The 288,358-nt window shown below is 39.2% G+C and overlaps 2 protein-coding genes across 6 annotated transcripts; both read right to left on the bottom strand.

Annotated features, from left to right (window-relative positions):
- Positions 1 to 67,840: 67,840 nt before the first annotated feature.
- RRM2B (ribonucleotide reductase regulatory TP53 inducible subunit M2B) lies at positions 67,841 to 108,743 on the bottom strand. The gene is made up of 9 exons (XM_044245187.1): positions 108,526 to 108,743; positions 102,249 to 102,404; positions 92,089 to 92,205; positions 91,212 to 91,345; positions 90,246 to 90,340; positions 85,167 to 85,300; positions 79,919 to 80,023; positions 78,041 to 78,154; positions 67,841 to 70,600 (listed from the first exon to the last, which is right to left on the bottom strand). Exons 1-9 carry the CDS (start codon positions 108,571 to 108,573, stop codon positions 70,448 to 70,450), a joined length of 1,056 nt encoding a protein of 351 aa, XP_044101122.1. The 5' UTR covers positions 108,574 to 108,743; the 3' UTR covers positions 67,841 to 70,447.
- A 36,608-nt stretch (positions 108,744 to 145,351) lies between these two features.
- Positions 145,352 to 280,572, bottom strand: UBR5 (ubiquitin protein ligase E3 component n-recognin 5). Of its 5 annotated transcripts, XM_044245186.1 has the most exons (59): positions 280,477 to 280,572; positions 237,611 to 237,655; positions 237,147 to 237,228; positions 236,618 to 236,694; positions 235,553 to 235,672; positions 224,179 to 224,368; positions 223,782 to 223,941; positions 223,035 to 223,184; positions 220,984 to 221,195; positions 211,448 to 211,564; positions 211,254 to 211,364; positions 210,469 to 210,623; positions 209,563 to 209,680; positions 206,037 to 206,221; positions 203,621 to 203,730; positions 202,638 to 202,750; positions 201,148 to 201,291; positions 200,940 to 201,051; positions 200,543 to 200,697; positions 200,093 to 200,290; positions 195,765 to 195,975; positions 194,441 to 194,567; positions 190,261 to 190,412; positions 189,736 to 189,831; positions 189,267 to 189,390; positions 185,726 to 185,823; positions 184,796 to 184,944; positions 184,178 to 184,269; positions 182,953 to 183,099; positions 182,737 to 182,855; positions 182,532 to 182,658; positions 182,313 to 182,442; positions 181,075 to 181,235; positions 180,714 to 180,953; positions 176,185 to 176,308; positions 175,469 to 175,580; positions 174,321 to 174,452; positions 173,676 to 173,933; positions 172,850 to 173,118; positions 172,465 to 172,676; positions 169,786 to 170,016; positions 169,250 to 169,323; positions 167,867 to 168,039; positions 167,657 to 167,770; positions 166,441 to 166,661; positions 164,967 to 165,087; positions 164,774 to 164,872; positions 161,785 to 162,028; positions 160,211 to 160,322; positions 159,501 to 159,645; positions 158,477 to 158,607; positions 157,047 to 157,107; positions 154,852 to 155,027; positions 154,552 to 154,636; positions 153,118 to 153,273; positions 152,586 to 152,699; positions 150,878 to 151,022; positions 149,171 to 149,256; positions 145,352 to 145,961 (listed from the first exon to the last, which is right to left on the bottom strand). In XM_044245186.1, the coding sequence occupies exons 1-59, from the start codon at positions 280,536 to 280,538 to the stop codon at positions 145,749 to 145,751; spliced, it is 8,397 nt and encodes a 2,798-aa protein (XP_044101121.1). In that variant the 5' UTR covers positions 280,539 to 280,572; the 3' UTR covers positions 145,352 to 145,748. The 5 variants fall into 5 exon arrangements, with proteins under 5 accessions (XP_044101121.1, XP_044101116.1, XP_044101117.1 ...); XM_044245181.1 differs by lacking the exon at positions 280,477 to 280,572 and having other exon boundaries at positions 164,768 to 164,872; positions 237,611 to 237,645; XM_044245182.1 differs by lacking the exon at positions 280,477 to 280,572 and having other exon boundaries at positions 157,053 to 157,107; positions 164,768 to 164,872; positions 237,611 to 237,645.
- Positions 280,573 to 288,358: the final 7,786 nt, after the last annotated feature.

Raw genomic sequence — 288,358 nt, 5'->3', positions numbered from 1 at the left:
CTTACAGAAATTCAAGCTCAATATGTGCTCTCACCAACCTTTAAGTCTAGTGGGAAAGACACATATAAGCCTGTGTGGATATGTAATGTGAATTCTCTGAGCACTCACTTGACTCATTCTTGGTTTTCTAGATCCTTGAAGAAGGAGGGACGTCTGCCTACTGAGATTTACTGAAGCCACTGTGCCTTAGATCAAAGCTATATTCCTCATAGTGACCTAAATGCCAGTCTTTTCTGTATTTTGCCCACAGAGCTTTCCTCTTGGTTATGGAGTCTCAGAATGTGTGGGCTCCCTTTGAGACAATTTGAGCCTACCACCTTAAATAAGATTTAAAAATTTCTCCTCTGATTTCTTTTTTTTCACTCTTCAATGCACAAGCTCTATAAAATTAGCTTATTTCTTGTAAAGGTCTCTGTCTTCCTCTCCAATCAGGGATGATCATATCCTCACACCTCACATGTAGATCATGTTTTTTCCCTCCTACATGTATATTTAATAATATAGTCTTCATTTAATTATAGCTCATGCCCACTAGCTGAGGATATGCTGACATACTCCACCAAAAATCACAATATCACTGTGGGGGCTTGAGGAGAAAAGAGTTTTTGTTCAAATGGATTATCTTCCACTGTTCACACAGTACTTCTCTTGATCTCCAAAGTACATCTGTGGGAAAGCAGACTCACAACTTTTGATGGTGTTAGCTGACTATCAGTTATTTTCTAAATGTCCTCATTAATCATGACTTTCCAAAATACATCATTTCCATCAATTAGTACATTTAATCATAATAATTTTGCTTAATCTGAAAGGGTTTCATAGCAGACAAAGAGTGAGAAGTCCCCAAAGTTTGAAGAAAATGTTATAGGAGAAAATTGTGCAATTGAGAAAACTTTATGCATTCACTTTTCTTATGGTTAGGAAAAGGTTCATTTTTCACATTTAATGGGAGCATACTTTAGCCCAGTCATTTATTGGGAAGCCTCTTTTGTGCCAAGCGTGAGGGGTAACAGAGATATATAAGTTAGCTTCCCCATCATCAGGAAACTCTGTTTAATAGAGGGAAAAGACACATAAACAGATGGTGACATTGCAAGATTGGGTACGCTACGGTCAGGGAAGGACAGGCTTCTGTGGGAGTTCAAAAGAAGGATCTCTAATCCAGACCCACAATGAGAAAACATACCTAAGTTCTAAAACAAAACTGGCTAACATTCACTATTGCTATGTGCTAGGGACTCTTAAGCACATGGCACATATCAGCTCATTTAATCGTCACCAAATACCCACCATTACCCCACTATCAAACGAGGCCTTTTGCGAAATTAGTAACTTGCTACACAGTTCTGAAGACACAGGGTTAGAATCCAGAATAAGGTCATGACACACAATAATGGCCCCTCAAAGATATCCATGTCCTAACTCCCATGATCTGAGTATTTTACCCTACATAGCAAAGGGGAACTAAGGTTTCAGGTGGAATTAAGATTGCTGACCCATTGGCCTTTTGTAGAGAGATTACACTAGGTTATCCAGATGGACCAATGCAAGCCCAAGGGTCCTTAGAAGAGGAAGGCAGAACAAGAGGTGGGTGGGGAGGTAGCGAGATGAGCTACAGAAAGCAGAAAGAGATGCAGCATTGCTGGCTTTGAAGATGGAGAAAGGGATCCCAGAGTCAAGAAATGTGGTCAGCATCTAGAAGCTAAAAAAGCCAAGGAAACATTTTCTTCTAGAGTCTCCAGAAAGGAAAACAGTATACTAACACCTTGATTTTAACCCAGCGAGACCCATTTCAGACTTCAGAACTCCAGAACTATAAGATAATAAATTTGCATTTTTAAGCAATAAGTTTATGGTAATTTATTACAGATGCAAAACCAGCTCTTTCTCATTTCAAAGCACAAGGCCTTGCTTCCAGAACCCTCTTCCTGAGTTCTAAGTTAGAATACTATAAACCGGGTGCCTGGGTGGCTCAGTCAGTTGATAGTCTGTCTGCCTTTGGCTCAGGTCATGATCCCAGGGCTTTGGAGGCCAGCCCTGTGTCAGGCCCCCTGCTCAGTGGAAAGCCTGCTTCTCTTTTCCCACTTCCTCTGATTGTGCACTCTCTCCCTTTCTCTTTCTGTCAAATAAATAAAATACTTTAAAAAAAAAAAAAGAAGAAGAAGAAGACTGAAACCAATATTTTTGCATGGATAGTTTGAAATATTGGGTCTTGAATTCCTTACCTATAGAAGGAATTATGTTGAAAGCCAAGACTGTATCATGAACACATTTAAAGAAATGGAAACAGAAAATTATATCTAAATTTTCAGGTAGAAAAGTTGCCTGCTGGGTACTGGGACAGCATATTAAATTTTAGGAGTGAATTAAAATAAATGGAGTGGCTGTAAAATGCTCTGCATTGCATTCAAAAAGATAATTATTAAATTCAACTTTATGTTACATTCTGCCTCTAACTGGTTTGGGTATTTCTAATAATTTCTTTCAAATCAAAAAGAGAACCAGGCTCCCTTCTTACCCTGTGATTCAAATACCAATGTCTTCACAGACCTTATCTTTTATTTCCCTTTAAAAAAGCAGCCCTAGCCAAACCCTCATCCACCATAAGGCGACCAAGAAACATTTCATTTTTCCCTTGACTGATATTAAGAACTTCCACATCCAGAGTGATTCAGAAATACTGCTATTGATTAATCTGTACATGGTTTTAGAGGTAGAATTCCTGCTATAGCAAATTCCAGGGTAATTAAGATGGTCTGATGATAAGTCTCGTCCATCTAGGAGCCCATTTATTTCAAGAAAATTTTTTTCTAAAGATCTTATTTATTTATTTGAGAAAAAGAGGGAGAGAGTGCATGAGTGGGGGGTGGGGGCAAAGGGAGAAGGAGAAGCAGACTCCCCGCTGAGCAGGGAGCCTGATGGATGCCATGCAGGACTCAATCCTAGGACCTGAGCTCATGACCTGAGCCAAAGGCAGACACTTAACCAACTGAGCCACCCAGGTGCCTTGGTTCAAGAAATTTTAAATAAAATAATTTGGAATTTGGTGACAATGGGAGTTGATCAATATTTTTCATGTCTTTGTGATCTGACACAGCCACAGAGATCTGACACAGAGATACAAAATTGGGGATTAAAGATCCTGATATTTCTAGGAATCTCTTATTCCATCCATCTATACAATCTCTACTGCTGGTGCTGCCATTCATACTAAAATACCTTTGTTTCTGGTTCTAGTACACTATTACGGGCAGTAGTGGGTTCATGCCCATGAAATCCAACATCATCAAGAAGCAGCTGGCCTAATAGAACATCGGTTCTATTTCCTTGTCTATTTCCTTCTATTACCCTTGTCCTACAACAAAGGTACTAGTTGGGAGATAACACTGAATGGTTAAGGCAAGATGCAGTTATGCTTTAAGTTAACAGCGAAGATAAAACAATGTTTCCTCAATAAGCAGAGTATATGGTTCCAGGAAGCAAGAGGTAGAAGCAAGAGTAGCTTCTCTCACTATTACATATAACAATTCCCTTCAGAATTTTTGCTTCCCCTGCAACTTTGAACTCCACTGGTTTGGAGGTTAGCAGAGAAATGTTTCCATCATGAGACAGCAATGAAATTTCCAGTGAACCAGAAGCTAAAATGTAACTTAGCCATTCTGGGTTCCTTGTACTTCTGAACTAATAGATAAAGAATGGGATTACCCTTCTAGCTGGTGGGACTAATCCCCACTACCAAAGGTGACTAGATTGCTACCCAATGAGAGTGAAGAGGATTATATCTGGAACCCATGGAGTTCTCTGAGGTGCTTCTGAATACTAACATATCCAAGAGTAAAAGATAATGAAAATTAAAAAAAAAAAATCAGGGCTACTGAGGATGCAGACCCATTGGGAATGAAAGTTTGAGTCACACTTTCAAGTAGAAAACTCTAATCAACTGAGATGCTAGCTAAGGACGAAGAAAACATGGAATGGTACGGGGAGAAGGAAGATCAACAGCTTCTTGTGGCCATTTATAGAGGACTCTAACAGTTAAGCATACTTCCTTCCTCTCTTGTTATGTGTATTTTGTGTGTGATGTGTATGTATATATTTGTGTGTATATGTGGGTGTGTATACATGCTAATATAGGTAATAATATAATATCTACTATAATAGTATATATGCTAGTTATTAGTTAATTATTAGGGTGTGTGCATGTGTGTATATTTTATAATTCTCTCTACTCCTCTCTTTTCCCTTATTATTATATACAAAGATTGGCAGTGTTAATTAACTTTGTGATTCACCTTTAGGTAAAAAAATACTCAGTCGGCACGGCGACTGTATTTCAGAAGTAATTAATGTAGCCTAGAGATATCTACCATGATTGTCTCATAAAGATTTATTCAATAACTTCTGAAATTTTTTATTTCTTCATTTTGAGGAGAAGATGAGAAATGTTTTTAGTTGTACAAAAATTAGTTGCCCTTTGCTAGGTGACAGCATACAGAAGTCTTTGTTATTCTATGGAAGTTTAAAATGTGTTGAAAGGTCATTATGATTGCTGAGTAATTAAGGGATGAACTGCGTCAGTCATTAAATTTTTGTGTATTTGCTGTTGTTGGGTGGAGTGTTCTAGAAATGTCAATTTCATCATGTCGATATTGTCATTTGAGACCTCTATCTCTTCGATGAATTTCTGCCTACTTGCCTATTCTGTTAATTACAAGAGGAGTGTTGAAATCTCCAGCCTAGAGTATAGAGAGAGTGGGTTAAAATTGAGAGACAATAGTTTAATAACTGACACAGTTTATCCTTTTGGCTACTCTCTCCTCCAAGCTAAAGAAAGAGAGAGGTTTGAAAGAAAAGGAGGGAGTCAAGCGCACTTCTAATGTTCCAGAGACATTAAATAAGAAGAAGCTCATGAAAATCTCATTTGTCCAGAGGCCTTCTAGTGAAGTGCATAAGGCAGAAGTTGGATTGTCTTCGATTGTATTGGATTGAGTTGGATTTGTTTGACTGTATTGATTTGATTTGATTAAGAGCTAAACAAAAAGTGAGAAATTAATGGGAAGTGGGTTTCATATCAACTAAACTTTGGAGGGTGTTAGCATCAAAGTGAAGACGATAGAGGTTGGAAAAGCAAAGGGACTAACCTTTGCCAAGAGTTCCCTGGGGGCTAAGACGTTTGGTAAATTCTGTGTGTACTTTATTTTATTGCATCCTTATAGCAGTCCAGTGAGGTAATATTGTCCCCATTTTATAGATGGACAGAGTGAGGATTAAAAAGATTAAGAAACTTTCTAGAAGTCACACAACTAGATGGGGCACCCACGTGGCTCAGTAGGTTAAGCATCTGCCTTCAGCTCAGGTCATGTTCCAGGAGTCCTAGGGTGAAGCCCCACAACAGTCTCCCTGCTCAGCAGAGAGTCTGTTTCTTCTTCCCCTGCCTCTTCCCTGCTCATGCTCTCTCTCTCTCTCTCTCTCAAATAAATAAAAACAAAAATCTTTAAAAGTCACACCATTAGGAAGACAGGGCGCTAGCTTGATAAACAAGCAACACCGGCACTATGACCCACATGGAATGTTTTGGCCACTCAGCCCTTCTGCTGCTGACAAGCTTGAACTGCAATAGGGAAACGGCACGTTCTCTACTTTCATGTTGTAGACTTCAGGTAACCCATGAGTGGTCATGTGGCCTAGGCTTCAATCAACACAGCACGTATCACTCGCATTCTCTTTGCCATCATTTTTGGACAATAACCCAAGGACTGGCATGAATGGGGCAATGACCCACATCCTTCAAAATCTGGGCCTATAGACACAATTCTGGAATTTTCTCTTGAACTGCCAGGAAAGCAGCTACTCTGTTTGGAGGTAAGATTAGAACTGAGAAGCTGTTCTGAGTTCTACAGTCATCTTGCCCACCCCTTCCCCCCCCGCCACCCCCACTGAGAAGAGAGCCTAGCAGAGATTGAAACCAGCACTGCAGTGAGATGGACAGAAACCAGGTTCTGGTGACATTATCTGAGCCACGGAATCCAGCTTCCCCTTGGTTAGACAACCCTAGATCTTCAACCATCTCCAAAAAGTCCCTTTCTAGTTAGGCTGGTTATAATTGATTTTTGTCTCAACCTCAGCTTCTACTGGAAAGAATCCTAATGGATATAAAGTTTCTCTCTCTGGATAGAGATGACTTGAACACTTCTGTAGGGTGAAAGGAGGCTAGTTGAAAAGAAAATTATTGGGGGGATTATAACATAAGAGAGGTGAATAACAGTTTCTTTACCTGAGATAGTACACATCATCTTATATCTTATTCCTGTTACATGTACACCCCTATTACTCTCCAGAGAAAGAGCCTCTGAGACAAAGTAGGAACTCAATATCTCAAAGAGCAATTATATGCCATCCCCTTTATTTATACAGCTAGCTCCTACTATGTCTTCAAGAATTAGCTCAGTGGTGTCAAATTCTAGAAGGGTGTCCTCTTAATTCTTCCTCAGCCTTATCCCACTCCCAAACTAAATTAAGGGCCTCTCTTTGACATCCCATAATGTCTCCTGCATACTTTTAACAACCATCACGTGGTCATCTGATTGCTAGGACCATGAAGGGCACCCACTGACTGGTAAGCTCCATTGAACCATGAGGGAGGCAGGATAAAGAGGGAAGAAAGACCTGAGAAGGAATGAGGTACCTTCTACTCTCTCAGACACCCTCTCTTCAACCCTCTGTATGCTAATGAAAGAGTCTGTAATTTACAGCTCTGATATAATGGAAAACATTAGAACAGACTGACTTTTGTGTAATGTCTACAGTGTGCTTTATTAACAGCCTTTTTGGTCTGGCTATACTTATCAAGCTTTGAGGCTAAAGGGAAAATAAATTGCACATAATTTACATAAAGTTAGAGGCTTTGGAAGAACCATTTTCATCTGACTACAGGGGTTCCTGTGGAAGGAGAGAAACAGGCATGTATGTGTAATTAGTTTACTTTTAGGATCCCCATGTATTTCAGGGGGAAAAAAGCCTCCAGCATTTCTGAGTTCTCACTTTTACCTGGTATGCTGCTGAAACTCAAAACTGACTAGAGAAGGAAGGGGTCCACACCTTTCTTTGTCTGCAGGTTGTCCTTTCAACAAATCCCCTGATTTTCACTAGATGGAAGAGAGAAGACATGAAATTCAAGCAGCCACGGAAGGACAGTGAGATGGGATGCAGGCAAAAGCTTTTCCTGGACCATAATAGAATTTCATTGAGTAAACTTGAAAATTATACATTTTTAAAAAGTATTTTATCTCCATCTAGCCAGTCCATATGAGGATGAGAAGGAAACCTCAACAATGTATTCAGTCAAATTGCCTTCAACTTGATTCTTTCCTCAAATCAGTCTAGGTTATCATTTACTGCCATCAGCACAGAGTTTGAGAAACGGAAAGGGGGTGCAACACACAACAGAATGCGACATAAAGTGACATGTGAAATCGGCTTCATGAATTATCAAGGGTGAGCCATGGTTCTGGTTGTTCTGCTAAAGTATACTCTTCAGAAATCCTTCACTGAGATAGACACACAAAGAAGGAATAACCACAATGCCATCTCTCTCTTAGCCCAGGTTCTCCAGAAAGATGAGCCTAAGGCAAGAGTTAATGTAGGGATGCTTTCTTTAAGATGTGTGAGCCTAGCAGGAAGTGAGGGTGAAGAAAAGTGGAAGTGAGACACCGAAAGATATAAAGTGGTGCTGTGTGATTTGTGACTATGCTGGCTGGTCCTTTAATGAGTCACAGAGAGAGGTTGTGGGTCATTGAGCACGTTCACTTGCTGGGGCTGTGGGACTTTTCTAGAAGGGCTACAAAGAGGGACAATACATCATTAAAGTCTATAGAAGAAAGAAAGAAAATGGAATTTATCTGCCCAGTCTACTCCTGTCTCGCATTTCCTATTAGTTAAGGTCGATGCCATGGAGAACTAATTTCCCTACACGGTCCTGTGTCATCCAAACCACTGGAGACCACTAGGCCTTGCTTGCTGCGCTTGCAGGAAGGAACACTGTCCAGGGCTAGAAGTGGAAGGAGTGACTCAGTACCGATGAGATCTGTGTGTAAGAGTGTAAAGTATATTGTTCGTAAAGGCCTGGGGTTTCAGACTGGGGATCCCTGCACAAGGTCTCCCGACTTCCCAATAAGATGTGCCCCCGGCAATTAAGGAGTGTCCTTGTTGTGATAAGTGCTGGGTATATATGGAAGTGCTGAAGCACTATATTGTACACCTGAAACTAATAAAACACTCTATGTTAACTACCGGGAATTGAAATTAACACTTAAAAAAATAAATTAAAAAAAAAAAAGCCATGTCCCTGATCAAGCTGCATCAGGGCAGTTCAAGTTGGAAATCATGCCAATCGATAATCAAATTTGATATTAAATTAAGATCTGTGGAGGATATGAAGGTGTTTATAACTCAATCCTTTCTCTTAAAATACCCAAATAGACACAGAGATCAGAGTTCTGGGCTAGTAAGGCTGTTGGAATAGCCAGGGCAGGGTACCTAAGAAGTGGTAGACCGGGAAGGGGCACCAGAATCATGCATAAGAATTCACTGCACCTCCTTGGCCAAGCATTGATATATTAGTTATGTATTTTGCCAAACGCCAAAACTTAAGCAGCTTAAGACACAATACTTTCATCATCTTGCAGTTTCTGTGGCCCAGGAATCCATTTATGGAAAATCCCTCAGGATTTTCACAAGACTACAATCAGCCAGAGTAATGAGGCAGGATCCATTTCCAAATTCACTTACCTGGCAGTTGGCAAGATTCAGTCTCTCTGTTGGGCCGAGGGCCTCATTCCTCGTTGGCTGTTGGCTTGAGGTTGTCCTCAGTTCCTTGCCACACAGGCCTCTTCAATACGGCAGCTTATTCATCAAAGTCAGCAAATCTGGAGCAAGACACAAATCACGCATGCTGTAACCTAATCACAGAACTGATGTGCCAAAACTTTGTTATAATCTACTGGCTAGAAGCAAGTCCCCAGGTGCAGCCCACACTCAAGGGGAGAGGATTACATAAGGGCTTAAATACCAGGAGTTGGTAGACCAGTGAGGGCTCTCTTAGAATTCAGCCCTCCACAATCAGATTGCACTCAGGCAAGATTGGAAGGCCCTGAAGAGACTGACACTAGGGGGCGCCTGGAAGGCTAAATTTGGATTAAGTGTCTCCTTTAGGCTCAGATCCTGATCCCAGGGTCCTGGAATCCATGGCTCCCCGCTGAGCAGGGTGTCTGCTTGTCCCTCTCCTGCCACTCCCCAATGCATGCCCTCTCTCTAAAATAAATACATAAAATCTTAATTAAAAAAAAAAAAAAGAGAGAGAGAGAGAGAAAGACTGACCCCTAAGGGGCTGACAACTGGGAAAGCCCCAAATATTTAGAAAGTAAACAACACATTTGTAAATAGGCCCTGGTGAGGAGATCACAAAGAAAATTGAAAAATATTTTAAACAGAATGATAGTGAAAATGCAACATATGAGAATTTGTGAGCTGTATTGAAAGACATAATTAAAGGAAAGCTATAACCTTAAATGTTTATGTGAGAGAATAAGAAAAGATTAAAATCCATGACATAATTGACATTTAAAGAAGATAGAAAAGGATGAACAAATTAAACCTAAAATAAATAGAAGGACAAACATAAAGACACAACAGAAATTTAGAAAAAAAGAAAAAGAAATATGGAAAATTAATAAAACCAAAAACTGATTCCTTGAAGAGATCACAACTGATAAACCCTTAGCAAGTCCTAATAAAGAGAAAATCCAAATTACCAATATCAGGGTTGAAAGAGGGGACAGCACTAGAAGAGCCACAACATTAAAAGTATATGAAGAGAATAATATCAATAATTTTATGCCAATGAGTTCGATAACTTAGATTAAAGAGGCACATTCCTTTAAAAACTCAATTTACCAAGTAATGAATCGGCACACAGCAGAAGCTTCCTTGGCCCCTGTTTTGGCACAAGATCTTAAACGGGGAAGGAAGAATTACAAGAAATGCTAAAGGAAGCTCTTCAGAATAAAAGGAAATGACACCATATGGTAACTCAGATGGACAGGAAAGAATGAAAAGCATCAAAAATGGTAGTATGTGGATGAATATAAAAACTGTATATTTTTCTTTCTCTTTTAATTTGTCTGAAATTCATTCAACTCTTTAAGACAAAAAGTATAGCATTATGCTGTTACATTTATAATATATACAGGTATTATGTTATTTCATTTATAAGAAATGTTCAGAATAGGCAAATCCATAGAGACAAAAAGTAGGTGAGTAGCTGGGGGGCTGGGCTGGGGGGAACAGGGAATGGAGAGTGATCCCTAATGGGTATGGGGTTTCTTTTTGGACTGATGAAAATGCTCTGGAATTAAATCATGGTGATGGTTGCATAATTTTTTTAATATAATAAAAGAAAACACTGAGTTGTATATACTAAAAGAGTGAATTTTTTTTTAAATTTAAATTCAATTAGCCGGCGCGCCTGGGTGGCTCAGTGGGTTAAGCCGCTGCCTTCCGCTCGAGTCATGATCTCGGGGTCCTGAGATCGAGGCCCGCATGGGGCTCTCTGCTCGGCAGGGAGCCTGCTTCCTCCTCTCTCTCTCTGCCTGCCTCTCTGCCTACTTGTAATCTCTCTCTGTCAAGTAAATAAATAAAATCTTTTAAAAAAAAATTCAATTAGCCAACATATGGTACAACATTAGTTTTTGGTGTAGTGTTCAATGACTCATTAGTTGCCTATAACACCCCGTGCTCATCAATCACATCTCGTACCCTCCTTAATGCCCATCCCCCAGTTACTCCATTCCTCCCCACCCCCTCCCTTACCACAACCCTAGGTTTGTTTTTTGGAATCAAGAGTCTCTCATGGTTTGGCTCCCTCTCTAATTTTTTTCCCATTCAGTTTTTCCTATACAAGGGTGAATTTTATGGTATGTGAACTCTATCTCAAAAAGTATATGGAGAGGTAATACATATGGTAAAAATAGCAAAAAAGGTGGTGGGAAATGCAACTGTACTACTGAAAAATTTCTACGTCTTTCTTGAAGTAATTCAATAAAAAAACCTGGGCGCCTGGGTGGCTCAGTGGGTTGAGCCGCTGCCTTCGGCTCAGGTCATGATCTCGGGGTCTTGGGATCGAGTCCCGCATCGGGCTCTCTGCTCAGCAGGGAGCCTGCTTCCCTCTCTCTCTCTCTCTGCCTGCCTCTCCATCTACTTGTGATTTCTCTCTGTCAAATAAATAAATAAATTTTTTTTAAAAATCCTTTAAAAAAAGAAAAAATAAAAAAACCTAAGAGGATTGTGATCAGTTAAAGATGTATGATGTAATCCCTAGAGCAACCAATAGAAAATAAATAAAAAGAGTTATAGTTTAAAGAGCCAAGGTGAAAAGCTTCTGTTTCCAGTCATGATAGAGTAACAAGGGCTGGCCTTAACCTTCCTTTGTGGGAAAAATGAAGAAAATACATGAAATAACTGTGTTCTGACATGGGACAACAGGTAACACAGTACAGTGACCCGCGAGAGGAAAAAAACAGATAACTGGGCACTGGAATTTCCCCAGCTTTTTGCCTGAGGGCAATTCTGTTGCCACAGGTATAGATAGGGGGAATCAAATAGAGACTGGTGACCTCATGGAAAGAAAAATATAGACATGAGAGTTTAAGGAGACCAAGGCAGCTAGAAGCTGGGGACCAGGCATCTAGATTGGAGGGGACCATGTAAGAAGACAGACTTTTGCACACTGGTCTGCTTGAGTCTTTCATGAGTGCTGGATTAGGCATATGTAGAGTGAAATTTCACAAAGTGAGGCCAAACATGATCAGAGCTTTAAATATAAAATTCCCCAGAGCTCACACATGGTAGGAAGACAAAAGTTCTGACCAGCCAGGGTGGAGGGTCCTCAGTGATCTCTCAGTGAATTACCAAACACCACAAAATACGATCTCAACTACAGCAACTTCCTTAATGAGTAAACCTTAAACATACAACACAAGAAATAATATTAATGCAAACCATTTCCACTTTAGAAAGCTTGATCTTTCTTCTTTTCTAGAGAAAAGAAACTCACACATTGTTGGTGGGAACGTAAAAAAATGGTAACGCCACTTCGTAAGACAGTTGGGTGGTTTCTTTTAAAACCAAACCTATTTTTTTCACATAGCCTAGCAATCATACTCCTTGGTATCTAACCAAAGGAGCTGAAAATTTATATCCTTGAAGAAACCTGCATGCAAGTGTTTACAGCAGTTTCATTCACAATTGCCAAAACTTGGAAGCAACCAAGATGTCCTTCAGAAGGTGAATGGATGAACAGTTACATCCAAACAATAGAATCTTAACAGCACTGAAAAGACTCGAGCTATCAATCCATAAAAATAAGGAGGAACTTTAAATGCACACTACTAAATGAAAGAAGCCAATCAGAAATGGCTACATATTATATGATTCCAACTATTAGACATTCTGAAAAAAGCAAAACAATGGAAACAGTCTCAGATCAGTGCTGTCAGGGGCTAGACAGGGTGGGGTCAGATAGAGTAGGAGGAATAGGGAGGGCACAGATTTTTTAGGGCAATGAAAATACTCTGTATGCTACTGTAACTGTAGATACATGTCATCATATATCTAACCAAACCCACGAAAGGTATACCAGGACAGGACCCTAACATAAAGTATGGATTTGGAGTTTTAATGATGTGTCAATGTACAATCCATTGTAACAAATGTATCACTCTGGGGGAGGGTGTACATAAATGAGGGAGGTGTGCAGGTATGGAGACAGGCACTAAATGAGAAATCTCTGTACCTTCCACTCAAATTTTGTCCCGAACCTACTGCTCTAAAAAACAAAATCTAATTTTAAGAAGCTCACATATTCTCTGACCTAACGATTGTGTTAAGAATTTACCTCACAGACATACCTATGTCCACAAACAAACATTGTCAAGGAATTTTACTGTAATATTTGTATAGCAAGAGCCTGGAAACTTCTTAGTATCCATCAACGTAGGGCTGATCACATTACTTAAGCTGGGTCCTATGGTAGAATACAAAGCGATCATTTAAAAGAATAAGGCATGATGGAAAACAGTACTGTAGTTCCTCAAAAATTAAACATAGAATTGCCATACTATCCAGCAATTCCATTTCTGGGTATATATATATAGAAGAACTGAAGCAGGGACACAAACTGATACTTGCACACTCATGGTAATGATGGCGTTATTTCGAGTGGCCAAAAAGTGGAAGCAACCCAAGTGTTTGTGGTCAGATGAATGGATACACAAAATAGGGTCTATACATAAAATGGAATATTATTCAGCCCAAAAGAGGAAGGGAATACGGATACACACTGCAACACTGACGAACCTTGAAGACATTATTCTAAGTCAAAGAAGCCAGCCATGAAAGGACAAACACTGTACAATTCCACCTGGATGAGAGATCTAGAGTCATTAAATTCAAGACAAAAACTAGAACAGTGGTAGCTGGGGGTCGGGGGGGGGGAGAGAATGGGGAGCTGGTGCTTAATGGATGTGGGATTTCAGTTTGAGAAAATGAAAGAGTCTGAAGATAGATGATGGTGTTGGTTGTACAACAGTGTGAACGCACTTAATGCCACCGCAATGTATATTTAGGAATTGTTAAAGTGGTACATTTTAGGTTATTTATATTTTGCCACAATAAAAAAATATGACTCCAAAATGAAATAATTTAATAGTGCAATTCTAAGTTCAGGGACAGAGAAGAAAAAGAGGAAGAAGACGATGAAGAAGGGGAGAAGAAGGAGACAGAGAAGGAGAAGAAAGGGGGGTGGGAGGGATGGGATGGCAGGGTGATGGACCCTGGGGAGGGTATGTGCTATGATGAGCACTGTGAATTATGTCAGTCTGATGATTCACAGACCTGTACCCCTGGGACAAATAATACATTGTATGTTAATTTTTTTAAAAAAGGAAGGAGAAGGAGACAGAGATAAAGAAGTGGAAGAGGAGGAAAATGGAGGGGGAGAGGAAAGAGGAAGACGAGGAGGAGGGGGAGGAGACGAGAGGAAGGAAAAAGAGACGGGGGTGGGGGGCGCCTGGGTGGCTCAGTGGGTTAAGCCTCTGCCTTCAGTCAGGTCATGATCTCAGGGTCCTGGGATAGAGTCCCACATGGGGCTCTCTGCTCAGCAGGGAGCCTGTTTCCCTTCCTCTCTCTCTGCCTGCCTCTCTGCTTACTTGTGATCTCTCTCTATCAAATAAATAAATAAAATCTTAAAAAAAAAAAAGAGACGGGGAAGGAGGAGAAGAAGAAGGAGACAGTCCTGTGTGAACTGGACAATGATGAGTATTTTAAATGAAAAAAGCGAGGGCAAAACAATATGAGTAACATGATACTCTTAGTAGAACAAGCACACAGACAAACACAAATATTCTTATGTGTGGGTGTATGTATATCTGTTAACAAGAGCTATTTATAAATACAAAATAAAAACACACCTAAGTGACTAAATGTGATGGAATATTCATGAAAGGATGCACAGGGAGCTTGTAGAGTCAGGACTCTGGTGTGGAGAACTGATTGGCTGACAGCCATGGTATCAGAAAAGTAATTTTTAAATATGTATCCTTTTCCAATCCTTTGCATTTTGGATCACGGACCTGTGTTAATCACTCAAACCTTCTAAAAATGTGTTTTTAGTAAGAATTTGCGCAGTGCCTCTACAGGGTGCATGGCATTTGGTAAGGCAGAAAGGAAACATGTCAGCCCTGCTGATGAAATACATTGTAGGAAGAGGCAGAGATGGAAGCTTCCATGTTGTTTCAGAAGCAAGGCCAACAAGGCATTTGGGCTCCCTGAGGAGGACCGAGGAGGCACAGGGGATGGTCCCGTGGGTGGTGGGATTGACTGGGACCCGGCTGTCAGGGGCCAGCAGACTGGAGTTTATGTAGAGGGCAGAGCAGAATTCCGAGGAAGACTCTGATGAGGGCACAAGACAAAGGACAGGGGAGGGAAGGAAGAGACATCAGGCAACAGCACACGTGGGTTTAACCTCCAGGGTGCGAGTGGGCAATTCCCTGGGATCTGGTGGGTTGACAGGAGCAGAAGATAACCTGAGGAGGACAGACAGTGAGGGTAGCAGAGCTCTGCAGAAGAGGCCTGAGCCAGGGAAGGGGGTAAGAACGGGGGGCAGGGAGATCCAAGGGCCAGATCTCACAGGGAGGAAGGAGGTAGTTGATCACGTGCAGCTGCTGGTTTTGAAAGCTAGCCATGCCTCAGAGAATGTTTATCTTTTTAAAAAATACTGAGTCCTACTTCCTATATTAAATCTACAGAATTTGGAAGTAGAGTAGATGGGAGATGCAGTAAAAATATAGATACTGATACCATCTCCACCACTAACCCCCTAGTCCAGACCATCATCTCCTGCCCAGAATGTGGCACATGTACATCCTGGGCTCCTGCTCTATCCTGTCCCCTCTCCTATAGTCTATGCTCCTCTTCAGGACAGCCAGAGGAATCTTTGAAAATCCAACGTTAGATCTTGTCAGTCATCTACTCAAAACTTTCAATGCCTTCCTGTCTTACTCAGTGTAAGATTCTAAATCCTTCTGATAGACTAAAGGTCTCACCTAATCTCTGCCCAGACTCCAGCTCCCTCCTCTCACCTCCTGAGTCTCCCTCCACCCTGACTCACTACCCCGACTCACTCACTGTCAGTCACTACTGGCCTCAATTGCTGTTTCTGGAAGAAGAACAGAATAAAACAAGTATGCACTTATCTCAGGACCTTTGCACATACTCTTCCTTCTGCTTAATGACTCTTTACCCAGATATCCCCCCAGACACACAGGTATCTTCTCTCACTTCCTTCAGACCTCTGCTCATAGGTCACCTTATCAGAGAAGTCTTCTGTGACCAACTGTCTAAAATAAAATGTCCCCATTCCCACCAACTCTGTGACCCTCACTCCACCTTATCTTTTTATAGCACTTGTGCCCGTCTGACATATCGTATACTTATATGTCTATTTATCACATATCAATGACCCTCACTATTCTTTATTTTTTTTCACAGCACTGTGACTATCTGATTATATATTCATGTATCTGTCTTATGTGTGAGCTCCATGGAAGCCAAGTTTTTTGGTTCACTGCTATATCCCCATGTTTAGAGAACCTGTTAGTACTAGTACATATTAGAGACATAATAAACATTTTGTAAATAAATGAAATTATTTATAAGCTCTTCCAGGTGAGTCTCCCTCAGCCACCCTGGTGTGCAACTACTGGGGTAACAAATATGAAAAAAATTCTCAAATACTCAAATGTGGATTTGGCACAGCATTTCTCTCAACTACCACTGCTTTCATGGGCATCTAGGGAACAGACATCACCCCTCAAGACTCTCCTTTTAAAGCTATGCCTGGGGTAGGGAACAGAACTTCTACTCATTTTGTTCCCTGTCTGTTCTCAGAGGCAACCATACCCCACCCCACCCCTTCCCATCTCCATGGAAACAAGGCCGCATCACTGAAGCCCTTGTGAAGGGAGATGCCCTAACTCCTCAGAAGAGTCACAAAGCCTAAGGAATTCAGAACTTGCTGAGTGCTACTTTCTGTGGTTATGAAGTTTATCTTTTGGATTTTAATTTTCCAATTTGATAGTCTCAGTGCTTAAATCACAATAAAGAATAGAATCATGTTGAATAGGGGGCGTGTGGGTGGCTCAGTGGGTTGGGCTTCTGACTCTCCCGGCTTTGGCTCAGATCATGATGTCAGGGTTGGGCTCCTTGCTCAGCAGAGAGTCTGCTTGGGATTCTCTCCTTCTCTCTCTCCCTCTGCCCCTCCCCCAGCTTGCAATCTCTCTCTAATAAATAAATAATCTTTCTTTTAAAAAAATCATGCTGAACAGCAGTTAAAGGGACAACCAGATAATTAATACTTTCTATGTATCAGAACCTCATCACTTACAAGAGGTTTCCACATATCTTTTCCCACATTAAACCTCTCAATATCCCTGTGATGGAGACAGTGCTGGCCTCAAGGTCCCTATTTTGTAGATGAGGAAGCTGGAGGTCATAAAATTTGGTTGTTTTGTCAAGTAAAAAAATGAGTCAAAGACTTTGATGGCTCACCAAAGAAGATATACAGATGGCAAATAGCATATGAAAAGATGCTCCATGTCGTAGGTCATCAGGGAAATGTAAATTAAAGCAACAATGAGATACCACTACACACCTATCAGAATGGCCAACACCCAGAACAATGACATTGAATGGCTTTTGAGAAGTGAAGAAACAGGAACTCTCATTCACTGTTGATGAGAACGACAAAACTGTACAATAACTCTGGAAAACAGTGGTTTTGTAGAAAACTAAACATACTCCTATCATATGATTAAGAAATCACATTCTTGGTATTTACCCAGAGGATCTGAAAACATGTTCGCTCCAAAACCAGCACACAGATGTGTATAGCAGTTTTCTTCATAACTGTCAAAACTTAGAAGTGACCAAGATGTCCTTCAGTCGGTGAAAGGATAAATAAACTGTGGTACATCCAGACCGTGGAATATTATCCAGCAGTGAAAAGTAACGAGCTGTCAAGCCATGAAAAGATATGGAGAACCTTAAATACACACTATTAAGTGAGAGAGGCCAATATGGAAAGGCTGCATATCATATGCATATGATACAGTCCAACTATAATACATTCTGGAAAAGGTAAAACTATGGAAACAGTAACAATACTACTGTTACTGTTAGCAGGGAGGGAGGGATCAATAGGTGCAGCACAGAGGCTTTTTAGGGCAGTAAAAATATTCTGTATGATACTATAATGATACTTGTCATTATACATTTATCCAAAACCCATAAAATTTACAACAGCAAGATAGAACTCTAATATGAACTACAGATTTGGGGTGATTATGATATGTCCATGAAGGTCCATCAAATGTAACAAATGTACTACTCTGGTGGGTGATGTTGATAACATGGGAGATTATGCATGGGGTGGAAGAAGGAATATACAGGAACTCTCTGTACCTCCCTGTCAATTTTACTGTGAACCTAAACCTGCTCTTAAAAACTAAACACCTAGTTTGGGGCACCTGGGAGGCTCAGTGGGTTAAAGCCTCTGCCTTTGGCTTGGGTCATGATCCCAGGGTCCTGGGATCGAGCCCCACATTGGTCTCTGCTCAGCAGGGAGCCTGCTTGCTCCTTTCTCTCTGCCTGCTTCTCTGCCTACTTGTGATCTCCGTCTGTCAAATAAATAAATAAAATCTTTATTAAAAAAATTAGTCTTTTTTCAGAAAATTAGTTAAAAAAAAAAAGTTGGTTGCCTTTTCCAAAATGACTGCCAGTGAATGGTAGTAATGTGCCTAAAACCCTTCCGTTTCCAAATCCCAATCTATTTCCACTGCACCATTTAATCAGATTGAGAAGAATTAACTTGAATCTATGTCTCACATACCATTTACTATCATGTCATTACCATTGTGACCACTGTACCTAATATCTATGGAATGTTTACTCTGTGCTAACCTCATGGTAAGTGTTTTACACACATTATTCAATGTAAGTCTCATAACAATTCAAAAAGGAGACATCATTATTACTTTAATTCTCAAAGAGGAATTTGAGTCCAAGAGGTGGAGGAACTCTTCCCCATGTAACAAAGCCACGTAAAAGTGGGTTTTAAACTAAATTCTGGCTAATTCCAAAAGAAAACTAAATTCTGACTAATTCCAAAATACAAGCTTTTAACTACAATCTCATATTTTCTTTACTAAAAAGGCAGTGTTATAAAGATGAAACATTCATGTCACTAAGGTTCAGGTCCTCATCTTCTCTTTTCTATACTGTAAAAAAGTCCATCCCTCCCCCAAATTTCTCCATATTGGAAGTCTTGACTATCTCCCTTTCATCAATTCTTTTCCCATACTAAATTCTAAATAATCTTCCTAAAAGACAATTGGGCAAAAACAATCTCTTATTTGAAAATCTCCACTGATTCCAGGGAGCCTAAATTTCAGCTTAAGTCATGCTCTTATGGTTATGCGACTGAGCCCTGCTTTGGGCTCCATGACCAATGCAGGGTCTGTTTATCCCTCTCCTTCTGCTTTGCTCCCCGACCCCCACTCTCTGTCTTTCACACATAAATAAGTAAATACATACATACATACATACATACATACATAAAATCTTAAAAAAAGGAAAAGGAAAGAAAAGAAAATCTCCACTGGTTCCAAATTACTTCAATGACAAGGGTTAAACTCTATGTCATTTCATTAGATGCCTTTCACAAATGAGTCCTAACTCGCTCTTCCAAGTTCATTTTTGCAGTTTCACTCCGCTCAATGTAGGTTATATTCCCAGAAGTCCCCAGACTTCTCTGTGCCTTTTTACACAATGCTCTTTCTGCATGAGATACTTCTACTGTCTTCTTCTGGAAGACTTGTACTCACCTGCACTAGTAGGTAGAGATTAGATTGTGCTACAGAAACAAACGCACTCTCAGTGACATAAAAGGTTTTTTTCTCACTCATCATGAGTCAGCAGGGGGTTCTGTTGAGTCTTCCTTACTCAGGAACCCAGGCTTATTGAAAAACCCCTATTTAGAGTGTTGTCAGGCCCTAAGGAAGGAAAAAAGGGAGAAAGAGAGAACAAGCAAGCCCCAAATCATCCATTGTTTAAAGCTTCCATTCAGAAATAGCATACATCAATTCCAATCACTTTCATTGATCAAAGTAAGTCACAAGCATGGGTTCAGGCAAGGAGTCAACAGATAAGGATTTAATTAGGTTTGGAATATTCCAGAAGAGTGTAATGGAGAAAGAGCTAAGGATGGAGTATTTAAAATGATGGGCCATGGTGCCTGAACTGGATAAGGAGACAAGGGAAGTCATAATGTGTTTGATAGTGGTGGGGTCAATGAGTTAGAGACTTCTGTAAGACTGAAGGTGAATGGTCTCTGGAGGAATTTCATGTTTATTGGAAAAGATACATAAACAGGCTGGGGGAGGGACCACACAATTCAACCCACAATAACTATTAATTTTCTTGTTTAAATATATATGTATTTTAAGTTTTTTTTTTAATTTTTCCCCAACTCAGTTGTAAGCCCCATGAGAGCAGAGACCTTGTCTGTCTTTCTAACCATTGTATCCACAATGACTAGAACAAAGCCCAGCACACAGTAGCTGGTCAGCAAAAAACTGATAATGAATGAATGAATGAGTGAATGGATGGATGAGTAGTAGGTTTCTTCTGCTTCCACAGGACTCCTGAGAAAAGTTGGAAATGACCAAGTCACCCTGCATAATACATCAACTCCAAAGATCATACCATCACTTTCCTCCCTCCCTGTATGCCTGCACTTTTGTTCCATGGAGAAGTGGAGCTTATTTCTCCTTCTTTTGAATCTAAGTATCCTCTAGGACTTCTCTGATCAATAGAATCCAATAGAAAAACATTTTGGGATCTCTTGGCCCAGGCTTTAAGAAAACTACAAGCTTTTCTTTCCTTCCTCTTGGAACTCAGCAACAATGATGTAAAAACAAGCCACATGGAGGAGAATTCAAGTCCTTTCTATGGCAGCTCCAGTCCAGGCACCCTCTGCCCACAAGCCTCAACTGCCAGTCATTTGAATGAACATTCCAGCCCAGTGTACCCTCTGCAGCCCCACACAACATCACACAGAACAAAACAACCTCCCTGCTAAGATAATGGACCAACAAAATTGTGGAAAATAATCCAATAGTGGTTGCCTTAAGCCACTAAGTTTGGGGGTGATTCAGTGACAAATAATTGAAACAAAAATCAGCACCTACATGTGCGATGCCGCGGTAAGAAAAATATAAAACATGGAGGACCGATTTGGTGAGCAAATGGTGGCAGGAAGCCTAGAGATCCTCAAGAAGGCTATTGATGAAGGCTGGCAGAGCTAGTGAGGAGATCCCTATTGGATACCAGAACAAAGGGGAACAATTTATATACCAGGAGAAATTGTACTGAAACCATCACCTGTGTTAACATCACAAATGGAAATGGTGTCTCACAAACCTATAGATCTGGCTAAGAAGATTGCCAGGCAAAACGTTGAAAGTGCCATTTGGCTTCTCTTAGCTTGCTAGGCTATGATAAAACACAAGAAGAAAGGAATGAGCTAGATAAAGAACTATTTGAGTAGAATTTGGAGGAAATACAAAGGGTACAGGGAAATCTTCAAGGTAGCAAATGTTCTCCAAAGTAGGAAGTGGCCTTGAGGCAAAGCTCAAATCTAGGGTGTTATCAATAAAACATGGCTTCAGTGTGAGATTCAGATCAAAGGTGCAAGATCTTTTGCAAAGACAGAATGTTTTAAGTTGGTGTCTAAGAGACCCTTAGGCCAGACAAAAATCTTTCTAAATATCTTAAGGGCATGATTTGTAGATCCCCAGCAATAGAACTTCTAAGAATATTAAGGCTATTATAGCAACTTTGATGCGAGTGTATACCTAGTAAACTAGTAAAGATAAATTATAATGTTAACAATCCAGTGGAAATGCAGCTCCAGGGAAACATATCGTTAACAACGCTATAGAATTGTTTCAAGCTTTCTAGAAAGCAGTCTGGCAATAGGTAACAAAATGTTCCTTTTTTCCAAATAGGTTGTTTTTTGTTTGTTTGTTTTTTGAGAAATATTGACCTAAGGAAATGGCCTGAAGAAGATAGTTTTTAAAAAGCCATTGGTCTATGGGGCACCTGGGTGGCTCAGTGGGTTAAGCCTCTGCCTTCAGCTCAGGTCATGATCTCAGAGTCCTGGGATCGAGTCCCTCATCAGGCTCTCTGCTTGGCAGGGAGCCTGCTTCCTCTCCCCCCACCCCCCACTTGTCTCTCTGTCTACTTGTGATCTCTCTCTGTCAAATAAATAAATAAAATCTTAAAAAAAAAAAAAGCCATTGGTCTAAAAAGCCTTCATGGTCACATTATTTATAATAAAAAGAAACTGGAAACAATCCAAATGTCCAAAAATAGAGATTTGAATGTGCAAACTGTGGTATATTTACATGACAGGCTGCTCTATAATCATTAAAAAGACAAGTTTATGGATTGTGTTGACTCAAGGTGATATGAGCTTGAAATATCATTAGTAAAAGAGCAAAGTATGAAGTGGTAAATGCATGCTATTTCAATTCCCTAAAAATAAGTACCATCTATGTATTTTTTTTCTTTTTTTCTCATTTATTTATTTTCAGCGTAACAGTATCATTATTTTTTCACCACACCCAGTGCTCCATGCAATCTGTGCCCTCTATAATACCCACCACCTGGTACCCCTACCTCCCAACCCCCCACCACTTCCATCTATGTATTTTTAATAAAATAAAGAAAATGTGTACACAACTTAATGTCAGTATGCTTTAAAATTGAAGTACTTGATATTCCAGTTTGAAAGAATGAAGTGGATACTGTGAAGAATTACCTGAAAAAAGTTAAGGAAACTAGAACAGACACATTTGTGTGCAGGGCGTGTTTATTAAGAAGTGCTGCCAAGGACTTACCATGTTCACAGCCCTGAGCTAGGCATAGCAAGTAGAACAAAGGAAGAGTAGGATATAGTCCCCAGGCTCAATAAACATTCAAAAACCAAAAAGAACACAATAGATTACAGTGTAGATGAGTTTTTTTGGTTCAATTCTGTGAAAAAAGACCAAAGGAGTTTTTTGAAACTCTGTTTTACAAAAACTAGAATTCTGTGAGACGTTTTGCAAATGGAATTAGGCTTTAGACACTTCTGTTAAATTGTTAATTTTTAAACTACTGTTCTGTTTTTAAAATGCTCTTTTAAAACATTTGCACATTATGGAGAAGAACAAAAAAGAGAGTAAAATAAAAGCATGTCACCTAAAATCGATCCCATTCCTGAGAAATCATCATTTATACTTTGTAAATATCATTTTAGCCAGGTTCACTTAGTCAGGGTTCAACCAGGAAAGCAGAACCAGTAGGAGATAATATTTTTATAGACTTATTGCTAGACTTATTGCAGTTGTGGGGGCCAACTAGACAAGTCCAAAATCCATAGGACAGACCATCAGGAAGGACAGAATGGAAACCAAGGACACAGGCCGAAGCTGGACACAGACAGAACTACTTCTTCAGGGAAACGTCTGCTCTGCTCTTAGAATCAGATCCACCCACATTATCTAGGAAAATCTCCCTTACTTCAAGCCAACTGATCATGGGTTTTAATCATATCTTAAAACACTTATACAGCAACACTCAGATTAGTATTTGATTGAATAACTGAAGAGTTTGGGCTCGTCAAGTTGACATGTCAAAAGACGATCACAGTCCACCCCTTGTCAATGTGGCATCCATATACATTCCCTTAAATCACACTCAACCTCTAAATAAAGGCAAAAATAAAGTCGTATTTTTGCTTAACATGATATAACTATCCTGTATACAACCGAGATCTCACTAACCCTTTCCTCAGAAGGAGATGCAAAGTTCTTAGGTGTTGTTTACTTTTCTTCTTTGTTATCCTGTAACTTAAATACCATCACATATAAAATTAACAATTACTGGGGCACCCAGGTGGCTCAGTCAGTTGGGTGTTTGCCTTTGGCTTTGGTCATGATCTCAGGGTCCTGGGATGGAGGCCTGCATGGGGCTCTCTGCACAACAGGGAGCCTGCTTCTTTCTCTCTCTGCCTGCCCTCCCCCTGCTTGGACTCTCTTGCTATCTCTTTGACAAATAAATATATAAAAATCTTAAAATTAACAATTACAGATACATACTATGTTAGATAATAAGGGAATAAGAATGGGAAGGAAGCAAGTATTTCCTTAATATATATTTATATAAAAATAAGGAATAAATACTCATAACGATTACACCTCATTTCTGTAACTGGGCACCTGGTCATAGTATTTATAACTACATTCTTCTGCTTCCCATTCCACATCCTCTTTGCCCTCAGCAAGCACCTCCACTGGCCATGCTCCTTTACCTGGTGGGGTGACCCAAGACTTCATTCCTAAAGAGCATGGAGCATGAGCAGTCTAGCCCAAATTCAGTTGTTGTAATTACTTTGACTTTAATCACAGAGTCACACAAAGAGGCATCTTTGAGGGATCACCTATATTCCAGGCATAATCCTCCCTACCTCCATTGTATAGTGGTGCTCAGTTTCTCCTTGGTAACCAGTATCAGTTACTCTTACTCCAGCCAGTATAGTTAACTTTCTTTGTCTGAGGATAGAGGCATGAATATCCCAAAGTGACCAGGTGAGAGTCTCAACTTCCAGGTCAAGGAACAGTTGTTGTATCTGTTTGTGGAAGTATTTCTCCCTTTGGAACTTAGATCTAGACCAGCAGAAGCTAAGGACCCAGAGATAAAAAGCAAAAATTGTACTGATGTATCACCAGCCATTCCCAATCCTATGCTTTAATCAAAGGCTGATGAATCCTGGCTACAGGAAAAATAGTTGCATATATTGGACACTGATAGCATAGGATATATAGTAGCCTGATTTAGGTCACCTCAAAGACCATTCTGGAGTCTTTCCCTAATATCAAAATGGAATGTTCTGGAGCTTCAGAAACTTCTCTCTCCAGAGAAACAGAAATGATTCTCTGGAAACACTTTCCCTTCCTCTCTCCTAATGCCCCCCCCCCTTTACTTTCTTCAGGCAGCTACTATCACATCTACTGGGGGAAGCAGCCTGGAAGTCATTCTTTACAAAGAGTCTGTCTAAATACTCAATTGTACATTTTCAGTTGAAGGTTCTGTGCTTCACAATTTTGGTTTTTGATGCATATCATTTTCTTTTTTGTGGTATAAAAAAATGTGGTACAATAGCATAGCCTTTCCTCTGCCCCTTTAAACAATGTTTTGATTCTAATGGGTCAGCTAAGTGCTGGCAGAATTAACTGTTTTTGCATCACAAGAAACTCAATCCGTCTTAACTAAGTGGTATTCAGTAAAGAGAAAGAAAAGGAGAAACATGTGGTGTAGCCCCACTATGGGAGAGGGTGCGAATGGGCCAAACTTCTAAGGTTCAGAGGTCCTACTTCCTAGTATCTATGTCCCACATCACCTCTTAAAATATCTACTCTTTTGTGTTTCCAAATCCTTATAATCAGCTTTTGTTGGTAGAAATTGTATTATGAATTCATATCTTTAATTCCTTAGTTCTTCAACTAGATGAGTTCATAGGACCTAAAAGATCAACCTTAATAAAGTCTGAAGATGTGAGATGGAGGGTAAAGAGGAAGTAAGAGACCATGGGGCAGCTCTCCCAGAGAACAGGGATGCAGAAAGCCTTAGCACCACTAAAGGCCTGAGAGAACACTGTTCACTACTCTGAATAAAGTTAGTGTGGAGGATTCTTTGTTGGGCCTCAACTGGTCCCATAGAATTAACAAGGCATCATGTTGTTGGGGGAACAGGGTTCCTGTGACTGGACTGGTTTGTATCAGAATCACTTGAGGCAGAACTTTTAAACCTTAAACACACACACACACACACACACACACATACACACACACCAGTGATTCTAGAATGGGTCCTGGTATAGAAGGAAGACAAGACAGGTTTGAAAACCTCCCTAGGTTATTCTGCTATATGACTTGATCCATGACCCAGTCATTTCCCTGGCTTAACATGAAAAGCCACAGGAAACACTTTTTTCTTCCTCACCCACAAATGCTGCTCCCCTTGATGTGCCACTTACCCCCAGTAAGCACAATTCAAACTGGTTTAAGACTAGGGAATGTAGTGGCTCACTTTTGTGTGGCTTCAGGTACGGCTTGATCCAGGACTCAAATGGTATCACCAGGACAGGATTTCTCCATTTCCTTAGCCTTAGTTCCAACATCTGACCCCATGTGGTCATGGACGACTGCAGCAGTACCAGCCACTACATCCTCTCTCCTTCATGTCCAGCAAGAAGAGAATTAAGAGTCTCCCAGGATTCCTGGTAACTGTATCTTTGCACATCGTTGGCTCATTCCTGAACAGATTACTGTGGCCAAGAGAATGTGATATGTTGCTTAGCCAGTCAGGGCCCACCTCTAGACCTGGGGTTTAAAGTCTGTCACATCCAGGCCACAAAGCTGGGGATGGGTGCTAGACATCAAACCAGTGGTAGCCACTGCTCTCCTAATCTGCAGCTAATCAGAGCAAGCATCTCATGAATCACTCTGAATGTTGCTGGATCAATCCTACCTGGGGGTTTTGTATAATGTGCCATTCCTTTGACACATCTGTGCAAGACTAACAAAGACATATGTTAAGGAGACTTGTTCCCTGACCTCAAGCAGCTTATGACAATCCAGTCAATGAACAAATGTTTTCATTTTAGAAAAGAAAAACACCTGGTCTATGTAACCAGATATCTCCTTTCTTGGACTTCAACTCTTACTGACCCAAGAAAGTTCTGAAAGTAAGAAATTTTTTTTTTGAAAGTAAGAGATTATTAAAAATGGTTCATTTTCTTTGAGTAGGCATTTAAAACCTCATTCATTTCAAATGTTCCCTCTAAGACTGCCAGCTGTTAAAAATTGTATAAGCTGTCTCCACAGAGCCATCTAATGCACTCATTTTCATTTGGGGACATCTACTGACAAGAGCAATGAGCAACAAATAAGGAGACAGATGACCTGGGTCCTACCTACTTCTCAGCCATCACTAGTGATGGGATGTTGGGTAATTGGCTTTGTTCCTTAAATAAGAAAAGACTTTTTAAGCTTTGCTATGACATGGAAATCAAGAGAATATTGTTCCTGTTAAGTAACTAACCTTTCAAAGTTTACAAAAAGAAGCTTTCACTTTCAGGAAAATAAAGATGCTCACCAACAGATATATACTGAGCACCCGCTGCATGCCAGGCACAGTGCTAGGCTCTAAGGATAGAAAGATACAAAAGGCCCAGCTCTTTGGAGTGCCTGGGTGACTCAGTCGGTTAAGTGTCTGCCTCTGGATCAGGTCATGATCCCAGGGTCCTGAGATTGGGTTCCACATCAGGCTCCTTGCTCAGTGGGGAGCCTGATTCTCCCTCTTCCTCTGCCTGCTGCTCCCCCTGCCTGTGCTCATTCTCTTTCTGTCAAATAAATAAATAAAATGTTCTTTTAAAAATTATAATAACAAAAGGCCCAGCTCTTACCATGTTAGTCAGTGAGACAGGTAAATAAACAATTAAAGTGCCATGTGCTTTCTGCTGTAACTAGACTATGCATGGGCTGCCATCTGAATTGAAAGCCTAGGCATGAGTGTTGGTGGTTAAGGGCTGAGTTTTGTACATTAGCAAGGCAGCAAGGAACAGGGATTAGGGTTAGATAAGCATTTGGGGCAGAGGGAAAAACACATACCCAAGCAGGAAGCATAGTGTATATGCTCCATACCCTGTTTGCCCCTCCAGAGGCACTGTCCATCCCTGTCCAGTTTGGTCTGTGCCCCAGAACTGGCCTCTGTTGGAATGCATCTCTGGAGCTCCCTTGCCCTCTGGCTTCTAACTGGATTCAGCCAATGTGATACAATGGGTGGAGAATGGAAGGAAGTGGGAAACAAAGTTCAGATGTGTGTCCCCCGGTTCCCTCTCTGAGGAACAGGGAGGCCACAGCTCCAGCACCCTAGGCTGACCCCCCCCTTACTCTAGATCCTAGGGGCAGCTTCCTCACTTGCCTCTTTAGATCTAGAGGTGATATTTACCTTCCATTCTTGTTTCCCTTAACCCTGTCCGCACCTTTGTAAATAGCCTAGTAAACTCTTCAGTTACCTCTTTTGTGTGTATCATCTGACTCCTGCCAGAACCCTGACTGATACATGTGTGGATTATGTAGAAATTGCAGGGCTGGAACATAGAGTATATGTCTGCATAGGGCAAGAGTGATGAGGGCAGAAAGTTGGCAGGAACCAGGTCCTTGGGGGCCTTGGATTCTCTGTGAGGAATGAGTAAAGATTTTACCATGAAGGTAATAGGAAGCCAATTTTTTAATCATTAGATTACATTTAAAAAGTCATTAGTAGTCATTATGGATAATTTATGTACTACATATAATTCAGAAGCAGCTCCTTGCATGCTACCAGGCCTTAGGAGAAATGGAGCATGGAACATCAGTGACCATGCAGCTGCCCGGGGTGGGATAGGTTCTGTCGAAGGTGAGCAATCCTTCAAAGGTGAGCAATCCTTCGTATGGATCAAACACAACCAGGGCCAGAGGGTACAAGTAAGCAACAGATGCAGAAGGCCCCAAATCCCTCTACTTTAACTCATATTTATAGCTGCATCAGGGCAGAAGGGAGGCTTATTATCAGCTGAAAGAGGAGGAAAATAAGTTGATCCTTGTTCATGGATGGGTTGCATTGTGTTGTAGATGGCATTGTGTCCCACAAAAATTCATATGTTGAAGCTCTTCCAATTTGATGGTATTTTAGAATGAGGCCTTTGGGAGGTAATGAGTCAGGACCCCCATGATGGGGGTCTCTCTACCCTGTGAGGACACAGCAAGGAGGTGGCTGTCTGCAATCCAGAAAGAGGGACTTCACCAGAGCCTAATCATACTGGCACCCTGGTCTGAGACTTCTATCCTCCAAAACTATAAATTCTGTTACTCAAGCCACCCACTTTTGTGATTTTTTTTTATAACAAACCTAGCAGCTGTTGTTAATTCATGACATTAGTTAATAATGACTCTGAAAGGTAGGGAAGTCCTCCATTTTCAGCATTCCAAATGTTATATCTAGTCATTCACTGTGTGTGGAAAAGAGAAATGAACTGATGTAAGATTATATACAGACTCAGAGGGAGTGGCAATAGCTTGGCTGGTTGGTCAGGGAACTGGAAAAAGAAAATTGGAATACCAGGGTCAAAAAGATCTGAGAAAGAGACATTTGGACTTGTGATAGTTGGCAAAAAATATCGTTGTGTCAAATGCTAACACCTGACAGAGATCATCCACAATGGCAGAGATAGTAAACCCCAAGTAGACAGAATGACTGACCAGTTGGCATCAGCCCATCTGAGATAATATAGAGGATATTAGAATCACCTATTCGGGCGCCTGGGTGGCTCAGTGGGTTAAGTCTCTGCCTTTGGCTCAGGCCCTGATCTCAGGGTCCTGGGATCGAGCCCCGCATCGGGCTCTCTGCTCAGCTGGGAGCCTGCTTCCCCCTCTCTCTCTGCCTGCCTCTCTGCCTACTTGTGATCTTTGTCAAATAAATAAATAAAAATCTTTAAAATTAAAAAAAAAAAGTGTCATAGAATCACCTATTCTACTGCTGACATCATGGGCTCATGGATGATAGACCTGGTGGTAGGGATGAAGGTTATGCCCAACAGCATGACTTCCATTCATCCAAGCGTATCCAGCTACTGCCACTGCTTAATGTCTAACATCCCAGCAGCAGAGCTAAGCCCCTGGCATTATACTATCTCTTGCAGAGATCAACTATTTTTACCCTTCAAGAGGCAGCAATGTATGTCTGAGATCAATACATATTTTGAACATAAGGTTGCCTTTCCTTCTTGCAGGGGCTGGGCCCCAAACCACCAATCAAAGATTTGCAGAGTGTTCGATTTACCTATGTGGAATGAAATAACATTGTCTTAGACTGAGAGACTCACTCTCCAGGAAAGAAGTGGTATAATGGGAACAAGATCATGGCATCCATTGGTCCTATTAGATTGCACACCACTAGAAGCCATCATCCTGACAGCAACAGAACAGTCTCTTACAGGCATAACTGAGGTGCCAATTCAGAGATGATAAACTGAAGGGGTTGGGTGCCATTGCAAATGAAATGACCATTGTGTAGATTACATGGGGTCAAGAGACAAAGGGATGATGTAGGAATAACCCCACTTATCCTCACTCCTTAGAACACAAGACTAACCAGAATCTTGTAAAAGCTGCTTTGAAGTGGGGCAAAGCTACTATAAGTAAGAAGTCAGTATGAATGGCACAAGGGTGGACTGCAATGGATTCTGTGGTACCCCACCCAGATCTCCCCTTGGGATATGCACATATTACTCCCAGCTGCTAATATCAGTTGCTGACAACTTACAACTGTGCCCCTCACAGAACGTTGTCCTCAGCCACAAGACTACACTTTGCCCAGAGCTATGACCCTTTTCAGAGGGCAGCCCCCACCTATGACTGGTTGACTCAGGATTATGAAGACCAGATTCCTTTAGAATGAGTTAAAGCCTCAGTCTCAACCATGTTCCTGGTTAGTTTCTCACTCTGACCAACACTGCCTTCTTTGTGTCCTTATAAGTGTATGTCCCAAGAGCACATCCCTTGCCTTCTGCATATAACTCTCTGTCTCAGAATCTGTTTCCAAGATCTAAAACTTCTATTCACTCTAACAAAGTAAACACAATGGAAAAGAAAACAAGGAATTACTTTAATTTTAGGCTAGTTACTAGGTGCAATTAGACTTCTCTTTTGAAATTAGGAAACTCTGTTTTTTTGTTTTTGTTTTTTAAAGAGAAATATTGTGCATAGTGGCTGGCATTCTCATAGTCACCCATGTTTTTTTTGGCATGTTAGACACTGATGAATGTCATTCAAGCCACTCCATCTATAGTATTTTGTAATGGCAGCCTAGGCACACTAATAAAGGCAGCCCAGAAACTAGGGTGAGGCGCTATCAGGAATATCCCATCGTGGAAAAAAAGTCTTGTGTCAAGCCAGCAGAGAGAAAAGAAGGTTGAAGATTTTGTAACCCACATGGGTTTTATTGTATTAAATTCAGCCTACTGTTTATCACTACTAGAAAGTTATTTTGTGACTGCTTCTTCTCTTGAGGGTTTTACAGCGGCAAATGAGAGCTGACAAAAGTACTAGTCACGATAGACTAGGTTATACTGTGGCAATAAGTGTCTCTAAACACCTCAGTGGCTTGCAACGACAAAGATTTGTCTCTTCCTTATTCTACCTTAGGGTCAGCTTCTGCTCTGATTCAGTTAATTTCACTTTGGGACTCAAGGTAATGGAGAAGTCTTCTTGTGGAATTGTGGGCCACACATACTGACTTACAGCTTCTACTCAGAAGTGGCCTCTATTAGATTGGCCAAAACAAGTCAGGCAGCCACTTCTGAGTACAACAGGGCAGTGATGGGTAATCTTCCCATAGACAGAGACACCACAGACAGAAGCACCAAAATTACAGGTAAACAGTAATACAGTCTACCACAGTGAGGTGGGGTTTTTTTTCTCCTTAAAGAGTGGTCCAGGGACGCCTGGGTGGCTCAGTGGGTTAAAGCCTCTGCCTTCGGCTCAGATCATGATTCCAGGGTCCTGGGATCAAGCCCTGCATCGGGCTCTCTGCTCAGCAGGAAGCCTGTTTTCCCCCTCTCTCTCTGCCTGCCTCTCTGCCTACTTGTGGTCTCTCTTTCTGTCTGTCAAATAAATAAATAAAATCTTAAAAAGAAAAAAAAAAGACTGGTTCATATGCATGGAAATCCAATCAAAGTGGACCCATAACTATAGTGGTCTTTGCATTTCTATATTCCTGGGATTTAAAGTTTAATAACATCTGTATTTTGGGGGTAAATACCCAGTAGTGCAATTGCAGGGTCATAGGGTAGCTCTATTTTTAATTTTTCAAGGAATCTCCACACTGTTTTCCAAAGTGGCAGCACCAATTTTCATTACCACTAACAGTGTAAGAGGGTTCCCCTTTCTCCACATCTTCTCCAACACTTGTTGTTTCCTGTCCTGTTAATTTTGGCCATTCTAACTGGTGTAAGGTGGTATCTCAATGTAGTTTTGATTTGATTTTCCCTGATGGCTAATGATGATGAATATTTTTTCATGTGTCTGTTAGCCATTTGTATGTCTTCAGAAAGGATGAATGCCCAACTTTTGTATCAACATGGATAGGACTGGAGGAGATTATGCTGTGAAATAAGTCAAGCAGAGAGAGTCAATAATCATATGGTTTCACTTACTTATGGAGCATAAGGAATAACATGGAGGACATTAGGAGAAGGAAAGGAAAAGTAAATTGGGGTAAATCAGAGGGAGAGATGAAGCATGAGAGACTGTGGACTCTGAGAAACAAACTGAGGGTTTTGGAGGGGAGGCAGGTGGGGGGATGGGTGAGCCTGGTGGTGGGTATTATGGAAGGCAGGTATTGTATGGAGCACTGGGTGTGCTCCATACAATGCATAAACAATGAATCTTGGAACACTGAAAAAAATAAAATAAAATTAAGATGTTAAAAAAATAAAGATGAACAACATAAAACATTTAGTATAAAGATGTTATGTATTTTGAGTATTATTGACATCCTATGAGATTGTTCTCATAAAAGATAATTATTTTATTGTTTTAAACTTTATTGTTTTAACATTTTGCTATTTCTATCATCAGAAAATTAGAATCTCAAAATCCATAATGTAAGAGGACAAATTAGACAGGCATATATCTAATTTGTAAATACATGAAGGGAGGGAAGAAAAGAGAGGGAGGGAAAGAAGGAAATAAGGAGGAGAGAGTGAAAGGCCTCACTAGAAATCCAGCACCATGTGTAATACTAGAAAGTCCTAATATGACCTGGGAGTTCTGCAAGGAATCACCATGGACAGTTCCCATGGTGTGTGTCTGCAGTGGATAAAGTGACTATACTTCTTAAAGCTAAGAGGTGTGGAGTTCTGGAGTAAACAGCCAGGCTTATCACCTTTCCAAATAAGATGACCATTTGAGTCTTGTAAAGTCATCTAATAATCCAAATATGCTTGGTATTAAAAACAGGGTATATTCAAGTCATAAGCATTTTGGTAGGGTCATAGACATCTCTGTATCTTCAGATATCAGAGAAATGCCTGAAAGGTGATCCTGATAAGGAAGAAGAAAATAAAAAAGATCTTTGTTTGTAATCCTTTCTTGGCTGTGTCTCTGGGATCAAGACATGAGAATCAGCCCTTTGAGTTACTCCAAAACTAACCCAACTTTGTGGAGTTGCATAACTCGGTTTAGCGAAGTTAGTGGTCTTTGGGATCAAGCATACCTGAATCAGAATCCTATCTTTGCCTCACATCAGCCATGTGACCTAGAGCAACTTAACCTCTCTGAACCTTGGATTCTTCATCTGTAATATGGGGATAATAATCTGAATTATTTATATGGTTGTGATGAAGATTAAATGAAATACATGTAACACTCCTGGCACATGACAAGTCCTTACTCAGGTGTAGCTATCATTAGTCATCATAATCATTAGCTTTATCATCTTCATCATGATAAGCCAATCTATATAATTAGGGAGGTAGACTTGTACCTTAATCATAAAACATCCCACAGGCTGAGTAGGTAATGTTTGTTCCCACAACTATGTTCATAGTGTAATTACATGTTCTAGATTTCTTATTTCAAAAACATTATAATCTATCTCATTAATAAACTGATTAGTGATTTAATGCTTTGTTTTTAATGGTTTTTAAAATCTGATTATTACATCCTAAGTGTTTTTCCCATTAAATTTAGCATCAGCCACAGCACCACAAAAATGAGGGCCTTCATAATTGAACGATTTCCATTCTCATTGAGACATATCTGAAGTTTGTGATTTCATGAACTGAAATGATTTCTTTGTCTTCATTCAGAAAGAGAAAACATCTGCTCTCTAATAATAATGTCATGGGAAATTACTACAGAAATCAGTCATTTTGTACTTCCTCCTTGGGTAAATTTGCAAACTTCATAACTTTGTAGGGTTATTTCAAGAGAAAAGAGAAAATTAAATCTATCCAAAAACGCTGCCTTCTAAACCTAATTGCTACCAAGCTATTTTCTTCCCATATTCAGACTGTTACTGGGTGAAGCACAATTTGCGGGATGGCATTTTTTGGGAAGGCACAATAAAGAAAATTAATTATAGAGCTCCAGAGCTCATCTGCCCAAGCAGAAGGAAGATATACATTAATAAGCAGCTAACTAGAACTCACACAAATCTGAATATTTCCCTTCCTAAGAGTGAATTGTTTTTAGATGCTTTGATAGCCATGGGCTGTATGATTAGAATATAGACAATAAATGAGCAGACATGTTAGGCTTTAAAATGCCATTCTATGCCAGTTCTCTGGCCATTTCACCAAGAGTTTAATTTAATCTGAAATTTATTTTCTGTGCAAAAACATTTTTTATTTTCTTACCTGAGGAAGACAAAAGTTGGAGATGCTTTCCTTATGAGCTCATCTCCCTTCCCATAATACCCAAAGAGACTGCTATCTATAAATGGCTCAAGAAAAAGAGAATAGAACTAGAAAACAAAAATCCTAGAACACAGTGAAAAAAAAAGCACAAATTTTAGAAACTGTGATTTACTTACTTGTGAATTTATCATTTTTAAAACAAATAACCAATACTGGAAAGAAGATTGATAAATAGGTACCATATTCCACTGTTGGTAAAGCTATGAACTGATACAAACTCCTTGAAAAGTTGGTACCTCATCTCCAAAAACAAGAATGTAAGAATCTTAGACTATGCGCTCTAGAGTTAGAAGCCTGCCTTCTAGTTCTTACCATTACATGCTGTGTGACTGGATAAGTCTCTTGGGTTTCCTGAACCTCATTCTCCTCATCTATAAACACTAGAAGAATAATACTGTCAACCTCTTAGGTCTGTCATGAAAGACATATTATCTCAATTGAGATAATAACTGTAAAATATTTATTACAGAGTATATTCATTTTCTATTGCTGCAAAACAATTTACCACAAAATCTGTGGTTTATAACAATATATATTTCTTATCTCACAGTTTTTGTGGGGTGCAAGTCTGCATATGGCTTGCTGGGCCCTCTGCAAGGCTGCAGTCAAAGTGTCTGCTGGAGCTGTATTTTCATCTGAAGGCTTGATGGCAGATGTAATTGGCTCTTGGATTAAAGCCATCCTCATCTCCTAACAGTTGCTCTCAACTCCTTGCTACGTGGGCCTTCTAACATGAACACTTTTTCAAATCTAGCAAGGGAGAAAATCCCTAGAATGAGTCTTCTGGAGAAACTGAGCCTTATATAATGTAAGATAATCATATCCTATCACTTTTGTCATATTCTACCAATTAAAAGTAAGTCAGGTCCTGTTCATTCACAAGGTGGGGAAAATAACCCAAAGCCATGAATACCATGAGTTGGGAATTAGGAATGCCATCTTAGAGTCTATTTCCCACAATGAGACTGGTATTAAATGTTAGCTATTGCATGTTATAAGAAATTTGGCACAAAATTATTTATGACATAGAAAAATGTGAAACAACTTAAATGGCCACCATTTATGAAATGCATGGTCAATATGGCTAAAGCATACTGTGTGAAATGCAGGGGGACAATGGAATTACCAAATCAGAAGGAGAAGGAAAGGTCAAAATTTTCCTGGTTTAGCTACAGAACTCCCCCAACAGAAGAGTACAAGTGAACCCAACTCAAGGAGTGGGGATATGTAGAATTTTTTAAAGTGATACAAAGTATTTCTTTAGCCATAAACATAATTCTGGGGAGGATGGGATTATTTATAGAATGTTTAAAAATTATATAAGGTATTTTGTTAGCCATAAACATAATTTTTATCAGTCATATCAGAATTTGGGTCTAAATCACTGGTTGTGAACAGAGGAGAAAGTTTATAAAGAGAAACAGTAAAATATAATAAGTTAAGTTTCTGTTAGGTGTCAGGAGGGACAGTCTTCTTAACAATGCTCTGTCCCAAATGTATTTTCTCTTGCCAAAGATGATAGGATCAGTGTCTTGAGAGAGCAAAGAATAAACAGAGCTTCATCTTCTGTTTTGGTTTTATTTTAACCACAATACAAAGGGAAACAGAGAACTAGTGTTTTACATACCAAAAATTAAAACATAGTTTTAAGAGTGTTAGAACAAGAAATTTCACTTTTGGCGCTAAAAGAATTTAAACTCTTGAGGGTTTATTTTAAGTTCAGTTATATCTGACCTGACTAAAATATATATATATGTATATATATATACATATATATAAAATAAACCATTATTACTCCAGTCATGTTTTGTGACATCTCATAATTTCCTAAAACATACTTCATGGTCCTTGAGGGGCGCAAACACATGGTAAATTTACATAGTAAATGGGTAATGACAGGTTCTTGTAATAAAATAATTTGACATTAAGCATATACCATGCCACTTTACAGTGGATAGCAAAGAATTTCACCACCTAGAGCAGTAAAGTTTGAGACATTGTCTCCCTTGATTATACATTCTATAACTAATCCATAATCAATGAATAAATATTTAGTTCCTGAAGGCCAAAAATATGCTGACTCCTCTGACTTCTTATCAGCAAATAGAAAAAAAAATTTACAGGCAGTGTTGGAATAAAAATTTCAAATGTTTTCTTCAGAGTTTCCCTATTGAAACTGATTTCCTTCTTAAAGGAAGATTTGCATTTCTGATTCTGCTTCTTCTTTCTCAAAGAGAGAACTTGTGTTACTCTGTTTTCAGAGAAGACCAACATGCCAACAGACTGATGAGGAAAAGTACCCAGAATAAACTGTAGGAATATGACCAGATGGGTAGGAATAAGAACACAGATTTCTAGTCAGAGGTCAGTAGATCTGAGATTCTGCATGTCCAATAAGCTCCCAGGTGATACCTACAGAGTGGGTATGAGAACCCCACTCAGAAAAAAAAGGTATAACTAGTGTGAGGTCAGGTTGAGCTGAGTGACCCGGCATAGTCCACTGTGGTCAGAAATGTAAGCAGGACCAGAAGGAACTAGGAAACCTGTGCAGATGTTAACCTTATAGTCAAGTGAATAAGGCAGGTCTACTAGAACAGAGCATCCCTACAAGTGTACCCCAAGACAATGACCCTTCAATCTTCCAGTGACTGGAGCTCTGAGCTCATCACCCTCATACCCTGAAGCCTCCACTTGGGCTCCAAGTCTTGCCAATTTGTCACAGAGCGTAACAAAAATGTCATTTTTTCAGTGTCTTAATAATGGGTAAAAAGTTGGGAAACACTGCTTTGGAGTTGTGAAGTCTGAAGATTTAGCTTTCATGTACTGGTACCTAAGAAAAAGTCTTCAGAGGCCAAAATGTGGAAGAAAATGTGAGCAAAAGAAAGCTCAACATGGAAAAACCCAGAGACCAAGAAAAGGCAAAGCCAAATGGTTGCATAAGAATGCAGTGTGAAAAAATGCTCATTTTTTCAACATCACTCATCAGGAAAATACAAATCAAAACTACAATGAGATACCTCACACCTCACATCTGTCAGAATGGCTAAAATTAACAAGTCAGGAAAGAATGTATGTGGGTGAGGTGAGGATACAGAGAAAGGGGAACCTTCTCACATTGTTGGTAGGAATACAAGCTGGTGCACCCACTCCGGGAAACAGTATGGAGGTTCCTCAAAAAGTCATCTGGGTGATCAGAAGAGACCCCGAATTGCTAAGGAAATGTTGAAAAAAAAAAACAAAACTGGGGGCATCATGTTACTTGATTTCAAGCTTTACTATAAAGCTGTGATCACCAAGATAACATGGTACTGGCATAAAAACAGACACATAGACGAGTGGAAAAGAGTAGAGAGCCCAGATATGGACCCTCAACTCTATGGTCAAATAATCTACAAAGCAGGAAAAAATATACAGTGGAAAAAAGACAGTTTCTTCAATAAATGGTACTGGGAAAATTGGACAGCTATATGTAGAAGAATGAAACTCAACCATTCTCTTACACCATACACAAAGATAAACTCGAAATGGATAAAAGACCTCAACGTGAGACAGGAATCCATCAGAATCCTAGAGGAGAACATAGGTAGTAACCTCTTCGATATCAATCACAGCAACTTCTTTCAAGATATGTCTCCAAAGGCAAAGGAAACAAAAGCAAAAATGAACTTTTGGGACTTCATCAAGATCAAAAGCTTCTGCATAGCAAAGGAAACAGTCAAAAAAACAAAGAGGCAACCCACAGAATGGGAGAAGATATTCACAAATGACCGTACAGACAAAAGGTTGATATTCAGGATCTACAAAGAACTTCTTAAACTCAACCCACACAAACCAGATAATCATGTCAAAAAATGGCCAGAAGACATGAACAGACACTTCTCCAATGAAGACATACAAATGGCTATCAGACACATGAAAAAGTGTTCATTGTCACTAGCCATCAGGGAAATTCAAATTAAAACCACAGTGAGATACTACCTTATACCAGTTAGAATGACCAAAATTAGCAAGGCAGGAAACAACGTGTGTTGGAGAGGATGTGGAGAAAGGGGAAGCTTCTTACACTGTTGGTGGGAATGCAAGTTGGTGCAGCCACTTTGGAGAATAGTGTGGAGATTCCTTAAGAAATTAAAAATAGAGCTTCCCTGTGACCCTGCAATTGCACTACTGGGTATTTACCCCAAAGATACAGATGTAGTGAAAAGAAGGGCCATCTGTACCCCAATGTTTATAGCAGCAATGGCCACAGTCACCAAACTGTGGAAAGAACCAAGAAGCCCTTCAACAAATGAATGGATAAGGAAGATGTGGTCCATATACACTATGGAGTATTATGCCTCCATCAGAAAGGATGAACACCCAACTTTTGTATCAGCATGGACGGGACTGTAAGAGATTATGCTGAGTGAAATAAGTCAAGCAGAGAGAGTCAATTATCATATGGTCTCACTTATTTGTGGAGCATAACAAATATCATGGAGGACATGGGGGAGATGGAGAGGAGAAGGGAGTTGAGGGTAATTGGAAGGGGAGGTGAACCATGAGAGACTAGGACTATGAAAAACAATCTGAGGGTTTTAAAGGAGTGGGGGGTGGGAGGTCGAGGGAGCCAGGTGGTGGGTATATGGAGGGCATGTATTGCATGGAGCACTGGGTGTGGTACATAAACAATGAATTCTATTACACTGAAAAGAAATTAAAAAAAAAAAGTCACCTAGGTGGCTCAGTCATTTAGTGTCTGCCTTTGGCTCAGGTTGTGATCTCAGGGTCCTGGGATTGAGCCCTGAATCAGCCTCTCTGCTCAGTGGGGATTCTGCCTCTCCCTCTGTGTTCTCTCTCTCTCTTTCAAATAAATAAATAAAATCTTTTTCAAAAACTTAAAAATAGGACTACCCTATGACCCAGTGATTGCCTTACTAAGTATTTATCCAAAGGATACAAACATTGTGATTCAAAGGGGGCACATGCACCCCCATGTTTGCAGCAGCAGTGTCCACAATAGCCAAAATACGGAAAGAGCACAGATGTCCATTGACAGATGAATGGATAAAGAAGATGTGGTATATATACAATGGAATACTATTCAGCCATCCAAAAGAATAAAATCTTGGCATTTGCAATGACATGGATGGAACTAGAGGGTATCATACTAAGCAAAATAAGACAAAGAAAATTATCATGATTTCATTCATATGTGGCATTTAAGAAACAAAACAGATGAAGATAGGGCAAAAGAAGGAAAAATAAAATAAGATGAAAATAGAGAGGGAGACAAACCATAGAAGACTCTTAACTATAAGAACTATAAGAAACTATAAGAAACAAACTGAAGGTTGCTGGAGGGGAGGTGGGTGTAGCGATGGGGTAACTGGGTGATGGGCATTAAGGAGGACACATGAGGTAATGAGCCCTGGGTGGGTATTGTATGCAACTGATGACTAACTAAATTCTACCTCTGAAACTAATAAGACAGTATATTTTAATTAAATTGAATTTAAATTTTTAAAAAAGAATGCAGTGTAGCCTGGTGGTAGACACACGACGCACGATGCCCTGACAGGAACTGATGATATTCAGGAGTCTGAGAGGTAAATAAAGATCAATATGAAATTCTAGCAATGAACACAGGCTGGAACCTGAAATACAGAGTTCAGAAAAAGTGGACTAGAATCAGATTTGGGAATAGCTAGTCATGGCTAGAAGAGTTTGCAAAACTCTTGAGGAAGAATTGGAGTTTATGTAAAAAACCTGCAATGTATATTGACATGTATGTGAATGTTCTTTTTTTTTTTTTAAAGCAGGCTATGTAACATTCATATAGGTATGTTTTTGTTCTCAGCTCATTCCTTTTGTTTCCAAAGACTGGGTAATCAAGAAATGTCTTCAGATATGTCTTCAGTAGTGAACCCTGGACATATCTAGCTGAGCACCTTCATCTCTTTTTAGAGAGAGACAGAGAGCAGGTGAGTGGGGGAGGAGCAGACAGAGAGGGAGAGAGAATCTTTTTTTTTTTTTTTTGGAGAGAGAGAATCTTAAGCAGACTCTACACTAGTGCAGAGCCCCACTCAAGGCTCAATCTCAGAACCCTGAGATCATGACCTGAACCAAAATCAAGAGACTGAGGCTTAAATAGCTGAGCCACTCAGGCGCCCCTGAGCACCTTGATCCTGATGTCTTATGTCAGGACTCTCCTTAACTAAGTAACTGTGGACCCAGTGATTTGTGTCTGTTTGCCAGCAGCAAAGGAAGTATGCAGTCAAGTTCTCCCTTTAGACTTTTCCCCAAAGTCCTATACAACACAAGTATCAACCCACCAGTTCCCACACTGAAGATGGCAGCATCACAATTTCATTCCCTAGAGAACCTCAACATCACTTTCCCAGCAACATCAATGGGGCTCTTACCAGGGGTTCAAGTTCATCTTCTTTCCTTGACTTCTCTGGAACCCTCCATGATTGCTTATAACTCTTCAACTTAAAAATGTCCTAGTACAGATGGCCCTTCTTTTTACGACATCTGTATCTTTGGGGTAAATACCCAGGAGTGCAATTGCAGGTTCATAGGGAAGTTCTATTTTTAATTTCTTGAGGAATCTCCACACTGTTCTCCAAAAAGGCTGCACCAACTTGCATTCCCACCAACAGTGTAAGAGGGTTCCTCTTTCTCCACATCCTCTCCAACACATGTTGTTTCCTGTCTTGTTAATTTTGGCCATTCTAACTGGTATAAGGTGATATCTCAATGTGGTTTTAATTTGAATCTCCCTGAGGGCTAGTGATGATGAACATTTTTTCATGTGTCTGATAGCCATTTGTATGTCTTGATTAGAGAAGTGTCTGTTCATATCTTCTGCTCATTTTTTGATATGTTTGCCTGTTTCGTGTGTGTTGAGTTTGAGGAGTTCATTATAGATCCTGGATATCAACCTTTTGTCTGTACTGTCATTTACAAATATCTTCTCCCATTCTGTGGGTTGCCTCTTTGTTTTTTTGACTGTTTCCTTTGCCGTGCAGAAGCTTTTGATTTTGATGAAGTCCCGAAAGTTTATTTTCGCTTTTGTTTCCTTTGCCTTTGGAGACATATCTTGAAAGAAGTTGCTGTGGCTGATATCAAAGAGATTACTGCCTATGTTCTCCTCTAGGATTCTGATGGATTCCTGTCTCACGTTGAGGTCTTTTATCCAATTTGAGTTTATCTTTGTGTATGGTGTAAGAGAATGGTTCCGTTTCATTCTTCTACATATAGCTGTCCAGTTTTTCCAGCAGCATTTATTGAAGAGACTGTCTTTTTTCCACTGTCTATTTTTTCCTGTTTTGTCGAAGATTAATTGACCATAGAGTTGAGGGTCCATATCTGGGCTCTCTACTCTGTTCCACTGGTCTATGTGTCTGTTTTTATGCCAGTACCATGCTGTCTTGGTGATCATAGCTTTGTAATAAAGCTTGAAATCAGGTAACGTGATGCCCCCAGTTTTATTTTTGTTTTTCAACATTTCCTTAGCAATTCGGGGTCTCTTCTGATTCCATACAAATTTTTGGATTATTTGCTCCAGCTCTTTGAAGGATACCGGTGGAATTTTGATCGGAATGGCATTAAAAGTATAGATTACTCTAGGCAGTATAGACATTTTAACAATGTTTATTCTTCTGATCCAAGAGCATGGAATGGTCTTCCATCTTTTTGTGTCTTCTTCAGTTTCTTTCATGAGTGTTCTGTAGTTCCTCGAGTACAGATTCTTTACCTCTTTGGTTAGGTTTATTCCCAGGTATCTTATGGTTCTTGGTGCTATAGTAAATGGAATCGATTCTCTAATTTCCCTTTCTGTATTTTCATTGTTAGTGTATAAGAAAGCCACTGATTTCTGCACATTGACTTTGTATCCTGCCATGTTGCTGAATTGCTGTATGAGTTCTAGTAGTTTGGGGGTGGAGTCTTTTGGGTTTTCCATATAAAGAATCATGTCATCTCGAACAGAGAGAGTTTGACTTCTTCATTGCCAATTTGGATACCTTTTATTTCTCTTTGTTGTCTGATTGCTGTTGCTAGGACTTCTAATACTATGTTGAACAAGAGTGGCCACGGTCGCCAAACTATGGAAAGAACCAAGATGCCCTTCAACGGACGAATGGATAAGGAAGATGTGGTCCATATACACTATGGAGTATTATGCCTCCATCAGAAAGGATGAATACCCAACTTTTTAATTTTTTTTTAAATTTTTTAAAAAGATTTTATTTATTTATTTATTTGTCAGAGAGAGATCACAAGCAGGCAGAGAGGCAAGCAGAGAGAGAGAGAAGGAAGCAGGCTTCCGGCTGAGCAGAGAGCCTGATGCGGGGCTCGATCCCAGGACCCTGAGATCATGACCTGAGCCGAAGGCAGCGGCTTAACCCACTGAGCCACCCAGGCGCCCTGAATACCCAACTTTTGTAGCAACATGGATGGGACTGGAAGAGATTATGCTGAGTAAAATAAGTCAATCAGAGAGAGTCAATTATCATATGGTTTCACTTATTTGTGGAGCATAACAAATATCATAGAGGACAAGGGGTGTTAGAGAGGAGAAGGGAGTTGGGGTAAATTGGAAGGGGAGGTGAATCATGAGAGACTATGGACTCTGAAAAACAATCTGAGGGGTTTGAAGGGGTGGGGGGATGGGAGGTTGGGGTATCAGGTGGTGGGTATTATAGAGGGCACGGATTGCATGGAGCACTGGGTGTGGTGAAAAAATCATGAATACTTTTTTTCTGAAAATAAATAAATAAATTTAATAAAAATAAATAAATAAATAAAAAGAAAAAAAAAGTCCCAGTACATAAAATTAAACTTGTTTGCTATCTTTTCCAGTACAGACAATTGTTGAGACCTGTAAGGTAAATCCATTCAGTTTAAAATCAATGAAACTTAACATTTCTGGATCTTTTTGTCCTTCCTCTTTCATGTATTAAATCAAGTTGTAAACAAAATGTAACTTTATTTTTGTCCTCCAATGACCTTTTAAAATTCATTCAGTGAACATACTTCTACCCTCCCCTGGATGAAAATTTGGTAAGTACCATGGCTTTTTCTGTTCCTTCTTGGGTTATAGACTTCCTAGGGTCCATGAATTGCAAATACAGATCAATCAAGTAATTTGTATTCAGTCCAAGATATTAACCAAAACTTCTAGGAGTAGAAGCAAGATGGTAGAGGAGTAGGGGACCTAAATTTCATAGGGTCTCAAGAATTCAGTTAGAAAGTTATCAAACTAATCTGAACACCTACAAATTCAACAGGAGAGCAAAGAGAAGATTAGTAGCAATTTCAGGAACAGAAAAGCAACAACATTCTGGAAGGTAGGACATGTGGAGAAGTGAATCCAAGGCAATATAAGGATAGAGGGACTGCGGGGGGAGGGGCCAGCTCCCAGAAAATGGCAGAGCAGTGGAGCACAAAATCAGAACTTTGAGAAGTTTGCCCCACTGAGGGACTCACTCCAGAGGTTAAGCCAGGGGTTCAGCCCTCATGGGGGAAAGTGTGGTCTCAGGACCCTTGGGGTTACAGAAAGACGGGGGTGCCTGAGTGTGGCAGAGCTCCCAGGTATCAAAGCAGGGAAGCTGGCTGCAGAGATGGACCTGAGGAGGGGCATCTCAGCTTGGGATTACCTTAAACTGTGATCCAAGGCACAGTTGGACCATTACTCTTTGTGCAGGGACTCCACAAGCGGCAAATTTGGAAAGACCCCCTCTTTCCTCCTCCGGGAGGAGCAGCACAGGAGCATGCTGCAGGAATCTGCTGAGTTTGGAGACTCCAAATGGGGCCGTGTGCCAGCGATAGAAATGCTTGGTCATAGGCTAGGAGAGCACAGAGTGCGGCCAGAGACCAGGGAGATGGGAGGGATTCACTGCTTTTCTCTGAGGGTGCACTGAGGAGTGGGGCCCTGAGCTCTCAACTCATATGGTGCCAGAGATTGGGAGGCTGCCATTTTCACTCCCGTCCTCCAGAGCTCTATGGAAAGTGTTCAGGGAATAAAAGCTACTGAGAACAAAACCAAACAGATTACTTAGCCTGGCCCCTGGCAAGGGCAGTGTAATTCCTCCTCAGGCAAAGACATTTGAGAATCACTGCAACAGGCCCTTCCCCTAGGAAATCAGCAAGAACATCCAGGAGACCAAGTTCACTGATCAATGAGAACTTCAGAATGCCAGAGCTAGGGGAAAGCAACACATAGAATTCATGGTTTTCCCCCCATGATCCTTTAGTCTTTGAAAGTTGATTTTTTTTATTTTTTTCTTATTCTATTTTTTAAAATTTCTCCACTTTCCTATTTTAACCTTTTAAAACTATTTTATCAATACCTTTTTTCTTTTTTCAACCAACTTATCAATTCCTTTTTAGATCATTTAAATTTTTATTTTTGCAGTCATCTTACGTCACTTCATCTTGTTTACCTTTATTTTTACAAATGTATAAGTTTTTATTTCCTTAAAATTTGGGGAGTCAGCTTCTTCTAGCAGACAAAAATACACCCAAAATCAAGTGTGTGGCTCTGTTCTAATCATTCATATATATATATATATATATATATATATATATATATATTTCATGGAAAAATATGAAAATGAAAACACAACTGTTCAAAATCTTTGAGAAATAGTAAAGTCATCCTGAGAGGAAAGTAATAGCAATACAAACCTTTCTCAAGAAACAAGAAAGGTCTCAAGTATACAACCTCACCCTACACCTAAAGGAACTGGAGAAAGAACAGCAAAGAAAGCCTAAACACAGCAGGAGAAGAGAAATCATTAAGATCAGAGCAGAAATCAATGAAATAGAAACCAAAGAAAAGAGGAACAGATCAATGAAACTAGGAGCTGGTTTTTTTAAAGAATTAATTAGATTGATAAAACCCTAGCCAGACTTACCAAAAAGAAAAGAGAAAGGACACAAATGAATAAAATCATGAAGGAAAGAGGAGATAATACAACCAACACCAAAGAAATACAAGCAATTATAAGAACATATTATGAGCAACTATATGCCAGCAAATTTGACAATCTGGAAGAAAAGGATGCATTCCTGGAGACATATAAACTGCCAAAACTGAACCAGGAAGAAAGAGAGAACCTTAACAGACCCATAACCAGTAAGGAGATTGAAGCAGTCATCAAAAATCTCCCAACCACCAAGAGCCTAGGGCCAGAAGTCTTCCTAGGGAAATTCTACCAAACATTTAAAGAAGATTAATACCTATTCTCCTGAAACTATTCCAAAAAATAGAAATGGAAGGAAAACTTCCAAACTTGTTTTATAAGGACAGCATTACCTTGATCCCAAAACCAGACAACGACCCCATCAAAAAGGAGACTTACAGACTTGAACTTACAGACCAATATCCTTGATGAACATGGGTGCAAAAATTCTCACCAAAATACTAGCCAATAGGATACAACAGTACATTAAAAGGATTGTTCACCACGACCAAGTGGGGTTTATTCCTGGGCTACTAGGTTGGTTCAACATCTTCAAAGCAATCAATGTGATTCAATACATTAATTAAATAAAGAACAAAAGCCATCTCAATAGATGCTGAGAAAGCATCTGACAAACTACAGCATCCTTTTTTTAAAATTTTTTTTTATTTATTTAACAGAGATTACAAGTAGACAGAGAGGCAGGCAGAGAGAGAGGAAGGGAGGCAGGCTCCCAGCTGAGCAGAGATCCTGATGCAGGGCTCAATCCCAGGACCCTGGGATCATGACCTGAGCCGAAGGCAGAGGCCTTAACCCACTGAGCCACCCAGGTGCCCCTACAGCATCCTTTCTTGATCAAAACACTTCTCAGTGTAGGGATAGAGGGTACATATCTCAATACTATAAAAGCCATCTATGAAAAACCCACAGTGAATATTGTTCTCAATGAGGAAAACTGAAAGCTTTTCCCCTGAAGTCAGGAACATGGCGGTGCTTTCCCCTATCACCACTGCTATTCAACAGAGTACTAGAAGTCCTAATCTCAGCAATCAGACAACAAAAAGAATTGAAAGATCTGAATCTGCAAAGAAGAAGTCAAACTCTCACTCTTCACAGATGATATGATACTTTATGTGGGAAACCCAAACGACTCCACTCCAAAACTGCTAGAACTCATACAGGAATTCAGTAAAGTGTCAGGATATAAAATCAATGCACAGAAATTAGCTGCATTTCTATACACCAACAACAAGACAGAAGAAAGAGAAAATAAGGAGTCAATCCCATTTACAATTGTACCCAAAACCATAAGATACCTAGGAATAAACCTAACCAAAGCAGCAAAGAATCTGTACTCAGAAAGGTATAAAGTACTCATGAAAGAAATTGAGGAAAACACAAAGAAATGGAAAAACATTCCATGCTCATGGATTGGAAGAACAAATATTGTGAAAAGGTCTACGCTCCCTAGAGCAATCTACACATTTAATGCAATCCCTATCAAAGTACCATCAACTTTTTTCAAAGAAATGGAACAAATAATCCTAAAATTTATATGGGACCAGAAAAGACCCAGAATAGCCGGAGGAATGTTGAAAGAGAAAACCAAAGCTGGTGGCATTCACAATTCCAGACTTCAAGCTCTATTTCAAAGCTGTCATCATCAAGATGGTACAGTACTGGCACAAAAACAGAGACATAAGTCAATGGAACAGAATAGAGAACCCAGAAATGGACCCTCAACTCTATGGTCAATTCATCTTTGACAAAGTTGGAAGGAATGTCCAATAGGAAAAAGACCATCTCTTCAACAAACAGTGTTGGGAAAATTGGACAGCCACATGCATAAGAATGAAATTGGACCATTTCCTTATACCACATACAACAATAGACTCAAAATGGATGAAGGACCTCAATGTGAGACAGGAAACCATCAAAATCCTTGAGAACACAGGCAGAAACCTCTTTGACTTCAGTCACAGCAACTTCTTCCTAGAAACATCGCCAAAGACAAGGGAAGAAAGGACAAAAATGAACTATTGGGACTTCATCAAGATCAAAAGCTTTTGCACAGCAAAGGAAACAGTCCACAAAACCAACAGACAACTGACAGAATAGGAGAAGATATTTGCAGATGGCATATCAGATAAAGGGCTAGTATCCAAAATCTATAAAGAACTTATTAAACTCAACACCCAAAGAACAAATAATACAATCAAGAAATGGGCAGAAGACATGAAAAAGAAGACCTCCAAATGGCCAACAGACAGATAAGAAAATGGTCAGCATTACTTGGCATACACATCACTCAGAAATACAAATCAAAACTATAGTGAGATATCACCTCATACCAGTCAGAATGGCTAAAATTAACATACAAGTCAGGAAATGACAGATGTTGGCAAGGATGTGGAGAAAGGGGAACCCTCCTACACTGTTGGTCGAGAGGCAAGTTAGTGCAGCCACTCTGGAAAACAGTATGGAGATTCCTCAAAAAGTTGAAAATAGAGCTACCCTATGACCCAGCAATTACACTACTGGGTATTTACCCTAAAGATACAAATGTAGTGATTCAAAGGGGCACATGCACCCTAATGTTTATAGCAGCAATGTTCACAACAGCCAAACTATGGAAAGAACCTAGATGTCCATCAACAACGAATGGATAAAGAAGATGTGGTATTTATATACAATGGAATACTATGCAGCCATCAAAAAATGAAACCATGCCATTTGCAATGACATGGATGGAACTAGAAGTTATTATGCTAAGCGAAATAAATCAATCAGAGAAAGTCAATTATGTTATGATCTCTCTGATATGAGGAATTTGAGAAGCAGGGCAGGGCTTCATGGGGGGAAGGAAAGGAAACATGAATCAAGATGGGACCAGGGTGAGGAGACAAGCCATAAGAGATTCTTAATCTCGGAGGAGGAGTCAAGATGGCGGAGAAGTAGCAGGCTGAGACTACTTCAGCTAGCAGGAGATCAGCTAGATAGCTTATCTAAAGATTGCAAACACTTGCAAATTCATCGGCAGATCAAAGAAGAACAGCAATTCTAGAAACAGAAAAACAACCACTTTCTGAAAGGTAGGACTGGCGGAGAAGTGAATCCAAAGCAACGGGAAGATAGACCCCGGGGGGAGGGGCTGACTCCCGGCAAGCAGCGGAGCAATGGAGCACAAAATCAGGACTTTTAAAAGTCTGTTCTGCTGAGGGACATGGCTCCAGAGGCTAAACCGGGGTGAAGCCCACGCGGGGTCAGCGTGGCTTCAGGTCCCGCAGGGTCACGGAAGGATCGGGGGTGTCTGAGTGTCGCAGAGCTTGCGGGTATTGGAACGGGAAATCTGGCTACAGAGACAGAGCCGACAGTAAGCTCACAGCTTGGGATTACCTTGAACCGGTCGCAGGCTCAGTGAGCTCGGAGCTCGGCCGGAGGTCAGGCACACGGGAGTTACTGGGCGCTGTTTTCTGAGGGCGCACTGAGGAGTGGGGCCCCAGGCTCTCGGCTCCTCCGGGCCGGAGACCAGGAGGCCGCCATTTGTGTTCCCGTCCTCCGGAACTCTACGGAAAGCGCTCAGGGAACAAAAGCTCCTGAAATCAAACCCCAGCGGATTACTCAGCCTGGCCCCTGGTAAGGGCGGTGCAATTCTGCCTGGGGCAAAGACACTTGAGAATCACTACACCAGACCCCTCCCCCAGAAGATCAACAAGAAATCCAGCCAAGACCAAGTTCACCTACCAAGGAGTGCGGTTTCAATACCAAGGAGAGCAGCAGAATTCCAGAGGAGGAGAAAGCAAAGCACGGAACTCATGGCTTTCTCCCTGTGATTTTTTAGTCTTGCAGTTAATTTAATTTTTTTTCTTTTTCATTTTTTTCTCTACTTTTGCTAAATTTTATAATTTTTTAAATTTTTTTTAAATTTAAAATTTTTTTAACTTTTACCCTTTTCATTTTTAACATTTTTTAACTAGTTTATCTAATATATATATTTTTTCTTTTTTATACTTTATTTGTTTTTTTTAAATTCTTTTCTTTTTTTTTTCCTTTCTTTCTTTTTGAACCTCTTTTTATCCCCTTTCTCCCCCCTCACGATTTGGGATCTCTTCTGATTTGGTTAAAGCATACTTTCCTGGGGTTGTTGCCACCCTTTTAGTATTTTACTTGCTCCTTCATATACTCTTATCTGGACAAAATGACAAGGCGGAAAAATTCACCACAAAAAAAAGAATAAGAGGCAGTACCGAAGGCTAGGGACCTAATCAATACAGACATTGGTAATATGTCAGATCTAGAGTTCAGAATGACAATTCTCAAGGTTCTAGCCGGGCTTGAAAAAGGCATGGAAGATATTAGAGAAACCCTCTCCAGAGATATAAAAGCCCTTTCTGGAGAAATAAAAGAACTAAAATCTAGCCAAGTTGAAATCAAAAAAGCTATTAATGAGGTGCAATCAAAAATGGAGGCTCTCACTGCTAGGATAAATGAGGCAGAAGAAAGAATTAGTGATATAGAAGACCAAATGACAGAGAATAAAGAAGCTGAGCAAAAGAGGGACAAACAGCTACTGGACCACGAGGGCAGAATTCGAGAGATAAGTGACACCATAAGACAAAACAACATTAGAATAATTGGGATTCCAGAAGAAGAAGAAGGAGAGAGGAGAGCAGAAGGTATACTGGAGAGAATTATTGGGGAGAATTTCCCCAATATGGCAAAGGGAACGAGCATCAAAATTCAGGAGGTTCAGAGAACGCCCCTCAAAATCAATAAGAATAGGCCCACACCCCGTCACCTAATAGTAAAATTTACAAGTCTTAGTGACAAAGAGAAAATCCTGAAAGCAGCCCAGGAAAAGAAGTCTGTAACATACAATGGTAAAAATATTAGATTGGCAGCTGACTTGTCCACAGAGACCTGGCAGGCCAGAAAGAGCTGGCATGATATTTTCAGAGCACTAAACGAGAAAAACATGTAGCCAAGAATACTATATCTAGCTAGGCTATCATTGAAATAGAAGGAGAGATTAAAAGCTTCCAGGACAAACAAAAACTGAAAGAATTTGCAAACACCAAACCAGCTCTACAGGAAATATTGAAAGGGGTTCTCTAAGCAAAGAGAGAGCCTACAAGTGGTAGATCAGAAAGGAACAGAGACAATATACAGAAACAGTCACCTTACAGGCAATACAATGGCACTAAATTCATATCTCTCAATAGTTACCCTGAATGTTAATGGGCTAAATGCCCCAATCAAAAGACACAGGGTATCAGAATGGATAAAAAAACAAAACCCATCTATATGTTGCCTCCAAGAAACTCATTTTAAGCTTGAAGACACCTCCAGATTTAAAGTGAAGGGGTGGAAAAGAATTTACCATGCTAATGGACATCAGAATAAAGCAGGAGTGACAATCCTTATATCAGATCAATTAGATTTTAAGCCAAAGACTATAATAAGAGATGAGGAAGGACACTATATCATACTCAAAGGGTCTGTCCAACAAGAAGATCTAACAATTTTAAATATCTATGCCCCCAATGTGGGAGCAGCCAACTATATAAACCAATTAATAACAAAATCAAAGAAACACATCAACAATAATACAATAATAGTAGGGGACTTTAACACTCCCCTCACTGAAATGGACAGATCATCCAAGCAAAAGATCAACAAGGAAATAAAGGCCTTAAACAACACACTGGACCAGATGGACATCACAGATATATTCAGAACATTTCATCCCAAAGCAACAGAATACACATTCTTCTCTAGTGCACATGGAACATTCTCCAGAATAGATCACATCCTCGGTCCTAAATCAGGACTCAACTGGTATCAAAAAATTGGGATCATTCCCTGCATATTTTCAGACCACAATGCTCTGAAGCTAGAACTCAACCACAAGAGGAAGTTTGGAAAGAACCCAAATACATGGAGACTAAACAGCATCCTTCTAAAGAATGAATGGGTCAACCGGGAAATTAAGAAGAATTGAAAAAAATCATGGAAACAAATGATAATGAAAATACAACGGTTCAAAATCTGTGGGACACAACAAAGGCAGTCCTGAGAGGAAAATAAATAGCGGTACAAGGCTTTCTCAAGAAACAAGAAAGGTCTCAGGTACACAACCTAACCCTACACCTAAAGGAACTGGAGAAAGAACAAGAAAGAAACCCTAAGCCCAGCAGGAGAAGAAAAATCATAAAGATCAGAGCAGAAATCAATGAAATAGAAACCAAAAAACCAATAGAACAAATCAATGAAACTAGGAGCTGGTTCTTTGAAAGAATTAATAAAATTGATAAACCCCTGGCCAGACTTATCAAAAAGAAAAGAAAAAGGACCCAAATAAATAAAATCATGAATGAGAGAGGAGAGATCACAACTAACACCAAAAAATACAAACTATTATAAGAACATACTATGAGCAACTCTACGCCAACAAATTTGACAATCTGGAAGAAATGGATGCATTCCTAGAAACATATAAACTACCACAACTGAACCAGGAAGAAATAGAAAGCCTGAACAGACCCATAACCAGTAAGGAGATTGAAACAGTCATTAAAAATCTCCAAACAAACAAAAGCCCAGGGCCAGACGGCTTCCCAGGGGAATTCTACCAAACATTTAAAGAAGAACTAATTCCTATTCTCCTGAAACTGTTTAAAAAAATAGAAATGGAAGGAAAACTTCCAAACTCATTTTATGAGGCCAGCATCACCTTGATCTCAAAACCAGACAAGGATCCCATCAAAAAAGAGAGCTATAGACCAATATCCTTGATGAACACAGATGCGAAAATTCTCACCAAAATACTAGCCAATAGGATTCAACAGTACATTAAAAGGATTATTCACCACGACCAAGTGGGATTTATCCCACTTGAAGGTTGGTTCAACATCCGCAAATCAGTCAATGTGATACAACACATCAATAAAAGAAAGAACAAGAACCATATGATACTCTCAATAGATGCTGAAAAAGCATTTGACAAAGTACAGCATCCCTTCCTGATCAAAACTCTTCAAAGTGTAGGGATAGAGGGCACATACCTCAATATCATCAAAGCCATCTATGAAAAACCCACTGCAAATATCATTCTCAATGGAGAGAAACTGAAAGCTTTTCCACTAAGGTCAGGAACACGGCAGGGATGTCCATTATCACCACTGCTATTCAACATAGTACTAGAAGTCCTAGCCTCAGCAATCAGACAACAAAAGGAAATTAAAGGCATCCAAATTGGCAAAGAAGAAGTCAAATTATCACTCTTCACAGATGATATGATATTATATGTGGAAAACCCAAAAGTCTCCACTCCAAAACTGCTAGAACTTGTACAGGAATTCAGTAAAGTGTCAGGATATAAAATCAATGCACAGAAATCAGTTGCATTTCTCTACACCAATAACAAGACAGAAGAAAGAGAAATTAAGGAGTCAATCCCATTTACAATTGTACCCCAAACCATAAGATACCTAGGAATAAACCTAACCAAAGGGGCTAAAAATCTATACTCAGAAAACTATAAAGTACTCATGAAAGAAATTGAGGAAGACAAAAAGAAATGGAAAAATGTTCCATGCTCCTGGATTGGAAGAATAAATATTGTGAAAATGTCTATGCTACCTAAAGCAATCTACACATTTAATGCAATTCCTATCAAAGTACCATCCATCTTTTTCAAAGAAATGGAACAAATAATTCTAAAATTTATATGGAACCGGAAAAGACCTCGAATAGCCAAAGAAATATTGAAAAAGAAAGCCAAAGTTGGTGGCATCACAATTCCGGACTTCAAGCTCTATTACAAAGCTGTCATCATCAAGACAGCATGGTACTGGCACAAAAACAGACACATAGATCAATGGAACAGAATAGAGAGCCCAGAAATAGACCCTCAACTCTATGGTCAACTAATCTTCAACAAAGCAGGAAAGAATGTCCAATGGAAAAAAGATAGCCTCTTCAATAAATGGTGTTGGGAAAATTGGACAGCCACATGCAGAAGAATGAAACTAAACCATTTCCTTACACCACACACAAAAATAGACTCAAAATGGATGAACGACCTCAGTGTGAGAAAGGAATCCACCAAAATCCTTGAGGAGAACACAGGCAGGCAACCTCTTTGACCTCAGTCGCAGCAACATCTTCCTAGGAACATCGCCAAAGGCAAGGGAAGCAAGGGCAAAAATGAACTATTGGGATTTCATCAAGATCAAAAGCTTTTGTACAGCAAAGGAAACAGTTAACAAAATCAAAAGACAACTGACAGAATGGGAGAAGATATTTGCAAACGACATATCAGATAAAGGACTAGTGTCCAAAATCTATAAAGAACTTAGCAAACTCAACACCCAAAGAACAAATAATCCAATCAAGAAATGGGCAAAGGACATGAACAGACATTTCTGCAAAGAAGACATCCAGATGGCCAACAGACACATGAAAAAGTGCTCCATATCACTTGGCATCAGGGAAATACAAATCAAAACCACAATGAGATATCATCTCACACCCGTCAGAATGGCTAAAATCAACAAGTCAGGAAATGACAGATGCTGGCGAGGATGCGGAGAAAGGGGAACCCTCCTACACTGTTGGTGGGAATGCAAGCTGGTGCAACCACTCTGGAAAACAGCATGGAGGTTCCTCAAAATGTTGAAAATAGAACTACCCTATGACCCAGCAATTGCACTACTGGGTATTTACCCTAAAGATACAAATGTAGTGATCCAAAGGGGCATGTGCACCCGAATGTTTATAGCAGCAATGTCCACAACAGCCAAACTATGGAAAGAACCTAGATGTCCATCAACAGATGAATGGATAAAGAAGAGGTGGTATATATACACAATGGAATACTATGCAGCCATCAAAAGAAACGAAATCTTGCCATTTGCGACAACATGGATGGAACTAGAGTGTATCATGCTTAGCGAAATAAGTCAAGCGGAGAAAGACAACTATCATATGATCTCCCTGATATGAGGAAGTGGTGATGCAACATGGTGGCTTAAGTGGGTAGGAGAAGAATCAATGAAACAAGATGGGATTGGGAGGGAGACAAACCATAAGTGACTCTTAATCTCACAAAACAAACTGAGGGTTGCTGGGGGGAGGGGGTTGGGAGAAGGGGGGTGGGGTTATGGACATTGGGGAGGGTATGTGCTTTGGTGAGTGCTGTGAAGTGTGTAAACCTGGTGATTCACAGACCTGTACCCCTGGGGATAAAAATATATGTTTATAAAAAATAAAAAATTTAAAAAAAAAACGTAGCCATCATCCTTGATTACACTCTTTCATTCCCCATACCCAGTCAAGCAAATCCTATTAACTCTTAAGTCCACAATTACCTTAGGTCTCCTTTCCCTCTGTGAGTTCATTTTCTACCACTCTTGTCTTATCTCACTGTACTTTAGCCATACTATCTGTAGTGGGCTGAAAAATGGCTACCTAAAGACATTAAGTAATAAACCCTGAAACTTGTAAATGTTACTTTATTTGGAAAAAGAGCTGTTGTAAAGGTAATTAAACATAATTAAAATGTAATTAAACATTAGACTTTGAAATGAAAAAAAAAAAGATATTCTTAATCTCAGGAAACAAACTGAGGGCTGCTGTGGGCGGGATTGGTGGGGAGTGATAGGTGTGGCTGGGTGTTGGACATTGGGGAGGGTATGTGCGATGGTGAGTGTTGTGAATTGTGTAAGACTGATGATTCACAGACCTATACCCCTGAAACAAATAATACATTATGTATTAATTTAAAAAATTTCTAACTTGATTTACCATTAAATATACCAAATACACTCCCCTCATCCAGTTCAAATCTATTTTCTTGCAGTGGAAAAAAGTGGTGTGTTTGGTTTTGTCTCACGATCATCACAGTTGTTCACACTGAGCAACTCTGGGGAAGGGAAGAGTGTCACCACACATAACCATAGACTTTCCCCTGATTTTCACAAAGAAGCTGTTTGGTGGGGGCACTTCTGTCTTCCTCTCTACCTCTCTTCTTGCTCCAGCTTGCCTATGTCAGAACAGGGGGAAAGAAGTATGGAAAGGGACAAAAAATTTCTTTCCAAAACTGTTACCTCCTTCAGGGAGATTTGTACCTCCTAGTTTGGCAGAGGTTTAAAGCTGGCTCTCTCTTTTTGTGGGCTCTTCTTAAGATTTGGGGAGGAGTACTCAAAGGGCCACTCCAGTTGCAATATTATGATGTGGACAATGCCAGCTTTCTTCTCTTTGGCAGCTTTCAATCACTTTTAGCTTTGACTCTCCTGGAGGTCAGCCCACACATACTTTCACAGTGAAGAGTGCCCTTCCTTTGCTCTTGGTTAGGATTCAGACAGATCCAGGCCAGCTCTTTCTCTCCTATCTGTGGGAATTCCTGCAAGTCCTGCCCAGCACAACCACCTCAATTTTGCCACCACAGCTCCAGAGGTCTCTCAGCTGTGAGTACAGATCGCCTGCCACCCCCCCACCTGCCATGTTTCTCAACTGCAGGAGAACATTCATCAAGCTCTCCAAGGGATCCTACAGAAGCTCCCTTACTCGGCAAGATGGAAGTAGTCCTCACCCCTCCCTGGAGCACAGTGGGACTCACAACAGAACAACATTTCTCTCCAAAGAAATCCACCCACGTTCTCTTTTTGTTCCACTCCAACCCCTATTCAGAGCCTCAGTGTGGCCAAAGGGCTCAAGCACTATGGAATATTTCTGCACAATGTCATGTGTACATTCTGCATCTGGGGGATTGGTCTTGCATGTATTTTTGTATCTGATGGCCATTGTATTCTGGTCTTTTAAAATTAAGTCACAGTTTCAGCCCTTCCCCTTCTACTAGTAACAAAAGCAATAAGACTAAGCTGTCAGGGAAAACCATAGTTCTCCTTTCAGATTTAATAGGACGGGCAACAGCAGAGTTCTCTGGGTAACAAACACTGTTCAGATCCCTGCAGGCGCTGCTGGGCAGCCAAGTTGAAGGTCAGCCTGGGACTCCCTCAGACAGCAGCTCCTCAAGAGGCAGGCCACCTTCTGGTCCCGTCTGTGATGCTATGGTTCTTTCAATCAAGCTGGCAATTGCCCCGGGGCTAACAAACCAAGTATTAACACATCAAGTTAAAAAAACACCCTGTGAGTGACAGACACAAACCCCAAGGTATTTGGCTTGAGATGAAAGTGGATTTCTTATAATTACATTTTTTTACAATTTTATTTCACATTTCGAGAAGGCCCACTCAGACTCTCCTGCTAGCCAAATAACTATCTCCAAGAAGTGCCTCTTCTCTGGGAGGTCCAAATTTCAGTGTACTGAGGGCTCCAGCGATGCCCTTCATGCTCCAAACCCTGTGGCCAACTGTCTGGGATGAAACTGAGCTTACAAAGCAAAATTACCCACTGTTCTTGATTATAAGGAGGATGTAGAGGAAGGAAGGAGAACCGTGCATGCCACTGGACAATGGACTAGCAAACTTAAAGTCCAAGTCTTCATCTGCCTGCCCTGAAGGGTTCTAATAAACTTGGGGTCCCAGCATGTATTTAACTGTGCTGTAGTTCAGTCCAGACTGGAATCCGAAGTCTGGCTTCTTGAAGAACTCATGGGCTGTTTGTGGTATTGATTTGCACGAGCTGGTGGACCTAAAGGGCATGTGTGTGTGTATACATGTGCACGTTTGCACAGGCCTACCCAAACCGTATAGGAACCGTTTTCACAAGGGAGTTTGTGAGACGCCAGGCGCACCCAGTACTCCTCTCACAGGACACCGCTGAAAGGGTCTTGGTGAATGGAGGATGGGGGTGGGAGGATGGGGTAGAGAGAAGGTGTGGCGGATGCCTGTGGGGGCGGAGCCTGACAGATTGGCCTGAGAGCCGCAGGAGGCCCTTGTCAGCCTCTCAACCCACCAAGGTCTGCTGTATTTCACTGAGACAGGTGAGGGCAAGGGCTGGGAATTTGGGAGACTGATTATGGTGGGCTTTAGTTGTGCCCACAGCTGATTCAGCCTTGATCTACCAACACTGAACCAAGAAAGAGCCGTTTACAAGATGGGGGCAAATTGTGGCCTGGAAGCAAGTCCACCTTGGAGTGCACAAGACATTCCTCCAGAGTCTCTTTAAGCATGCAGAAAATCAGACTGAGTAGATCTGGGGCTTAAGCATCTGCCAGCAAAGGCCCTCAGCTGCTTCTGGAGATAGTGCACCAAGCCGCAAGCTTCGACAAACACTGCCTTACAGTAGCAGGCCATCAGGCTTGCACACAGAGCCAAGAGTTGGGGACATTGTCACTTCCACCATGAGACTGAAGGTTGGAAACAAATGAGCACACGGCGACTGCCAGGATTCACTGTCCACATGCCTCTCCTTACACAAGTTGCCCTTGGCAGCAGGAATAACCTCTGAAGGGGATCGTGCTGCTTTGAGGCTCAAAGGTGACAAAAGTGCCATCTGGCCGCCCAGGGAAGAGTTGGCCTTTTAATACAGGAACTTTTCACCCAAGGGCATCTGCCATCCCCTACGTAATCACACATGGATTAGAAAGAGAGCAGTAGTGAAAGGATCCTTGAACAAATGAATGAGGCAGATAGCGAGGTGCCGTTGTTTTGCTCTGAGAGCTGGAGTAGAGAACATGTGTTGAGGTGCCCAGTAACAGGGAAGATACGAGGAACCATCCCCCGTGATGGAGACTTCAGTGCAATTGTTCCCAAGAGCTTGTGAGAGAGAACTAAATGTTCAAGAAGCCGAGCCTCTAAGATCACAGAGCCCCAGGACCAAATCTGGGGTGGTGTGGGTCAGGGCTATCTAGAAAACGTTGTTACCGCATGAAGAGGCTTGGGATCTGCTTTGGCTTGGGCAGGAGCCCGAGTGCATGAAGAGGCGGGGGAGGAAGAGGAAGGCAGGCTGATGAGAGGGCCAGGCAGAGCCTAGGGAGCACTCAGGACTAGGCAGGAGCCAGAGCGATAGCCCAGCAGGCAGGCCTCACTGAAATCCCACGCTTAGCCAGCAGCTGGCATGTCCTGTGTGCAACATGTCTGAGTGTATTGCCTTTAACTTTCCTGCTGTTACTTGGCTAATACCCCAACATCCTCTGAGAGCAATAAATTACCAGTCTCACTCCATTCCATAGTCTGGTTGTCCTCAAACATGTATTTGTGTCAGAATCACTCAGGGAGTGACGAAAACTCTAATCTATGGGCCCCAACCCAGGGCTTCTGACTCAGTAAACCTGGGGCAGGGCCTGAGAACCTGCATTCTCACAAGCTCCCACGTGCTGCTACTGCTGGTGTTGGCACCACTTTAAGAACCACTGATAGAGCTCATCCTTCCCTCTAACATGTGAAAAGAGGAGGATGGGAGGAAGCTGGGCTTGGAAGAAGGACGAGGCCTGATAAGAGGCAATATGTGCCCATGCAGCTAAGGCAAGTTCATCCGTGGATACTGGGATCTCAGCGGCCATGGAAATGTTAAGAATATATATATTTTTTAAAAGTTTGTAACAGGTGATTGATGGCATAAATTTCATATACAGAATTTACCATCATGGTTTGAAAGCAAATACCTTGGAGAGGAAAATAATACCCAAAGAAGTTATCAGTCATTTACACTTTACTCTGAACAAGTTCTAAAATTCGTATCTTTATATAAAATTATCATCTGCAAAAGAGACAGATTTACCTCTTCTCTTCCAGTTTGGATGCCTTTTATTTCTTCTTCTTGCCTAATTATGCTGGCTAGAATTTCCAGTACTACACCGAATAGCAGTGGTGACAGTGGACCTCCTTGTCTCATCCCCAAGCTTGGGGGAAAGCTTTCTGTTGAATGTGAGGTTAGCTTTGGCAAAGTTCATAGCTGAAAGTCTGGAGGGTGAGGAGGAGTAAAAGGGCACGAAGAATGAAAACAGCCTGTCTTTTTAAAATTTTTCATTTTTATCTAATTTTTCCCATGGCTGGCCTGAGGCTGGAAGTTTTAAAAGCCAAGTTACCAAGCCGCATTGAAAGTTAAAAGTGAAGACCTAGGTCTGGTTGCAGTGACTGTTCTACCTTGCAATAGCTGTGGGACCTTAGATAAGGTTCTTGACTCTTCTGGGCTTTAGTCCCCTCCTCTAGAGAACAAGCCTACACTAGATGATCACATAGCATTCCGAGAATAACACAGCTTTAAGGAGGGCCTGGCCTGACCACAGGAGAGTCAGTGATCATTTTAAATCATTTAACAGGGAAAGCCCTGTTAAAAGTCAGGACCAGCTCAGCCACATCTGGGACGTGACCCCTCCCCTCTCTCCCGGAGCTCTCCTCTTTCCACCCTCAGCTCAGATCTGGGTTCCTCTTAATTCTCTGCAGTGAAATGCAATCCCTACTCTGCAACTCCTTCAAACCTTGGATCAATATGTGTTCCCATTTCGCAGATAGAAAAACTGAGGTTTGGTGGGGTGTAAGCCATTCACCCAAGGTCACATGGCTAAGAAATGGTAGAGTTGAGACTTTTCCCACCCCGTTTTCCTATCTGACTCAAGTATTTCATCTTTTTGCTTTACAGTTCTCTGGGACTCCCAACCCAGCACTGTTTTCAGTGTGCCACACAGAGAGACGTGGTCTCTGGCGTCGTAGTCTCTGTATCTGCAGTCTGCCACTGGAGTTTCTGCCCCTCCTCCCACTCTCTGTTCAGTTATCGAACCCTGAACCAGGCAAGGGGCCTTTTTTACCACCTGCTCCTTCCCCCGCAGCCTCTCAGCATGCACACACTTCCACACCCGCCATGCACTGTTTGTGAAAGTGTGGGCTACAGGGTGGAAATAGGCCCTGTCATTTATTCCCATTGTAGGAGATTTGAATATTAGCTAAATCACAACAGGAAACCAACCACTCAGGAGTAATGCAATCAAACACTTTGCTTAGTCCTAACCTATCTGCAGAAGGGAAACCGATCCCAGTGTCTCTGTCTGAAGGAATCGCTGAGCCCTTTGTATTCCAGGCACGAACACCTCACGTACTATTTCCAGGGCAAAAGTTCTTGTTTGAACATCAGGCCTTTCTAACTTGGTCTTGGTTAAAATGCACTAATGCAGAGATCCCACTCACAGTAACCCCTCCTCGGGAAGAGGGTACAGTCCTAAGATGAGGAGCAGGCAGGGCACCCCAGAACAGACCTCTGGAGTGCCTCAGACACCGTCTTCTCCGACCTCACTGCCTTGGAGGAGGAGGGGTGTGGCCGCAGGGAGAGGCCACAGGGAAGGCGGCTGACTGCTCACAGGTACCCTGTGTCCTCAGCCAAAATGTGGAAGAGCCAGGCTGTACCAGGGCTGGGTGGCCAGAAACGTTTGTGAAGGATGCGGGAATTGCTGAGAAATGGATCCGGCTATCTTCCATTCTTATACATTTTGTACAGGACGTAATCACAGGATGTAATCACCATTCCTATGGGCAAGGAATACAGGATGAGAGGGAAGAGATAATGCTCTTATTCTGAACTGTTTTAAAGAGGGAAGGTTGTTTCTGATAAGATGCATTTGTTATAAGTAATAGAAGCCATGGGTAAGAATGGCTTAGGGAATCTTGGTACTTATTGTCTCACAGAACAGAAAATGGGAGGTAGGAGTTACCACAGCTGATCTATGTGACCATATCGTCAAAACCCAGGTATCTTTTGCTTTTTGCCTTTACTATCATCAACACCTTAGCTTTTTTGTTCTTGCTCATGTATGTTGCCTCATGATCACAAAGTGGCTGCCACTGTAGCAAAGGTTACACCCTCACACAACAGTTTGAAGGCAGGGCACAAAAGGAGTATTACTGGCAGAGATTTTCATTTCACAAGCCTCATTTTTGAAGCAGAGAGGAAAAAATGTTTCTGTGTAAGACCTAACAGGCTTTACTCTATGTTTCATTAGTCAGACTGGGCCACTTAGCCACTTCTAGCTCTAAGGGCATCTGGGAAAGCAAGTATGTAGCTTTCCCAGGTTCTGTTTTTGGAAGTGGGCAAGGGTTGGGTATGGCTTTGGAGTAGACAGCTAAGAGTATCTGCCATAGGAAGAAATAGAAGTATGGCCAGAAATAAAAACAAAAAATTTTCACCTAAGTCCAAAGAAAAAGTTTTAGAATATATCCACCATTTTAGTTAAAAAAAAAAAAAAAGAGTATGTAAACGTCTGTATTATTTAAAAGAAAAAAAGACAGACCTGAATGTATATGCGTATTTTACTTCCATACACAGTTAAAAGAAAAAAGAAAAGTGAAACAGGCACCTGGGTGGCTTGGTGGGTTGAATATATGCCTCTTGGTTTTGGCTTCGGTCACGATCATCATGGTCTCATGGGTGGTGAGATTGAGGCTCGTGTCCAGCAGGCTGGACACTCAGCAGGGTGTCTGCTTGAAGATTCTCTCCCTCTGCCCCTCCCCCACTGTGTTCTCTTTCAAATAAACAAATCTTTAAAAGAAAAGTGAGGCAAGTTCAGAATTCTACATTCCTCTGACCCAATTTATCCTAGAGAAAATCTTGGATATGTATAAAGTTGTATATATACTTGTATATATATATAAATTTATATATATACACATATATATATGGATGTTCACCACCTATTTTTTTTTAATATTTATTTATTTGTCAGAGAGAGAGAGAGAGAGAGCACAAGCAGACAGAGGCAGAGAGAGAAGCAGGCTCCCTGCTGATCAAGAAGCCTGATGTGGGACGCGATCCCAGGACCCGGGGATCACAACCTAAGCCGAAGGCAGTGGCTTAACCAACTGAGCCATCCAGGTGTTCCATTCACCACCTATGTTTATAAGAGCAAGAAGCTGGAACAACCAAGCAACCCTACTTCACACTGCTCCCCACTGGCACTGGCGCCAAAGTCAATTACAAATTGGCTTGAAAAGGAGCACGGACCTCTCCCTTTGTGTTCTTCTTTGTGTGGTTCATATCCCAACATGAGCAAGGTTGTGTGAAACCACTCTTTCAAGGTCTGCTTTCCCCCTTGTTCTACCTGATAGGGTTTGTGTAGTGGCTTCTGTGCTACATTCAGAATCTCTGCCCAAACCATCACTTGGGTCAAAACCATCAGATCTGTCCTCTTGGCTCCAGGGCCAATTCTTTCCCAGAAGTCCCCATGCTAAGAAACTTCACCCTATGAGCGAGTCATGACCCAGCCATGCCTAAGTCCCAGTGGTAGGCCTTAAGGCTCAAACTGAGCTCCCTAGAGCCAATGATAACCAGTCTGACTCCCACCTGATGCAGGGAGGGACTTTTACGGCAGAAAAGCGTCAACTCTCTACACTGAAGCTCTCAATCTAGTTGGGGGAACAACAGGACCAGATCCACTGGGACTGAAGATTCTCCTTAGAGCAGTGATACATTGTGGCTCTAAAACTACTTGACTTTGCTACTTGCAGAACCAAATAGGAATCACTCATTCGGGGGCTTTTGATGTGTTTGTTAGCCTTAAAAGGCTAATGAGAACAACAAAGGATGTTAAACCTATACAGATAATTAAGGTGAGCCGAATTTCCCTTATTGCTAATGTTGCAGGAAGGGCAAAACTATCTTATTTGTTAAGGAAACACAAAAAGTCTATTTCCTCACCAAGTAACATGCTAGATACTAAGACCACTTACAAATTTATGCTAAAAATTCGACCGACCAATCTGTGCGAGAGAACTGAAATCTGTACAGAGATGAAATTTTTCAAGGAGGCACAGCAAGGAGCCAATAACTCAGCCTTCGAGGAACTATTGACTTTAAGGTCATCTAAGCTAATGGAAATGTTCCAGGCCTACCATTGGAATTTTAATGCCAAACAGAAGCTTTGAGATAATAGCTTTAATTATGGAGTGCTTACTATGTGCTGGGCGCTATTTTAAGTGTCCCGCATATTTGTACGACAGCAGAAGAATTCCACACAGCTGTTCTTCCTAGTTGCATATTTAACTTGCGGAATTCATCCAGCCAGTAAATGGTAGAGTCAGGGTTTGAACCCAAATCGTTTGGCCCTAAAGCCTGTGCTCTTCCACACCTCAGCATAGCAAAATCTAACATTTTGAGGTACTTCCTGTGGGGTATAAGTCAATCAACTGAGTCAAGATAGATTTAGTATTCACAGGATGGAGTATCATTTAATGACCCCTAGCTCTCAAGAAACCTGCTCCCCACATCTAAATTGTGAAAATATTCTGCCCTGAGCATAGATATCTCCCATCTCCCTCCTCAGACTGAGGCGGACAGGAGCTTCAGGGATCCAGGGCCAAAGGAACTGGCATGATCCATTCTGGTACAACAGACGAGAGCTAGTATTTCCTCTCCACCCCTAGATCTTCCCAAAATGGGCCAGAGGGTAAGTATTATCTTTCTGCCATTTCTGACCCTCCCCTCTCTTCCACCCCTACCCCGAACTGATGGATAAGCAAATAACAAAATCACAGGCGAGTCTGCGACAAGTTCAGGGCTCCAGATGCTTCATAAAAATGTGTCGTTTTTGTCAGTGGCTTCATGACTGCTCAGCATCTGTCTATGGAAAGAAGCTTTCCCTCTTTCTGTTGGTTCCAAAACGCAGGGCTTCCCTATGGGAGTGTCACCTAGACTTTCATTTCTGAACGGTCAGCCAGAGGTGAAATTCCCCAAGGTAGTTTGTGCTGAGCAGGAATTTCTTCTGTGTGTCCAGACACCCCCGCGTCCCCCCCCCCAAGTCCAGCAGCCCCAGCTCACCCTTAAACAGAACGATTCTTCTTTAAATTCTACCTCCTTAACTCCCACAGTGAAGGAGCAGCCTCTGAGCCGGGAGAGACCAGTGGTTCAAGGGCTCCATCATGAGGAAGTCAGGAAATGAGACCTCTGGCAAAACCACCACCACCAGCAGGAAGTCTTGAACAGGAGGCCAGTGGAGCTGCCAGGTCGCAGTTGTCTAGCAAGAAAGGGGACTTGGCACCGTGTCCCCCGCCCCACCTCCCACGCAGTCACTTCTTCTTCCCCTGACCTTGGGGAAGGCTGGGGGGCCCCTAACAGCCTTCTTTGGCTTTCTCCTGACCCACGCAGGACACGTGAGGGCTGGAAACTGAGCTCTGCATTGGTAGCAGCTGGCAAGATCCTGAAGCTATTCCTCCCTTGTAGAAAATGAGATGGAATTAGCTTTGCTAACTTCCCATCAGCCCTGCCCACCAAATCCCACGCTGATTGCAACAGGGCTGCCTGCCAGCTGCCAGAGGGATGTGAGCAGAGTCTGACCTTCGCCTCCACGGGCTTCTCGCTCCTAGAGCCTGAGAAGCACCTGTGGCTGCTGACTCTCAGCTCAGGCCACACAGTCCTTTGAAGTGGTTTGGGGCCCACTAACCCCTGGGACCTGGGACTCTGCCCCCATCAGAGCTGCAGTGATGTCTTGATCAGGAGATTCTAGGGAAAGCATGAACTTTGGCATTCAGCAGAACTGGGACGGAATTCTGGCTTTATCTGTACTTGAAGCAAGGAGTAGGTCAGGAGTAAGCCCTCTCTGAAAGTCACCTTGAAAATAGAGGAAATAACATTTTCTTTGCTTATGATTGCACCCCGCTGTGCTCCCTGAGGCAGACGTCATGTCTGTATTTTCATGGTTTGATCTCCAGCACCTCCAGCAGTGTCTGGCACTTAGGATACACTCATTAAATATTTGTGGAGGGAAGGAGGAAAAAATGTCTTTCCAACAGGATTCAGAGCATTAAATGACATGGTCTAGGTGAAGCATAGGGGGCACGTGTGCTCTGTAAATGATGGTTTCTAGCTAACAGCTTATGCTGATTACAGGAAACCAGGGTTCATGGTTCGACTAGCTATGACTGCCATTCATTCATTCAATCATTCAGGAAATACTGAGAAACTCCTGTGTGCCATAAGGAAGACACAGGTAAAGAGTGCTGTTCTCACCTGAAAGGGGTTCAATTAAATGTTAATACATCGTGCACCAGTGATGGAGAGCTATGAGCACATGGAGAAAGGACGTTCCCAGAGGATGAGCAGGGACGAGCCAGTAAAAAAGGCAGGTGCAGAGGAAAAAATCTGGGAAGGGAAAGATCCTCTGGGTCAAACTCTGTGGCCCATCAATGAAGTGGAGTCCCTGGAGATAAGGACAATTGTAGCACACACAGGAGATGTGTTTGGAATACATTTTCTCAGAAATGTAAAGGCTGATTGTATCTGGATACTGCCTTCGGTGGGTTCGACTTGCTTTTAGAGAGCCACATGAAGGATGGTGCGAGTCATCTGAGATCTGGGGTGTTGGGAATTAGAGGCGAGTGCTGCTCTAGCATCTGAAATTTAAATAAATTGCAGCAAGTGTATCTTTATTTGTTACCACTTTACAATCTGACTTCTGAGAAGGACTGCTTGGGAAGCTCTGATCTGGACAGCTCTTAACGTTTTAGACAGTAGAGATAAGATTCAAGGTTTCCAAAATTGCACTTCTGATGTCTTCAAATGTTATCACCACTCCAGTCAGGCCCCAGAAGGTTAGCTCTCTCCCCACTCCGTGAAGTGTTGCTTAACAGAGTTCCCAGCAAGCTCTAGGGCATGACACATGAAGCTCTAAATTGACACCTGCTGATGGAGTGTATCAGGGAGAGAATCGAGGTCTAGGGGATGATATCCCATGAAAAATCTTGAATACCACCAGCAGTAGCAGTAGAAATTTGGGTGCATTCAGTGAAAAGATGATGAGATTTAAAGTCATAATCCCTGCCTCTTTTACCAGTTGCATGGCCTTGGACAAGTAATGTGGCTTGTCTGAGCTTTTTGGCCCTTTACCAATATTATGGGGACAGAGCAATTTCTCATAAAACTAGTAGACCAAAGAAGTGGTTAGAAGAACAAGTTTGAAGGTCACCTTATAAGCACTGAAGTATGTACAAATGCTTATTATTTTACTGGGAATTAAATTTTCCTTGCAGAATTTGGACACTCTCACTAACGACAAAAAGATATCAAGAACATACCCCTTGACCCTTACTCAGGCAAACTGGAGAATGCTCGTTTTCTAGGATGTGGTAACACGCTAACCTGGAGAGATGAACAGAGCAGATGTGGTTGTGAGAAAGGTCACAGAAAGCAAGGACAGCTGTTTTTCTTATTGCTGGATGACCATGCAGGCCAGGCACACCCCATTTGTGTGCAACAACGCTGCTCTTCTAAGGCTCACATCTCAGCCATACCTCCCTCTCCTACTTTTCACCCCGCCCTCTAAATAGCACTTGAGTTTCACTGAAGACCTCATCTGGCTCTCAGGATCCGCCCAAGGAGCAAACTCAGGGTTCCCAGCTCTTTGATACATGCCTGAACACTCTGGTTCTTTCTAATCACTGTTTATATACAGGAGTCAATTTTTGTTTTACCCAGGGTCCTTTTGGTTGCAATTCAGGAATCATCTTGCTCAAAAAGAACACACACAAATTGATGCAGCTATGATATAGTTAATTTCAACACACTAATCAAAAAAAATAAATAAATAACTTATTTCTTTGGGAAAAAACCCTGAATCCTAAGTAGGCAGGATTGGCTTGATGGACCACAATGTATTTAAGCAAAAAGACTTAGGTACACCACACCTAACAAGGCTCTCTACATACACAGTAGATACCGAGTAATTTTGCTAAACTACCCTACATTTGGAAAAATCAAGACATATTTATAAAAGTCAAATGCACAAGTTAACGATCTTGTGAACTTAGGAACCCTGAATTGTTAATATTTTTCGCTGTATGAAAAACAAACAAGCAAAAAACCATCCATTCTCTTTCTTTCCATTTTCACCCATATTTTCCTTAACAGAATTAAGCCCCAAATTTGAAGGCTTAAATCCTTTCTTCCTAAGGCCCTAGGAATATCGAGTTTTCCTGCAAACTTGTAATTGTCTAAAGAGGAGATTATTTAAAGGGTGGGAAAAACAAAAATACACAGATTTCCCTTCTGTGCCACTCATATAGATTCCGCCGAGCAAGAGTTCCTGAGTTGGCTGCCAATTCACTCAATTTAGTGGAAAAACATAAACCTGATTATAGGACTAAGCTGGCTTTCATGCAGCCCAAGAGCAGATTTATCACTGAAAGTCAGTTAGTGACATTTAGCCCTGAGCTTAATCTGTACAAATGCAATTTGGGGATTCTATGACACTGATGTTAGCATATTTAAAGGTAAAATGCAAAATTCTGAATATCAAATAAAGTATTTTTAAAATACACAAACTGGTATGATTTCTCAATACAGTTGACCCTTGAACAACATGGGTTTGACCTGCATGGGTCCACTTACATGCAGATTTTTTTCAATAGGGGACAGTACTGTTAAGTGTATTTTCTCTTCCTTACAACTTTCTTAATAACATTTTATTCTAACTTACTTTATTATAAAATGCAGTATATCATATATACTACACACAAAATACATGTTAATTGACTGTGTTATTGGTAAGGCTTCTGCTCAACAGGAGGCTATTAGTAGTTAAGTTTTGGGGGAATCAAAGGCTACATGTAGATTTTCAACTGTGGGGGGAGGATTGGTACCCCTAACTCCCATGTTGTTCAAGGGTCAACTGTAATCACTTTTTTATGAATAAAAAACAAAATGGCAAAAAGCAGCAGAAAAATCTGATGTTCCAAAGCGAGACAATGAAGACAGGACTCAAGTAAGCTTGTATGTAAAAATAATTGTTTATTACTGTACATAACTGAACAACACAACAGGCTTATCGGAAAGTACTGGGTCTGTCTTCCAAAGTTTTTCCAAGTCATGATTCCATATACTACAATGAAATATGTTTAATAACTGCAATCTGTCATGAACTACAAGTTTTTATATTCCTAAATAATGAACTTGACTACTGTAACCATGATCTGAATATATGTGCTATTAAAAAAAGAAGTTGTAAACATACTCTGAATTTTTTTCTTTACTTGCAAGATAATATTAAAAAGAGATTCCACAATTGCTTCATTCCTTAAGAGCTAAGAGCCAAAGTACTAAACATAATAAATAAATATGTAACCTAGAGGCCTGGAAAAGGATCTAGAACACCGAATATAATAAACCAGTGTATTAAAAATCCAGTATTTCAGAAATAAAACTTCTTCATCTCAATAGAATTAGGTTTATTGCTACTATAAATAAGCTTCATATTAAGGCACCTGCCATTACCTATGAGAAAGATCTGGATTCCAAACAAAGGGAATATGCACTGAAAACGTTTTTCTTTCATTCTGATATCACTGCAGATATTGTTAGTTTTAAATGTTCAGTGTTCAGTATAGTAGTAGGCACATCTTTGAACACACTATCTGAATATAGTTAAATAATTTATATAACACCGTAATGAAGTACACGGTACTTGAATGAGGAAACAGACAAAATCACATGAACATGGATGTAAGGGACTAAACACAAAAAAGATGATAATCTCTAAGAAAAAAGAATTCTACTGTAGGGACAGTGATACGAGCAGATCTTAGCCAAGTCATTTAACTTCTCTGAGCCTCACTCTCTCCCATTAGTAAAATGTCAATACTAGCTGCTCTTCAAGCTCCCAAGGCTGTTGTGGGATCCCCTGAGAGGACATAAAAACAGCTGGCCAACTCTGCAACACAGAACAAACTGAAAAACTGAACAAATACATGGCATTGTCATAGGCGGAAATATGTCAAGTTTCTGACCTCTCCCTAACACAGTTATGACCTGCTCCTCTTGCACCTGCTCGAGAACTCCCAGTTTCACAAAGTCAACTAGATCACTGCCAAATAAATGAAGCAAAAATTTAGGCAAAGTGAAAAATCTCTAAATTCCAGGTTGCAGAATTTTATAAAAAGTTGCTGTAAGTGGAGAACCACACTGTTTGAGGGGCCCAGGCTACTTCTTGATTCTTCCTAATGATAATGAGGGGTTCCCGGCCTCTCCTCGCTCAGCGTCTGCAGAGACCTTTGTCTCCCTTGCCATCTGCTGCTGTGCAGGAGGCATACTTCCATTATTTGGACTATACCTTGTAACAACATAAGAGTTTAAAGAGTATTAAAGAAGAACAGCTGAGGTCAGTCTCAGGTGCATTACTCAGCTTAGCACAAATACAAATGGGTCAGTAATCCCCACCAGGTCTCCTGAACTCAGTCCCCAACTCCTTCCCCTAAGTGTAAAATGGTTCAAGGCCAACTTTTTCCAAGCTATGTTCTGAGGAACACCAGTTGGATGAGATGTTAACAGGTGAAAATTTTCTATTTGTATTTGTATTAAGAAAGTCTGCTGGGAGGGAGTAAGCTTACGTACTTAGAATTTCTCTATCCTTGATGTACTGACTATATGTTCTAAAGAGGAAGGGAAGACAAACATTTCCCAGATTCATCTGACCACAGAATCCCTTTTCTTTCCCCTCAAAATATAGAGAGGGACTAACAGCTCTTAGAATATTCTTTGGGAAATGCTATTATAGCTAATTCACCTGGGCTTTAAACATTTCAGGACTATGGCAATAGTGATCATTTTGACTTCCAAAGGAGGAGAATCATTTTACTTACAAGGTCAACTGCCAGGATAATCTCCTGAATTCCACTTCCTAAGTATCCTGCCCCAAACAACTAAGAACTAAATTTCCTTTACCACATGCTGAGGAATCCAAAGAAGTTATTTTCAAGTTAATGAGAATTATAATCTCTTAAATGAAATCCTTGTATTCTCCCTCAAAAATTGTTTCAAACAAAGATTTAATCTAGATCTTAAGACCCAGAATCACAATTACTTGGAAGACAGGGGAGCATTTTATCACAACAACACCATAATTAACACTATTAGTAAGTCATAATAGTAATAGTGGTGGTGGTAATATTGACTAAGCATTTATTTTGTGGCTTAATCCTCATTTCCATGTGATAAATTTAGGACCTACTATTACATTCACTTTAAAGATACATACACTGAGATTTAGAGAGATTAACTGACTTGCCAAGAATCGCACAAGTAGTAAGGGCAGAATGTCAAACTCGTATCTGACCCCTCACCTCATGCTCTTAACCCCCACATAGTACCATCTTATATTTTAGTGACACAACAAAAGCATTTAAGTCACAAGCTGGTTGTTCAACAAGAAAATTAGAGTGTATTTATATAAATCCAACTTGATTTGAAGTTTGGTTTTAGACTTCCTCTTGAGCAAACTTCTATTCCCTAAAGGAGGTACTTTAAGTTTGGTGGGGTTTTCTTTAAACAAAGAAAAACAGACTGCTATCTGCCAGTGATATGTTTATATATGGGAAGTGTTTTAAAAATCTGCATCCAAGGTGAAGACGTTATCTGTGGTTTCCGCCATGACTGCAAAACGTTGATACTCTGCCACTCGTTTCTCAAAGAAATTTGTTTTCCCTTCCAAAGAAATGTTTTCCATAAAATCAAAGGGATTTTCTGCCTGAAAAACCTAAAAAGAGAAGACATGTTATTAGACATTCTGAAGATGCCAAATCATATCCACAAGACGAACAGGTAACTAACAAGCTCAAGTCTCCTAACACCTGTCTAGTCACCTGTAGGATCCATGATTCCAGAAGGTCTTAGAGGCAATCAAGGCTGATTAGTTGTAACACAATTGAGATCACCTACTAACTTTAAGAAACTACATGAGCATCTCTGGTATTTTAAGAAGTAGGAAGAAGACAAATATTACTGCAGAAATGAAAGATTTAATACCAATCAAACTAAAATGTTTTTGCAGCTTGAAAGATCCAATACACGATTGACATTATAGACCTTTTCACAGGTATAACCATTAGGTGGTCACACAGACATGATACTACAAAATACTGAATTACCAAAAATGTACTGTGAACCTTACCATGTTTCTCAGTTCATAACAGATAATTAACCCATTGATGTTAAGCGACCGTGATGAGAAAAGAGAATAAATACTATCCATAGAGGTCTCCAAACTATAAGTGAAATTTATGTGTTTTTTTTTTAAGGTTTTATTTATTTATTTGACAGAGATCACAAGTAGGCAGAGAGGCAGGCAGAGAGAGAGGAAGGGAAGCAGGCTCCCTACTGAGCAGAGAGCCCGATGTGGGGCTTGATCCCAGAACCCTGGGATCATGCATGACCTGAGCCAAAGGCAGAGGCTTTAACCCACTGAGCCACCCACACGCCACCAAAAGTGGAATATATGTTAACAAGAAGCTTTTCCACTACTTCTGAATTCAAGAAGCAGACTTGGCGACTCAGCTTGATGAAAAACCATGAAACATTTCAGTGATCCATGAGGGGCAATAAAATAGGATTTTTAAATTTAGGAGTGTATTCCAGCAGGGATTATGGATGCCACAGATAAGAATATTTTCAAATAACCCAACTAAAAATGGATAATGGGTCTGAATCAACAAACAGATATTTCTCTAAAGAAGGTATACCAAAGCCAAGAAACACCTGGAAAGATGCTCAAAATCATTACTCATTAGTGAGAATGTGAATCAAGACTGCAATGAGGGGCACCTGGGTGGCTCAGTGGGTTAAGCCGCTGCCTTCAGCTCGGGTCATGATCTCGTGGTCCTAGGATCGAGTCCCGCGTCGGGCTCCCTGCTTGGCGGGGAGCCTGCTTCCTCCTCTCTCTCTCTGCCTGCCTCTCTGCCTACTTGTGATCTCTGTCAGTCAAATAAATGAATAAAATCTTTAAAAAATTAAAAAAAAAAAAAGAAGACTGCAATGAAACGCTACTTCACACCCACTAGGACGGCTATAACAAAAAAGATGCATCAGACGTGTTGGCGAAGATGCGCAGAAACAAGCTCTCATACAATACTGGATGTAAAATGGTGCAGTTGCTTTGAAAAACAGTTTGGCACTTCCTCTTAATAATTAAAAACAACTACCACAGGACGTAGCAATTTCACTTGTAGTTACATATCCCAGAGAAATGAAAACACTGTCCACACAAACATTTATAAATGAATGCTCCTATTTGCATTCTTCTTTTTTTTTAAAATTTATTTATTTATTTATTTATCAGACAGAGATCACAAGTAGGCAGAGAGGCAGGCAGAGAGAGAGGGGGAAGCAGGCTCCCCGCTGAGCAGAGAGCCCAATGTGGGGCTCAATCCCAGGACTCTGGTATCATGACCTGAGCCATTAGCCCATTAGCCCATTAGCCCATTAGCCCACTGAGCCACCCAGTTGCCCCCTATTTGCATTATTCTGAAATGTCTACTGAAATGAAACTACTGAAATGTCCATCAACTGATAAATGGATAAATAAAATTTGGTTTAGAGTATTATTTGGCTGATGGCTAATGAGTACAGTTTCTTTGTGGGGTGCTAAAAATACTCTGAAACAGATTGTTGTGACAGTTGTACACCTCTGAATATACTAAAACCACTGAACTATACGTTTGTTAAAAAGGAAATTGCATGCTCTGTGACTTTTAATGAAGCTTAATAAAAAGCTTGATATCTTAATATTACATACACATATATATACATACATATATATATTTTTTCAACAAAAGATCAAATGTTGTGTGTAGTTGAGTTACAGAATTCAATAACATTGCAGGTCAGAAATAATGCGCTAAGAGGGAGTGAAAATTTGAACTAGCAGGATATAGTGAAAAAAGCACTGAACCAATAGTTACAGATTTACTGCATTTTAAAACTGGAGCCTTCCAAAAAACCTGATTTAAATCATCTATGGCAGGGCGCCTGGGTGGCTCAGTCATTTAGTGTCTGCCTTTGGCTCAGGTCATGATCCTTGGGTCCTGGGATTGAGCCCCACATCAGCAGGAAGCCTGCTTCTCCCTCTCCCACTCCTCCTGCTTGTGTTCCCTCTCTCACTGTCTCTCTATCAAATAAATAAATAAAATCTTTTAAAAATTTATTTAAAAAAATAAATCACCCATGGCATGGACAAAGTAACTAAAACTAAATTAATTAAGTGCATGTATTTTTCACATAACTTGAATCATCCTAAAAATTGTATGGAACCAAAAAAGGCCCTGAATAGCTAAAGCAATCTTGAGAAAGAAAAGCAAAGCTGGAAGTATCACAATCTCAGATTTCAAGATATAGTAGAAAGCTTGGTAATCAAAACAATAGGGTACTGGCACAAAAATTAGATAATTTGATCAATAGTACAGGAAAGAGTCAAGAAATAAACCCATGTTCATATGCCCAATTAATCTGCGACAAAGGAGGTAAGAATATACAATGAGGAAAAGGTAGTCTTTTCAATAAATACTGCTGGGAAAACTGGACAGCTGCATGCAAAAGAATGAAACTGAACTACTTTTCTTCACCAAACACAAAAATGAACTCAAATGGATGAAAGATCTAAATGTGAGACCTGAAACCATAAAACTCCTTAAAAAAAAAAAGGCAGTAATGTCTTGGAATTTGGCTTTAGCAACATAAATATGAATATATCTCCTTATGCAAGAGAAACAAAAGCAAAAATAAACTATTAAGACTACAGCAAAGGAGACCATCAATAAAACAAAAAGGCAACCTACAGAATGGGAGAAAACATTTGTAAATATTTTAAATATTTGATGTATCCAATAAAGGGTTAATATCCAAAACATCTAAAGAATGTACACAACACCCAAACAACAAATCATCTGATTTTAAAAATGGCCAGAGGGGGATAAATGGGCAGAGAAGCGAGACACTTTTCCAAAGAAGATATCAGATGGTCAACCAACACTTGAAAAAATGGTCAACATCACTCACTAGTCATCAAGGAAATGCAAAAACAAAACCACAATGAGATATCACCTCACACTGTCACAATATTTAGTACCAAAAAGGCCAGAAATAGGGGACCTGCGTGGCTCAGTTGGTTAAGCACCTGCCTTTGGCTCAGGTCATAATTCCAGGGTTCTGGGATGGAGTCCCACATCAGGTTCCCTGCTCAGTTGGGAGTCTGCTTCTCCTTCTCCCTCTGTCCCTCCTCAGGGCACCCCCAACCCCTGCTCATGCTCTCTCTCTCTAATAACTAAATAAAAACATTTCTTAAAAAAAGACAAGAAATAGCAAGCATTGGTGTGGATGTGGAGAAAAGGGAAACTCTCAGGCATTGTAGCTGGAGAATATAAACTGTTACAGCCACTGGTGAAAACCATATGGAGGTTCCTCGAAAACTTAAAAACAGAAATACCATATGATCCAGTAATTCCACTACAGAGTATTTACCCAAAGGAAACAAAAACACAAATCTAAAAAGATATATGCATCCCTACATTTACTGCAGCATTATTTACAACAGTAGTAGATGTGTGAATATATCCCAAGGGTCTATCAACAGAAGAATGGATAAGGAAGATATACTATGTACGTACATACACACACACACACACACACACACACACAAATATTACTCAGCATAAAAATGAATGAGATCTGGGCTCCTGGGTGGCTCAGTTGGTTAAGTGTCTGCCTTCAGCTCAGGTTATGATTCCCAGGTCCAGGGATTGAGTCCCGCCCTTGGGGCTCCCTGCTCAGTGCAGAATCGGCTCCTCCCTCTCCCTCGGCCCTCCCCACCCCCATTCCTGATCTCTTCCTCATGCTCTCTCTCAAATAAATAAAATCTTAAAAAAAAAAAAAATGAATGAGACCCTGCCATCTGTGACAACATGGATGGACCTAGAGGGAATTACCATAAGTGGAATAAGTCAGAGAAAGAGAAATACCATATGATTTCATTCCTATGTGGAATCTAAGAAAAACAAAATATATAAACAAACAAACAAAAAAATCAGAAACAGACTCATAAATACAGAGAACAAACTGGTGACTGCCAGAGAGGGGAAGCGGGGAGGATGGGTGAAATATATGAAGGGAATTAAAGGTACAAATTTTCAGTTATAAAATAAGTCAGTCCTGGAGATGAAAAGTACAACATAGGGAATATAGTCAATACTATTGTAATAACACTATATGGTGACAAGTGGTAACCATACTTCTCGTGGGGAGCACTGGGTAATGTACGGAATCATCAGTCAGTTGTACACCTGAAACTAATATCACACTGTATGTCAACTACATTTCAATAATACCAGAAAATAAATTAAGTGGCTTGATTGAGCCACTGAAGCACTCAAACATTTGTTGACTAATCCCAAACCAAAAGAGAAGTTGAAAACATTAATATGGCTACTTAGAATTCTGTATAAATGACAAACATTTGCTAATTTAAGTAATCTCTTATTTTGCTAAAAACTGTCATTAGAGGAACAGTTCTTTTTCTAAGTTTCTTTAATTTAAAGAATTAATAATAATTAATAATAATTTAAATAATTTAAATTAATAATAATTTAAAGTGTGGTTCATGTATTTTAAACTGTCTTGTCTTCTTAATCTACACATTCAAGGCTATCACTTTTCCTTTGAGGATCTATTTGGATACATTCTATAAATTTTGATATATAGTAACCCTATCATCATTTAGTTCACATTTTCTATTACTTTATATTTTCATTTTAATCTCATTTTAAAGGACAGCTTCTTAATTTCTAAGTAGACAAAATTTTTTGGCAATCTTTCATTGTTAATTTCTATTTTTACTGCATTAAAATCTAAAAGGTCTATATAATTTCTGCCTTTTGGAATTTATTGAGTTTTGTTGAAGGCCTGTGGAAAAACGATTTTTCATACTACGTTTAGGTTTTCTTCTGTAGGCGGGATGTTTTATAGATCTACAGGGAGCCAGGTCCCAAAGGGAAAATTAGACCCAGGAGTCCACAGATTTCTAAAAAGCAGGAGAACCTGGATGTAAAAATGTGAGGATATGGTGGTCAGTTAAATCACAGTGAGTTCTCTTTAAGGCTCAAGTGAGGAAATTAATTTTCCTGTAACAAATATATTGGTATTACTTAGGAACAAACACAATTTTTAAAAATATATTGTTAATAAATTTAAGAGATCATATTAATGCAATTATAATCTTGACTTCTCCATTCATTGTCAGTCAACACAGAATTTTATAATTAAAATAATAAACTATAGTTCATCTGACAAAAACCTTTGCCTAATTGGGCTCTTTCATGGTGGTATTTCTGTGGTTACCAGCATATAAATGCATTACTGAGAAAGGTAATGATTACTCCAGCATCATGGATTTCATAACGCTTCTCATTAAATACAATGTAAACTCACGTTTCCATGCTAAGAAGTTAAAACCTCTAATTTCTAATTACCATCATATATATAGTACATAGTCAAGATCTATGAATGTTCCAATTACGGTGAAGACGACATGACCACCTAGTGTACATTTACTGTATGTCTGATACTATTTGAAATGCTTTAAGTATACCAACTCATCAACAATCTTTTGTGATAAGTATTATTATTATCATCATCTCCCTTTCATGGATGAAGGAATGGGGATAAGAGGTTAAGCAACTTGCTTGAGGTCCTATAGATAGAAAGTGGCAGAACCAGGATTGGAACCCAGGTAGACTAGCGCAGCCTCCATCTGTTAATGTGAGAAGCATACCTCTTTATGATATTCAGGTATATTATTTCTGATAAACAAAATAAAAAATAAATTTTAAGACAACTGAGCTCAAGGGGTCAAATTATGACAGTTAATGTCTTCCTAATAACTACTCATATTTAAAATTCAGGGGCGTCTGGGTGGCTCAGTTGGTTAAGTATCTGACTCTGAGTTTCAGCTCAGGTTGTGATCTCAGGGTCATGAGATGGAGCCTGTGTGGGTCTCTGTGCTCGGCTTAGAGTCTGCTTAAGATTCTTTCCCTCCCCCCTGCCCTCCTCACCAAGCTCGCTCGCTAGCTCTCTCTCTCTCTCTCAAATAAATAAATCTTTTTAAAAATAAAAAAATAAAAGTATTAATTTCTGATGAACTAATCTCACTAAACAAATAAAAGGTAAATAGGCTTTAAAAGAAATACAAATGTGGGACTCCTGGAATGCTTAGTCGATTAAGAAGCAGATTCTTGGAGCACCTGGGTGGCTCAGTGGGTTAAGCCGCTGCCTTCGGCTCAGGTCAAGATCCGAGGGTCCTGGGATCGAGCCCTGCATCAGGCTCTCTGCTCAGCAGGGAGCCTGCTTCTCCCTCTCTCTCTGCTTGCCTCTCTTCCTACTTCTGATCTCTATCTGTGAAATAAATAAATACAGTCGTTAAAAAAAGAAAAAGAAGCAGACTCTTGACTTCAGCTCAGGTCATGCTCTCAGGGTCCTGGGACTGAGCCCCATGTGGCCTCCACGCTCAACGGCTCAGTGGGGAGTCTGCTGGAGGATTCTCTCTCTCTCCCTCTTCCTTTGCCCTTTCCTGCAGTTGAGCTCTTTCTCCCACTCCCTAAAATAAATAAATAAATCTTTTAAAAAATATTAACATAAAAATTACAATATTGGGGACGCCTGGGTGGCTCAGTTGGTTAAGCAGCTGCCTTCGGCTCAGGTCATGATCCCAGCGTCCAAGGAGCCTGCTTCTCCCTCTGCCTCTGCCTGACATTCTGTCTGCCTGTGCTCGCTCTCTCTCCCTCTCTCTCTGATAAATAAATAAAATCTTTATAAAAAAAAATTACAATATTGACCCCTGGGGATTTATGAGGGTAAACATATATACACATAATAAATCCGATTTACTTAAAGATAATCCCATTAAATACCTACAATTATTATAAGTAATTTATTGAGCTCAGTTAATAAGATTTATCAGCCTCCTACTTCTGTTATGAATTCCAAGTTCCAAAGGATTTTTCAAGACCAATTTGTTTATGCAAAACAGGGTTTGTCACACACATTTTAAAAGTAGATAGGTATGTTACAAATGCTTTCAATAAAATATAGCATTTTAGTGGCCTTACTTGGTATAACATTTTAGCTTGTAGTAATATATTTTTAAATACCTTACCTTTGAGAATCCAAGTTCCACAAGTAATCTGTCAGCTACAAACTCAATATACTGTTTCATCAAAACACAATTCATTCCAATGAGGCCAACTGGTAGGGCTTCTGTTAAAAACTCCTAAGATTTTAACCAAAACAGAATAAAATACAGAGATAGAACAATAAATATTTTCCAAATAAAAATAGGGTTTTCATTTTTTTTTTTTTTTAAATCATCTAAGTCCCTGAGGAAAGTATACTAGGGTAAATTCTTTCAACATGGCAACGTTCATTTGTTTAAAAATGTTTGGGGTATTACTATTCAAAGTATTTCATATTCTTAAATAGCCTAAGTAAATTGAAACTATCAAATTACTGGTATTTTACAGAGTAGCATTATAGAAAGCCTTAATTCATAGGCTTTCTCCATTGAAAAAATGAGATATTTTGCCCTGAAATATCTGGAAAAAGATTCACCAAAGATGATCACTGTTGGGCACATAGTTATGGAAGGGAATTGGGAAAGATAGAAACACACTTAGCAAAGAAAATGAGACTAAAATAAAAATGGATATGGGGGTTGGGAGATAAATTGAACTCCAACTATATTGAAAGACAGTGGTTATATGTTAATAGGGGAAAAATAAGCACATTAGGGTGCCTGGGTGGCTTAATCAGACAAGCATCTGCCTTCAACTCAGGTCATGATCCCAGGATCGTGGGATCGAGTCCCAAATCGAGTCCCGCATCAAGTTCCCTCCTCACTGGGTAGTCTGCTTCTCCCACTGTCCCACTTCCCCACTTGTGTGCTCTTTCTTACTTTCTCTCAAAAATTAATAAATAAAATCATTTTAAAAATTAAAAAAAATTAACCATTTGAATTTAATTCTCAAAATGATTAAAAATACCAAAATGCATTTCATGCATTTTCTCCTTCCCAATGTGAAAACCACAGCTATTGAACTATACAGTATTTTTTTTTAAAGTTTAAAAATTTTATTTTGCTAAATAAGTCAAGCAACAAAAGACAATTATCATACAGTTTCATTCATGTGGAACATAAGGAATAGCATGGAGGACCACAGGGGAAGGGAGGGAAAACTGGGAAGAAATCAGAGAGGGAGACAAACCATGAAAGACTCTGGACTCCAGGAAACAAACTGAGGGTTACAGAAAGGAGGGGGGTGGAAGGATGAGCTAACTGGGTGATGGGTATTAAGGAGGACATATGTTATAATGAGCACTGAGTGCTGTACACAACTAAGGAATTGTTGAACACTACATCAAAAACTAACAAAGCATTATTGTATGGTGGCTAACCGAACATAATAAAAAATTTTTTAAATTTACTTTACTTTTAAACTAATTCTTTCAAATGATATATACAAAAAAAAGTCCTAAGTGGAACATCTACGACTTTGTAGTTAGAGATTTTTACATTCTATTTATTAAGTTTTACTATTCACTAATTCATTTATTTACTAATTCTATAAACATTTAGTGAAAACTTCAAGCTAGATACCATGCTCAGTTTTGAAAATACAAAACAAACAAGAAACCGTCATTACCCTTTAGCTGAAAATCTAAAAAAAAAAAAATTAAAGCTAAAATAATTCAAATAGTTTGCTATGACATAAAACATGATAGATCAATGAGATAGAAAAAAACAGTTCCAAAACAGATTTTAGTACACGTAAAAGCTTAACATATAACATTTACTTACAAACCAAATTATAAGCTGACATGATAATTGCAATGTATCATCTGTTGGTACTGTCAGGTTGAAAATTACTGATATTTGCTTTGACCTACAAGTGGCAATTTCCTGAGTCAATTCAATATAATAATGGTACAAACATCAGAGGAAAAGAGATGTGCTAATCATACAAGCTTCCTTGTTTACCTGTTCAATTTCAACAGCATTAACAATGATCTCCCTGACCCTTTCTTCTGAAGGCTTATTTACTAAGTACTGAAACATCAGGCAGGCAAAGTCACAGTGAAGGCCCTAAAATAGAAGAAAAATACCATTGTTAAAGAATGTTTAATCACCTATTTTCACACTGTCATGTGTCAGGCATCATATAAATTAGGTTATAGGAATGCAACACAGAATTTCTGGAAGCTAGAAGGATTCATAGTACCAGGAATTACTTTCCTTCAAATCTCATTAAAATGCCAATTACAATAACCTATCATGAAAATTTTTCAGTGCCAGCAAATCTTAATTCATCAATATGAAAGATGAATTAATTAACAACAACAACAACAAATTTGTAACCAAAGTCATCTTGGAAAAGAAAACAAAGCAACAGCTGAAATGAAAATTCATTCATTTCTAATGTCTCAAAAAAATTAAGAAATGATTGAAAACAGTAAGTGTTTAAAGTAAAGGTGAAACTTAAAGAGGTGTCAAAAAGACAACATTTATATTCAATAAGAATGGCTCAAGAAAAAAACAAATTCAGTGCAATGAAAATAAGAAGAATTAAGAATGCCATTTGAAGCTATACAAAGCAGAAATGACACTGCAGATAACCATAGAAGAAAATAAACTCGTGAAATACCTTGAGAACAGAATGGTTATGCAAATGCAAGAAATGGGATAGAGCTTTAAATAAATAGAGAACAGAGCAGGGAGATCCAATGTACAATAATCAGGATTCCAAAACACAGAACAGATGGTATAAAGCTGAAAACAACAGAAGTAATTGCAAAAAGTCAAAACAAAAAAAGAAAGAGGCCAGAGACAGAGAAAGAGAATGATACAGTACCAAACAAAATTAAGCTAGAGATTATAAAATTAAGCAAGGCAGAGTCAGTGAACATTTCTAAACTACAAAGAAAAAGAAACAATTTTGTAAGCCACCAAGGGGCTAGGAGGATGAAGGAATGTACACCTTAAAGGATTACAAATCAGAGTATGCTTGTGTTTTTCTAAATAAATCAAAAAAACCAAAGGCAAATGAAAGATAAGATTCTAATCAAAGGTTGTTATTCCAAGGATTATTTTCCTATTTATCATTCCCTGAAGAAACCATCAGGAAAAAAAAAAAAAAAAAAACGCTTTGAACAGTTAATCTTAGAAGATTTGTTAGGCAAAGAATTTTCCCCAACTGGACTCAAAAGGATACTTCAAATTACCAAAGGCTGAATTTCAAATAAACTGTGAAGGCTGTTAAAGAAAGTGTTGATTAGAACTGACAGCTAGCTACCTATTACAGAGATGAGTAAATCAAAGGTAGGCACTCATATGTTAAATCAGGAAGTGAATAAAATTAATTTTGAGGTTTAGAGCAATTCCAATCAAAATCTCAACAGAATTGTTTTTAGTTAAAAGAATCTGAGACTAGAACTTATTTATTTGAACTAAAAAAAAAGGGTAATTAAGTAATGTAATAGAGGGGCCAATTATCACTACAATGGCAATCATATCACAATATATAAATGTACAAAATTAACATGTCATAGATCTTTAATTTGCATATTATATGTCAAATGTATTTCAATTAAAAATTAATCTGGAACAAACACATCAAAAAATGGGCAGAAGATATGAACAGACACTTCTCCAATCAAGACATACAAATGGCTATCAGACACATGAAAAAATGCTCATCATCATTAGCCCTCAGGGAGATTCAAATTAAAACCACATTGAGATATCACCTTACACCAGTTAGAATGGCCAAAATTAACAAAACAGGAAACAACATGTGTTGGAGAGGATGTGGAGAAAGGGGAACCCTCTTACACTGTTGGTGGGAATGCAAGTTGGTGCAGCCTCTTTGGAGAACAGTGTGGAGATTCCTCAAGAAATTAAAAATAGAGCTTCCCTACGACCCTGCAGTTGCACTCCTGGGTATTTACCCCAAAGATACAGATGTCGTGAAAAGAAGGGCCATCTGTACCCCAATGTTTATAGCAGCAATGGCCACAGTCGCCAAACTATGGAAAGAACCAAGATGCCCTTCAACGGATGAATGGATAAGGAAGATGTGGTCCATATACACTATGGAGTATTATGCCTCCATCAGAAAGGACGAATATCCAACTTTTGTAGCAACATGGATGGGACTGGAAGAGATTATGCTGAGTGAAATCAGTCAAGCAGAGAGAGTCAATTATCATATGGTTTCACTCATTTGTGGAGCATAACCAATAGCATGGAGGACAAGGGGCGTTAGAGAGTAGTAGGGAATTTGGGTAAATTGGAAGGGGAGGTGAACCATGAGAGACTATGGACTCTGAAAAACAGTCTGAGGGGTTTGAAGTGGCGGGGGGGTGGGAGGTTGGGGTACCAGGTGGTGGGTATTATAGAGGGCACGGCTTGCATGGAGCACTGGGTGTGGTGAAAAAAATAGTGAATACTGTCTTTCTGAAAATAAATAAATTGGGAGGAAAAAAAAAATTAATCTGGAAGATTAAATGGGCAGAATCTTACAATAACAGTTTTAATAGGAAAGTTATTAAATTTATCTTATTAGTTATCAAAACATAAAAAAATTACAATAATTAAAAGTGTTTAGAAGCACCTATGTGGCTCAGTTGGTTAAGTGTCCCACTCCGGATTTCGACTCAAGTCATGATCTCAGGGTTGTGAGATCAAGGCCCAAGTCAGGCTCTGCGCAGGGCACGGAACCTGCTTGAGGTTCTCTTTCTCCTTCTCCCTCTCCCTCTGCCCCTCCCCCTCCAAAAAAAAAAGGTTTTTTGGCATGAAATTTGACAGGTTGATGAAAAGAGAAAAATAGCCCCCAAACAGATTTTAGTACACTTAAAATCCTTAATATACAATAAAGAAGACATCACAAGTCAATGGAGAAGGATGGCTTACTTAACACGGAGAACTAGAAAAACTGCCCGAGTGTATGAAATAAAATTAAATTAAATTCTAATTTATCCTATACTACATTTATACCAAATTCTGTACTTTGTACTAAACAGAGCCCAACTGTATTACAGAGTAAGATGTTATAAAGTCAAAAGAAAATATATGTGATTACTTAACTACTCTCTGGAAGTGGATCACATCAATTTCAGGTTTTTGTATGTTACAAGAAAAAAACAAAATTAAAAAGCAAAGGAAAAACTGGGAAAATATTTGCAAAAATATGACAAAAATAATATTTTATATTATATTCATACAATAAATATAACTAAATGCAATAAACAACACTATTGAGAGAGCCCTAGAAGTCACTATGCACTGGGAATATACACCAACAGAAATAGAGGCAAGAGACAAGAATAGGTAAATGCAGGGCGCCTGGGTGGCTTAGTCGGTTAAGCGGCTGCCTCTGCCTGCTGCTCTGCCTACTTGTGCTCTCTCTCTCTCTGTAAAATAAATAAATACAAATAAATGCAGACCAAAAAAAATGACTAATGTCATTATGGAAAAAAAAAGTTCACTCTAAGTAGTAATCAAATAAATGCAAATAAAACCAATAATGAGGAACCATTAGCCCTCAACTTTGTCAACTATTTAAAACACAAATCCAAATTCCGGTGAGATTATGGTAAGAAAAGACATGTAAATTATGTTGCTAGGTGGGGTTTTCTATAAAACTTCTGGGAAGAAATCTGGAAATTAGTATGGATAACCTTCAAAATGATTATACATTATAATGCAGTAATTGTATTTCTAGGCAATCTAGCTTAGGAAAACAATATGAAATTGGGATAAAGCTTATCCACAAAACATATTCATTTTACATTATAGGAAAAGAAATAAGCAAAAAACTGGAAATAACCTAAATTTCCAAGTATAGAATAGTGAAACACTGTTTCATTAGAATATTATATATCTAACCAAACTACTTTTTAAAAACTCTTTCCAAAAAATGCTTGATTTAATTAAAAATGCTCACAATGTTCTGCTAAAAAAAACTCAGCTCATAAAAATATGAAAAAAGCAGAATATTTCAAATTATAAAATGCTGTTCATATATATCTACATAGGTTTAACTACAGAAAATTGTCTGAAAAGAAATACAATGAAATACTAATAGTGGTTATCTCTGTCAAGATTGAGTGATTTTATTCTCTTAATTCTCTATAATTACCACATATGACATTCATGATAAGAAATTATTAGAAACTGAAAGACATGAAACAACAAAAATTATAGAAAGCATTTTATGGCCCTTAACTTACATTTTTACACATACCAGCTCCTTTTATTTTAACAAAACCCTGTCAAGATTTATAGTTGAAGCAACTGGGGCTCAGAGAAGTTGATAACTTGACAAGGTCACTTAGAAATAAGCTGAGGGGCCAGGATTAGTGTAGCCAACACCTGTGAGCTGATGGCTGTGATGGGCTAAACCCTGAGAGGAGGAATAAAAAGTAAGACAAGGTGCCTGCACACAGGGAGCCTTGAGTCCAGCAGAGGAGAGAGGCAGGAAGTATAGTACATGTTACTGACTCTAACACAGGGACAGATTCCCCTTTCAAAGGGATACATAGAGGAAAAGTAGTCAGTTCTATCTAACTGAGTCAGGGAGTTTTGAGTTGCAACTTGTAAGAAGGTAATCAAGAAATGGGGAAAAAATGGCAGGAAGATGGAAAGGATATCGCAGGCAAAGGGAGATAAGATGTAGTTACTGGCAGGATGTGGCTGAGAAAAGGAAAAAGCAATCCGAAATGACTTTCAGATTTCAAATTGGGATGACTGGATAGAAGGTAGCACCACCGAATGAGACAAGGAAAACAGAAGAACGAATCTGGGGAGAAAGATGATGAGTTTGATTTCTGAAATATTAGGTTTGAGTTATCTGTGGAGCCTTCCAGGAGAAACTAAAATGCACTTGACAACCTGGGTTTGAAGCTCAGGAAAGAATGCGCTCAAGTTTGGATTGTTTAGGAGCATCTAAATTGTTCCTGATCCCATGGAAATTAGCCAGGAGGAGGTCACGTTCAGTGAAGGAGAGAGGCCAAGGTCAGAACCCAGGATTTGATGTATTTAAGAATGAGTGGGGAGACTGACAAATAGTAAGAAGCAGGAGAAAAGTATAATTCTTAAAAACCGAGGAAGAAATTACTTTGTGTTTTCTTTTAATTACCAGGATATCATCATTTTCCAGGGGAAAGAAAAATAAATGAACACCAAATACAAATACAAATATTAACTAGAAGAATATTTCATTCCTTACTTCATCTCTGCTGATGAGTTCATTGGAAAACGTGAGTCCAGGCATGAGACCTCTTTTCTTTAGCCAAAATATAGCAGCAAAAGATCCTGAGAAGAAAATCCCTTCTACAGCAGCAAAAGCTACCACTCTTTCCCCTGGGGGACATAAAATAGTTTTATTTTCTGAAATATCACATCCTGTAAACATTTTCAAGCTCACATCTATAAAATACACATATTTTTACATATATATTTATATCACAACTATTTTGCCAAAAATCAAAATTAACAAACTAGTGCCACGGCCAAGGGTCTTCAGAGGAGGAAATATGCCACTTGTACCTACTACAGAAGAAAGGTATGTAGGTATGTCTACTTTAAATCTTATGTCAGGGACGCCTGGGTGGCTCAGTGGGTTAAAGCCTCCGCCTTTGGCTTGGGTCATGATCCCAGGATTCTGGGATTGAGCCCTGCATTGGGCTCTCTACTCAGCGGAGAGCCTGCTTCCTCCTCTCTCTGCCTGCCTCTTTGCCTCCTCCTGGCAATAAATAAATCAATAAATCAATAAATCTCTGCTGAGCCCGTTTTTTTGTTTTTTTTTTTTTTGTTTTTTTTTGCATGTACAGTTGATCCTTGAACAACATGGAGGTTAGGGATGCTAAGATCCTGTGCAGTTAAAAATCCATTTACAACTTTTGATTCTCCCAAAACCTAGCTACTAATAACATACTGTTGACTGGAAGCCTTACAGATAAGTAAACACATATATTTTGTGTTATATGTATTATATACTGTATTCTCACAATAAAACAAAAGAAAATTTTATTAAGGAATTTATAAGAAAGAGAAAATACATTTACAGTACTGTACTATATTTATCAAAAAAATCTGCATATAAGTGGGCCCACATAGGTCAACCCATGTTGTTCAAGAGTCAACTGTAATGGGAAATGTTTATTCTTTTTTTTTTCCAAAGGTTTACACATTAGCCTATTTGTTTTGCTGATTACTAACACTTGTCCAAGTAAGCCAGTCAGACTCTCTTTTAACTTTCTGACCCCTTTCACTAATTTCTTCTGACCCCTACCCTTCACCTCTTACAACCACAATCTATTGTATCCATGAGCTTAGATTTTAGTTTTTAGTTTTGTTCTTATATAAGAGAGATCAGACAGTATTTGTCTTTCTTCGTCTGCTTTATTTCACTTAGCATAATGCCCTCACGTCCATCCATGTTGTTGCAAATGGTGACATTTCATTGTGTTTTTATGGCTAATATGCCATTATTACACACACACACACACATACATACACACACCCCTCACATTTTCTTTATCTATTCATCCATTGATGGGCACTTAGGTTGTTTCCATATCTTGGCTATTATAAATAATGCTGCAGTGAACATGGGAGTGCATATATCTTTCTGAGTTCATGTTTTAATTTTCTTCAAATACCCAGAAGAGAAACTGCTGGATCATATGGTAGTTCTATTTTTAATTTTTTGAAGAACTTCCATACTGGTTTCGCCAGTGACTCTACTAATGTATATTCCCACTAACAGTGCACAAGGGTTCCCTTTTGTCCACATTCTCATGGACGCTTGTTATCTTTCAATAACAGGCATTCTAACAGGTGGTTTTGATTTATAGATCCCTGTGGTTTAATGATGTTCAGCATCTTTTCATGTGTCTGTTGGCCATCTGTATATATTTTTTGGGAAAATATCCAGTCAGATCTTCTCATTTTAATTTTTTTTTTTGCTATTGGATAATATATGTTCTTTATATATTTTTGATATTAGCCCCTTATCAGATACCAGTAGATTGCTTTTTCATTTTGTTGATGGTTTCCTTTGCTTTGCAGAAGGTTTTAGTTTGATGTAGTCCCACTTGTTTATTTTTGCTTCTGTTATTTTGCTGTTGGTATTTCAAAATATCATCACCAAGACCTGTATCAAAGAGTTTACCACTTATGTTTTCTTTTGGAAGCTTAAGGGTTTTGGGTCATACATTCAAATCTTTAATCTGGTTTTTTTTTTTTTTTAAAGATTTTATTTATTTATTTGACAGACAGAGAGGCAGGCAGAGAGAGGGAGAGGAGGAAGCAGGCTCCCTGCAGAGCAGAGAGCCCGATGCGGGACTCGATCCCAGGACGCTGAGATCATGACCTGAGCTGAAGGCAGCAGCTTAACCCACTGAGCCACCCAGGCACCCCCTTTAATCTGTTTTGAGTTAATTTTTGTGTATGGTATAAGTTGTAATTTAGTTTCATTCTTTGGCTTTTAGTCGTCCACTTTTCTTAATACTATTTATCAAAGGGACTGTCTTTTCCCCACTGTACATTCTTGGCTCCTTTGTCATAAATTAATTGACCATATATGCATGGGTTTTATTTCTGGGCTATTCTGTTCCATTGATTTACGTGTCTGTTTTTTACACCAATACAATACTGGTTTGATTACTGTAGCTTTGTAAGATAGTTTGAAATCAGGGATTTTGATGATGTTTTGTTCTTTCTCAAGATTGTTTGCCTATTTGGGATTTTTTTGTGGTTTCATATAAATTTTAGAATTATTTTTTCTATTTCTTTGAAAAAATGCTATTGGGATTTTGACAGAGATTGCATTTAATCTAAATTGTTTTGAGTATCATGGATATTTTAGCAATATTGATTCTTTCAATCTCTGAGCATGGAATATCTTTCTATTTATTTGTGTCTTCAATTTCTTTCATTAATGTCTTAGAGTTTTCAATACACAGGTTTCCATTTCCTTGGTTAAATGTATTTCTAGGTATTTTATTCTTGTTGGTGCAATTGTAAATGGGTTTGAGTTCTCTTTCTGATAGTTATTATCATACAGAAACACAACAGATTTTTGCATACTAATTTTGCATCCTGCAACTTCAATGAATAGTTTTTTTCATGGAGTCTTTAGGGTTTTCTATATACATACACACATATATATATATGTGTCATGTCATCTGCAAACAGTGAGTTTTACTTCTTCCTCTCCAATTTAGATGTCTTTTTTCCCCCTTGCCTCTATTGCTCCAGCTAGGACTTCTAATACTGTGTTGAATGAAAGTGGTGAAAGTGGGCATCTTGTCTTGCTCCTGATCTTGAGGAAAGGCTTTCAGCTTTTCACAATGGAGTATAATGTTAGCTCTGAGTTTGTCATATATGGCCTTATCATGTTAAGGTATATTTCCTCTATACTTGCTTTTTTGGGAGTTTTTAATCATAAATGGATACCAAATTTTGTCCACTGCTTTTTCTGCATCTGCAGCATGGTCTGCCTTGAGAGCGAGCAATACGGAGAATTAACCTGGAGCCCTGCTGTTGTCACACGGTGACAGCTACCCTCCTCTTCTTTCTCTCTGGGAATCTGTGAAATACATGCCAACTGCAAGACTGTTCATCATTTTCCATTGGTACCTATCCATACTATTTTCAATGCATATTGAACACCTTAATATTTCTCTCCTTCTTCCTTTAAAGCCAGTGTTTCTTAAACCACTTAAAAGAAAATCAGCTGCGTATAAAATGCAGATTCCTCAGTCCTACCTGGGCCTCCTAAATCACTCTCTGGTGAGGACCAGGATTCTGAAGGGTTTTCTGCAAACTCTCGCATAATTTTTACACATACTAAGAACCATCACTTTTCTTATTCTTGAAGTGAACTGAAGGTAATGAAAATATATTTGTTTCTTCCCTGATATATAACAGGCCTGTCCCATACCTTACTCTACATTACTGGTTCTCAACGTGTGGTCCTGGGGGTCCCTGGAAATCCACAGACTGAGGAGGTCTACGGGGTCAAAACTATTTTCATTAAAAATGCCAAGTCACTATTTATTTTTTTTACTACCTTTCTTGCATGAGTGTACAGTGGTTATTTCCAGAGGCTACATGACATATCCACAATAATCTGAGAAGCCTACTAAAATAATCTTCCCTTTTCTAATTACTTATCTGAGTAATACTGGATTTTCTTCATAACTATAAAGGAAACTACAACAATATTCTGCAACAAATTAAATGTGGAACCAGATACAATCCAGTTGTCTTCTATTAAGTCAGACATTTAAAAGGTTTGCAAAATCCGGGGGAGAGAGGAAGTAGTGTTTTTTTCATAAATACATGTTATTTATAATAAAATATAATGGTTTTTTTCTGTTGCTTTTAAATGCATTAATAATTATTTAAGTTGCTCTGTTTTATGTCTAATATAGAAATGTCAATAATCCACACCAATAGGAGAGTCCTATTTTTTAAGAGTCCTTATTTTTAAGAGTACAAAGAAGTCCTGAGACCAAAAATTTTGAGACTTGCTTCCCCCATAATGAATAAAACCAGAAAATAAAGACCACTAATTATGAAATAGATAAGTATGAGACAGGTACTCAGAGCTATTCAAATGAAGGATCTGAATATTTTAATTAAATTAAGTAAATACTTATTGAGCAACTATTATGTGATAGTTTTTCAGAAACTACATATTTGTTCCCTGAAAAAAATGTGACTTTGACTTGCTTTTATTCCCTTAAACATTCATGAAATCAGAGACAAACTGTGATTGCTATAATATTCTTGTCAGATTCCATGTGACTTTTTTTTTTTAAAGATTTTATTTATTTATTTGACAGAGAGAGATCACAAGTAGGCAGAGAGGCAGGCAGAGAGAGAGAGGAGGAAGCAGACTCCCTGCTGAGCAGAGAGCCCGATGCGGGACTCGATCCCAGGACCCTGAGATCATGACCTGAGCTGAAGGCAGCGGCTTAACCCACTGAGCCACCCAGGCGCCCCCATGTGACTTTTATTTACCTATAATTATGTAGTGACATCTTAACCTTTCAACTTTCAACTTACTAAACAAAACAGGTAACAGCTTTAGATTATTTTACTACTGGTTTCTAATCATTAGGAGTAAAGATTTTACTAAAGGTGTACATGGAACATTTGTACTCCTTTTCCATTCTGGGACTTCAATTATACCTGATAATCACACCACATAAAAAGTGTTATGTCAAAAAAAAAAAAAAAAAAGTGTTATGTCAACTGAGGCAAACGTGATCATTTTTAAATTAAAACTACTTACCAAAAGTAGATTTTCTATCTTCTATCCATCGTAAGGCCCAGTCTGCTTTTTTCTTAACATATGGCATTGTTTCAATTGCATTAAATAAAAATTCTCTGTAAAAACAAAAGAATGGAAAAGTTATTCATCTGTCTTTCTTTTTTTTTTTTTTAAAGATTTTATTTATTTATTTGCCAGAGACAGAGGGAGAGAGAGCGAGCGAGCGGGTGAGCACAGGCAGACAAAGAGGCAGGCAGAGGCAGAGGGAGAAGCAGGCTCCCTGCCGAGCAAGAAGCCCGATGTGGGACTCGATCCCAGGACCCTGGGATCATGACCTGAGCTGAAGGCAGCTGCCCAACCAACTGAGCCACCCAGGCGTCCCTATTCATCTGTCTTTCTTAATCAGAAAAAAATTTCATTAGTTTAATCGTCTATAAAAATTGCAACCATATCTGCCATTTTTCTGTATTTTTGCATGTCTACAAAGTATAGAAATAAAACTAAAAATTCAAATTAGTGATTTGACTCTGGTTTGATATAAAATTGACTAAAGTCAATACTCAATTTCTAAAGAGCATGCATTATTAAGCAGTTTTTAAAGATATAATACCCAGAGGCACCTGGGTGGCTCAGTGGGTTAAAGCCTCTGCCTTCGGCTCAGGTCATGATCCCAGGGTCCTGGGATCAAGACCCACATCGGGCTCTCTGCTTAGCAGGGAGCCTGCTTCCTCCTCTCTCCCTGCCTGCTTCTCTGCCTACTTGTGATCACTATCTGTCAAATAAATAAATAAAATCTTTAAAAAAAAAAAAGATATAATACCCAAAGATGAACTGGTTCTATACAAGTTTTTTTAACCTAACACATTATTAAGCAATAGAAATCATCTGAATAATCTTTCCCTACCATTTGCTTTTGGAGTAAATTCTGCTCTTAACATAAGCAACAGCATAAACCTTTGCAAATAAAATAAAAATAAAATGTAATACCTTTTCTTGGGATCTCTGATGTAAGTGTCTATTAGCAAACTGTACATCTCTGAGTGAACATTCTCGATGAGAATCTGAAAGCCATAGAAACAGCGAGCCTCTGGAACCTGTACCTCCTGACTAAAGCGCTCCACCTACAAAAATAAGGGAAACATATCCAATTCTGTGACCTCTCATAAACATTGCAAATCAGAACCTGGACATTATCACTTAAAAATTACCTGCCATGCCACAAACAGGTTAGACAGAATTTATGGACTATTTTAAGCAGTATTATCCATCAATCCTCCCCAATAAATTAGTTGCATAATGTACCCTTAAGCAATTATATGAATTGACCTAATAGGTGGAGGTACTTCCTACAAAGCCAAGTAAATTTCAAAGAACAGCTATCAAAAATTGACCCTAAGTCTTTATTTTCCTCAACAGAAGACCAACAGATTGAAGCCTCTTCTAATTCATGGTCAAAGTTTGTATCTTTCTAATTCTCTTTAACAAGAAAGCAGGCCTCCTTGCCAATCACAATACAAGTTAAAAATGGGGAGCCAGAATGCAATGCTTCAAGATAGAGCTCCAGAAAGGTTATTAAGGTACAGGCTCTCCATTAAGATTACTATCAAAAGGTAAAATGGAACTCATGTCTATGCATTGTAAGTAGTTTTGATGGGCACGAGATGCTTGATTTCATGATATTTTGCTGGTCAAATGGGAGAAATGCATTCTTTTCTTTGACACTTCATCAGAAAAATATCTTTGAAAGTTAAGCTATATCTAGTTCATTTCCTGGAAGTCATTTTTCAGCCTTAGTCTAATTGTCTTACTGCCATTATAATCATTTAGCTGCTGAATGGGAACAGAAATACAACAAAAATCTTACCAAATTTTCATTCACAATTCCATCACTGGCTGCAAAAAAGGCTAATATGTGAGAGATAAAATACTTCTCCTCTGATTTAAGCTTGTTCCAGTGAGGGAGATCTTTTGATAAGTCAACCTGAAATAAGAAGATTTTCAAAATGTTTACTTAAGTGTTTAATTCTTCTTAAACTGTTTGGATAACTAACTTCCATCTCAAAGTTAGGGAGGGACAAGTCATTAGCAGTAATATGTGAAAGTGGAAAAGATGTTAATATTGCTACTTTAAGGATAAGGATATAGACTGAATGTTCACGTCCCCCACCCCCTCAACCAAATTCATGTATTTGAAACTAATGCCCAGTGTGATGGTACTTGGAGGTGGATGGAATCTTTGGCAGGTGATTGGATCGTGCAGGTGGAGCCCTCGTGAATGGGATTAGTACCCTTATAAAAGAGTCCTCAGAGAACTTCCTCAACCTTTCTGCCATACGAAAACACAGAAAGTTAACAGCTATCACTGAACCAGGAACCGGGACCTCACCAGACACCAAATCTGCCAGAGACTTATCTTGGAATTCCCAGCCTCTAGAACTGTGAGAAATTAAATTCTCCTGTTTGTAAGCCATCCAGTCTATGGTATCATAGCAACCCAAATTGACTAAGACTATTACAAAGGAACACAATAAAAGAAAAGCATTTTGAAGGACTCTACTCTGGCTAACTGAGGCAGAATAAATTAATAACTTTCAGCAGCCATTGCTTTAACATGATATGTTACACTTAGTGTCGTGTTGGATTAGCTACCTATTCAGCAATAGTAGCTACTACTTTACTGCCAGCTAATCTAGTTTTATACCCGAAAATAATATCAGGCATGTAACAACCCAGGTTTTAAAGCAATTTACTGGTATGGCTTCCTCTGGGAATAGAAATATTTTTGAAAATGGGGGGGCCTCTGGATGGCTCAGTCAGTTGGGCATCTGACTTCAGCTGTGGTCATGATCTCAGGGCTCTGGGATGGATGGTATTTAAATGTATCTTATAGATATTATTTTGTCTTAAGAAGATTCTGAAGTATTTTTCACAATAACTTCATAAACATTTAAAATATATAGCTGTCCTTTGTCCTTTTATTTATTCTAACAAAGCCCTAATTTCTTTAACCACTCCAAAAAGGATTGTTTCATTATTTGTGCTCTTTTTTGAAATTCTTTTTCCTGTCACTTTATTCTTTAAATGTCTACTGAGTACCTACTACATTCCAGACACTATAATAAGTATTGGAGAGGAACCCTGGGTGGCTCAATTGGCTAAGCATCTGACTCTTGATTTTAACTCAGGTCATGATCTCACGGTGGTGAGATCGAGCCCCACACTGGCCTCCATGCTCAGTGGGTAGTCTGCTTGAGATTATCCCTCTCCTTCTGTCCCCCACTGACCTCCCGCTCTCCCTCTTTCAAATAAATAAATAAATAAATAAATAAATAAATCTTTTAGAAAAAATAAGTGTTGGAGATAGAATGGGTTTGAGGGGTATACTTGTATGTATCTTTTAAAACACGCAAGCTAAATATCAGATCCTAATCTCTTAAGAGTTCAACTCAGGATTAACTGAAGGACACCTTCCTAGTTTTTATGTGTTTTACTCCTGATATTAAATTTTATATTGTAATATGCTCACTCTTAAATATTAAACTTACCTCTTCGAACATTCAACTTCAAAATATTTCATTTATACTACACTGGTTATCTCCCATTCTTAAAACGTAAACCATCCTTCCCAGTTTTATCTCCTTTGGACAAATTCTCAATTTCACTTTCTAAATATTGATTCCAAACTGCTGGTTATTAGAATTGCCTGGTAGCTTCAAAATAAAAAATCCAAAACCCTAGACTTTTTTCTTCTGAATCAAGTTTTCTGATGATCAGCCATATTTAGGAATAAAGCTAAACCACAGATAAAACAATGAAGTCTAAAGTTGACATAATTTGTTTAGAGGAAAAATATGTGGCACTATATGTGTTTGACTTCCTTTTAAAATGTATATTTAAATAAACAAAATATGTACCAACCTGTGTATTTTAATTTTTTAATTAGTATTTCTTAGTCATAATACAACACGTGTTACATTTGCTAAAAGATTCAAGTAATTTTCAAATGAATTTTAAGAAACTCAAGTATCGGGGGGGGGGGACAAGATGGCGGGGTACTAGGAAGAGGCGTCTTTTCAGCTGGTACCCCAAAGTGAGCTGATTACCTACCAAAGAACTCTGATCACCCATGAAATCAGCCTGAGATCAGAATTATACACGTCTGGATCTCTACAGGGGCAGAAGACGCCAGTGAGCAGGTAAAGCGGAATGGGAACAGCGGACTGAGATCGGAAGATAAACAAAAGGGGGAGGGAGCCACCAGAGGCGACCGGTGGGAAAGTAATACCCCGATACGAGCGAGAGTGCCCTGCGTCTGGGGACCAGCATTAACTCGGAGACTGGTTGAAAGCACTCCAAAAGAGCAAAGGATCGCGGGGGCAAACTGTGGGAATCGGGGCGGCTAGGGACAGGGGCTTAAGTCCCCGGTCCCAGACGGCCTCCCCGGCGCGGAGGCAGAGAGAGTGCGGCGGGGAAACCGGCTCCTGGTCCCTAAGCCGCCAGCGTGCCCCAGAGCGCGGGGTTCCGGCTCCTGTGAGGGGATGGGAGCCGGTCTGCAGAACGCGCGCTAGCCCTACCACAAAGCTTGAGATGCGCGTGCACGTCGCTCCAGCTCTCCTGGGTTTCTAAGGCCCTGGGGCGCTTCTAGACCCGGGCCATTGTTTCAAAGTGTAAGCCTCGCGCCCGCGAAACTCTTCCCCGGACAGAGGCGCGCAAAAGCCCAGCCTGCGGCTTACGGACCAGCGCCCCGTTCTCAGTGCCCCAGACGCGCGCCCGACCCACAGCCGCCTCTGAAAAGAGGTGCGCGCAAGCCGGGCACTCCCAGCCCCGGCCAGCGGCAAAATCTCAGTGTGCGATCGCTGCTTGGAACCTCTCTGGCGGTCAGGAGCTCCCAGACAGCCGCCACTGCCTTGGCTTTGGGGACGAGCAAAAGATCCTGCGCCCCCAGGGTCTTTAACTTGGAACCTGCACTGCCAGCATCCAAGGGGGAATTTATTCAGCTTCTGCACCCAGACTGAGGCTTCTGAGACGGAGATCAGGAAGTGTTCCAGGGTGCACCTTGACTGCACCAGAGTTGATACATCCAGCTACATCTGTTCAGTCTTCTCCCACCAAAATGACTAGGAGGAGGAATGCCCAACAGAAGAAAAATACAGAGGATGGACCTTCCACAACAGAGCTAACGGCTATCAACATAGACAATATGTCGGAAAGAGAATTCAGGCTAACAATTATCCAGGCAATAGCTAGGTTGGAGAAAGCCATGGATGACCAAACAGAATTGATTAGAGCCGAACTGAAAGCGACCAGACAGGATGTTCACAATGTTAGGGCGGAGCTTAAAGCTACCAGGGAGGAGGTCCACAATGCTCTCAATGAGTTCCAATCCAATCTAAACTCTCTCAAAGCTAGGGTAACTGAGACAGAAGATAGAATTAGTGATCTGGAAGACAAACAGATAGAGAGAAAGGATCAGGAGGAAGCCTGGAACAAACAGCTTAGATCCCACGAAAGCAGAATTAGGGAAATAAGTGATGCCATGAAGCGTTCCAACGTCAGAATTATTGGAATTCCTGAAGGGGAGGAGAAAGAAAGAAGTCTAGAAGATGTCGTGGAACAAGTCCTTCATGAAAACTTTCCGAATCTCGCGAATGAAACCAGCGTTCATGTACTAGAGGCTGAACGGTCTCCACCCAAGATTATACACTCCAAAAAAACATCACGACACCTGATAGTCAAATTGAGAAATTATAATTGTAGGTATAATCTCTTGAAAGCTGCCAGGGCAAAGAGGCTCCTTACTTACAGAGGGAAGCCCATCAGAATAACGTCAGACCTGTCCACAGAGACCTGGCAAGCCAGAAGAGGCTGGCAAGATATATTCAGGGCACTAAATGAGAAGAACATGCAGCCAAGAATACTTTATCCAGCAAGACTGACATTCAAAATGGATGGAGAGATAAAGAGTTTCCAAGACCGGCAAGACTTAAAAGACTATGCAACCACCAAGCCGATACTGCAGGAAATATTAAGGGGGGTTCTATAAAAGAGGAAAAATCCCAAGAATAGCATTGAACAGAAATATAGAGACAGTCTACAGAAAGAAAGACTTCAAAGGTAACTCGATGTCAATAAAAACGTATCTATCAATAATCACTCTCAATGTGAATGGCCTCAATGCACCCATAAAACGGCACAGGGTTGCAGATTGGATAAAACGACAGGACCCATCCATATGCTGTCTACAAGAGACCCATTTTGAGCCTAAAGATACACGCAGACTGAAAGTGAAGGGGTGGAGAAGCATCTTTCATGCCAATGGGACTCAAAAGAAGGCTGGGGTAGCGATTCTCATATCAGATAAATTAGACTTCAAACTAAAGACTGTAGTCAGAGATACAGAAGGACACTACATAATCCTTAAAGGGACTATCCACCAAGATGATCTAACAATTGTAAATATCTATGCTCCCAATATGGGAGCAGCCAATTACTTAAGAAAACTGTTAATCAAGATAAAGAGTCATATTGATATGAATACACTAATCGTAGGTGATCTTAACACGCCTCTTTCAGAATTAGACAGATCATCGAAGCAGAAAATCAATAAAGAAACAAGAGCATTGAACGACACATTGGACCAGATGGACCTCATAGATATATACAGAACATTCCACCCTAAAACAGCAGAATACTCATTCTTCTCAAGTGCACACGGAACCTTCTCCAGAATAGACCACATACTGGGTCACAAATCAGGACTCAGCCGATACCAAAAGACTGAGATTATTCCCTGCATATTCTCAGATCACAATGCTTTGAAACTGGAGCTCAATCACAAGGAAAAGTTCCGAAGGAACTCAAACACCTGGAAGCTAAAGACCACCTTGCTTAAGAATGCTTGGATCAACCAGGAGATCAAAGAAGAACTGAAACAATTCATGGAAACCAATGAGAATGAAGACACTTCGGTCCAAAACCTATGGGATACAGCAAAGGCGGTCCTAAGGGGAAAATATATAGCCATCCAAGCCTTGCTCAAAAAGATTGAAAAATCCAGAACACACCAGCTGTCTCTACACCTTAAAGAACTGGAGGATCAACAACAAATCAAACCAACTCCACACATAAGAAGGGAAATCATCAAGATTAGAGCTGAGATCAATGAGGGAGAAACCAGAGATACAGTAGAACGTATCAATGAAACTAGAAGCTGGTTTTTTGAAAGAATCAATAAGATCGATAAGCCACTGGCTACACTAATCCAAAAGAAAAGAGAGAAATCCCAAATTCATAAAATTATGAATGAAAGGGGAGAAATCACAACTAACACCAAGGAAGTAGAAACAATCATCAGAAGTTACTACGAACAGTTATATGCCAATAAGCTTAGCAACCTTGATGAAATGGATGCATTCCTGGAAAAATATAAACTACCAAAATTGAACCAGGAAGAAATCAACAACCTGAATAGACCGATATCTAATAACGAGATTGAAGCAGTGATCAAAAATCTCCCAAAAAACAAGAGCCCAGGACCTGACGGATTCCCTGGGGAATTCTACCAAACCTTCCAAGAAGAAATAACACCTATTCTCCTGAAGCTGTTTCAAAAAATTGAAGCAGAAGGAAAACTTCCAGACTCTTTCTATGAAGCCAGCATTACCCTGATCCCCAAACCAGGCAAGGACCATACCAAAAAGGAGAATTTCAGACCAATATCACTGATGAATATGGATGCTAAGATTCTCAACAAGATCCTAGCCAACAGGATCCAACAACACATTAAAAAGATTATCCACCATGATCAGGTGGGATTCATCCCTGGGCTACAAGGATGGTTCAACATTCGTAAATCAATCAATGTGATACAACAAATTAATAGGAGAAGAGAGAAGAACCACATGGTCCTCTCAATTGATGCAGAAAAAGCATTTGACAAAATCCAACATCCGTTCCTGATTAAAACGCTTCAAAGTATAGGGATAGAGGGAACATTCCTGAACCTCATCAAATCTATCTATGAAAGACCCACAGCAAATATCATCCTCAATGGGAAAAAGCTTGCAGCCTTCCCGTTGAGATCAGGAACAAGACAAGGATGCCCACTTTCACCACTCTTGTTCAACATAGTATTAGAAGTCCTAGCAACAGCAATCAGACAACAGAGAGAAATAAAAGGTATCCAAATTGGTAATGAAGAAGTCAAACTCTCTCTCTTCGCAGATGACATGATTCTTTATATGGAAAACCCAAAAGACTCCACCCCCAAACTACTAGAACTCATACAGCAATTCAGCAGCGTGGCAGGATACAAAGTCAATGTGCAGAAATCAGTGGCTTTCTTATACACTAACAAGGAAAATACAGAAAGGGAAATTAGAGAATCGATTCCATTTACTATAGCACCAAGAACCATGAGATACCTGGGAATAAACCTAACTAAAGAGGTAAAGGATCTATACTTGAGGAACTATAGAACACTCATGAAAGAAATTGAAGAAGACACAAAAAGATGGAAGACCATTCCATGCTCTTGGATCGGAAGAATAAACATCGTTAAAATGTCTATACTGCCTAGAGCAATCTATACTTTTAATGCCATTCCGATCAAAATTCCACCGGCATTCTTCAAAGAGCTGGAGCAAATAATCCAAAAATTTGTATGGAATCAGAAGAGACCCCGAATCGCTAAGGAAACGTTGAAAAACAAAAATAAAGCTGGTGGCATCACCTTACCTGATTTCAAGCTTTATTACAAAGCTGTGATCACCAAGACAGCATGGTACTGGCATAAAAACAGACACATAGACCAGTGGAACAGAGTAGAGAGCCCTGATATGGACCCTCAACTCTATGGTCAATTAATCTTCGACAAAACAGGAAAAAATATACAGTGGAAAAAAGACAGTCTCTTCAATAAATGGTGCTGGGAAAACTGGACAGCTATATGTAGAAGAATGAAACTCGACCATTCTCTTACACCGTACACAAAGATCAACTCAAAATGGATAAAAGACCTCAACGTGAGACAGGAATCTATCAGAATCTTAGAGGAGAACATAGGCAGTAATCTCTTCGATATCAGCCACAGCAACTTCTTTCAAGATACGTCTCCAAAGGCAAAGGAAACAAAAGCGAAAATAGACTTCTGGGACTTCATCAAAATCAAAAGCTTCTGCACAGCAAAGGAAACAGTCAAAAAAACAAAGAGGCAACCCACGGAATGGGAGAAGATATTTGCAAATGACAGTACAGACAAAAGGTTGATATCCAGGATCTATAATGAACTCCTCAAACTCAACCCACACGAAACAGACAAACACATCAAAAAATGGGCAGAAGATATGAACAGACACTTCTCCAATCAAGAAATACAAATGGCTATCAGACACATGAAAAAATGCTCATCATCATTAGCCCTCAGGGAGATTCAAATTAAAACCACATTGAGATATCACCTTACACCAGTTAGAATGGCCAAAATTAACAAAACAGGAAACAACATGTGTTGGAGAGGATGTGGAGAAAGGGGAACCCTCTTACACTGTTGGTGGGAATGCAAGTTGGTGCAGCCTCTTTGGAGAACAGTGTGGAGATTCCTCAAGAAATTAAAAATAGAGCTTCCCTACGACCCTGCAATTGCACTCCTGGGTATTTACCCCAAAGATACAGATGTCGTGAAAAGAAGGGCCATCTGTACCCCAATGTTTATAGCAGCAATGGCCACAGTCGCCAAACTATGGAAAGAACCAAGATGCCCTTCAACGGATGAATGGATAAGGAAGATGTGGTCCATATACACTATGGAGTATTATGCCTCCATCAGAAAGGACGAATATCCAACTTTTGTAGCAACATGGATGGGACTGGAAGAGATTATGCTGAGTGAAATCAGTCAAGCAGAGAGAGTCAATTATCATATGGTTTCACTCATTTGTGGAGCATAACCAATAGCATGGAGGACAAGGGGCGTTAGAGAGTAGTAGGGAATTTGGGTAAATTGGAAGGGGAGGTGAACCATGAGAGACTATGGACTCTGAAAAACAGTCTGAGGGGTTTGAAGTGGCGGGGGGGTGGGAGGTTGGGGTACCAGGTGGTGGGTATTATAGAGGGCACAGCTTGCATGGAGCACTGGGTGTGGTGAAAAAATAATGAATACTGTTTTTCTGAAAATAAATAAATTGGGAAAAAAAAAAAAAAAAAAGAAACTCAAGTATCACAGTAGCTTTTTAACATGATGAATGAAAAAGCCACCTGCGTGCTCCATTTGTTCTCTTAACCAAATCTAAAAAACACATCCTAGAAAACCACAGTTAGGAACGGTCAGGTGTGCCAAGCAGTATGACCCAATTTGAAAATACTGGGTTTTTATTTTGTTTGGGGTTTTTTGCTCTGTATGTTAACTACAGTATAACAAAGAGTTTTAACAATATAACACAGGTGGATAAATGGGTAAAATTAGTGTCATCAAAGCTTCAACAACTGGTGGCTTCTGATTTCTAATGTCACTCACCCCTTTACCTAACGGGTAAAAGTAGTATCATCAAAGCTTCAACAATTGGTGGCTTCTGATTTCTAATGTCACTCACCCCTTTACCTAACGGGTAAAAGTAGTATCATCAAAGCTTCAACAATTGGTGGCTTCTGATTTCTAATGTCACTCTTCTACACATTCTGTGTAAAATAGCTTACATTTATTTAGTGCTTGCTAAGTGCCATGTGGCATTCTAGACATCTCACCGATCTCATTCATGAGACTCCTCTCATTAATCCTCATAATAATTCAATGAACCAGGTACCGTTAGCTCAGTTTTCCAACGAGGATACACAGAGAGGTTAAGCAATTTTCCCAGTTCCACAGCTAGTAGGTGGCAGAGTCAGAATATGTACCTGGGGCACCTGGGTGGCTCAGTGGGTTAAGCCTCTGCCTTCAGCTCAGGGCATGATCTCAGGGTCCTGGGATCGAGCCCCATTTCAGGCTCTCTGCTGAGAGAGCCTTCTCTCTCTCTGCCTGTCACTCTGCCTACTTGTGACCTCCCTCTCTGTCAATAAATAAATAAAAATCTTAAAAAAATAATAATATGTACCTAGGCAATCTGGTCCTGAGCCAAAGGCAGAGGCTCAACCCACTGAACCACCCAGGCACCTGAGAGCCTGCTTTCTTAACACTGCGTGTTTATGTGTACAAAAATAATCTTCTGAAAAATAGGTCCGAAAATACCTATCTACATAGATATATCCACTTATCTGTTTACATAGACAAATAAACACACACACAGAGGAAGTATGCAATGTAGGTATCATCCATCATATTCAAAGAGGAAGACAAGGACTGTTTGTGGGTTCACTTAGACTACAGGGCAGCCACTTACATGACCAACTGTCCTTGCCAAACCAGCAAGTATCGAATTTACTGTGTTCAACTCATTTTCTTGGTGGAAAATGCCCCCCAACATACAGCATTCTAGAACTTTCCAGGCTGCTGGGGCAGCAGTGCCAGGTTTGATGTGACTGAGGGCAGGGCCAGACTGGGAGGCGCTCTGGCGGGCAGCTCTGGAGCTCACTGTCCGAGCAGGCAAATTCTCCACCACAGTTCTTTCTGCACAATCAGCTAAGTCTCTCAATGGAAGCATCCCTTAGGGTCCCTGTGGCGTTCACTCTCATTTTTCAGCCATAACACAATTTTATTCATTCTGCCAGCCACAGGTTAAGACTAGTCTTATTTGGCCACATCAAATTAAAAGTCTATTTAAAAATAGAAAATGTTCTAAAATATATTGGAAGTAAAAACCCGGAAGACTGAAAGGCCATTTTTATATCAGGAAACACGTTTATAGACTGCAGTCTAAATGGAAAACATTGGCAAACACTGTCTTGAGTTTCAGTAATTTCAAGCATTATGTTATACAACTGATCTTCTTCGATGTATCTAACAATTTAAGTTAACATTTTCCAATGTCCCACAACAGAAGATGTGACACTGCATTACAGAACACGCCTGCTGGCAAAGGTGAGGCCACTTACCTCTTCTGCTGTCCAGAAGGATGCCTGTGCCTGTTTATACATTTTCCAAATGTCAGGGTATTGGATTGGAAAGATGACGAATCGGCGAGAACTCTTACGTAGAAGCGGCTCTTCATCTGACTTCACTTCATTTTCATTGGTATCTGAAGATAATCTCTTTGGAAAACAAATTAAAAACACCCATTCTGTGCAGAAATTCCCTCTCTATTCATATCTAAACACACCCTGGGGGAAGCCAGAGACACAGCACAGACTGAGGAGCCTGTCCTCCTGGGTTTCTACTCTTCTTTCTGCTCTCCAGAGCTCAAGTGCTTTATCTGGGAAGGCCTACACCTTCAAATAAATAGTTACAAAATAAGACAGTCTCTTCTATAATGACAGCATGTGTGCAGTGTGCAAGCCGCACTGTATTTGTGTGGCCTCCGGCTTTGACTTTGTTGGATTAGGAGGGCATCATGAAAGAGTTTCTTAACCAACATAAACTTCTGAATTGAGCTAAAGATGATACATTGCTTATTTTCATGATGCTTTAAAAAAATCAACATACATTTTAATACAATGTAAGGAGGGTCATACATCTCAAAACTCTAGGATCTCTAGACTATCCTGTACGGACCTGGGGTAAGAACTCATATTTTAGAGGAGAAAACAATGTGAAAAAAGGCATGATGGCATGTGACTTTTTAAAATTTTTATTTATTTGATTGGACTCTCAAGTTTCAAGTCTTTCTGACATAAACATGACACAATGTATCACTTACACATTCTAATTTCTAGTTTTAAAACAGTCTGAGTGCAGAGTCCTTCTCTCTCATAGAATTCTCTCCCAATCTTACTATACTTGTCTTGCTTACACTTAATTCTACAGATTTTTTTAAAGAATTTATTTATTTATTTGAGAGAGAGAGAGCATGAGCAGGGGGAGGGAGAAGCAGGCTTCCTGGTAGCAGGGAGCCCAATATGGGGCTTGATCCCATATCATGATCATGGCCTGAGCCGATGGAAGATACTTAACTGATTGGTTGAGCATCAGACTCTGGGTTTCAGCTCAGGTCAATGATCTCATGGGTGTTGGGAGCAAAGCCCCACATAGGGCTTTGCATTTAGTGGCGAGTCTGCTTGAAGATTCTCTCCCTCCACCTCCCTCCCGATAAATAAATAAATATTTAAAAAACTCACTTATCCAGAAATATGGTCAGATTAGAAGAGAAACTGCAGGGGGAGAGAACAATTAAAAAATCATGACCCTACCCAAATCTTGCCTGAACTAGGGTACCAGCAGTAGAAACACAAAAGAAGGCTGCTTTAAGAGATATTCAGAAGTAGAATTACACATTCTTGCTAAAAACTTGGATTTTGGAGACCAGGATAAGGAAGAGCTGAAGATGCCCTTGAGGTGTCCAGCAACTGGATGGTCATATCAAGAAATAAGAGACACAAAGAAAGTGCTCAGCATCTGGAGAATAATTGAATAAATCAGACAAATCCCTTGCTTCTCCCATTGGATGTTTAACAAAAGTTTAATTTGAATGAACTCCCCCACCAACCCAAGCCACAACAATAGTGACAAACACAAAAGTCTTTAAAAAGTCAACTTGGTTAATAAAAAATGTAATTTGTTCAGTTTGAAGATATCCAGTAGGCTGTTAAAAATATAATACTGTGGCAGAGGAGTGGTGGTGATCCATCCCATTGGTAGTCACCAAAAGGATTATCCAGGGAGATAATTTAGAGAGGCAGCACAGATGAGGATATAGTCAAGAAAATGCTGACACTGGAAGGACAGATGGAAGAAAAAGAGCTAGCTGGGATTAAAAGTGGCTGAACTGGGGGCATTTGGGTGGCTCAGCTGGTTAAGCATCTGCCTTTGGCTGAGGCCGTGATCCTAGGGTCCTGGGATTGACCCTGTATCAGGCTCCCTGTTCAATGGGGAGCCTGCTTCTCCCTCTCCCTCTGCCTGCCACTCCTCCTGCTTGTGCTCTCTTGCTTGTTCACTCTGTCAAATAAACAAAATCATAAAAAAAAAAAAGTGGCCGAAATGAATGTAGGATAGTCAAAAGCAAAGGCAGAAGTGATCTGATTTGGCTAAAGCCATCTCTGTCAACAGATGAAACAGAGAACTCTGTAAAGGATCCACACTCTGGATATCAATCAGGGTAAGAGGTTAGGAAGTAATTATGTGCGCCAAAGATTTTTAAACATCTGGAAGATTGAGAGGTTCATACTCTTACCATTTGCCCCCAATACAAAAAAAAAAAGTGTATTGGCATTCACTGGGCAGTTTGAACATCATTCCTGTGGATAGTCATGGAGAGTTTCTGAATATGAATTAATAGGAATAGGGGTAGCATCAGGAAGATTCATTGGATATCAATCCAGGATGAACTGGAAAAAGAAAAAAAGCCCTAGATTTTGGTAGCAACCATGATATTGATCTCAGCGGTACAAATGGCAGCCTGAATTATTTTTTTTCAAGCTTTTATTTAAATACTAGTTAGTTAATATATAGTATAATATTGCTTTAGTGAATTTAGTGATTCATCACTTACCTACAGCACCCAGTGCTCATCACAGCAAGTACCCTCCTTAATACATTATCCATTTAGCCCACCCCCTGCCCACCTCCCCTTCATCAACCCTTAATTTGTTCTCTATAGTTAAGAGTCTCTTAAGGTTTGCCTTTGCCTCTTGCTTCCCCCTTGCCCTATGTTCATGTTTTATTTCTTAAATTTGAGTAAAATCATATGGTATCTGCCTTTCTCTGACTTAACTTACTTAGTATAATATACTCTAGCTCCATCCAAGTCATTGTAAAGGCAAGATTTCATCCTTTTGGATGGCTGAGTAATATTCTACTATATATGTGTGTATATTTATCCATTCACTAGTTGGTGGACATTTGGGATCTTTCCATAATTTGGCTGTGACTGGTAATGCTGCTATAAACATCATGGGGCATGTGTCCCTTTGAATCAGTATGTTGGTATCCTTTGGGCAAATAACAAATAGTGCAATTGCTGGGTTATATGGTAGCTCTATTTTTAACTTTTTGAGGAACCCCCATATTGTCTTCCAGAGTGACTGCACCAGTTTGCATCTCATCAACAGTGTAAGAGGGTTCCCCTTTCTCCACATCCTCTCCAACATCTGTTGTTTCCTGTGTTAATTTTGCCATTCTGACAGGTGTGAGGTGATATGTCATTGTAGTTTTGATTTGCATTTCCCTGATGATGAATGATGTTGAGCATCTTTTCAGGTGTCTGTTGGCCATCTGGATGTCTTCTTTGGGAAAATGTCAGGGCAGCCTGAATTAAGATGTGGGGGTTAGCATGAAAAAGCTGCTTCAACAGGGTCTGGCCAGTTTACTGAATTGGGTCTTTTTGGTGGGAACTGAGACCATCTCAAGAGTTTTTATTTGGGAGGAGTGACATAAAGGCCCTGGTTTAGTGAAGGATTAATTTAGGAATGGTAAAAAGGATTAAACAGTGGGTAAGACTGGAGGTAGAGGGACAAGTTGTTGTAGCTGCACAGGTGTAAAGTGATGAGACCCTGAAATAAAGTCCAGAACACACAAGCATTCCTTGCCAACATTCTACTGTGTCTTTCAGAATGGTGCCTCTAGTTCCTGCCTGCCTTAATTTCTGGTCACCCAAGAGGATACCTCCGGGGCAGATTCCCCAGCTAGCATTCACCATTCCCTGGTCCAGGCTGGCATGCTATGAGGCTCCTCCCTCTCAATCCAGCCCCAACTCCACCACTTTCATTTGTTTGCCTTGGCCCCTCTTCTCAGGTGAAGAAGACTTTGTGGATGCGGCTATATTCCTACTCTATTTGTATCTGCCCAGGCTGTCACTTTCATTTTCATTTTTCTATTCTCACCAAATCTCACTAAACAGAATACTGGCCCACAAGCAAGAACTTGGTTTTAAACCCAGCTCTGCTATTGAATCATGTGGTCCTGGGCACATCATTTTCTCTTTTCTGGCCTAAACTTTCTTACCTTGAAAATAAGGACTATTGATTAGATTAATGATAGTAACTTCGAGAAACTGATGAAAGCTAAGGACGCCTTTCTCAGGAGATACATGCTCACACAAAATCTATAAACTTCAGGAGATTTATAAAAACCTTTCAAGCCCATCTATGTACGCTTTAAGATAGTGTTCCTTAAAATATGTGAATGAGAATCACCTGAAGTCCTTGTTAAAAATGTAGTCCCAGACCCTCCCAAGAGATTTTGATTTACCATGTCTGGAATGGAGGCCCAGTGATTTACATTTCTTACAACTCCAGGTGATTCTTTATTTTATTTTATTTTATTTATTTATTTGACAGAGAGAGATCACAAGCAGGCAGAGAGAGAGAGAGAGAGGAGGAGCAGGAGAAAGCAGGCTCCCCTCCAAGCAGAGAGCCCGATGCAGGACTCAGTCCCAGAACCCTGGCATCATGACCTGAGCCAAAGGCAGAGGCTTAACCCATGAGCCACCCAGGCGCCCCTCCAGGTGATTCTAATGCAGGTGGCCTACACTGCAGCATCAGATCTAGAGAAACAAAGTGCTTGAAGCATCCTTGCAACTCAAGTTAAAAATTTTGGACCTGGGGCGCCTGGGTGGCTCAGTGGATTGAGCTGCTGCCTTCAGTTCAGGTCGTGATCTCAGGGTCCTGGGATGGAGTTCCACATCGGGCTCTCCGCTCAACGGGGAGCCTGCTTCCTCCTCTCTCTCTGCCTGCCTCTCTGCCTACTTGTGATCTCTATCTGTCAAATAAATGAATAGAATATTTAAAAAAATTTTTTTGGACCAGATGCTCACTAGAATTCATTCTACAGCTAAAATTCTGCCTCTGTCTTTGTGGGCCTATGTCACTGAGAAGGCGATAATAAATAAAAGTTAACTTCCAGGTCTTAAGTCTGAATGGTTGTAGCACAAAAAGAAAAATCCGAATTGTCCTTTTCCAGTGAGGAAACTGGTACTCCGTGTATTTGTTTCAAAAGGGGAAGAAAAAGTTTGAGGGATATTTACAGCTTGTTAATTAGTTACTAAATGTTTACAAAATCAAAATCAAATATTATAAAACCCCAAGTCTGGACTCTTCAACTTTCTAAAGAAATGTAGGACTCAGTCTCTGCAAGCTGACACTATTAAAAAAAAAAAAAAAAGTATCACACACAGCCAACAGGTTCAAGATAAATACAAAAAAGGGACGCCTGGGTGGCTCAGTTGGTTGGACGACTGCCTTCGGCTCAGGGCGTGATCCTGGAGCCCGGGATCGAGTCCCGCATCAGGCTCCCAGCTCCATGGGGAGTCTGCTTCGCTCTCTGACCTTCTCCTCGCTCGTGCTCTCTCTGTCTCTCTCTCTCAAATAAATAAATAAAATCTTTAAAAAAAAATTCATACTGTTATAAAAAAAAAGATAAATACAAAAAGTATTTCTCTTGTACACAAATGGTTTAGAAGTATTTGTGAAATAACAGGGTATGAAAATTACAGAACAATCTGAACTACCCTACAACAGTTTAATAAATTGATTTACTGTTATTATGTACTTCCATTATAGAAGCAGAAGATAAACATGTTAATTTGGGTTTTAGGAGGCACCCACAACTTCCGTGGCACTTTGCATAAAGTCTTTGACTTACTCCTCTGTGAGGGAAGTATCACTTACACTGTATAAATGAAGACAGTGAAATCCCAGAGTCACAGCTAGTTAAGTGGCTCAGTCTGAGCAAATCTGGTCTCCTAACCTGATGTTTTTCATTGTTGTGAGGACTTCCCGTCGCCGTCTACCGATCCTACCTCATCCACCTGTGTCAATTTCCACACACGGTCTCCAACTCCTTTTAACCCATCTTAGAGAAGGGATGCATTTCTTCAGTAAATCCACCTGTCCTCATTCTTTGCCTGGGTTTCCCCAGCCAGAGGGCTCCGGACGTGCAAAGATGAGAGGAGAGTATGGGTCGGACTATTTGGGGGAGGGGGAGGGGCGCTGTCCTCGGCCGGGCCTGAAACCTCAGAGCGTCGCCCTTGGCTGGCCCCGGAGCAGAGCAACGGAGCAGAAACCCGGCTCCCTCGTCACCCCTACCTGCGGACGGCCTCCCCAGCACTCACAACCACGAAACCAGGCTGCGGCGAAGGCTCGCGCCTGGGCCTGCACTGGGTTGCCCACCACAACGTGTAAAATTTTCTACAGCAGTCCTGCACCTCACAGGTCCCGGCTGCAGCCCGCAACCTAAGGGCCAGGCATGACTAAGGGGCGGGACAGGAACAGCAGCATTTACCTTATCCAGCTCGGGCCTGGCCGCTTCCGGCCTTTCCGGGTCACCCATCGCGCAGACTCCGCCAGAGCTACGAGGGCTGAAGGAACTGAGAGCCTCGAGCCACCTCCAACTACGACAGGACCCAGGTGGCCCGAGGGTCCACTGAGTACGCCCCGCCTCCAGCTACACAGACCCCTCCTACTCCCGCGGTCCCCGCTTTCTCGCCAGCCGATTGAGCAATAACCCCTGAGCCGGCCGGCCCCGCCTCCCCCGCCTCAGGGCCCCGCCTACCCCTGCCGGACCCGCCTCCCGCCTGCGGCTTGAGGACATCTCTCGGCCTCGGCCAACCCCGCACCAACCTTCGGGCGGACCCCGCCTCCCGCCTGCCCAGTGAGGGACTCCCTGCGCCTGCTGGCTCCGCCTCCCAGGTCCCAGGGTCCCGCCCACGTCAAGAGGCCCCGCCCACTCCCCTACCGGACCCCGACCCCGCCTCCCGCCGGCCTCTAGAAGAACTCGCCCGGAACCCCCGGGCCTCGCTTCCCCGCTTGCTGTGTGAGACTTTCGGCCGGCGGCTTTTGGCCCCGCCCGCTTGGCGGGCTCCCGGCTGTACTTACTGGTACCTGAGGTGCCCGGTCACGCCTGGTCACCTCTTCGGGTCGAGGCTCTCCAGCCAGCTCTCGCCGTGCCTCAGGAACACGGTATGTCGCGCTAACTCGGCGTGTCCTGAGAGACTGCCCCGGGTGGGGGGGCGGGGAGGAGACGCTGGAGGAGATGAAGAGAGGGCTTTCTCTGCGTGTGAAGCGGTGGTGGGAAAAGCCACATATTGGTGAAAAAAGAAAACGGCACTGTTAAAAATTAATGAGGAGAAAAGGCCGCCTCGTTTTGTATTTCAGCAGCCGAAAAGAAGTGGTTGAGGGGAAAGTGGGTGTGGGAATGGGTAGGTGGGGCTCCCAGAGTGAGGGGAGTGTAAAGAAAGGACTAAATTCAGGACAGTGTTGTGGAAGCTCTGTGGAAATGTACAAACACACTAAGTTTTGGAAGTAGCTGCTGGAAGAGGGATTTCATCTTCAGGACACTCGTGTGAGGTGGGTACAGCAGTGCCCCTCCTCTCACGGGTGCAGACACGCCGCCCGAGGAAAGATCACTAACGGGTAATTCACTAGGAAGCAAGAGAGATCCCGCCCCCTCCCCCCCCCTTGTCGTGGCAGCACTCGGTGCCCAGAGTCGCAGTAATGTGATTGAATGCCTGCTACCCATATCTCAAGGGGGACTGATCTAAAGATAACTGCGACAGAAAAAAAAAAAAAAAAGTTTAGCAAATAAAAATGAGGTGAACGAGACTCAGTAGCTTGAAGCTGAAATATTGGGGGAACCTTGTCATGCCTTGAACAACAGGCACCTGTTCTGTGGATAACCTTGTGAAGTGTGGTAGAATAGGATGGAAAATGAAGCTTTGAGAATGCACATCAGCTCTTTCTAAAACCTGCTCTGGAGTGGGGGTTGAGAGTTACCTTTCTTAAGGCAATTACCACGGGTCAAGTGCTGAGAAAAATGTTTTACCTATTTTGACTTTAAATAATAGCTAAATTCTGTGAGGAAACCGTCTTAAAGAAATCAGATAATTTATTGGCCACATGGCCAATAGACTAAGAGCAAGGATTATACCATTTAAAGTCATCAAACAGCATGTCTGCTGTATGTCAGGCATTGTGTTTGCTATTGAAGAAACAAAAATGAATGAACTTAGTGAAAGAGAGTGTGGATCCTGGAGCCTGTCATCGTGGGCATGAATTCTTGCTCCCTCATTTATTAGCTGTGCTACCTTGGACAAGTTACTTAGCTTCTGCAAGATTCAGTTTCCTCGCCTGTAGGATAAGGATAATAATGCCTTCCTAAAAAGATTGTTATGTAGATTTAGTAATATATTACTTGCAAAGCACTTATTGGGGTGGGAAATTACAATGGTAGCTTCCAAGTGCACTTGTGCTACTAATCAGGCCATCCTACAGGTTGGAACAGAAAGGTTCAGATCAAGTTCAGTTGCTTCAATTATACAGTTTACTAGGTTAATTTAAAACCTACATCAAGGGGAAAGAGTTGGGAACGAAGGAAGGACCCTACTATCCAAATCTCAGTGTTACTCAGTGTTCATATATACTGCCCTTGCTGCATCAGCTTTCCAGACTGGCAGTATAGTTATTAAAAAGCAGAATTAAGGAGCACATGAGTGTCTCAGTCAGTTAAACATATGACTCTGGCTCTGGTCATGATCCTCAGGGTCGTGGGATGGAGTCCCTTACAGGGCTCTTCAACTCAGCGGGAGTCTACTTCTCCCTTGCCACCCCCCCCAACTTGTGCTCTCTCTCTCAGATAAAATCTTAAGGGGAAAAAAAAAAAGCTAAGGATTAACAAGGGGTCTCAATAGACAAAACATGAGGCCAGCACACATTGGCTATTTTGGAGATGCAGGATCAAGTAGACCTGCTCACAGCTGTAACTTGACATAAATTAACCTGAACAGCTATGAGTTGTACTTGTATTTCCTGGGAAGAGAAGATTTGGGGCCAAAATGAATGTCACCAATTGGTGACTGATTTAGGTATAACATAGTTGTTAGTCTGGAAGTGACATGAGCTTTACCTTGTGAATATTTAAGATCTATTTATTCCTTTCCAGCCATTTCTGTTTGTGACCTTCATTTATCCCATTATTTTTATCTGTGTTCAACATAATTATGTTCCACTTATTTTGTCTTTAACATGCTTCATAGGGTAATAACTTATTTACTATTTATACTTAACATATCTTGTGAATCTCCTTAGGTCTTATAATCAGTTGCTCCCACACTTTCAATTTTTACAGTAGAATTGAATAATCTTAATATAGCAAAAACACAGTACAGTGCTTTTTTTTTCCCCCTAAAGATTTTATATATTCATTTGACAGACAGAGATCACAAGTAGGCAGAGAGGCAGGCAGAGAGAACAGTACAGTGCTTTTAACAGTGCCTGGTGCATAGTATGTATTAGTTTCCATCCAAGATGTTTGAAGTTAATAGGGCAGATATAAAATGTGTAACAAAGATCTCTGGGAGTAAGAGGATTGTACATCTTCATATAGCCTCTGTAGCATATTTTCCAAGAATACCCTCAACATTTTTGATCCCACATGCTGTTCCAGAAACTTGATACCCCCTCCCCATCAAAAGGTGTAGTCTTGGCACATCTGGGTGGCTGAGTCTGTTAAGCATCTGCCTTTGGCTTTGGTCAAGATCTCAGAGTCCTGGGTACGAGCCCCTCCCCTGGATCCCTGCTCAGTGCTGAGCTTGCTTCTCCCTCTCTCTCCCTCTCCCTCCCCCCATCCCTGCTCACACTTGCTTGTGCTCTCTCTGTCTCAAGTAAATAAATAAAATAAAATAAAAATAAAAGGTGGAGTCTAATTCCTCTTCCACTGTGGTCTATATCTTTGTGTCTTCCAAAATCTGTATGTTGAAAAGCTAATGCCCAAGGTAATGGTTTTAGGAGGTAGGGCCTTTTAGGAGATTAATTAGATCAAGAGGGTTGAACCTTCATGAATGGAATTAGTGCCCTTAGATTGTTATGGGGTTTTCTTGTTTGTTTGTTGCTGTGTTTTGTTTTTCTTTTTTATTAACATATAATGTATTATTTGTTTCAGGGGTACAGGTCTGTGATTCATCAGTCTTACACAATTCATAGCACTCACCACAGCACATACCCTCTCCAGTGTCCATCACCCAGCCACCCTATCCCACTTAGCCACCCCATCCCTCCCACTCCCCTCCACTCCAGCAACCCTCAGTTTGTTTCCTGAGATTGAGAGTCTCTAATGGTTTGTCTCCCTCTCGTTTCGCCTTCTTCCATTTTGCCTTCCCTTCCCCTATGATCCTCTCTTATTTCTCAAATTCCTCGTATTAGTGAGATAATACTAAAATTGTCTTTCTCTGACTTCTTTTGCTTAGCATAATACACTCTAGTTCCATTCACGTAATTGCAAATTTGGGGGGGGGGTTGATGGCTATATAATATTACACACACACCCCCCACATCTTTATCTATTCATCTGTTGTTGGACATCTAGATTCTTTCCACAGTTTGGCTGTTGTGGACATTGCTATTATAAACATTCAGATACATGTCCCCTTTGGATCCCTACATTTGTGTCTTTGGGGTAAATACCCAGTAGTGCAATTGCTGGGTCATAGGATAGCTCTATTTTCAACTTTTTTGAGGACTCTCTGCACTGTTGTCCAGAGTGGCTACACCAGCTTGCATTCCCACCAACAATGTAGGAGGGTTCCCCTTTCTCTGCATTGTGGCCAACATGTGTCTTTTCCTGACTTGTTAATTTTAGCTATTCTGACTGGTTTGAGGTGGTATCTCACTGTGGTTTTGATTTGTATTTCCCTGATGCTGAGTGATGTTGAGCACTTTCTCATGTGTTTTTTGGCTATCTGGATGTCTTCTCTGCAGAAATCTGTTCATGTCTTCTGCCCATTTCTTGATTGGATTATTTGTTCTTTAGGTGTTGAGTTTGATAAGTTCTTTCTGGATTTTGCATACTAGCCCTTTATCTGATATGTCATTTGTGAATATCTTCTCCCATCCTGTCAGTTGTCTGTTGGTTTTGTGAACTGTTTCCTTTGCTGTGCAAAAGCTTTTGATCTTGATGAAGTCCCAATAGTTCATTTTTGCCCTTGCTTCCTTTGCCTTTGGCAATGTTCCTAGGAAGAAGTTGCTGTGGCTGAGGTCGAAGAGGTTGCTGCCTGTGTTCTCCTCAAGGATTTTGCTGGATTCCTGTCTCACGTTGAGGTCTTTCATCCATTTTGAGTCTATTTTCGTGTGTGGTATAAGGAAGTGGTTTAGTTTCGTTCTTCTGTATGTGGCTGTCCAGTTTTCCCAATACCATTTGTTGAAGAGACTATCTTTTTTCCATTGGACATTCTTTCCAGCTTTGTCGAAGATGAGTTGACCATAGAGTTGAGGGTCCATTTCTGGGCTCTCTATTTTGTTCCGTTGACCAATGTGTCTGTTTTTATGCCAGTACTATACTGTCTTGATGATTCCAGCTTTGAAATAGAGCTTGAAGTACAGAATTGGGAATGCCACCAGCTTTGGTTTTTCTCTTTTAACATTCCTTTGGCTATTTGGGGTCTTTTCTGGTTCCATATAAATTTAAGGATTATTTTTTCTATCTCTTTGAAAAAAGTTGACAGTATTTTGATAGGGATTGCATTAAATGTGTAGAGTGCTCTAGGTAGCATAAACATTTTCACAATATTTGTTCTTCCAATCCATGAGCATGGAATGTTTTTCCATTTCTTTGTGTCTTCCTCAGTTTCTTTCCTGAGTCTTCTGTAGTTTTTTGAGTAGAGGTTCTTTGCCTCTTTGGTTAGGTTTATTCCTAGGTGTATTATGGTTTTGGGTACAATTGTAAATGCGATCGACTCCTTAATTTCTTTCTTCTGTCTTGTTGGTATATAGAAATGCAGCTGATTTCTGTGCATTGATTTTATATCCTGACACTTTACTGAATTCCTGTATGAGTTCTAGCAGTTTTGGAGTGGAGTCTTTTGGGTTTTCCCTGTAAAGTATCATATCATCTGCAGAGTGAGAGTTGGACTTCTTCTTTGCCAATTCAGATGTCTTATTTCTTTTTGTTGTCTGATTGCTGAGGCTAGGACTTCTAGTACTGTGTTGAATAGCAGTGGTTAGAGTGGACAGCCCTGCCATGTTCCTGACTTCAGGGGAAAAGCTCTCAATTTTTCCCCATTGAGAACGATATTCACTGTGGGTTTTTTATAGATGGCTTTTATGATATTGAGGTATGTATCCTCTATCCTTACACTGTGAAGAGTTTTGATCAAGAAAGGATGCTGTACTTTATCAAATGTTTTTTCAGCACCTACTGAGAGTATCATATGGCTCTTATTCTTTAATTAATGTATTGTATCACATTGATTGATTTGTGGATGTTGAACCAAACTTGGCCCAAGAACAAATCCCACTTGGTCGTGGTGAATAATCCTTTTAATGTGCTGTTGGATCCTATTGGCTAGTATTTTGGTGAGAACTTTTGCATTTATGTTCATCAGGGATATTGGTCTGTAAGTCTTTTTGATGGGGTCCTTGTCTGGTTTGAGGATCAAGGTAATGCCTCATAAAATGAGTTGAAGTTTTCCTTCCATTTCTATTTTTTGGAACAGTTTCAGGAGAATAGGTATTAATTCTTCTTTAAATGTTTGGTAGAATTCCCGTGGGAAGCCTTCTGGCCCTGGGCTCTTGGTGGTTGGGAGATTTTTTTTTTTTTTTTTTTGGGAGATTTTTGATGACTGCTTCAGTCATCAGATTGGTTATAGTTATGGTTATGGGTCTGTTCAGATTTTCTGTTTCTTCCTGGTTCAGTTTTGGTAGTTTATACCTCTCTAGGAATGCATCCATTTTTTCCAGATTGTCTAATTTGCTGGCAAATAGTTGCTCATAATGTGTTCTTATAATTATTTGTATTTCACTGATGTTGGTTGTGATATCTTTGCTTTCATTCATGATTTTATTAATTTGGGTCCTTTTCCTTTCTTTGATAAACATCTAGTTATATTTATCAGAATCTTATCAATTCTTTCCAAGAGTCAGCTCTTAGTTTCATTGATCTGTTCTACTGTTCTTTTGGTTTCTATTTCATTGATTTCTGCTCTGATACTTATTATTTCTCTTTGCTGTTCTTTCTCCACCTCCTTTAGGTATAGGAATAGATTGTGTATTTGAGACCTTTCTTATTTCTTGAGAAAGGCTTGTATTGCTACATAATTTCCTTTCAGGACCACCTTTGCTGTTTACCAAAGATTTTGAACAGTTGTGTTTTCATTTTCATTTGTTTCCATGAGTTTTTGAAAATTTTCTTTAATTTCCTGGTCGAGCCATTCATTCTTTAGTAGGATGCTCTTTAGCCTCCATATATTTGAGTTCTTTCCGACTTTCCTCTTGGGATTGAGTTTCAAAATATTGTGGTCCAAAAATATTCAGTAAATGATTCTAATCTTTTGTTACCAATTAAGACCTGAATTGTGACCCAGTGATCTATTCTGGAGAATGTTCCATGTGCACTAGAGAAGAATGTGTATTCTGTTGCTTTGGGATGGAATGTTCTGAATATGTTTGTGATGTCCATCTGGTCCAGTGTGTCATTTAAAGCCTTTATTTCCTTGTTGATCTTTTGCTTAGATGATCTGTCCATTTCAGTGAGGGGGATGTTAAAGTCCCCTACTCTTATTGTATTATTGTCAGTGTGTTTCTTTGATTTTTGTTATTAATTGGCTTATATAATTGGCTGCTCCTATGTTAGGGGCATAGATATTTAAAATTGTTAAATCTTTTTGTTGGATAGACTCTTTTAGTATGATATAGTGTCCTTCCTCATCTCTTATTATTATAGTCTTGGCTTAAATCCTATTTGTCTGATATAAGGATTGCCACCCCAGCTTTCTTTTGATGACCATTAGCATGGTAAATTGTTTTCTACTCTCTCACTTTAAATATGGAGGTGTATTTGGATCTAAAATTGTCTCTTGCAGACAGCATATTGATGGGTCTTGTTGTTTTATCCAATATGATATCCTTTGTCTTTTGATTGGGGCATTTAGCCCTTTTACATTCAGGGTCGCTATTGAAAGATATGAATTTGGTGCCATTGTATGCCTGTAAGGTGACTGTTACTGTATATTGGCTCTGTTCCTTTCTGGTCTATGTTACTTTTGGGCTCTCCCTTTGCCTAGAGGACCCCTTTCAGTATTTCCTGTAGGGCTGGTTTGGTGTTAGAAAATTCTTTTTGTTTGTCTTAGAAGCTTTTTATCTCTCCTTCTGTTTTCAGTGAAAGCCTAGCTGGAAATAGTATTCTTGGCTGCGTATTTTTCTCATTTAGTGCTCTGAATATACTATGCCAGTCCTTTTTAGCCTGCCAGGTCTCTGTGGATAGGTCTGCTGACAGTCTAATGTTTCTACCTTTGTAGGTTACAGACCTCTTGTCCCAAGCTGCTTTCAGGATTTTCTCTTTGTCTCTGAGACTTGTATGTTTTATGGTTAGATGACAGGGTGTTGACGGCTATTTCCTTCCCCAAAGTAGGGAAGTTCTGCACTATAATTTGCTCCAGTATACTTTCTGTCCCTCTCTTGTTCAGGGATCCCAGTTATTCTAATATTGATTCATATTAAGGTATCACTTATCTCTCAAATTCTCCCCTCATGATCCAGTAGTTTTTAATTTCTTTTTTTCAATTTCTTTATTCTCCATTTTCTGTCTTATATATCATTAATTCTCTCTTCCGCCTCATTTCTCCTAGCAGTTAGAGCCTCCATTTTTTAATTGCACCTCATTAATAGCCTTTTTGATTTTGACTTGGTTAGATTTTCATTCTTTTATGTCTCCAAAAAACGATTCTCTAGTATATCTTTATAATCCTAATTCTGAACTCTAGTTCCAACATCTTACTAATGTCTGTATTGATTAGGTCCCTGGCAGTTAGTACTGCCTCCTGTTTTGTTTTGTTTTTTTTAAAGTGAGTTTTTACATTTTGTCATTTTGTCTGGAGAAGAATAGATGAATGAGAGAACAAAATGCCAAAAGGGTAACAAGGACTCCAGAAAAATATACACTAAACAAATAAGAAGAGACCCGAAACCAGGGGGAAAAGAAAATGGGGTGGGAGGGGAAGAAATATGATCAGGCTGGTGAACAGAACAAAACCACACACTAGATTTTGGGTGTATTTGGTGTGTTAGAAGAAACTGCCTCCCAAAATTTTAAGGAAAGAAAAACTTACATGAAAATAAGGGTAAGTACAATGAAGGGATGGAATAGGACTATAAAGATGAGAGTCAATTATCATATGGTTTCACTTATTTGTGGAACATAACAAATAGCATGGAGGACATGGGGAGATAAAGAGGAGAAGGGAGTTGGGGGAAATTGGAAGGGGAGGTGAACCATGAGAAACTATGGACTCTGAAAAACAATCTGAGGGGTTTGAAGGGGCGGGGGGTGGGAGGTCGGGGTGCCAGGTGGTGGGTATTATAGAGGGCATGGATTGCATGGAGCACTGGGTGTGGTGCAAAAATAATGAATACTGTTATGCTGAAAATAAATAAAAAATAAATTTAAAAAAAAAGATGAAAATTTTAAAAGACTTTTTAAAAAGAATTGATAAGATGTTGAAAAAAGAAAGAAGAAAAATTTTAAAAAGAAAAAATAATTTTGAAAATTAACTTTGAAAATCTAAAGAATCATGGTGGGAAAAAAAGCCATGAATTCTATGTGCTGTATTCCCCTAGCACTGGAGTTTTGCAATTCTCATTGATTGTAACCTTGGTATTGGCTGGATGTTCTTGCTGATCTTCTGGTGGAGGGGTCTGTTGCGGTGATTCTCAAATGTCTTTTCCTGAGGCAGAATTGTACTGCCCTTGCCAGGTGCCCAGCTAAGTAATCTGCTTGAGTTCGCTCTTGGTAGCTAGCTTTTGTTCCCTCAAAGCTTTCTGTACAGCTTTGGAGGATGAGAATGAAAATGGCTATTTCCCAGTCTCTGGACCCAGAGGAGCAGAGTGCTCAGGGCCCCATTTCTCAGTGAGCCCTCAGAGACAAGCAGTCGATCACTCCTGTCTCCCTGGTCTCTGGCTGCCCTCTGTGCTCACCCTGTGACAGAGCATTTCTATGTCTGGCCACGATCCTGTTCGGCGTTTTCAAACCCAGCTGATACCTGTGGTGTGCTCCCATGTTCCTCCTTCCAGGGGATGAAGTGGGGGTTTCCTCCTCAGATCTGCTACTTGTTGGGTCCCTGCTTGAAGAGTAATGGTCCTTCTGTGCGAGGGATCACAGTTTATGGCAACCCTGAGCTGACAGCCCACTCCTCGGTTCTGTCTTTGCAGCTGAGTTCCCTGCACTGATACTTGAGAGCTCTGCCAGACTCAGGCACCCCCAGTCACTCTGTGAGCATGAGACCACACTGTCTCAGCGAGGGTTTCATACCCCGCTTAGCCATGGAGTGAGATCACTCAGCAAAGCAGACTTCTAAAAGTACTGATTTTTGTTCTCTGCAGCTCTATCTTGCCAGGAGCCAGCTGACAAGAGGCTCCCTCTCCCTGCAGTTTGTCTTTCCAAGTGCTTGGATTCACATCTCTGCACTTCCTGCCTTCCAGAAGGTGGAAGGTGGTCACTTTTCTCTTCCTAGCATTACTACTATTCTTTTTTTTTGATCTCCTGTTGAGTTTGTGGATGTTCAGAATGACTATGTAGCTGAATTCCTGGGACCAGATGAAATTTATGTTTCCTACTTTGCCATCTTGCTCCTCAGCTCTTTGTTTTTTTTATTTGTGTGTGTGTGTATATATATATATACACACATATAGTTAAGGGTTTGTATATTCTGGATATTAAACCATTAAAAAGGATATGATTGCAAATATTTTCTCACCCAGTAGTAGTAGTCTTTTATGATCTTTTGTATTTCTGTGATACCAGTTGTAACACCCTCTTTCATTTCTGATTTTGAGTCCTCTTTTTTTGCTTGGGAAGTCTAGCTAAAGTCAATTTTGTTTAACTTTTCAAAGACCCAATTCTTAATTTTGTTGATCTTCTCTATTGTCTTTTTAGTCTCTGTTTCATTTATTTCTGCTCTAATTTTTTATTATTTCCTTCCTTTTTCCAACTTTGTTCTTTTTCTAGATCCTTGGGGTATAAACTTAGGTGGTTTAAGATAATTCATTTCTTGATGTACATATTTATCACTATGAGCTTACCTCTTAGAAGTGCTTTTGCTACAGTACCTGGGTGACTCAGTCAGTTAAGTGTCCTACTCTTGATTTTGGCTCTTGATTTTTTGGATCAGGTTGTGAGATTGAGTCATGTATCAGACTGTGCTCAGTCTGCTTGTCTCCCTCCCTCTCCTTGATACTCTTTCTCTCTCTCAAATAAATAAAATCTTTTTTTAAAAAAAGTGCTTTTGATACATCCCATAAATTTTCATGTTGTATTTTCATTTGTCTCAAGATATTTTTAAATTAAATCACTTTTAATTGAAATATAGTTGCCATACAATACTAATTTCAGGTGTACAACATAATGATTCAACTTTTATATTCCACATTTATATATTCAACATTTATATAGCATTATGTTATGTGCTGTATTGTATGGTACTTTTATTTTTAATTTTTTGAGGAATTTCCTTAACTTCCATAATGTTTTGCATAATAGCTATACCAACTTATATTCCATCAACAGTGCACAAGGGTTCCTTTTTCCCCTTTTCTCCACACCCTTACCAACACTTGTTATTGTCTTTTGACACTAGTCATTCAGACAGGTGTGAAGTGTTAGCTCATTGTGGTTTTGATTTGCATCTCCCTGATGATTAGCGATGTCAAGCATCTTTTCATTTGACCATCTGTATGTCTTCTTTGGGAAAATGTCTATTTAGGTACTTAGCCCATTTTTAAAACATGTTTTGTTTTGGCGTTAGATGCAGGAGTATATTTTGAATTAACACTTTATTGGATATATCATTTGCAGAGCTTTTCCCCATTCAGTAGATTGCTTTTCCATTTTGTTGATGGTTTCCTTCAACAACTGTATAATCAAGGTATTTTTATTTCTTTTTATTTTTTCTTTGATCCACTGATTATTCAGTGAGATTTGTTTAACCTCCACATATTTATGAATTTTTCCATTTTCTACTTAAAATTGATTTCTAGTTTTATACCACTGTCATCAGAAAAGATGCTTGATAAGATTTCGGTCTTTTTAAATTTAAGATGTGTTTTGTGGCCTAACATATGATCTGTCCTGGGGAATGTTCCATGTATACTTGAGAAGAACATGTATTCTGTTGCTTTGGGATGTTCTCTTCTGTATATATCTGTGAAATCCATCTGGTCTAACATCATTTAAGGCCAGTGTTTCCTTCTTGATTTTTCTGTCTGGATGATTTATCCATTGATATAAACAGGGTATTAAAGTCCCCTAATATTACTATATTGCTGTGTCTTCCTTTAGATATGTTAATATTTGGTTTATATATTTAGGTGCTGCTATATTTGGTGCATAAATATTTACAAATATTATATCCTCCTGTTGGATTAACCCCTGCTTTCATTATGTAATGCCCTTCTTTATCTTTTATTAGTCTTTAATAGAGTCTGTTTTGTTTATTAAAAGTATATCTAGGGACACCTGGGTGGCTCAGTCGGTTAAGCATCTGCCTTTCAGCTCAGGTTGACTGAGTCCCACATCAGGCTCCATGGTCAGTGAGGAACCTGCTTCTTCCTCTGCCTGCTGCCCCTCCCCACCCCGCTTGTGCTCTCTCTCTGACAAATAAAACCTAAAAAAAAAAAAAATTTTTTTTTTCAAAAAAGTGTATCTACACAACTTTCTTTTTGTTTCCTTTTGCTTAGAATATCTTTTTCCATCTTTTCACTTTCAGTCTGTGTATGTCTTTACATCTGACTTGTTTTTGTAAGCATTATATAAATGGATCTTATTTGGGTTTATTTCTTAATCCATTCAGCCATTCTCTGTCTTTTGGTTGGAGAATGTGGCATATTAGTGTACTTATAAAAGAAACTCTAGAGAACTCTCTGGGCCTTTCAGCTATGTGAGGGTATGGTGAGTAGGTACACAGTCCATCACACTGGCACCCTGCTCTGATTACTAGCCTGTAGAACAGTGAGAAATAAATATTTATTGTTTATTGTTTATAAACCACCCAATCTGTAATATTTTTTTATAGCAACCACAACAGACTAAGCCACTTCCCTTTGAATGTAAGCTGTCCTTAGTGACTCTGTTTTCCCTTGGTTTTATTAAAATATAATAGAATATAATAGACACATAGCACTGTATAAATTTAAGATACATAACATAATAATTTGGCTTACATAAGTTGTGAAATTATTACTTCAAGTTAACATCATCTATTGATACAAAAAAAGTATTTTTCCTTCGTATGAGAACTTTTGAATCCTATCTTAGGATTTATACTATTTCATACATCATATAGCAGTATTAACTCTGGTCACCCTGTTGTTTGTTACACCTCTAGAATTTGTTTATCTTATAATTAAAAGTTTGTACCTTTGACCACCTTTATCCAGTTCCTCCTCCTCCTACCCTTCACCTCTGGTAACCAGAAATCTGATCTTTTTCCATGAGTTTGTTTTAAGATTTCACATATAGTGAGATCATTTTGTATTTGTCTTTCTCTGTCTGACTTCTTTCACCTAGCATAATGGCCTCAGAGTCCATTCATGCTGTCATAATTGTCAAGATTTCCTCCTTTTTAAGAATGAATAATATTCCATTATATATGTTATATATATATATATATATATATTATATATATAATCTCACACTTTATCCGTTCATCTGGTAATGAACATATTTCCAAGCCTTTCCTGGCTATTGTAAATAATGCTTCTAAGAACATGGAGATGCAGTCAAATGCTCTACCACTGAGCTATACCCCCGAGAACATGGAGATGGAGATATCTCTTCGACATAGTGTTTTCATTTCCTTCACATATATCCCCAGAAGTGGAATTGCTGGATCATAAGGTAGTTCTATTTTTAACTTTTTGAGGAACCACTATAGTGTTTTTTATCATGACTGTACCAATTTATAGTTGCACCAAGAAGGCACAAGAATTCCCTTTTTTCCCCTACATCCTTTCCAGTGTTATTTCTTGTCTTTTTAATGCTAGATGTTTTAAATGGTATGACATAATGTCTTATTGTGGTTTTGATTTGCATTTCCCTGATAATGAGTGATGTTGAGCATCTTTTCATGTACCTATTGGCCATTGCTATATCTTCTTTGGAAAAATGTCTATTCAGGTCCTTTGACCAATCTTAAATTGAATTATTTACTTTCTTATTGAGTTGTATGAGTTCTATATTTGGGATATTAACCTTGTATCAGATTTCAGTTTGCATATATTTTCCCCCATTCTGTAGGTTGTCTTTTCATTTTGTTGATTGTCGCTTTTGCTGTACAGAGCCTTTTTGTTTGATATAGTCCCTCTTGTTTTTTATTTTGTTGCTTGTACTTAGGTGTCCTATAAAAAAAAATCATTGCCAAGACCTGTGTCAAACATCTCTTTTCCTATATTTTCTTATAGGAGTTTTATGGTTTCAGGTCTTATATTATATCTTTAATCTGTTTTAAGGTAAGTTTTGTGAGTGGTGTAAGATAGAAGTCTAGTTTAGTTTTTTTTTCACATGTGAATATCCAGTCTTCCCAGCAGCATTTATTCAAGAGACAATTGTTTCCATTCAGTATTCTTGGATCTCTTGCCAAATATTAGTTGACTGTATATGCATAAGTTTATTTCTGGGCTTTTCATTCTGTTCCATTGGAGTTGAGTGACTTTTAACAAATACATGACTTTTAAGTGTAGCTCATAAAGTATATGATACAGACAGTGTTTGCCTAGTTTTCTCTCTCACTTGCTCTTGGAACTTGGGTAATATTCTAAGGTAGCCAAAAACTAGCCCACAAAGAGAGATGACATGAAGATGTCTATATGGGAAGGAACTGAGGCACCCAACCAACAGGTAGCATAAACTTCTCGATGTGTGAATGAAGGAATTATCAGAGGATTACTGCCCCTAGTCATCAAGTCTTCTGCTTGAAACCCAAACTTCTTGGAGCAGAAACAAGATGTCATGACTGTTTTGTGTCTAAATTCCTACCCCCACAGAATTGATGAGTGTAATAAAGGGTTTTTTGTGCTGCTAAATTTGGGGATGATTTGTTTTGCAACCATAGTAACTGGAACAGCCTCCATTCCACTCACAAAGATTTGTGTAGTAATGGCCTAAGAAGGCAATTTAGCCATGGTGCAGAAAATATGTAATTTCAACTATTAGTGTGTATTCTTCAGTGAGTATATCCTCATTTCTCCCAATTTTATCTCAAACTCTTTAAAAGAAAAAAGTTCTCGCAGCCATTCAGTAATGACTTAAGCTACATATGTTGTCTTATGTTTGTAAATACTTACATACCAGTTATAAACTACCTATTTTTAGAGCTTTATACAACTAAAAAGTAAAAATAAATCCAAACAAAGCTGTAGGAATGGTAGAACTCAAATCTATGACATTAAGCATTGGATGATGTTTTGCAGAAACTATATTGCATCAGTGTGAATTTTGTAGTAATCATTAATGAAGTATGGTCTTTTACATTACAGTCGTGGGATAGAGGACTCCATTTTCCCACAACAGCAGCTCTATAGATCACCTGCCTTTCATTGGGAACAAATACATCATTTATTTTTTTAAGATTTATTTATTTTTGAGAGCAAATGGAAGGGAGGGGCAGAGAGAGTCTCAAGCAGACTCTGTACTGAGCATGGAGCCCGATGCAGGGCTCAATCCGATGACCCCAAGACCACAACTGAGCAGAAACCAAGTCTGTTGCCCAACCAACTGTACCACCCAGGTGCCCCTCAAATGCATCATTTATACATTAAATTTGCCTACTTAGCTTTAGTCATTAAAAGGAATATTGCTTGACATCAATGCAATCATAAATGGTCATCCAGATAATCTGAGATATTTATTAAAAATTGAAATAAAACCCTTGCACAAAATTGGCAGATCCTGAACCCCAGCTTGGAAATCACTAGAGTAGATGTTTCTATATTTAATGAGCCATTTGTTTATCATGCAGAAATCCTTCACTGTGGGGGAAAAGGCACATTTGGAGGCAGGGGTGTCAATTTAGAGCTAATTGGAATAGGCCAGATTCAGAATAATGCAAATCTGAAATAATACTGTGACAGTGGGGAATGCAAGGAGATGTACATGTGAGTTAAGTAGATAACTCAAGATGATTTGATCAGCAGCTTGATATGGAGTGTATGGTAGAGGGATGATTCTAGAATAACTACAAGTTTCTGAGCAAGAGACTAGGCAGTTAGCAAGCCTTTGACCCATGCAGGTTTAATTGGAAAAATTTCATATTAGTTTTGGATATGTTGAGACCGTGGTGCCTATGACAAATCTAACTGGAGGTATCTAGTAATGTGACCCAGAAATGACAGGCTCAGCCCATAAATCTGATCTAGCTCTGCCTCTGACAACCTCAAAGCCATACTTAGCCATACTGTACAGTCATCATAAATAAGGCATGTATCTCAAAAGAATTGGCAAATGTTTTGTTGTGTGTGTGTTTTGTTGTTTTTAGTTTTAAGTACAGTATAAAAAACTTTCCCTCCCCTTAACTACTTCAGAGTAAGTTGTTGACATGTTTAGGCTGAATGCAGAATAAAGGAAACAAAGCCACTTTCTCTTACTCATAAGTGTGAGAGCACTGGAACGATAGTAGTTTTTGATCAAAGGATGATACAGTAAACTTATTTTTTTATTATGTTAGCCACCATACAGTACATCACCAGTTTTTGATGTAGTGTAAACTTAATATTTCAGAGGTGCAGAGCTCTGGGTGATAAATATGAACAGTGGGATTACAGCATTATGTTCCTAAATTGGAGTGAAATTGGTCACTGAAATTTATTGATTTAATAAATATAAACATACTGGGTACTGGAGAGGCAAAGGTAAATGAGCCACAATTCTTACTCTTAAGGAACTTAAAGGCTAGAGGGGAAAATCAAGCAAATACATTGTTCTTGGAGAGTGTGAAGGAGCGTCTAAACCAGCTTTCTCAGGAGGGCAAGTGGAGGGCAGGTCAGGGAGAGGTACTTGGGGAGGTGACTAAATCACATTCTGAAGTATGAATAGGAATTAACCATTCCAAGGTGAAGAGCTGTGAAGAAAAGGCAGTAACATCAAGCAGTATGTGGACAGGCCCCAAGGTGAGAGAGGACATAACCCATCAGGGAACTGCAAATCTTTCAATATAATAAGGGAGCAAATAAAGATAAGGTTGTGAAACAGGATTCCAATCATAAAGAGACTGGTATGTTGTGTTAAGGAATCTGGACTTTACGCTAAGGGCAATGGGAAGTCCATATATTTTAAACATGTGAGTGACATGGTAAGCATTTTAGAAAGATTGCCGTATCTCTGCATATTGAAGCGAGCAAAACAACAGAGAAACCAGTTAGTTGAAGTAATGTAGGCAAATTAGATAAGGATTGTAGACTGGAGAGAAGGAGGCAAAGTCAATAAATAAGGATTTAAAACTATAGGGTTTAATGATTTGAATGTGGAGGTAAAGAAGAAGAAATTAAGCATGTTTCTGGCTTGGGAACTAGGTAACTTACAAATTATTTTTCAGCCAGATGTCATTCTAAGTACTGGGCTTAAAATAAATGAACAAGAATAGTGTTTCTGATAGTGTTTACTCTTAAGGGTCACTGGAGAAGTTAAAAAATAAGCAAGTGAACTAGTTTCAGGTAGTGCTTAGACCCAGGGTGATGGGAATTGTGCCTACGACTTTGAAACTTTGAGTCCTAGCTGTGGGGCAGAAACTGCCAGTCTTTTGTTACTCTTATGGGCTTCCAGAGGTCTATGGCGTAGTGGTAGGGGGAAAGTGCAGAATGACACCCCCCCCAAAAAAAAGAGGGGCATGAGAATCTTGGTTCTCCTCTTTGACTTGTCCAAATCACTTCAACTTTCAGCTGCTCTACCTAAAAAATAACACTGGCAAGTTTTTTATGCCCTTACTTAATGTTCCAAGATAGTTCTGTTAAAATTTTGTTTAAAAATCCGGAAAACAAATGTGTTTTATGATCTTTAGGGTGCTTCCAAAAAGTTCATATAATCAAGAAAACTTACATTAATTATCCAAGCCAAGGTCCACAAGATATAGTAATTCCTTATCTATTAGGTACCTGTAAGGAATAAATTATTTCTTTCACTCAGTACATGTGAGTACTTTGCTTGAGGGCCTATATATCAGCTTACAGAATTTTTTAAATATCCTAAACCTTATTAACTTTGGATATGCCTTATAAAATATGTGCTTGTGTGCCTTCTTCCAACATATATATAGTAGTTTTTAGTAAAATGAATAATTATTCTGAGTTGAAGTAATTATTAGTTAGCCCTGGTACTATTTTTTAATTGGTAAGGCTGCCAACATGCCATCCTTGTGAAGCAGACACATTGATGTTTGCAGTATTCAGACTTGTAGACCTGGCATTTCCTGTTGGTTGGCAACCACCTTGGGAGCTTCCTAGGTGAAATCTGAAATCGAACCCTGTACAGAGGAGAGAAAGAGAGACTAAAGAAAAAGGCAAGCCACTTCATGTTGGTAGGTGGCAATTTTAATCAGCAAAGGGATCTTGCATACAAAGCTTATCTTGGGCTGCTGCCCAGTGAGAAGAATGGATTCCTGCAACTGCCCACCAAATCTTAAAAGTTTTTATATAGAGGCTTTCTTTAACTAGGTTCAGTCACATATACTTGCATGTGTTCTCAACATCATAGCACTATCTCAAGGCTCTGTCCTTGGAACATCTTCTGGAAGTGGGAAAGGCAAGTGGAACCCACATTCCAACAGGGGAGGGCGTGAAGAGCCTCACATTGTCAGATCCCATTCACAGGTCAACTGATGTTCTCAATGACCTTCACCAACAGTACCAAATGTTTTCTACATTAAAAGATTCCGTTCTGCTGTGTTTTGAATGTTTGATCTCTTCCCTGATTTTAATTTGCCACCTCTAATCTTTCATGAAGCAGGAACTTGATCACTCTAAGAATCAAAACCTCTGCTTTCATTATTGTAGTTGGACTTGGATGCCTGTTTTTTGAGTCACTGTTATTTCTGCTTTATTTTCACTCTCCCACCCTAATCTATTTCTTGTTAATTGAGAAGTTTATCCTGTTTTTATGTGGGCAGAATTCTTAAGGAAACATAACACAAAATTAGGTGTTTGTTACTTAAAGGAATGCCACAAAAGTGATCATCACAAAATCTTTCCATTTCCATAGGTCATAACAGTACCTGTGATTTCATTACACAAACAAAATATTTAAGTGTAATTGGCTATCTGAGACCTTGAGGCACTTTGTTTACCAAATCAAAGACCTAACCCTGAATACTCAAAACCTAAACAGAACCATGCCCTAAGTTTGCAATAGAATGACCATGCATTTAATCTTCATAAATAGCCACATTTCATCCTCCTCTTGAAGAAAGCATTTTAGATAGAAATATATGCCCTGGTATGTTTTTCCTGAAGTATTTTTACATGCATCAAAGTTGCTATGTAAAAATGCAAACTACTGATTCAAAGACTCGCTCTAGTTCAACTAGAAATCAAAGATAAATTCTGAAAATATATTCAGGAAATTCAGTTGTTTTCCTAATGAAAGCTATTTGTTTTTTAAAAGACACTTAGACTTTAAAGTTGGTGCCAAGGTTGATTTTAGAAAATTCTCAGTCTCCAGAATCCTGATTATCCTTAGGAAAAGTTACTGAATGACAAATATATTTTTTAGAAATCTTTAGCAGGGGCACCTGGGTGACTCAGTCGATTGAGCATCTGCCTTGGACTTAGGTCATGGGATCAAGCCTTGCCTCGGAATCCCTGCTGAGCAGGGTCCCTGCTTCTCCCTCTCTCTCTACTCCTACCCTCTGCTTGTGCACTCTCTCACTCGCTCCATCTCTCTCAAATAAATACATACATAAATAAAATCTTTAAAAAAATCTTTTACAAAAAATATATGAATCACTGTTTTTTCATGAAGGTGTAACCAGACTCACATTGGAATAACAGAAGTCCAACTGAGTAAATGCGAAGATCTAATTGATGTTATTCAGTATCTCATGAATTCCATTTCTAGCAAATAGAAAGGAGCTCTGAGACTCTGTACCAGGTGAAAGGCTTTTATAAGCAGGAAAAGGATGTGGCCGATTACCTCATTGTTGCTGACCAAAAAATTCCAGACTGGTAGTTAAGATTACATTCCTGGAGAAAGTTGAAACTGCATTTAGGTTAGACATTTAAGCCTTGGTTATGCAAAGTGGGCTTAGTACAAGTGACTCCTTTTTGGGGTTCTTGTTTCTTTTTAACAGTTTTCCCCCTTTGATAAAACTCAGTTTAACTGAGAGATGTGATCAAAATTTAAGGCTAATAATTTAATAACTTAATAATTTAAGGCATTAAATTATTAGCCATTGCTTACAGCTATTGCTCTTAGCAATTGCTTGCAGCTTTTCTACATTCTTTGTGTGGTGTCCATAGGTCATGGCATTTTTGCTTAATCTCTGTGAGATGCATAGGTCATGGCTTTAAATTCACAGCTTTTAAACTGGTCATTCTCTTCATCCCTTTTCTCATATCCCAGTATTAGGGAGATTGTTTTCTTGGTTAGCACCTGTAAACATGCATTTAACGCTTCTGAGAGCATGTAATGCACAAGGGAGTTATTTTAATTATAATAAGCAGGAGGCTAATTACCAGTGTTTGGAGTGCATTTTAGAACATAGTACCCAAGACCCAAACCAATCAAAAAAAGAAAGACCTTGATGAAGGAGTCAGCCTAGTGCTTTGCTCAGTGATCTTCTGTAACTGAGTTTCACCTTCCCCAGAAGTGTTAATGCAGGTGCAGCAAGTGATGTTGGCCACAGAACAGACATTTTGTTCAACTAAAAGATATTAAGACTATCCTATCTCCAAGAAAACTTTTTTGGCCAGACAGTCCAAAGACTTTTGTTGGGTAGCTCCTGTCTTGTCAATGGATTCCATAATACCTGAAAGAGTTAAAGAGAGATTTCTATTCATAGGCTCATTTACTCCTAACCATGGAAGTAGGGCCTTGCTAAAGAAAGTGAATTCTGAATCACGAAAGCCCCTGATAATTCCTTTCTTTTCTTCTTTTGTTTTTTGTTTTTATTTTTTTATCATTTTGTTTTGTTTTATCTTCGTAAGTGTACTGTTGAATCCTCATCCTCCCACCATCCTCCCACCTCCCTCTAGTAACTAACCATCAGTTTGTTTTCTATAGTTAAGAGTTTGTTTCTTGATTTATCTCTTTTTCCTTTGCTCGTTTGTTTTGTTTCCTAAATTCCACATATGGGTAACATCATATGATATTTGTTTTTCTCTGACTTATTTCACTTCACATTATACTCTCTAGCTATATCCACATTGTTGGAAAAGGCAAGATTTCCTCCTTTTACAGCTAAATAATATTCCATGGGGTGTGTGTGTGTATGTGTGTGTGTGTGTATCTCACATCTTTATCCATTCATTTATTGTTGGACATCTGGGCTGCTTCCATAGTTTGGCTATTGTAAATAATGCTGCAATAAACAGAGGGGTGCATGTCTCCCTTTGAAATAGTGTTTTCATATTTGGAGAGATAAATACCCAGTAGTGTGTTTACTGGATCATAGCTAGGTAGTTCTACTTCAAACTTTCTGAGCAATATCCATGCTGTTTTCCCTAATGGCTGAACCAATTTGCATTCTTACCAACTGTGTAAGAGGTATCCCCCTTTCTCCACATCTTTGCCAACACTTGTTCTTTCTGTGTTTTTTATTTTAGCCAATTTATAAGATAGTATCTCATTATGGTTTTGTTTTTGTGGGGTTTTTTTTTGCATTTCTTTGATAATAAGTGATGTTGAGCATCTTTTCATGTGTCTATTAGCCATCTGTCTTCTTTGGAAAAATGTCTCTTCATATCTTCTGCCCATTTTAAAGTTGTTTTTTGGATATTGAGTTGTATTTCTTTTTTTTTTTTTAAAGGTTCGATTTATTTATGAGTGAGCACAAGCAGGGTAGGGTAGCAGGCAGAAGGAGAGGGAGAAGCAGAGAGCCTGACATGGACTCCATCCCACAACCCTGGGATCTATGACCTGAGCCAAAGGCAGCCGCTTAACCAACTGAGCCACCCAGGTCCCTCATTGTATGAGTTCTTTATATATTTTGGATACTAACCCTTTATCAGATATGTCATTTGGAAATATCTCCTCCCATTCCACAGGTTGCCTTTTAGGTTGATTGGTTTCCTTTGCTGTGCAGAAGCTTTTTAGTTTGATGTGGTCCAAGGAGTTACTTTTGCTTTTATTTCCCTTGCCTTAGGAGCAAATCTAGAAAAATGTTGCTATGGCCAATGTCAGAGATTGCTGCCTGTGCTTTCTTCAAGGATATTTATGGTTTCAGGTCTCACATTTAGCTCTTTAATCCGTTTTGAGTTTATTTTTGTGTATGGTGAAAGTGGTCCAGCTGCAGTCTTTTGCACGTGGCTATTCAGTTTTCCCAGCACTGTTTGTTGAAGAGACTGACTTTTTCCTTTTGGATGTTCTTTCCTGCTTTGTCAAAGATTAACCATATAATTGTGAGTTAATGTCTGTTCTGTTCTATGGATCTATGTTTCTATTTTTATGCCATTAACATACTGCTTGAATAACTACTGGTTTGTAAAATAACTTGAAATTGGTATTTTGTTAGGGATTGCATTAAACGTGTAGATTGCTTTGAGCAGTAGATGTTTAAATAATATTTGTTCTTACACTCCATGATCATGGAATGTCTAACTTTTCTTTGGAATTTCTTTCATCCGTGTTTTATAGTTTTTAGAGTACAGGTGTTTCACCCCTTTGGTTAAGTTTATTACTAGATTTTTTGTGTGTGTGCAGTTGTAAATGGGATTGCTTTCTTTTTTTTTTTTTTTTTTAAGATTTATTTATTTATTTATTTGACAGAGATATCACCAGTAGGCAGAGAGGCAGGCAGAGAGAGAGAGGAGGAAGCAGGTTCCCCGCTGAGCAGAGAGCCCGATGCGGGGCTCCATGCGGGGCTCGATCCCTGGACCCTGAGATCATGACCTGAGCTGAAGGCGGAGGCTTAACCCACTGAGCCACCCAAGTGCCCCGGGGATTGCTTTCCTAATTTCACCCTCTTGCAAGAACATCAGGAGGGACAAACAGATTCCTCAGTGAGCAGGGATCCCAATGTAGGTCTCAATCCTGGGATAATGGGATCATGACCTGAGCCAAAGGCAGACAGTTAACCAACTGAGCCACTGAGGCACCCCAATTTTTTTTTAAAGCTTTATTTATTTTTTTTTCTTTTTATAAAGATTTTATTTATTTACTTGAGAGAGAGCATGCACGAGTGAGCGGGGCTGGGGGAGTGGGGAGAGGGAGAAGCAGGGTCCCTGCTGTGCAAGGAACTCAACTCTGGGGCTTGATCCCAGGACCCGGCATCATGACCCAAGCCAAAAGTAGACGCTTGACCAGCTGAGCCACCCAGGTGCCCCTGCCCTCAATTTTTAAATTATTTTGTTGGATTTGGTTTGCTAATATTTTGTTAAGGAGTTTTGCATTTACTTATGAAAGATATTGGCCTGTAGTTCTCATTTTTTGTGGTATCTTTATCAGGTTTTTGTATCAGGGTGATACTGGCCTCGTACAATGAATTTGGAAGTTTTCCTTCCTCTCATATTTTTTCGAGTAGTTTGAGAAGAATGGATATAAAGTCTTTAAAAAAATTTTTTTTCTTGAAAAGTATAGCAAGTGTCTTTATTTTTGTGCATTCAAGTTCTAGTAATCTACATCAGGCAATAAAAAACAAATGTTGGAGAGAATGTGGAGAAAGGGGAACCCTCTTACACTGTTGGTAGGAATGAAGATTGGTACAGCCACTTTGGAAAAACAGTGTGGAAGTTCCTCAAAAAATTAAAAATAGAGCTACCCTAGGACTCAGTAATTGCACTGCTGGGTATTTACCCCAAACATACAGAGGTAGGGAAGAGAAGGGCCATATGCACACCAGTGTTCTTTTTTATTTTTATTTTTATTTTTTTAAGATTTTATTTATTTATTTGACAGTCAGAGATCATAAGTAGGCAGAGAGGCAGGCAGAGAGAGAGGAGAAAGCAGGCTCCTGGAGGAACAGAGAGCCCAATGCGGGACTCCATCCCAGGACTCTGGGATCATGACCTGAGCTGAAAGCAGAGGCTTTAACCCTCTGAGCCACCCAGGCACCCCCGTGTTCTTTTTTAAATGTTTGGTAGAATTTGCCTGTGAAGCTTTCTGATCCTGGACTTTTGGTTTGGGGGAGTTTTTTGTTTACTGATCCAGTTTCAGTGATCGGCCTATTCAAATTTTCTATTTCTTTCTGCTTTAGTTTTGGTAGGTAGTATGTTTCTAGGAATTTATCCATTTCTTCTCAGTTGTCCAGTTTGTTGGCATATAGGTTTTCATAATATTCTCTTATATTTGTATTTCTGTGGTGTTGATTGTTACTTCTCTTCTTTCATTAGTAATTTTATTTGGGTCCTTTTTTTTTCTTAATGAGTCTTGCTATAGGTTTATCAATTTTATTGGCCTTTTCAAAGAACCAGCTCTTGGTTTCATTGATCAGAGTTCTATTTTTTTTTTTTTTTTTTTTTTTTGCTCCAATCTTTAGTAGTTCCTTCCTTTTTCTTGGTTTGCATTTTGTTTGTTCTTTTTGTAGCTCCTTTAGGTGTATAGTTAGGTTGTTTGAAATTTTTTTGCTTCTTGAGGTAGGCCTGTGTTGCTATAAATTTCCCTTTTAGAACCACTTTCACCATGTCCCAAAGGTTTTGAACCATTGTTTTCATTTTCATTCATTCCCATGTATTTTTTTCTTTTATTTTTCAGTTGACCCATTCATTGTTTAGTAGCATGTTGTTTAACCTCCATGTATTTATGGTCTTCCCAGATTTTTTTTCTTATGGCTGACTTAGAGTTTCATAGTGCTATGGTCAGAAAAGATGTACAATATGACTTTGATCTTCTTGAATATTTTGAGGCTTCACTTGTGGCTTGGTATGTAATCTGTTCTGGGCAGTATTTCATGTGCACTTGTAAAGAATGTATATTCTGCTGTTGTAGGATGAAATGTTCTGAATATATCTGTTAAATCCATCTGGTCCAGTGTCTAACTCAAAACCATTATTTCCTAGTTGATCTTCTGCTTAGATGATTTGTCCATTGATGTAAGTGAGATGTGAAGTCCCCTTCCTCAATTGTATTATTATCAGTTAGTTCCTTTATGTTTCTTATTCACTGTTTTTATGTATTTGTGTGCTCCCATGTGGGGTGTATAAATATTTACAATTGTTATATCTTCTTGTTGGATTGTTATATAGTGTCCTTTGTCTCTTGTTACAGTCTTTGGGTTTTGTTTTATTTTTGTGTGTGTGTCTTGTTTTGTTTCTGTTTTTTTTTTGTTTTGTTTCGTTTTGTTTTTAGAGAGAACAGGAGAGGAAGAGAGCTTAAGCAGGCTCTATGCCCAGCACACAGGGCCCAATCCCACAACCCTGAGATCATGACCTGAGCTGAAATAAAGAGTCAGACACTTAACCTACTCAGCCACCCTACCACCCAATTTAGTCTTTGTTTTAGTCTATTTTGTTGGATATAAGTATAGCTACTTTGGCTTTTTTTTGACCTCCATTTCCATAATGTTTCTTCATCCCTTCACTTTCAATCTGCAGGTGTCTTTCAGTCTAAAATGAGCCTCTTATAAGCAACATATAGATGGGTCTTTTTTTTTTTTAATCCATTCTATCATCCTATGTCTTTTGAGTGGAATAATTAGTATATTGCATTCAAATTATTGACAGATATGTATTTACTGTTATTTTATTGCTTGTTTTGTTGTTTCTGAAGACTTCGTCTGATCTTTTATTGTCTTTCACTCTTTCATGGTTTGCTGGTTTTCTTTAGTGATATATTTGGATTTCTTTCTATTTATTCCTTGCATATTTATTAGTGGTTTTTGATTTGTGGTTACCATTAGGTTTGTATATAACATCTGCATGCAGCAGTCTATATTACGTAGATGGTATTTAAGTTTAAACCTGTTCTTTACTCTTCTCCTCCACGTATTTTAGGTATGTGGTGTCATATTTCATATCCTTTTATTTTATGAGTTCCTTGACTGTTTTTATAGAAATATTTATTTTTACTGCTTTTGTTTTTCCTAACTTCATACTATAATTTTTTTTCTTTTTTGGTCTTTCTGTTCCACTCAAACAGTCCCCTTTAATGTTTCTTGCAACATGAACTCCTTTAGTTTTTGTTTGTCTGAAAAACTCTTTACCTCTTATTCTATTCTGAATGAAAGCCTTGCTAGATAGAGTATTTTTGGCTGCACATTTTTCCCTTTCAGCATTTATATATTATGCCACTTCTTTCTGGCTTGGAAAGTTTCTGCTGAAAAATCTGGTAGCCTTGTGATATTTCCTTTGTATGTAACTGTCTTCTTTTGTCTTACTGCTTTTTGTTTGTTTGTTTTAATTTTTATTTAAATTCTAGTTAGTTAACATATAGTGTAATATTAGTTTCATGGGTTGAATTTAGAGATTTATTACTAAATAACACCCAGTGCTCCTCATAACAAGTGTCCTCCTTAATACCCATCCCTCATTTAGGCCATCCTCTGCTCACCTTCCCTCCAGGAACCCTCAATTTGTTCTCTATAGTTAAGTGTCTGTCTTGAGGCTTCTAATTTTTTTTCTTTATCACTATATTTTGTCATTAAAATTAATTACAATATGTCTTGGTGTGGATCTGCTTTTGTTGGGGGTTCTCAGTGCCTCCTGTATCTGGATATCTGTTTCCTTTCCCAGATTAGAGAAGATTTCACCTATTATTTCTTCAAATAAATTCTCTGCATCCTTTTCTCTCTCTTCCGGGACTCCTGTAATACAAATGTTCTTATGTTTGATGAAGTCGCTGGGCTCCCTGAGTTTATTCTTATGCATAATTCTTTTTCTGTCCTTTGTCCAGCTTTAATATTTTCTATTACCCTTTATTCTAGGTCATTAATTCATTTCTCTTCTTCTTCCAGCCTGCTGTTCATTTCATCAAGCATGTTTCTCATTTTGTTTATTGAGCCCTTTATCTCTGCTATGTTATTCCTTATCTCCATGTAATGGTCTCACTAATGTCTTCCACCCTTTTCTCAAGTCATTGAATAGTCTTATGATCATTGCCTTGAATTCTCCATTAGAAGGAGCACGTAGGTGGCTCAGTCAGTTGAGCATCCAACTCTTGGTTTCGGCTCAGGTCATAATCTTGGTGTCACGAGACTGAGCCCCATGTCAGTGGGGAGTCCCTCTCCCTCTGCCCCTTCCTCACATGCATCCGTACACACTTCTGTGTTTTTTCTCTCTCTCTCAAATGAGTCTTTTAAAAAATTAGTAAAAAAAAATAAATAAATTCTCCATTAGGCATATTACTTATATCTGTTTCACTTAGATCTCTGGCTGTGACCTTGTCTTGTTCTTTCGTTTGAGACAAATTACTCTGTCTTCTCATTTTGTCTGAGTCTCTGTGTTAGGAGAGCTACGTCTCCATTTCTTGAGGGTAATAGCTTTATGAAGAAGAGGTCCTATGGTGCCCTGCAGTGTAGCGTCCTCTGTTTTCCGGGGCCTGGTACTTCCTGGAGTGTCTCCAGTGTGTGCTACATGCACTCTGTTGTTGTGTCCTAGCTGCTTTATCCTTCAGGCCAGTCACCTGCAGAGGCTCTGTTTGCCTGTTGTGGACATTTGGGTGTCTGGCCTGAATGTGGTACATTTTAACTAGATGTGCTCTGGTTTGCTTGTGAAATGAGACCTGTAACTGCCGCCAGAACCAAGGCCTTAGGAAACTCCCAAATTGAGAGACCCAGTATTGGTAGGGGTTTGGGTTGGTCTTCTCGGTAGGAGGCGTGCCAAGCTGGGACCGAGGCAAACATGACTAAGAAGGGCAGCTCCACTACAGCTGGGGGATGGGGAGAGGGGCTTGGTGCAAGCAAGTTAGTTGACAAGTGTCCATACTGTGCTGTTTCCACAGGTGGCTCTGTGTTTATGCTGGGGGGTGGGGGAGGGAAGTGGAATCTGCCAGTTCCTTTGTTCCAAGAGGGATCGCTCCATGAATGCTGCTTCTTTGGGACATGCTCTGAAATCCACAGGTAACCTCCCTGCTTTTTGCCCCAGGCACTGTTCAGAGTGCCATTTCCATGCTGTAAGTCTACAGGCTCTTTTCCCTGCCTCTTCTCCAAGAGCAGCCCCAATGTCCTCCAAGCTCTTCCAGACCTTTAAAGCATGCTGACCTTTAAAACTCTAGGCTTTAAGCCTTGCTGGTTGCAGGAACCCACAAAATTCAGGCCCTCTCATTTTCCAAGCCGGTTGCTATGGGGGCTCATTTTTCCCCATGTGCTTCCCTGTGTGTGAGTCTGTCTCTCTCCCTTTTCTGACTGTGGTTCTCTCCCCACTGCAACAGCCACAGTCTTTTTCTTTCCCAGACCATATCTCCACACTTCTACCTTCTTTGATGTGGTCCCTTCTCTACCTTTAGTTGTGGAGTTTGTTCTGCCAGTTTTCAGATTGATTTCTGGGGTATTTAGGATGATTTGATAGTTATCTAGTTGTATTCATGGGATGAGGTGAACCTAGGGTCCTCCTTGCAGCCACCATCTTCTTTTTCTGTCCCCTATTATTATTATATAATGCCCTTTTTTTTCTCTTGTTACAGTCTTTGTTTTAAAGTTTGTTTTGTCTAAAATAAGTATTGCTACCTTGACTTTCTTTTGGCACCTATTTGCTTGATAAATGTTTCTTCATTCCCTCATTTTCCATGGGGGTCTTTCAGTCTAAAACAAGTGCCTGGTTTGCAGAGTTGGTTAAGCATTCAACTCTTTATTTCAGCTCAGCTCATAATCTCAGTATTGTGAGATCAAGCCCTGCATCGGGCTCCACTCTGGGTATAAAGCTTGCCTCAGATTCTCTTTCTCCCTCTCCCCCCTGACCCCCCCATCTCTCTTTCTAAAAATAAAATGAGTCTCATGAGTCTCTTGCAAGCAGCATATAGATGGGTCTTTTCTTTCTTTCTTTTTTTTTAAATCCATGTGGTCACCCTGTCTTTTGGTTGGAACATTCAAAGTATTTATTGCCATTTTATTACTTGTTTTGTGGTTATTTCTATAGATTTTGTTTTCCCTGATCCTTTCTTGCACACTTTTATTGGTTTGTTGGCTTTCGTTAGTGATACACTTGGATCCCCTTCACTTTATTCTTTGTGTGACTATTACTGGTTTTTGATTTGTGGTTACCATTAGGTTTGTATATAACACCTGCTGCATGTAGCAGTCCATATTAACTTAATGGTCACTTAAGTTTGAATCCATTCTTTACTCTTTACCCTCCCATGTTTTGGGTATATGTTATTATATTTTATATCCTTTTATTTTCTGAGTTCCTTTACTGGTTTTTTTCATAGAAATATTCACTTTTACTGCTTTTATGTTTTTTGCATTTCATATTTTCAGTTATGGTCTTTCCATTCTTTCTACTCAGAGTCCCCTTTAATATTTCTTGCAGGGCTGGTTTAGTGGTCATGAACTCCTTTAGTTTTTGTCTGAGAAACTCATTTCTCTATTCTGAAAGAAATTTTTCTTGGCTGCAGGTTTTTCCCTTTCAACACTCTCAGTATATCATGCCACCCCTTCTCGTGTATAGTTTTTGCTGAAAAATACACTGATGGTCAAGTGGGGTTTCCCTGGTATGTTACTGTCGTCTGTTTCTTGGTGCTTTGAAAACTTTTTGTTGCTACTTTTTGCTATTTTAATTACTCTTTGTCTTGGTTTGGAGCACCTTTGGGGGGATTTCTTTGCCTCCTGGATCTGGATCTCTTTCCTTCCCCAGATTAGGGAAGATTTTGGCTATTATTTTTTCAAATAAAATTTTCTGCCCCTTTATTCCTGTCTTCCTCTGTTGAGATCCCTGCAATGCAGATGTTACTTTGCTTGATGGAGTCTCTGAATTCCCTAAGACTATTCTCAATTTGCATAATTTTCTTTCCTCTCCTTTGTTCTGTTTCTTTTCTTTCCATTACTCTATTTTCCATGTCATTAGTTTGTTTCTTTGCTTCTTCTGTCCTGCTTTTCATTCCATCAAGTGTATTTTTAATTTCATTTATTGTATTCTTGATCTCTGATCAAGTTAAGGGTTGCATTGATTTCCTCCACTCTTTTGTACAGTCCAGTGAGTATCTTTATGATTATTACTTTAAATTCTCTATCTGGGATATTATATATATTTCACTTTGGTCTCTTACTGTGATTTGATCCTATTCTTTCATTTGAGAGATGTTTCTCTGTCTCATTTTGCCTGGCTTTCTGCATTTCTTTCTCTGTGTTAGGAAAGTCAGCTTCTTCTCTTGCTCTTAACAATAATAGCTTTATAATGAAGAGGTCCTGTAGTGCCCTTCAGTGCACCAGCCCTTGTTCCCCAGGGCCTGGCACTTTAGTGGGTGTCTCTTGTGTGTTGTAGGCACTCTGCTGTGGAGTCTTGGCGTCTTTTCTTCTTTAGTTATCTACAGAGGTTTTCTTTGCCTATTGAATGCAGCAAGGTGTGTGGTGGTCTGCTTGCAAAATGAGACCTGTCCCCACCATTGCTGGAAGTAAGGTCCCTCAAATTTGTCAGGTTGCAGATGTGGTGCTGGCAGGGTTTGCACTGGTCTTCTGAAGAGGAGTCCACAGTGCTGGGACTCAGGCAAATGTGATTGGGAAGGGTGATTCCAAGGCAGCACAGGAAGATAGGGCTTGGTACAGCAAGTTAGGTAATCAGTGTTGGCACTGCACTGGTTTCTGCCTGGATGTTTATGCTGGGTGATGGGGAAGGGAAATGGCACCTGCCAACTTGCCAACTTTTTTCTTCCTGGAGGGGTTCTCCATGATCTCTCTCTGGCCATACTCTGAGATGAGCAAATCATTCTCCCTCCCATCTGCCCCTGGTGTTTTTCACACTGCTGGATCTACTTTGTATCTGCATGGGCTATTTGTAAGGGAAGGAATTGGCTTCCTAATGCCTTCCAGGCTCTCCCAGAGCTGAGCCTGCTGATTTTTAAAACTCCAGGCTTTAAGTCCCACTCATTTTTGAAAAAGCATGAAACTCACTTTCAAAGGTAAATATTACAGAGAGTCATCCTTCCCCTCTGTGGGCTCCCCAGTGTTGAAGTCTGTTTTCTGCCCTTCTCTGTGCCACCAGCCCCCTCCCTGCTGTAGATAGCCATGATCCACTTTGTTCCCAGACTGCATCTTCACCCTTCCTATCTTCTTCAATATGGCCTCTTCCCTGCCTTTTAGTTGTGAAGTTTGTTCTGCCAATTTTTGCATTGTTTCCTGGGTTACTTTGCTGATATGGGTGTTACCTAGTTCTACCTGTGGGAGGAGGTAAGCTTATATTCCTATTCTGCCATCTTCCCAGCTAACCTGGTAGTTCCTTTCTAATTTGAAGGTGTAAATTCAGGGGAGTTGACAAATGAGGTGTAACAGTTCAGGGCATAATTGAATAACCTAAGAGGCATTGCCTTGTTATGCAACAGCCATCAAGACATTCATAGACCCAAGGAGAACAATAACCACTACAAAGATAAATCTTGTTGGGCAAGCCACTTCCACTAAGGTGGCACTGTTAATGGATTCATTCACAAGGATTGTTACATTTGCCCATTCAAACCAGGGATCAGTTAGGTTTTCTCCTAACTTGGAAATAAAAAGTTGTTCTAGGGATGCCTGTGTTGCTCAGTGGGTAAAGCATCTGCCTTCAGCTCAGGTTGTGATCCTGGGGTGAGTTCTGCATCAGGCTCCTTGCTCAGCAGGGAGCCTACTTCTCCCTCTGCCTGCCACTTCTGCTGCCTGTGTGAGCACTTGCTCTCTCTGACAAATAAATAAATATTAAAAAAAAAAAAAAAGTTCTGAATTCTAGAGGTTACTCCCCTTAGCAATGGCCTGGGAGATATAGATGATGGTGTTATCTTTTCAGGTCAGTACCAGAGTAAAGGAAGGAACATATGTTTAGTTGAAGTATGAAGTCTTGGAGTGTCTGGGTAGCTCAGTTGCTTAAGCATCCAACTCTTGATAAAAAAAAAAAAAGTAGGAAGTCTCCATCTGGTGTCATAGGAGGAAGCAGTCTACCTCCCTGTCAGCTACTTCTCTTCCTAGTCAACTTGATTTGGAGTTCTCCAGCTTTTGTACAGGACCAGATATCCAGATGAGATGTGTATCCAGGGTTCAAGTGCCTGAAGGTTTATTGTCATCTAGGTAGTGAGAAAGACTTGGTATTTCCCTTGGAAGCCTTCTGGCCCGGGGGTCTTGGTGGTTGGGAGATTTTTGATGACTTTTTCAATCTCCTTACTGGTTATGGGTCTGTTCGGGTTTTCTATTTCTTCCTGGTTCAGTTTTGGTAGTTTATATGTCTCCAGGAACGCATCCATTTCTTTCAGATTGTCAAATTTGCTGGTGTATAGTTGCTAATAATATGTTCTTATAATTGTTTGTTATTTCTTTGGTGTTGGTTGTGATCTCTCCTCTTTCATTCATGATTTTATTACTTTAGGTCCTTTCCCAAAGTAATAAAAGGTGGGTCCCACCTTGCTGTGTACCAAAGATTTTGAACAGTTGTATTTTCATTTTGTTTCCATACTTTTAAAAATTCTTCTTTAAGCAGGAGTGGGGGTAAGGAAGTTCCCTACTAGGTAGATTTCTGTTATTTTTTATTGAGTCTGAAGGAGAGAGGCCAGGGAAAGGTGTGAGTATTCTTTCTTCCCCATATCACTTCCATTTTTGTTTTTTCCTCCTACTTTGATGCATTGGTCATAGATCGGGCTATCGCAACTACAAGGGCTGGAAGCAGGGGTGATTCTTAAGCAAGAAACTGTAAAAATAATAAAAACAGTCCATCAGTTTTACACCTGTGTAACCTTACCTTGTCTGAACAGAAGTCGACTTGAGGGGGAGGGACTTGCTAGACTAGTACTGATGCCTGCAATCTAGAGAAGCACAGTGGCCAAACCTAATGTCCCTTCCAAAGGTGGAAAGGTTTGGTTATAAATGGAGAGAAGGAAAAACAGTAGGTATGAGTAAAAGAATGAATAAATGAGTTATATAATGAGGGAAATCTAGTATTACATTCACATCTAGAAAGCAGCTCAGAATAAGAGATCATACTGCATCTTAGCTTGATGACACCAGCTGCATGAAATGGTGAAGGCATATATTTGACACCACTTCTACTTTTGGAACCTGACAAGATACAATGGAAGCGTGCAAACCTGAATGGTCTTGCCCTGGGATACATTTTTCATATGATAGGATGATGGACTGGAGTTATTAATGACTGGGACTCTAGTAATATGCTGGTTATCTTCTGAACTTTTTGATTGATTTGCTATAAAAGTATCCATGTTTGAAGACCCAGGAGTGGAACTGTGGTATTGTGATTTATAGTAAGAAATATGTATTTGGTCTTTGTTCTTCTTTCTGGCAAGTAATTCCTAAAACCCTTGGAATTTAAGTGATGAGAGTGGTAAAGTTATCTTTTGTTATATTAATGAGGTAACTTCTGGACCACACCTAAACATGGAAGCTGGTTGCCCGGGGGAACCCCATGTAATTCATTACAGGGTTTGAACTTTCAGGTCCACATGCACCATGCATGTGCACACACATGCTTCCAGAAAGGGGAAGGGTGGTGGGAGGTTGAATCAATCAACAGCTAATGATTTAATCTTTGTAATGAAGGCTCCGTAAAAACAGAAAGGACAGGATTCAGAGAGCTTCCAGATTAGTGAACATATAGAAATGCAGGAAAAGTTGCATGCTTAGAGGGCATGGGAGCTCCACACTCTTTAATGTTTTATCCTATGCTTATCTTTGATCTGATTGTTCCTGAGTTACATCCTTTTATAATAAACCAGTGATCTAGTAAGCAAAATGTTCCTCTGAATTTGGTGAGCCACTCTAGCAAATCATTCAAACCCAAGGAGAGGTTTACAGCTGGTCAGTTAGGAGTACTAGTTAACAACCTGGGCTTGCAACCCACATCTGAAGTGAAGGGCAGTCTTGTGGTACTGAGCCCTTGACCTGTAGAATCGGATGCTATTCCAGGTAGTGTCAGAATGAGTTAAATTGTGTTAGTACTGGTGCAATGCTTGATGGAATGGAGGAAATCCCTTACACACACACTGGGTATCAGAACCGTTAATATCAACTCACTCACTTCTAAGCATACCTTCCACAAAATAGCCCAATGCCTGGTGGTATGGATGAAATCCCGTACACACACGCACACACACACACATTGGGTATCAGAAACCTTACTGACCAACTCACTTGCTTTGCTAATAATCATACCTTCCACAAAATAGTATAGCCGTGTTTAGGGATGCAAGCTCCAGAATACCTAGTATCCTATCTCACTTAAGCACTTATTAACTGTGTGAACTAGGGCAAGTTGTTTAAACTGTGTCTAGTTTCCTGAGGATGGCAAGGCCCCCATCTTATAGGATAAAAGGAGATACTATATGTAAAGCACTTGACAAAGTGCCTGGCACACAGTAAGTACTGAATAAAATAGAAACTTCATGTTGCAGAGTCATGGCAATGCAGTAATTTTTTTAATTTGAAGAGAGGTAACAAGATAATTTGCTTCTAGAGTATCTTGAGTTGAATAAACAACACATTTTAAATACATCTCTCCATCAACCAAATGATGTTTAGGGAAGAATTAATCTCTGTCCATGCCTACCTGCTTAAACACTGAAAATATTTTCATTCAGTATATTAAAGATACTTCTAGCAAGTCCTTTATTAGGAGAAGAACCTAATCCTGGATGAAATGACTGACAGGAATATTTTTCCATAAGCTATGAGTAGGAAAACTTGGCTCTAAGGACAACAAATGGATTTCCATTAGTGAAAAAGAACGTTCTTTGGGCATTGTTTCAGAATCACCTAGGATGCTGTTTTAAGAATAAAGATTTCTGTACTCCACTGAAGACTTACTGAATCAGAATGTGATTGAAAGAATGGGCAAAGATTAGGAAATCTGTACTAAAAAGCTATACCAAGGAATCTTATGCATAGAGTAGCAATGAGAACTACTACCTCAGGGAAAGATCTGTTTTGGGTTCAGACCTGGAAATCACTGGCTACCTTTAAACAGGCAGAAACAATCATCTTTAGAAGAGAAATGTTCAGGGGCAAATATTAAATGGTGATATCATACTATTAAAAACCTCAAGTCTGTCTCAGTAAGCTATTATACTATATAGTCAAGATAACTCAGAAGGTTTAGGTGGGGGGAAAGGGTAAAAGTAGCAAAACTTTGAAAACCCCTTGGTAAAGTTCATTCTTGGTCTTCTCTTCCTAAATTTGTTTTCAATTCTATTAGATTTAATCACTAAACAAGACCAAAAGAGAACTTTATTTTACATGACTTTATTTTCCATTTAGAACCATTTTATGCTTTACTTAAAAAAAAAAAAAAAACTCACTCTGCTTTTAATAGTCCTAAAAGCATTTTAACCAAAATCTTGATTTAGGAAGACTTAAGACATTGTGCATTATTTTAAATATTTTCATTCTTTCAATAACTATTAAAAATAAGTTCACAATTAGGGTTTCAAATGTCCTAATCATATCTAGTTTGTTTTCATTTAATATTTTATCAATCCCATCATGTGCATACAGAAGTTAAGGTGATATATAAATTTTCTTTCAGACACATTGATGATAATTAGCTCTTAATCTAATTACTATTTCATTTATTCAGAAATAGCATTTAGACCTAAAAACCAATGTCTTACTTTGTAAAATAACCTTTGGTTAATTTACACAAATCTAATACAGCATGTTGTGTAACTTTTAAGTAATACAATGAGTTTCACTACTATCATTTTAGTTTTTAATATTTATTGTGTCAGCAGGGCTGAGAATATCACATGGTTCAGTCTTCTGCAGGAAGTTATATAATAAAAGCATAGCGCCTTTGAATATGAAAACATCCCAAAGGCCAGGAGTCCTCTTAAAGGAATTGAAAGGTAGAGATTTCAGAGAATTTTTCTCATTTTCAATATGTAAAGTGACTAGTCTGTCACTTTTTGAAGACTTAGTGAGAAAACCGTGTTCCTTATGCCATTGAATAAAGCTACTAAAACCACAAAATTTAGATATTGGTCCTAGGCTACATAATTAATGGGTCATCAAAAAAGAACCTGTCACTTAGTTACTAAGTATAAGTGAATTAACTTCCTATGCCAAGTAAGGGTCACACTTCACGTCCCTCATTTGTAAAAAAGAAAAGGTGGCCTGGCCAGTGCCATTCAGGATTCTCTGCTAACTGTAAAATGTGGACTGATTTTCTTCTCTTTCTTATAGTCCATGTGTATATAAACTTTTCAGTTCTTTAAATCAAAAATTCTTATGCACATAACCATGTTGGTGTATTACCCTTAGTTTAAAAATGTACAACTACATAAATAAAAACTATTGTTTCTTCAATATTACTTGACATTTCTTCTGTAATTTCTTTATTTAAAAAAGTAAATGTAACAAGATACTTAAAAAAGGCTAGATACAAAAGTAGTTAAGCTGCTCACGAACATTTAAAATTTTCCAAAATGTATCTTCAATAATCATGATCTTATAAAACATTTTACAGTTATCAGAAAGTGCCCAGGCTGAGTTTACATAACTGAAATACCTTAGTACAAATGTCTAATTAGAACTGAAGTGCAGTAACCTCCTGACTGACTGCTCATTGAAATAGGGATACAAAGAAAAAAAAACTGATTGTGATAAAGTACTGTGCATTGGCCCCATCATATGTACAAAAAAGTGCCCTTACTCAAATGAACAAATTACATGCAAAATATTAGTGATATCATTTAATATCCTAGAGCTCAATGCAGCTAAAATAAACCGCAATAAGTGGTTTTCATAGGTAAAAGTGATTTCATCTCTAAGATCTGAATGTCCAGAACTTTTTACAAGTTCCATATACATGATACACAATTGCAGCCAACCACAAATTAAACACCATAAAAAAAGTTAAAATGAAAACACAGAACATACTTAATTTTTTATTTTGAAATTCCCTATTCCCTCTATACAAGAACCTTTGCTGAAACACTTTCCACAAAGGCAGCAGTGAATTTTCAGAACATTTTACATTTTTCCCCTCAGCAAAAAGATAAATCACAGTGTAAATTATGTTGTTCTGCTGTCATCTTTGGCTGGGGTTAGACCCAGAAGTTGCCGACTAGCAAACCATTAGTCAAATGTTGCTAGTGCTCCTCAGGCCTTTTAAGCTACAAACTCAGCAAGGAATGTTTGCATTTAATCTCTTTAAGGTACCACCAGGGGGGTGTGACAGCATTAACTTCCATAAACTTTTATAGACAAATGGAAAAAAATCTACAAAATTAGCTAGTAATATTACACAGCAATACACACTTTTTATACTCTACACAAAACCAAAATTCTTGGTCTTAATGGCGAGTAGCAACTTCTGTTTGAGAATCTGTTTAGAGGAATAGAGGGGGACGTAAAGTCGAGAAATACAAGTGTTTGCAGTAGGAAGATGTTGGTCATCTGGTGGTCTTATTGTGATTGAGGGCATAGGCTGGAATCCTTCTTCACTGGCTGGTAATGATGGGCTAGAGGTCCAAAAGTAAACCTAAACAGGAATATAATAATTACAATTTTGGCTTTTAACAGATTAACATTAATTCTGGCAATATATACAGAGAGCCCTGTTCTTATGTTAAAACCTAAAGAGGGATATTATTTTGTACTGGGTTTTAAATTTATTTCTTATACTGAAAAGGTTCAGGGTCAGAAAAGTAAAAAGTGTCAGGTATCTAGAAAAGTGACTGTTTCAAGGGCCTCAATTTATCTTGGGCCTTTCCAGTGGCTTTTAAAGTATCTTTTAGGGGAAACAGGGCACAAGACCTCCAAAAAAGTTTTAAAATTCACACAGATTATTGGGCCACCTGGGTGGCTCAGTGGGTTAAGCCTCTGCCTTTGGCTCAGGTCATGGTTTCAGGGTCCTGGGATCAAGACCCACATCTGACTCTCTGCTCAGCTGGGAGCCTGCTTCCCCCCACCACCCCGCCTGCCTCTGCCTACTTGTGATCTCTCTAATAAATAAAAATCTTTTTAAAAATTTAAAAAGATAAAATTCACACAGATTATCAAAAAAGTTGTTTTGCATTTTATCTACCAGCATATTTTCAGTGCTATATTGTGATTCAGGAATAATTTTATTAAAGTGTTGGGGAGTATCTACTGTACATAAAATCCATGCAATAAGCCTATTAACAATGAGTTTTACTACACATCTATTTTGTGTGACATTGTGTATATAAGATAAATGTTAACTTCTGTACTTTTTATCATTCCTCACTGATCTATACATACATACACACATTACATTCTTACATTGCCCAGTTCCTATTTCTTAAAGGTAAGGCTTTTTAAATCTAATGCATTCCAAAATGCACAACTAAAAATACAAATATAGCCAATATCCCAAAGTGACTAGAAAACCTAAATGAAGTACAGTTGACCCTTGAACAACATGGGTTTGAACTACATGAGTCCACTCACATGTGGATTTTTTTTTTTTTTTAAAGTAATCTCTACACCCAATGTGGGGATCAAAGTCACAATCCCAAGATCAGGAGTTACATACAGGTACCCCACATGCAAAATTTTTTTTAACAAATCACCACAAAATGGACTATAAATATATTTTCCTTATGGTTTTCTTAACATTTTTTTAGTGTACTTTAAGAATACAGTTAGAAATAATACATATATAAAATATGTGTAATGGACTCTTGTTACTGGTAGGCTTCTGATCAATAGCAGGCTATTAGTCAAGTTTTGGGGGGAGTCAAAAGTCATACTCAGATTTTCAACTACATAGTAAGCTGGTGCCCTTAACCCTTACATCATTCAAGGGTCGAATGTAATCTGCTTTCCTGAAGAATTGTTTTATGCGAAATCTCTAACTTCCATAGGAGGAGGCAGAAAAAGAATCCCTGCTAAGTGTCTCTTCAAAGAATTTTATAAAAGATGCTCTAAAGATAAAGCTGGTCCAATCGATACTCATTTTACATATAAAGAACAAACAAAGTGCTTTTCCAAAGAGGAGTATGATTAGCCAGGGTAGATATAACTACCACTGCTGGACATCCCAAAAGTTGGAAGAAGAGAAATATAGTAGAAGACTTTTCAGAACTTTTACTAGTAAACTGTAACTAGGAGGGGAATAAACTTATGTAGTCTTACCCAGAAGCCCCAAATACCCTATAATTTTCAGTATGCTCTGAATAGTCTCTTATGTCCTTCCACTCTTATCCTTAGACACATCAGGATAAAACCAACAACTGTGAAGCACTCTTCCCAAAAGAGGAGAGGGAAAAGTCCCCTTGATATACTACTTAAGCCCTACAAATAGAGAAGTGACTTTCACAAATTAAAGCTGTCCATAGGAAATTCTGAGGCCCTTTCCAAAGGGAGATCTTCTTTCTTTCATTTCAAAAACTGAATAGCAAATTTATCTTCCAGTAGAAGGCAGAAACTGCAGTGAAATTTAACTTGATTGATAGAACTGAGAATTTACTGGTTTAAAAACAGAACATTACAACTAGGGGATTAAAAAATAGTCCATTAAAACCTTCAAATTTTATAGTCAATCATTTGTTTTTGGTACATCTTACAGAACCGATATCACCCCTTTCTTAAAGAAAGGGTACCTTTCACAGGTACCTGAATCAAAAACTGACCACAGGTGGTAGAACCCTAACGATGAAACCAAAAAGGATAGATACAGTATTAGCACTGGCAGAGACTTCAGGATCCGAAAGACTGGGAAAGCTGCATGGAACCAAGTATATGGAATCTACCTATGGAACGACCTCAGTGGAAATTACCACAGTGGCTAAAACCAAGAATAGAACCAACTGACAGGATTAGCAATAGAACTGTCTCCCTACAGAACAGAAATACTGGAAGGCTCCTGGGACCATGTAAAAATTAGAGAGTCCTAAATGCAGAACCCCCCCCCCAATAAGTTAGTAACTCAGTTAAAAGTAAAGGGGAAACTCCCCAAGTTTCATGTTTTCCCACAGAACTATTTTCCCTCTCAAATAAAACTGGAGGATATTTCTAGAAATTGGATCATTTTTATATATTCCACAAGTAGTCTGGTTTTAGTTACTAAGAACTAAGGCTGCTTTGACAGGAAAAATTTTTCAGGGAACCATTAAGGAATAGGAGTAGGAAGGATATCTAGGATTTTCCAGGTTAAGAATGCCTTTCAAGACTAATGGACAGGTTGATTTGGTTTTATACTCAAGGGTGGATATAGATTCCATTGACCTGGTAAACTTTTCACAGTGACTAAAGTTTATATTATCTAGTTTATGATTCTAATTAGTAGATAAGATTGAAATCATAGATGTAATACCCACGTATCACAAGCTATGTTATTCCAAGTAAACACAAAGCAATCAAGATATTATTCAAAAATTTTGCGAAGACTTGCCACTGGTCAAAAGGATTAAGGTATATGAAAGGTGTAGCCAGCATATATAAGCACTATAGGGAAAATGAAACCTGTCTCAACAATTAACTGGTATTATCTTCCGGGACTAAAGACACTATAGCAATATCTAAATGCGTTTTACTCTGTTTACAGGCTTTATTAATACTTCAGGTTTTCAGTTCTAGAGTAGAAAAACTAAAACTGCCTTATATTTCTGATTTCCTTAGCCAAAATTAAAATGATCAACCACTGTTTGCAAACTTAAAAGGCTATCATACACAGCATTATAGAATTTCATTTCTTCTACAAACTTCGTGAAATTTTTGACTTACAAGATCTTGTCGTTCAGTCATGCTCATCTTCTCTACTATTGACCAGAACCAACGCTTGAATTGCAAGAGCTTCTCAGCATTTTCTCCTAAGAATGAAGAGTATAAATCCAGTATACTATATCCATTGTTATTTTAAAATACTGCTTCTTATAAAAATAGCTTAAAATTGAAATGTTATCTAGGATCAGAGGTCTAATTCCTAATAGAATTAGGACCATTTGCATAATGGTCCTATTCATTAGTCAATCCTGACTTAAGATGACCAAGAAAAATGGACTACCGCCTCAAAAATGATAATCACATAGCTTTAATCCCATCTGTAATTCATGATTCTTCTCATGAACTAAAATCAGGACTTCAAAATTTTAATGAGTTTACAAATCACTTGGGGGATCTTTCTAAAATGCAGATTCTCATCTACTAGGTCTACGGGGAGAAAGGAAAGGAATGGAGATTCTGCATTCCTAAAAATCTTCTAGATGATGCTGATGCTGCTTATCTGAGGATTAAATTTGGAGGGGCTTTAGATATTTATTTTCCCCTCTTAGGTTTTTGGTTTGTAAATGAGACAAATTCTTATCTTACAAGTACTGAAAACTGTATTAAAAAGTAGCACAGGGGGGCGCCTGGGGGGCTCAGTGGGTTAAAGCCTCTGCCTTCAGCTCAGATCATGATCCCAGGGTCCTGGGATCAAGCCCCGCATCAGGTTCTCTGCTCTGCAGGGAGCCTGCTTCCTCCTCTCTCTCTGACTGCCTCTCTGCATACTTGTGATCTCTGTCTGTCAAATAAATAAATAAAATCTTTAAAAAAAAAAAAAAAAGTAGCACAGGGGCGTCTGGGTGGCTCATTGGGTTACAGCCTCTGCCTTTGGCTTGGGTCATGATCCCAGGGTCCTGGGATCGAGCCCCACATCGGGATCTCTGCTCAGCAGGGAGCCTGCTTCCTCCTCTCTCTCTCTCTGCCTATTTGTGATCTCTGTCAAATAAATAAATAAAATCTTAAAAAAAAAAAAAAGTAGCACAAAAACTATTATACAATGAATCTATACGTTGCCAAGCACAAAGAAAAAAAAAAAGAGAGAATTTATCCAAATAACTCTGCAAAATGTAAAAGGGAAAAAACTGGTACCTTCATGTACACAGTAATTATGACCTATACCTGGAATCCTCTCATAAGGACTTTCTTGGAGCTTCCAGTGTTTTATTGTACAGTCACAGCTAAAATTCTATTCTTAGGACTTTGAAAACAGAGATGCAACAAATCAGGCCCTGAAGATAAATGTTATTCTAGGAGGATTATCACTACCTGTTGTTATTCTCTCTAGATTCTCCATGTGTTTGTATGTTGTTAAATCTTTGTAAGTGAGCTTTGGGGCCGGTTCTACAAAGCAAACATCTAATTCTTTAATTAGAAAGTCAAAGAGAAATTAATTGGGAAACGCCAATAGAATTGTCACATGGATTATTTTTTCTTACTACATAAAACTTCTTTTATGTAGTTGCTCACCACAAAGAATTTTTACTTGTATTTATACTAAACCATATATTCTTTAAAACCTAAGAATTAAGAATAACCTAATGCTAAGGCTAGTCCAAGTGTATCTTAAAAATGTAGGCAAAAAACTTTTAAACATCTGAGTAACATAGCATTTCTAAGCCCCATAAATACATCTATTTTATTCCTTAAAACATTCAAAAAATTTCATACCTGATTCATCATTGAAAGAGGTGAAACTGATCAACATCTGCACATTAACTTCACCACAGCCATTTACCAAAAGCCTAAAATCTTCTGCTGTTAAATCCTCTAATGAATTTTTTGGAAGCACATCCAGTAGACCTTTCCTCATTGCCTATAGAATATTTTAAAAATTACCTTTTTATTAGTCTCGGTACTGTATTTTCCATGTAGCATTACTGTTAAAGCCCAATATCTAATTTTAGACTAAGAATACTAGTTCTCATTTTAAGCCAGAAAGAAAAATTAAATTCTGTATTTTGAATTTAATAGATTCAAAAGAGGCAGAGGGGGAAAAAAAGGCAGCGTGAACAGGCTACAGGTTCGAAAGTGAAATAGTATTGTTTTACAGGATTTAACTGACCATAATTTAATTATGTTAATAAAAAGCTAGTCTTTAAGTAAAAATATCTTCAATGTGTCAGACATGCTATCCTGTCACATCCTATGAAAGGTATCAGAATGATAAATACAAATCTGAAATCCAGAACCTTACTGAGCAATTACAGTGTGCCAAGAAATGTTCTAAGCACCTTACATTATTAATGCATTTAATTTTATCCTTATTTTGCAAAGAAGGGAGCCAAGGCACAAAGCACTTAAGTAGTTTGCTAATGTCATATAACATTAAAGAGTGTTATAGCCATGACTTGAATCCTGACAGTATGACTTCAGAACCTGCACGATTATTTGCAGCACAGGAATTAGAACACTTGACAAGGGACACCTGGGTAGCTCAGTCGGTTGAGTATCTGCCTTTGGCTTAGGTCATGATCCCAGGGTCCTGGGTTGGAGTCACGCCAATGGGCTTCTTGCTCGGTGGGGAGCCTGCTTCGCCCTCTGCATGCTCTATCTTTTTAACAAACAAAATCTTTTTGACAAACACAGCAGGCCTGATGCTGCCCTTTAGAAGCCCTCACTGGGCTCCTTGGCTGGCATCTGGAAACTTGGCTTTACTGATACAGCTATTCTGAATGCCTGGAGCAGTGAATCTGCTGCATTAGCTTGCCTAGACTACTTGTGCAAACAGTGTGATTTATGATGAATTTCCTCTAAGAGTCTGAATTTCAGTAATCATGGCTGGATGCATAGGGAGAAAATGCTTACAGGATTGGCCTCCAGGGGAAAAAAAAAAAAAAAAAAGACAACGACGAAAAACCTAGGCTTCAACTCTTAAGCAGGCTTCTCTAAGCACAAACACTGTACATGTGTTTCTATAATTCACTGCTGAAGGAAAGAAGTATGTTCTCTGTGACAGCCCACAGCCTGAGAGAACTTCAGAATTCCTCCAGACTTGGTCTCATGTACTTTTTCCTTTGCTGAGTTCTTTTGCTATAATAAGCCATGACTCTAATTGCCTTGGAATCCTTCTAGTTGGTCACCTAGACATGGGTGGTCAAAGGACCCTAAAGCAGTGGTCATTTCAGTTCCACAAGAATCCTTTCTGAACTTTACTCACCAAATTGACTTTCAGATGATTACATGGTTTTTCCAAATAGTTTTACTGAAAAAAGAGTGCTTGGTCTGGAGCCAGGTTAATTTACATTGTGCATAAATTAATTTGGTTTAAAGTTTTAACCTTTCGTAGGCAAGCTGAATATAGTCTGAACTAGTTTACCACACATGAAGACACAAAGAGCCTCATCAAATCAAAGAACACTTTCTAGAAAGTACTCACGTGTAATGGCTGTTCTGCAACTACCAACATTCTATGTTCTGCATATTTCCGCACATACTCATATACATTCTGGGGAGTCACTGGTATATTTACACCATTAGGAATAAGTTCAACCTGTAAAAAAATTTAGCATTGCTATTTAAAAGTGATCTCAGGTTAGTCAGATCGAGCCCTGTGTCTGGCTCTGCACTTAGTGTGCAGAGTCTATTTAAGAGTTTCTCTCTCCCTCTGCCTACCCTCCGCTGTCTCTAAAACTTAAAAAAAAAAAAAGTTTAAAAAAGTAAGATGATTCTGTATCTGACAAGTATCTAAGAGATGAAAAAAAAAAAAAAAAGTACAAAAAAGTCTTCTACCTTTCAGTCTGTCTCATTAACTCTCCATCTCTGGGTACCTGTCCAGATATGTACTGTGGTTTTTCTCTGTATGTTTTTGTGTGTCTCTTGTTCTGTCCCCATCTAAATTGTCTCTATAGAAGCAAAACAAACTAACCAAATTATCTTGCCAGAATCAGAAAATTATGTATTTGCTTTACCTGTCCTCCACCCTCTTCTTTACACAAGTCAATTGCAAATGCCAAATCCATTGCAGAGAAAACAGCATCAGCATCTGAACTCTGAGAAGCGAGGATAAGTTGCCGTAAACTCTCATACATCACAGGATCAAAAAAAGCAAAATCATGCCAATTGACCTAAGAAAGTAATCATATGAAACAATTATGAAATATCTTTACTGAATTTTATTTAATTTGAAGATATAAAGAATATGCCACTAAATATAATTGATTTGAAGAGGTAAAATGTTAATCTTTGACTCTGATAATTAACTTTCAAAATACAGTAAGATATATTTTGAAAAAAATTTAAGGCCAATAGTGGAGGGATTAAGTTCCAAAACAATTTGCAAAAACCTGCACTTATTATTAAACAGTGATTATGCTGAGCAGCGGGTCCTTAGTATATACATACTATTTAATCTTGATTATAATAAAAAAATATAGATTATTCTAGATGACGAATCTGATGCTCAAAGGAATTCAGTAACTTATTGAAGGTCATATCATTGGGTTAAACTTGAGTCTATTTGATTCCATCTTCTCCCCAAACCGTGTTAAAAAGGCTCAATGCATCAACATTTCTGAGCTGTGGCTGAGCTTTAAATCCAGTTCTTCTTTGCACAAGAACATTTTTGCTGGAATACTTTAAGAATTCAATAGGGTCAGAGTTTACATCATTATATGTGTACATGCATACAAATGTACACACACATTTATATGATATGAATAGAAAACTATTCATCTGTGGGTTTGAACAATGTTAATTCGTATCATTTGCATGATATAAATTGCTGGAAAAGACTACAATATTACATTGTTTTGTGTCAAGTAATTTCTTTTTAATACCATTAGGAACACTGGCAGTTGTGTTTTAAATCAAAAGTTGCATAATTAGTATTACACATAAATTTTAAAGGATGTGGTCTCCCCCTCCCCATATAAAAATAATGTGTAGGCAGACTTCAAAGCAATAAAGAAATTATGCTAATTCTACCACTCAGAGAGAAATATTAAGCATGCTATGCTGTATTTTCTCACATTCTTTTGTCCCCTCTCCCTCCTGCACATCTTACATATATCTTTGAAGCCAACAACACTCTTTTCAATAAAATACTACTTCTACTTCTACCACCTGTTTGAACAAATAGTAATAGTTAAAATCTATTAAGCACTTACCAGGCACTACAGTTTTACCATTTTGCAAATGGGAAAATATGCCATAGGTGTGAGGGGATTTGTCTGCATCAAGATCCAGGTCTGTCAGACACCCCCAAACCCACCAGTGTCACCCATTCCTGCATGTATTGAGATTATTTTTTCCCATGTCATTAAATGTTTGAAAATGCTTTATAATGGCTATAAAAGGAAATTTTTGCAATTGTAAAAGCAGTTAGGTTCATTAAAATCACTTACTTTCCTACCAAGCAACACTTTAATTACATGTCTATTCAATGTAATAGGACATAGTTCATTCTGTAACAGACATAGTCCAAGAATCCTAAAAATAAAAACAGGGAAATATATTTAAATTTGAAAGTAATTCTAAAACACATATAACCCCACACATACATACATAATATACACACAGTATTTTGAGAATTCTACAGCCTCATTTCTAATCAGTATGAAGAACATATACACATTTTAAAAACGATTGTTTTAGAAAATCTCAAACTGAAATTGTTAAAAAATTTAAGATTAGCGTTATTTTACCTGCCAATGTTTCTGAAACAATTCAACCTTGCTTCTGTGTTTTTGCCAGGCCTTGGAGTATAAAATCCTCTTTTTCCAGGTTGGTAAAACAAAGGGGCATTATCGTCACCATCGTCTGTATCGTCTAAATCCATATCTACAACACTTCGACTAGAGCCATGACGCTTTCGGTTTTCCTAATAATAAAGTATCAGGTTAAGTCCCAAGTTTTTTTTTTTTTTTAAAGCTTTTATTTATTTGAGAGAGAGCACACATGCATACAAGGGGGGTAGGGAGAGAGAGGGACAAGCAGAGTTTGCACTGTGCGTGAAGCCTGATGCAGGGCTCAATCTCAGGACCTGAGACCATGACCTGAGCCAAAATCAAGAGTTGGACACTTTACCAACCGAGTCACCCAGGCACACCCCAAGACTGATTTTAAAAACAAAACATATGAAGTAGTTGTCTAAAATCACTCAAAGGGAAGTCAGGTAGGTAAAGCAATGTTTATATTTAAATGTAAATTTTTTAATTCCTCTTTTCAGAACTGTGATACTTATATAAAGCTCATACCTATTAAATCTTTAAATTCTCTGTCCATTTAAAATCACTAATGAAACTGGTAGCTTCTTTCACCCTAATTCCTTAAAGATAATTTTGCTGGATATAAGAATGATGAACCATTGTCTTCTGGCTCATACCTTTCTGATGAGAAAATCCACTGTCTTTCAAATCACAGTTTCTCTATATGTAAAGCACTGTGTTCTTTGCTTAGTTTTACAGCAGTTCAATTATAATACATATAGACATAGTTTTCCTATTTAGGGTTCATTGACCACCTTGAATCTATAAATCTTGGTACCAAACGTGCGAAGTTCTCGGCTGCTATTTCTTCAAATATTCTCCTGTACTAGTCCTTCCTCTTCTTCCAAGTGCTTTCAATGACACGGATGTCTGATCTTTCATTATGGTCCTACAGATTCCTGAAGTTGTTTCTTTGTTCGAAATCTTCTCTCTGTTCTTTAATTTGTCTTCAAACTGACACTTTCCTATCCTCTTCATTGAGCTACTGACCTATCTACTGAATTTTTTTTAGAAAAGTTGTACTTTTTTAACATTTTTCTTAAAGATTTTATTTATTTATTTGAGAGAGAGAGAGAGAGCGAGCATGCGGCAGGGGAAGCAGGCTCCTCGCTGAGCAGGGAGGCCCAGTGCAGGAGTTGATCCCAGGACTCTGGGACCATGACCTAAGCCAAAAGCTTAGCCACCAAGGCATCCCTAGACGTTGTACTTCTAATTCTAAACTTTTCCCTTGGTTCTCTTTTACAGTTTCTATTTCTCCGCTATGACCTCTTTCATTCAGTTCACTAGTGCTTAACTTTATCTCCTATTCTATCAGATAAAGATACCCCCATCTCCTAGAATAGGAGATAAAGTCTTTGATAATTCCAACAAGTAGGTCATCTTAAAGTTAGCATCTACTGGTTCTTTTCCCAGGAGAACTGGTGGGTCTTGTCTGGTTGTTTGTATATTGAGTAATTTTGGAGTGTATCCTGGCCTTTTGAATATTAAGCTGTGAACTCTGGGTCTTGTTAAAATGATAGGGACAATGTTGATGTTTTGGGGTTTAGCAGGCAATCACTCTGGTTAGATTCAGATTGGAAGTGTCACCATCTGTGCACAATGGTTCCAAAAACAGATTTTCAAAGCCTTTTATTTTTTGGGTCTGCCCTGCATTTGCACTATAGATAGTGTGGGACCTGGACAATACTACAGCTCAGTTCTAAAGCCTTCTCTATTTTCCAACTAAGACCGGAGTTGAAGAGATCAGCTTTCCTCTCTACCCTAAAACAATGCCATGCTACCTGTTAATCAATTTGACCACCTTCTATCGTCTGTGTGCTACTATCTACTTTTCAGAATACTCAGGCAGTTCCTTTCATATTTTGTTCAGTTTTTAGTTGTAATCAGTAAAAGAGGTAAGATTGTATTGGGTCGCTCTACCATGACTGGCACTGAAGTGTTTGGGGAACTAAAAAAGCCTTCCTTACTGCCTCTCCACAGGTCTCATTTTCTCTGCATCTTTGCACTCACTTCTTCCTTGAGTTAAGCACTAAGAAATTCATGACATCTCTAAAATTAAAGCTTAATTCAGACTGTGCTAAATTGGGAGTTCCAAGTGCTGTTTATTAGCTCATGTACAGAACATCTCTTACCTGTACCTTTTCTGAGGAGTCTAATAATCCAAGATCCAGGATACTATCAGCTCCATTTTCCCTAAAAACAAATCAAAAACCTTTTACATCCCAGACAATTGAGGCTTCTAGAATTTAGTGTAGAGAAACATGCATTTGAATTTATAAAGATTTATAAACACATTTATTAAAGGCTTTAAAGAATATCCAAGACACATACTTGGAACAATTATAGGAACAGTGCAATTATAGGAACAGAGAAGTCAATACTATGTAACAAAAAAAATTAGATACTATATGTGTGATTCAAGATAATGAGCTAAGGGCTATCTGATTTACAACAAAATAATGCAGCTTCATAGGGGTACTGAAGCTTAAGCTCACAGGTAGCTTTATAAAAGAACAGAAAATGTTCAGAAAGCATTGCAACGGGAATCAAATTCTTTAGTGTGTTTAATTATTCTACAATACAAATTCACAGTACACTTTACATAGCCAGCTGAAAGGAATCAAAATTACACATTATTTGCATTCAACAGAAAGTACTACTAAATTGGCAATCCTTACATATAAAGGTTTTTTTCAAAATGTACATTCCTTGTAACCTTTTCTATAGTGGGTTGAGCTCTATGGGTGCTGATTACATCCAGAGACAGGGAAAAGGAATGAAGAAATAGTACATAAAAGCCCAGCGAAGAAAAACAGTAATTTCCAACAAAGAAAATAAACCTCTAGCAATAGTCTTTTGACTTGGATGTTCAAAGGCTATGAAATAGGTAAGTGGCTGTTACATTTCACTGCTTAGCCTACCCATTTATCCATTTCTACGACTATATCCAATCTAAGTTCCTGTGCAAGATCATGACTGGGAAGACAGAAATTTGCATCTAAAAAGCCTCAAAATGCATGTAAGAGTAGTCTCAGGATAGAAGGCACAGATAAGTTTGGCCTATCTTCCTGATGTCACTTTTACTTTGTCACCTTGGAAAAAGAGTAACTTAACTATTAGATATTTTTAAATTTTATATTAAAGCAAATATACTACACAACAGAAAGCAGAAATTTGCATGAATTTTTAAGATAAGTCAGGAGCTCTAAAAGAAACTTCACACTTATGGCAAGAACTCAGGGACTACACCCCAGTTCCTTGAGATCTTTGGCCTCTGCCGTTAGGGGTATTCTGGTAGAGAATTTGGGATGTACTTTTTACAAGTTATTTCTAAATATCAGGTATATAAAAGATTTTTAGAACCTAAGTCACTGCTAAAATTCTAACTTTCTAATACATGCAAAACTCAATTGTCTCACTCACGGATTTTAAGCCATCTCTTATAAAACCATTTGAAGTTGTGTACTTTATAGTATACATTTTAAGATATGGTAGCACCTACATCCTAAAAATAAAGTAGTTGATATTTAAACTGAAATGTCTTCCCAATTATATACATTACCGTCCATGTGCTATAATGAGTTCCATGGCTTCATCCACTCTTGCCCTCAGAGAATCTTCACTTGCTAGAAGGAGAAGCAGCTGAGCTGGGGATAATTCCAACAGCATGCCAGTGATTTTACTTGCAAATGCCTGTAAACAACAAACAAAGTTAGTTGCCCTTACTCTCTGAAACCTCTTGTCTAAATCAACAATCTTTTAGCCGCCCCCACCCCCAAAAGAAGAAGAAAATGTAAGACACTTGGGAAACGAAAAAAACTTCTGAACTAGCTAAAGTATTTTATTAAACTGGAAGCTTAATTATAGAGAACTTTCAAAGTCTTGTTAAAGCTAGTTTAAAATTTGTATGACAAGCCTTTCAAGATTTCTGCTATCTATGAATAAACATATAAATACTCAGTTTCCATTTATCCTCCTCAGAGAGCCAGAAACCTTTCTTTCATGTAGGGTAGAAGAAAAGAATGGGAGGGAAGAAGTGAAAGAGGGAGAAGAAAGAAGACTATAATTAAGGCTACGGATTTACTGAAAGAACTATAGCTGGTTTTCTGTTTTTTCTTGCTGTAACATACATGTAATCATGTATAAAGGAAAACAAACACAACTAGTTTGTTTCATAATTTAGGAAAAAAGCCTTTGACAGAACATTCAATATAAAAATCTGGCAATACTTAACAGCAATAACATAGATTATTTGCAGTATGTCCTAGCTACAATTTAACAGATTAAAAAGTCTGTTTCAAAATAACAATTTGTACAAATAAAGGTACAAATTAAATGCACAGGTAATTACTTAAGCACACAAGGAACTTATTAGGTAGAATGCCAACTTAGCACAGGTAGAAAAAACAAATCTCCTTCAAGCTACCCTCCAGCAAATTTTGCTGCTTTCCCTCTTAAGCTTTCTTTTTACTATAGTCCTCAACCACATGACTTGAAAGTAGCTAACATTTTTACAATGCCAACTTTAATTAAAAAAACAAAAATGGCAGAGTCAGTTATGAGGAAGCCAAGTGCACCATACATACTGGCTGCATTGCTTGTACACGAGGATAAAGTCTCTCTCCAAGCGCCTGACGATGTGCCGGCAGAGGATCAGGATCATCACTAGGATTCCCTTCAGAGGCTGGTCGGAAGGGCCTAGTATCAATGGAAAGCTGCCTTCTGAAGTCTCTGTAAGAACAACAAAGCTATTATATCTTATTTCCCTTGTCTGCAAAAAACATCAGCACCACTGGTAACAAAGTTGAAAAACCAGAACATATAGGTAGCTCCCTATGGAATTAAGGTGGTGGAATGCCTAACGGATGATGGTTGGGAAATAAATTTTTTCTAGATGTTGTTACTTCAAAATCTGTAACTTTGCAATGCATAGTTCAATTTGATCCTAAGATTCTAAGGGAGCAAGCCCATAAAATACCAGAAATCAAAAATTCACCCACACTTCCTAGAAATTTTAGTCCAAAGTAAAATGCCACCCACCCTAACAGGAGAAAAATTAAGAGGTTTAAATATAACACAATTTCCACAAATAAAATTTTAAGACAAATTGGGGAAAGAATGATTTTCAGGGTTTTAAAAGCAAAATATTTTAATAATAGTACAGTTTATTTACCCAAATGTTAAAACTTTTTCTAAAAAATAGTACATAATTGAGACCCTCCTATTACAGGCCAGCTCCAATTTCATTCAAAATGGTGGTAGATGGTATTTAGTAAAAGATACAAAATGATCTCACCTATCTCGATCTCTCCGAGAACCTGCTCGCAAGCCACTACTCCTTCTCATTTCCCTTTCTCTCTCCCTTTCCCGATCCCTCTCTCCTCTGTTCCTTAATCTCTGCATTAAACCTGGAAGAAAATTTGAAACAAACTTTATTTAGATACATGTAAATGCAACTACTTTAACTTTGAAAGTCAATGTGAGGACATAAGACAAATATAAGAACTTAACAGGTGAAGGTTATCTCTCTTAGCATTTTTGTTAGTGCCTTTCTCTGATTCTCTGGTTTGAAGGTTGGGGGTTAACTGTATAGAATGTACCCAGCATTGTAATTACCCGGCATGTAACTATTCACTCAGTCATGAATTATGTCACAATTGTGAAATAATATGTAGCAACTGGGGCTGTCAGTTTCACCATAAGTAATGATGAGACTTCTTAGGTGATTTAGAGTCCTATCTCTTTTCTTTATTCTTAGTTTTGGGCATTAAGCATTTATAGACACCTAAAACATTAGCTATTACTATTTTCAAAACGTTGAGCATAATAAGCCAAAGGAAACCAAAGTATGGTTTCCTAAAGAGAATGCAGAAAAGTTTATTCTGAAATGTTACAACTTCCCAGGTCCCCTCATGCACATCTGCCAATTTCTTTTTATTATAAGACTACGGAAAGTCAAATGGTAAAACTAATGATGAACGGCTGGAGTACTCCACACGTCTTTTCATCCTCAATCTTTCTTGGAGCTCATTCAGCCTCTATGATGGCAGTTTACAGAACCTCAATACAGTATCTCTAAAGCCTAGGTAAAATAAAGGATTTCCTTAGTAATTCCCTCCGCCTGAATTATCCACCTACACGATGACAATTCCTGCCCTCACTTTACATGAATCCCCAATTACAACCTACTTAAAGGCATTTGTAATTTTCACAGATTTTTTTATTTTAATTTGAAAATTAGCAATAATCCTAATCCCTAAGTACTGGTCCTCAAGGAGGTGTAACTTGAGCCAGGATGTTAAAAAGAAAATCTTATTACCAAAAAAACAAAGTCTTGCTAAATTATACAGTAACATTAGTAATACAGTTAACCAATCTACATTTGCTTACGAGCTTCTTATTTCATTGGGGACTGGTAGCAACTGCAAATTGTACTCTGAATAGCACTGCTCTAGAGAACAGTATTTTCTTAACCATCTATGCTAATTAAATACAGGGTGGTGGAAATCTGTAATGTGCTCACTGATTTTTTCTATTACTGTAGAGCTTAAAACTTCCCACTCTCCAAACATTTTAACAACTGAGATGAGAAACTCACTATTGCAGTCACATTTATGAAACTAAGTGGGGCAGTAAAAGAGCAGTGATGAACTGTTCATTAGAGTAGTTTAAACAAGAGTAAATCATTAATCTAGAAAAAAATTGTATAAAAATGCAAATTGACACTAAAAGTTCTCCCATTATAAATATACAACTGTGATTATAGTTGTTTTAATGAAAGAAGAATCTGTTTTCTCCTCTCAATCCCCTTTACCAATTCTATCCATTGAAATAATTTTTATGATGCTTGTTATCTGTAGATACACTTACTTGTATGAGTGCCTTTGTTAGCATTTTGGATACAATCTAAATTTGGTAGTTTTTCATTTGACAAAAATGCTTGCGCAATGGCTGTATAAAAACTTCGTGCTACACCACTGCCCTCTCCTGGCTCATCCTTAAATGTGACTTTTACTCTGTGTACAGCCATTGGTGTGGTAGCACATCTTCGACCAAAGTGATTGTTTAGCTGCCTCATGGTCTGCTGAATGAGAAGATCTCGATCCCGATCAACCTATTAAAATACACCAAAAAGTAGTAGAGTCAGTATTAGAAACTGCCTTGAAATTTTTCTATATAAAATATGAAACTGTAATTTTAGTTTCTTGTTGAGAGTTTAACTACAAAATAATCTGGGTTCTTGGGAGCTTATATTCCAAATTTAAAACTTTTTTTTTTTTTTTGAGAGAGAGAGAGAGAGAAGGAAAGTGAACATGGGGGTGTGGGCGGGTGCAGATGGAGACAGACCATCTTAAGCAGGCTCTGCACTGGGCTCAGTATCGCACAGGGCTCAGATCTCATGAACCTGAGATCATGACCTGTGCCAGAATCACAATTTGGACGCTTAACAGACTGAGCCACCCCCAGCCCCAAATAAAAAACATTGTAAAGCATTTAAAAATGTCTTGCATTAAATCTGGATAATGGAATGTAACTCAATCTAACATTTTCTTAGTAAGTCTGTTGGAAAACAGCCATTTGTTCAGTTTTGGAATATACCAAGATAATTCCAAGTAAATAAAAAGTGTGTTTTAAAATCAAACACAAAAAAACCCCAGCATATACTAGAAAACACAGATGTATTTCTTTCGTGACAGAAAACGACAAGTAAAAGAAAAATGACGAGCTGGGAAAATGATTGGTGAGTGTCTTCTGTTACAAAGCTATATCTTCATAGCACTTTAAGATAATGTGCTTCTAAAGAACCTTAAAAAATTGAGGAAAAAAACAACAGAAGAAAATGGGCAAGATATAACAGTTCATAGAAAAATAATAAATATATGAAACAATCTTTAACTTTGCTCATAATAAAAGAAATGCAAATTCAAACTACATGGAACGCCATTTCTTACCTAACAGATTGGCAAAAATCTAAACATTTGACAAACTGCTGGCACAACTATAGAGGCATCGCATATTAATGCTGCAAGTGCAAAAGTACAGAACCACCATGCAGAAGTATTTGCCAAAATTATATATACATATGCCTTTCTATGTCTAAGAATCTATCTCAAAGACACACATACTAGCCAAAAAGAAAAACACACACCACTATTCATAACTGCAAAAGATTAGAAATAAACCCAAATGTCTATCAGTAGGAGATTGGTGGGGTGCCTGGGTGACTCAGTTGGTTAAGTGTTTGCATTCCGCTCAGGTCATGATCCCAGGGTCCTAGGAGTAAGCACCACATTGGGTATCCTGCTCAGCAGGGAGCCTGCTTCTCCCTCTCCTCCCCACCCTGTGCCCTCTGTCGCGATCTCGGTCTCTCTCTCAAATAAATAAAATCTTTAACCAAAAAAAAAAACAAAAACAAAAACCCACAACACCACCACCAAAAAACCTGTGATACAACCATAAAATGCATTACTAAGACAAAGCAGCTGTAAAAGGAAGGCGAACACTGCTCTACACAGCAATGGCTTTACCTCTGGGATATACTGTTAATTGGGAAAAGCAAGATGGAGTAAAATGTAGAACACACTCGGGGTCAGAAGTACGGGAGAGAGATGGGTAATGAATACATACACACACATGCATGATTACAGTTTTTTAAAAAAGGAAGACAATTAAAAAAAAAAAAAAAAAAACCTGAAGGGGAAAGGTAGGCGCATGGTAAAAGAGACAGAAATAGAAACCAGATTTCCCTAAATGTAGCTTCTTCTGTAGAGTTGTCCTTGCACTACTGTAGATATTTTACATTAATGACAAGAAACCAGATTTCCCTAAATATAACTTCTTCTGTAGGGTTGGCCTTGCATTATTGTAGATGTTTTACATTAATGACAAAACCAAACCAAGAAAAGGTGAGAAAGCAATCCCTAAAAGTTAAAAGCAAAATTAAACAAAAGGCCCTGATTGTATGCAGATTAGTAGCAAAACCACACAAAAATGGTTTCAAGTGACTTGAAGCAATGTGACTATATCTCTAATTGGAAGGCCAAATAATGCAAATAAATCTTAAGCTATTTTCAATAATCATTTTGGGGTGGTAATGTTGATGTTGTGATTCTAAGACTGCTGTGTATATGCTATGAGTAAAAGCAAATGAGTAATTTTCTTAGTGTTGTTGGAAAGTTGGATGTATGGTTTGGAAGAAGGGAGGTAAAGACTAAGAGGTGGAAATAAAACAATTATGTGATCCTAAATCTTAAATTTGAATTGGAAATATCAAGTATGTACTTAGTGTATCATTTCTCTTTTTCTTAAAGGAAAATTTCCTAGCTCTATCCATTGAAAAGACCTAGAAACCATGACCGACTTAGTAGGCAATGAGCAACCCTCAAGTCCAGATTATAATCTCAAAATACTTTTCCTACTAAAAGGAACCAAGGGTTCTTGAAGAAATGGTTGATTTAAGATCTGTGACAGGAAATACACAAGATGAGACATACCAAAAAGTAAGGAAGTTATCAGAGAGTGTTGGAGTCCTGTCAAAAGGACCAAGGAGCCAAAGAGGACTCAGGACTCCCACTAGCCAAAGAAATAATCTGAGCATCAATGGAATATAATAACCTTAATGGAATAAAGGACATCAAAAATGTTTAAAAAACAAAAACTAAAACTAAAAATACTCATTGATCAAGAGATGATGTTAGGAAACCAACTGCCAGAGATAACCACTACTCTAAATATGGTGATTACCATTTATTAAATTTTTAATTATACAAAACCTATTCCTAAACAAAATTTTTTGTTTTTAAACTTCAAATAAATGGCACACTATATGTATAGTATAAGAAAATCTAAATACCTTTACCTCTAGTGATAAATCTCTTGACTGTTGGTTCCTCAGTTTTTCCATTTCTCTACGGAATTTTGATTCTTTTACCTCAAAACCACCCAATTCAGTTAGGATCTTTAAAAAAAAAAAAAAAAAGGCATGACAAAATTATTCTCTGACATAAGTTCTTATGAAGCAGAACAGAATTAAAAGTGCTCAAAATACATACTGATCCAGGTTCTGCTCCAACATCTTCCATGAAAACCCTGCCAAATAGTTCCAAAGAAAGGCGCCAACGTCCTAACAGCATATCGTGGGAAATAACCATTCCCATGAAGCTACACTGTGGCCTGCAAGAGGTTTAAGGGGAGACTGGTAAGTAATTAAGCCAACTATAAAGATTCCCTGATTTTTGGTCAATGACAGTAATTTTCTTGATCTTTTCAAACCACATCCTCTCTAACACAATTTTTCTGTAACTCTCATTCCTCACAGAACTTCTCATTTTTATTCCATTATTCCTTCTGTCCTTTATATAAGGATACATCTCCCAGCTGCCTACCTTCATCTTCAATTTTACCTCTTCTCCCTAAAGTCCATCATGCCTCTCCATTTGGGTGCCTCCCAGATCCCTCTCCAGTTCAGATTTTCACAACAGACCAAAATTTCCACTGTGTTAAATATATCCATGTCAATGACATACATGTCCAACTCAACACAGGAAAACAGAATATGGCCTCTTCACTTCAATGACACTGCCTCTTGCTTTTTTTCAGTAGTACCACCTATTTCCCTATGGCACAAACTTGAAACAAATTTTAATGTGTCTTTCCCCTGTTCCTCCAGAGTGATTAAGTCCTTCATAAGCTTCTCTTTCCAAAATTTCCTATCCATACCCAAAGGCAATATTCTTTTTCAGCCCCTTTACCACTAGCCTGAGCTAGAGTAACAGCTTTCTACTTTATCTCCTTACCTCCAATTCTTCTCTCCTTCAGTGGTTTGCTTCTACATGGTCTGACCATCTCAGCTCAGGCCATATTATCTCCAAAAAGCTTGCCCCCCACCCCTAGTCCACATTTCTTCCTTGCCTTTTATGGTTGTTGGACTGTGTATATAAAATAGTATATTGTTTCCTAAGCAAAAATAATTGTTTGATATTCTGTAAACCATTTGTACTCAACAAATTATTTGAGATTAGTCATACCGAGACAAAGTGTACACTAGCAATTTTTATTGGGAAATCAAAGAACCCACCTCTTTCTTACAAAATAATAACCAACTGTGAACCTGGCATAGGAGCCCAAGCAAGTGTGAGAGTCACGAATCTACAAAACTCTATAGTCATTCACAGGGTTTTCCTTTGTTGAGCTGCTGGTAACACAACTGTTAACTGGCAATTTGACATGGACACACTTAACTCAGTACTGAACATGAAAAAAAAACAGAGCCTTAGAATTTCCTCAGTAATGTGAAGAGAAAATTAGAATCAATCAATGACTATATAGTCACCCCCAAAATCCAGAGAGCGCAAATATTTAAATATCTGATTATAAATCAGGAACACACAGAAATAAGATAACATTTAATTCTATCATTTACATACAAATGATATAAAATTATAAAATCCCTAAATAAAAATTCTTCCAAAAATTATTTACCCATAAAGTAATGTAACAGAAAAACTATCTCCACTTAGCAAATACCTGAAAGATGTAAGAGGTGGGCCTTCACTTTCAGTCAGTCCTATTTCTGCTAGTAAACTGCTTTTCAATTGTGCTGCAAGATCATGAGCAGATGGCCCTGGTTTTGAACTTTCAGCTTCTTCTGGCACCACATTCTGTTCTTCCCCTTCCTTTTTTTGTCGATTTTGCATGTTCATTACATTTTTCAAATTGGCAGCATAAGACATTTTAGTTGGGAGAACCTATGAATTTTTACATATAAAAGTTAGGCATTAAAAAAAAACCCACTGACTAGATTTCCTTTTCAAGAACTTACTAAAACTCCACAGAAATTACATGGAGGTTAAGTAATTCCTTTCTAGTGCTTCAACAACAAAGATGCAGCCTGTTTCTTTTCTCTGATTCCCCTCACTGACCACCAATGAAACTGCACCACTGTGCATTTACCACAGCAGCCTGAGAACTTTTAAAGGATTCTTTATAATACCAGTGGTTACTTTAATGCCCCATGTATTTTCAGTATTTGCAGGATTGCATTCTTTTATCACTCAAATAAAGAAAATTCTGCTCTTAAAAATGTTTGTTATGGTTTTATTGGAGAAACAGTACAGACTGTGTAATTTTAGGCTCTCAAATAAGGCTTTTATCTATAAACTAGATCTACTATCTAACTAGTTGTATAACAACAGACATTCCCACAAGAAATGACAAGAAATGTCATCTCTGCAAGCCTCAATTTTTTACCCATAAAATCAGGATAAAAATGCTTTCTATCCAACATGGTTATAAAGATTGAGACCGCACCTAGTAGACATTAATAATGACCTGTTGAATAATTCTACTTTATTTATTCATATTCTACAGCCAAAAAGAAAACTTTGAAGCCAATATGACAGATATTCATATATACGATATATATACATATGCATTACACATATGAAGATTTAATTTTCAACAGCATTACAGCATTCAACTCTGTGAAATAGGCAAAACACATAATGAAACTGCCATTCCACAGATGAAGTCACTGACCTAAAACAAGTTAGTTCTCAAAGCAGGATGTTAACACTGACGGAGTTATGAAATAATATGGAATTATGTCATAAGGCAGGAATTTCTGATATTTCCATTATTTGAGGCAATACAATATTCTGGAATAATGCATTTCCAAAACTCGAGATACTGGGACAAGTTCTCATTCACAAATATTGTATTGTGAAGATTTTTACTATCTTACCTCAAGGCAGTTTCTATCCACTGTAACCTCCATTAAGCATTTCCCACTACTGGCAGATGAAGAATAAAGACCCTGACTTGGACGGCCAAAAAGATCCTCCTTTCTAGCGTTTGGCTGGAATTTTAACAGAAATATTCTAGTTACACTGAACACTTAAAAAAAAACAGTCACTTAAAAAGAAACCTTGTAAGACTAGTTTATCTAAATCACCTGCAACAGATGTGGCTGATCAGCCAAGGGGATGGCTTCAGCCAGAGGCACTTCAAATGGATTTGGGGGTATACATCCAAGGAACGTCATGGAGTCTGAGCGTCGGAAAAATGGGTGGTTTTGACCAGTTTCTGCAGGAAGAGAGTCATCATCCTTATCATTCAAAGTAGCACCTAAACGTAAAGAGATAAAGTGTTTGTTTTTTAGAAAGTATTAATTACCAGGGAAGGGTAAAAGAATCTCAATCTGTTCAATCCAAAATTCCTGTAACCTCTTCATGAAATTTTAATGTCACCCAAAACCCAAAACCCAAAAATAATTGTCCCAAATTCTGATAATATTTTTAGGTGAAAATTTAAAATATTAGCAATTTAAAGTGGTTACAATGGTAAATTCTATTATGTGTACTTTAACATGACAAAAAAAACCTTAAGTATTAACAGTAACAAATAGTGTTCCATTTCTGTACTGGACAAACATTTCCCAAATCTTTCTCTCTCGAGGGATTCAAACCTGAATAGGGCTAGCTTCCTAAGCCTATTCAGGACATGGCTCACTAATGACTCTAAAAGGAGGAGATGGTCTGGAGCAGAGATTTGAGCATGTGGTTACAAAAATTCTTTCTCTACAAGACAAAAATGCCTGGATGCCTCATTCATCTCAACAGTAAGTCAGCAGAACACCACCTTCTCCCCTTATGGAGTACAACTGGACAGTGTACAGTATGCTATGAAAATACTGAGCTATGGCTGGGTTTTCAAACAGCAGCAGTTAGATCAGTTGTCTTTCCCTGGGCTAAATAAGAGTTCTAACTGTTAAAAAGAAATAGGGAAGAAGACAGGCTATTTGACCCCACTTCAAAAAATTTTTAAATTCCACTTGAAATAATAGCTAAAAACTACAAAGAGACTGCAGAAGATCCCAAAATTTCTTCAGTTTGGAATATTTTTTTATTGCATTAACTCATAATTACGAGTTTTGATGTTCGAGAATTATAATGGGTATTTCTCATTGTCTTGACTAAACCTATTTTGCATCAGCATTAATAAAGGTTCTCTTAAGATTTTTAAAAAATGTTGTACTTACTTACACACTTAAAAATAAAGGTAAACATAAGACTAAAACACAAAGGATACAAAGATAAAATAGAAAAAATATTGACTGTTAAAAAGTTCATAACGTTTCTTTAATTCATCCTTACTTATGAAGCAAAGAACTCAAGGATATATAAGGGATAATGGACAGAAAATGCAAGAAATGGGACATAGAGAAGAAAAGAGAAATTCCCACCCAGACAGAAAATAATGAAGTTAAAAAGCTTGAAGGGGAAATACTGAGGCAGCCATTTCTTGAAGTAGATTAGCAGATTTTCTGTACACTAACTTTGATTGGTGTCATCATCATTTTCATGTTCTGAATCTTCATTATCAATACCCAGTTCCAAGAGTTCTCGCGTCCTTTAAAAAGACAAGTTTTTACATGAAGTATGGAGCAAAGGTGATGGGAACTATAACCAAAAAACACTGAAGAAGTCAGTTAAGTATCTAGTCAATTTCAAACATTGTGATCAAGTTTCAGACTCTGGGAATGGTAGACTGACCAGCCAAATGTACAGCAATTACAAAGTAGGTTCAAAAGAAAAAGGATAATCACAGTCAGAAATATTGAGTACTTACACAAACTCTAATAGAAAACATGACAAACTACATCAAACATAAAGCTTAAGTGGATTCTCAGGTTTCCTGTTTTAAATGAGTAGCAGCTATGGATACTCAGCCCTTTTTCCCACATGAAATGTTCCTGTACTATTTCTCTTTTGCAACACTGTTCTCCTCACTCCAAAAATCGAACAAAACTGACAGAGACCATTTTTAGCAATTAAGTATTTCCTAAACCAACCTCATGGCAAGTATGGGTACCTTTTGCGTTCCAATTGAGGCGTATCCAATGTTGTTTGCTGATTCATTGCTTTAATCCAATATATAAGGGCTTGAAAAACATATGCCACATGCTTCAGTGAGCAAACATCCAAAACTGGAAGAACATCAGAATGCTCATCATTATGAGACCGCATTAAAGACAGAGCGTAATTTAGGAAGTCCCCTCGGGCAGACATCATTCCTTGACGGGCGCTAAGCAATGTGGCACGTCTATAGGAGGAAAAAGAAATTAAAATCTTTTATAAAAGGAAACAAATGTGAAACTTACCACCATCATAAATATTCAAAATTAGGAACTAAGGGTATCCATAAATCAAACTCATTAACCATACGTGGTCCTCTTTTTTTGTTGTTGTTTTGTTTTTTTAAGATTTATTTATTTTAGAGGGGGGACGGTAGGGGGTGATGAGCAGAGGGAGAGAAAGAAGCCAAGCCAACTCCCCGCTAAGCTCAGAGCCCAACACAGGACTCTCAGGACCCTGAGATCAAGACCTGAGCTAAAATTAAGAGTCAAACACTTAACTGACTGAGCCACTCAGATGCCCCACTATCCTGCGCTTTTATTCAGGAAAGGATTTCTCATGTCCTTTGGAAGGGAAAGGAGTTTCTTCCCTAAAGACAATGGTTCTCAAACTTCAAAATCTTATCAAAATCTCCTGGAGGACTTGTTGAGACAGACTGTGGCCCCATCTCCAGAAAATTTAGTAGATTTGGAGCAGGGCCCCCAAATTTTGTATTTCTAACAAGCTCCTAGGTGATGTTGATGTTGCTATTCTGGGGAATTACATGCTGAGAACTACTGCCTAAACATGACACTAAGACACAAGCAACAGGAAAACACACATAGCGTTGAGACTTTATCAAAATTAAAAACTTATGTTCAAAGGACACCATCAAAAAAAAACACACATAGGATGGGACAAAATTTCTGAAAGTCATGAATCTGATAAGGAACTTATATTCAGAAAATATAAGCAACTCATACAACTCAGTAACAAAAAAAGACAAGCCAATTAAAAAATGGGCAAAGAATCTAAACAGATGTCTCCCCAAAGAAGATATACAAATGACCGAGAAGACCATGAAACAATGCTCATCATTTATTTAGCCATTACGGAAATGCAAATCGAAACCACAATGACCTACCACTTCATAACCACTAGGATGGCTACAAGAAAAAAGTTAGTAACAAGAGTTAGCCACGAGACAGAGAAATTGATAAAAAAATATCCCAAAATTATGTGACAATGGCTGCATAGCTCTGACTATACTCACAAGTATGGAACTGTACACTTAAATGGGTGAACTGTGCAGTATGTGAATTCTTTCTCAATAAGGGTACTCTATTAGAATGAGAGCTACAGTGAAATAAAGGGAGACCCCTGTTCCCAATCATGATCTATTATCAGAACTCTATTCTTCAGGGAGGAACTTGCCTAACAAAGACAATGTTTGTATCTTTTTGTGGAGCAGCCTTCCCAGGAAAAGAAAGCAGAGGCCTCCCAAGTAGTCCAGATCTCTCTGCCAAGCATTCAGTTTTGTACTCTAGATGTTTCCACCAAATCCTCTCCCAGTTCTCAGTAAATCAAGTATGTCCATTCTATACTCCTCTAGATTTTTCTCTTAAATTTCCTATTAGTTTATTCAGAATCAAAGTCTATGTGTAAATTCTACTTCCTCCTGCTCCACCTTTCAACAAGGCTGTAATTCTCTATGATTTCAGTGCTTCTCTCTCTCTACCTTCCTGGCCTTCACTTGTCCTAAAAAACTGTTACTTTTCAACTGTAGACTCCAACCATATCTTGTTAAGGTTCCTAAGCAGTCTCCTAAGCCCCTTGTCTTCCTCCCTAAATATAAATAGCAAGGTTGTTTTGCCTAAGCCAAAAATAGAACCAAATCCTAGGATGGTGACTTCGGGTATGGGGTACTTTCACTATACAGCACTGCCTCATGACTCTAGTATTCTATTTTGGGCTAATTCCTAGTCCTGAAAAAGTTCATTTTATAACTAAACAGAAAGAAAACAAATACAGGAGCACCTGGGTGGCTCAACTGGTTAAACGTCTGACTCCTGATTTTGGCTCAGGTCATGATCTCAAGGTCATGAGATCAAGCCCTGTACCAGACTCTGTGCTCAGAAGAGGTCTGCTTCAAGATTCTCTCCCTCTGCCCCCACTCAACTCTCTTGCATGTGCTCACCCTATCTAAAATAAATAAGTAAAACCTTAAAAAAATACCAAATACACAAATATACTTAAATACACTTCAACAAACTGGCAGATGTAGAAAAAGACATTTGAGGGAATCAAAGAGCAACTTTGGTAACTGCATACTCTCTCCTCTTCCCAAATACAACATACATTCATATCCCACCATGGTCAAAGGATACAAGGATGCAGATCAACTACTTCAAAATGAGAAGTATTCAGCATCAGATTCCTACAATCCCAATGAATTTTTTTTAAATTAGCTTGGATTAGAACTAACTTATTTTGCTTCAACTACACAACAATTTAGAAACAAGTAACCCAAGGTATCTCCCTCCTTCAAACAAAACAGACTGAGGTCTTATGTAACAGCAATCTAAGAGCTCTAGCTTTCTAGGACATACGTAAGGGTTCTGTCTAAACATACAAGCATATATGAAGCATTTCATACCGTCTGCCTTCCAGGGTTCGTAAACTAGCCTCTTCTCGTGCAGTCATCCTCTCTCTTCGAGCTGAATTCTGAGAAGCGTGAAGAGGATGATTTGGATGCCCCGGATCACCAGCAGATGCTAATGCAGAACCATAACGTAATTGAGCTTCAGTAGAATCCATAATACTGACCATCCAGTTCCAAGTGGGAATAAGCTTTTCTTCTACATAGTTCTATGAAGACCAAACTAAAATAGTTAAAACTATCCAAATAAAGTTAAATTTGATACACTAGTATTATGTAAACACTTAAATATTTGTAACATTAATTCCCATGATACTGGAATTCTCATAAATGATCAGCCAAAATATTTATCTGAATGAGTAACTTTTCAATATTTTCATACCTGTAAGTTTACTGCATCTTGGTAAGTCAATTTCACAGCTGCTGGAATCTGAGAGTACACTAGGTGATTATACTTAGGAATAAGGCCCATCAAGTCCGAGATTTGTCTTATAACAATGCTGTAAGCCCTGGCTAAACTGCTTGCAGATGTTAAGTAGCTGCTGGCATTGCTAGCTTCCAAAGCAGCTGCCGCAGCTGCAGCACTCGTGCTGATGGTCCCACTCCGGCGTAAATTTGAAGGATCAATATAAATCAAACCCGCTGAACTTGCTATAAAGAAAAAAAGGACAACCACAACAAGTTGTCAGATGCTAATTGTGTTTCTCTAGCACTGTATACATTTAAATAAGCTAAAAGATCAACTGCACTGGCAAATGTGGCAACTGAACAAAAAACGTTCTTAAACCACACTAAATTAGGGAGGGCGATGATGAGGGGGACAAGAATTACTATAATGTTCTCAACCAGAGACAATTCTGCTATTCCCTGCCGCCCCCAAACAGGGGACATTTGACATCTACAGGCATTTTTGGTTGTCACGAGGGGGCGTGGGGGGTGGTGTTGCTACTGGCATCTGGTGCATAGAGGTCAACGATACTGCTAAACATACTACAATGCGCAATCACAAATAAAGGATTATTCAGCCCTAAGTAGTAATGGTACGGACACTGAGAAATCTTGATATAAGCATATGTAAATACTTTTTGTACTTGAACCCAGCAAAACAATGAAGAACTATTATGAAACTACTTAACTGGGCTAGATAAACATACATAATTTTAAAAACCTATTTAAGTCTTTTAAGAATACGAAGTCTTCCAACTTGCCTGCTGGTGTGGATGTGCTGGAAGGGGCTGTGCTGGCTGCCCGCTGATGTTGGGTGTTACGGACAGCCCACTGCATGGACCGGGGAGCTTGAGCAGCACCATTGGCGTGGGAGCTATTTGTGGTTCTCTCTAATGGCTCATCAAGCATAAAGGTCTCCTGTTCTATGTCGTCACTCTGACTACTGCTGCTATCAGAATCACTTGAGTCATTTGATTGTGAATCATCTTCAGAAAAGAAGGCAGGAACACTGCTCGCACCTAAATTTTTTATTTTTAAAACCGAAACCGTTGTCAGTTTGTTGATATTTAAAACTACAGTGTACTCCCTTATTCAGGAAAATAAACATATATTAAACAGAACACCAGGCTACAGTCTTAATAGTCTACAAAACTCATTAAGATAGTTTAATTACAAAACAACTGTTCTAAATGAACCTTAAAACTAATCAATTCTTTAAAATGAGAAAAGAAAAAAAAAGTCATTAAAATATCTTCCTCACTAATATCCACAGGGAAAAAGGATTAAGTCACAAAGAAGACCCACTCTTGTGCAAATCATAAGGAGTATAGTTTAACCAATTCATGCTGAACATACACATAGCCTTAGTATAAGGAAGAAACCTGGATATAAATAAGGGAACGTACCTGCTTCTGAGCCCGCAGTTGCTGCAGTAACAACACTTCTACGCCCACTAGCATTATCTTGGTTGCTATGGTTACTTTCACTGTCACTTTCTGTTTCAGCTGCTGCTAGCAAGTCCAGCTCCATGTCACTCCCTAGAAAATACATTTAAATAAGAAGGGGGGAAAAAGTACAAACTCATTGTGGAACAAGACAAGGTCCAATAAACCAGAATATCGTATGGTAACAGAAGGGTGGAAGGGCAGAGAGGAGGGATTACTACTACAACAAGCGTAACTGCCTGCTTAGTAGGAGAAAAATGACTAGGCAAATGATGGTACTCAGTAGACTATTCAGGGATCATTTCTATAGTTTGTTACACTCCAATTCAAAATCTGATCTGCATAGCCTAAGGTAAAAAAGGGTTGGGCAAGAGAACCTCCATCAGGGGCAGGTCCACTGCTCCATTTTCATCTGTTTTACATACAGGGATTCCAAAAGGAAAAGAAAGCTTAAAAAGATCTATCTAGAATTTCACAATATATACATGTCAAAACATGTAAAATTATAAATTTTAAATATATGCAATTTGTTGTATGTCAATTATACCTCAATAAAGCAGATCCCCAAAAAGTCTATCTGATGGCTACTAGTAAGAACAGTTATAATGACTAGTAGCAAAAATGCCAAAATGATTATTGTTAATGAAAAAAGAAAGGTACAAAAATTACACATGTAATATCTAAGAAGACATACATGGGAATGGGGCAGCACAGGGGAGGACTGAAAGTAAAAATACAAACTATTAGCATCTGGGTGGGTTTATGGGTCATTTTTTTTCTTTTCTCTAATTGGCAAATGTTGCCTAATGTAGTTATGATTATTTTAACTTCTAGAAAGGCTTTTAAGAAAAGAAAAAGTCAAAACCAAAAGGTAAAGGAGGAAGAAGATAAAATTGTTTTATATTTATAAATATATACATAGGCATATATGCATAAATTTATACGTATATGTGTGTACAGCTGCTTCCTAAAATTTTCAAACAGATGCTAGGTTGAAAACGTGCTGAACTTTACAGTCATTATACGTCAAATGGGCTTTTCTCTATATTAATATCCTTAAAGGTACCTGATTTATTCATACTGAATAATTTCTCAAATAACCTGCATACCGTCTTCATCATGCTCATCGTGTTGTCCCTCTGCCTCAGCATTTTCTTCCCCATGTTCTTCCTGTTCATCATGATGATCCTCTTCTCCAGCCACACCCTCCACCACCTCAACCTAAATCCAGAATCTTATTTGTAGACAATCAAAGCACATAATAAACCCACATCTCTACCAGTATTCCTCCACAACAATTAATAACTATAATACAAAGATCCCTAACTACAGAGAATTTTATCACTAAGGAGTTTGAAAAATCACTGGCTAGTGATAACTTGCTATCAAAATCATTATCAATATATCCTAAGGTTTGTAATCATTATCCATATGCAGAATCTTAAAACTGGAAGTATAACAATTATGTACAGACTAAGTTTTTTAAACTTCCACAGTTATAAAATTTACCTAATGAAGATGCATATCCTCTATACTTTCATATGCACTGCACCTAAAACCTTTTTTCTTAAACACTGAGGATATCTTTTCTAAGTAAAAATAAGCTTATGTTTCAATTTTGTATTATCCACTAAATCGAGGATTATTAAAGTCTTTTTAAAATTATAACCATAGATGAGAACATGTAACAAAAGTCTAAAACCTGGAAGCAAATACATACAATGGTAGTAAGCTACTACTTAAGTAAGAAAGAAAGAAGTAAGAAAACTTCTTCCCTCCCATAGAAAAGCCTCTCATCTACCACAATGAAGACAATTACAACCACCTCTTCCACATCCGCGGAAACAATGTCATCCTGTTCTTCGTCTCTGCCCCGAACGGGCTGCGACTGGCTGATGCGCCTCTGCTGGGGGTTCCGGATGATGTAGGAAGACTGAGACTGACTGGAGCTGCGGAGAAATGGGAGCTTACGAGGGTGCTGCTGCCACTCCTCTGCCACACAGCACACTTTTTGTTTCTCAGTGACACTCAGTGTGACCCACTTGCCAGGATGCTGTTTTAAATCTGACTTAAACGTTCTTGGAAACCAACAATAATTAATCTATAGTATATCAGAAAAGATGAAGCCCGAAGAAATTAACTTTACCAATGAGATTTAACTTAGAAATCTCAGAACTGTTTTTACTTTTTGGTAAGTCATTTCAAATGTGTTAATGCACATCCTTTTAGGAGTCCTTCCCATTGAGACGCTTTACAGGAAATTTTTTTCCTTCTCCACTGCTTTCAATGCCAGTAGTCCTCAACTTTCCAAGGTTCCAACTGCAGCATTCCCCCATTAACGAAGTATGGTAATAACTGTGCTTCCTACAAGTGATCCACTCTTTTTAAGAGACCTGCCTGACCTTGCCTACTTTGTATATTAACCACGGACTTGTGTGTAGAGGAAGAACACCAGTTCAAAAGTATGAATTTGAAGAGAATCATAAAATGTGGATGGCCGAATAGTTCTACTTCCCTAAAACTACGCCTTGGAAACAGCCAAGAAAGGACAGATGCCTCCATTATAAAGGGAAGGGGAGAATGAGAAAATGCAGCATAAAATGCAGGTCAGAGATCAGAAGATGGCTATGTGACCTACTATTATCCTTTATTTACAAATTAAGAAACACAGTCTAAGAGAGGTTAAAGGACCTTTAAAGGAGTTTACCTGGACAGTGTTCTTTCCTCACCTCAGCAGCTCTTAGAAAATGAGAAACCAGTGACACATGAAGAGTCAACTGACACACTCTGCCTTCAAACACACAAGCAGCCTCAAATACGGTGTTTCAGACTAGAAATTTGAGTAACTGGTTCTTCAGAGATAGTGAGTTACAAAGCATATGAGAAGGCTAAAAGAAAATCTGGAAAGATGAAAAGGGTATTTCCAACCCAAGATTTCAACATTTCCAATATTAAAAAGAGTCAACATCTGTGAAGCCACAAGTAATTAGTATTTCTTTTTCTTTTTTTAAAGATTTTATTTACTTATTTGACAGAGTAACAGTGAGAGAGGGAACACAAGCAGGGGGAGTGGGAGAGGGAGAAGCAGACTTCCTGCGGAGCAGAAAGCCGGATGTGGGGCTCAATCCCAGGACCCTAACCATGACCTGAGCCGAAGGCAGAGCCTCCCAGGCGTCCCTAGTATTAAAAAGAAAATATCCTGGAATATCCACAAGGTCTATCATCCCCTCGAAGGAGTTATGCACTATGTATATGTGTACTAAGTCCCAAAATATATTAATAACTCCCCATTCAGAAATGGAGCTTCAGTTTTCTTCATACTGTGATTCATCTTGTTTCCCACTAGAGACTTCATGGCACAACTACAGTCCTGAAACCCAGTCTAATAGGAGCTGTAAAAATACTTCTAAGTTGTGGGAACTTCTAGTTCCAGGAATTTGCCAAACTGCAGAGAAATCCCTCTTGGTGTAGATTACCTAAATATGCTAGATAAAATATTAAAAAAACAAAGCACAACTATCCTGGTGAGAAGGGGAAACAACCCTATGTCATTAAGCTTGAGAGCAGGGATGCCACTATTTACACCAAAGGCATGTGCTCCTGTCTCAGGCTAGAAGGGTTTCAAAGAGCCATAGGTTTCACAGGAGACAGTCTAGGATATAAGCAAAATGGGAAGTTGTATCACAGAAACTCCCTCTTCTGTCCCCCTCACATAAATAAAGCCAAACATAAACCAGGAAAGGGCAACCGATTTCAAGAGACCAACAGCCATGGCTGGATGGGTAGAAGTGTCTCTTCAGAGAACTTCTGATTACAAGCCTGCACTCGTGAGAGTTTAGGGCTACAATCTGTGCTGTGAGGTAGGGTGGGCTTCAGTGAGGAGTCATCCAATGCCTCAACACTCTCAATAAGCACCAAATAGGGGTGCCTAAGTGGCTCACTCGGTTCAGCATCTGCCTTTAGCTTAGGTCATGATTCCAGGGTCCTGGGATGGAGCCCAGAGGGAGGCTCCCCGCTCAGTGGGCAGTCTGCTTCTCCCTCTGGCCCTCCCCCTGCTTGTGCTCTTGCTCACTCTTTCTCTCTCTCAAGTAAGTAAAATCTAAAAAAAGAGAAAGAAAGAGCACCAAAAAGCAGTTATTTCCCCCTACTCTGCCATGTAATATTCTAGAATATATGAAAAAGGAAAAAAAAATCTGTCTAGAATTATCTCTAAATATCTTTAAACTTTAATAGTTACTCAACCTTGGACAAGTTACCTAACCTCTCTGAACCTCCGAGTTCTCATTTTTAAAATCAGAATGACAGTGGTTGTGAGTTATTGGGAACATAAAGACAGGTAATGCATTTACCATGCTTAAAAGTTCCTAGTTCATAATAAAATTTCAGCTAACAGTTTTTGTATGAGGCATGGAGACAGAGGAACAGGCTAATTAATAAGGACATTTTAAGAGTTTTAAAGAGGTGAAGGGAAGCAACAGAAAAAGCAAAAATACTAAACTCAGACTTTTGTGCTCAGTGGAGTGATATATACCATCTACCATCCAACACAAGGGAAATCAGAGAGACTAGTAAGTGTGTACTTCTTATTTAAGACATGCTTGGAACACTGATCAAAACACACCCTTATGAGAAGGAGTGATTATACTGTATTATAATGAAGGATTTCCACATTGTATCAACAGCTGTTGAAAACATTACACTATTATCTCTCTTGATTATCAAATGAGATCTCCTTCTGGGAAGACTTGCGAGATTTACTCAAGAATCAATCAAGGGTAATGGAGTGAAGGAGAGAACTGAAGAGTGCACAGTACTTTAAATAAAGAGCCTAAGAAGCAGTTGGCAAGGGGACACAAAGTCTTGATAACTTAGTAAGAACAGGCTCATTGGCACTGTTTAAAGATGAGATCACTCCAAAGTCTGTTCAACAGATTAAAAAAAACATTTATGTTCTGGAACAAAACCAAGGAGAGGGTACAAAGAATTCACCAAGTAATTCCACTTAAGTAACTAGAGGGCTCCTCACAGGGTATCAGGATCAAAAGCATCAGATGGCGCCCAAGCAGATTTTGCTAACAGAATCACTGGATAACGAAGTATTTTAGTGAGTCTGAAAATACATAGTTTGATCTGTAACCATTTTCAGCAAATCCTGGAAGTCTTACCAGTGACAAGGCTACTGTGGGAAAGCTTTGACAGACAAACCTGGATTTAGATTCCAAGGTATCCTAGGAGACCTAACACTAAGGGGAAAGTTGGGACACATACTGGCAGATGGAATAAGGGGAGAACAGTGAGAGAGCAGATACTCAATGCATCAACCCAGAGATGAAGTTTTGGGAACTGTGTCAAATACTAATGCAGGCCTTCCTCATTCAACACAGTGCTTTTTCCAGAAAAGAAGAGTCTTTAGGTCCCAAAGATCTTTATTAAACATCATTATACAGACACACAGTGACAAAATGAGATTTGAGAAAACCAAAAATATTTCTTAATTTGCATTTCTTAATTTGTATTTCATTTTATTTCTTTATAATTTGTATTTCTTAATTTGCAGGGCTCTAGCTCACTAGAGCCCTGCAACTCAAGTGTGGCCCCTGAACCAGGACCACTGGCACAACCTCAGAGTTTACAAGGAATCAGAATCCCAGGGCCCACCCAGACCTTCAAAATCAGCCTCTGCATTTCAATAAGATCCCAAGTGATGTGCATGCATATTTAATTTTGAGAAGCACTGTGCTAAAAGACACCAGAACATTTTACTTTCTAAACATTCCACTCAACAAGTTTACTGTCTAGTTACAAACAGAAAAGATGAATGAGTCTTAAGAATTAATCTTGTAACTAGAACCATTTAGTTACTGAATTGTTTTAGCCTATCTTAGATAATACGGTTGTTGCAGAGAATATTTTTAAATTCCAGCATTCCGGTTATTTATATTACACATAACAAGCTGCCCCCTAGCCCAATCCTTTGGACACAGATAAAGTTTTAAGTCTTTCATTCCTCAAGCTGACCTTACAGGAGGCTTTACTTAAATTAAGAAAACACAGGAAGTAATGATGCCTACGGAAGTCTGAACTTTCTTACCAGAGTACTTTACTGGCATAATGAAAATAGAACTTTTCCAAAACAAAAATAAAACCCACAACTATGTGTCTATTACTTTAGATGTGCAGACACAATGTATAATTTTTGAAGTGCTCCTCACAGGTTCCAAACAAAATAAAATCTCTATCACTTGTTACATCAATGATCATGGACACCACCTGAGTTCTTAGGCAGAGCTTTAGTAACCCACCGTATTTCCAGAGAAAGAATTAATGAGAATCTGTTATCAAGTAGGAATTTACCTGCTAGACTGATCAGATGATGGTCGTGGTGGCAGTGGTTCCACTGAAAACAATTCTTCACTGCCCTGCATGGCATCTATGCTAGTACTAGCCAGAGTAAAAGGTGCAGTAGGGCGAGCGATCCCCATTCTGACAGGAACGATCAGCGACTCTGCTACATTGCACAATTCTTCTACAGCGTAAGGTAGTAGTGCTTGGAATACACGCTTGCATTTTCCAATTGGCTGTGGGATAAAGTTGCTAGAGCAAAAAGGAAAATCCAGGAATCATTTATGATTCTTTTCATATACACAATGTTGTCATTATCACAAAAAATGCGTGTAGAAGGAAACAAAAGCCAAAATCAAGAAGGAGGTCTTACTTTTTCTTTTTGGACGAAGCCATTTCCACACTAAGAATGACAAAAACTCTTGCCACTGAACGCAAAAACCTCATCGTCACAGCAATAGCTTCTTCCCTACGTCCCGGAGTGTATTTGTTTTGGAGTTCTTTCACTAGTGTACCTAGTAGAGTATCTAAAAGCTTTAAAAAATTGTAATCACTCTATTAATGTTGAGACAAAAGATTTATAAAGTAAAAAGTTCTAACACTTTCTGAAGATTAATATCTCATAATAAGAACCTCAAAGTAAATTTAAACAAAACATTTCTAATGTCGGTGTTTAATTTATGCCACATGCTTACCATGTCTTTGACCTACAGTGGGTCTCAAAGGTCTGTTTTCCCTTTTTAGTCTTATAGTTTTTTGTGTATCAGTATTTAAAAGAAAAATCAAATCAAAGAAAGAACGTATTTCACTCACTATAGGGTACATATCGAAAAAATAAAACATATTCAAATACTTTATATTAATAAACTCATAATCCCATCCTTCCCACTCAGTCATTATTATTCTTACTTTCTCATTTCTATGCATGGTCTATCATATACATATTAATTACAGAGAACATCCAATTTCACATTATGTGGGGTTTTTTTTAATGTTACTTAAAATAAACTTTATTTCTAAATCGCTACATTACATTTCAACAAGTGGCTGGGCTATAATTTGATTCAATAATCCACTATCAATGGATCCACCAAGTATTTCATCTTTTATTATTCTGTGACATGATTTTTTTCTTTCTTATACCATAAATTGTGATAAGTTCTGGGGACACTGATTTTTTTTATGGCTCGTGATTTTATTGCCAAGTTGTTTTCTAAAAGAATACCAAATGCAATGCCACCCCCAGCAGTGCCTTAAGTTTTCTTTTTACCATAAATTCATCAACACTAGGTTTTATGGTTTTATTCTTTTCTAGTTCCACAGCAAAAAGGAGTACTTAACAAAAATTTGCACTGTTACTATTAATTTTGAACACTGTTCCATACATTTTTACACTGTTGCCTTATTAACACATTTTAGAATTTTTGCTTAGAATGAAAGGAGCTTCTGTTGTTAATGGAGACATTTAAATCACCCCCAAAATTCCATTCCCCTTAGTGTACTAATTTAAGCTCATTAGTACTTAGGAGTTTGGCTCAAATAAAATCATGGGAAGCTAAGTCAGAAAACACTGTTTTCATATACCTGTATATAAACATCCAAAGAACTTACCAAAATATCTGCTGTACACTTGACTATAAGGCAATGAGTGAAACAGTCCAGCCGAATGGTGCCACTTTGCTGATTGAGGTAAACTTGCTCTTCTGGCAAAAGATGGCCTATCCTACTGCTGGCACTGAGACTTGAGGGGGAAGATAAGATAATGCACTGTGGTCACCTATATTAACATGGGAAATACATAAATTTAAAACGTTTTTAATGAATACATACGGGTCTTTATTCTCCTGTGACCCAAACATAATCATAGATTTTAAAGCATTCCAGTCCTGCAGAACACGTTCCAACGCAAGCTGGGCAAACCTTGGGGGCTCTAAATCATGATCAGGCATATCCGAATCTAAAAAGAAAAAGAAATAGGGAGTAAGAAATAAATAGAATGCTTTTCCCAGGTGTTGTAACTGTCAGACTCACCCACCTTCAGGATTGGCCGTTTTTCGGTTACGATCCTCCCTGATGCGAGGAGGTCTGTACTGACAGTGCTCTACTGTTTGCCTTGCAACTGTCTGCACTAGAAACAGCAGGAGGTGCTCTCCCCTGCAAAACAGAACATTGTGGTGAGCAGGGAGAGGGGGAGGGCTACTTAGATGCAATGTGCATATTTCAATTTATGTCCTTAAAAAATCCCACTTGCCTGCTGTTTGGCAGAGTGACCAGATTAGTAGCAGTGAGCAGGCGGTAAAGTAGATCAAGACGAGCAGATTTCTGTCCAGCAATTAGAGTTTTACATTTGCATTTTTCCCAACAATCACAATAGGCTGTTGGTGATGTCCTTTTGAGTCTAGAAAGAATTCATATACAAGTACAAAAACTGAAATTTAAAAAGAAAGACACAAAGATCTCTACTGAAATTAGGGAGGTATAACTTACTGACACCAGAGAGAACCCTTAGTTTTTAAATGCAAAATGTAATTCTTAAAGCATACTTAATTAGGAAGAGTACTTAGAGGCATGAAGTCTATAAAGTTACTCTCATGAGAAGAGGGACCTTGTAATGACTTGGGTATAGTCACCTCTCTGGAATGTCTTCATTCCCCACAGCCCCCATCCAGTGTAGGTGGTCCTTCGATGGGCATCTAATAAACCCTAAAACCCTTAGGGGCAGATGTTTCTTGCTTGTGTCCTCTCAAAGGGCTGTAAACCCTGTTAGGACAAGGATTCTCTTATCCACCACCATCCAAGCATCTAGTGTGTCAAAGCACTTAGTAAGCAATCAGTGAATAAATACAGTATCACTTTTAGATGTTTAAAATAAGGAAAACAAACATATGAGCCAAAGCTCTTTTAATAAAAATCGTAAATAAGTACCAATGCAACATCTATAAACATTTTCTACTTGTCCTACATATTTTAAAGCAAAAAAGATGGTTTTTTACAAAGTAATTCTCTGTTAACCATTAACATCTACACATCTGTAGCACAGTTACAGGTGAAGTCCCTGCTGAGATGCTGAGGCACTGCAAACGCTCATACTCGAGTATTTTATTGCTTCTTAAGTGTGGGAAAATTAAACTAGCCATGGTAACTCTACTGCTGGATGAAAGGTTATTAGTTCACTTTAAGGAGTAAATAAACATACACCATGATTCACTTAATACCAGCAGTGATCTCCTGCTAGCAGACCCTACTACAAGGGCCTGAGACTTTGGCTGGCAAAGTCAAAAAAGCAAAAGCAAATGAAAAATATTTCAAAGTACATTCTGAATCAGCAACCGTATTTTAATACATAAAGTAGCTTAAGGAGAACAATGTGACAAACCTCATGCTCCCTTAATTAGCAGAACATTATCTTGTTGAAGATTACAGCAATATGAATCTAAGCAATTTCTAATATGGAAGAAGACGAGAATTGTACTCACTTGCAATCATGACCTTTATGACAAACCCTTGCACATTCTGTACAACAACAGAGTGACTCCAGCAAGCCACAGGTTCGACACTCAAAAATATCCTAAAATTTGAAGCATTTATTTTTTTAAAGAAGAATATATGTACATTTCACCACTGTAATTAATTCTGGTATTTTCTGAAACAAATCAATCACAACAAAAGCAGAACAAAACTAATGTGCTCTGCAAACAAAGAGTAATAAATGGGTACAGCGAAAACACATTTTATAGTATTATACAAGTGGAAGTCAAAGATTACCGGTAGGGCAAAACTAACTCATATCATACCCCCCAAAAGGCATTACTGTTATAAAATCTGTATCAAGAACTGTGGATCAACTTAGAGTGAAGATTTCTTAAATTTTCAAGGTATCTTATAATTAATGTAACAATCAACTCCTCTGCCTCACTTATTTAGGAATTAAATAAAAATTAATTTCCTTTAGAGAATTTTGTAACTTAGAATAAAAGGAAATACTAGAGTTAGAATTCCAGAGCTAAGAACTATAATGTCATGATGGTGAAAGGGAAAAAAGGAAAAAGGGACCTGAAGACAGCATTTATACAGGGAAATAAAAAAAAGCTTGCCTGGTTAATGTGCTCTGCTCCCGTCCACGTGAAACTGCAGGTATCGTTACAACATAACACATATAAGGGTGAGTCATCAGGGTTGGTACCTGATGGGCAAACCATTCCCATAAATACATCTTCCTCTTTTTCACTTGAGGATACTTCAGCTAAAAAGATTAAGAACACAGTAGTTCAGGTACCACCAAAGGCCTTAATTATAGCCATCTACTACTTTACTCAAATGCCAAAGCTCTAACATTTACATACTATAAATCAAAAACAACTACATATTAATTTCAAATATTAATATACAAGTCAGTGTGCAAGAAATTCAGTCAATTCTGGTACAAAGTAAAAGCAAAGTAAGTGTAATTATAACCATGTGACGACAGCTCTGCGTTATGCAGTTAAGATTAAAGTTCTAGCTCCATTTAACAAATTATAGAAAATCACATAAGTTTTATAGCCAGTATTTTAAACCATGTTTGTCTTTTAAAGGCTGGATGGCAGGAACTGATGATATTCCTTACTGCATTCTATTAAGCAGGAATTCCAAGTCAGAAGGAAGACCAGTAAGACACCTGGCCTATTATTTCTATAAAATTGTATCACTACCACCAATTAACCACTGACAGGTTCTATCAGCAATCCATCTTTATTTTCAAAATATTAATCACTGCATTACCCACTATGCAAAATTTTTTTAATTTTAAAAATTACACTAGCTTTTTTGGTGGAAAGTTAGAAGACAAAATAACTGGAAAAAGTACAAACATGAATTTTACACACACACAAATGCACACAAGTGAAAGAATAAACCGATAGTTTTTACACAATTATATCATTTCAAGACACAGAAATTAGCTCTGAATGTTATGTATGTAGAGGAGAATCTATTCAAATTAAAAAATAAGCCACTCTTTTAAAAAAGGACCTGAAATAAATTACCTTTTGCAATTTTCTGGGCTGTTTCTAAAATGGTAATTGCAGCAGGATAAGCTCGGCCACTTACAGCTGACATAAACGGGGTCATGCCTCTTGCATCCCTAAAATGAGAAAAATTATACATGAAAGTATTAGTAATCAGGGGCGCCTGGGTGGCTCAATTGGTTAAGCGTCTGCCTTAGGCTCAGGTCATGATCCCAGAGTCCTGGGATTGGGCTCCCTGCTCAGTGGGGAGTATGACTCTCCCTCTGCCCTCCCCACTGCCTGTGAGCTCTCTCTCGATCACTCTCTCTCAAATAAATAAAACCTTTAAAAAATTTTCCTCCTTGATTATAAAAGAAATGGGTGTCCATGATGAAACAAAAAAGTAGTTCTGCTGTATTAAATAATAATGTCCTAAGAATGAAAGAAAATCACTGGTGGTATTTTCTACTTTCTACTATCCCATTTAAGAAAGCAAGCCTCCTCTCTAAGAATCCTTGTCTCTCTCAAGCATGCTCTCCTTCCATGGCCTTAGTGACACTAAAGAATAGAATCACCAAGGGCTCTAGAGTCAAACTAGTATTCTCTAGATGTGGGGGTAGTAACTGCCTCTATCTCATACAACTATGATGAGGATTAAATCAATTATTACTTAAAAACCTTTTAACACAATGCCTAGCAAATAAAATGTATTCAATAAATGTTACTTATTATTATCTATTTTCTCTTAAAAATGTACCTTCAGTATTCTTCCCTGAATTTCTATTCCCTCCTGGACCCTTTCCATTTCCCAAAATTTAGTCCTCAACCACCTGTGCATCCCTCTCTGATCCACTAAAGCAAGTACTCCTTCTGTAACGATAACACAGTACCACCATCTGCACTTCTTACTTGGTAACTCTACTTAGGATTTCCCAATGATACCTCACATTCAACATGTCTAACAACTAAAATCACCTGTCTACCCAAACCTGCTCTCTACCTGACTTACGTCAGCCAACACAATAAGCCTTAAACAACAGCAGCACTGCTACTAGAAATTAAGATAAAAAAATCTGGATTCTTCCTGAAGTCTTCCCTTCTAAATCAACTTTTTTGCTCTTGCATTTAATCCTCCTTTTCTGTTTTCCAGTTCAGTTTATTGTAACACACATACTAAAGACGACGGGCAGGCATAAAAACCAAACCCTTGATCAACTCCAGTCTCTACTCTTGCCTATTTAATCCTTTTTTACCCAACCATCACATTATTATTCTTATAAACCCACACTGATAGTATTAGTCTAGCCAAAGCCATTATTCGGAGGGTTCAAGCCCAAGGAATAGAGAACAAAGTGGTGGCTTTAACCTAGTTTTTCAGATCCACTGGCTACTGCTCTCCTCTTCTAATCCTCCTCTATTAATCAGGTGCATCAGTGTTCCCTAAAATATTCATACCTCTCCATTTCTGTGTTTTTGTTCACTTTTCTCCCTACCTATTTCCCAGGCTTCATACCACCTCTGCTCAGGTTAAGAATGAGCTGGTTGAGAATAAAATCCTCTGTACCTTTACTAACCAGGATAATTTTACCAACATTCACTTTCTTTAGCTTGTATTATAAAAGCAAAATCCAACCACCCACACCCGGAACTGGAGGGAGGTCAGTGGGTGGGTGGGTGGGGGAACGTTATATTGGAAGTAATGAATTAATTGTCCTATATTTAAAATATAAAAAAAGGAAACAAAGGACCAATTTGAGAATTCCTAGGCTTATCACCTAAAAGGCAAAAGAACCTTGCCTTTCCTCTAATCCGTTTCAAAGCTGTCATCAATAATACAAGCTTATTAACAAAATGGCATTTTGACTGTTTTCCAGGTAGGTTATGTATTTTCTCAGATAAGGGGCTGGGGGAGAGCAACTGCTACTGACACTAAAATAAAGGACTGGTGAACTAGAAATGCACTGTGGAAATGCAAAATGGGCTAAGAGGAGAAAGCGGGGGGTGCCTGGGTGACTCACTTTAAGCATCTGACTTTAGCTCAGGTCATGATCTCAGAGGCCTGGAATCAAGTGCCGTGTAGGGCTCTGTGCTCAGTGGGGAGAGTCTCCCTGTCCCTCTTCTACCTCTGTGCCCCCCCCTCCCCCGCACAACTCATGCACACTCATGCTCACTCTAATAAAAAAAAATTTTTTTAAAGACTTTATTTATTTATTCATCAGAGAGCGAACACATGAAGGGTTGGGGGCAGAGGGAGAAAAAGAAGCAGACTCCCCACTGAGCAGGGAGCCCCATGTGGGGCTCGATCCCAGAACCCTGTGATGATGACCTGACCCAAAGGCAGACGCTTAACCAACTGAGCCACCCAGACATCTATGAAAATATTAAAAAAAAAAAAAAATTTAAGAGAAAGGAGAAAGGGAGTAAGAACACACTATAAATTTTTAGGTAACACCAAATGATGGAGGAAATGATACAAAATAGTATCTTTAAAAATACCATAAATAGAAATTAAAACTGGTAAGTGACAAAATAAAAATAGAAAAAACTGTATTTGTTTATATACCATTTTTACCTATGCTTCCAACCCCTAATAAATTAGTAAGCTGCTTCTGGAGTAATAGCTTATTTCCAATTCAGTGACTTATTTTACTAGTGGGGCAGCCTTCATTAAAGTAATCAGAAGTTCACATGTTCGGTCATTATGGCCTAAGGCCAATAAGCCTTAAACAAAAACTCTTGCCCTCAATGATAACTCAAAACACCTCCTTGTTCTTAAATATGAGAAGGTAGCATAAGGATGATGACTGGGAATCTCAATTCTGGAATCAAGAAACAGACCACAGTCGAATTCCAGTTGTGCGACCTTCTAGTTTCATGACCCTGGGCAGGTTAATTAGCCTCTAAGACCATTACTTCAAATATAAAATGTAAATAATATTACCTACTCTACACTGCTATTGTTAGAAGAGTTAATACAAGTACAGTTTGGCACAGATAAGAGCTAACTTTTATAAAAATGCCCATTACTGAGTTTGTGAAGGAACATAAACAATCAGGCTAAAAGCGGAGCTATAATCTACCAATAGTGAATGAGCATTTGCCACACAATACTTATCAAAAATTCAGCATAAAAAAAAAAAAAATTCGGCATAATCTCATTTAGGATTTTGTAAGCCAAAAAAATGTCCAAAGAAACCATCAGAATCATCCACAGAGTTTTAGAATACAGATTCATTTTTAAAGTTCTCAAGCTGACAGTGATAGAATTTATGAATTCACATTGAGAATAACTATACTGTGATCTTTTTCACACACACACACACACACACACACACGTATATACCTCCACACCAAGCTCCATAAAAGTTGTTTGTATTCAGTTAGTGTATACTGAATTATACTAAGAAAGGCCTTTCATTGAAGAGCGCTTGGTTAATCACAGAGGGAATACAATGCTAGGTTTTGATTAATTATTTTAAATTCACAGTAGGTAACTGTTGTCCATACATTGCCAGATCAACTTAAATAGTAAAAGGAGCTAAGCTAAATCTTAATAGCAAAAGTATATTAAACTTCTTACTTGGCAGAGAGGAGTTCTCGTAAATACGGCTGCAGTACAACACTGTCGCATAACAATTTTAATATAAAATGAGCATTGGCCTTTCGATCCTTGGATTCTACTACAGATGGCTCTGTGGAAGGACCTGTAATTAAGGAGATTTATTTGGTAACAAAACAAGAGTAAAGAAGACAGAGTAAAAGAATATTCTGGAATAGCATACCAAGTATCTATTAAATAAGCCACCAGAAAAATATTCTATCAGTAATAAATTAGTAACTTCAGTATAGAGAATTTAAACACATTAACACATTTTACAACTCCCGACTGATGAAATGTATGTTCACACACACAATTTCATTGACATATGGGAGATGTAATTCAAGCCATTTTTCAAGATATTTTTCAAGCCAAAGAAGTCCCCCTGAGGCTAAGGGCAGATCTGCAGAAACCCAAATGCCTAGGCAGATAAAATAGTACAGATACTCACCTGGAATGGTGGAGGTGCTTGGTCCTTGACCGGTGCCAGTCGCTGCTGTGGTAAGAGATCCCACAGCAGGGGCCAGGATAAAATCAATGTCACCATCTTTCAGTAAACAGAACAGCAGGATGTACATCATTATAGGCAACATATCCCTAACATGTTCTCTTAACTGGCCTTAAGGCTTTTCTCTGCAAGCCAAAGGTCAAATCCAACAGAGGTTTAAGTAGAAACTTGTTTTCCAAACTATAAGAGAAGGAATCCACTAGGCCAATTATTGACTTATTGTGACAGATGACTAATTAGCTTCTTGCCAGTATGGAAATATATATTTCAATGAAAGAGCTTCTAGAATTTTATTTTTTAAGTTATAACCCCCCCAAACTGAATCTCAACAACTAATTTAGTTATGGTTTACTCGTTATGCTATTTCTAAATACCTCAGATTTCGAAATAACCCACTAAAATGTTCAATTTCCTTTCTTTCAGGACCTTGTTTCTTTGTCAAATACTATATAAAATAATAGATCTTACCAGGATCCATCGCAGGAGGGTCAGGAACCCAACTAGGGGGAGCTATGGGGGGCGAAACTGGATCCTGGTGGTCACTGGATGAAGCTCCAGCTTCATGTCTACCCAAACCAGCCGCTCTCAGCGAACGTCTCATCATTTCCCGTAATCTCAAACTAGAAGAACATGGACAAAATCGGGAGCTCACTACCATGGCTAAATGTAATGAAAAGGTGCACAGAACTTCTCATCTGAGATCAAAGTTTGTTCTACAAGCAAATACTCCAGGCAAGGGAAATGAAGTACAAATGCCAATTCTGGAATCACAGAATAAGTCAGTGAGGGATAGAAATGAAACTGGGGGCACCCAGTTCAGCACTAAAACCACTATATTAAGCTCCCACACAAACTTAAGCACAGGGAACAAAACTTGCAGTGAAGATTAGAAAATAATCTTTCATACAATTAAAGTAAATGAACAGCTGAACATTAAGACAAAAAAAATTTTCTGTCCCCTGTTTATAATCAGTAAGAATTAAGTTTAATAATAGACATCAGCAGACATACTGATTAGCACAAAACCGATACTGTTAGCTCACTTAAATAAATCCCTTTGCTGTGATCTCAAAAGCAATTAAACTAATGTCCACACAGTGAGTAGTCTTAAGACAAAGACCAATTTAGATTTATTTTTTATACAAAAAAAAAAGTCTTTTTTTAACAGTACAACTTGCATCCCAAAGAAATTAATGAAACTGGAGCTTGTAAAATGTGCTGTTAGATTAATGTCTGGGCATGATTTTTTTTTTCCTCCTGCTATACAAGGGAAAAAAAAAAACACTGCAAAGGTGTGCACATCACTAAAAAGAAAAGGAAATAATCACAAACACAGATCTTGTTAGGGGAACTGGTAACTACCTGTATAAAAATCTATACCTCTGAATAAAAGCTTACAAAGCCCACAAAATTAACGTTACAAACTAACAGCAATTAAGAAAGAGCACATAAGGCAAATTCCCTTCCATCAGTCACAATTTTAGAGTCTCCAAATGAATAAAGACTAAAAATTCAATTGTAAGGGCCAGGTAACACATAAGGGACTTCATTCTCCCATGCAGATTTAATCCCAAAGACATGATATTTCTCTGATGTGAAAGACCTTACCAGGTGAGCATTATATGTCTACAAATAAGTAGTTTAGAAAGATTTTTATTAATGTTTGAATCTTCTAATTATAATTGTCGTGTAATCCGAGGATAAATGTGGTTTTCCATATCGATACACTTTCCATTTTATGAGGAATTTTTTTTTAAGTTTTTACAAAAATTTCTTTTAGAGGCTACTTTCAGGAACACGTCTATTTTAAAAAGCTTATATATATATATATATATATGATGATGATACCCTTGGGAACAGAAGCATTCTTTGGAAGATTCTGCAAAGTAAATTTTACAGTCCCAAATAATATATTAGTTACTATAGTATTCATTATCAAAAAGTACCTACAGTTAAATTTTATGGTATCTTTGATGTCTTCCCTCTCCCAATTTAGAAGTCTGAGTTTAAGAGTTTTTAGAATATGGAGGGGAGGAGGGCACAGGGATTCTTTCAGTCGAGGTCACTTCTCTGTCCAAAGACCTCACCCAGAGAGAAAGACAGGCTCCTTACCAGGTAACAGCACACACCAGGGTGACTGTTCACACTGTGATGTTCCTAAATAATCTTAATTAAGCTCAACACAGACACTTGGTATCCTAGTGTATCTTACTCAAAACAGAGAAAGAGAGAGAGAGAGAGAGAGAGAGAAAGAATCAGCAATTAAGTGGGAGGCACTGCAAATAACCTGAAAATAAATGCATGTTTGGGGCCTATAAGAAGAATGCTTACATCAGGGTCACAAACTCAATGCCTACTGGGCCTGGAAGACCGTATCGATTAAGGAAAGGGCAGTCAGGTCTAAGAAGTAGGGAGTGATGGCAAACTAGAGGCATACATGCTTATCTAAAGGCATTCAAATTTTAAAGAAAAAAAAAAAAACTGTAACAGTGCACAGGCCAAAGAAAACATATGTGGGCTATTCTCCAACCTCTAGCTGAGAGTAGACTAAGAATAAAATGAAGATAAATTGAGACCATAGTCTCATCTTGAACTTGCAAACTCCCAACTCTGTTGTTGTGATGTAGTCAATTCAATATTAAATGAGGGGGTCATTCCTTTGTGATTTAAAAAAATTGTCCTTAACCACTTTTCTTCATTAGGTCTTGGGAACATTTTTAAGTACAACGCCCAGCTCCTCATATAGATTCTTTAAAAACAAAAAACAAAAAACAAAAAAAAGAAAATTATTCTTCAAGATGCTGTACACAATTCATGAAGATTCACCTGTATCCTCAGTGGCTGAGGACAATACTGAGGAGATACCACCTTGGCTGCTAAGATTCAGAGTTTTGACATTTCTTCGTATAGGCTTGCCTGGAGTCATCGTATTTTCTGACAATATGGAAGAATTCAAGGATGATGTAAGTTCCTCTTTGTAAGCACGTTATATCCATGCTACAGAAGCCTTAGAATCCAGTCATGTTCAAACATACCACTGTGACAAAAAAGCGAAGGTCATGTGTCTTCCAGATTAATAATCTCTAGAGTACATACACCTGCAATCAGATGCATCAATCAAGCTTTCCACTAAATCTGCCCTTTGTACTCAGGAACTATGAGTCACATAACAAAACTTCTGAGTCAAATCATCATCTGAAGACATTTAACAGTACTCCATTCAATATTGAAATTGCATCAGCTTTGAGCTTACAGCTCATGAATCCCAGCCTGCAAACTCATCAAGGGGCATCGCCTAGAAAATCCATTGTAGACTAGAGGAGGGTTTCACTTCAATGAAGCAGAGTCTGTGGACTTCCTACTGCCCGGCGTGGATAATAAGACTCCTGTGCTTTCATCTGTTCAACCGGCAGCCCTGAGTTTGAACTGGTTAAGAGCACTGCAGTGAAATCTTCGGCAAATGCCTCAAAGGAGCTTACTCTGCAAATTATTTCTGTGAGCAACACATCACCCACTCTTGAAGCTCCTTTTAGTCTTTGCCTTCAAAATAATCCTTACATGAAAAAAAGATGGCAGCACTGGCATTGGACCAACCATATCAGAGTCCAACTTGATCTGCACCTGTATTTTCCCTGAGGAAACGAAATACCTGAAATAATTCAGAAACTAATTTCTTCATGAAGAATTTAAGTTGCTTTCCATTTTAGACCAAACACTTCGTCTGCCTAGTGTAGTCCTAAACAGATAAGCTGGTGATAATTTCCATTTTGTATAGTCTACATAAGGTCTTTGTACTGTTTTAAATTATAATTTGGTCACCCATAAATAGTTTGTGACAAATCTCACTTCAGGACATTTTTGAACCTGGGAAGCTATCAATTTTAGAAGAATCATTTTTAAAGGGAAAGTTGGATATGGAACAGAAAATAGGCAAAGAGAGTCTTCATTTTAAGTAGACTTTACAACCTATCACATGAGCACAGTGAGCAGTGCTTCCGTCAATGATCTGTCAAGTGTCCAAGAACTCTGGCTCTCGTGTCTAATATAAACATGCTTTTTCCTTCAGGAAAAAAACAAACAAAAAACAAAACAACAACAACAAAAAAAAAAACCAAAAAATGAAAACAACTATATCCTGAATTCTTTATACTCTTCGTCTATTCAAATGCCTAGTAATTTTTCTACATGTTATTAAGGTCTGTCCATCCCACAACCCAGAGAGCCTGAAATCTTAAAATAGCAACATTCACAATACACACCAGTCTTTCAATTCTTCCCAGATCATTAATACATCTGAGAAATTGACCTAAATAATAATCAGAAAATAAAAGATTGCAGTTCTTTCAATTATTATTTGTTCTCCAACTAAAAAAAGGAACTTCCTAGGAAACAAGAATGATAAACTTAAAACACATTGAAGAATCAATGTCTAAATTATCTCAAATTTTTGAAGCATCCTAGATCCTACTGTTCTACACTTAAAATCTAATTAGATATTACCACATCTTTTTCCTGGGGTGATACTGAAAGGAACAAAAACAAAGCAAAAGGACCCACCAATTCATGCATACGATAGGTATGAGATACATTTTTCTGTACTTGGATTCTGTTTCCGCCAAATAAACTTTCCTGGTAAAAATCACATTACCTTCGACTACTTGATGATCCAGCCCGATTACCTGGGCCATTACTTGAAACAACTGATATTGCATTTGCAATGGCCTCAACAGCAGAAAGCCTTTCTGCAAATGTATTTCTTTCAGAGCGCTCTGCTTCTGAAACATAAGAGAAGAAATCAGGATCAATTTAAACTTCAAAAATAACTAAGATTAAGTATGTACTGGCCATTAAATGCTAACTGCTATGTATTTTAGTATTTTAAATCACATGCTAGAGATAATGAGTAGCTTAATTTTTTCCTCCTTGGAGCAACAGACACTTATGACAGATTTAACTATGACCTTTAATATGTGACTTATTTCCTTATTCTGCCTTACTTTTCAACCCCCAATGGTTAAAAAATAAGATTATTCATAAGTAGACTGAAATCTAGCTTTCACTACAAAGTACAAAAAAGACCCACAATTCAGTACCTCAGCCGAGGCTTATATACTACTCATCCTCCATTAATGATATGGAAATAAAGGTTAAAAACCTACAAAAAACAAAAAAACAAAAACAAAACGAAAAGAAAGAAACAAAACTTGCAAAACTACTACTCAAAAATGTAGCTACCGGGGGCGCCTGGGTGGCTCAGTGGGTTAAAGCCTCTGCCTTCGGGCTCAGGTTGTGGTCTCAGGGTCCTGGGATCGAGCCCCGCATCGAGCTCTCTGCTCAGCAGGAAGCCTGCCTCCCCCACTTCTCTCTGCCTGCCTCTGCCTACTTGTGCTCTCTGTCTGTCAAATAAATAAATAAAATATTTTTTTAAAAATGTAGCTACCGGAGTAGCACCAGTGGAATTTAGAATCAGGAAAAACATTAGGACCACACAATCGCACTTCAAGGCTTGTAGATTTCCCTTTTGTTTAACCAATTAAAACCCTGAGGGCAAAAAAGCTTATTTTCCCAGAAAAATCTCATAACTCACTAGGATGTTTTTCCCTGTACATTCTGAAAACTGGGATAAAAGTTGCTTCAGTATAACTTGCCTTAACTAGCTAAATAATTCTCATGGTATTAAAAGTCATCTGCTGTTATAAAATCAGTAAATCTCATTAAGTATTACACATAAAGTTTGTACATATCAGATAACGGAACTCAAGACAACTAAGCATACTGATAAGAAGTTTCTTATCCTAAGAGGACAGACATCTTTACTGTCTAAGAATGTCAAAACTCCTAGGTTTCACAAAACAAAGAAAAAGTACACACATTCTTCACAGTCATTTCCTTTCCTTCCCTTTAATAGCTGTTTCATTTTCAAAACCACCTAAAATTCCTTTTAAAGACCTTGTTATAGTTCTTATTCTCACCCTCTTCTTCTTTAGTTTCCTTATTGCTGGTTGGAAAACAAACTGATACACATGCATGCAAAATATTTCTGTTTCCATCACATCTGTGGCCGATGAACGTCTGCAGCATCTGTAGATTCTGCTCTAAAACAACCGCTTGCTCAAGATTCATGAGGTATTGTCGACAGGCCTCATAGTCACAACGCAGAATGTGCTGCATTAAGGTTTGTTTCTGTGCTCAGATAAATCAGGGAAAAAACTCCAATGAATGTGAATAGCACATTACACAAGTCAAAAATTCCTCATTTTATAATTTCACACAATAACATAATTGGCTCTGAAAGTAAGTAGACACAAGGTAGCCTACCAAAGGAGGTAAAATTAAGGGCCCCCTTTAAGCACAGTATACGACTGCCAGAACAGAAAAGGGTGTAAACTATCTGTAAAGGACCACTAAGTATTTTCAGCTTTTGCAACTAACTCAACTCTGGCTGTGGCAGGAAAGCCACCATATACAACACACACGCGAATGACAGTGACTGGATCTGATCTGCCGTTAAGTCTGCCAACTCCCGGTTTATATTAGTTCTTATGGAACTACCGAATTAGAATCCTACTAGTACTGTTAATCAATTAAACAAAGCGTATACATTCTCTGTATTTTATATAGGCTTACTCATACCCTCTTATGCTCATGAAGGTTACATCACATGTGGTACAGGAGAAAACCAAAACCTTCAAATTCCCTAAAATCACGACAGATGCAGTCTCTCAGAGGTGACAACTAATGCACTGCATTGTCAAATACTTGGTAATATTAGTTAATTTACAGAACATTCCACTAACCACCTAAGAAACAGCATGCTATTGACTGAGTATCTCTGGCCCCCAAAATTCATATGCTGAAAGCTAATCTCCAATGCAATGGTATTTGGAGGTGGGACCTTTGAGAAGTAACTAAGTCACAAGGGTGGCGCCTTTGTGGGTGGGATTAGGCCCTTAAAAGGAACAGGAAGAGACGAGAGTTCTCCCCTCCCACCATATGAGAATACAGGGCTGTCTATGAAACAAAAGGTTGCCCCCTTCAGGCACCAAATGTGCCCACACCTTGACCTTGGACTTCCAGCCTCCAGAACTGTAAGAAATTTCAGTTGGTTGTAAGCTAGTCTGATAGCAATCTGAACACACTAAGACATGGCATGAATAAATCAAGGAGTTCAAATGTACTTCCTTCAGGATATAAAACTGTAATTAAGGGATTTTAACGGACTAACTATAAAGCATTAGTTTTGGAAAACAAGTAAATGTTTTCATTTTAACTAGAATTAAGAACTGGGAAAAGAGTGTGTGGAATACAAAGGGAAGAAGAAAGCTATGTTTGAACCACTTACCACCTCTCCTCCATGGAGAGGAGGAAAGGTAAAACAAAAATAGGAAGGGGAGGAAGAACAAAAAATAGTTAAACTGTTTTCAGTACCTGCCACAGGTGAGACAGGCCATTTTAATTGTGGCACTAAGACTTTGGGGTGAGGTGATCCCATACCCTGTAAGCTCCAGTTGAAGAGTACGTAAGATTAAACTTTCCAAAGTCCAGTGACATATATGGAACAATTAATATGTTGAGAGAATATGTCAAAGGCTCTCCGAATACTAAAAGGCGCACTACTATTTAAAGTAACTGAAGTCAGGATACTCTGCTGCATACTCTGTGACGTAAAAGGTTTCCAAGCAATCAGCCAGTCATCGGGTTGGAAGCAGCTACAGGAACTCTCATCTCCAACCTGCTCCACATGGGCTCTCACTCTGAGACTCACCAATACCACACTTACTGTGTTACATGCAAAAGAGTTTAGTCTGCATCACTCTATGCTGTATTCATCACTTATTCTTGTAGGAAAAGGCAGAGTGAATTCAGTGCAACATTTCTCACAGGTCTACTGTGCACCAAGCCCAACTCACTGAGGTACAAGATAAATGATGGCACACTTTATCGCTATCCAGGGGATGACGACACATTTCATCTTTACCCCTGAGATGCTGACAAGAGTGCAGGGGTCACAGAATCAAGTAACTACAGAAGCATCTGAAGTAATAATACAAACGAACGGAGGCCAGAGGTAAAGAGGTAACACAAACCGGATCATAAATAAATGGCAACATTCAGAGCAATTAAGTATGGGGAAATGCAATGAACTGGAGACACCACATACAGCCTCTAAAGGGGGCAGCTAATGGCTTTATGATGGCCCAGTGTTCCCAGATCTTCCTATTTTTTAAGAACAACTGAAAATCTGTGGACTTTAAAGAAAATTCCTGTGGTTTTTAAATGCTGGCAACCAATCAAGAATTTTAAAATGAGACGGAGGTTACTTCTAGGGGCCAAGTTCAGGCCATAGCCACCTCCTTAACCACAGCCCTATCAGTTTGGAACCTCTAGTCTAACATGTTACAAACAAAACTAAACCAGAATGAGCACTGTGTCTCCAGACAACAAGCTTACTGGCAGCTCTCAGGAGGACCTGGATTCAGACTATTCTAGATGCAATTCTAAGTAGTTTGCTTTCACCTCCAACCTAATGGAGGGTCAGTAAGCCCCCATACCAAGTTCTATTTCCATTCTTCATAGAAAATCTCCTCACAGTTGTCTATTTTCTCCTTGTCCCACTCTTTAATCAGGCTTTCATCCCCGCTGTCAAGAATGACCCAGATGGGAGCCAAATCCCCAGGCACGTTCAGCGCTCGCCTTGCCCAGCCAACAGCATCACTGTACATGGTTGATCACTGCGTCCTACTTGACACATACTTGTCACCTGGCTTCCAAAACAACACTCATTCTAGTTTCCCTCCAACCCCTGTGGACACTGCTCCTTCTCAGTCTCATACACAGGTTTTTCTTTATCTCCCTGGACATTTAAATGCTGATACTATTCTCACGGCTCAGTCCCTAGGCCTCCTTTCTTCTCTATAACCTTGATAATCTCATTCAGTGTAATTCCTCTACTATCATAGATGTACTGTCAGCTCCTAAGTCCATCCTGCTCTGGATCCTCAGGCTTAACAGATCTAACTTTCTATTTATTGGCTCCCCTTGGATATCTGATAGGCACCTTCAACTCTGCATGTCTAAAACCAAACTCCTGCTGTGTACCTCTCCCTTCTGAACCTGCTCAATCCCTAGTCTCCACCTCTATAATGCCAACTTCATTCCTCCTTCCTTTGGCCCTCTTGCTTCCTCTGTTCGACACCTGTATTGAGCCATACGTAAATCCTGTTGGCTCTACCATCAACCGTATCTAGTATACATGGAATCAAATCCCTTCTCCCTCATACCTCTACCTCTTGGGCCAAGACACCATTCCCTCTCACCTGGACCATCTGAACAGCCCCCTCACGGGCCTCCCTACTTCTAAACTGCCCCCCAGTATTCTCAGCAGCGCAATGGTGATCCTTTGAAAATATATGTAAATCAGGTCAAACTCTGTTCAGATTGCTCCAGTAAGTTCTGGTGGTACTGTCTCTTCATCTAACAAACACTTCATCTGTAACATGTTCAAAACTAAACTCAGCCTCTTCCCACATCCCATTTAATCCTCCTCCTATTCTTCCCTCTCCCCACCAACCACACTGAAATCAGAAGCTTTGAACTCCTTCCTATCATTTACTGATGACCAGCACCAAGCTTCAGAGTTTCTACTTCCTTAAGATCTCTTGAATCCATCCCCTCTTCCTCATATCCAAGGGCTCAAGCTTACTTTGTTCTAACCTGGATAACTTCATGCACCTTTTTATCTGGTCTCTACACTTCTTTTATTATTTTTTTCCCTACACTTCTTTTAAAAAGTCAGTTTAAAATCCTTCTCCTCCTAGCTTTCAGGGGAAAGCTCATACGCCCCTTAGGTTGGCACACAAGGCACCGCAGTGCCTTTCTCCAGACTTTGCACTTGTTACTCACTGACCCATAGGAGCCCTAACTTCTGGTTTTATCAACAGAACTTATACAGTCTCCCAACGTACTGAGATTCATAAAGGCTGTTCTTGGTGCTAGGGGTAACACTTCCCACCCTCAGCTGTTGTCTAGGAAACTCCTATCTGACTATTCAAAGCTGTGTTCAGGCATCAACTCCTCAGAGCAGCCTTCTCTCCAGTCACAATCTGATTTATATCCCTCCCCTTTGTGCTCCTGCAACACTGTGCATGCCTTAAGCACTTACACTGTCATCATTGGTCTACTCATCTCTCATCACCACCTATAGAGAGGGTTAACAAATCATCTGTTCAGGATTGTTTTCCCTAGATTCTAGCAGCACCTTGTGAATTAAAACTCCACATAGTTTCAGTAGTCAAGTTACCTCTACAGCCATGATGATAATAGCAGCTTTCTTTTTGATTGTTGAGTTGGCAGGAAGATTTATTAAAGAATGTACACCCATTCCAAGACTACTAATAGGTGGAAGATCAAGCCAATCAGGATCCCTTATTCCTCCCATGCAATCTTTGGCCATTGGGTAGATAGTACCATTTCCATCTCGAAGAATAATAGGAGACTCCTACAAAAGGGGGGAAATAATAAAATTTGGTTCCCAATCAAAAATGCATCTTTGATTTTTACAACAGGTATATTTATTTTCAAGTAAGATCAGTTTATAGCGGCCAAATAAGAAACCCAGTATTAATCGTGCCTGATATTCTAAATTCTTCAACAGTTTAATAACAAGCAAATTACAGCCTAACCCTAGGCTCTACAAAAAATGTCAGTGTTGTCCTACCAAATTTCAAAAGCAAAAATAAGCCTCTATTACCTGTCCAGCAGTGAAAATGGCTACATTCCTCTCATTCTGACCAAGGAAAGCAATGCTGCTTGTAGGGAAATTATTCTCTTGTTCTGCTTTTCCTGTAGCAAGATCAAAGATACAGTACCGTACCCAATTTCCAGTCTTCAAAACAGCATGCACACCTTAAGAAAACATAAACGTAAAAAACAATGTTATACATCTTTAGTAATCTCTAATAAGTGCCCATCAAATCTTAACATCTCTGGTCACGTTTGAAATGTAGATTCATTTTGCTATATAACATTACACACAAGAGACAAAAACTGCCATAACACCTCACATCACTTTATCCTCCACCCATTTACTACAAAAGTATTAAAAGAATATAAAGTATGCCAGCTGAAAAAGTTACAAAAAGCTTTACCTTTGGAATCCACATTCACTGCTAATATTTCCGTTTTTTCAGGTATACAAAGCTTTTTAGGAGTCCTTTGGAAACAGTCAGGAACTTTCGGTGTTCCGCCAGTTTTGACAACCTACATGACACAAAAGGAAACTTGCGCTCAAACTCTGGAGCGCAATCAAGCCATCAGGCCCCACACCCACCCGCTGAAGGATCCTTCTACACCTACCTGCAGTTCATCAATTCTCAGTAGCCTACAGTCCTGAAGGAGAGAGGAAGGGTCAGCATCCGAGCCAGAGCTGCTCTGACAGTTTGTATTACTGGACGTTCCTGGGAACTTTACGGCCACATAGGCACCATCCACTTTTAGCACCTGGAAGCACAGCCCAATATACTGAGTATTAACCAACTTCTATGAAATCAATATGCAAATGAGATCCACTGAACTTACTTAACATCAAAGGCATTTAATTTCTTCTATTTCTTTACTGATGAACAAGTTATAAAACTAACCTGAACCTGGAATCTGTATTTGAGGCTTACCAGAGAGCAACTGACCCACACAGCCAGCGCTTACAGCCAGGAGATGTTTAGCCATCAGCTACAAAAATGAAGTATAACCCTTGAGATTGGAGAATCTTTACTAGTTAAGAGCCCTGCTGTGTGAAAGCACTTCCGTGAAGATTGTAATGTGCTGTATCTGCACTGCCTGAGATGGTAGGTATTAGCCAGAAGTGGCTCCTCCTGAACACTGAAAATGGAGCTAATGGGACTAAAGAGCTGAGGTTTTATGTTATTTAAGTTTAATAAACTTTACTAGCCACATATATACTTAGTGGCTACCATTCTGGGCAACACAGATAGAGAGTGAGCTGGGTACAGAAAGACAAGCACAGGACTTGCAACCAGAATATTTGAGTCCTATCTCAGCTACTTGGTTTCCGATTTTGAGCCCGTGTAATCTTCTCAGAGGAAACACCTGCCCACAAACGACAGTTCTGCTTTGACAGTCACATGGAAGGAAGACGGTATGAAAACGGCCTCTGTAAACTATAGGGGATGGCATACCTCCTCTTCCCCTTGAGTACAAATGGAAGACCACCAACTTCAGAAACACATGAGCGATCAGGAAAACCTTTACTCTGCAGGTATTCTGCAGCTACAGATCCATTTCGTTTTCCAGTATGTGTGGAGGGAAATGTGAAATCAGTGGCATTCCAGCTGATGGACTCTACCCACTTGTTTTCTTAGAAAGCAAGACCCTCTCCAGAAAGAAGGGGAAAGAAACTAGAAGGTGACTTGAAGACAATAAAGAGTTTTAAATGTTAAGGGAGTTTTTAAATGTTATGGAAGATGATCTCTCCTTCAGAACTAACATTTCCAAAGAATGGAGTATATAAAAAAGTAGTAACAATCTTAAAATACATACATATAATCTCTTTGCAACTTTTCGGCAAAAGTTTTGAATTTATTCCAAAATAACACTTTTTTTTTAAAGAGAGCAACATTATCACCATAAATGTGGAAGAAGAGGACTTAGAGTCATCTATTCATCTTCAGGGACAGAGAAGATACCCGCAACAGGCTAAGGGCTCACTGAAAGTGATAAACGGAGCAGCTTTGAGGACAGGGATGAACACTCACCAACCGTAAGTTCCTGGATAACCAATACTGTTCTAATTCTGGCGGTAAATTAACTCTTATGTATTTTGAACAAACCTTGCCAACAGGAACATTCTTAACATCTTCCACAAAAACGACTTCCCGAAGAGACCACTGCTCTTCGTTCACCTTTTCCTCCTCTTTCGGGGCAGGGGTGGACCGTCGTCGTTCTTAGACAACAACAAAATGGTAAGTACCAAAAAGAAAATGTAAAAGAGACTTTATAGATTTCATCTAAATATATGACAAAAGATCATCTGTAAAGGGACACATAACTGAGCTATCTTAAGTAACAATTCTGTGAAATACTGCTTTATGATGTTTTATGACCAACTTTCAATTCATATGACTTCATATCATCTGTCAATGTCTAATGATATTAACACTACTGCAAACATCACAAAGAAGAAATTTAAAAACCTACTTTGAACCCTTAAAATTAGAGTTATCTGACCAAGGTTTAAAAAATAGACCTGTTAGGCTATTCTTAAAACTATCACATAACTAACTACTGAAGTCTAACGTTCAGTTTTGTCAGGTACAAAGTAAATACATTACAAAATAAATTTATTTTGAGGACCTTTCAAAATACTCTTTAAATCCAAGGTGCAATAGTGAGTCTAGGTTCATAAATTCTACAAAGTCTGAGCAAGAATGGTGACCCAGCCATAACCAATTTACAACAAAAACAGTCTCAACAAAGGTGGGCAGATATTCTAATTAGTGGCTCTACTTCCTACTCTTACGGTAAAGCATTTTACAAATTAAAAAACACCGTAACTCTCAAAAACAACAGAAATTAACAGTGTAAATGTCATTTTTTTTTTCATTTCAACAAAGCTGTGCGCGCGTGCACACACACGCGCACACACACACACACACACACACACACAAAATCAAACTGGCAGAAATACAACTGATATGATAAGGTATGAAAAATGGTATTTATAGAGTTGCCTCAAATCACAGACTGAGTGAACACAGCTGTCTGCCTGGGACCTGATTTGGACCAGCAAGCACACGCCACACATAAAACTTACTATATGGCATTGATGCACTGCTGGCAATGGAGGATGCATCACTGCACGTGGATGCCGGAGATGGCGGGGGACCCATTTCCGTTTTCACTGGTTCCTGCTTACTTTCAGGCCTGAGATTAGAAATAAGATTCTCCTCATTAGGGAAATAAAGTATCAGGTACTTGTGTCAGATGATTTTTAAGACTCAAGCTTATTCTTGTAAGGGAATGGAATATTAAAAACTTGTACAAAGTGGTCTATTTCTAGGACTCAAGATACTGAAAAAGGTACACAGTGCATACTTCAAATTCTTAGTAATGTTTCAAAAGGAAAGAAAAATACACCATATAAAGCTATCAACAACATGGAACAATGATTCAGATAAGCCTTATCTAGGAATAACAACAAAAACTACACTCAATTTAGCCTAAGCCTCTTGAGCAAACATGTTTCACACTTCACTGAACCCTGACTTGGACATAGCAATTTAACTGAGAAAATGGTAAAGGAAAATAAATAAAATGCCAACTAGATCATTAATTCCTTAGAGTTCAAAGAAGGAACTCTACTCACAATGGCTTACAAAAATTTATTCTTGAACCATCTGGTGATGAACCATCATCTGTTACAACCAAAGAATTAATAAACTATAAACTATCCCTCTGCACTGAGTTATTCCATTAACTCTACCTAAGAGGACAACTATAGTCAACAACTACATGATACTCTACAGATAGTAAAAACATAAATACTTTCAGTCATTAAAAGGCAGAAGTCAATTTTTTAGTCAGAAAAAGAGTCACCTATACTAAGAAATTTTTTATATATAGATCATTCTGGTATATTTTTAATCAGGGCCATCATCTTAACCCCCTCATCTCTCTCTTATCACCTCCCCCAGGAATGTCACCTGAGTTTAGAAAAAGTCCACAGAAAACCAGTATTCTTTTCACCAGCATCTTGGCAAAGCACTCCGTACAAGCACACGCGAACACTCGTTCACGGCTGCTTTGCAAATCTTTTGACGGTGGAAACAGGCCGATACTGACTAATCACTAGCATGCCTTTAAAGTGAATGCATCAACGACTTAGCAAAGAAGAGTGTTCACATGAAAATGACTATGTTCTTAACATTTAATTTCACTAAGCTCTTTTACTAAATTTATTAATAAAGATGGCAAATTTCAAGGAAGACATGAAAAACTTCATAAATTACATAATCTCAATAGCATATTCTAATTTAAACTCATTTGTGGCATGTCAAAAATATTTCAACCATTCTTTACGAAGTTTCATAAATAATGAAAATGTGTTTTGCTACTTTTATTTTTAGGATAAAAATCACTGTAATTAGAGAGGAAGTCTATAAATCTATTTTGTAAAACAAGACAAAGGGAGAAAGTGGAGGGAGGGAGATTTAGAGCACACTACAACAAAGCAGGAAGCCTTAATTTGGCATAAGTTATAATAGCTTTGGTTTATTTTAACTTATTTAACAGTAATCCCTATGTTTTCTAAACTTCAATTTTCATTTTTAACATTAAAATAGTAGCGATAAAGACAGCAAGTTTACATTCACTTAAGCAAATGAAAAAAATTTCAGTACTTTAAAAATCTCTATGTATAGTCAATCCCCATTATCTCTTTTCAACACCCATATACATTTTTTTAAAAGGATATACATACAAATATTTAAAATGTTATTTCTGAAATATGATAACATTAGTCATCCATGTTTCTGTAAGTCACATATTTTTATAAGATTAAGAATAAAGGTTATAGACTTCATTAACATTTTTTAAGTTCATATAACAAACAACCAAATTACATTATATACCAATATTTTTGGAGACAAGTAGATGCTCTTAAAAGTACAAGAGTTAACTAAGATCTATGTATCTAGCTCCCCAACAATAAGATTCTGTGTGTGGGTTCCACACAATTATGTGGTATTTCTGTTTGCATATCCCTCCAACCCCAAAATTTACAAATCCTTTATAGCATTTCCCTCCCCAGCAAATTAACTTGTAAAACCCTTCCAAGGATTAAGACACAGATGAGACATTAGGTAAAAATTAAGATGATTATATAGGGAGAGAGAAGGGCAAAGTTGGCTTGATACGGGTAAGGCTGAACACATTATTACTGCCACAACCCCATGGCAAAGGACACACTCTAATGAAAAAACAAAGACACCAAAAGAGATCTCTACATGGTCACTCCAGCTGAACATCAAGAACTAAAATATACAAATATTAACCAAGCTGCAAACAGTAAATTTGACCGACTCCTTTCAAAACTCTTAGGCAACCTCATGAGACACACCATGCGAGCCCTTTTCTGTCACTGTGCACCTATAAGTCAGCCTTGACTAGCTCCCTCACATATAGAACAAACTAGAAACTGGTATAAAACCATGATCAGTTAGAGTACTTACTTAGCTTCAGTAGTTTTGCTAGCTTTGTCCATGCTCTTCAAGCTCTCAGGTGATCGAAGTTGGAATCTGCAGCTATCGTTCATATTCCACACTGACTCCATTAAGACACCAACTTTAGGAATGCCCGCACTAATTGAAAAAGCAACTGCTCCAGCATGATAAAGAGGATTATTTCTTAAGCATACCTAGCATACAAAAGAATCACCATCAAAATGACAGAATTTTAAAACTAGAAGAATTGCTTCAAATGTATAAAAATACAATATATAAAAGTATTATTTCCTAGGTTTTCCAAAAACAGTCTTAACACCAACAATAATGCTGATAAAGCATTGTCTTAAAGATCTCTATCAAAACAAAACAAAACAAAGCAAAAAACACAAAAACCCCAAAACAAAAAAGGTCTCTATCAAGAATTTGTTCCCAGGGACAACTGGGTGGCTCAGTTGGTTAGGCGTCTGCCTTCTGCTCAGGGATTCCCACATCCCACTCCTTGCTCAGCAGGGAGCCTGCTTCTCCCTCTGCCTGCCTGTGCTCTCTCTCTGACAAAAAAATAAAATCCGGGGGGGTGGGGGAGGAGAATTTGTTCCCAAAATTAAGGAGCAATAATATTCCAGCACATTCGCTAAGAAAATAACACCTTATACAATAAATTAATTTCATGCACCAAATATCCTGACCATTCTGCTATAAGGAAATAGAAGAGAAACAGAGAAGAAACTTTTTTTAAAGGCTGGCATTAAAAAAAAAAAATGTGAACAAAACAATTACACTTTTTGTTATCTTCTTATAATTTGAAATTACTTTCCTAATTTGTGATGCTCTACAGTATTCAGACTCTCTTAATTTCATCTCTATGGGTATTTCTTTCCCCCAGAAGACTATAGTTTTCTACAAACCAGAAGTTTCACTGGATATTATGGTTTTTTTCTTACAAAAAAAAAAAAAATTTGTTAACATCAGTGTTAGAAGTTAACTGAGTTCAGGACTGAATAACCTAAAACTTCTCACCTCTGAAGAGCACCCTCAGGTCACACTCCAAAACCAATATCTGCAGGGTGGTCCCGTCACACGCACCAACAATAGTTCCAAATTAAAGATACACGTCATTCCGGGAAATCTCTCATTTCTCTAACAGCTCAGTCTTACTGACATTCTGTTCAGTCATCCAGTAACTAATAATTATGTTGTACTTGACACTGGCATATGTGAAGATCATATGTTTGGTGGTTTTTAATTAGCCGTAAGTGCCACAGAAGAAGGTGAAACAGGGGAGCTGCATGGCTCAACTGGGTAAGTGTCTGCCTTGGCTCAGGTCATGATCCCAGGGTACTGGGATCAAGCCCCATATTGGGCTCCCGCTCCTCAGCGGGGAGTCTGCTTCTCCCTCTCCCTCCGCCCCTCCTCCCCACTCATGTTCACGTGCTCTCTCTGTCGCTCACTCTCTCAAATAAATAAATAAATAAATAAAAATCTTTAATAAGAAAGTCTGTATTTGGGGGGCGCCTGGGTAGCTCAGTCAGTTAAGCCTCTGCCTTCAGCTCAGGTTATGAATCCCAGGGTCCTGGAACTGAACCCCACATCGTGCTCCCTGCTCAATGGGGAGTCTACCTCTCCCTCTGCGTGTGCTCATGCTCACTCTGTCAAATAAAATCTTTTTCTAAAAAAGCCTATATTTGAAAGAGAAATGTGATTAAGGCATTATATTAGAAGACAGGTTGTTTATTAATGTCCTCCTATAAAAAAATAAATGCACCTTCAAGACAAGAAGGTTTGTATTCAGGGTCCCACATATAACAAGACATCCCAAGGAACCGCTGCTACATACATACCTCTCAATTATGGACACTCTAAATGATCAGTGCCCTCCCTGTTCTGTGGCTGTGACTGTCTTTAATCTCTAGTTTTCTAAAGCTTTAAAACAAAATCTTAGCTCTACCACCAAAATACTTAATACACCACTACCTCTCGGCAATTTAGTGCAATGCTATTTTAAAACTTTTTTTCAGTACATCTTTAAATTATTTTTTCTACTCCCCTTGTCTATAGTAACGTCATCTTACAAGCTAATAAGGTAAATGCTAGGATATCCTGCTATTATGTGAGTCCAGTGAACAAAGAACTGGAGAACATCAAAAATCAGAACATGGACTAAACAGGAAAAGGAGAGCTTCTTAAAGAGAAAGATCTGTCCAAAGCAACTGACATAAATAATGAAGGCTGAACAAAAATTTCAAAATAGTGGATAATCACTGAAAACTTCCTAGCTGGGAGGCCAAGAAAGGAGTCAGAACAAGACAGCTGCAAATATGACCCTCGCTCAGCAACAAAAGAGACACAAATAAAAATGGGTACATTTAAGCTGGGCTTTGCTGAAAAGTACAGCAAAGAATGGTGACGATTTTTTAAGACATAGGGATTCTAAGCAATACCACCTTGTGATGAGAAAAAAACAATTGAAGGGAAGTGCAAGATGACAAAATTAGCACCACCCTGCGTAAGTAAAAGAAATAAAAAACTGTCTAAGTGACAGGGATTTCAAAGCCCTTAAAATATTTATTTCAGCATTTGCTACAATGAATATATGTATCGAGTTTTATCCTGAAGATAAAATTACTAGAGAATCTAATGAATGAGAAGTATAACAACAGTTCTCAAACTCTTTTGGTCTCAGAACCCTTTCTCCCTATTAAATATTACTGAGGACTCAAAAATCTTTTATTTGGGTCCTATCTAGTTGGTACTTAATGTATTATTAAAACTGAGAAGCTTGTAAATATTTAACAATAATAAACCCCAAGTTAATAGAAACAATTTTATGAACTATAACTACATTCTCAAAAAGAATAGCAAGGAAAGCAGCATTATTTACATTTCTGCAAATCTCTTAATATCTGATTTAACAGAAGACATTCCCATGTCTGCTTCTGCATCCCATCTGTTATGATACAGCACTTAGGACTCAAGTGTATTAAGACAATTCAGCTTCACACAGATACGTAAACAGAGGAGAGAGGACTCTGCAGATTCCCTGCAAGAATGGAGAAGCCAGCAAAAGTCCTCGGAACACACTCTGCTCCACAGAGGTACTGGAAAAATTACCTATCTAGAAGACAGGCACATAAGACCATCTCGGACTCAAACAACAGAAACTGTGGAGACAGAGATCTGACGACGCCTCCTGCCTTACGCTGACAACATCCCTGAGAGCAGTATCAAACTGCCCCGCTGTTTACTGCCTGCTGATGTTCAGGCCATACCCTCCAACAAACTGAAGGAACGTTTCAGGTAAGGAGATCCAAGTGGTTCTTAAAATTAGGCAAATCTGGGAACCCTGCCTCATAGGGAAGCCTACTGACACTGGGGCAGAAATCTCTGTTAATCAGCTACTGAATAAAGAACACATACATGCTACTGGAATCTGGTACTTTGAATGACATTCATTTGTAAAACTGCTTACAGGGGAAGAAAGTGATTTTGAAGAGAAACATTGTCCCTTAAGACACATTTCATTCTAATCACTTACCTGGGTACCAACAGTAATGTTCGGCATTGAAGAAATACCAGCACTAGATTTGGGCTTTTTATTTTTTGCTCTAGCTTTCTCTAACATTTTTTTCCTTTGACTAAAAGGGACTACACCCCTAAAAAGAAAACGTATAAATTGGTCAAACAAGCAGCAAAGAAGCCTATTAAATAAATTTGAAATTACATATATTACAGTATTTTTGCTTCAGAATAGTATTAGCATGTACAACTTATTCTTAATAACTTGATCATAGGTTTAACACATAACTGGTTCCTTTTTATTAAGCCTTCAGGGATTAAAATTTACAGAAAACTCATCACCCAAAATTTTCTTCCAAACAACTATATCTCATTAGTAGATTCCCCTATATAATATTTCTGCCAATGCAAATTTACTACTAACTCCTTAAAACACAACAGAAAACACATTTAAAATCCCTAACAGTAAAAGAATAATTAAGGAAGGCATAGAATATTCATCCAATGAAATACTTCAATAACCTTTAAAACTGTATTTTAAGCAATACTACTGAATGGAAAAAAAGCATGAAAAAAATACCCTAAAGACTATGCTTCCAATTATGTAAAGCAAAGTACATATTTACGTACAGGAAAATAAGATTAAATACTTCTGAATTCTAACAGTAGTTATCTTTAGGTTGTAGGACAGTAAGTGATGTTCGTTTTTACTTTATACTTTCGTAAAATTCTATAATGATAGTCACTAAAGTATGCATTACTTGTAAAACATTTTAAGGGTTTTTTTAATATTACTTTGCTCCATAGTGAAATTTCCCTCTCCATGAAGCATTATCTTTTGACCAACCTTCCACTACTCAAAGCACCTATCTATGCACCTAAAAGCATTCACTGATAAGGAATTCCCTCTCCCTGTGATACTCACCACCAATATAAATTGTTTTCTAGCTGGGCGCAGGTGTAAAGGGCACAGCAATGTAAAGACACAATCCGTTCACCTTGAAGTTCCGAGTAAGTCTGAGCAGTGTGCTCTAATTTAGAAGCCACAGAACTTAAAGTTTCATCCACCCATGTAGCAACCTAAAGAGTAAAATAATAAGGGTTTAAGTAAATAAAATACAAAAAATCTGTTGAAAAGGATGTGGTCAAAACTAGGAAAAGACAGACATACTCTATGGACTAGAATTCTAAAATGCTCTGTTAAATGCCAGAAAAATAAGTAATTCAGAAAAGATTCTTAATTAAGACTAGAGCCCAAAATATTTTCTTCATACACATAAATCAAAGTAGCAGTTATTGAATGTTTGAAGCCATCTCTAAAAAATTAATCAAAACTAAACATCTGCCTCAACAATTTTCAAAAGAATTTAGTAACTCGAAAGTCAAACTGATAACCCGAGGTATCACACCCCATACTTTCCCAGTCCATCTCTTCAGCTTTTCAGTAGCTCCTCTTTTGTCAGCCCTATCTTGAATATTGTTTCCTTCCCTTAAAGGACAAAACTCCCCCCAAAAGGGATAATATAATATAGGGACAAACCAGCAACAAAAGATTATACATGAGATTACTCTCTTAGGTTTGAGATGCTTTGTGCTTGTGGATCTAGTTAGAAAGACAGAAAATGAAAAGATGGAGAAGGGGCAGGGAGAGGAAGAAAACCAAGAATTTAAGCGTGAAATGTTTCTCAAGCAATGCCCAGTGTTCTGTACCTTGTTATTTTCTGTAGCTACAGTCGCTCTTATGCTATTTGCAGACAGCAGGACTATTTTTTCATTGGTCAGCCCCAAAAATGTTGCTCGTGGATGATGTAGTGAAGGATTCTTCAAAAGTATAAGAAACACAATTACCATTTTGTGTGTCAATATGTAGCACCATTCAATGCAGCTTTAATATGGTAACATACCTGTGCATTTCTGTAAGGCTCAGATTCACTCCACTTCCACTGATAAAGTTCTCCTTTACCGCTGACAGCCAAAAGCTCAGAATATAGAGCCCCAATACAGATAAATTTTGTTCCATCCTATAAAGTGAAAAATTGTACAAGAGGATAGATGTAATAATCGCCAAACCTAAAATGGCTTTAATCACTTCATCAAACCTGGATTCATTCTGTGAGCATGTAAATCACACCTATGCCAAGTCTTCAGCACAGCCTGCAAGACCCCGGCCCTGGCTGCTCCCTGAACTCACTCCCTGTACTCCCGGCACATGCACCTCCTTTCGGCTCCTGGACCACGCCTGCAGGACCTGCCAAGTCCCTGGTATTCTCTTGCCTTGTTTCTTAGGTGACTCAACCCCTTTCCTTCATCAAGCCTGCTCAAATGAAACATCTGACCACACCGCCTACAAAACCGCCACTCTCATCTTCCGTCTCCTTACTCTACTTTCTTTTCAGGTAACGACCTTTCCCAACTTGACATACCGTATTACTCATTGATAGTTTATTCACTTGAATATAAGCTTTGTCTGGTCCACCCCCATAGCCCCGCTTCAGAGAACAGTGCACAGAGTAGGCACACTCAATAAATTGCCAAATGAAGAAACAACAGTAAGAAGCTTAAGAAGCTGCAGCTGGGAGAGTCAAATGTCAAGACAGAAGACTGCTTCCCTCTAGGTTCTTCCAAGCTGTTGAAACAAAGGTCTACATGTTGTTTTTTTTGTTTGTTTTGGGTTTTTTTTTTCATATATATATGTGTGTGTGTGTGATATATATATATATATATATATATATATATATATATATATTTAAAGGCAGAAGTTCATTTAATGTTTTAAGGTAAAGCACATGCCAGAAGTTCAGCTTAACAATAACCCCCAACACTAGGACCAGCTTCACTCCAGGAGTTCAATGCAAATAAATTCTAAAAATCTAAGACAATAAATGTAAATGAGTATCAATAATAATTTTTTCACATTAATATGTTAATACAATCCGAGTCGTGACGCTACCCAGAAATCACAGAGCGAAACTTGCCAGGTAAGAGACTTTTGGTTACACTTTTGCTACTGGTCTATACACCGCTTCTCTTCGGAATTCTGGCTCTGAAGTATGCTGAACCAATGATGTCATTCTGCTTTTCTGTCAAACTCCAATCTTATCTGGTCAGATGGGCGCAGTGCTCAGCTGAAGCCTATGAAGTCAGCCACAATTTATAATGTAACTACAGGTTATGCCGCAGCGGTGTACTGAAAGAACATGCATTTTAATCTTCTATTTTAACAACATCAGCCCTACTTTCAAGTCATTCCACAGAGGGATGGGAGACCAAATGTGAAGTTCTACAAGTCAGCAATTCCTCTCTTCCCTTCGCCACAGGGGTCTGAAAAGCGTCATCAACTCTCTCCAAGGCCGCTTGCTGAATCAAATCCTAACATCTCTGCCTCACTTCCTTAGCCTTCTTTGCTTAAAGGATAACCGAATCTGATCCCGTGAGCCCCTAAAACCGGGATCCAACACTTATCAAACATGTGACTTTGGGTAGGTTTTATCATTTCCCTGAACCCTCTTTCTTTACCTCTAAGGGGGAGAGGATAAAAAACCAAAGACCGCTAACATCCGTAAGGTACAAAAGCACAGAGCCCAGCACGAGTAAGTGCTCAAATTCAACTGTGGTTCCTCGGCCCCCAACTTTACCTCCTACTCACCCAGAAAAGCACAAGCTTGCTGAATATGCCTGTTCTTCTTGATTTGTTTAACAAAAAAAACACCATTCTCCTCTCCTCCCCACCTTCATCTCAGAAAAGCAGCATCCTTCTTTCGTATCAAAAGGCAACCTGCACACATGGGCTATAAGTCTCTCCCGTAACCCCAACAACCATTCAAACTAATCTTTCTTCCAGTCCTACTCATGGTAAAGTGAATTGCTTGGCATATGCTTCACTTTTACCAGCTTTCACTCAGAGCTAGAACCGTACCGTATCAGCCTCAAGAGTTTAATTAACCCATCTTCTCTTTAAGCTCTTCCAACCATTTGACCCTGTTCATCTGTTCTGGAACCTCTCCTGTCCCTTATTCACAGGTCACACTACCCCTTAGTGGTCTTCTTCCCATTTTCATGGCTACTGTCTCCATCTCCCTCCTACCATCATGCACTCCCTGCCCCAGATTCTGTTCTTGTCCCTTTATACAAAATATGCTCCGCTCTCAGCCTAATGGACAGCAGCCACTGGGGCGCCAAATCTCTCACCACCACACTAATCCCGCAGGAGTTATCTACCGGATGTCTGAAAGCACCCGAACGTCTATAAAATGAATGTATCAGATCCTTCAAAGCTGCACGCCCCTTGCAGGCCCTCTCCATGAGTGACATCCATCACCCACCCTGTAACAGGAGAGAGACATGAAAACTTGGGCACTAGGTCACCTCCTCTTCTCTCTCAACAACACAGTGACGAGTGAACCAGAGCTGTCTTTGCCTCGGATTCCTCAGATTCTTCCCTTCCTTGGTCCCTGCTGCCACTGCTTTTCTTGAAATGCTCACAATTCCTTTCCACAGTTCTACCAGTCTCCAAAGAGACTCCTGATTTGTGTCCTATTCCTATCCTTCTCCCACAGTGCCAACAATGCTCACCTCGTAAAAAAATAAACAGAAACTCACAATTTTCATCATGTCACTTCTCTAAGAACTGTCTGCTTCCTAGTGACTACGGAACATCTTAACCCTGTGGCGGGTTGCCTGGGGCACTCGCAGTCCTGCTCCATCTTGCTCTTCTCCTACTCCCTACTACATGCAGCAAGTCTGAATTTCTCATTGTTCCACAAATACACCATGCCCTTTCATGACTCGGGCCCCATGCCTGATATGTTTGGAATGCCTCTGCATCTTGGTCAGTGCCTACTTAACCTTAAAAATGCTGCTCGGATATCATCTCCTCTGTGAAGTCTCTGCCAAATCCCTCAGGTGGTATTAGTCATTCGCCACCGTGAACCCCGAGCACTGTGCGCACGCCATCAGTCTACCACTGATCACACACCGTGAACACGGGATACTGCATGCGAATGTCTGTCTTCCCCCACTGAATCCCCTGTGGGAGGGTCTGCACCGTAGTCACCCCTGCATTCCCAAAGGTCAGCTTGGTGCATGGCACAGAGCAGGAGCACCCGGATAACTGAACGAACAAATGAATTTTAACTCCAACTTCTCCAAGTTAAAAGGCCTTGCCAGAGCAGTATAATCCTAAACAAATCATCCTTACAGCAAGAGTATGGTGCACAAGGGCCCTCAGAAGTGATTTATCTATATCCTCCCAAGATAGGCCAGCGTTCCCCAGGTTAAGTCGTGAATGAGCTAACTGAACTCCAAAGACCCTGAAAATCCATTATGGACAATGTGGAAAATTTTTGTGTCCAACCATAGGAGGATGATGGAATAATCACCTATTGCTTCTGCCCTTATTTAGATTCGTTATGTAAAGAAATAAAAAAAAAAATCAAACACAACACAAAAGAACAGTATTTTAGCTCACTCATTTCATAATGCCATAGAAAACATTGTTTTTATTATTTTAATTAAGTAATAATGGCTGCCTCTGAGCAAGTTGGGGCCTGCTTCTACCCAACAGGAAAAAGTAGATATGCATGTTTCCTTAAAGATTAGTAGTTTGTAGCCCTCTTTTTTTTTAAACAAAAATCAAGTCACTAGTGGTTGAAGTACTCAATGAATTTCCAATTGTCTGAAGGACACTAAGTAACTGAACTGAGGTAATCAGTCAAACTAGAAATCCCTCCCCAAAAGGAGACAGAAACTGTCAAATATAAGATAGGAATTACCTACAGGCCAAAACTTGCAAAGCACATAGTCCAGCAGCATGAACGCCGCTGACCACATCTACATTTTGTGACATCAATTTTGAAAAAGTTGGTCTTTCTATTCCTAAGCCTCTCCCAGAAAACCTGGATTTTACCTTCTTCTTTTTCTTTTAACTTGCCTACTACCAGCCAACACTAGCTTTCCCAGTAAGTACCAGCACCAACAGGAATGTACCATGTATTATGCTTGAAGTGGATGGAATTACAACTAAAGGTCACTCCATGGAATCTGGTCAACTGTGTTTCCTCACCACTTCATTTTTCCTTCCCTAGTCTCCTTATGCCTGCCTTCTTTCCTTCTTTATGACCCTTTCTGCTTCTGCTCTTATTTCATTATTAAATTGCATCTGTGACACATTAGCTAATTCTTAATAGGTACTACTACCTGGACGCTTCCAAGTGTCAATAAAACAACAACAACAACAAAGACCTCTCCCCTCTCAACCTGCCCTTCTGGCACCAGGCAGGTAAAGCAGTACCATCAACAAGTCTGATCCACCGGCTGCTCCAGCAGCTCAAGCAAGGGGCTATTTGCTCGTACCACCAGTCACGGAAACAGAGACTCAAACGCAACTCTACAACTCAGAAGACCCGGTGCGAATCTAATTGCCGTCCTTCACTCAGACCATATGAAAACGATCCACAACAGTAAGGAACGGGGCTGCAAATTAACAGCACCGGCCTGCCCCACCTTCATCTCCCACCACACGACTCTCACCACACGCTTCTCTCACAATTTGCTGAAAATAAAGGATCTGTGCGTGCTTTCAACTGAAAGCGTCTGTCTGTTAATGGGGCACAAAGCAAAGTTTTTATTTTTATGTTCAGCTTCAGCAGATTTACTCAGCACGGATTTCTGTGTAACTTTACTCCTTCCTCTCCCTCCCACGTCTCTTCTCTCTTATCTGGGGATTCTCTTGGTTAAGTCTTTCGTGACTGGAGCTGCATCTTTTTTCCCTTATAAGTCACCTCAGATTCTTGTTGGAAGTAGGCTGGCATAAATATATATATAGTTACATTTTGCCACGTAGACATTCAGCAACATAAAACGAAATTTCTAGTCTAAGAAAAGTACATTTCAAAACGACTAAAAAGTGACATGAAGCCATGTGAGATAACCACCTAGTGGCAAGACTGCATCTTCTTACCAACGTAACTGAATTATCACAGCTACTTCCAGAAATACAAAGTATGAAAAGCAAACAGCAAGAGGGAGAGAAATGGGGGACAGCAGAGTGTTGGGAAGGGAGGGAGGAATGATGGATGAAGAGACAGGAAAGCCTAATTAAGAATGTTGACATTCTCGAGTAAAATGACTCAAAAACTAGTATAAACTTAGCTACTTCAACTGTGACCTGGATCTTGGACTTAAAGGCCTTCCCCTCCATTTCTCCCTTAGGTAGATATGGACTAGACTACCCATTAATTTCCTAGTATGCTATATTACTACCGTAATGAAATGTTTTCATCTCTTGCATTTTATAGTCCAGTGAGACCAAGGACACGGTCTGTATCTCTTTCAGCTTGTGCCCAACTCTGTACCAGCAGAGAATCTGGCACACAAAATACAACTGCCACATGGTCCCACTTGGAATACCCACTGGGTTCCTACCTTTCTATGACCTACAGAACCTGTTCAGTCTGTAGAACAGGACCCTGCTTCTCCTTCCTCTTTACACTTTACATATACTGAGTCATTTACCTCTTCTAACAATCTCACAATGTAAAAACCATTACTATCCCAATCTTACAGATGAGAAACAAAGGCCCAGGGAGATTAAAGGGCTTGACCAGGGCTACACAGCTAGTAAGTGGCAGGGCCTGGATATGAACACTCCAGGAGTCTGGCTCTAGAGTCCACACTCGTGGCAACTGCTCTGGCCTCCTGTGGTTCCCCAGAGCCTCTTGTACCTAATTCTACAATGGTACTTACTCCAGAGCATTAACATCATTGTTCTGCTTTCTACAAAACTCTTACCCTAACACCTAAGCAAGAGGCCTAACGAAATATGCATTGAATCAAGGTTATTAAATTAACACTGACTGGATGACCCTCACCTCTGTCTTCATGGAGCTTTCAACATCATATTTTTTAAGATGCTGAAAAATGAGTACGGGGAAAAACTTTTATGCCTGTTTTTGTTTAAAAAACAATTTTTTTTAAAAAGATTTTATTTATTCATTCGACAGACCGAGATCACAAGTGGGCAGAGAGGCAGGCGGTTGGGGGGGGGGGGGAAAGCAGGCTTCCCGTTGAGCGAAAAGCCCGATGCAGGGCTCGATCCCAGGACCCTGGGATCATTTTACTTTTCGATACCCTGCTTCCAGTATCCACGGATCTGTTCTCTGTATCTATGAGGCTGGTGTTTTGATTTGATGATTCTAGATATAAGAGTGACCATACAGTATGTCTTTCTCTGAATTATTTCATATAGCATAATGCCCTGGAGGTACCATCCATGTTGTCATAAACAGCAAGACTTCCTTCTTTTTTATGGAGAAATAATATTCAAGTATATGTGTGAGTATATATATGTATTACATCTTCTTTACCCACAACCCAATGATGGCTACTTAAGGTTATTTCCGTATGTCTTGGCTCTTCTACATAATGCTGCAATGAACACAAAGGTACGTGTATCTTTGGGGTGTTTTCATTTTCTTTGTATAAACATCCAGAAGTGGAACTGCTGGATAATATGGTAGTACTATTTTTAATTTTTTGAGGACCGTCCCTACTGTTTTCCATAGTGTCTGCACCAATTTACAGTCCCACCACCAGTCATAAGCATTCCCAAGTATGTTCTTACATATACTAGCTTTGACATTTAGCTCAAAGAATAACTCGTGGAAATATTTAAATCTAAGGTTACCTAAAATATTTTCAGTTCAAGATTATACTATAAAAGGTTTTAAAGAAATGAAAAGAGAGCACTCACTCCACTATTAAAGGAACTAATTTATTAGCCTACAAAATGGTGAGGATTCTGGAAGAAGGTGCTGTTTCTCTACAGAGGTGTTAGGAAAGTCAGTACTAATCCACATAAAATTTACCAATGGAATTTCTCATGAACCCTTATAAAACACAGAGTGAAAATACTATGCTTACTACCCAAACTTACAATTTAAAAATTTCATTTCTGAAATTACATTGGGAGGCATTCTTTCACCCCTCTCTCCCCTCAAAAAAGAAAAAAGAGAAAGACACTACTTTTAAGTAGTGTGTGCTGACAACGCTTTATCTCCCTGCACTCTCCACCTGACCCTAGATCACCTATCAAGCTGTCCCCCAAAACCCTTGTACTTCTAAGGGATCACCACCTCCAATTCAGGCGGACCAATACAGTCCCACATATTACCTATTTCTGCATGTAGTATTGATCTTATGCCCCTTCAAGATAGTTCTGCATGTTGTCTGAAAGTTAGCTGTAGGCCAGGTCTTTTTCCCTTTAATAGCTCTCTGCATCCTCTGAGGGTGGCAGTCGCCCTCATATCACTGATTGGTACTTGCTGATAACTGTGACAATGCTTAAAAGTTTGATTAGGCTTAAGCTATTTTCTTTCCCTAAACTGTTATTTTTGATGTCTAAATTCCAATCATAAGCTAATAATAAGTGGATCTTTTCCAGTGACATTTTTTCTTATTTAAATTCAATTAATGAACATATAATACATTATTAGTTTCAGAGGTAGAGTTCAGTGATTCATCAATCTTATAAAATACCCAGTGCTCATAACATCATGTGCCCTCCTTAATGTCCATCACCCAGTTACTCTATCGTCCCACCCATCTACCCTCCAGCAACCCTCACCTGTTTCCTACAATCAAGAGTCTCTTATGGTTTGTCTCCATCTCTGGTTTCATCTTGTTTTACTTTTCCCTCTCACCCCCCATGATCCTCTGTTTCAGTGACAATATTTTAAATAAGGTATTTTATAGAAAAAACGCTATAGGTAGGATATACTTTGTTTGACACACTCCTATTCCTCCTTCATTCAATAGCTAAACATGAAGGAAGTAACACACTAGTGCGTTTCATGATGTAGTTATTAACTGTCTCTGAAAATAAGCTGTACTTTTTAAAAACAGGCCAAAGGTAAAGACCAACAAAGACTGGCTAAATCTATGAGAGCATACACTGGCCAGGAAAGCAGCTTATTAAATTTGCACTGTTCAAAATACTTTCATTCATCAAAAATAATACATGATAAAGAAGCCTAGACTAATATATATGTGATGGCATTATTAAAACAAAATTCTTGAGTCCTCTATTACTTCCTGCCAACACAGAGGAGAGCCAACCTAATATGATCCAGGCAAGAGAAATAGGAAACATAAAACAATGTACGGAAAAAAGGGGGGGGAAAGGCAGGGGGTTGGGGAGGGACGTGAGGGGAGAGGCCTAGGTTTAAATCACCTTCTACCATATGGAATGAAAGCAGAACTTAGGACATGTCTAGTTTTATGGAAATAAGAGAATGCCAATTCAGGGAAAGTTTGTCAGCTGCCAAAGAAAACAGAATAACCTTTTGCTTACAAAGAGACTGATTAAAATTCATGTTCCTTCTTGCATTCAAGCTTTCCACATGAGCTGAATACAGAGGAAAATAAATGAACTACATCAAGACTCACAATTACTATAAAAGATAAACAAATTCAGAAAGCTAAACAGTATTTTCCTTTAATACTCCGAATTCAAATTCAACTTCAAAGAAAGAAAAGAAATCCCTATCAGAATCTCTGTATCTGCTAGAAATTAACCTCAAAGTTCTTACGTTCTTTTACTTTACTTCTACTTAAGAAAATTTCCTACCCACTGGCTCTGGAAATAAGAAAAAGGCGCATGAAAAGAGAGACAGAAAACATGGCTTCCCACAAGAGCCGTTACCAAGCACCTCCGACATGAAACCTCCATGGCATTAACAGGATATAGATACTCTGCTTCAGACGCGGCAGTAATGTATTTTTAAAAATTCAAATTAACTTAACAAATCCTGGATGCTTTCTAGAAGCCAATCATCGTACTTCTCCTCAGGATGCAGACCACAACTAGTCCCCTAGTCCATTCCTGTTCAGACAGCTTTGTCTCCCACGGCATTTAGAGCCAAGGGTCTGTTGGAATTCACTGCCATGAAACAGGACAGCTAACTAATCAAGAAACACAGATCCCTAATCTTGCCCTGACATGCATCCTTGTATCAATGACCATGAACTTGCCTCATAGTAACTGGGGCTCACTGACTTTACAAAACAAATTTCTACAAAGGGCCATCAATTATTGGCAAAATTATCACCAGAAAACAAGTCCTGAAACAGAATGCTGATATGTTATCTGGAACTCCAAGTCCCGACTTCTCTGATTTACTTCATCAAGCAGGAAAAACAAAAAATAAAACAAAAAACCTAAATAATAGCACCACCGAGCATATCTCACTAAGATGACTCATACAGTGCCAAATAAAGATGTTCTATGTCTATTTTAAAACAAAACAAAAATACCATTTTACGTCTGTGTGTGTGTTTAAATAATGGTAATACAAAAATCTGAAGTAAAACAGAAACCTTTTTGAGGGGGTGGGGCTTGCCAGGAATCCATTTAAATGGAAAGGGTGGGAATTTTTCCAAATACCTTGTCAGGCCACCACTGCAAATCTTCTCCTAGAGATACTGGACTTTGAACCGGTGTGTTCTTCTTATCCATGTTGGGCTCTCCTTCTTTACTGGTGGAGCCCCTTTCATTATCAAATGAGGCTCCATCAAGCCACCTTCGTTCACGTAAACGTAAAACGGATTCACGTTCACGCAACAGCTCAGAGTCTCTCTCTAAGGGAAGAAGGAGAACTGGTATGCAATTGGGTCACACCAGTGGGATAAAAGTAAGCCACTCTCTAGTAAAGACCCTTCAGGATGCAACTAACAGCAGTTTATCTACTCACAAAAATTTAATGTAAATGTATATCTAGTAAGCCTGACATGCAACATTCAAAACATTAACTCTTTCAAGTGAAGGTATGAAAATTATAAACTAGTATTTTTAAGCACTATATGTAGAAGCAGACTTTTTTGAATTCCAACTACATGTTTTTAGAGCAGAATTACTTTACTTTAAACTGGATTTTTAAAATGGAGTTCAAAATTTTTGGCTTCCATTAAAAATGCTTACCATAACTTTATTTATTAGAAAATATGCATAAATTAGAATTTCAACATGTTACATATGTAAGCCAAAAAAGAGTATTTGTTAAGAGTGTCTTCAGTTATCAGAAAACAAAAAACAAAAACAAAAACAAAATCCTACACATACAGGGGAAAAATGTGAAAAGGCTACAATACAAATCCATTAACGTTAACTATAAAAATTTTTATAATTCAAGCCCTTGTTTAATTTTAGAGGCAGATCTTCATGATCAGTCTCATTTACACATTTCTGAGAATCAGACAAGCTTCTTTTTTTCTTTTAATAATCTTTACAGAAAGAGTTCCTTACAAAGATTGCTTCCCCTGCAATTAGCCTACAAACTCTCTGAAACCAGCTTTGTTTTTGGTTCTGTTCTTTTTGTTTGCTCATACATTATTTATTTTAAGTAGGTAATCAAAATATATTTTCCAGGACTTGGATAAGGACTAGAAACAGTATTATTAAATTGAACTATATGAAATTGCCATCCATACAGGTCAAATATGGTCAAGTACCAGCAATTTCATATGGTTCAGATAAAAAATAATGCCTACACAGAATGACCTACAGAAAAGCAAAAGGGAGAAGAAATTTAAAGGCATTATTTGAGCTCAATATTGAATATTTGAAAATGCAATACTTGATATATTTAAGGCAATCAAGTGTGGGTTTATTTAAAAATATTTAAAGCTATTACATTATAAGTTCAATATATTAAAAGATCATCAGAGATTTGTTATTTTTTAAACTTTGCTTTTAAGTACTAGATATTTGCAGCAAGGTCTTAATATAACATGGCATCTTTTCCAGTTTACTAATGATCAGTAAGTAATATATAACCGCTTCTTGTATGTTATTTCAATCAAGCAGTTTTACATTCTGGCAAGTAAAAAGACTGACTTAATAAGGTTAAAATACAAGCTAAATCTATACCAACAGACAAACAGAAAGTCTTAGATTTGTATGATTTCAAAATCTTCTAACCTCTACTACGTACTATACCTTTGAAGGATTTCAAACTTTTGAAAATAATATTTTAATAAGGTAATCATTTTCATGTATTTATTACTGACCAATCCCATTCTATTAAATTTTTTCATATTTCACTCTTCCAGCTAACCAAGATTTAAAATGAACAGAATAATCACTATATTTTAATCAAATAAACTAAAGAGACTTGTTTTCTGAATGCTGCATGTCACTGTAAAGTAGAATTCTGCTTTTAGTTCAGAATCCATATGCCTAATTAAAATATAGGTAAATAAGTCATAACCCTTGATAAGTATTCCACAATGTTGGTAAGATCATCTCTAAAGTAAAATACTATCTGTGGCTCTTCAAAATCAAAATAACTAGTTTAATACCAAAGCACTCAAAACACTAATAAGTAGTAATTTATTATTATATAATTACTATAATATTAGAGGTTCAAACACAGTGAATTCTATCACTATCTCTCTGTACAGCCAGCCAATGATCACAAAGAAATAATGCAAAATTACCTCGAGATGAGCCTAGCCTGGAAAGTGATGAACGACGAAAAGAAGGGTAACCAAAATAGCTAATGTCCTCAGAAAACATGGCATCGGCATCAATAATGACACTTGGGTGGGCAGAATGAATGTCAGCATCAAGAAGAGACATAAGATCCTCTATAAACAGAAACAAATATAAATAAAGCAGATACGGAAATTATCTGTAGACCACTGAAAGGTCTCTGAAAATTAAATAAGATAAAAATGAGATGCTAACTATTGATATACCCTGAGGAAAAAAGGTAATAACTACCTAGGAAATAAAGTTAACATTATAGACAAAGATTTTAAAGAGCATGAAATGCATGATTGCCACTTGGGCTAACTACTAAGTAATCATAAGAAAAAAAAAAACTATTTAATATATTTGTAACAGCACAAAGATAATGAATGCAGTTAAAATCTAAATAGATTTTTTACATATTCAGTAATAAGGACATCAAAAAACAACATTCCAGAGTCATCTGTCAGCCAGTGATAAAGACAGACACATACATCCATGTCTCTACTGGAACCAAACACAAGTCTACTGAGCAAAAACATTTCTCATTTTCCCTTAAAAGTATTTTATGATCAAATTAAACACTCCAATGAGAAATATCTACCACTTTGGGAAAAACCATCCGAAAATCCACTGCACTTTAAAATTCTATTCCCTAGTCAAAAAAGTCTCTTCCTTCAGAGAGGAGAAAACTACAATGGTGATCCACCAACCTCCAGGCAAATAAGATTCACTGGCTGTATCATCCCCATCATCTCCATCTTCATCATCCCGGCTAAGTAAATTATTTACAGCAAGGTTTACATCAAGATTTGTTCGTTGAAGTTCCCGAATAATGACACTTCTAGATTTGCCTTGTAAGACAACTTGGGCCTGAAATAAAAAATAAAGAAGACTGCTATGCTAATTCTCTTTTGCTTACACTTTTATCAAAATCGTCTTTTGATAAAAAGCTTGATAAGTATTCTACTATCAAGGAATGATAGGCACAATGACAGAAAAGCAGTATTTCACAGTCCATGGCTGTGAGCCAGGACGACAGCCCAAGATATTCGGTTAAATCTCCTCCTATTTTGTTGCCTTATGTGAAGTGTTCTTCAAGATCTCTACCTGTGAAATCAGCTCCTCTGGAATGACGGACGCAGGAATAACCGGCTGGGGCTGACTGCCCAGAAGCCCAGATCCTCGATCCCGTCCAGTCCGAATGACCCGGGTCTGTCGGCGGGAATCTCGAGCTCCAGCTGACGACCTACCAGAGGATCCTCCTCCACTTCCACCTACTCCAGAACTCCATCGACTTCTAAATAATAAAAAATTTAGAGAATTAGCATTTTAAACAATCACTCAGAAAAGATCACCTTGTGTCTCACATTCATTTCTGTAAGTGAAGACAAAGCTATTTGTCTGACATACATTTTACAGTACTTTAATAAAACAAGGTAATATAACTGAGCCTTATAATAAAACTGATTCAATTTCTTAAATGCTTACATGTAAATCCACTCTTTAGAAAGGAATATATCACACTTTTGCATCTTTCGAAATCATGTTTTGAAGCTCCACATACCAAGTATTCCTAGTCACTCCTAGAAAGAGTTATAGGACATACCCTGCCTCTTCATGAAACACTCATCAGACGTTAACTATCAACAATGTGTTACACAAAAAAGTGTAATTCAGAGTTTAGGACTCAAACTGCTTTGCATGGAATGAAACAATCATTTGCAAAGGTTATCTATCCATTAATATTTAGCACTATTAACTACCTTGACCAAAAAGAACCTACTATTTAAAATAATTAGCAATTTTTTCTTAAGTATGAGAAAACTTAGAAAGGGCATCCTTTTCCATCTTCACTTTCTGCCCCCAACATAAGCATTAAGGATCTTCAAATCAACTAAGCTAGAGAACCATAAACAACTACTTTTCTGCATTCAATTGGATCTTAAAGAAAACATTCCCCCAAACCACATTAGCCTTAGAAATTATGAGAGTGCCAGTCTCTTTTACCAAAAAAAAAAAAAAAAAATCGAGTATGGTTGATGTCTCTTTAAAATCAATCTAATACTTAAGAGATCATTCGATCTATAGAAAGCTACTTTATTAACTACTCTTCACTGTACTCACCTAAGACTGAGACCTTCAACCTCCCACTGCAAACAGAGTTAGTTTAAATTTGATTTTCCAAGTCTCTTTTGCCCTTAAAAATGTTTGACTATATACACCATAACAATTCTCAAATTAATATACAACTACTCGATCTCTTATCACTTAACTGGAAAGCCCAATCTCTGTCTAAACAAAAACAAAGAAACAACAAAAAAAACAAAACAAAACTTTTTAAAAAGTTTCCACAGTAAAATGGAAAAAAAAATCTCCAGAAAACCTGACGTGTGTCACCCTTATTTATTGATGGCTTTCTACCCTCGCTGATGTACTCTATTGCTTCTGTGTATCTGTAACTACAGCCTGAGAACCACCCAAGATAATTCTAGAGAAAAACAGTATTTTGCATTCTCAGGGCTACAGTATGAACCATTATTTCATCTCAGTTGTGTACCAGATTTCATAAATGTAATGGTAATGACCATTCACAGACCAAAGATAAACAAAGGAGCATTAGAAGTATATTCCATTAACAAAAAGGAAATTAAGAAAACAATTCCATTTACAATAGCATCAGAAAGAAAAGGAAAAAAAAAAAAAAAAACCTTAAGGATAAACCTAACCAGGGAGGTGAAACTTGTATACTGAAAGCTTTCAAACACGACTAAGAAAATTTAAAGAAGGCACAAATAAAAAGAAACAAACCTCATGTTCATGAACTGGAAGACTTAATATTGTTAAGATGTCCTTATTGCTCAAAGCAACAGATTCATTCCAATCACTATCAAAATTCCAATGGTTATTTTTTTACAAAAATAGAAAAATTCATTCTAAATTTCATGTGAAGTCTGGAGAGACTTCAGGAGCTAACAATTTTGAAAAAGAGGCGCAGTGGGTTAAGCCGCTGCCTTCGGCTCAGGTCATGATCTCAGGGTCCTGGGATCGAGTCCCGCATTGGGCTCTCTGCTCAGCAGGGAGCCTGCTTCCTCCTCTCTCTCTCTCTGCCTGCCTCTCTGCCTACTTGTGATCTCTCTCTGTCAAATAAATAAATAAAATCTTTTTAAAAAATAAATAAATAAAAATTAAAAAAAAAAAAGAGAAACAAAATTCTAGAGAACTCATACTTTGTGATTTTGAAACATTATTACAGAACTACTGGCATAAAGACAAATAAACAAATGGAACAGTATAGAGAGCCCAGAAATAAAATCTTGTGTGCACCGTCAAATGATCTTTGACAAGGGTGCCAAAACCACTCAATGGGGAAAGGGCAGTGTCTTCAACAAATGATGTTGGGAAAATTAGTTATCTCTTATGTTATATCACATGCAACAAAATTCCTAGAAGAAAACATAAGGGAAGAGCTTCATGTTAGATCTGGCAGGAATCTTAAGATATGACACCAAAAGGACAAGCACTAAAAGCAAAAAGAGATAAAATGAACTATACCAAACCTATAAACTTTGTGCCTCAAAGGACATAATCAAGAGTGAAATGGTGGGCGCCTGGGTGGCTCAGTGGGTTAAGCCGCTGCCTTCGGCTCAGGTCATGATCTCAGGGTCCTGGGATCGAGGCCCGCATCGGGTTCTCTGCTCAGCAGGGAGCCTGCTTCCTCCTCTCTCTCTGCCTGCCTCTCTGCCTACTTGTGATCTCTCTCTGTCAAATAAATAAATAAAATCTTTAAAAAAAAAAAAAAAAAAGAGTGAAATGGTAACCTACAAAATGGGAGAAAATATCTGCAAATCATAAATCTGATAATGGGCTAATATCCAGAGCATATAAAGAGCTCCTACACTTAACACAAAAAATAACTCATTAAAAACTGGGTAAAGGATATGAATACACATACCCACATTCACAGCAACATTATTCACAGCAGCCAAGAGGTAGAAGCAATCAAATGTCCATCAAAGGATGAATGGATAAAGAAAATGTGGCAGATACATACACTGGAATATTATTCAGCCTTAAGAAAAACATCCTGTCACAGCCTACAACATGCACGAACCTATTATGCTAATGAAAGAAGCCAGTCACAAATAGACAAAACCCGTATGATTTAAGTTATATGAGATATCTAAGCAGTCAAATTCACAGACACAGAAAGTAGAAAGGCAGTGACCAGAGGCTAAGGAGAGGAGATCAATGGGCTAAAATGTGTATGAACTTTCAGTTTTGCGAAATGAAAAATTCTGGAGATCTGTTCCACAACAACATGAATATACTTAGTATTACTGAACTGTACACTTTAAAATGGCTAAGACGTAAATTTTGTTATGTGATTTAAAAAATTAAGCCATGTGTTATCAAAAGAAAGCAATATTCTAGAAAGAACGTATTTTCAAGTTTTATGAATTGTAACAATTATGCAATAGAAATAAAGGCTCAATGAAACATAAATAGGTTATTCATATCAAATATGAAAGCAGCAGTTCTACTTCATGGTTTCCTATTAAGGAATCAAAGTCTCTCAGATCAACTTTTGAAATTTTTTAACATTCAAAGCTAAATATATTATTTTATAAATATATTATATGAAATAATATATTATTTTAACTTGAAAACAGAGAGAACCCTATTCTAAAAGTCTTAACAATATATATTTAGGGTGACAATATGCCCTGGTTTGCTTGAGATATTGCCTGTTTAAACCTACTATCTGAGCCTAACTATTAATTTCACTCCAAAATGTCCTAGTTTGTGGCTTATTTCCACCAAGGAATGCATACCATTTCTCCCCCAAGAAAATAATGCTAGAAACCTGATCAGATATAATAACAGCTTACAGGTATCACAAACTCAAATCTCCATGAGGGGCTCATAAGTAAGTGACGTTAAGATAACAGGGAAGAGCGGAGCATATCAGCCAACCTAAAATACCCAAATTTGCTGCTGGATTCTTCCATCAAAACACCAATGGCTGCCAATTTGCACTCTCTGCTATACAAACCCTCAAAAGAGGTCAGCTGAAAGACTTATGTCAAAATATCTCTGATTTGCCCATTAACTTGACTGTTACCAAGAAGTATACCACATTTTCCCACTTATACCCACTGTGCAGAGTGTTTCTTCTATTACAATCCAAACAACCTACCAGTCTCCCTACTTCACAGCTCCTCAACATTCCTTCCCCTAATCAACTCACTATCTAGAGAGAATAAGATAGTGAACCAAGCATACACTAACAGAGATTTAGTAATGGTCAAAAAATACAGTATACAATTAATCTATAATTCCATCTATAATTTTAGTGAACTATGTAATTTTTAATATTAAACTCAAAAGTACTGGGAAAACCAGTTTCTATTACCTGAACTTTGCTCATCGAATTAATCCTACAATTCTGATCCTATTACACAGTACTCAAAGTAACAGAATGATTCAAAATCAACTGAGGAAAATCACACCATAGGAATTAGTCCCCAGCTTGCAAACTTAAAAGCCCAAGGACCAAGTCTTGTCCAAAAACCCAGATGGTTGGTTTAAAACACACACACAGAACCCCACCACCACCACCATCATCATTATCATCAAGAAAAAGGGCAAATCTGAGAAACTATCACAATCAGGAGAAGCCTGAAGAGATGAATAAATGTAATGTGATATCCTGGATGGGATCCTGGGACAGGAGAAAGACAACAGGAGGAAACTAAGGAAACAGCAATAACTATTAGCCTTTGGATTATAATAATGTATCAATATACATTAACTATAAAAAATTCACCATACCAATGTTAGATATTAATAACGTTAGAAACTGGGTGCAGAATATATGAAAACTCTCAGTACTATCTTCGTAATTTTTCTGTCAATCTGAAACTGTTTTAAAATAAAAGGTTTCTTTAAAAGAATATATACATACAGACATGCACACACACTATATATATGATTGGTGCGTGGCCCAGTGTATATACTTATTTCCGTGAAAATATTAATTAGTTCCAACATTTAAGTCAGGATATTCACTTAAAGATCCAGAATGACAGCTTCTGGGGGACCAAAAGAAGGGGTGGAGTGAGGGCCACATGGCTGGTTCAGTCAGTAGAGCATGTGACCCTCGATTTCAGGGTCGTCAGTTCAAGCCCCACACTGGGCAGAGAGCTTATTTTTTAAAAAAAAAAAGGGGGGGGGTGGAGGTGAGGCATAGAAGTTTGCATTTAGCAGCAATAGCTCTGTATTTTCCTCTGGTAATAATCAGTTCATGAGCTGCCTTGTTTAAAAAGCTGCCACTTACTTTGTCACAGCTCTACTACCTACGACCTTACCCACCTAGACAGCTTCAACTATTTACAATTACAGTGACCTGCTTGGCTTTTACACTCCAAATCCAGTGCTAATTATTAGCTCAGATGAGACGCCCAAGGAAACATGGTAGCTCAAATGAATGAAAAGCAGCTTACCCCATCAGCTATTATATCCAGTGACAACACACAGAATAAAGAGACTTTAGATACTAATATCCCCATTTTAAACATACTACTGAGTATAACTGACTCTCTTCCAAGTAAATCTGGTATTCTTATCCTTAACCTGGTCTGAGATGAGTTTAATAAAAATAGCCACAAGATTTTTGAAATATCTTCCAGGATAAATCTAAAGGGAAGAACCAGGAGCAACTAGAAATCTTTAGCACAAATACCTGCTGACAGTGAAAAGGCCAAAGAGAAAAATACTACAGGTCCCATAAATTTTGTCTGCTATGCATTTCTAAGAATGATCAGTTAAAGGGGCGCCTGGGTGGCTCAGTGGTTTAAGCCTCTGCTTTTGTCTCAGGTCCTGATCTCAGAGTCCTGGGATCAAGCCCCGCATTGGGTTCTCTGCTTGGCAGGGAGCCTGCTTCCCTTCCTCTCTCTCTCTGCCTGCCTCTCTGCCTACTTGTGACCTCTCTCTCTGTATCAAATAAATAAGATCTTTAAAAAAAAATGATCAGTTAAAATAAATGGCCAATTATCAATTATCTATGCTGATGGGAAAGAAAAACCAATTACCCCAAAATCTTTCAATTTCAACTCTCAAATACAGAAACAATTCACTCCCTGATTCACAACTCAGAGGGAGCAAGCCTGGACTTTGAAGGAAGGGGTAGGGGACCACGGTCCATGGAGATTGCCTTTTTCATTTTTTGTTGCATCTGGTAAATTTGTGGATGAGAATCCCCTCTAGGGTCTCAAGATCTTCCTGTTCTAGATTCTCTATTACATGCTATAAATTGCAAACTTCTTTAAAGTGTAATCAACAGAGAAAGAGGAATAAACATCAACTATGCAACTCATGGGGGGGAAATGTATCATAAAGAAAAATAATTTTGACTCCGCAAAATTTCTTAATTTACAAAATAACTTGGTCATAATTTCACTATCAACAAACTGAGAATTTTCATGGAGGCCAAGAGAAACAATCAGCCTTCGATTGCTTACGCTTTGCACACATCTGCAAGGCCAAATAAAGGTAAACAAACGACTGGCAATGACTTAGTGGACACTGTGACATTTGTGACATTTCTCAATACTGCAACTCATGAATCAAATGCCAAAGAAAGCTCACACTGAATTTGTTCTAGGACATATGTGTGGATAGGAGAGTGAAGGACAGGAAAAAAGTGGGCACAAAGGCAGTGTGGGCAAGGATGTGCAGGGGGACTCAAAAATTGCTTCTCTCTGCATTTTATTTTTTTTTTTAAGATTTTATTGATTTATTTGAGAGAGAGAGATCACAAGCAGGGGGAGCAGAAGGCAGTGGGAGAAGCAGACTCCCTGGTGAGCAGGGAGCCCAATGCAAAACTGGATCCCAGGACCCTGAGATCATGACCTGAGCCAAAGGCAGACACTCAACCGACTGAGTCACCCAGGCGCCCCAACACATCAAAGTCTTTTAGCAACTGAGAGGTGAAAGATTATTCTGGAAGCTGAACTTGGTGATCCATTCAGAAACAACACAGAGAGCTAAACTAATCATTATAGCTGTAATCAACAATTAATTATAGGCACTTGAAGTGTTCAAGCCATTTTTAGGAATGGTATTTGGGAACATATTTGGGTGGTCCTGTGAACTACCCTCTCACACAGGACCCAAGGGCTGAAATTAAGGAGCCCAGTGTTTTCCACTTTACTAACACCTGATGCCCATGCTCTTTCTGGGGAGAAAGTGTCTCAAGGGGAGGCAATGTGGTGGGAAGCGAACAGACTACACTGCGCTTGAATTCCAGTTAGTAAGTGTAAAAGGAATGACAGAAATTTTTAAAAATAACTATTTGGCCAACACCACAGAAATACTTAAGGCAAAAAATCATCAATGGATGCTAAAACCAAGCACAAAAATATAATACTTAGTCAAAGAATCTCCCCACATAATACATATTAATTACCAAGGGGAAAATAGTAACTTTATAGTTGAGAAATCTGGCAACCACCACCTTATCTAACTAATTAGGGGTAATCTCATCACTAGGAGAGACGCACCAAGTGTGGGCCACCTAACACAACGCACTGAGAAGGGAACATCACCACTTCTGCCGTATTCTTGACAAAAATGCCTCACCTGCAATCCCACTTAAAATCCTAGCATATTATTTTGTGTATACCAACAACTGAGCCTAAAGCTTATATAGAGAGGCACCTGGGTGGCTCAGTCGGTTAAATGTCTGCCTTCCACTCAAGTCATGATCCCAGGGTCCTGGGATCAAAGCCCACATAGGGTTCCCTGCTCAGCGGGAAGCCTGCTTCCCCCTCTCTCTGCCTACAAATTACCCTGCTTGTGTGTGCATGCACTCTTTCTCTATCAAATAAATTAAAATCTTAAAAAGAAAAAAAAACAACTGATCAAAAAATGGGCCAGAGACCCTCCATAACAGACACCTATCTGTGTATCTTCTCTGGTGAATACAGATACCAAGTAGCATATAGAAAGACGTTCCAAATCATACATCACTAAGGAAATGGAACCTAAAACAACGAGATACTGCTACATGCCTATTAGATCCAGAACACTGACAACACCAACTTTGCTGGTGAGCATGTGGAACAGTAAGAACTCTCACTCACTGCTGGTGGGAAAACAAAATGGTACGGCCACTTTGGAAAACAGCAGCCAGTTTCTCACAAAATGAAACATACTCCTAACGTATGTTCCAGCAATTGTGCTCTGTGGTATTAGAGTTGAAAACTTACATCCACAAAAAAACCTGCACACAATTTTTATTCATAATTGCCAAAACTTGGAAGCAACCAAGATGTCCTTCAGTAGGTGAACGCATAAGTAACCTGTAGTATATCCAGACACAGGATTCCAACTACACAACATTCCGGAAAAGACCAAAGTATAGAGATAGTAACACCACCAGTCATTGCCAGGGGTTAGAGGGGAGAGAGGGGTGAATAGGCAGAGTGCAGGTGATTTTCAAGGAACTGAAACTACTCTGTCCAGTACTGTGATGGAGGATACATGTCATCATACATTTGTATACAGAATGTACAACATCCAGGGTGACCCCAAATGGGAACCATGGACTCTGGATGAGACTGATGGATCAGTGTAGTTTCATCAGCTTTAACAAATGGACTGCTCAGGCAGGAGATGTTGATAATAAGAGACTATACAGGGTAGAAACAGGGAGTATACAGGGAATCTCTGTATCTTTCTCCCATTTTTGCTGTGAACCTGATAACCACTTTAAAAAAGACGACTTAAAAAAGAAAGAAAAAGAAAATGTATCACCTGGGTTTAATCATGAGGAAATAGACAAATTCAAACATGCTACAAAATAATCGGACATTTTTCAAACACATCAAGGTCCAGAAAGTAAGGAGATTGAGAAACTGGCCCAGATTAGAGGAAACTACCGAAGCAGGACAAGCACATGCAATTTAGGATCCTGGATTGACTCCTGAACCAGAGGAAAGGGTGTTAGTGGAATGTGAATCAACTGTAGATTAAGCACTGATCACTGTTAATTTCCCGATTTTGATCACTGTACTATATTTAACATGTACAAATGTTAACATTTGGGGATTTTTTTTTTTTTAAGATTTTATTTATTTATTTATTTGACAGACAGAGATCATAAGTAGGCAGAGAGGCAGGCAGAGAAAGGGGGGAAGCAGGCTCCCCCCTGAGCAGAGAGCTCGATGTAGGGTTCGATCCCAGGAGCCTGAGATCATGACCTGAGTCGAAGGCAAAGACTTTAACCTAACACTGAGCCACCCAGGCGCCCCTGGGGACAACTTTTTAAAAGTCAAATTACTTCAATGATGTACTTTAAGAACAACAAAAGGAAATCAAACTATTTTAAAATAGAAATTTTAATTTAAAAATAAATACAGAACACAAATTAGTTAACAAATGTCACTGCATAAACGGATAAAATAAAACAGATCAGCAAACTTTCTCTGTAAAAAGCAGACATTTTATTTAGGGTTTGTGAGCTAAAGTCTTTGTGGAGATGACTCCTCTTTGCCATCTTAGCACAAAGCAGCCACAAACAGTAAAAGTATCAAGCATGCCTGTTTTAATAAAATTAAGAGGGAATGGATTTAGTCCATAGACTGTAGTTTGCTGACCCTGCAATTAAACAAATTTCTTATTTTTTTAAGTTTTTTTTTAAATTAACATATAATGTATTATTAGCCCCAGGGGTACAGGTCTGTGAATCGTCAGGCTTACACACTTCACAGCACTCACCATAGCACAAACCCTCCCCAATGTCCATAACCCAGCGACCCTATCCTTAACCTCCACCCCCAGCAATCCTCAGCTTGTTTTGTGAGATTAAGAGTCTCTCATGAATTAAACAAATTTCTTAAAGAAGATATAGTCTGATATGGTATAACACATAATAGTTATTCCTTTCATTTGTTATTACATATCATTTTCAGAATTCTTTATCATGTATTGCTGTTATTAGTTGTGTACACAGGACCATTAAAAGGAGATACTTAATATTTTACTAAAGACCAGAGCTATGTTTCCTATTAATAGTGCTAGGGCAGAATGAGCTAAATAAAGGATGTACTCCACCAAATGACCTTCCTCTGACCTCAAAATAAACTTTAGTTCAGCATAAAAACAAAAAGGCAAAGAAACAATAAACATTTGGGGCTCTCAATTTTTAAATCTAACTTTACCTAGAAATTCACAGTGTCAAATATTTTTAATCATTTAAAAATGTTTAAAACCTTCCTCCTTTGAAACAATTTAAACTGCTTCTAGTTATATTTCTCTGAGCAGCCTTTGAACACATCTGCTGACTTGACTGATTTGGCATTATCTTATCATTCATCAGGTAGTGTCAGAAAATCTAGGTATTCAAGAATCAAGGTATAAAATGAATAAAATCATCTGGCTTAGAATTTGTGTATGATTTCTTTAACAGCTTCTCAACTTCAGATAAAATGAAAGAGTTGATTATCTAGTTTTAGAAGTATACGTGTCATAAGTAATTTTTTTAAAAAGTATAAACTTCCAGTTATAAAGTCAGTCAGTCATGAGGATATAATGTACAACATGGTGACTATAGTTAATACTGTATTTTGCTAAGAGTAGATCTTAAAAATCCTCATCACAAGAAACAAAAATTATGTTGTAAGTATGTACAGTGAGGAAGGGGTGCCTGGGTGGCTCAGTTGGTTAAGCAGCTGCCTTTGGCTTGGGTCATGACCTCACAGTCCTGGAATCGAGTCCCTCATCAGGCTCCCTGCTCAGCAGAGAGCCTGTTTCTCCCTCTCCTTCTGCCTACCGCTCTGCCTACTTGTGCTCTGTCAAATAAATAAAAATCTTAACAAACAAACAAACAATGTATGAGGATAGATGTTAACTAGATTTACTGTGGTGATTATTTCACAAAGCATAAATATCAAATGATTACACTGTATATCTGAAACTAATAGAATGTTATATCTCAACTGTATCTTGATAAAAAAAAAATAAAAAGAATTTGGGGCGCTGGATGTTTCAGTTGGTTGAGCGTTGGACTCGTGGTTTTGGCTCAGATCATAATCTGAGAGTCCTAGGAACGGGCCCCACATCGGGCTCCCATCTCAGGGGAGGGAATCTGCCTTTCTCCCCCTTTCTCTGCCCCCCACCTTGTCTAGAAATAAATCTTTAAAAATAAAAAAAACTTAATTAAAGGCTGTCAGGTTTAGTTACATGACTTTCAAACCTCACTAAATTAATTCAGAAAGAAATACCAGATTTGGAACTTAGAAAGAAATGTTAGGGCAAGAGCCTGGGTGCTGCTGTGCCATGAGCAACAAGAGCGCCTGCCCAGCGTTCAGGGCTTTCCTCATGGCACCACTGGGTACCGCAGGAGGCACTGTCTCGTAGTGACAGCACTCACAGAGTGCCGGCCCAGACTAGTGGAGGCCATCACCTGACCACAACTTACCCCAGGGTGTTGCCTGCCAGCCTGCCCAGAGTCTCAGAACCTGAGAGAAACCATGGGGAGTCACTTGTCCTCCCGGGCCTCGATGTCCTCCCCGCCCCCGAGTTGCTGTTCAACTTTGACCTGGGGAAAAAACAGGAGGAACAAGAGTCACAGAACAGTCCCAAACTCACTAGGCACAAGCCTGGGACTCCCAGCCTCACTGCTCTGGGAGTGATAGTAGTGAAACACCAGCCTCACTCTTCCCCGGCCGCTCAGGAATGTGTCCTTCCCGTCAAAGAGCAAGCCTAACAACTTATAGCCTCCTAGCAATCCAGCCCTCGCTCCTGGTTCAAAGTGACTGCACGGTTTAACTGCAAATGAGTAATTCTTTAGATTTTTTTCAAGTAATCATGCTTTCCTTAGAGGCAGGCAACTGGAATTCATCATACATTATCTAGCAGGTTTTTATATGTATCATTTATAAAGACCACAATTTTGAAGACCCTTGGTCAATTTCAAACTGCATTACCTGAACTGGAAATACTAAAAAGGAAAAAACATGATGTCCCTGGCTGGCTCAGTCAGAAGAGCACGTGACTGAGTCTGGGGAGGTAGTGAGTTCGAGACACATGCTAGGTATAGATATCACTTTAAAAAGGGCGGGGAAGGGGGCCTTGCTGGCTCAGTTGGCAGAGCCCAAGACTCAGTCTCAGGGTGTGAGTTCAAGCCCCACACTGGGTATAAAGATTACTTAAAAATAAAATCTTGGGGGGAAAAAAAAGATCTAAAAAATCATTTCAGTCAAAGAACAGATCTGACTTGAGACCTACCACATACATAAATCATTCTCTGATAACCAACTCCTGTAAAGTGACTGACTTCTCTGCTATTTTCAATACTAATGCTATAAATTACTGCTTGCAGAAAAATTAAAACTACAAGGTAACTATTTCATGATTTTAAGTGACTCATCTTCTACAAAGCTTTTCTTTAAATTTGAAGGCCATCATAATCAAAACACAGGTTTAATATAATACCTTGGAAGAGCTAAATACTTACTAAATAGAAAGGGCATTAAGGTCTTACCCATCGTTATTATCAGGTTTGCCCAATTCCAATCTGTCTGGTTGTACTGAGAAACCGATCCTGCAAACTCTACCATCCTAAAAGCCAAGAAAATAGAAGAAATCACCAAAGTAAGAATGTATTAAAATATGAATTTATTCAATAAACAGATACGTCACTGTCAATTCAGAAGATGACAAATAAGTTCCTTTTGAGAAGGCACTCACTCCTGACCTGGGGAAGTTGTTTTATACTACATTATCAGGACACCAGGAAAAATAAGTTAAAGTTTCTCTAACAGAATTCAGAGTAAGGATGTGACTGGGTATAAGGAACTTCTCCACTACTATGGTTTCAAGCTGTAGTAAATCACTTAAGCTTTCTCTGAGCCACAGAATGTACACAATAAGGAAATGGAACTGGGTGATCTCTGAAACAACTCTGGCAAGAAACTTCTATTTGCCTGGTTATAAAGGAAGATACATGATAATGCACAACTGTATTTTAATTTAAGTTCCTTTTCATCTCATACCTTACATAAAGAATTTACCTCAAGAAGAAAGGCAGCATGATTTGGTCCTACCACACACTGTTTGATGGCGGCCTGTTCCAATACAGTCAAAGGGGGGTGGCTATGGAATAAAAAAAGTCAAACAAAGTTATTTTTTTAATCGGCAAATACATTCTAGGGGTTGGTATGTTTGTTTTTATCTGATTAACCGAAGGGGAAAAAAATAGCTGGCAAAACCTGTTTTTAAAAATTAATATTTACATATTATAATAAGCAATAATTGAAAAATAATAACTATGATATCCTGATAGTTATTTTAGGTTCTTGGCATGCCAGATTTTTTAAAAACCAGTATGAATAGAACCTATTATTCAAATGAACCCAACTTATAAAAAGTTGATAGATTCAAATACTCCTGGTTACTTCTGCCTAAATGAGTTATTTTTCCTACAAAAGAAAAAAATGCTGTTTTCAGAAAATTTAAAATATCTTAAAACTCTTACCTGTTTAAATTGTATTTATTCAGTTTTTCTGAAACTTCCCGTAACCTTTAAAAACAAAATGAAATATGAATAAACTGCATGTACAAATTCCTTTTAAACAAAATAGCTTTCTTTCCCCCAGTGTTCCAAGACTCATTGTTTATGCACCACATCCAGTGCTCCATGCAGTATGCGCCTTCCTTAATACCCACCACCAGGCAAAACAAAATAGTTCTGATAAGTATACTTATATCATTATTTGGTGATTTCTAATGGTAGTATACAAAAAATCTGCTGTGGTAAGAATGTTTTTTATATTATCTTTGATTTTTGTCCCAAAAAATATTCCTGAGTCAACCCTATAATTCCCTTCCCTCACCACCCCATTAGCAACTCTGATAATATTAATCCCATTTTACAGATGAGGAAACTGAGGCTCCTAGTAGTTATAATACACAAAGTGGCAACAAAGCTGGTACTTGAACCAACACTAATGAAAGCCACTTTTTAAACACTGTGCTATATATGCCAAAAGAAATCCTTAAATGTATATGTAAATCATAAAATGAAGATACTGGGGTAGCATAATTCTATTAAGAATTTAACATAATGGGGAAGAAAAAGCCTGAAAGCCTAATTGACTTAAGACACAGTCTCAAATTCCTGAAGGGCCTTCTGACACAAAACTATACAAATTAAGACCTCTGTGTCTGTATCTATAGAACAAGGATAACACCTCTCCCATTTCTAAAAGAAAATTATGCTTCAAAAAATCTCAAAGGGCTGCATAACCAAGAGATATTAACCCATATTATCTATTATGACTGTGCTGCTTATCTCAAGAAAACCATCTTGAATTAATACAAAATACTGTAATGCTCATTTAAACCAGACATTTTGATCAATTTAAGGAACTCATTTTAAAATGTAAAGATGTAATCAAATGCAGAGATTATAAGAGTTTCAGTCTATCAAGCTACCAAAACAAGTGCTTGGTCTTTCAAAATTTTTTCATAATAATTCTCTTAAAAACAGAATTTTAGAAAGCAATAGAAAAAAATTATGACATTAAGTCAATAGGAAATTCCATGTGGGTGCCTGGGTGCCTCAGTCAGTTAAGCGCTCAGGTCTCGGGGGATTGTGCGACAGAGCCCCAGAGAGGCCTCCCTCCGCTCAGCAGGGAGTCTGCTTCTCCCTCTCCCTCTGCCTGCAGCGCTCCCTGTTTGTGTGTGTGCACACGTGCTCTCTGTAATAAAATATTTAAAAAAAATTTTTTTAAATAGGAAATTCCATGAATTTTGCTTTCTGAAAAATGACAAAAATGGACAAAATCAAATTTCAATCACTTGTACTAACAGATCAAAGTGGTATACACACCCCCAAAATAAGTCACAGCTTAAAGCGAGTTTAGGATTCAAAGCTGCCATAAATCATTTATTATATATATGGGCAAATAACCTAATTATTTGAGTAGGAGATTCTAATAGGACCCAACTGTCTCAAGTTTATTTTATCCTATAAATTCTATCCCCTGTTTAATGCTGAGGAGCACCTTTCAAACACTAACATATATACAGCTACTTGCCAATTCTGAAACTTACTCCTAAGCAAAAATAACTTTCAAATGATGCCATACTTAATTTCTCTCTCCCTCACTGGTGACTTTATTCTCACTCGCAAAGAACAGCACCTGACCATGTGTGAATTGGCCCCCAACAAAATACATTTTCATTTTTGCTGCCTAGTGTTGCATTTACTTTCATTAACAATGATGTGTTTTCCTTGTCCTGTAAAGTCAAGTCTTTTCCCAAATCCCAGTTTGCTCATTTACAAGGCACATTTCTGGATTCCAAGAGAAGATGAAATACTGTAAGAGTAATGCACTTTGTGGGATTCATGAGCTCTGGGAAGGCCAACTAGAAAATGGGGATAAAATAAACTGGGAGGCTCCAAACAATGACCTTCGAATCCTGGAGCAGAGGCAAGAGCAGAGCTGGAGGGAAAAGCCTAAGAAAGGTTTATGTCCCCAAAACCACAGTAGTACTCCGAGAAGGTACATTTTTTCCTGCAGACAACTAAACCCGTTCATTCCCATTCCTTTCTCTTTGCCCAACAAGGTCTTGAGAGCTTTCACAAAGTCTAGAGCTGGGGGGAGAGGAAGGAGCTGGGGGCAGATAAAATTTGTCAAAGCCTTTTCAAAACTGGGCAATAACACTGATTAAAAATCAAATGTTGCTTTCATGGCTTCAAATACCATTCCATGTACACCATACTTGTAACACTAAAAGAAGATCTCAAAACATCAAAATGCTACGAGTATGAAGTCAAGAACTCACCAGCAAATCTCAGGCCACTAGGGAAATGATGGTCACTGCCATCAATTCCATTTTATAATCTCAAAAATCATAGTGGACTCCTAACAGCATCTGAAATGTATACCCATCTGTACTAGAAACAATGTCCACTGGGTAACAAGAAATCTGGAGCCTACTCCCAGATCATCTACTAACTAAGCTCATTTGAGCCCATTAAATCTCAGGTTCTCTATGTAGGGGAAGACTAAAAATCACCTGTTGTTCTTTTCAGCCCTAGAATTCTTTTGAATGTCTGAAAAGCAAACAGATCAGTGGGGATACATATATAATGTTTATATGGGACTAGCACTTACTGTCATATTCAGTTTCATCTAACCCATCTGAAACTTTCATATAGAAACCGATTTTACAGGTACTCTTTAGGATGTTTCCCCAAATACCAAATTTTTATAATTTCTTAAATTCAATTACCAAAATTTGCACAAAAATATATCATGCTTGCAAACCTCAAAACAGTTAGCAGGACTAAATTGGCCCTCTAAGCATAAATCTCAGATGGTATCAACAAAAAACCTACAAACAAACTATAAAATAAAGAGTATTTAGTTCCCCCTTTAACATTAGAGTCCTCAGGAGACAAGAAAACCATAGAATCACTGCAGACCAAAGATCACATTCAATTACTAAGTTACTGAATGTCTCTACATAATTAATAGGCACTCATCTACTTTAAAGGATCTTTCCCCGAAAGCGTACAACGCTTAAAGTCACGAACTGTATTTCCTCTAGTAGCAACATGAACAAAAGTTTCCCTTGTTTTTAAAATAAAAGGCAAACCACCCTAGAACTCACCAAGTTCCATTTCAGAATAAATCTTTACATATGGTTGTGACGGGAAACAATTTTAAGAGTACAGCATAACATTACAAAATAATCTCACAACTCAGCATTTAACCAAACTCAGGGATAGGTCAGGAAGCCTTTGTGAGAAGGCTCTAACACCCAGTGGGTAGGTTAGCACTAAGCTTCTGACAATCCTTAGTACTCCTACACCAAAGATTTAGTCTATGTTCCAATTCAATAACCCATTTCATTCCTTTAAATTTATAGGCATTTTACAGATCCAGAGGCTGGATTTTTTTTTTTCCCCTTAAAGCACCGAGGTAGGGTAACAGCAAACTGATGTTTAAAAAGAGACTAGAGGGCGCGTGGGTGGCTCAGTGGGTTAAACCTCTGCCTTCGGCTCAGGTCATGATCCCGGGGTCCTGTGATCGAGCTGAGCTCCGCATCGGGCTCTCTGCTCAGCAAGCAGCCTGCTTCCCCCACTCTCTCCGCCTGCCTCTCTACCTACCTGTGATCTCTCTCTGTCAGATAAATAATTCAAATCTTGGGGGGGGGGGGATAAATAGATAAATAAATAAAATAAAAAGAGACAAGAGGGGCGCCTGGGTGACTTCAGTGGGTTGGGTGACTGCCTTCGGCTCAGGTCATGATCCTGGGGTCCTGGGATCAAGCCCCACATCGGGCTCCTTGCTCAGCGGGGAGCCTACTTCTCCCTCTGCCTGGTTGTGCTCGCTCACTCTCGCTCTCTCTCTCTCTCTGTCAAATAAATAAATCTTTTTTAAAAAAAAATTAAAGAGACAAGAAGTCCAAGTATAATCTGCTAAAATCTAATGTATTTCACTACTGCCCTAAAAATCCCTTAGAAGTTCAGGCTCCTTTTCCCCAAATTTAACATTATAATTTCAAAGATAATTCATCTTCTCACCGATCCTCGATTGGGAATAGCATCAGTGCAGGTCCATCAGTTTTAGAATTCTCTATCTCCCCTGTCACATCCCACACCTGTGTGTTCAGACACACATACCCCTGAACTGAAAGCAACCTGACAGATTGCTAGCTGTATTTCTAAAATGAAAAAAACATAGGTATATTTAGATCCTGCAAAGGCTTCAATTCTCCAGGGCAGAAAGATATTCCTGACACCCCACCTTCTACAAGATGATGGTCTTCATATATCTGGAAGTTTAAGACCAGGTACACCTACCCATGTCTCATGTTTAGTAGCAATCACCATTAACAGTGAAAAAGTGACAAAATCTGCCACCAGTACATTTCTTCCAGGCTCTTTCCTACTTATGTCAGGCCCAGCTCAAATGTTACCTCCTTCATGAATTTGTCCTGATAGCCCTACTTTTCTTCCTACAGAAATTGACAGTTTCTCCCTCCTAGACGACCTTTGTGTCTACTTTGCACTCATTTGTTTCCGCCTGAACTGGCTTCAGAGAGAGTAAAGACAGGAGAAAACCAAGTCTTTCCCCACTCTCCCACTTCTTTAGATACAATTCCAACAGGGAAAAATGTATAATACTACTTGCGTACAATCCATTTCAGAAGAAGACAAGGCTCCTGATCTTATCTCAATAAAATCAACTCTCCAAGTCTTCCAACTCAGACTAAAGTTTACAACAGGCAAGAAAAGAATGACTATACAGGCTTCTTTTAAGAAATTACCCATATTAGCTCTTGTAAGCAGACCAGTTAACATAAAGAAAACATTTAGTAACTCAACACTTACCCAATAATCATATTAGCAACCTGCCTTTAAAGTGACCTCACTCCAACCTCTACCCACCCACCCATGGAATAAAACTTGTACATATCAGTATCATTTTATTTTGGTGTAAAGAGCTTAATAATCCATATAAGGAAACAACAGCCAACAGTAAAAGATTACCTACAACACTAAATTATACATTAAAAATCTGTGCCCAGATTATTTTCTTGTTGAAAAAGAAAATACTGTAAGAGTATTTCTGGCATTTCCCCCCCCCAAAAAAACTTTAAATCTTAGAGCCTAAAATTCAAAAAGCAATGAAATTATTTTATTTTTTTGGAGCAACTCTGTTGCTCGATAGATGGCAAAGATAGAGGAGGCAAACTTTTACAGTCTTTTCTGCTCTGTCACCCCACACTTTCCTAAGCACAGGCACGAAGTCCTTAACTTTCACATTGTTCTTTTACACAAATGTCATGCCGTACCGTGTGTGTGTGTGTGTGTGTGTGTATATATATATATATATATATATATATATGCTGCCTCTGAACTGTCTTCGCATATCAGCTGTTCAGCATTATCCTTGACATCAATAAACTCGAACTATCACGTGGTGGTCCCACCTGCCAGCCGCTGGCACTGGGAGAAGAGGCTCTGCCTTGGACAGAGCTACAGAGGGTATTTTGAAAGTCACTTACTTGTGCCAGCAGCTAGCAGGCACATTCCCAGCAGCACCAGATAAATGAAAATCTGGGGCTGCCTTACTCAATCCAGTCCAGAGATCATTAAACCGAAAATCCCTTTCCACAGCGTCCTGAGCAAGCCAACAGCAAACCAGTAAAGGTATGCTGACAGGGAATCCTCTTCAGGAGGTCTTGGGTATAAAACAGAAGGGGACAACTGAGTGCCGGTGCTACACTGGGGATCTGCTTTACTATGAAGGGGCTAAATCTTTCTTGCTACCCATCCAACTCCACATTATGACTTAAATATTAAGAGCTCCCTTGATCCATAGGACTGAGGATGGCTGGGAAGAACCTGAAAGATTAGGGCTGTCTTGGCAAGCAAGAAGCACCAACTTGCTAATTCTCTTCATCTTTGTGATTATGGAAGACCCACTGCATGTCTGAAATTTGACTTCAAAACATTCAACTTTCAGATCCATTCTTTGAAATCCATTTTGTACTGCCTCTATCTGACCATGGGTTCCCCAGCTTCAGGATTTCCAGAACAGTAAATGGGGGTGGGGTTGGATGAATAATGAGAGAAGCAAGGTAGCTATTTAGACAACACACACATTAAATAAATAAATAAATAATTTTTAAAGTATCACTATACCTCATTTTCACAGCAAAAGTGTAAAGAGACCATAATCTTAGATTAAATATAAACCCAAAAAAATTAGCTATAATAAAAACTCCTGTTTTGTCCTTAATTTTTCTCATGTCTCTGCTGACCACAGAAAACTTCAAAGTTTAACACTAAGTAACCAAGGAGTAAGATTATGGTAAAGGCCAAAGAAAGATTAAAAATTAATCAGAAACAAAAGATTTTAGTCTTCAAGAACAGAGACTATTGAGTTTATTTCTTTGTATCTCCTATAAAATGGTTTTCTCTAAAAGTAAATAGAATCTCTGGATGCGTATTTTTCACCTCCCCAAATATTCCTTAAAGTCTTCCCAACAGCCTTCCTTTTCAACCCCTCATAATGTACTTCAAAATTTTAAATTTTATCTTAGAACCACTTTACCCTCTTCAAAATTGAGGACTCCAGTGGTACCTGGGTGGCTCAGTCACTTAAGCATCTGCCTTCCGCTCAGGTCATGATCCTGAGGTCCTGACATAGGGCTCCCTGCTCATGGGGACTATGCTTCTCTATCTCTCTCTCTCCCTCTGTCCCCCCAACTGTACTCTCTCTCTCTCTCTCTCAAATAAATATAATCTTAAAAAAAATTGAGGACCCCCAAAAATGCTTTTGTTTATGGGGGTCACAAACACTGATATTTATAATATTAAGTACCAAGAAGATTTTAAATATTTATTATAATAATAAACTCATTACACAGACAAAAATTACCTTATAAAAATTAACTATTTTCCCAAAACAATTTGTGATGGGGGACTGTTTTACATTTTTGCAGACCTCTTTATTATCGGTCTTAGTTTCAGAGAGCTACATTCTCAGATCTGCTTCTGCATTCCATATGTCACAGTACATTGTTTGGGCTGAAGTATGGGAAGAAGATCTGGCCCTATATAAATCAGCTGTTGGAAAAACGAGCGACATTTTACTACCCCTTACACATCGCTGTAGATATTCTTTGATATTACACCAAAACTGGACAAGTGATCGTTCCTTAAAGGCTGGGAGCAACGTAAAACCTTCTGAAACCTACCAAATCTTTTGCCCATGTGCAAGTCTCTAACCGTATGCGCTGGTCGTAAGGAAAATAATGGTGTGCTGACTTAGGCAGATCTTCAAAATCATGTTTGTTAACCTCACAATGATGGATGCAAACTTTCCGAAATTCTAATTTTTGCTTGAAAGCTTAATTTTATCACTGGCAACAAATAGCTTCAGTTGTTTTCCTTGAAATGACAGGCTCACTATGGTCATTTTGGAAAAAATGTCTGTCAAATACCCAAGGCTTATTTTAAGTAAGGTAAGTGTTCCTGAAGAAAGCAGCTAGTTCAGCTTGCATCAGAAACAACCGAAGAAGTGTTTTTCTTCCACATGACCAATGTTCATTTTGTCACACTGCATATAAAAGTGACAGATACTCAAAGGTTAAGATTTAGTAAAATTAGCAATTTTAGGGCGCCTACGTGGCTCAAAGGGTCAAAGACTCTGCCTTCAGCTCGGGTCATGATCTCAGGGTCCTGGGATGGAGCCCCGCATCGGGGCTCTCTGCTCAGCAGGGAGCCTGCTTCCTCCTCTCTCTCTGCCTGCCTCTCTGCATACTTGTGATCTCTATCTGTCAAATAAATAAATAAAATCTTAAAATAAATAAAATTAGCAATTTTTACCATTTCATCAAAGACACCCCTGAGTAAAAACTGGCTTTTCCTGCAAGTGCAAAAAAGTGAAGAATACAGTAATTTTCAATATAGTCTGGTGCCACTACTTTGATTTGTGCTAAGAAGCCAGTATTTTCCTGCCATTGCTTTTGAACAATAACACAAATTTCAAAACAGTGAAACAGACAAAGTCGCAGTATTATTATGAAGATGGTTTTTTAAAAAAAGATTTTATTTATTTACCAGAAAGAGTGAGACAGAGAATGCAGGAGCAGGGGGAGGGGCAGAAGGAGAGACAGACTCCCCACTGAGCAGGGAGCCAAAGTGGGGCTCCATCCCAGGACCCTGGGATCATGGCCAGAGCTAAAGGCAGATGCTAACCTGACTGAGTCACCCAGAGGACCCTATTATGAAGATAATGTTGACCTCAGAGCCCATGAGAAGGTCTTGGAGACCCAGAGTCTGCAGACCACACTCTGAGAATGAGAGTTGGGCAGAGAGGGTGGCAGATAAAAGTAATAAAAAAAATTCACGGTGCCATTAAAGGAGCCAATACTAAATCAGTGTCAGAAAAAATAAGTAATTGTTCATTCATCTTAGTAACACAGCCACTACATTAAACAAAATAATTATACACTTTTAAAATAGTTTTAAAATTATGGATATTCTTTTTTTTTTTAAGATTTATTTATTTATTTATTTGAGAGAAAGAGAGACAGAGTGAGAGAGCATGAGAGGGGAGGTCAGAGGGAGAAGCAGACTCCCCATGGAGCTGGAAGCCTGATGTGGGACTCGATCCCAGGACTCCGGGATCATGACCTGAGCCGAAGGCAGTCACTTAACCAACTGAGCCACCCAGGTGCCCAAAAATTATGGATATTCTTTGATACTACACCAAAACTCAGCAAGTGATAGTTTCTTAAAGGCTGGCTGCAAAGTGGAATCTGAAACCCTATCAAAGAACTTTCCATATTGTTACAGGAAAACCCACTGGTCTGTCTTATACTCTGAATAAATCATTTACCCATGTATGCTTCTGTTTAGATAGGGATGCCTGGATAGCTCAATCAGTTAAGCAGCTGCCTTTGGCTCAGGGATCCGGTCCCCCAACAGGCTCCTTCCTCAGCAGGGAGCCTGATTCTCCCTCTGCCCGTTCTGCCTGCTGCTCCCCCGACTTGTGCTCATGTGCACACACTCTCTGACAAATAAATAAATAGAACACTTTAAAAAAATAAAATAAGGGGTGTCTGGATCTGGCTTCGGCTCAGGTCATGATCCCGGGAACTGGAATCAAGCCTAGCATCCTGCTCCCTGCTCGGCAGGAAGTCTGCTTCTCCCTCTCATTCTGCCACTCCCCCTGCTTGTGCTGTCAAGTGAATGAATAAAATTAAAAAAAAATAATAATAATAATAATAAATTTTAAAAATAAAGTAAAATGGCACTGTAAAGTAGCATGAAGTAGCATAAAGCATATTTAATATTTTTAATGGTACCTCCCTAATAATATTAAAATCTCATGAAAGACATTAAGTGACTATAATTGACTTACCAATGGAGTTTTCTATTTACTTACTTGTGAGAGAGAGAACGCAAGGGGGGGGGTGGTAGAGATGATGGGGTGGAGAGACCCAGCCCCCTGCTGAGCAGGGATTTCCCAATGCAGGGCTTGGCTGGATTCCAGGACCCTGGGATCATGACCTGAGCCAAAGGCTGACGCAGACTGATTAACCCAGGCGCCCCTCTTACCAGTGGTTTTCAACAGGAGAAGAGAAGGCAGTGGGGGCAAGGATACAGAAGAGCCTATTGAAGATTTGTATTTAAAAGCCACAGTGAATTACCAATAGGGTGCAGGGGAGCCTCAAGATGTCACACGCTGCTAGCCTACATATGTACACACGATATTGAACCACACAGCATTTAAAAATTTTTTAAAGATTTTTAAAGATTCTTGGCCAACATTTAAACTTGGGAGAATTTTACAGAGAATTCAGGTTTTTAGCTTCTTTTGAAAAATGAGATCGAGCAACTGCATTTATCTTCCCCATGGTGCCTAGAGGTACCCTTACCTAGAGGTACCTAGCACCTGTAGGAATCTGGGTTTGAGGCCAGTGACAGGGAAGGATTACTCTTCCCAACCCCTGAAAAAGGTATTTGGTGAAGAGGAATCTGCTCCGGTTTATAATTCAAATCGCAGCAAGCACAGTGATCCCTAATATATCTTTGCTCAACCATAAGTCATAAGCACATTTTATTTCTTTAAATTGACTTCACAATTTCTAAAATAGTGGTCTGACTTTTCTCACTTTTTGCCCACCCAAAGAGAACTAAGCCTAGCAGCAAACATCTGACTTTACTATTAAAAGACCCCAAATCACACAAATGACGGCTTTTACAGAGGGAAAATCCATCTGTCAGCTTCCTGAATGACAATTATAGGTAGGGTTTATACACATACTTCATGCTTATGGAGATGACAAATGCTAGTTTACATAATGTGTCCACTTTAAGTAAATGATACAGGACATTCATCTTCAAGATGCATTCAACACCAAAAAGAATAGAAGTTTCTAAATAAATACTATAAATTCACAAAATGATACAAATTTTTTTAAACAGAAAATTTTTCAAATTATTTCCCCTAAAATGGTTTTCAGTTAAAACTGTTAAGAGTTCTATAAAATAAAGATAAGAAAATTCATTTTACAGAAATGCCCTATAAACTAGCACAGAACAACAACAATAAAAAGGCATCCCACTCATAAATAATTTCTTCCCCTAACCTGGGAAATATTCTGCTTACAACTCCTATACAGTGTTGTAAATAACATTTTCCTAACAAAATGAAAAGGAGACCAAAATCTCAAACTCCTGTGCCATTTGAAAAGCCAAACACATCTCTGAGAGACTAAATGCCGAACACAACAAAATGAATCATTTTCCTTTAAAGCCAAAATACCACGTTATTTTCAGCTCCATTCAAAACAGGAAAAGGGAAATACACATGCCAAATGGACAAGAAATTTGGTAGAAAAAGATACAAGATATGGCCTTTATACATTAATTGTTCTTGACAATTTCTTGAGTCCTTCTGTCTAATTCTATCTTGGTAAGAGTAAGACTATACGCGCATACAAGAATCAAAGTATGCTAACAGAAAGAGAAGGCCTCTTTTGAGCTATCACTCAAAAAGTGTTTCTAGCATCCAGCCAAAAATTCAAGAGAAAATTCTTGGTTTTCTTCACCCTTAGGCCATATCTACATTCTGAGTATCTGCAACATCATTCATTAAAGTATCTGCCAGATGCAGATAATGTATTCAAATCATTATAATCCCAATTTCAACTCTCCATACAAACTGAATGTGTCATGAAGTAACTGATACTCATCCTAGTACAACTACTGCCGTTTGGCAAGTTACACAGTCCCTGAGATGGAACTGTAAACTGAAGTAAAACACCTGTAATGAAATCTGACTTTCCCAGAGAAACAAGACAAGGAATGTAACAAGCATATATTCCTAACCAAGGAATCTTGATAAAATTAACATCAAAGATGAAACTGTAGTTTTACTGCTTTTGAAAATGGCCATTTTACATTCTGCCCACCCTAGGAACCAGAGCTGCGGTCTTTGAGGGGCACAGGGCTGGGAAAGAATGAGTTGTGAAGTCAGACAAGCCAACCCAGGTCTGAGTCCAGACCTGCCATTAACTGGCTCTAGAACCTTGGGCAAACTTACTCAAACCTCCCAGAACTTGGAGGGCTTCCGGTCTGCTAACTTGAGCATAAAACCACTTGTCTGGTAGTGCTGCTGTAAGGATTAAAGGTAATTCTGTGATGTGCCTTGGAAAGAGCCAAGGACCTAAATGCTCACTAAATGACAGTCATTAACATCACTTAACTATGTATGTTCATATTCTTCATTCCTTGGACAGCTTGCTCTATTTTGCAGCTCAAATCCCCCAAGTTCTGGCTTAACTGACTGCCAAACTAAATAGGGGCCAATTTAAATCCAGAGATCAAGGGTAGGAACCTGAAGATCCGGGGAATGGGATCCAGGGAATGAGAGCTACATCCAGGAACTCCCGGTATTAGAAGTCTGTATATGCACAGGAATTCCTCTGTCTCTTGTGCAAGGAAGGGGTCTTAGCTCACGAAGCATGAGAGGTTCCTCTTCTTGCCCCTACTACCTCTCTCATCTCATCTCTTTACTCTTCCAGAGCATTCTACACTCCAAATATCACTACAGTCTCACACTTCCATAACTAGATTATACTCATATACTACAAGTCTTATTTTTTTCAACACATCTATTCCTTTAGCCTAGAGTAACTATACCCCACTGCCTTCTACACACCTAGCTACTAGGCCCTCAAGGCTACCCTGAAACAACCTGTGGAAAACCTGAGTTCACAGTTCACTCCAGGCTGACCTAGGCATTTCTCCCAATCCAGCTTTAGACCTGCAGCAAACTTCCCTCAGAGCACTTCCTATGATGTAACTATTCACTAGATGAAATATTTGTCTCTTTCACCACCAGACAAATTCTAAGGCAAGAAACATGTTTTATTAACTTCTAAATCCCTACAACATGGCACATAGTAAATCCTTCCTAACCATGCGCCCATCGAAGGGCAGCTGAACAAATTAATGGGCATTCTTATGTCTCGGCTCTGAGTCCTACACTGCCTCAAAATGACAAACTCATAGTTATTTTTAAAGATTTTTATGTGTTCTCTTATGTGACCAATATTATGAGACTAGGTTTTTTAAAATATACCAAAGGAATGTCGTCCTATGAAACAAACCCCAGGCGGCCCTGCCCTAATTCAAATGCCCCAGCAGTACCATCAGAAACTCGCGCAACTCCTTCTGCAAGATTCATCTACAGAAAACCTTTTTACCCAACAGTGAGGAACACCACGAAGTTTTCACAGCCTGGGATACTCTCTCAGCACCCTCCGCCTAGAGGAGGGTCTCCTTTTTGACTCCTTCCCTCCTCTGTGATTTAATCTGGGTTGGTATTAGAGAAAGGGGCTGAAGGAGCCCAAAGAAGTTGGAAGCAAAGGGGAAGAGAGAAAAAGAGCCCGTCAGGAAGCAACATTGCAGATAAAAGTCAGCCTCCTGTTTAGGTGCCTGAAGCTGGTAACTTGAGTCTAACAGGCTAAGTGCCTTAAAATGCAAACTAGAGAAACTCTGGTCACTGGACGTCTACCGACAAGGAATCCAATAAAAGATTCTAACATGTAATGGTGGTATCAAAATAGAAAAATCATATATAAATGCCCATATTCATTTTTTTGTCTGGTTTTGTTGTTGTGGCTATTTAGCTGATCGCCAACATGGCCACCATGAAGGCAGAGTGCGTGCCAGGCCCGTCCTGCCTAGATTCCAGCAAATGGCCCTAGGTTTAGAGTCTCAGCTCCACCATTAAAAGGCAAGCACAACCTTGAGGTCACTTAACATTTGCTCTCATGTTTCCACCTCTGCCAAAAATGGTCATCACAGTATCTGTTCCAGAGCTGTCTTAGGAACTGGATAATGAGCCACATGTAATAGTAGTATGCACCATCTTAAGTAACAGTGTATAAATCTAGCTGATCATCACAACCTCTAGGGAACATTAAAAAAGATATTCCCAGTCCTCACTTAAAACTACTAAATCAGAGATCTCCAAATACAAGGCTTGGTGATATTCTGCCTAAATAAGTTATGGCACACGCATGAATTAGTTCTGGAAGGCGTAATATTAGTCACCTATGAGAAAAGGAAGTAAGCAGCTAGGGAACAGAGCAGGGAGGGAGACTTTTTACTGTGTGCCAATGTACACTTTTGAATTTTGAACCACATAAACGCATTATCAGCCCAACAGTTTTGTTTTGTTTTGTTTTAATTTCTAAGTACCCAAAATGATTCTGGTGATTAACCTAACTTTGGAAATCACCACTCTTAAATATCACAAATACACGTAAGGCTTGTTTCAGATAGTCATTAGACTAGAAGTCCCTTTAGGGAAACATTAATAACCCTACTATTTCAAGTTTTAGAAATGTTGCTTAGGATAGCTCCCTCTCAGAAATTCACAATTCACATACCTCTACTGGACTTTTATGAGTCCTATAATAAAGAAATCCATTTAACTATGCTTAATCTTATGCTTCCCAAACTGAAACTGAACATGAAACCCTGTTCAGGTCCTTTTTTTCTAGTAAGATCTCGGGGAATCAGAAGACACTGGTTTAAGATCCAAGCTCCCTGAGGCTGAGACAGTCTCTCTATCCCAGAATCCTACAGAGTGCCTAGCACACAGAAAGCCTCCCCAATGCACAGAGCTCAACAGTGACAGGCTGTCTTTACCGTCTTTTCTCTTGACCAAACCCAAAACTATGTCCCAATTTTCTTACTATTTAATCAGCTTCAAGCATTAAAAAATAAACCAATAGCACAAACAATCCTACTCTGCCTAAAATTATATTGTTTAAAAACATGCAACTACCTACAGCAGACAATTTTTTGCTTTTTTAAAAGATTTTACTTACTTATTTGACAGAGAGAGAGAGATGGAGGAAGGGAGAGAGTAGCAGAGGGGAAAGGGAGAAGCAGACTCCCCGCTGATCCCCGCTGAGCAGGAACCCTGACATGGAGTTCCATCCCAGGACCCTGGGATCATGACCTAAACTGAAGGCAGATGCTTCACCGGCTGAGCCACCCAGGCACCCACAGCAGATCATTTTTAAATCCAAATAATATGGCAATAGGCATTTTTATTCCTTAAAGTGGAAAAATAAAAAATGTTTAACTATGATTCGAAATCATCTATTTTTAAGAGACAGCAACAGATTTCAGTATCATTTTCCCTTTGCAATATAAGCAGACACTGCTGGGCATCTTTATTCTAGGGAAGCCAGACTAATCACGTAAGCTTTACAATCAAACTGCCCAACAACCCCACTTATTAGCAAGAGCACGTTCATCAGTGCACCCAGAGGGGGGTCTGAAAGCTGTTATCAAATGGCTGCTTTGAAATCAGCACCTACTAAGGGTTCTTAACTCTGGTTCTCAAATCCAGAAAGCCTTCCTTTAGGTATCATTCAGAGAGCTAAACCGAAGGAGTCAAACAAATGTCAAAACTACAAAAACAGCAGGGTGAAATTTAAGAGCTCGACCAGATTCCTTTTGTTTTATCACTATGGAGCACAAATGAATACAAAGTTCTCTCTGGCAACACAGCCTCCACCGCAAAGGCCTGGCTCCCAAGTTCATAAATCCCTGGCTTCATAAATCCACCAGTAAATGCTTCCCATTCTTTGTCTTACAATAAACACTCAACCTAATGTAAGTTGACTCGACAGGCAGTCTCCAATTTCCAGACTGACATCACTGACAGAGAGGTCTGCATCCCATCTCAGTCCCCACTCAGTTCATCTCTCAACCACTTCTCTCTCTCTCTCTCTCTCTCTCACACACACACACAGGGTGCTTTTCCAGTGTGTGAATAATGATATTTTAAAAGGGCTAATCTTGTGGAAGATTATGATGGCCATCAACCTCCTCCCTGCCAAGCCCTAATTATCATCCACAAACTGTAAATTCATCCCCAAACTGCTGAATTCTTTCCCCACGCTTCTGTTTAATGCCTGAAAACTGCTTCCTAGCCAGAGAACGAAATTCTCAATTTTGCAGCACCAGGTCCTGGCAGGCTGACCAGTTTAATGAGCCACCTCCTCTCTGCATAACGAGCGTCAACTCCGGGAAAGGAGATGGTGGAGTAATGAGTGCGGTACATCCAGACACAAAACCCTCCTCCAGCCTGGCACTCCTCAGAGTCACCCCTGTCCCGCTGCAGACCTGTCCTAGCAAGCACTGGGCTAGAACAGGAGAGCTTGCAAAACTCGGTCGCCATCATCACAGCTATAACATGTAGTGTGACCTTCCTGTTTCCCACAGAAACAAGTGGCATCTTTATAGTAGTCCTTGAGAGCGCAAAGACCAAAACCACCACCAAACCGAACCAAATGGAGCTGGCCTACAATGACAATACGACCAGGAAAGATGAGCATTTCACATTAGGACCTTACAGGTACTCTGTCCTGGACTAAGTTCTCTCCACCTCCCTCCCCCTTCACACTGAGCACTCTACTCAGCCTGAGGGAGACAGTCCGTGAGAGGGCCTTCCACAGGTTCGGGTGGTCCCATTCCTCCTCTCCTTTCCATCGGAAGTCGAAAAAAGTAAATGGCTAAAACTCAAACAAACAGAAGGAACACAATGTATAACAAGTATCTAGTGACACTGATGTACAGGTCTGCAGACCTGAGGGGAGGAAAATGGGTGGAGCAGAGCTGGTAGTGAGTTCACTGTGGGAAAACCTCCCCTCCTCTCAATACACAGCCATGAAACACAACTGTAGACAAGAGAAAACCGAAGACTAAGCGGAGACCACACACAAGATCAACATCTTCTCGGAAGGAAAAAAAGCTAAAAATTACTCCCCAGTGAGAGACCAGGTACCAGAGCCAGGTTCCTTGTGGGAAGCTGGAGTTCGGCTGCCTGTTTTGTCTGAAAATGTTGCAGCTGAAAATTTTAATGGTAACCACTAAAAGAACAGAAATATAATCTATGGCTTCCAAACCAAAAAGGAGGAAAAAAGGAAGGGAATGCAGAAAACTAGGACACCAACAGAAGGGGAAAAAAGCAGCAGAAAAAAGGATCAGAAGATCTGAAATTCAGGCAGACAGGAGAAATAAATCTACTCATCCAAACTGTTTATCTCACAATTAAAAGTCAAAAATTATCAGAGTAAAGGAAAGAATTAACAGAAATGAAGAGACAGACTATATATAACAATCAATGGAATAATCCACCAAGAACATTTAACATTCATAAATTTGAATGCTCCTAATACCATAACCTCAAAAATATCCCCAGTAAAAACTGAGCGTCTGAGAAATGGTCAACTGCAATGAGAAATTTAATATACCTCTATCAGAAACTGATAGATCAAGCAGATTAAATATTAGTAAAGCTAGGAACTTTGAAAAGATACATTAACAAGTTTGAGCTAACAAATAACTATACAGAAAACTGTCCCCAAAAGGGTGTCACATATTTTCTTTTTAACGTATAAAGCATGTTATTTCTGATTTCTGGATTTAACATATAAATAAAATTTTCTTCAAATTATAAAGACAAAGGTAAGGTTGCCAACTTCACACTTTGCCAAATTAAGATTTAGGGGAAAAGCCACTATTGCCAATACTTCATAAAAAGCTTCCTTAGTAGGGTGCCTGGGTGACTCAGTGGGTTACAGCCTCTGCCTTAGGCTCAAGTCATGATCCCAGGGTCCTGGGATTGAGCCCCACATCGGGCTCTCTGCTCCGCAGGGAGGCTGCTTCCTCCTCTCTCTGCCTGCTTCTCTGCCTACTTGTGATCTCTATCAAATAAATAAATAACTCTTAACCAAAAAAAAAAAAAAAAAAAAAAAAAAAAAAAAAAATTAAGAAGTAGTAAAAACAATCTACGTATTTTTTTTTCTAACCATGGACTGGTTAAAATGCTATGGACTCTGAAAATTTTCTTAGAAACTGCACCAGCAAAGAACTGTACTTATGTGTACTTTAATTTGATTTCAGGAATATAAACACATACAGATTTTTATATTTATTATCAGGTCCGTCATGTGACAGTGTCCTTATTTTTTCCATTTGAGAAAACAGCAGACTACAGAGATCTGATTTACCTGAAATTATCAATTTAGAGATAGGAGAGTGTCAGACAAAACCTCTCCAGGCCTCTATTCTTGCCATCATACCACATCTGCCAAGGGTCTTGTTCAATCAACAATATTTCCTGAACACGCAGAGTCTAAGGCCTGCTGTTGAGTATTACAGGAAATAAACTGCATTATAAAATTCCCTGGGGAGAGACAGGAGCCAAACCGAACCACCTGAGGGAGTTTTCCACACGCCTGGGGATACTGCCCCTAACCATGAGCTACAGCCACAGAAGACAATGTGATCTATCTCTGGGGAAGCCTGAGGAAAAAGGAACACTGAAAACCCACTGATTGAATCCACACACACCTTAAGTAGTTTATGATCTACTTGTAAAAACAGACTATATACACAGAAAGACAAAAAAATACAACAGTGACCAGGTGCTGAGAGGAGTCCTCTTGAGCATGAACTACTAAAAGAAGACAGAATTCATTTGGGATTAGATTTTGTGACTAAGCCAGCCTGGCTTAGTCAGTAGAGCACATGACTCTTGATCTGAGGGGTGAGTTTAAGCCCCATATGGGTGTAGAGATTAGTTTATAAAAGGGAGGAGAGATTTCGTGAAGGAGCACCAGGGTTTTCAGGAGCATCAGGATTTTTAAAGAGGCCATAAGGTATGCTGGCATTCATCCCAAAAGGGACATCAAGTGAAAACCTTTATGATGATTTCTCTATTAAACAACAACAACAAAATGCTTGGCTCTTACACAACTTAAAAAAATTCAAGTTCTCCAAAACGCTTCAGGAAGCCAAGAAGATAATTCTAAGATCTGAATTATTTCATTTTTCTTACAAGTTATCTAAACAGTGGCTAGTTCTAGAGCAGTCTGCTAGTCAACATACAACTACAAGAATAAGTAACAAAGGCAAAGTATATACACCCTTCCTGTGTTCAAATAATTACTCTCACAGGAATCAAAATCTCCCTCTGAATAAAACTGAATATCAAAATAGACTACTTAAAGGCAGCTGACAGGATGGAAACACAAATAAGAAAGATGAAATGTACATCACAGATGTGGGCATTGTCACGGATACAGAATCCTACAAAATGAAGCAACACAGAACAACCTGAGTGCTCTGAAGAGAACCTTAATAAGACAGAATAAAAGAAAATCGTTCTTCCTGCTCCTCACCAGATAAAGAAAAGAAAACATTTCCAAAAAAGGGAGTAAAAGAAAAACAAGCCCTGATTATAATAAATTTTGAAGGACCTTTTTCCATTTGCAAAGACCAACAGAAGCCTCCCAAAATTAGATTTTGAGTCAGGCTTCAGTATATTTTGAAAAATTATTAAGACTGCACATCCTGGGATATTCATTTCCAGGACATAAACAATGGGTTAGGGGAAGCCAATACTTCCAGCCACTCCTGAGAGCAAATGGCCATGGCCAAAAACCACAGATATATAAGCAGGGATTACAGGAAATTCGTACAAGCTAAAGAGAGAATCACCTTAAAAAATCGCACTGGCTGCTGGGGCACCTGGGTGGCTCCGTGGGTTAAGCCTCTGCCTTTGGCTCAGGTCATTGATCTCAGGGTCCTGGGATCAAGCCCCAGATTGGGTTCTCTGTTCAGCACGGAACCTGCTTCCACCCTCTCACACCCACCCCCACCTGCCTCTCTGCCTACTTGTGATCTCTCTCTCTGTCAAATAAATAAGTAAAATCTTTAAAAAAAAAAACAAAAAAATCGCACTGGCTGTTATGGAGGGACTGTCTGTGCTCCATCCCCACGCCCGCCCCAAATTCATACAGTATAACTCTAATGCCCAATGTAATGGCATTTGGAGACAGAGCCTTTGAGCAGTAATTGGGTCATGAGGATGGATCCTCATGATAGGGTTAGTGCCCTTATAAGAAGACCAGAGAGAGCTGGCTCTGTGCTAGGTGCGCTTGACAATGTGTGGATACAATGCAAAGACAGTCATGGACAAGCCAAGAAGCATGCCTTGACCAAAATTGGACCATTATGACACTATACCCAGATCTCACACTTCCGGCCTCCAAAACCATGAGAAATCAATGTTGTTAAGGCCCCCAGTTTAGGGTATTGTGTTACAGAAGCATAGCAGACTAAGACACAGGGTATGGAGAACTAGTATACTTAGAGTAAAGGAGGAATCATTTTCTTGTATAGGACTTCTAATTAAACTTGTTTCTCTCCACTACTCCTGCAATCCTCTAAAAGGGCAACAAATGAATTTTAAAAGCAACTAATGGATTTTAAAGTTACAAGGACAAAGAAAAGAGAAGGCTAGTGCGTTCAACCAAGAGATATCAATAAAATTCTGGGAAGTGGCAAAAGAGCCAGCAGATAATAGAAAACTGAAAGGGGACACCTCTGCCTTCAGCTCAGGTCATTGATCCCAGGGTCCTAAGATCAAGTCCACCATCGGGCTCCTTGCTCAGAGGGTTCTCCCTCTGCCTGCTGATCCCCCTGCTTGTGCACACACACTCTCTCTCTGACAAATAAATAAAATCTTAAAAGCACACACACACACAAAACTCAGAAACCTAAATAAAGCCTGCGGGGGTGGGGGTAGCCAAAACAAACAGACTAACTATTCACAATTTTAATTGGAGGCACCAAGAACTTGTGGAGTCTGGGGGTACTAAAACAGAAAACTGTAGTGAGTATGCATAAGGAGCAATTAAGATCCTCACCCTATGAGAAGACTGTCCCTACTACTGTCTTCCCTAGAAAAACAGCCTGGGGATATCTAGCTGGGCAGGTATGGGCACACTGGAAAAAGTGAAAGCTATTTATTGAAATGAGGAGTAAGCCAGCCCCCATCCCAGATGTGCTTACAGCCATCTTACCTTCCAGGATCTCTCTCTGAGGAAACTTGCCCAACAGAAGAAAAAAAGCTTCAAAATAATGTAAAGCAAAAAAAAAAAAAAAAGAAAAGAAAAGAAAAGAAAGAAATCAAAGCAATAGAAAACAGGGGAGAAAAGATAAGTAAATCAGAGTAGCAGTGGAGGTGTCAAATACTAGGAGTTCTCCCTCTCCCCCTGGCCCCCCCAAAATGGATGAAAATGGATTATTAAGAAATAATATAATAAAATTTCCAGGAACTGAAGTTCAGATACGAGCTTCCAGAATAAAAAGACCTACCAAGTGTTTGGGGCCCAAAATACAGTGAATGGGGAAAAGAACTGCATCAAGCATGAAACTTCTCAGCAACAGAGATCAAAGGAAGACCCTAAAAGCTTTGGGGGTATAGGTCAAGAAGAAAGGATCAGGAGCCAAAATGGCACTGAACTCCTCAAAAGAAATACTGTATGCTATGTGACAATGATGGAATGTCTTCAAGGAAAAATTATTCCCCACCAGAAATCATATACTTAGCCAAGAACAGTATACAGACAAAACTTAAGTTTGTTTTCATCTAAATAAAGTAACAAAATGGCACACTGAAAGAACATGCACGGGATTTAAAACAGTAAAGGGATTTAAAACAGTAAAGGTACTGTTTGTGTTTAAATGTGTATGTACAACTTTCGACAGCCTTACACATGTTCAAGATAACTGAGTATCAGCAAACCCAAGCGCCTGGAGAAGGACAAGAGTAAGGAACAGAGCCAAACAGACAAAACAAACCCTAGTGACTGAGGTCTCTTTAAAAAATTAGAGGAGTTCCTTGTGAATGTTCCCTGAAATTAGCAAGTCTAGAACATCCTGACCCCTACTTCTTTATTTTTAAACTGTCTTACTAGTGAGTTATTGGCTTGGCCAGAGTCTATAAAGCAGACAAGCCAGAAAAACTCTAACCACAACAAACAGAGCACTTAAAAGCCTGACCTTTAATCAAGCATTTTGATCTGAAATATCCACAAAGGGTTTGTGAGTTCCTCAACACATCCAAGAAATAATTTAGACCACAAATTTATTCCCAGCCTGGCAAATTTTACTTACACATTTGAACCAACAGGGTATTGTAGCACACAATATGCTCAGTACACAGCCAGGTACAAAATGTTAGCTGCTCCTGCTATTACGGTCATTACCACTTCTGAATGAATAAAAGAGAAAAAAAAAACCTGCTAAATGAGAACTGGTTAAAAAAGGAATTTGGGGAGAACTGTGTAACTGATGAGCGTATACCACTATGGATGAAGACAGGAAAGAGCAACTCCAAGTATCTACCGTCATACCCTTTTAAAAAATAAGGACTGAGAGGGCACCTGGGTGGCTCCGTGGGTTAAGCCTCTGCCTTCAGCTCAGGTCATGATCTCAGTCCCCAGATCGAGCCCTGCATGGGGGCTCTCTGCTCAGCGGGGAGCCTGCTTCCCATCCCCCCACCTGCCTCTCTGCCTACTTGTGGTCTCTGTGTGTCAAATAAACAAATAAAATCTTTAAAAAAAAATAAGAACTGAGAGACATCCAAAGTAGATCTCCTAACTGACATATAAGAATACCAACAAGATAAAACAAACTCATGGAGCAAACTGGACTTCTCAGTTCATATGTACTATAAAAATGTGATGCTATGGCATCTATTAAAATCCTGGTTATCTCAACTTCTCCAAATTATATTTGGAATTACTTCTACCCAAGTTACACATGAAATATCTACCAAAAGTATAATTAAAGGTGCCTGGGTGTCTCAGGTCATGATCCCAGAGTCCTGCAAGGAGTCTGCTTCTCCCTCTGCCCCTACACCCGTTCTCTCTCTGACAAATAAATAAAATCTTTAAAGAAGAAAATATAATTAAGATACTACAGCCCAGTATGCACTTCCTCTTTTGACCGCCTCCAGAACATCTCATCAATTCCATTCGATTTTGCAATTAGTTATTTACTGCTTTAAACTGTTCTCTCTGATACTGCTATTCTACTTTTCCCCGATCTATTTTATTTTCCCAACTTTAGAAGTAAACTCCTTAAGGATATGACCTATGACTTACCTTTTTGCACATCTGTGTATTTAGTACACTGTAGGTACTGCATAAATTAGAAATACTGAATTATTATACAAAACCAGAGACCCAACTGTTCACAAGCTGTCTCACCCAAACACCACCTAAATGGATAGGAACAATTCGGTGTCATTGGGCAATGACAAGTATGCAGGGCCCAGGCCACTGTCTTCCACACTAGTGCAGCAAGAGCTTGAAGAGTAGGCAGTGGCCCCCAGCTTCAGAAATGAAACACCATGCTAGTTTCAACGGTCAGTGAACATGGAGACCATGTGTCCCTTCACTTGGCAGCCCCCTCTCCTCCAATAAACCCCAGGCAAGAGGGAAGAAAAGACATACAATGAATGGTGACCCCGTCCTGTCCTCCGCAAACAGATAAAATTCTAAAGCAATAAAAAAAAAGCATTCCTGTAGGCACAAGATAACTGATAACTGTACTGCTTTTAAAGGCTACAGCCCAGGCCTTTACTATGACATTTTGCTTTTTATCTATGAATGTTTAAAACTTCAGTTCACATAAAACTACCCATAAGCCTCAGCCGCAGAGACTGTTGATGCAACTTAGTAACTAAAGGCCTGGGCCTGCAGACCCACCTAGCACTCCCCTGCTGTGCCCGGGGGCTTGCATGGGGGGGGCGGTGCGGGCGGGCGGGCAGGCCCAACCCCCTGCAACTCAGCTTCCTTTACAGTCCTGCCAGGTGAGAAACAAGACGTTCCGAAACCATAGTGCTTTGCACATAGTAAGAAATAACAACGCAAAAAATGTTTAAAATGAGCAAACCTCAAGGACACCTGAATGGCTTGCCTTCGGTTCGGGTCTTGAGCCCTGGGGTGCAGCAGGGCATCTGCTTCTCTCCCTCTGCCCCTCCTCCCTGGCTCACTCTCTCTCTCAAATAAATTAAAATCTTAAAATAAAATAAAATAGGAGCGCCTGGATGGCTCAGTGAGTGAAGACCCTGCCTTCAGCTCAGGTCATGATCCCAGGGTCCTGGGATGGAGCCCCAAGTCACGCTCTCTGCTCAGCAGGGAGCTTGCTTCCCGACCCCCCTCTCTCTCTGCCTGCCTCTCTGCCTGCTTGTGATCTCTGTCAAATAAATAAATAAAATCCTTAAAAATAAAAAAACAATAAATAAGCAAACCTCATGATGCCTCTAAACATCTGAATTTTAACCAGGAAAGTTACAGTCTTCAATCCCTAAAGAAGGGCCTCAACAAAACAACAACTTATAGTAACTTCAGTTTTTAGCAGTGCTTAATTAATATAATCACATAAAGAAACCTTATATGTCGATTTTAAAACTCTCTGTCCACTGGACTTTTTAATGTCTCTAAATGTAAAAAAGATTCTCTAGGAATTTCTCAGAGCATGATTAAGAAAAAGTTTCTCTGTTATAACATAACAAGCAACGCTTTCTTCAGCCATTGCTTTTTTTTGTCTCAGCTTCTAGAAAGTCTAAAATATGAATCAACTTAAGCTGACACTTTGCCGACCCCACCTACTACCTTTCCCAACTAGAACTGCTACCCACACGCTTTCCCAGCTCTGAGTGTTAGACCTGGGAAGGCTCTTATCAACTGTCTGATCCCATGTCCTCATTTTTTAATAACAACAATAAGGCCTCTTGTCATTAGAAAGAGACAAAATGACAGAAGGTACTGAATGTACAAAATAAATAGAGTCCTTCTTTTTCACACTGACACAAAAGATGTTGCAATTTCATAACATACTCTTAACAAAAACTGCAAACACACACCCCCCCAAAAAAAAGACTCATGACAAACATCCCTTTAAAACTGACCACAAATAATATCAAAACACCACCTCAGGCAAAGCTATGAAGTAATACGAAGGCCTACTTCTAACAAACTTTACGTGCGAATAGACGTCATCTTCCTATTAATCATACAGTTCAGCAACACCTTTATTTCAATCATAATGACCCTGCCCCAAAAATGCTTCCAACTCTCCTTTTGGAACTGGCTATAAGGCTTCTTTCGAATGCTACTGCACGGCTGAAGCCAGTACAATGCCTGGCACACAGTAGGCATGCAAATGAGTATTACACTAAATAGACTCAGCACCAAAACCTAGTCACTTGAGGGCACATGGGTCTCTGCAAACAGGAAATATCCCATCCTAAAAATTGACTTATCAAATAGATGATGAAGCAGAAACACTCTTGTCCAAAGAAAATTCTGGTCCAGAAGAAACACATCTTGCACCCAAGCACAGTTATAGTAAAGAATTAATAACCGCTTGCCATCGTAGCAATCTTTTAAGTCTCAGAACATAACAAATTTTTCATTATTTCCTAAATAATGCACCCAATCAAACACCTGACTATATGAGTGATAACAGTGATGTCAAAAGAACACATTATACTGACTTCCTTGAGATCTGATCTAGATGCTGCAGGGGGCGGGGGGAAAGCACTCTGTGATGTTAAACTGTTTAACTGTCAAGTTCAGTACTTCTGTCTGGAAATAATGTTCATTAGTAGTTACTACTACCACAAAATGTTTTATGTCCAGTGCTATAAATTTCAAGTCTGCATTGTTTCTACTTTCAAATACATGGTATCAATCTTTTCTAAAAGTTTGATTGCATCCAAATCTCCTTCTGGTAAGTATTAATTTACCACCCTTTTAAAATGATTTTATTTATTTGAGAGAGAGAGTGCAAGCACAAGCGGGAGGGCTGCGGAGGAGCAAAGGGAGAGGCAGAAGTGGACTCCAAGCTGAGCAGGGAACCCGATGCAGGACTTGATCCCAGGAACCCCAGATCAAAACCTGAGCCTAAGGCAGATGTTTAACTGACTGAGCCACCCGGGTGCCTTGTTTATCATCTTTAATGGTCAAGGTGGTTGAAAAAAAAAAAACAAAACTATAAATCCTTTTGACACTCCTCCACCAAAAGGTGGACTCTAATTATCTTCCCCTTTAATACAGGCCTTATGACTTGCTTCTTGAGAAGGACATGAGGCAGCAGTGACTCTGCAGGACTTCTAAAGCCATGGCATAAAAAGGCAGTCCAGCTTGGCACTCTCTCTCTTGGGACAGGGACACATGCTTTTGAAACTTTGAGCTGCCAACCTAAGAAGTCTAGCAAGCTCGAAGCCTCCATGCTGCAGAGACCACACAGAGAGACCACCCAAGGTGGAGATGCCCAAGGAACTGCTCCAGGTCCCACAGAGTCTTCCAGCTACCATTTGACTGCAACTGCATAAGAAACCTCGAGTAAGAACCCCCTAGCCGAGCGCTGTCAAACTCCAGAAATAATAAATGACTGTAGCTCTATACCATTCAATTTGGAGTGGTTTCTTACACAGTAATAAAAAACCAGAATGAAGATCAAAAAAAAAAAAAAACCTCACCATTTTTTTTGGTACTAGTTCCACTGGTATATGAATAAAGCCTCATTTATACTTCATCTTTTGTATCTTTCTTACCAGTTTCCTTTAACTGTGCTAAGTTTAAAAACAAAACAAAACTTTGTATTACCTACTCCTGTGAACTCCCTTAAACATGTACTTCAAGCTTATTTAACAAATCTGTTTTAACCATTGAATTATCTGAAGACTAAATCTTTTTTCAAAATAAAAACCATTTTTATGTAACGTAAACAAAACCCCTCACTTCTATATTCCCTAGTAACTAACAGAACACTAACAAGCCCACTCTCCTGTCAATCAGGAAATATACACTGATAGATTGTTCTCATTTCCTCATCCCCCCCAGTCAGGACCCTGCATAAGGAAACAAAAACAGACAAGGCCAAAACCTTCACCAACCACTTATCTCTTATTAAAATGGTCTCAGACATCCCTGCACAACCTGGCTATCATTTCCACATCTTTTGGAGTCAAGCTGTTACTGATCATGGGATGTTATCTGACAATACAATGTAATTCAGTGCAAAATAATTGCAAAGTGAAATTGCAAATCTTGCAAAAGATGCAAGATTTCATGAAGTCCAGGAAAAGCAATACTAGAAAATTCACCAAAATATCCATACACCACTGACAAATTGTATAAACAGACCAATTAAAAGTTCGTGAAATTAAAAACAATGACGACTGCACTTTCAAACAGAAGGATTTCCACATTTCAATCATTGAGGTCGACCCTTGTAAAAATTGCAAATATTTTTTGTAAAAATAACTCCATGACAAAATTCAAATGAGGCCAAATGCAATGTATGAACCTTGACTGAATTCTGATTTGAAAAACCCAACTATTATATACAGCTATTTTAAAGACAAGTTGGGAAAACTGAATATACACCAGCTATTGGACAGTATTAGGGATTTTCTTTTTCTTTTTTTAGGTTTTATTTATTCATTTGAGAGCGAGCGAGCAAGAGCATCAGTGGAGGGGAGAAGCAGGAGGAAAGGGAGAAGCAGACTCCCCGCTGAGCAGGGAGCCTGATGTGGGACTTGATGCCAGGACCCTGGGACCATGACCTGAGCCAAAGGCAGACACTTAACCAACTGAGCCACCAAGATGCACAAGGAATTCTTTTCTAAGGTGTGATAATGGTAAGATGGTTGTACAGAGGAAACTGCAGATTTTTAGGAAATGCAAGGACATGTATTTAAAAGATAAAGCATCATGTGCAACTTCCAAATAGTCCTAAGTTTTTATATGTATCTTTTATACACACACACACACACACACACACAATGCAAATTTGGCGAAATGTAACAATTACTGAATCTAGATGTATAACCAGGTAATTTATTGTTTATTCTTTCAATTTTTCTGTGTGTTTGAAAATGTTTATAACAAAATGTTGGGGGTAGGGATTGACCTAACCAAAAATACACACACACACACACACAGTGTCAAGGATCACCATTTAAGGAAGACCTCCTACATGAAATATGGGGAGCAATGAAGTTATACTGTGGTATCTTTCAATATTATCAGAATAATACATACAAAAAAAATCCATACACTTAATTCATTCCTTATTCTAAAGATCAAAGTACAGTTGCAAGAATCAATTTTTATTAAAATACTATTTTTTGAAGTTCAAATTAATTTAATAAAGTGTGTATTAACTACAATACCTCAGGTACTACAAATGCAAAGACCAGGCACAATAAGCCTGTCCTCAAACAGGCCACTCTCAGCATTCCCAGATGGCACTCACAGTCTCAAAATAAAGAAAAAGCAAGTTTAAAGAATGCCCCTGCACAGTGATGAAAATGTTTAATAAACCACTTAGGGATATTACAAAGAACAGTTAAATTCACTGGGCTTTCCCATCATTTCTAACTGAATACAATTTTTAATAAGAATACATTTCAAACAGATGTAACATGGAAATTAAACACCTCACATTTAAAAGAAGTGTTTCCTAATTACTAGCACACAAAAAGTATGTCACTACAATGTAAGTTCCACAAAGGCAGGAATTTTTGCCTCCTTTGTTCACTGCTGCAGCCCAAGAGTGGCCCAAAACAAGCCCTCAATAAATATTTATTGATTGACAGTGAATGAATCAGTCAATCAAACAAACTTCAGGTCGCATTTTTTTTTTAAAAAAATGCTTATTTGTAGTATTCATTTATATTTAAGTTATGACAAAAATTCTGTCAGTGTACTAGAAAAAAAAACCCTTAAATTTTACCCCAATGTTTGTTACAATCTGTCTTCTCTCTGGGTGAACTATGAATGTAAAATGGAAATAAGTTCTTGCCCAAAATCCAACAGGCTTTCATTACACACCATTCCTTTGGGGGCAGGCTGTGAACCAATTTCCATAAGCTCAAATCAAAACTTATGCCCAAATATCTAATCCTAATTTAGGACCTTGTTCAACATCAAAGCTCAAAATAAATTTTTTGAAATAATATATGTATTTATAGAACCACCCCTCAGTCTTACACAAAGAATTATATTCCATAAAAAAGGTTTCTAGGGAAAAAAATTTTAACGATATTAAATGTTCTTTATTCAATGCTTTTCATGTTTCATGGGAATGCTGAGAGGTGCCCTCTTTGAAGACAGGCTTATTGTGTGTGGTCTCTGCATTCCCAGTACCTGAGGTATAGTAGTTAGTATATATGTGAACAGTACATGTGAAGGGCTAGCTAAACTAAAACACTTTGTTAAGGATTTATTGGATCTATTATTTAAAAAACACATCCATACTCAAACAGAAGCATATAAAATGCAAAAACACATTGAGACATCAAAAGTAATTCACCCATAACCCAGAGACAAGTGTATTTTCCTCAAGCACTTCTTATGAAACTTTTGTCCTTAACATGGTTAAGATCGTAGACTATTTTCTCTCTTAGACAAATACATTATTATTCATCTCAGTGACATTACTGGCTCCTCTGTAGAATCTGTAGTGTCTTCCCAACAGCAGTGAAGCATCTGAACTGAACCATCCATCCATGCTGGTTCATCTTCATTAACAATAGCAAATTCCAACAACTAGGCTGGATGGAAGTAAAGGATGCCATTTGAAGCCATGAAATCAAGCAAATGTCCTAAACTGGGAGGGAATTCACACCCTTTACTGCACTGGTGCAGTTGCTAAGTCTAACCTAGTAAATTAATCAGTTATAGCCAAAATACATAATCTAGCACATCAACTTTATTTTTCATGAGAATACCAAGCCCATTTTTGAAGACAGTTAACACTGTATTCCTTTCTACTACTCTCTACTGCTCTAAGCATTCTGGGCTTCTTAAATAGTTCATCTGTACTGCCCCCTCCCACCTTAGTGTCTTCACACATGCAGTTCCTTCTGCCTATAAAAATCTCTTCCCGTCTTCAACGTCCTTCCCTGCACCCCACCTCTGGCATGGTCCTCTCAGCCTACCTTCTACTCAGAATCCCAATCCTCCTTTTGACAGTTCTGGGAAGCTTTCCTTCCTCACAAGACCAGGCTATGGGCCTCTGGTGAAGAATCCCCAACTTCTTTCACCACCCCCTTACTGGCCTGTCTTCCCCAACTAAGCTCCACCACCACGCACCCAAGACTAGAACTGATGTGTAGCAGAAGCCCTCTCCAAATTTGCTGTTTTAATGGCAGGTGTGTACACAAAGTGTGTGTATCATTATTTAATTGTATTTATATATAGTAATAAATATATAACAAAAAAACAAGTAACTTCCCATGCCCATTCCAAAAAGAAAAGGAAAAGAAAAAAAAGCCAAGTTAGTGCAGGAGTGCCTAGGTGGCTCAGTCAGTTAAGTGTCTGCCTTCGGCTCAGGTCATGATACACCAGGGTCCTGGGATCAAACCCCGTGACAGGCTCCCTGCTCACCGGGAGTCTGCTTATCCCTCCACAGCTCCCTCCTGCTTGTGTGCACGCGCTCTTTCTCTCTCTCTCAAATAAATAAACTTTTTTTAAAAATTGAGTTAGTGTAGAGTCTAGTCTTTGCCACTTTACTAATTACTTGGGCCCTCTTGCCCTCAATTTCCTCAGTGGTAAAATATGAAAGCCCTAAAATCCTCCTTGGTATAAAACTTTGAACATCTCAGAAATGACTCAGCAGTCAATGTCAAGTAGACATGCAGGATACTCAAGTTAAAAACTAACGTCAGCTAGTACAAACTAAAATCCGGAATGATAACAGATATCCTAGAAAACTGAACAAAGTCCTGTTGAGCACCTGACACTACTGGGACCTACTAAATAGCCTTTCAAAAAGAACAGTGGTCTCAACTCATTGGAAATCAAAGGGAACAAACATTCCCAGTCCCAGGAGGTGTCACACTGTCAATGTGCTTTTGCTTTATCACACCTTACTTCAAATGAGCTTTTGCTACACGGAAACTTCACCATTAAGTTTATAAGGAAAATATAATTAAGAGATAATGTAACTGCACTGAATTCATTCATGTCAAGTTAAATACATCATCTCTCAAAGTTTAAAATATTTTAAAAAGATACAGAAGAGTTGAGATGGCTTTTAAGAGCTCCCCTCCACTTAACCCAACAAGGTGGTAAAGAATTTAGAATGTCCACTGCTTTTACACACCTATTAGAATGAGTACTAAAAGGAAGAAGAGCAGGTCTAACGCAGGAAATAAATATTAAATCTTAGGGGCAAAGCTGAAAAACATACATCAACTACAGCTCCTAAAACAATACGTACAGCCCTACAGTCACACAGATTCCAAGCTGAAATGAACTTTCAGACATCAAACACATCTACCCATCTTACAAACAAGTAAACCAAGACTCACTGCAGGGAAATGACTTGGCCAAGACTATACTAGTTAGCAAAAGAACCAAGCCTCCTGATAAGGAGTCCAGTGGCTTTTCAGTTCACACGGCTCTTCAAAATCAGGACCCAGCCATGGTACATAAAATCTTAACAGATCCACAGTAACACACTCAAATTCTGTAGGAATTTTAATACTTGAAAATGAACATCAGTATCATAAAACAAACCCAAAGACAGATTAAAAACTTAATACAAAACTTAAAGGATTAAGCAGATACACCTAAATTCAGAAAGGTATTTAAGTAATCTCTCTCTACACCCAACCTGGGGCTCTAACTCTTGACTCCGAGATCAAAAGCTGAATGATCAAGAGTTGGATGTTCTATGGACTGAGCCTGCCAGTTGCTGCCCCCCGCCAATATTTCTGACTATGTCATCTCACCTTGGGGTCTTAAATCTGATATCAAATTCTATATCCATTGTAACAGTTCTACCCCATAAATGTCTATAAACATAAATAATCTTGAAATATTTCTGGCAGAGTACTATATAAAATTAAGTATTTTATGTTATTTAAGGGGGAAGGGAGGGACAGCGGGAAAGACAGAATCTCAAGGAGGCTCCACGCCCAGTGCAGAGCTAGATGTAGAGCGGAGCTCGATCTCACAATCCCCAGGTCCTGATCCAAAATCCAGAGTAGGATGCTTAACCGACTGAGCCACCCAGGCACCCCTCAAATTAGTATTTTAAATGAAGACAGTAACAGTGAAGGAATCAGAGGACACACAGTCTCACACTTAAGGGTCTCTCTCCTGGTAGTATTCAGGTCAGTCACCGTCACTCATGCCAGCCTGTGCAGCATGAGTGAGCAGAAAGGAGCATAGACTCTCCATATAAGCTCAAGTATCCCCTTCTCCCCTCCTTGCCAACTCCAACAATAAGGCAGTCTAAGCATTAGGACGAAGCAACCTGTTTTCACACCTTGCAGAGTCCTATATTCTTGTCTCATCCGTGGGCAGTTATCTTTTGCAAACAAAAAGCAAAGGAACAAACAAAACAGAACAAAAACCGCTGTCCATATGTAAACTGCTCTCACACAGCACAAGAGTTCTAGACTACTGTTAAAACTCTGATTATCCAAATCACCCCCTGGTTCTGAAGCCCTGATTGCGGACAGTACCTTCCATGCCCCTACAAGAAAAGTCATTAGGCCCAAGAGAACAGAGGTAAGAGGATGAACCAGTCTCCACACCCTACAACCCTGTCTTCAAAGCCCTTCGTAAGCACCAGGTGTCATCATCAGGTCCATCTTCCCTGTCATTTATACTATCTAGTAGCACTTAGTACATGTTTGCCTTGCCTGTAAAATGAATGCCCCATGAGGACAGAGGCCATCATCTTTGTATCCCAATGTATATACTTTAGTTGGCAAAATAGTTACTGAATAGTTACTTTTACTGAGTAAAAGAGTAAAAATTTGTTCTCCCACTTTCTTTGTTCATTTTCCATTCAAAGTGAAAGAAATCATAGACAACCGTAGACACAGTTCCTTCTCCCTCTGAATTATTCTACAATACGAAAACCGTTTCCCTAGCATATCCTAAGAACACAGAAAATGAGCAAAGAAAACCTACACGATCTGGCCCAATTCACTCACGCACAAGTAACAGTTGTATCACTGACTCAAGGCCACATCGCCAATTAGTGTCAGGGGGAAAAAAAAAATCCCTGACCACTGACTTCCTCAAATTTATAATCCACTCACCAACACATCAAAGACCAAATGACTAAAAACTTAAACATTATCTAGAATATATCTCAACAATTCAAACTTGTCTAAGAATACCAAGTTTTCTCTAAATTTGTGTCTTCTAATCTATGCTATCTTAGCAGAGAAATAACCAATTTTCAAAAATACATATGGGGGAACATGCTCCTTTAAATCTCTAGCACTTTGCAAAGATGTCAAAAATACTTGGTACAATCAAGAAGAGCCAGGTTCTGGGGATACTCGCCCTCTGCACTATTTTTACAACCACCTGAATCTGTAATTATTTCAAAGTAAACAGTTGGGGGAAAAAAAATACCTGGCATACCCACCTGATGCCGCTCCCTGGGCCCAATACTCTTTCACATCCCTATTCTCCAAACTTGACCAATGAGGCAGAAAATGTTCAACTGCCTCTCAACCCGAAGTTCCAAAAAAGTTGGTGTAACAAGGGAATCAGTTGGTGCAACAAGTGAAACCCACTCCTGGGTTAGCATAATGTTTGAGGGTGAAAAGCACACAAACATTTACTGAATAAGGAAAACTAATCTAACACAGTTCTCCAACTCTATGCTAGGAACACATGGCAAATATTTGCACAGGCTAAACTTGACTACCTCTTGCACCAATCTTTCAAAGTCTGCTAGTGGTCGGAATGAGCGTCATTCCCCCAGCTGGACCGGAACCCTGTGAGTACTGACATGTGTTGTTAAAAAGCTACCCTTTCGGGGCGCCTGGGTGGCTCAGTGGGTTAAGCCACTGCCTTCGGCTCAGGTCATGATCCCGGGGTTCTGGGATGGAGTCCCGCATCGGGCTCTCCGCTGAGCGGAGAGCCTGCTTTCCTCTCTCTCTCTGGCTGCCTCTCTGCCTGCTTGTGATCTCTGTCAAATAAATAAATAAAATCTTCAAAAAAAAAAAAAAAAAAGCTACCCTTTCTCAGTGTCTTAAGAGTTCTAGGGAGGACCTCATATTTATGCAACTTTACGCAGACTTTTAAAGTTTCATTTGTAGAAAAAACAAAAATTACTCTAGCCTCAAGGAGCAGGAAAATATCCTATTCTCAAGCAACAGCAAGAGAACCCTTAGTCTAAGGGGGAGAGGAAGGCCGGGCAGGGGTAGTGAGGCCCTAACAAGCACAGCTCTATCTGCTGTCGGTAATTATTTTAACTGTAATACAAAGGAATGTGAACAAGGGCCTTTTATACAGTAACCCTTAAGCTTTTGTGCTCCTGATGATGGTGGTCCATTTAGACACTATGAGTACTACTTTAAATCAATGAAACTCTGACTCAGAAAAGCCACAAAAAATGTTTTACTACAATTTGGTGAGGTTCTGTTACTCTTAAAAAAATTCAGTGTTGTCAGAGAAACTCCATTTCAAAGAAAAAAAAAAAATGGTTTAAACATAACACGCCCAAAAGCCAATGCTATCACCCCTCAAGAATGTCCTAGAATTCACCAAAGAATGATCAAATCTCCATGAAAGCTGAAAAAGCTTTTTCCATTTCCAAAAGTCTTCCGAGAAATCAAGAGGCCATGGTCAGGAGAAAAGAAAAAAGACCAACTGCCCTTCCCCTCAAGAGTTTTGTGAAAGCAGTAACATTCCGGAATGACATGGGGTGGCTGCTAACCACCTATGACTCCTGTCTCTGGATCCAGGTGTTGTGCACCTTCTTCAGAAGCTTCCAGCTCTCCCAAGTGGCAGAAAGGTGAGCAGCTGCCGCCGGCAAAATCAGCCCACGGGTCATCTCTGACCTACAGACCACGGGCTGCCAAGCTGCCCGATGGAAGACACCCGGTCCTGGTTCTGCAGCCCTTCTGAAGTGACAGAAACCAGAGTGAATGAGGAGGAACCTGTGACAGTAATTTGGGTTTATCCCTTCCTTGGGACTCCAAGAGGCAAAGAAAAAGTAGTTCATATACCTCCCCCCAGAAGAGCAGCCACAGAAAAGGAAAGAGCACACTGGCCACAGAAGCAAAGTACTCACTCTCCCTCAATTATTCTCCACCTGCGTATAATCATCAGAACACCTGACAAGAAGAAAAACACACTCGGGGAAAACAACCAGGGCTTTCTGAGAGGAGAGGAAGACCAGGCTAAACACCACTAGAGAGAAAAGGATGCTGAAAGAATTGAACGTTTAAACTGAACATGCACACAACTTAAGAAAAATCATTTTACTGGCGATTCTTTTAAAGCATCTATATGCAGATGATGACACAGAGCAATAAACGGACTAATTCAAATTACTTCTGGACAAGAAACAAAGTCATTCCTACAATATAAGAAAACAGATGTGGATCTGCAAAAAACCAATACCCCTTCCCTTTCATCATTTAGACATTAAAATAACCCTACATTGCTGTCTCTTTTTTTTTTTCAAAAACTTTATTTATTCATTTTTCAGAGAGAGAGAGAAGAAAGAGAGTATGCACACGTGCAACAAGTAGGAGGGAGAGGCAGAGGGAGAAGCAGGATATGGGGCTCAATCCCCAGACTCTGGGATCTTGACCTGAGCCAAAGGCAGACACTTAACCATCTGAACCACCCAGGTGTCCCTGTCTTAACCATCTGAACCACCCAGGTGTCCCTGTCCCTTCTTCACATTAACTCCCTAATCTCAAATCGGCCTTTTCTTAAAGCTTAAGACATCTGCCACCTTCCACTTCTCACATCACAGCAAGCAGACAGTCACAGAAAATCTCATATGAATTTCCCCCTAAGGTAAGGAAGCCACTCACAGGAAGGCCATCTCTGGACCTTCAGATCAGCCATGAGGAAGACCTAGTATCTGAGTTCACAGAAATATCTGGAACACCTTGTCACCTGAATTCTGAAATAGCAGATCCATGCTGGAGCGGAGCTAATTTCTTGAAATGGTAGGTTCACAACACGTTTTCTTCTGAATCACAAAAAAATGGAGTCTGAACTGATGGGAAAAGGAAATAAAAATCTATCCAGCCATTCAGTCCACACTGCTTCCTACACTGAACACAGTCTTATCTGTCTATGCAATCTAGACTACCATCAATACTAATGGATTCTAAAATAACATTGCTTTATATATACAATTTTTTTTAATTAACACAAAAATTTGCTGTTAGGAAAATGTAGGTATCTTAAAAGTAGCTTTTTCGTATGAAAAACACTGTAATATATTAAAGTCAAGAAAAATTTCAAGGATATAAAATTATACCCAGGATGATCACAACTATTATAAAAACAAACAAAACTATCCAGGGACAGAAAAATAGACTAGAAAACCACCAAAATCATAACAGTGGTAGCACCACTAAACTTTTTAAATTGATCTTCTGTATTTTCTAGATCTTTTTTTAAGAACGTTTCTTAAAACAAGCAATTTTTAAGAACAAGTAAGTAAAAACTAGGGAATATCCAGAAACTGAAAGCAACCCAAATTTAAATTAGCAAAAAAACAGATCTGAAATTGTGGCATATCCAGACAATGAAATACCATCACTAACACAAAAGGAAAAAAACTACTACATGCTACATAAGCTAAGTAGAAGACACCAGAAACATGATTCCATTTCTACGAAATTCTAAAGGTAAAATTACTGAGACAAAAAAACAGTGGTTTTCAGGGACGGGGACAAGAGAGGGACTGAGAGTGCAAAGAGGCACCAGTGAAGTTTTTGGGGTGATGGAAATGTTCTATGTTCTTGACTGGGGTGGATACACAGCTGTATACATTTGTCAAAATTCAAACTATACATTTTTGGTGAGTTATACTGTCAAATATACTTCAATAAAGTTGATTTACAAAATGAAGTTGAAAACATTTTATTAAGGTACATGATACCATCAGAAACCAAATAACATTACTCCTGCTACAAAGGTAAGAAAATTGTGCCTTATTTACACATGGAATAACATTAAATTTTAACTTTAATATCCTGACAAAAATGAGAATGTCACAAAACAGTTACCAATGAACTTACCGTATCTCTCATTTTCAAGAGATTTATGACCACAACACTGATTCTATCAAGAAAGTAATACGAAATATGATCTCATTAGAGAATAATGTCTCATAGCCAAGTTCAATTTACTAATAGTCTCACTTCTGTACACTAAATTAGAAGAACCGTGCAAACTTTTCACAGGACTTACTATTCCTCAACATGCCCTACAGAAAACCCTGTAGTTTCAAGAATCCCTTCTTACTCTCATTACAAGGGACTGCTAACACAATGCTCTCACGGGAGGTTAACAAGGGACAGCATTAAGATGCAAGGAGCCTTCAGATCCCAGTGTGATGCTATTCCTCCTTCTAAGGCTACAATCCAAACAAATTTTGTCTTACTCTTTAAAAAGTCAAATTCTGTAACATGTCACAACCCAATTAGTTCTATCACGTAAAACTGCTGATGAAAAATAAGCACTTATCTGACAACAGGAAAATCTAAACAGACTGAATTTGATATTAAGGAACCATTTTGGGTGGGTTGGGTTTTTTTTAAGTCTTCATTATTGAGATGCATACTGAAGATATATTGATTAAATTATCTTATAGGGAAAGTGTTGAAACCAGACTGGCCATCGACGTGATGACTGCTGCGATTAAGGGACGATTGTTGTACCTGTGTGTTCAGCACCCTACTGACTCCACATCTGCGTACGCTTGAAACTCTCCATAATTAAAAGTTTAAAAACAATTCTCAGAGTAAAACCTAATACATCAACCTAAAAATCAACTATAATAATAAATCAACAATTCATCATCACCGTGAGCCAGGAGAGGCTGTTTTCTTTGGCTCAGAATGCCAAGGTAGCAAAATGACCGAAAAAGAGACCACAAGCGGAGTTTGTTTTAATTAGAAGTGATACTATAAAAATGGAGGAAAGAAGACGTAAGTACATTCTCCCCCAACATAAAACTGCTTCCTTCAATACACCCCACAGGAGCTCCTGAAGTGCACTTATTTCCTAAAGATTTTATTTTTTAAAGTACTCTCTACACCCAACGTGAGGCTCACACTTCTAACCCAGAGATCAACTGCCGCCCGCTCCACCGACTGAGCCAGCCCTGCGCCCCTACTGCAGTGCAATCTGACGCCGCCTTCCGTGATGCCACTTGCCTTTACAGACCACTTCCTAATTGCTAGGGAAAAATCCTTCTCTGCCTTAAAATTCAGCCCCTTACTCCTAGTTGCACTTCCGTGTACTGTGTAATGTCTTTCACAAGTGTCTATTTACTCGTAAAGCTACAATGTAGTCCCCGATTTCTTGATTTGATCTGCCCCTGTGTGTTCTGATGTTCATTTTTCATTTGGCTGTTTCATACCGTCTTTAAGCTTGCTTTCCTCAATCAGCTTCACTGAATCATTTCAGTTAAACTTGCCTGTACCTTCCCAGTCCGGTCCTGTAGCAGCACTGTGCCTGGGAAACCACCTCAGTAATCCGCCCGACTGCCCTTTGGTCGGTCGGTGAGGTGATGCTCTATCCCACACAGACCAACACGTGTGTGCTTGGTGTGGCATACTGAAATTTCAGGCAGCTTTCCACTATTAGAACATCTACCCACCACAACCTTTGTTCAGCTCCATGCAATCCCTGGCATGTTTTCAGGGGCCTACTGAGAGGGCAAGGATATCCCTGAGTCTTTAAAACCCAACAGTTCCTCATAAAAATCAGGACCACTTCCTGAATGCTGTGGCCCGTGCAAAAAAGCACTTTCTACTTCACTGTCGTCCAACAGAACCTTCAGTTACAACACTGTCCTGTGTGCAGCTCACTACCAGGGGCTACACAGGGCACTCACGATGTGGCTCGAGTTACCAAGGAACTGACTTTTTAATTTTAAGTAGTCACAGTATGAGACTAACAACTTATACTGCTGGACTTTTCTTCATAAAAGTCATTTCCATTTATTTTTACATCTGTTTATACCCAAGATTAGCTAGGACAGTTGGTCAACCCCAGCACAAGCAGAATTTTGGACAGGATAAGCCTTCCGTGTGGGAGCTATAGCGTGCACTGTAGGGCATTCCACAGCTTCCCAGGCCTTTACCCACTAGAGGCCAGCAGCAGGGCTCCAGCTGTGACAAGCAAAAAAAGGATCTCCAAACACTGCCAAATATACCCAGAGTGGGGGTGGGGGGGTACAACTGCACCCAGTTGAGAACCACTGATTTAAGGCAAAGTCTGGATTCTGCACTCAATGGTAAGAATTTTCTAGAGCAAGCTCTTTGATTTCCTGCCTTCTGATTTTAAAAGCAGTTAAAAGTAACCACCTCTTCATATTTTCCACATTACCCGCATTACAATATTTGTGTTTCCTACCCACTATCTCAGTTGTTCCTTACCAACCTTGAGATGGGTACTACGCCTGACTTAGAGATTGGGGGGGCACGGGGGGCAGGAGGAGAAACAGGGAGTAAGTCTCGAAGTGGTTAAATGACTGGCCAACCAGCACATAGTTAATAAGCAGCAGGACTGAGACAAACCCAGATTTAGGAATTCCAAATTTGTAACTCCTCTATTATCTTACCTGGTAGCTCACAGTACCTAAAGGGGAAGCTCCTTAGAGAAAAACCCTTTTGATATGACAATCTCAACCCAGACTGTTTGATTGCACAACACACAATGCCAAAAAGCAAAGCTCACAGGAAAATTCCACACAGACAAACAATGAGAACTGGTTCCTATTGTAACCAACCTGCATCGTGAGAAAGAATTCAGGATAAGGACAAGTCATGGCATACCCACATCACCTTAAAAATGCCTCTCCCTAGGCCAGTTCTAGGAAACAGTTAAGAGGGTCAGCACCCTGACAAAAGGCCTAAGTAGAAGGAGGAGGTGAGGAGAAGGAGAAATCAAAACTCTAACCCTAAGACAGGTGGCTGCTCTAAGGCTGAGCTGCCTCAAATGTGACCATATCTCTGAACACTGGCCATATGCAACAGTGGAAAGAGACCTGTACTGGGGGCAGGGGCGGGGGTGGGGGGGAGATGTAGACCTCATCTGTCAGTAGCTCACTGTGTACCCCTGGATGAATGCCACAAAGCTCTGGGCCTGTTTTTTTCAACTCATTACTGAAAAGACTGGTCTATGTGACTTCTTTGGCACTTTCCAAACCTTAGCAGGCACTTCCAGCCCTTCCCTCAGAGTCATTTTCTCGATGTTCTTTTGCTGTTTCTCTGAGACAATGAATGATTCAAGCAGGAACATAGTACTAACTCAAGAAATTCACTAGAAAGAAAATCAAAAATGTCACTAAAGTATCTGAGCAGGATGGTTTCAACTCAACACAGTGAATATTTGCATAGGGCCAGCCACTGGGCACTAGGGACCTTGTAATCATCCTGGGAAGCCACAACCAACATCCTAGGCTCTGAACTACTCTCCTCTGCCCTACCCACCCCCACCTACATTCACCAACTGCATTTATTATTTGGTCTCCCAAGGTAATGATTAAAAATTTTAACCCAATACAGAAAGACTATTAACAGAATTAGCAAGTCTGAAAACACAAAGAAAAAAAAATCACATAAACTTTTGCTATACTGAGTATATTTGAGATATTAGAGACATCACATCATTACACTGAACAAAATATCTGACTTTTTACAGGATGTGGCTATTTCAAAATGAAAACTTATTTGGAGAAGAAAATATCGATGTTTTGAGGCCCCCTCCATTTTCTTTAACTCACCAATTTATTTGCAATACCATACTGCCCGGCCAATCTTACTGCTTTTCATGTAAGAATAAAGTCCACTTATTTAAACCCTTTTTTATCCCCCCAAAAATCATTTATCATTTCATTCCTGATGTAGACACATATCTCATATAAAAGTCAAGCTATAGTGGCGCACTCTTCCGATTACCAAAACTTACTACATCTTGGTAAAAAGTTTTTAATGTCAAGATGAAAACGTTCTGGGCTTCTCGTTCTAGTTAAAAGGCTCTAGAAAGCCAGTCTGTCTTGTAAACAGATTTTTGCAGCAAAAGCTTGATCCGATAACTCTGCAAGGAGGTCTGCAAAGAGGATCTTTCCCTCTGAAGAACAGACACAGAACAGCTCCACCAAGGAGTCAGTTACATCAGAACAGGGTGCATGGGTGTCTCAAATGCTGTCCTCACAGATCTCCACAGACCATTCTACCCGCTCAACTCTATGTCCCCAAAATCTTACCCTCAGTGCTTTCTATCTTCTCACATGTCTGCCACCCTGATGTGCACATTTTATAATATGAATCAAATCCACTTCTGTTTCATAAAAACTCAAAGATGCTTTAAATAGTCCTCATATTGTCTACTCACACTACAGGAATCAAAACCAAAACTGATTACTTCTTTACATTAGGAATGACAAAAAAGGTAGCTTAAAAAGGGATCCATTACTTGTAAATTCCCCAGACTAGCTGAAGTAAAATGAATGTTCAAAAATGAATCAGAGTGCCCAAGACAACTGGCAAAATAGGTTTTGGCAGACAGAGTCAATTGAGTAAGCTGGTCAGGATTCTTGGTATATATAAAGTAGGACTAATACAGAAAACGTGGCCTACCTCTCTCCTGCCTGGTGCAGTTTTCTAAGTTACAAGACACACATTCCAGGACAAGCACTACTAACTCGGTCCTATGAGTGACAGCAGAGCTATCCTCACGAAAAGCCTGGTTCTAAAACTTACAAAAATAACCTTATTTCAAAGTCTCAGAGATCTCCATCTCTAATGAAATAAAAATCAGAGTAAAGATCACATAACAAAATGTTAAAATATATGACAAAACTTATTACAGTACTTTCAGAAAGTATTGCAAAATGTTCAAACACTAACATGTTAAATACACTATAGCTACAGCAAAGATTGGACAAATCTGAACCCAGTGCCACAACCTGAGCCGCCAGCTTTCGCCCCACCTGAGGCGGTTAGATACTCGGAGACTCGGGCCAATATCTTAGCAGCAAGTTAGGCCTCTTCCTCCCTCCGGGAAGCGCATGACAAACGGCGTCATGCAACTTATGTCACCCGGTCACTTAGTAAAAATCGTATCTAACTTCTAAACTTGGGTCCAGATGGCCATTCATACTCAAAAGAAATAGAAAGCAGCTATATCACTGGGGGAGAAGGAGGCTTAAAATGCCCCCACTTTCTGGCCCCGTAAATATTCAGACCACCATTAGATCAGAGTCCTAAATTCTAAGACTTAACTTTAATGGAGGCCTCCCTCAACCTTCTCCGAGTCCCTGTTTTGCAACAGTGAAGGAACTTTTCCTGCTTTATCTTAGTTCCCTGAGAGCATGCGGCCCTGCAATTCAATACCCTAAACTGGCAGGGAACGGTGGAGGAGGCAAAGGGAGGAATCCACAGCCAAAACAGCCTTCTTATTAAAGACGACAAAAACAAAAACAAAAAACACAACACCATAATTCCTCCTCCGCCCATTGCAAACCCATCCCAGAAATTTACAGCTTGTTAAGAAAGCAGCATTGCGAACTGCAAACCTAAGAGTTTTCCTTTGACTCTACGCACGGTTTTCAGCTGTCAAATTACAACTCAGGAAAACACTATCATTAGAATAAAAAAGGAAACAAAAAAAGCTCGCACCATAGGGGCTGGGAGAGGGAGCACACCAGCCCCGTTTCGGAAGAAGGAGAGCAAAGGGAATCCAATCCACTTCCCCACCCCCGCCTGAATTCATCCCCTCCCCGGGCAGACAAACCTCACTGCAGGAGCTCAAATTTAATAATAATAACAATAATCATGGCGCTTCCTCCCCCCACCCCACGCGATCTGCCGGGAATCAGCCTCCCCATCCCCCGGGATCTCCAGGCTTGGCAGGTCCAGACCACCCCACCGGACACAGCTCCCGGGGGCCCGGGCGAGCCCGGTCTACCCCGGGGCCTCTCGCCCCGCTTCTCCTCTTCCCTCTCTTTTTACCTTCACCATCCCCCATCCGCATTGTCTGTCTCAATTCAACTTTGACTAATATGGATTCCTCGGGCCTGAGCCGGGCGGTAATTACAGCCCGCCCCCCCTCCGGAGCCGAGTCCCCCCCCGCCATCTCCACCGAGTTCAGCGCGGCTCCTCGGAGGGAGACTGGAGTGGGGGGGCGCAGGGGGAAGGAGGAGGTTGCAGCGCGCTTTCCCGTCTACACCGCGGGCACCGTCTACAACGCGCTCCCCCCGCGGCCCCGGACCCCCGGGACCAGAAGTTTGCCCCGGAAGGGGCCTAGCCGGGGGCAGTGAGGACCCCCCCCCCCGGCCGGCCGGCGCGTAAACACGGGCGCCCGCCCCGGCGCGGCCCCGTGGGGGAGGGGAGGGCGGGGAGGCGCCCTTCCCCCCGCCCGCCCGCCCGCCGGCCCTATTACCTGTCATTGAGCTGGTCCTCGGTGCCCGGCAGCGGGTGAACCACGAAATGGATGGACGTCATGGTGCTTCCTTCTCGTCCTCCTCCCGAGGACTGCCCCCTCCCGCTCTCGCCCACCCCCCCCCCGAACACCCTTCCCCTCCCCAAAACCCACTGCCGCCGCCGCCGCCTCCCAGTCCCCAAATGGAGGGAAGCAAATGCGCAGGGGCCGCCGCCGCCTCCCTGCCGGGCGTGTGTCCGCGGCCCGGCGGTCCGGCGGGGCCGGCAGGGGCGGATCAACACGCCACCCGCTCTCCCCGCGACAGCGCGCAGGAGTGCGAGGCCGGCGGCCGGGACCCGGGGCGCGCCGCCGCCAGCGGCGGCCAGGCGTCGGGAGAGGGGGCGACTGGGGAGGGAGGAGAGGGGCGGGCTGCGGGGACGGTGTGGTCCCGGCGGCGGACGGGGTCCGGACTAGGGAGGTGGGGAGGGAGATTAGCCCGCACCGCGCGTCACTGGCGAGAAGCCGCCGCCGCCGCCAGCACCGCCGCCGCCATCTTCACTTCTGCCCCAGTTTCTCCGTCTCGCAGGCTCCGCTCCCGAGCGGCGGGGGAGGGGCGAACGGGAGGAGGAGAAGGAGGGAGGAGACCGGCGGGCGGGGGCACGGCTGCGGGGGGGGCGGGGCTCCGGGAAACGGGCGGTAAGGCCCTTTCGATTGGGCGGCTCAACGTTGTCGGGCCACGGCGCTGTAAAGCGCGTGCGGATTGGTCCGTTCGGCCCCGAGCCCAGCCCCCCGGGAGGTGGGATAGCTCCCGAGTGAGTGTTCCGGAGAGCACGTGTTAGGGAAGGAGGAGGCGGAGGGGAGCTTACTGGGGCGGGGAAGAAGTCTGGGAGGGAGGCTAAGTGTGTGTCCCCGGAGAGGTGGAAGGAAGAGGGGCTCCTGCGCTTCTCGCTCTGATTTCCCTGGGGCAGCCCTAATTATTCTGCGGATCTTTAGGGGGCTTTTGTTGTTGTTTCTCGCCCTTCACCCGCAGTTACATTTAAAGTAGAAGTGCAAAATCACTGAAGGGGCAAGAAAACACAGCCTTTTATTGGAGAAGTAAGGTAGTTATGTAAGGACCTTTCCAGAAGGTCCTATCGTAGGATCAGAGAGAGCTGACTTTGCAGCAACTTCTTAATCACCCTACTCTCCCCAGTGTCCCCAGCAACACCATCACATACCCGTACAAAGACAAAATGTGGAAATTTCCACTAATTTCCTGATTTAAATGATTCATGGGGGTTTTAAACTACTTTTAAATGAAAGATGATATATCTCTCCTACAAAGGCGTTCTTCAACTCATCATCAGTGGGATCAAAACGGCAAATTCTTGAATGGATCCTTTTTCTAAGAACTCCTTTTTTCTAGGGAACCAGTTCCCAGCTTTCTTCTCAAGGCTTCCATGGCTCCTTCAAAAAATCAAGTACCCCTTTCAAGGCAAAGAGTGAAAACTAAGCTGCTTCTCCAGTTTGTGTGGATATTCGTTAAATCAGGGGTCCTGGGAAACATTCTTAATGTTAAATATCGCTTTTCTCCTGTTACTGCATCACATACGCGCGCACACACTTTTGCTTAGGAAGTTCTTTTGAGCGAAATATATGAACATTTATTTATAAATGAGGATAGAGTAGGTACCCTCTTGAGACAGATAATGGAACAGTTTTGTAGGTCACCAGCTCCAAAATTGGCCCAGATTAGTTTAGACTAAAAAGTGATTTCAAGGCTGGTTTTTAGTCCTCCAAAGCCACAGGGAAGCAGGGTAGACCAATGGACACTGCTAGTTTTAGAGCCAGACAGAACTGGATTTCTGTCCTGCTTCTGCTACTTAACTACATGACCTTGATTAAATTTTTTGGCCTATCATGTCTTTTTTCTCCTTTGTAAAATATGCCATAGTTACAGATCTACAGAGGGATGTGGTGAGGTCTAAATAAGATAAATTTATCAAGCACCTGGAGCAGTTCATAACACTAGGTAGGCTCAGCAAATGCACGCTTTCATGTGTCAGCGGTGCTCAGCATGTGCCACTTGATACACTTACATGTTCTGATACTCAAATCACGCTATGGGGTAATTAATATTCTCCCCATTATATAGATGACAACACTGAGGCTCAAGCACTTTAGGTAAGTGTTGAAGATGAGACTGAAACCCAGGTCATCTAACTCTGATTACGTTGCTCTTTCCACTACACCACAGCTGCCATCTAGTTAATAATTAAAAGGGGCAGATTATTCAAAGCCATAGGAAAAATGTGATATGACAAATGCAATAAGAGTGCTATAGAAGTTAACAGAGGAAGTGATTCAAGCCAAGACAGTTAAGAAAAGTCATTTAAGCTGAACTTTAAAGAATGTTCAGGGAAAACAGAATATCTAGCTTAAACTTATTTATATTTGTCTCTGAACAAACTCCATACCATACCCATCTATTGCTTCTTTCTTCCAAATTTGTTTTTCTTCACCTTTTCATTGTGATTGCACCCTGTTTGCTTGATTTATCCTCTCCTACTTTCCAAGTTCTGAGACTTTCTGTCCTGGCTGAAGGCTAGTCTTCTCACTCTAGGCAGCCCATTCAAACTGCACATTTGATCTTTGATGACCATTTTGGAATTGCAATGTTTTCTTCTGGTCCTAGGCTGGCTTGTTAAGGAGAATTTTCCTCTTCTAGATCCCCAACACTGTGGTGGGTCACACTTTGCGCAGAGAAAAATAAGAAATAAAGGCATGGAGTTTTGCAAGCCCATCCCATAGACAGGGGAGGAAGGAATACAGATAGAGAATGGAGATAAGCAGGGTTTAAGGAAAACCTTTCTGAAGTATCAAAAGTATAATACAAGCCTAGAAAACAACACTGGGGGAGAGGGTTCTTTTCTAAAAATTTGGACTAATTCTCCCTTTGAAAACAAATGAATGGAGAAATGAGACAGGAATGGGAAAAAGCTTGATGAAATATGGGCTGATGGATGTTTTAACACTATGGATAACTGGAATGCAATCCCAATGGGGACCATCTGAGAGACTGTGGGGGGACATACCTCAGAGTTATCTCAGTGAGAGGGGAGGGAGCTAGAAGTATTTATCCATCAACTCCATCCCTCACTGGTTGAGGACTGTTCTTGGGTTAGTTCCCTGACACTTTACACACTCCCCACTTGTGGGTAATGCATACTCTCAAGGCGAAAGAATGAAAGAAAAGACATTACCAAAAAAAGGAAAGAGAAAGAAAGAAAAAGAAATGTAAGAGATTTTTGACAGTTAACCCATCTTAAAGGGTACTTTTTTTTTTTAAGATTTTATTTATTTATTTGACAGAGAGATCACAAGTAGGCAGAGAGTCAGGCAGAGAGAGAGAGAAGGGAAAGCAGGCTCCCCGCTGAGCAGAGAGCCCCATGTGGGGCTCAATCCCAGGACCCTGAGGTCATGACCTGAGCTGAAGGCAGAGGCTTAACCCACCGAGCCACCCAGGTGCCCCTAAAGGGTACTCTTTAAGCAAAAGAAAAATGATCCCCCAGTGTAAGCTCAGAGAAGCATAAAGGTATGAAGAAGAATGAAAACAGAAGAAAATATGTAGGTATGTAAACGTTGACTGAGTAAAACAACAGGGCTTAAAAATCCAAAACACTGACACCGAATGCTGGCAAAATGTAGAACAACAAGAATGGGAATGCGAAATGGGATGGCCACTCTAGAAGACAGTTCGGTGGTTTCTTACAAAACTAACATACTCTTAACATATGATCCAGTAATCACACTTCCTGATATTTACCCAAAGGACTTGAAAATTTATGTCCATATAAAAATCCACACACAGGTGTTTGTAGAAGCTTATTCATAGTTGCCAAAACTTGTAAGCAACCAAGATGTCCTTTAGTAGGTGAATGCCTATATCTGCATAGTGCATTATTGTTCAACACTAAAAAGAAATGAGCTGGGGCGCCTGGGTGGCTCAGCGGGTTAAAGCCTCTGCCTTCGGCCCAGGTCATGATCCCAGGACCCTGGGATGGAGCCCCGCATCGGGCTCTCTGCTCAGTGCAGAGCCTGCTTTTCTCTCTCTCTCTCTCTCTCTCTCTGCCTGCCTCTCTGCTACTTGTGTTCTCTGTCAAATAAATAAATAAAATCTTTAAAAAAAAATAAAATGAGCTGTCAAGCATGAAAAGATATGGAGAAATATTAAATGCATATTACTAAATGAAAGAAGCCACTCTGAAAGACTGCATACTCTATGATTCCAACTATATGACATTCTGGAAAAGGCAAAACTGTGGAGAGAGGGGCACCTGGGTGGCTCAGTGGGTTAAGCCACTGCCTTCGGCTCAGGTCATGATCTCGGGGTCGTGGGATCGAGTCCTGCATCGGGCTCTCTGCTCAGCAGGGAGCCTGCTTCCCTCTCTCTCTCTGCCTGCCTCTCCATCTACTTGTGATTTCTCTCTCTCAAATAAATAAATAAAATCTTTTAAAAAAAAAAAAAACAAAAAACTGTGGAGAGAGTGAAAAGATCAGTAGTGGCCAGAGTAGAGAGAGGAATGGATAGGTAAAGCCCAAAGTAAGTTTTAAGGTACCAAAACTGTTCTGTATGATGTTCTAATGATGGGTATGTCTCATTATAAATTTGTCTAAACACACAAAATTTACAACACCTAGAGTGAATCCTAATGGACTCTATGAACCATAGGTGGTAATGTAAGATTCAAAAGTTTTAACAAACAGACTACTCTGATAAGCGATGTTGATAATGGACAAGACTATACATGTGTGGAGGCAGCGAGTATATGGGAAATTCTGTACCATCCTCTCAGTTTTGTTGTGAATCCAAAACTGCACTAAAAAATAAAGTCTAGGGGCACTTGTGTGGCTTAGTCATCAAGCGTCTGCCTTGGCTCAAGTCATGATCCCAAGGTCCTGGGATCAAGTCCACATGCTTCTCCTTCTACCCCTCCTCCTGCTTGTGTTCTCTCTCTATGACAAATAAATAAAATCTTTAAATAAAAAAATAATAAACTTTATTAAAAATATTAGAAAAAACTATTAGCAAAACAAATTCAACAGGATATAGCAAAAATAGACCATAAACAAGTTGGATAATTTGATGTGGGAATCAACAAATATAATTCACCATATTAACAGAAAAAAGGAAATAAATCATTTCAAAGGAATAAGAAAAATAAAGTTATAAAATTCTATTAACTTTAGTAAACTATGAATAGAATGAGACTTCTTTAATTTGATCAAGTGTATTTCTGAAAACCCTACAGAAAAAATCTTTGGCAATGATAAAATGTTGACAGCTTTCCCCCAACCCTGGAACCAAGAATATCTGTTCTCACCACAACTTTTCAACATTTCGAGGGTTCCAGCTAGTGCAATAAGACAAGAAAAACAATTATAAAGTATAGGGATTAATTTTCCAAAGCAGCAGCCAAAGTCAGCAGAGGGACAGTCCTGGTAATCAATGGTTAACACCAACTATAGGGTCACCTGGAGGCCAGAGTGTCCAGGCAAGTAGAGCTGGAGTGGGAAGTGGTGGTCATGTACTATAAGGATAACAACATTTCTGGCAACTTCTACAGAATTAAGTAGAGATACCAGACTTTGGACTTCTTCCACATGCACATAGACACCAACTCATCCCATGGTCCCTACAATTTCTGGGTCTCCAAGAACATCCTCAGGTAGAATGTGTGATGCATGCTGCCTCACAAGATCAAGCACTGCTAGGCCACTTCAGAGCACCTCAAGATGTTTAACGAGAAAGAGCAAGTAATATTTCTCCTCAAATTTGTGTGTCTGAAGCCTGCACATAAGTTTGTCTACTTGAAGCACCTGACTTATGAGAACCAGATGTTGACAACAACCCTGGAGAACAAGAACTAGAATGAGGTCAAGTTTACTACACGGAGGAGTCTCTCTAATAAGCCAAGGAGAACACGGACAAGAAAACCAACAAATGAACAGAGGTCTTCGAGATTCATAGACCCCTGATCTAAGCCAAATAAAAACTATTCATCCCTCAAAAGATATCCCTCAAAAGATAGATTTTATGGGACACCTGGGTGGCTCAGTCCATTAAGCATTCACCTTCAGCTCAGGTCAGGATCCCAGAGTCCTGGGACTGAGTCCCACATCGGGCTCCTTGTTCAGTGCTCGCACGCTCTCTCCGTCTCTGACAAAGAAATAAAATCTTTAAGGGAAAAAAAAAAGGGGGGGGGATGTGTATAGGTTTTAGAAAGTAAGATATAAAAGCATCATTATTTTCATGGGACATATTTTAATATACAAAAAATTGGGATTAGTAAGCAAGTTTAGCAAAATAACTAGAAATAAGGTTAATGTCTACCAAAAATCAACTGTTTTTATATACCCCCAAAACTACGAAGAATTAGAAAATGAAATATTTAAGATACCATTTAAGATAATACAAAAACTAAAAATATCTGTATCTAAGAAAAAATTCAATAAAATATGTATAAAACCTATAACATTTTATTTTTTTAAAAGATTTTTATTTATTTATTTTTAGAGAGAGAGCAAGCAGGGGGAGGCATAGAGGAAGACAGAGAATCCCAAGCAGACTCCACACTGAGTGTGGAGCCCAATGTGGGGCTCAATCTCACAACCCCAAGATCCTAACCTGAGCCAAAATCAAGAGTCTGACGCTTAACTGATGGAGCCACCCAGGTGCCCCTACACAGAAAACATAAAAATATTTTAGAGCAGTCAAATATGATCTAAATAAATGGAGGAATATTTCCTCCGTTCATGGGCTAATAACTAATAGGGTGAAGTTGTAAATTCTCCCTAATCTATAGATTTAGCATCAACTCAATCAGAATTCTGACACTTCTCCACCCCAGTGGGAATGTATAGGAAAGACAAAGAGATCAATGAAATTATAAAAAACTCAGACATAGACCAAAGGTTAATAAACATATAACTTTAACACCATAGGCACTTCAGGGTAGTTGGGAAAGAAAGGTGTTTGCAATAAGTTATGCCAGGACAATTGGATATTATTATTTTAGGAAATTAAACTTAACCCCTACACACATCATAGGCAAAAATCCAGGTAGAATGTAGATTTGAATGTATCAAGCAAATAATAGGGGTGCCTGGATGGCTCAGTCAGTTAAGGATCCAGCTCTTTTTTTTTTTTGGAAGATTTTATTTATTTATTTGACAGAGCAAGAGTAGGGGTAGGGACAGAGAGAGAGGGAAGCAGACTCACCACTGAGAAGGGAACCCAACATGGGGCTGGATTCTAGGACTCTGGGATGTGTGTGCTACATCTCACTATAGAAAAAGATTTTTTTTAAAGGAAAAATGGTGGGGTGCCTGGGTGGCTCAGTTGGTTAAGCGACTGCCTTCAGCTGAGGTCATGATCCTGGAGTTCTGGGATCGAGTTCCACATCGGGATCCCTACTCAGCAGGGAGTCTGCTTCTCCCCCTGACCCTCTCTCCTCTCATACTCTCCTTCTCTTTCATTCTGTCAAATAAATAAATAAAATCTTTAAAAAAAAATTTTTTTTAATAATAAATAAATAAATAAAAGGAAAAATGGCTCCGGGCACCTGGGTGGCTCAGTCAGATAAGCGTCTGACTCTTGATTTAGGCTCTGGTCATGATTTCAGGGTCCCCAGATCAAGCCCCACATCAGGCTCCTCGCTGGGCATGGACCCTGCCTAAGATTCTTTCTCTCCCTCTGCCTCTGCCCCTTCCCACCTCTCTCTCTCTCAAAAAAATAAAAATTTAAATTTAAAAATTAAAAGAAAAAAAGGAAGATGACTCTGCTTTAGACCATACAGAATTTTAAAATTTTTTTAAATCTTATGTATTTATTTATTTATTTTTTAAGTAAGCTCTATGCCCT

This window comes from Neovison vison, chromosome 4, assembly GCF_020171115.1.
Source record: "Neovison vison isolate M4711 chromosome 4, ASM_NN_V1, whole genome shotgun sequence".
Classification (NCBI taxonomy): domain Eukaryota; kingdom Metazoa; phylum Chordata; class Mammalia; order Carnivora; family Mustelidae; genus Neogale; species Neogale vison.
The sequence above is the reverse complement of the archived record's forward strand: the minus strand, read 5'-3'. Positions and strand labels throughout refer to the sequence as shown.

What these genes read in the sequence shown, in the direction of transcription:
- RRM2B (XM_044245187.1), bottom strand. Translation starts at nt 108,573, where the DNA reads ATGGGTGACCCGGAAAGGCCGGAAGCGGCCAGGCCCGAGCTGGATAAG. An exon ending in CCTTCTGGACAGCAGAAGAG is followed by an intron (nt 92,206 to 102,248) that starts GTAAGTGGCCTC and finishes TTCTTATTTCAG; the next exon opens with GTTGACTTATCAAAAGATCT. An exon ending in ATGCTGTTGAAATTGAACAG is followed by an intron (nt 78,155 to 79,918) that starts GTAAACAAGGAA and finishes TTAAAATCTTAG; the next exon opens with GAGTTTTTAACAGAAGCCCT.
- UBR5 (XM_044245186.1), bottom strand. Translation starts at nt 280,538, where the DNA reads ATGACGTCCATCCATTTCGTGGTTCACCCGCTGCCGGGCACCGAGGAC. An exon ending in CCACCTCTTACATCTTTCAG is followed by an intron (nt 165,088 to 166,440) that starts GTATTTGCTAAG and finishes AACCTCTTGCAG; the next exon opens with GCCACAGTGTAGCTTCATGG. An exon ending in TGACTGAACGACAAGATCTT is followed by an intron (nt 145,962 to 149,170) that starts GTAAGTCAAAAA and finishes ATTCCTGTTTAG; the next exon opens with GTTTACTTTTGGACCTCTAG.